The following is a 288,358-nucleotide window of genomic DNA, read 5'->3' as shown; positions in this document are numbered from 1 at the left end:
TTCTCTATTGTTAGTTTTCCTCTTTTGGACGGTGATGTTCTTTTGACCCTTTTCGAGGTGTGTATATTGCCAAATTAATTCCCTATGCCCATGCTGTTAGTGTTTTTTATTTTATTTCTTTTAATATATGCATGATTGGTAATCTATTTAATCAGGGATTTGTTAACCATAAGTTACTCAATACTTTTACTTTTTCTTAATAGATACAAGGAATTAGTTTTGAGTTTTTACTATTGTCTTAGAATTCCTATTCAAAAAGGCATATCATATACTAATTTTGTACATAATGACTTAACTTAATGGCCCTTTGATAAAACTTATTTTTCAAGAATATAATTTTAACAAAGTGGTAAGATTTTAAATATACTTTTTATTGGATTTTAAATATTTTACATCTACCTAGTTATAAATTGCTAAACTTTTCCAACTTATGGCCCTACAGATAATGAACCTGCCTGAAACTAATCCTGGAATTGTTAACTTTTAAAGCGGTATAATGGGAATACATTATATAGTTTACTGTCTACTCTAAATTTTAGGTAAATTATTTAGGTGAATAACCCATGTTTCATTCTGCTTTCAAGAATACACTATTTTAAGTTGTTGTCCGCATCATTTAACCTCTAACAGCATTGATCCTGCTACTTGTAAAAGCATTTATTATTTTAATATGATGTATATAATTATGTCAAAATTCAAATGAAACAGACATATTGTCTTAATTTATCTGCATTACTTGATTCCCTAAAGACAAATACATGTATGCTGTGTAACCCCCCCCCCCCCCTAAATACAAACACACACAAGATACACATAGGCACAAATATAAAAATAGAACACCATAACCACCACTTTATTCTAGAAACTTCAAACCTATGTCAAATACTTTAGTGAGAAATTTTGATTAGACCCTACATAAAGCATTTGAGCTTTTTTGAAAAAAGACTATATGAAAACCGAATTATATTATCTCCCCATAATGATAAAATGTTGGGAAAATCAACCAGAGTTATCTTACATTAATCAAAAAGAGGGGCTAGCAAACAATTTTTTAATTAGAGCTTAATTAACGTTTAAAAATTTTCCACTAAAAATGAATGTTACTGTATTCAATTTAAGGACTTAGTTAGCCAAATCTACTAATTTTATTTGATATTATGAATTTGAATGACAATAGATGAACATTCTAACTCATGTGTTGGAAAACACGATCTATCAATAAGCTGTTACTAGTTTATAACTAAAATTCAGTAACTGCGAGTGAGTACCCTTATATCGGAGCCCTTTACGATATTTGTTTTTGTTCATTTTTGAAGGTCGTACGATGACCAAACGTTGTTTAAATTTACGTTACTTAAACTCTGTTTAACAGTTGTCTGATTTCCATTAATTCCACATCTCCTGATTTAAAATCACCATCCATCAATCAAAGACCCTTTACAAAACCACAAAAACTAAGACAAACAAAAACAACACATATAGATAGCCAGACTTGGTACAGTGCAGTTACAGCAGTTTAACGCGCGCACACCCCCCCCCCCCCCCCCCCCCCCCCCCCAACCCCACTCCCCGCCTTTCAAAACAATATCTGTTCATTTACTCCAATATTTCCGTTTGAAAATAATCTAATCAAGAAAGAAGCCAAAACATGAACAGAAATATTTACTGGATCAGAACTGATTAAGCATATTAATGTACTAACATTTATTCAATTCAGAAGTTTAGGTGTGATATATTAAAACAAACTTTGTATCTAATTTTAAGTAAACGATGAATTTCAGGAAAAACGTTTTTTCTCTTATCGAGTCAATACAAAACCTGAGATAACAACCTTATCTCAATCAATTTCTAGGTTTAATTAAAACTTAGGCCAATAAGCACAAATCAAATCAATTAAGCAGCACAAATTCAGTAGTTTCACTTTGATCAGCAGTTATGCAAATATATTTCTGTGTGACGTTCTATCACTAAATACCTTGGCAGTGTCATCAACTAACAAATTCATGAAACTGTAGCCAGAAGGTCAAATATATTGCATACAGCAGGCAATTTGATAAAATATCTTTAAGGTTGGTCGTAAGACTTTGCGCTTGAAAATAACGATACATGAACTAGAAGATGTAGAACCCTTGAGACCTAGATAAACTTAGGATATTACAAAGGCAATGTGTTCGTTCATATCTTATCACTTTTCTTAAAATTGACAATGATTCACATCTAAAAATAGTACGACTAGGCGATAATTTTAATTAAAGATGGCCGAATTCGAATTTTTTCCGTAATTATAAAGCACCAACTCTGAAAAGAGAGGCGAAATATAGCAAAGGAAATTCAAACTCATTAGCAGAAAAAATATTGTCAATGCCATGGCAAAACAAACAATCAAAAGACAAAAGACAGTTTACAAACCACAATGGAGGAAACCAAAGAATGAGCAACACAACCCCATAAAAAAAATCGGGAATGATCTCAGGTGCTCAAGAAGGGTAACTCGTGTCAACTGTATCAGTAGACTCGTTGCATTGTACTGGTCATGAGTTCGGTCCCAGCCCGGGTTATACTTAAGTTTCTAGAATTTATAATGGCTGCTTCCCTGCTAAGCACAGCGCCAATTATAAGTTGGAGGAAAACTCTTAGTGAGAACAATATTTTCAGGTAGGATGACATGTTTTCTCGTGGACTAGCACTTTAAAAATACAGATCAGCATGCTGGTCTTATGCAAAGCAGGGTTTATATTCATATTACATTCATATGTTTCGTCTTATTATGCACGTAGTATTTTCTGTAGGACGTTAAACATTATTGGATTTATTTGGTTCTTTATGAAAAAAGCAATTTAACCAAATATATATTTCACCAAAATTCAAGACGGAGTGTTGTTATGCAATCGTTTGAAAAGTTATGGGATGACAACTGCCGGCATCTTGTCTTTTTCTAATTAATTTGAAAGTTGTTATAAAACACTTGTTTACTGAAGGCATACAATCATAGTCTTAGTTCTTTAGATAGTCATACATGTATAATGATTAAATCTTAATCCTACCGATTGTGTCCTATTCCGGAACATTTTCAATTCATGTGGCGGGTGATGCATGCACATAAGGAGACGGGTACCCTGAGACGCACTCGGTCTCGATCCTTTTTTGAAGTTCATACGTAATAGTTACACCCCAGTTCTATTGTTATACTTCCCAGTTTCTATTTCTGAAACATGTGTAAATTGAATAGATCTATTGTAACGAATAACAATGGATTTTGACCACAGGGTATGACGAGCGAGGTTTCTCGAAACCCCTGCTTCTACATCCCGAAAACACAGTCCATTGTCATTCATAACAATATGAATTGGTTTTTTTGAATAGCATGAACACAAGAGATAACGAATAGTGTTCACTACAAGTTGTTTCAAGACATATTAAAAAAAAATCTTTAGGATCTATTTTGAGTACAAAAAATCATTTAAATACTCCTTGAACTTTTATGTAAAATATACATTAAAACATATAGTTTACATTTGGACTAAGTCCTAATCATAAAAATAAATTTATTAATTTTTGAATTGTTGAAGATAATGATGGCACCCAGGGGCGGATCCAGCCATTTTTAAAAGGAAGTGCCAACCCAGGATATTTGGTGGTGTGTGGGGGGAGGGGGGTAGGTTTGTGTGTTCCAGCCATATGTCCCCATTCAAAAACATTGATCGTAAAAAGGGGGATTCCAACGCTCGGACCCCCCCCCCCCCCCCCTTTTGGATTGCCCCCAAAACGGAGGTTCCTACATATGCAATCTGTATTTTTGTATGTTAAGCGTGTCCGGCCGTCCAGTTTCTAATCCAGACACACCTATTCCTCAGTTTGTTCGAAATGAATGTTTGTTTGTTTAATGTTGAGAAGAGGTTTGGGGGGGGGGGGGGGGGGCTTTTTTTTATGAAACCGTAAGTTACATGTAAAATAAATTTATGATTACCTTTATGGGTTATGAATATTGCGTTATCTAACTGGATTAGAAACGGACACGCTTAACGTACATATTGCGTATGTAAGAACCCCCCCCCCATTTTTGAGGCCATCCAGGGGGGGGGGGGGGGGGTCCGGCGGTTCGAACCCACCTTTTTTGACGATCAATGCTGTTGAATGGGGACATGTGGTTAGAAATCCCCCTTCCTTTTATCCTGGGTCGAAACTGCCTTTTGAAAATGGACGGATCCGCCCCTGGGTGCCATTATTTGTCTTCAACAATCTATACATGTATGTTCTTTAAGTCATTGCCATATGGGGTTAAAATTTTAGCGTCAAGCAAAGGAGTATTTAAATGATTTTTTTTTATTCAAAATATATGCTAAATATTTTTTTCGCTATTGGAATTTCCTGAAATATGTTTTTTTTAATATGTCTTGAAATAACTTGTAGTTAACACTATAAGTAATCTCTTTTGTTCATGTTATTAAAAACAATTTCTATTGTTATGAATAACAATAGACTGTGTTTCCGGGATGTAGAAACAGGGGTTTCCAGAAACCCCGCTCGTCACACCCTGTGGTCAAAATCAATTGTTATTCATAACAATAGATCTATTAAATTTTCACTTGTTTCAGAAATAGAAACTATAAAGTATAACAATAGAACTGGGGTGTAATGTTTGTTATATTGATGCGTCTACTATTAAGGCGAAGTGAACGTAATAAACGACTCCACAGTAATTTAAAAATATTTTACATATGAATTCTGCTTGTAAAAATACATCAGAAAATAAAATAAAAAAAAGGGGTAACCGTTTTCGTTTTTCAGATACAATCTGTTGAAATTAATAGCATGATACGCCAAAAATACAAAGGATATATAGGGAAAGTCATTAAAATCGGCAGATATTTTTACTTTTTCAAGATTTTCTAATTCGTTGGTTCACAGATTTTATTTTAAAAAACAATATACGATTCAAAAAATGAACGACAAATCCATTGGTGCAAAGAAAGTCCTTAGCAACCATGCTAATTGTGAAGCTATATCCTACGGAAAAAATAAAAACTATTCGGCGACGTTATTGAAATTGACTGTAACGTCACCACATCTTTTTTGAAATGCTTGTATTGTTCTAATATCGAGTTTGAAATTGTCCCGGTTAACACAGCGTTGACAGAATGATTCTATACATATCTAAATAATCGGTTATGATATTATGATCGCGTATACTCGTCTTTTTTAAATCTTATATCTGCATGTTTGTATTTAAAAAAAAGCAAAAATAATTTTCTGCATCTTTTCATCCTCGCCATTTTCGGCGCTATTCGAGGTACTGCGCACAAAACCCATTTTATTTGTCAGGTTCACACATGTGCACGTGACACAACTCTGCAATTTTATTTGAAAAAATTCCTGTCTCGATCGATTTCCCTTTTCTTTAACTACACGACTAAGCATGATATAATGTTTGCTAGAGTTTCAGCAACAAAGGAAATAATTTCTTGTACCATTAATTGTTAAATATCTAGATGCACGACTACCCCCTCCCCCCTCCCCCCCCAAAAAAAAAGAAAACTGCATCTGCATGTTATCTTGAGAATGTTTATGGCTGTAATAAGGTCAAAAGAAGAACACGCCGCATATGAATTTCAGCAAAATAAGACAGATCAGAGTATTTGATATAACTTTCCGTAGCACATATCATTCCCAGTTACGTGACTTAGCATTGTGTACATTGTAATGCTATAGCATTGTATATAGGATAATACTAAAGCTTTGTGTATTGTGATATTCTATAAATGCACTGGTGTAATGCTATGACTGTACTGATGTAATGCTATAAGAATGTACCAAGGTTATGAGAATGTATCCATCCAGTATAATGCTAAAATAAAATGTACCTAGTGTAATTTTATTAGAATATACCTAGTGTAATGCAAGGAGACTGTTCATATTGTAATGCTAAAAAACGGACATGCTAACGTCTTTCTAATTCAACACACAAATTCACATGCAATATAATTATTCGTTACCTACAATTTTACGCTACACTGTGAACTATGGTTTTTCAAAAAAATATTGTGGGGTCAATAATGGTTTTATTTTAATGAATTTGATACGAATTGAAGCAGAATTGTCACTGGTTTATTGTTTATTTGGTTATAATTTTGTTGTTAGGCGTATTTACTTTCTGTTGAAATAAACAAGAGTCGTATTGTGTACCTGCTCCTGCGTGTCTTTAACAAAACAGTGGTTATGGAGTCAGACTAACTCACAATAGGATACTCAGATTTCTGATTGGAGTCAATCTGATAATTTCTTTAAAGATTTTGAGATAGCACAGGACTGCTTGTTTGGATTCTTGATAGACCGCACTAAGTCAGTTGTCTTTCATGTGCCCATTATTCCTTTCTTAGAATAGGGGAGATAGCTCGCGTAACTAACGACGCACATTATTTATCCCAAATTCCGCTGGGGGCATGCAAGTACGTATACTTCGCTTTAATCGATTTACTAGATATGAACATCGGTAAACTACTATCTAAATTCAAACTTCAGAAAATTAACATTCATAAAAAAGATTATGTATTGTTAAAATATTTAAAAGAAAGATATACGAGTAATCCTTATAAAACACATCAACTAAGAGATGCAATTTGAAAAAAACTTTTCGAGACTCATAATCAGTAAGTAGAAAACTCATCAGAGATACAAGGCTTATATTTTGCACGCCAGACGCCCGGTTTTACAAAAAATTTACCAGCGACGATCCAAAACTTTTAAGTCCGAATAAAGTACGAAGTTGAACAGCGGATCAACATTTCAAATATCTTAGATGGGGATCATGGGGAGTAAACAGATCAAAATGGTCCAAAATAAATTTCAAAGACCTAACCTAGAACAATGTCTGCACTCATAATTTAAATTTTATCCGTTTATTTTCGGCTTTGAGCGTTCTTGATTAAGTAAATCCAGAAAAGCGCTTCGGACACATGAACTTTTAACGTGTTGTTTTCATTTATTTCATCCTTCGCAAGGTAACTCAAAGCAGTCTGCTTTCTTAAATTAACATTTCTTTTAGGAAATGACTTCACCGATATGAACTATTATTATCTACGGTTTTTATTTTCTGTAATTCAACCTATAAAGATAGATAACTCAGTAATATATTTCTTATGGAAAAATATAACTATTTGCATCAATTGTTTATAAGTGATACAGAAAAGGGGCTGCAATAGACATCTAATGCGCCGACGATGTTGTTTACAATGTTGAAGTTTTCAACTATTGCGGAGATAAATCTTACAAGATGTTACTTATTATTTGATCTACTTTTCTCGAGTGTGTTTAACAAGAGCGGCGAAAGATACAACAGGGACATTCAAACATATAATTTGAAAATAAACTGACAACGCCATGGCAAAATAAAAAGAAAGAAAAAGACCAAAATGACAAACAACAGTACACAAAACACAACATCAAAAATTAAAGATTGAGCAACACGAACCCCACAAAAAAAACGGGGTGATCTCAGGTACTCTGGAAGGATATGCAGATCCTGCTCTACATGCGACTCTATTCGTGTTACTCCTATAAAATCAATTGATAAGTTAAATCAAGTGACTTGGCATCACACAATAGGGATTGGTAATTGATATTTATCTTACCCTTAGACATCACCAAATAATAAACTATCGGTCAAGTAAATGTCCTGAAAAATGACCGAAAATGAAAATTTGATATAGAACAACTTTTTACATGATAAAGGATAGACGGGACTGTTACGGTATATATTATTGTCATGCTACTAATCGTGCCTTTTGTGTTGTTTTTCCGTAAAGTAAGTTAAAGTAAGTATCTTTGACGATAACCGTTTAAATGACCTGCTATCATGAAAAATTACTGAAACAGGATTTGATTTTAATTAATTGTCATATACTTTAACTTTTGTCTTACGTTGCAATGTAGTTAACTAAAATTGAAAATATGTATAAAAAACAGACTTTTATAAAAGAGAATGGATAGAATCTGATGTTTTTGATCAAGTTGAACAAAAAGCTGAATTCTGTAGTGCATGAAAAAAAATTGAGCTCTAATAGAATTTGAATTTAAATTAGTAATGATTTGAATCTCAACATTGTTTGGTTGTTTAGTCAGACAAAACGACGCCAAAATCTTGATATTTCGAGTAAAACATTAGAGTACAGTATGCGCGTTTAGAAAGATTGAATAGTCAGACGTCCTAAATAATCTCATAAAATGAAAGTCCAATGTTTTTAAACACGTTATTCTGGACACATTTCATTGAAAAACAGAAAAACCAAGCCACCGTTTGATTGACAGTATGTCACCACGGAATCAATTGGCTTTATGATGATAACTGAAAATACTGCAATACCGGGTGGTTTTTTTGTATTTCTATTAGACGATTGATAACATTAACACTTATCAAAAATGATTATAACGTATGGTCCCTTGCAATAATAGAAGTTTCAGTATCGTTTACGTAGAAATTTAACAGGACAGCAACGACGTGGTATAGAAATAATCTCAAATTCTATTAGAACAAAACCCCCAAATTTAGTTTATGGAAGGAAATTACCGTTACAACATTAACTAAGAAAAAAAAAAGAAGTTTCACGGATTTGAATGAGGAGTTATGGTTCTAGTAAAAGTTTATTGAAAAAAATCTATTTAAAATATTTTGTTTTAGACATTTTCATACCAACGTTGCTGTCATATATCATATTTTTTAAGCAGTCATTATCAATTCAATTTCATATGCGAAATCCAATATAAAAATATATATAAATACAATTATAATTATACGTAAAATAATAAATATATTTTTTATCATACTTTACAACAGTAACCAATAATAAAGTAATCCCCCCCACTGTTCAGGCACAAAACTGTGCGTAGGCAAAACAACTGTTTGGGAATGTCAATGAAGTAAATTAATCTAATCAATAACTAATTGTCTTCTTAGGAAGATATGGGCTGCTACAAGATTTGGTTGCAGTTCTGACAGATGTAGATATAGATTCTGTGTAGATTTATCCATCTTTAAAATAAACTTATTCTAAAAGGCTACCAATTTAACAATATAATTATATCTTTGAATATTTGTTTATCGGTACATAAATTGATTTTTGTTATCAATAAATTAAAACTTAGCTAAGTATTCTTGCTATACAGCTATGAACATTCACTACCCTACATTCTATCGATACCTTTATTTGGTATTGTACAAGTTTATGTTTTTCTCAGACAGTTTATGACCTCTTTACACTTTAGTCTGAGATACCCGATTTTTATTAGTTGTTTTATCATTTGAGCTAGTTTTTAGTTACTGCAAGTACTCTAAAATCTGTACTTTGTGTCTCAAGTGTTTTATTAGTTGTTTTTTGTAGTTTGTACAAATCTGATGAGTACTGCCCTTTTCAATATGTTGTTCTTTTACGCTCCAGGTATGGGGAGTGGTGGGTGCCCGAAAACATTTTAATCTTCGCCACATTATGAATGTAGAAAATGTTTTACAATTCAAATGATAATTAAACAACACAAAATATGCATTTTGCTTAAAAAGTAGCATTACCTCCTGTTAAGCACAGTATAATATTACAGCTATGTCTTTCACCAAAATTACAAAGTCTTGCTTTCCTTGCCTTCGGGAATGCGGACCACTGACATTAACCTTGTCGCGTTTTGCTAATTTCGGTTAATACAATGTAATTATTTATGAAGTCAATAATTGTAGACTGTAATATGATACTCACCTGATTTTAATTTATACAAATACTTGAACTGGATTGAAAAAATAAGTAAGCATTGAACGAGATTGTTAAATGTGTATTTTTGTGCTTCTTTGTTAAATATTTGTTTGTTTTGTTGTGATTAAGATTGTGACTTGGTTTTGATTGCTGTACCCCTATTTTGACATTTTTACCTTTTATGTCTGTTTGTTTTATTCACGCATCGTTGTCAATATAATGGAATTTGATGCGACTGTCATACAAGTGAGAGGTTTAGCGCTATAAAACCAGGTTCAATCCACCATTTTCTACATAAGAAAATGCCTGTACCAAGTCAGGAATATTACAGTTGTTGTCCATTCGTTTGATGTGTTTGTGCTTTTGATTTTGCCATTTGATTAGGGACTTTTCGTTTTGAGTTTTCCTCGGAGTTCAGTATTTTTGTGATTTAACTTTTTGGTCCGTAAGAATTCTTTTCCTTGGTTCATATTTCGATAATCCATGTTTCTGAAATTATTCTCGTAACCTATGTTAACACTTTGTCGATTCCACTGTGACATATATATTCCTGTACAATGCAAATGCATGGAATACTTGTTTCCAAATGAGTTTGCATTGGAATACAAAAGGACGACTTGTTTGTTGATGACCAAATTTTTTCTAGAGTAAAGTGATGTATAAACAGGGCCGATTAACACACAACTTTAACAAAAGTTCGAAGACTCATATTCAGTTTGTTAATTAGTTAGTCGACCCCATTTTATACATCAATAATCTCCCGAAAACATGTGTTTAATCTCAAAAGTATTTATCAAAAGCAACAAAGCTGGTTTTATGGTAATTATCAATTTAATCAAAGAGAAGCAAAAATTTGTTATTAAAAAAAGCTTCAGCTATATGTGGCTTGTACATTTGTACGACAGATATGCTTCTCACAATTTATTTATAGTATAAAACGTATCTCTATATAATTGTGCATGCTCATGATAAGATAAATAGGAGAATGATAAACAAACTCAATATAAAACAAAAGCGAAACTTTACCAAACTATAATCTAAAACGAATCAGAAATATTCATTTCTTAATTTCAATGCAATAAAAAGATATTTTCCGAAGTTATAAAATTAAGTGACATCATAAGAATTTACGATTTCTTATCATTTGAGATTATTATTGATGTAATTGTAAATACAATGGATATATTGAGAAAATATGCATCACATTCTCTACTCCATCATTACCACTTTTATATATTCTTCTCACAGGTGTTTATGGAATAAAGAACATGTTAAAAAAGCTTAATCAAAGACAAACATGAAGAGAATGAAAAACTAAAAGTTCCAAGAGGTTGTACCTAATCTGGCTACGGTCATCTATGAGGGTCTGGATGGGGGTCCTTCATTTTCGTATTCTTTAATTTTTTGGGGGCATTTTTATTCCTATTTAACAATAACGTTTATTTTGTAAATGCCCATACACATATTTTACTAATAAATTTATCTGTATTTAAGTGAATTCGTTATTCTGTCTTTTGTTGGTTTCTGTAATGAGTATATTTCCTACAGTTATTCTTTATTCTTTGCTTTTTTTATCATTTTTCTCTATTCAGAATTTTTTTGAGTTGTTTTGTAAACTCCACCCATATCCTCTGCTATGCATTGGATAAGAACAAACTAAGGGTTTTGAATAACTTAACACGGTATACACAATATTTTTACATAAAAATTACCGTATCATTGATATTTTTAATCAGAAATGGAGTGTTGAGTACTAAGATTAGACCTTGACTTTTTTTTTATTTATTTTTATTAACAAGCATTCACACAAATAGATAGATAAAAGAAAATAAATTTGCAGTTGAAAAATAACTAACTCGTTATTCAATGACATTAAAATGTACCTTCACTGCACTCAATGCGCATTTCCACAAATCATATCGAAGGTGAAGCTGGAAGTAATCATATCTAAAACTATCAAGAACTGATCACAAAATTTAAAGAGCTAACATACCCGAAAAGGACTAAACGTATTGCAAAGCTCGAACAAGGAATTCGGGCAAAAGATGAAGTAGATAATTTCTTCAGTTTTTAATGATTTTTAAGTTTTATCAATGAATATCGCAAAACGACAATATTCGTATTTTCATACCAGTTTCGAGCTACTTGATTGGTTATGCGCTCGGTATGATCGCATATTAGAACTAAGCTCCAAAGACGAAGGACTACACATGGAAAAACAATTGTAAATTTAATGACAATGTAGTATTCTAAAATAATAATGTAACTGAGCTATAAGTCATCAATTCACTCAGAGGTCAGCAAACTGTGAAATGTCTTTAAATAACAAGTACATGTTCTCAAATAAAAGGAAAGTTTCATTCCAAATATTAATTACCATGCATAATAGAAAAAAAAACAAAGGATATGGGTATCCATCCATGACACAAAAGCAGTACATACAGAGCAAAAACACACACAAATAGCAAAGGAACAGCGTTTTCATTACTGTTTTTCATCTCAAAGTCACAGTGAATCCTCCAACACGGAGCAAAAATAATCTCACCGGACTGCAAGTTAAGACGGCACCTAGCAACGGTTTGAGTGGAATTCTTTGCATGCATATTTTGAGTACAACAGACACGCAGCTGACTATTTAGTACTCCATTCGCATAGTTAGTAATTTTGCTAGATATTCAAGGAAAAGAATGATCTTTTATCATTGATTCAAAACTGCTATAATTGATGATCTTCATACCATATGCAATGATTGTGATTACATCTTAGATAAAGATCCACCAACTAACATGTCAAAATCATATTACTAGTACAAGAATTTTAAAACAAATTATTTAAAATGCCAACGATTTAGTGCCCCATTCTCGCAGTTCGTCTTCGTGTGATAAGAGCCTCTCACATTAAAACGTTTTAAGGCAAACTCTGTTGGAAAGTTTATTGACAATTTTAGACCAAACAAATAAAATCAGTTTGGTAAATATGGCGAAAGTCATGTAATGTACTCCTGGGGTGGACACACTATTATATTTTAAAAGAAACGAGCTGTTCCGTTTTGAATATGAGACAACATCAGTTTCCCACTGTTCAAAACTATCAAACCCATGACCCAATAACCAATAAATATTTTTGAACAAATTGAGAGCAAGGGCGAGACATGGTCCGACAACAGTGTCAGCGCCCGTAATGTGAATCCATATTCACCCACAATGTCATAATAAGGAACAGTACACAATCGGTAAATGTATGGATCAAATAACAATTCAAGTATCTAAAATTAGAAGAGCACGAACACGTGTTGCATGTATGTTTAGATACAATCCCATCGTATCGGTATACCAATTAATAATGGTGAACACAAGACTTGTGTATTGTATTTTTCATTATGACATTGCTTGAGCAGTTTTTCTTTTTTTTGTGTGTGTCAGGAGCATCCACCTGTAAATAAAGCCAATAAATATGAACAAACATCGCGCAACGAATCAATTGAGACATGTTAACATCAAATGATGGCGCATATGGTATTTTAATGCTGAGGAATTGGAAACTTAAAATCGACACATTTGATAGATTCTAGTTTGTGTCAATATTGAAAATGATTCAGATACGAAGCGATCTAAAACGGTTGTACAGTTCATAAGAATATTGTGCTTCTTTTTTGGTAAATAGTTGGTTCAAATTGGTAAGCAGCTCGCAAAATGGTTATTGCTGAGTTGTCTGATAAGATTAATATTTATGTGTTGACTGCAAGCGAAATTACTCAACGTTGATAGCGCTGAAATTGTGAAAATTGTGTATCTTTATTTTAAACTATTTTAAAAAGAGTATTGTTCTTTTTTCTTTTTCCTTTTTTTTTACTTTCACTGACAAGGTGTTGGGTCGTTCAATTGTCGTTACTATAATGTTAAACTGATTCTGGTTTTATCGAAATCATTTGATATGTAATATTTTTCAGTCAATATAATGTGTATTCACTTCAAACTGCATAAAAATTCTTTAAAAACGTTTTGTAGAATATTTTATGTATTAGCATTTTTTTTTGTCAAATTATATATGTATTATGTAAGAAATACTTCTTACAAACATGTCTTTAGTCCATAACCCATAATATTCTTTTATTCTTCCTTTTAAAAGTGCCCATATGGTGTGTTGTAATCCAGTTTCTATCATGAAATTGTAACCTAGCAAATTCTTAGTTTAAATAACTTTTTCTTAAGTTTTTATTCAAGTGAGAGTCAGGCAGTCGAACTGACAACATCCGCCATATTTATAAAACTCTATGTATTCCAATCCGAATTATCAAATTGTTAATTACTGTATAGGACATGTGTCTTATTCTACCACTGGAGTTAAAGCGAGTGTTATGATGCAAATCATTGACTGTCGACAATATCTGCAACCGGTCGTGTAGCATCTCGTTTTCCTCATCAATCCAGTAACCATGCTCCCGGTTATAGAACCGTACTGAATTTGGACAGTAAACACGTTGCTTTGATTACTTTTAGAAATTTGTTTTTAAATACAAAAAAAGGTTTGAAAGTGTTATATTTCAAAGTAAAACCATTAATGATTATCAGATATCTTAAATTATGACTATCAAGGTTATTGTTTTTTATATCTAAAATTAATGCACAAAGTTATCCGTATGATAACAAATTGCAATCAGGCGATTGATTTTTTAACAGTAATTCAAAACGAAACGACAGGGGGAAAAAATGAACATTAATGTGTTATTTTTGTACTGATGTACTTATTGTCTACTTTCCACTAAATTTGGTATATCATTGATTTTTTCCTTTAAAGAGTGAATTGCATACACTGCTTTAAAAAAATGTTAACAACACTTGATACATTTAATGCGTCCAAAGCGCTTTACGGGATTAATCTTCATCGGGAACGCTCAAAGCCGAAAATTGGAGAGCCAAGGATGTAAAAGAATCGAAACATACGAAAATTTATATGACCTACAAGTAAATAATAGACAAATCAATCTAAGATCAGGAGGTGACAAAAAATGCTTCCGGAATGACGCTTTTTATAAAAGTTACAGGTTCTACGTTTAAGACAAAATTAAAAATTTTCTTTTGTTTTTCTTTTTTCAAACATGTATAAAGGAGAAATTTTATTAACAAATGATTTTCTATTAGCAGACAGTTATTGGTAAACATTTGTTAACCATAACTGATGTTCTATCGGCTTGTAAGTCGATCCTTCAATATAATATGAATGCGTATTCATGCGACTATGGCGTGTCAAACGTTGCAATATTCACAAAGTATAACATATATGTTCATAAAATAAAATAATTGTTCGTAAAAGCGAGTATATGTTCATAAAAACAAAATATATATTAAAAAAAGTCAAAATATGTGTTAATAGAATAAATTATATATGCATAAAACACAAATAATTGTTCATATAAAAATACTTGTTCTTAAAAATAATATAAATGTTCATAAAATCAAATGATTGTTCATAGAAACAAATAATTGTTCATAAAAACAAATAATTCTCCATAAAAAGAAATATTTGTTCATAAAAGTTAAATATATATTCATAAGAATTTAAATATATGTTCATGAAAAGTTCAATATCTATTTATACACACAAACTTTTTATTAAAAAAAATAAAAATATGTGTTCATAAAATAAAATATATATGTTCTTAACGTTCAATAATTTGCATCATGGGATACCTCGTTTCTTTTGTAACAGTGTATTTGATTGGGTACGCTTTGATACCGAACCATACGGGACCCAGATTGGTCTAAAACCCTGACCTGAACTAGATGCCGGACCAGGACTGCGAAAATTATCGGCAAAAAGTGTTTACTAGCATTTGGTTCTCCTTTCATGTATCCTACTGAGGGGAAGGAAGTTAATTTTTTGGAGCACTGATATTGGATGTATGATAATATATATAAATATATATATACAAATACGAAGATGTGGTATGAGTGCCAATGAGACAACTATCCATCCAAATCACAATGTGTAAAAAGTAAACAATTATAGGTCAAAGTACGGCATTCAACACGGAGCCTTGGCTTACACCGAACAGCAAGTTATATATAGATTTTTAATTTCATTTATTGTAAATTGAAGATTGTCAATATTGTATTCTTTCTTTGTGTCTTTCTTTCTTTCTTTCTTTCTTTCTTTCTTTCTTTCTTTCTTACTTTCTTTCTACAAGTATGAATCGCCGTTCTATATCATCGCACTCCTAATTAGTAGGATGGCTAATGTGCTATATACAAATATACACCAGCACCCACTAAAAACCCATATCAACACACAAAAGAACGTGCCACTAATCCACCAATTCATGCATATATATATATAACGGTAACGGTAAAAGCGTGTTGTACAAATACTGTGTATACATCGTGCATTACAGCTCAATCGGTTGAAGACGGATGATAATTATGCGTGTAATGATCATCATTGCTTTATACCTAAAAAACTTGATGATGGTATATGCTAGCTGTGCGGAAATATACATTAGCTTTATAGCAGACTACAGGTTAGCACTAAAGATTAATGTCTTTTACTTTAGATATACTGTTTATACAGGATAGAATCGTTCATTTGCAATTTATGAAGAATATGTTCAACAAATAACAAAAAAAATATTTCATACGGAATCTATAGTTAATGTTTTTGTGAATACAGTCCATCACAATTTGGATAAGCATGTCACAGTCAACCAAGTTCTGATAGAACCCATTCTTAAAGTTTTCCAGATATGATTTTATTTTTTGGAGGTGACTTTCAGTTGTATGCTTATGTCTACTGCATGAAAGTATGAAGGATTCTAGATCCTCATCTACTGTATTGCACAATGTACATATTGGGGATATATTTTTATTGTGCCTAGACCTAACTGTCTGTAGCATGTATGTTTGTGTTACTAGTCTGCTCTTTATTTCTCCTGTTTTCACATTAGCTGGGTTGTTTCCTGTAAACTGCCAGATATCATGCGGCATAACGAATGGTTATCCTGTATTTGAAGGTATTCCAATGTCTTTTTATTGGAGTGGTCTTCAAAGCATACTTCATGCCAGTATTTATATTTATACATGTTATAAAAATTATTTAAGTTACATTTCTGTCGATATGTATTTATTTCGTATACTCTTTATGTCGGGGCTCACATAAAATTATCGGCGTAAAAAAATATAGGTGAGTCCGGGCTGTGAACTGAATTGACCCCGGACTTAAGAGTATATGATTCTCTTATGCAAAAAACCTGAAGTCCGGGGTCATTTTAGTTCACAACCAGGACTCACTTATTCAATATTTGATATTTTCGTTTTTCTGAAAGAAATGGTTTAATCAAATAAATATTTTCATTTATAGAAACACGGTGGCGTCTTCGGAGAATTCTCCTAACATTTTTTTTATGTGATTTCAAAATTTATCTTGAAAATATGTATACAATCTTCCTTTTACCATAAACAAAAATAAATATATATATGATAAAACAGATATTGACACTGACGAAGGTTATTTGTTCAGCCGAATTATTTGTCAACGCGATTTTATAACATCAACTTCGTATATTACCATCATATATTAGTACCGTTGAGCGAATCTTTAGACTTTTATGATTTCTTCCTTTTCTGCGCAGTATCGTCTGTTCTAGACGGTCCGGAACATATCAAATTTGCTGGTTGGTCTTTTTTATAGACTTCTATATATATTATCATACATCAAATTCCAGTCCTCCAAAAACTAACTTCCTTCCCTCAGTAGAGTACACAAAAGGAGAACCTAATGGTAGTAAATTTAAACACTTTACCCCGATAATTTTCTCAGTCTTATTCCGACATCTAGTCCGGCTTAGGGTTTCAGACAAAAGTCCGGGTCCGGAGTCCCGTCCGGTCCGGTCCGGTTTCAGTGTGTACCCAATCAAATACACTGTTACAAAAGCAACGAGTATCCCATGATGCAAGTTATTGAACTTATTTATAAATTTTTAAGAACATATATTTTATTTATTGAACACGTATTTTTATTTTTTTGAATGCAATTTTTGCGTGTATGTATATTTATTGAACTTTTCATTAATATATATCTAACTTTTTATGAATATGTATTTAACTTTTATTAACAATTATTTAATTCTATGAGCAAATATTTTTGTTTTATGAACAATTATTTATCTTTATGAACAATTATTTGTTTTTATGAACATTTATAATTTTTTTAGAACAAATATTTTTTGAGAACAATTATTCATGTTTTAAACATATATATATTTTATTTTATGAACACATATTTTGATTTTTTGAATATATATATATTGTTTTTATGAACATATACATGTTTTTACGAACCATTATTTCATTTTATGAACATATATTTTATTCTTTGTGAATATTGAAACGGTTGACATGCCATATGCGACATTAGTTTAACCATTGTTTTAGGCGGGCTACGCATGTAGTCAGCATGTTCCATAGTTGAAACGAAAGTGAAATTAAAGGGGCATTTAGACCAAGAAAATAAAAAATAAAAATACGATTCTGTTTGTTTCAAGCATTAATAAAAGTTATAGGTCACAGTACGGTCTTCAACACGGAGCCTTGGCTCACACCCAACAGTAAGCTATAAAGGGCCCCAAAAATTACTAGTGTAAAACCATTCAAACGGGAAAACCAACGGTATAATCTATATAAAAAACGAGAAACGAGAAACACGTATGAACCACATCAACAAACGACAACTACTGAACATCAGATTTCTGACTTAGGACAGGTGCAAACAAATGCAGTGGGTTTAAACGTTTAAATGATACCAAACCTTCACCCTTTTTCTGAAAAAATAGTGTAACATCACAACATAGAAAGACACACTATAAAATATCAACTGAAATAGCTTAATTCAATTAAAGGACATATTAACACCAGTGAATATACACTGAACAAATAAATTTACCTATGATACAATGTAAATACCAAGTAATTAAACTAAGGGAAGAATAATAAAAGTAACATGTTATATCGGTATGAAATGTTAAACAATTTAAGAAAAAAAATATGCTCGAACAAAAATATCAGCCATTTACATTAACTTTAAACACAGGTAAATGAAAATAATTTTGTTGTTAGGTATACGTGTACAGTTCCAATAGAGAAAGGAAATATTTTTACAAAATAAATAATTTTGATGTTCATAGTACGAAGTGAAAATTTATAGTAATACCAAACACTTATCAAAGCTGGTATATAGACCAGATATAACCCTGAATAACATTAAATAACAAAAAAGCATTACAATTAGTATCAACAGGTCAAATAAACATGAAAGTACGATTTGAGAGTACTCACAGTTACTGACAGCTAGTTAAAAGCCAAAAATAATTTATAATAAATGTTCCTCTTGCTCAATCTTTAGATTTCTTTTAACTGCCTTCGTCGTCCTTTGTTTTTTGCAAAGAAATTGTCAGTTTTTTTTTCAATTTGTAAGTTTTGAATGTCTGCTTGATATCTTACGCTTCTTTTTAATACAGTATAATCTGTTTTGAGAATAAGAGATTTACTTTTTCAAATACAGAGAAAATATATAAAAGTTTTCGTGGTCTAGATGTGTGATAACATTAACGTTTCCAATTTTACTATCTATATTTATTGCTTTAATGGCCATTGAAGGAAGTCATACGTTTAATCAAATCTTGCATTGAATAACATCAATTTGCATAATGCATTTATATCACTTCACATTTTATACATTATATTGTAAGCTGTTTGTGTGTCGCAATACTCTCTTCATTCTTTACTAATTAAAAATGCACGACGTTTGCAATGGAAACACCAGTCTTTGTTCTACTTGCATAGTTTTAGATAGTCAAGATATATTATATTGATTCATTACACCAACTTGACAAACACAAAAACAGAGAAACAAGAATCATTTTGTTGTTTTTCATATGAAGAGAACAGTGAGGCTTTCGACTTTAAACAATACCCGACTCATCACTGCAAACAAATAAGTATCCTAGCATTAGTTTGAGCATGGAAGTATTATATTGACAATATAATACTTCCATGGTTTGAGTGAATATATTGCTTGATGCATATCTATCATTCTTCGTCTGTTCATTGAAGAACACAATTGTGGGCTTATAGCAACACACGATATACGATAATGGGCAAAGAAGTACTTTCAAAATAATTAGATGAGTATTGACTATCTTGACATCACCATCAAAATTGCACAATGCGGAATTCAACATATTATACAATATATTGTCAATATATCCCAATGCATTTATTTAATTTCACCTGAGTTGTATAAATAATTTTCTTATCTGTTATTTGAAATAATTCATCTCATGAACTCCGACAAAAAAATTCAAATATTAAATAATCGTTTAATTTCGAAGACTGTTTGAAGATATACTTTGTTTCTTTTTTTTATTGAATATCATTACATTATTAACTTGAATTAATACGTATTGTCAAATAACAATGGAGGTAAGAAATACATTTAACAGTTTTCTTCGTCTTTTGGTCAATATTGATAGCAAGTTCAATTACAGAAACAACAAATATTTGCCGTCTTTTCTTTTATTAGAATAGAAATAATTCATGGGGCTTGCATTTATATTGATTTTACCACGGGTATGTCCTTTATGCTAAATATTGTACCACGAGCGAAACATTTGTTGTGTCTTGTAAGATTTGAAACCTGATGTTTTTTTTCTTTGTAACAATAATTTATTTATTGTTTTGTTTAGGCGTGTATAATTTGTTTGAAATATGATATTAAAAATATACGTTTTTAAACTTTATTTTACTTGATATATTTTAATTATTGAATCCGTCACTTATTGTAAATAAAGAGTTTGCCTCCCTATTAACTTTCCGAAATCCAAAAATGTTCGATTAATAACTTCATTTTAATGAGGTATTGTCCGAATTTAAAGCGTACAAGTAATAATAGTCCTTTATTCAAAAGCAATACTGCTAATAGAATTTACATATACAAATATAGCATCAGTGATTAATTGCATATGCGTTTAAGAATTACATACACGTTTAAATCATCGGCGGAGAATGACAACAAATAATTAAAATAATGAAATCTGAGCATTATATTAAGAATAACGAATCTTATCAGCTAGGTAAGGTATTTACTTAGATTGTTAACCTATTTAATGTTATGAACAGACAATAATTGTATAAATTTATAACAATATGGTTTTTTCCATTTAAAATGGTTTTATATATTTTTTTCTTGTGTCAAAAAATTTGTCACATACTTAAATATAATGGTATTCATCGACAATCAGATGATTATCACACATATTACAAAATCTGTTTTCTCTTTCAGTGTTATAAAATCTACCGGTTTCAATGTTAATGCAGTGTTCAGACGATCTATATCTAAAAAGTTATGGCTTATATACATAGTTTACTAGTTTTTGTAGATAGAATTGCAAAGTATCTGGATATACCTATAGAATTGACATTTTGGTGACTCATTGAAAAAAGTATTTTTTTCACTCACAAAACTACCTTTCATTCTATTAACAATTTCTTGCATAAACAAATCAATATTAATAACATTTTGGTGTAACCATACATCTTGACAACCATTACGAAATAATGTATTTCTTATTTCATATGCCCAATAAAGGAATAACCTTGAGCTTAAGAGTTTTCACTCATTTGACGTTAAGTTTGGCTATGACGTTAATGAGCCAAGTTCATTTATGAAATATTACGGAATGTTATTTAAGGAATGACTGTTATATTTTTTCTGACTATGAAGAAATAACATTAAAAATTTGGTGCACACTGAATAACCCGCATAGCAGGTTATTCAAAAGTGTGCACCACATTTTTTATGTTATTTTGAACAGACAGAACAAATATTAGAGTCATTCCTTATAATTTAATTCTAAAAAGGAGTAAATCATGATGAAAAGTTGATAACGTCTTTATTCGGTGCTTTGTGTCAATTGTTTTTATGTTATTTGTTTTTTTTTTATATATATGTGCTTCGTATAGATCTATTTCGACAAGTCATTTGCAATTGGTTTTATCAGTTTGTTGTGCCGTCTCTGTGTAATGTTAAGGGGACAATTGAGCGCTCACAAACATGTCAATACCGCCACACTATGTGTCTGTCCTAAATCAGGAGCCTGTAACTGATTGATTGTCGTTGGTTCCGTCATATTCCATATATCTGACTATTTGGTTTGGAGTTTGCTCATTGTTGAAGGCTGTATGGTGATTTATATATTTGCTTATATGCACATCATTTGAACTCTGTTGAATAGTTGTCTTATTGGCAATAACATTACATCTCCTTATTTTTACATTTATTTTATTGCACGGTTTTTTGCGTGCCCAAAAGATAGTTTAAACCTGTAACATATTAATATGTACATCAGCATTTGTCTATAGTGATACCACAATCTTCAACCTAGACAACCGCCAAAAATAATTTGTTGTTTAAAAGAAACAAATGATAATGTGTTACTAAAGAACTACATAGCATATAATTGGTGTTTGATAACGCAAACTTTTTAACCTAAGATATTGACATGTATTTTCTTCGCCTTTGTAATTAGTTGAAATGAGATTGAGACTTCATTCATTTCAAGTTTCACTTTTATTGAAAATCAATAAGTGTTTGATGATTCGTTAGTAAAAAGTAAATAAAGTTAAACAAACTTTGAATAAACCATTTGGTATTGACAGTTTGTTATAATTACAAATATGTAGACGAATTCAATACTTTTCTTAGTTAAAAACAAACACCGATACGTCAATTGCAGACTGTCAGTAAAAGATATATCAACTTTTAATTGCATATTTAGAAAATGTAATATTGTATAATTTGAAGCTTGTTTTTAATTAGATGTATCTGTTTGAAATGCAGTGAAAACGTTCTACTCTTAACCCTGTAAGAGTCTTTTTATTTGCAATTCTTCATTTCAAATTTTCGAATTTTACTGTAATTTTAAATCTGATTAAACGAATTCTTCCCTAACAATTTTACTAGATAGATGCGAATGATTTAAAATTGTGAGTGCGTATTTTAATTTCAACGTTGGATACACAAAATGTCTTGAACATTGAAATGTTATATGTTAAGAAGATAACAATCACGTATATCCCACTGTATACAGAGGCAAAAGATACCAAAGAGACATTCAAACCAACAAGTCGGAAACAAACTTACAATCCCATGGTAAAAAACAAAACAACCGCCAAAAACAAACAAAAGGATACAAAACATCTTGTATTTTGTAAACTTCCGATGAGCGTTCGCCTCATGTTGCTCTGTAAAAGTTTTACGTGCGTTAGCCTAATGTTGTTTTGTAAACTTCCAACGAACGTATGTCTCACGTTGTTTTGTTAAACTCTCGTGTGTGTTGTCCTCAGAATTTTGTAAACTTCCAACGGGAGTTTGCCTCATGTTGTTTTGTAAACTTCTGACTTGCGTTGGCCTCATCTTGTTTTGTAAACCTTTAATGAACGTTGGCCTAATGCTGTTTTGAGCGTTTGCCTCATGTCGTTTTATGACTCTGCAATGAGCGTTGGCCTCATGTTTTTGTAAACATTTCACTCACGCGTCTCATGTTATTTAGTAGACTTCTAATGAGAGTTTGCCAATTTTTGTTGTTTTTTTCAATTTTCTAAGAACTTTTGCCTCGTATTATTTTGTAAAATTGCCTCATGTTGTTTTGTAAACTTTTAATAATCGTTCACCTCATTTTGTTATGTAAACTTCTAATGAGTGTTTGCCTCATGTTGTTTTGTAAAATTCTAAAATGCGTTCACCTCATGTTGTTAATATGTAAACTTCTAATGAGCGTTCACCTCATGTTGTTTTGTTAACTTCCAATTATCGTTAGCCTTATATTGTTTTGTGAACATCTCATACATACGTTCGCCTCATGTTTGTTTTGAAACGTCTTATGCGCATTCGCCTCATGTTTGTCTTGCAAACGTATCATGTGCGATCGCTTCATGTTGTATTGTTCTTAATAGCTAGCCTTTACAATGCAATGTAAAGGGATGTCGAAACTTTGATAACTTCAACATAGAACAGTTACATTGTCAACATAAAAGAGTAAAAGAAGGAAAGAAAATGTTGTTCGGTCGGGTTGTTGTCTCTTTGACACATTCCCCATTTCCATTCTCAATATAATTTGATAAAAAAAAAGGAAAAAAAAAAGGAAAACAGAGACTTTAATATAAAGAAAAAAATCCCCTCATGGCAGCAACTACATGTGATCTTTTATTTCTAGATCCAATTATTGTCTCTGAAGCTACAATAACGACAACATGGAACTCTTGGGGAGCATGTAGTAAAATTTCTGGAAGTTTAGATCAAAATTGCAAAGGAACACAGGCAAGAACAGGAGAAACAGTGGACACTGAAGCTAAATCCTCAGTACCTCGTTCACAGTCAAGACAATGTTATCTTACAAATGGTGAGTTGTTAAAAATAAGTGGAAACTAAAAACTAAAAACTGAACAATATAAATCACATCAAAGACATGGGTGCTCCGGGAAGGTAAGTAGATCTTGCTCTACATGTGGCAACCGTCGTGTAACTTATATTAGGTACAAATTAAATTCGTTGATAGATTTTATTCGGTCAGAGTACTAAAATGGCAGACTTTTGTTTTGAATGAATAACACAAAAAATCCGAAGACAAGAGGATTTAATTTTTCTTATTCAAAGTTCCTCCAATCTTGTTTGATCAGGTATTTATAGTGATGATATAGAACATAATTACAAACATACTATAAATTGTTTTCTTCTTTTTCGTAATATAGGTAATAGCAAAAAATATTTATTGGTATCACACATTTAGACTAAGGTGATTAATCCACAGTTAACATGTAAAAAGTCAAAACAAGTACATATATGTTTTATCCCCTTTAAATGTATCATTTGACACACCTATAAAATAACTTTAAATGTATCATTTGACACACCTATAAAATACCTTTAATGTATAATTTGACACACCTATAAAATACCTTGAAATGTATCATTTGACACACCTATAAAATACCCATGGTCAGTCTGGATTGTTTATAGTATATCTTTGTAGTTAAAAGTTTTTATGTTTTTAATTGTTTTAATGTTCTCCTTTATAAAGAGGTTTATAAGACTTTTCTCTGTCTTGATAAACGCATTATTTTTTTTTCACAAATAATCCAGAAAACAATTTTTAGGAACAGTATAAAAAAAAACGAGATAACTAGGGGGTTTTATAATTTGTGAGTTAAATTCTTAATTCTAATACATATTGAATGTTAGTGTTCTAATAGGTAACGACACACAAACGAGACAACAACAGAATTTATAGAATTATACAAAAATAACATATACATAGGGGAATGAAAATTGTCTTAGTACGGAATCGGATAATACAGACTTCTATGCGGTATGGGTTTTGCTCATTGTTGGAGGCCGTATGGTGAAGTATAGTTGTCAGTTTCTGTGTCATTTGATCTCTTGCGGAGAGTTGTTTCATTGGCAATCATACCACATCTTCTTATTTTCATATTCTAACATATTTAGTACAGCAGCTAGATATTATGCTAATATTTTTATCCTACATGAAAGAGGATGAGAGGTAATGCTCTCTACAAATAATTATTATTTGTGAGTTAGATAAAGTTGATGGAGGTTACACACTATGGAGTGAATGGGATGATTGCTCACAAAAATGTGATCAAACAACAACTAGACGAAGAACATGTCATAACCCCACACCATGCAATGGCGGTGAAGATTGTAGTCAGTTTGGAAGAAATACCCTTACAAAAAATTGCGGTGAGTAATTTAAAAAAAAACTGTTGTCGGATATTGAAAACTTTTATTTTATATGCTGTGAATTTGGCATAAAATTTTGAAGATTTTCCAAATCCGGCGAAGGTAAACTTCCCTTCAAAAAGTATAAACCTTATTTTTTTTGTTTTTTTTTAATAATTTCTTCTTTTATCAACGAAGAATCAAGTATTCCATGATTGTGTTCACAAAAGTGGTTGACAAAGGAAGAACATATTTAATAAAATATCTTTGATAATCGAGGTAAAGTGTGTTGTCGATTAAATGCAAAAACTAAGGTATAAAATCTGCCATATAATATTTACTTAAAACGATTCTGCCCGATTTGTAAATGTTTTATACACTTTTTATTTATATGTTAGCTCTCTTAAGTATTGAACGAGCTATCATTACATTGCAAGTGAGGCTAGTGAGTCCCTAAGGCAAGCTTTAAGTTATTCAAAATAAAGTTATACGGTTTATATTATATCTTTCTCAGAGAAGACGAATCACTGTAAATGAATTTGAAAAATTGGGATTATTGAATGTTTGTAACCGAGTGAAACGACTTCGTCTGAATCATGTTTTCAATGTTTTTCACAACAAATGTCCAGAATACTTAAAAAATGGTTTTTCAAGAACTTCCTGGAATAGGAATACTAGAACAACTGCAACTGCTTACAATTTTTATGTTCCAAAAGTCAAAGGTGTAGAATCTTCTTCTTTCTGTTATAGTGGTATTAAAAACTGGAATACTTTGCCAGACTATGTAAAAGGTATTCATGTGAATTCAAAAATGAAATTTAAGTATGAAGTAAAAAAGCACCTAATGAGTAAACTCAGGTCAATGTCGGATGCAGATTTTATATTTTATCAGATTGCTTTTTATACGAATGTTTTAAGCTGTGATTCATGGATACTATTTATTGCTGTAATTTTGAATGATGAGTTATTTATCTTATTATCAAGACTATAAGGATCCCATTGGAAATAAGCTTGTTTATTTCATGGGTCATCCTTGTGTTAAGGCATAAGAGGTACCTATGTCACAACCATTGCTATATTTTAAGGTTGTATTATGTATTTGTATATATTGCCTTTTTACCTGAATAATTATTATTATCATTATTTCTAACACCAATATCGGCGGAATATGTGACAGAAGTGACTCGATAAGGCTAAATCTGTGCATCAAAGAACACAAATTCATGGTAAATCTGTGCATTAAAGAACACAAATTCATGGTAAATCTGTGCATCAAAGACCAAAGATTCATAGTAAATATGTACATCAAATATCACAGATTTTTGGTAAATCTGTGCGTTAAAGACCACAGATTTGTAGTAAATCTCTGCATTAAAACAACAGATTCGAGATAACTATGTGCATTAACTACCACAAATTTATGGTAAATCAACCACAATTTAAAGATCAATGACATCTTACAAACAAAGTAATAGTAGTTAATTTCAGGAATGCATGTCGTGTATCAAACGCTTAAATATTCATCAGTTACTTCATCGAAATGTTTTCGAATTGAGACCTATATATTAAACTAATCTCGAGAATACAGCATAATGTTCGTATGTATATATTTATAACACATTCAGAAAGGGTTGTGGTAAGTAAAGCTACAAAGACGGACTAAATGATATTATACAGTTCTGTGATGGAAATGACTGATTTCATTTAAAAAGGAGTTTGATAGGAGCTTGGATTGGTTGATTGCTTGAACTGATTGATTGCTTGTTCATGTTTAATGTCACCTTTAAACACTATTGACTATCTCGTGGCGGTCTGTATTTATTTGCGGAGAAAACCGGAGAGAAATACCGAACGTCGGCAGGAAAACTGGCAATTCTAGTCAATTAAGATTGGAGCCGAACGCACGTGCCACGTGTGGAGTTCGAACTCACAACCATGTTTTGACAGGATAGTGATACAGATATGTAAATGCTTTGATATTTGGAAATGAGTGTCATATATGTATACATTTGCACTAAAGAATATAAAACAAAAGACAAATAGCAAAATAACCATATTGAATAGGTCGTTTCAGTACAATTATTCTCCAATAATAGACATTACAGTAGGTAACTCAACATTAAAAGGGGAGTCAATCTAAGGTGGCAATAAATCCATAATTTGAAGAAAAGAAAATAGATGATAGCATTGCTAAAAGAATAAAAGACAACAAAAAACAGTTCACTAATAAAGGCACGATAGTATACTGCTGTTCAATAGGCATAAATCGATTAAGCGGAAACAAATCCGGGTTACAAACTAAAACCGAGGGAAACACATCAACTATAAGAGAAAAGCAACGGAACAACAGAAACACTGAACTGCAACAAAAATAAATGCCAACATACATAGAAAAGGACTATTTCATAACAACTGCCATATTCCTGGCTTGGTACAGGACATTTTAAGAAAATATGGTGGGTTGAACCTGGTTTAATGGCTAGCCAAATCTCCCATAAAACACAGAAAACTGATATCAAAGATTGACACCAAAATCACGGTTAAACTTGAGTAATCTAGAATGATCAACATTTCCTTTCCCATTGTACATCATATAAATCATAGAATAAATGATTGGTTAACGCCTCTTTTATAGCCTTACGACATCTCAAAATACATAAAACTCCAGTACATGTAATTTTTTCAACCTAAAACATGATTCAATAAAAATGTTTGAAATGAAAACACCGTTTCGACATTCACAGATAGAAAACATCATTGATTTTGACAAAATAATACAAATAAAATATTCAACGCATTTTGTTTTTATTTGACTAGGACCTGTGGCAGGACATTGGGGAGAATGGGGAGCTTGGGGGTCGTGTGCAATGCCTGCTGGATCTGGCACTTACGGAACTGGTATCTATCTACATTCCAGAACATGTGATAACCCAGTAAATATTTGTGATGGCGATTATTGCAAAGGAGCCGATCAGGTTAAAGGAAATTGCAGAGGTAAGGTATACAAGTACAAGAAGACATTGAATTCAAAATTAGACTATTATGTCAAATGATATAGATTAATCAGAACTGATTGTGGCACTAAACATATGGGTTTCTTGAAAAGATATCATTTCTGAGGACAAGATTAGATTAATGTAATTTTATAACAAATATCAACTTAAGTGTACAGAAAATTTTAGGAAAGAGTTTTAAAATTCAGTTAAGTCAGATCATATCGTTTAACGTCCCGGTGAGGTCTCTTGATGAATATAATGTGTTGTTGTTTGCCGATGGTAAAATCTAATAAATCCGTTCAGAAGATACAAAAACAAAACAAAAAGAAATGGGAATCGGATGAACTCCAAAAAGAGCCAGACTACGTGTTTCCTGCTATGTGTGCACCAACCGTAGACTATTATTCAATCATCTATTTGTAGGCATGATTATGTCGTTCGAATTGTAGAATTTTTAATTCGTAAATCTTTTTTTATCTAAAAATCTCAAAGAACCAAGATATGGACAAAAGTATTTCTCTTGAAATTTAAAAACAAAATGACATTAAACTTTGATAATGATCAAAATGTAAGTGAATATACGATTAAAACAATTGTGTCGTCTTCATTTTTACTATAACAAATTGTGGCATGTTTAAAAACAATAATCCACGTATTGAAAAAAAAAAACCTTGGAAAAAGTATAATATCCGAAAAATGCCTTTGATTTATTTGCATAACCTCCAGGGGGGAAATGTCATTCGGATTCAGAAAGAAAAACGATTACCAATGAAATTTTACAAGGTGAGTCGACAATGGTGAAGGTCAAACATTTTTTATCGTCTCTTTCTCTCTCTCCTTTTCTCTCCACATCGAATTTTATATCCCAACAGGTCATGGATGCATGTACATGGGTCATTATAAAAAAAACATGCATATTTTGATACGGGAGGTTTCGGAAAACTGATGTCATTGTTTTAAAAATTAAAATATGTACGGCTATTCTGAAATATGGTAGCAGCTATATTCAGAAATATGCAATGGGCAAAATTAGGAGTTCCTTCAATTTTAACAATTTTAGGTCATCCTTTAATAGAATCATTTCAATGGTGTTACCAATATAAAAACATGCATTAAGTTATTAAAAAATATTTTTAAAATTACAAACTACTGTTCCAATTTGTTGTTAAGGTTTAAAATACTACTTATAGACATTATTTTTATAGATATAAGAAGATGTGGTATGAGTGCTAATGAGACAACTCTCCATCCAAGTTAAAATTTGAAAAAGTAAACCATTATAGGTCAAAGTACGGCCTTCAACACGGAGCCTTGGCTCACACCGAACAGCAAGCTATAAAGGGCCCCAAAAATGACTAGTGTTAAACCATTCAAACAGGAAAACCAACGGTCTAATCTATATAAAAAAACGAGAAACACTTATGAACCACACCAACAAATGACAACCACTGAACATCAGGTTCCTGACTTAGGACAGGTGCAAACAAATGCAAATTATTTTTATAGGTATGCATTCTATTTGAACATAAATTTCAGAATAAATTGCTGTGCTTATTATAGCTGTTGTTGATATTAAAGAATACACTAAAACTGAATATATCTTACATGTGTAAAACTGATTGATTAGAAAATGCCTAATCCTTCGTATACGGCCTAAAAAAACTTTCATTTAAAAAAATAAAAGATAAAAATTATTGCATTTTTATATAGTAACACCACTGACCCTTCAGTAACTACAATGACACAAAAGTATCACCATTGACAACTAAGTTCAAATTTTACTTTTATTGAGTACTGAAAACAAAACAAAGAACACTAAGCAAAAGAAAAAGTATGGGCATGAATTCTTAGGCTAAAAAATCCCAAATTAAATAACATAACATCAAAAATTTAAAATGTCAATAGTGTTACTGAATAGTGTCCATGGTTTACCAGCATATACCAGTTTGTGAAAACTTGGTATAGGTAATACATTATATTGTTAAAACATTGTTAAATAAGTATTATATTTCATAAAAAAATATTATGTTTCTGTTGTTAAATGTAAAAAAAGCACAAAAAATTGCTGATTGTCATCATATATTCAGTGGTGTTACTAAACTGGTCAATGGTGTTACTTTTTTAAAAGTGGTCTCACCATTGACAGTAACACCAATGACGTACAGGTGTATTTGTAGATTTAGTTGCAAAATAAGTGCTCCCTTCCTCTATTTTATATGTTGTTCCTGTGCATGTTTCAACAACCAATATCTTTTCATAAATCAAAGTTTAGGAAATATTTTGAAAAATGATTTTTATAAGGGTACACCATGGACACTAAATTCATTTACGATACAGCTTTCACTTACCTTTAAGATTTTTTCACTGATTTTCATCATAGATTTTTGTTGCCGTCTGCATTACATGCCTAGGCTACAGGAAACATTGCTAGGGGAGAAACTATTGTAAATGCTGAAATCTTGAGAAAGATAACTCTTACCCAACCAATTTGTCTTTTGGTTACACCAGTGACTTAAAAAAATAAGACTCTTCTTTTTGTTGATAATATTTATTATAAAACCAACATACACTATCCAAATCATTAAAAAATGGTTTGTATATATCAAAATGCTATAAAGACTGATAAATCCTAATAAGAAAGGATATGAATTATAGTCATATTTCAGGTCTGAAAAGTACTATAGAAAAAATAATTCTGGCTATATCCAAGGGTTTCAGAAAACATTAATGATGTCTTTATAACATTCCATACTGTAAATTGTATATAGTGTATCACAAAACATTCATATCTAACATATTCAAGTGTTATCTTGATATGCTTTCATGTCTGTGACTTAAAAGACCAAATAACATATATTTGCATGTTTTGTTTTAAAATGACCCACATACAACTCGCATAACTACTGCTCGATGGGATCCAGGTTACAATATTTCTATATCATAGTCAACTCTTTGGTTTGTCGATGTCTTCAGTGTACCTTATCATATGCAAAAGTGCCACCACTTTGAATATTTTGTAGATCTCAAAGGTCATTTAGAAGAATATTATGTTTTTCAGTTGTGCCTCCATGTCTAACATACCAAATGTTTAGCGACAAATTTTTAAAAATAGAACATGCTATGTCCATTTATACCTCTGCACAAGTGGATATATACCTCCTGACGAAAAACAAGTGTACACCAGCAACACTAATTCATACATATTTTGAATTATACAAGATAACAAACATAACTGCTAATACAGAGGTGCAGATTGGAGAAAAAAATTCGAGTGTTAAGTTCAAATTTAACCCAGGAGAACATGAAATAGGGTACTATCGTTTGTATGCAAAAATAGGATATCCTGCAAGCATGGAATACTGGATGGAAGAATCAATGTTTGTCAAAATAGAACAACCACCACCACATGCATTTATAAAAGGTGGAGCCGGAAGGACTATTGGTCAAGGAATCTCAGAATTTGACGCTCGTTCTGTGTCGTATAGTTTAACTAAAGGCCCCGGTGATCCATCTGGGCTTATTTTTTCTTGGAGATGTCTCAATTTTGTAACACATAATATTTATAATCTACTGCAATTTAATATTGACCCAGTATTAGCGTTTAAGGATATAAGTGATTATAAAAAGAAATGGTACGAAACCAAATTTGTTGATTATATAGAAAACAAAGTCGCGTTCATCGATGGCTCTACACTTGACCCCGTTGTAAGTAGCTTAAAGAATTCTAATTCCCAATGCATGCTTGGAAGTGAGTTTTACGTCAAGGCTGAGCTTGGCAAATATCCCCCAGCGAATAAAAAGAAAGGCGGTAAAACAGAAGCAAACGACACTTCTCCAGCTACAACATTTGGACCAATGACAACTATACAGGAGACAACTACACCGGAGACAACGACACCAGACACAACTGCACCGGAGACAACTACACCGGAGACAACTACGCCAGTGCCTCCTTATGATCGGATAGCTCTTACGCGATTTTTTGATATTGACTTTATGTATGAAATGGAGTCAAATCCTAAATCCGAATTGACAGACACACAGTATGTCCTACCTTTTCCTGGAAATAACACCATTGTTTTAAACGAAATGTTAGAATTTCTAAATGATTTATATAATGAAGACTCTGATGCTTTTCTGCAGGATACAGACGACTTTTTTGAAAGGTTATCTGATAGCTCATTGACTCTTGATAGTTTGTATAAATTAAGAGATGTCACTGGGTTGCCTGCAAGTGCGAATGCTACATTTTTTGATAATCTACTTGAATGGCTGCAAAATGCAAATGTATCGAAAGAATTTGCATATGAACTGCGGGATTTGTTAAATAGCTTTAAATATGTCCAATCTTACATCAAAAGTGCAACAAGTTTGGTAGATTTAATAGGAAATGAAGGATACTTCAAACTTATTATTGATGACTCTGGACAATGTTTGATGGATTATCTGGGAAACATCTTTAACGGATTTGCTAACATTAACTCATTTGATTGGAATAGAATGAAAAATCAAGAAAAATATTACTTGAACTGGCTAGAGCAAGAACTGTTCAACTCTAGTGCTTGCAAGTTGTTCAACGGAATCGATAATGGCACCGGGAGTCTAACTGTTACCCCACAAGATATCTCCGAGAGAATGGGATTTTTAGTGTATATAAGAGTAGAATTTGAGGAGTCTGTTAGTTATTTTATACAACATGCGCAATCAGTTCCTGGGAATCCTCCAGTACTGGATATAGAGTAAGTACAGTTTCAGTTCCAATTAAAAAATGTTATTACACGAAAAGAATAATAAAAGGTAAAGAGAGAACTCAAAGATCTTATGAAGGTACTTTTATCCCAGTAATGTTCATTAAAAAATGTTTCCAATTCCCTTAGGCAAAGTTGACCTTAAGATGACTTTGGCTATTCTTTTAATGTCCTTTTTGGTCATATCGCTCTCCACTCATTTACGAACTTGAACATTCTTTGCTTTAAAATATTTCGGTTTGAACGTTAATCCAGAAAAGCGTTAAACTTTCCTTTGGATATTTTCCGTCACATTTTCTAACTTCATAAAGGCATGAATGTATGTGTAATCAATTACAGATTGTTCGCTTTAAAACTACTGAATGACAAATGTTTGTGAATTGACGTACAATAGTTTTCATTACACAGGACCCATAAGTGAGGGTCTTGATGGAGGGTTGAGGGAGGGGGAGGGGGGGTCCTTTATTTTGGTAGTCTTTCATTTTGGGGCCATATTTCTTTATCTTTAAAAATAACGCTTTTTCTTTAAAAATTCTCACAAAAATTACTTTACTATTAAATGTGTCTGTTATTTTCTGCACATTCTTCATTTCTATAGTCAGTATTTTATTACCTAATTCTTTTATTTTATAAAACTAAGGAGATTTGGTATGATTGTCAATGAGAAAACTATCCACCAAAGTTCAAATGAAATGGATGCAAGCAATTATAGGCGACCATACGGCCTTCAACAATGAGAAAAACCCATGCCGTCGGCTATAAAAAGCCCCGACATGAAAAATGTGAAACAATTCAATTGAGAAAACTAACGGCCTAATTCATAACAAAACAATTTACAAAAAAACAAAAATGACAGACATGAACCAACGACAATCACTGAACTACAGGCTTCAGACTTGGGAAATGCCATATTGAATGAGGCGGGGTTAAACATGTTTGAAGGCGCAACCCCCCCCCCCCCCCCTAACCTGGTACAGTGGTGTAACACTACAAGATAAGAACAAACTAAAAAAATGTTTGTTGAAAAGGGCTTAACTCATCAGACCGATAAAAGGCAGAAAGACATCTAACAAATCACAAAAACACAGACCGAACGTGACAGTGGATTCATATATGCATAAAAACCAAAAAAGAAAGACACAAAGCAGTAACTGACAGCTAGTTCAAAGCCAATAACAACTAATAAACAAATCATGTATCTAAGACTAAAATACCAATCAGTACACATCCAACATCCAATGGATTTAGTGTAACAGTTAGAGATCTTGTGCAATGCCAAAATATAGGTATCGACAGAATGTAGTACCGTAAATGATCAAATGTGTATGACAATAATATTTAGGTTGATTTTAATTTACTGATAACAAAATCAACATTTAAATCAATAAAACAAGGTTTAATTACAGAGTTGAATAAGTAACCTTTTAGAATGAGGTTTGATAATTATACCCGGATCATATTTAAATTTCTGGGCTCGGCAAACAACATCACCGTAAAAATTAGGATATATAATTCCGTTTGAAATACGTACACCCAAAGGAGTAGGCCCGGTAAGACCCCCTTTTTTGCCTCAAAATATAGCATTTTTACAACTTTGTTAAAAATGTAAACTTTTAGCTATCATTGAAAAGTAGAATACTTATGTTACATAAATATGGGTTGTTTTTGACAAGTACAATGCACATGCATCAGGTACAACATCATTAATTCGTGCAAAATAATTGAAATCTTCACAATTTTAGCATTTGTGCTAATTTTTTAGACGGTTTTTGTCTAAATTGGAAGTGGCCGCACTTGTGTTCAGTCCTAATATGTATAATATATATGTTGTTTTTGATGATAATACATAACATATATAAAGGTTGAGACTGAACACGAATGCGGCCACTTACATTTTAGACAAAAAACATCTGAAAAGTGACGTTTTATGGCATATTTGATAGATTTTTCATATTTAAGCTTGAATTTAATGACCAAATCAGTTCAAATCTTTTACATAAACTAATTGAATCGACTAAAGTAGACACTTAAGTGTTTAAAAAATGTCAAAATCTTTCATCAGATGTACTTCAAATTTTAGGCCAAAATTTGCCCTTATCGGACCTTCTCCTTTTCAAACCAAATCTTTGTGTCTATGGAAGAATTTAGTAAAGGTTTTAAGTAATATGTGGTATCGAAATCCCTGACTTGATAATTTACTAGTAATACATAGATTACGCTCATTGAAATCCAAAACGTCACTACAGCACGAGCATAGCGAACGAGTTGGGATATATAAACACTGTAAGATGGTGCCATAGGAACATCACCGTCCAAAAAAGGAAAATAACAATAGGTAAAAACAATCGTTCCTTTTGTCGTCAGATTTTTTGTAGAGTTTCTCGTGTAAAACTGAAATATCTAAATCTAGGTATGGACAATTATTGCTGTTAATATGTGACTTATTTAAAGTAAGTTCCCGTTGCTAAATTTCGGCAGTATATTTAGAGAATTCTTGATTATTTAACGAAAAAATATCATTAAGATAACGATATAAATGGAATTAAGACGGATCGTTACGGAGTTTGGTCATAAACTGTGATTGATAACAGTACAGGAACAAGTCTGCTACTCCACAGTTATTGTTTATACTTTTGCACTACATTATTCTCTTTTCTTAATTTTTTTGGCTTATTTTTCTTTTTTTTTTACCATTATTCTATATTCTGTAAACCCCATTCAGACCCTTACTATTGGTGCTCGGATTAAGATAACAAAAATATGCCGTTGACCCAATCTGAACTTTTTTTATAATCTAAATGGAAATGTTTATAGTAATAGCATATTATTTTTAAAACAAATTTATGCTTAAAGGTTTTAGAGAAATCGCTTTGAAGTGAACTTAATGCTTATTTTGTTAGCCTTTTTCGACATTCGGATGCTGGTTAAAGAGTGAAAAAATACATTGTTCAATTACGTATACCTTAAGGTTTTTATGAAGAATTATTTTATTTCAGACTACTGTTTGTACCTGTCTTGTCTGTACATTTTGTATGTACTATTTGTTGTGCATGTATATGAAATGAAGATAACGTAATATTTTGGCGCTTCCGATGCGCTTTTCTGGATTAACCCTCATAAGGAACGCTCATATCTTAAAATTATGAATGCCAGCGGTGTATAAATACGTAGAAATGGAAGGAGTTATATGAAAAGGGACCTAAACAAAAATAAAAAAAAACCATCCAAGGCCAGCTGTGTCTGCGGAAGTCGGAACCTTAGCTTCTTTAAAAGTTCTTAATTGTTCATCGTGAATAAAAATCATCGACTACTGACTTGACTAAAAAATAATTTGTATGTGTACTCTTTTGCAGATGCAGATTGAATTGCATGAAAAAGACTGCTTTGACTTCTATAATGTCATTAAAGGCTTCATGTCCTTCTTGTACGTATGAACAACAGAAACGATTTACATTCAGGTGGATAGTCAAAGATTTCGATATATTCAGCAGGAAATCAACAGCAAATAATTACTGGCAATCTTGGATGTTATCTGGTAATTTTGCGCAAATTTTATTTATATATAAAAATTAAACAATTATTAATAATACGTATCAACCTTGTAAAATATTATTATAAAACAAACTATTGCATACAGTTAAAACTAAAACAAACATTCTACTGAGTTGGTGCTATACTGCATTTGTCTTGCCTGTCCGTCCGTCCACTCATATGTTCGTTCGTCCTTCCGTCCGAAAGTTTCGTTGCATATTTCTTTGCTTCTTTATTTTCGCCAAACAAATGATGTTGATATAGTAATGATGAGTTGAACTTTGGAAGCCGTTTGTTACTCTGTTAGACAGTCACTTCTTGTAGATGACACTTTTATTAAACCCGTCGGGCAGTCACTTATTGATCAATGACACTTTGACGAGATCCGTTGGACAATCACTTCTTGTTAAATGACACTTCTGTGTAAGATAAAGCTACGTTATCATTAGCCATGGTTGATGACATAGTACTATTTGAGTATACTTTGTCAGCCTTGGTTACTATTTTCAAATATGCAATGTTTGACTCAGCAGTTAAATAAAAACCAGGGTTGACGCACACCAAGTGTCTAATATTTCATACATATTCAAGATGAGAACAAATTTGATAAATAAAATAATTGGGAAGTCTCTGGAGATTGAGTACAGTGACTCACTGTACTCAATCTCCAGAGACTTCCCAATTATTTACTGTTATCAAAGTCAATGATTGTTTTATTATATTATTTCTTTTTAACCATCTCTAATCTTGCTCAAGATATCTAAATGTTCCTTGTTTTTATACTGAATATTTTTCATGCTTCGCAGTTGCTTACTTTTACAAGTTGAAGTATTCAATAATATTTACTAAAAAAAATTGACATCGAAAAAAGAAAAACAAGACGTAATAAACCTACGTTTATGTCGTTGCCTAGGAAATTCTATTTATAGGTACACGTGAGCTGTTCCAAATCTTATGTTAACCTCTTATGGTTTTTCCTGCGGGGGATATAATTTTTTGTCAAAGAAAACTACCTATGTATTTAGCCAATGCGAAAAGAGAATTTTATAGTCATATAATAAAATCTATTATAGGATATACTACAGACATGGGAACATTAAAACGCATAAAATACAAGTAGAATATACTATCAGCTACGTGACATTCATGATTATATTCACATTTAATTCTCTTTGACAAAAAAAAATCATAAATATCGTTAATTTATTAAATGTAATGCTTTATTTCATGGCTATCTCAGAATTGGAAACCAATTCATTTGTAATGAAAGCCCATGTTTTGAACGCTAGCGCAGGATACCTTATAGAGGCTCACATGCAGCTTGCAACAGGGGAGACAAGCATTGGTATATGGACCGTCAATACAAACATACTACCGTATGGTGGGTCTTGTGAAATTGAGGATGCAATCTGGGGTAAGTTGGCTGAGATGGACTTTCTTGCTGAATGCATTCATATACTTTTGATTTTCGGCAGACTTGGCACTACTGTTTGAATCTTTATAAACTATTTACAGCAATTTTATCATTAATCAAATCATACTTTCTAAGAAAGCACTATGATTCAAACACAAAAAGAAAGACTCAAGATGAAATTATCAAGGTGATTGACAACATATTTGTAACGTTTAAAGGACGTTTATTTTCAACATCCAATCGGCATTCCCATAGGAACAACTGTGCTCCTCTTCTTGCTGATTTGTTACTTAAATCAGTTATGACAGATTGTATACAGAAGTTTCCTAGGAAGAATTAAAAGCAGATATCATTATCCTTTATCTTCCTGATCCTCTATATAGATGATGTCATCTCGTTTAATAATTCAGAGTTTGGTGACTATGTTGAACGCATTTATTCCATCGAACTTGAAATAAAGGATACAACAGACACAGTTAAGTCTGCCTCATATCTTGACTTACATCTTTATATTGACAATTAGGGTCGGTGGAGACAAAATAGCGTCAAATGGTGAACTTTAAATTTCTATTTAGCAACATTCCAGCAGTGCCTGCTAATGGAGTATATACCTTTCAGTTGATACGATATTCAAGAGCTTGCATTTCATTCCTGATTTCCTTTAAAAGAGGGTTGCTGCACACAAGGAACCTATTAAACGAAGGGTTCTAAATTGAGATTATCCCTTTGAAAATTTTAGGGACACTATCACTAGATTGTTGACCGTTATGGAATATCTTTTTCAAAGATGGCGGTTGTTCTAATCTCAATTCGTCCTCTTTCCCACTAATGGGACATCACCAAAATAGACTTATCACCGACTATGAACTTACATGACCCTTTGGTAACTTTTCGATGAGGACTATCTTAAGACAGTTTTAATGTACAGTCTAAGACATATCCGACGATGGTCCTATATGATAGTTCTAAAGTTTCTCATAATATATGACTACGTTCGAAAAGCGGATGTATCATGAATGAAAGTGTTTAAGCTTAAGCTAGGTATTCATTGTTTATAATTCAGTTTGAAGAAGTATTCCAACAGTTGCTTTGGAATGCTACATGTACCTAGACGAAAATGTAATAATGCTTTTAGAGCTATTGCTGCAAACACAGAAAACGATTTTATATTGTTTTATCTGAATACTAATATACATTCATTGAACTCTATTTTGGGACAAATTGAGAACTATGTTTCCTACATAAATCTTTGCAATTTTGTTCATCAACTTTGACTATAGGCTATAATTGCCTTTTCTGGTTATTTTTTATTAGATAGAAGGAACGATGAATGTTGCGTCTAGTGGCAAGTTAAATGCACATACTGGACGTTAACATGTTAATGTTATTTAAATATGACCCCTTTTTGTACTAAACCGACATCCCGAGCCGGTTCATTAACATCCTAGTTCATAAGGTAACAGTCCTTAAGAATATATTTCGTCATACTAGGATACATTATCCTGACTATGGGAGTACCAGTCTTAGTTCAAAATACCGCATGCTTGACGCGAAGTAGCAAATATTAATGTTCAAGACTTTGACCCAGTCTCGTCCCAGCACACGACCTTAGCACTTGATGCAGCGATCACTAGATCGTATTTGATATGTGACATATAATTCTTAAACTTTTAACATGATTTTAATCAAATAGACTCACCCCCACCCCTCACCCCAACCCCTAATCAACTATTGTCGAACTGGTTGAAACATTCATTTCAGCGGACAATATTTTATTCTCTTTCGTTTTAGGGGAAAAGAGAGTAACAACAAATGGATGGAATGACGAAGGATTCCGAAAATCAACTGATACCAGTTATGACTGGAAAGAACAGCTGAATTATCGAATAGTGCAGACGAATGCAGAAGGAAAAGAGACCCTCCTATATTATGGTTGTAAGTTGTATATACGTAAAGTTATGTTTGAATAATGTCGTTGAATATAAGTTAAATGATTAACTTAAAAAGGTAGGACAGTAGTGTTGTTTTAGGTTTTGCTTATTGAAAAACGTCATCTCGAATGAACGCGATTGGCAGTTTCAAAATTGTCGACAAAAAATCCGATTTCATTTTTAAATAACGGTGATTATAGTTTCGTGTCTTAAATTAAACAAAATAATATATGTAAATCTTCGTTTTACCTAAATAAGAATGATTTTTGCGAACCGAATGAGTCAGAAAAATACTTTATCTGGTGATTTCGTTGTTTTAGTTTTCTATTTTACATTGTTCATGTTGTTTTCTTTTAATAACTTAACATCTGAATTATCGAAATATTAAGACTGAGACCATACAAAAGCAATATCAACTAAAGAGAAACTTGCATGCAAACGGACCAAAATAAGGTCGAATTGTTGCCAACAATGCCGTATACACGATATTGATTAACTTATTTTTGCCAAAATGAACCAAACTGGTCGAGATAATAGAAATTCCTTCTTCGAAAGTTGGAGTATACTGTTTAACCCATGTCAATCAGTTCGTCCATCTGTCCGTCCGTCTTTCCAGTAACTTCCGTCGCTTTTTTTTATAAGCAACGACAAATTACAGCTTTCTGATACATCGCTATCTGCCGAATGTGGAGAAGTTGTTAACCAAGCCCGGAAATTAAGATGCGATCTGGATAAACTAATCGATCTTTTAGATAAACTAATACTAAAAAGTAACCAATTCAACTCTGTTAAATTAGACCTTTAAATATTGATTATTTTATCAGTCAATAAAAACTGTTATTGCCGTCTTTAGACTAAATTCATTGGATGTTTGATGTGTACTGATTGATTGATTTGCCTTAGATACATGATTGTTTTTTATTAGTTGCTCTTGGCTTTGAACTAGCTGTCAGTAACTGTGAGTACTCTCAGATCCGTACTTTTATGTTGTTTGGATGTATAAATACCCTGCCACGTCCAGTATGTGTTTTTGTTTTGCTTTGTATCGATCTGATGAGTTAAGCACTTTTCAACTGATTTTGAATAGTTTGTTTATATGTTGTACTGTTACACCACTTTCCCAGCATACGGGATGGGTTGAACTCCTGCTAACATGTATAACCCCGCCACAATCTGTATGTGCCGGTCCCAAATCAAGAACCTGCAATTCAGTGGTTGTGTTTTAGTTTCTCTATATCATATTTGTTATTCGTTTATTGTTTTTTACAGTTTGTTCTTTTGTTGTACTGTTGTACCTCTGACCCATGTTAGGGGGAGGGTTTGCGCCCGCCAAACATGTTTAACCCCTTTACATTCTGTATGTACCAGTCCCATGCCAGGATCCTGTAATTCAGTGGTTGTCGTTTGTTGCTGGATATCATAGTTGTATTTCGTTCATTGCTTTTTACATAAATCAGACTGTAATTTTTCTCGTTTGAATTGATTTACATTTGTCATTTCGGGGCCATTTTATAACTGACTATGCTAAACGGGTTTTGTTCATTGTTGAAGGCCGCACAGTGACCTATAGTTGCAACGTCTATTTTATTTGGTCTCATGTGGAGAGTTGTCTCATTGGCAATTACACTACATCTTCTGATTTTTATATAAACATACTGGCGATACTGAATTTTTTCGGCGAATTTTCAAGGGAACTACAAATAAGCATTTTCTGAAATTTGTTACCAGGCTTCATGTCAACAAGCTTTAACATGTGACGTGGTTGCAGATTCAACGCTCGTCAAAAACCTGTTTACCGAAAACTTATAAAAACTTATATAATTCTAAACATGCTGGCCATATATGAAGTTTTCTAGGAAACTACAAATATAAGCTTCCGGTGTTATCTGGCTTTATGTCAGCATGCTTTATTATGTGGCGCGGTTTCAGATCATCCATCATCGACTGTCTGTTTACCGATTATTTATATATTATTCTAACAGATGGCCACGTATAAAATTTTTGTCAGATTGTTTTCCGGAACTACAAATAAGAGCATCTAGAAATTCGTTTTGAGTCTTCTTTTGATCATGCGTTACCGTGTAAACCGTTAAATTATTCAAAGTGCTACTTGTTATTTCAATAGTTAGCCTGCTTTAATGTTTGAATCAATAAAAATCATTCATTATATATTTATTGTCGTACTCGATGCTAATGCACTTTTGATTATCTGATTACAGCAGAGGAAGAGAATTACATCAAAGTAAAGCCTGGTATCGATGCTGATGGTAATAATGTTATAATAAAGATACAGATCTATGATATCTTTATCGATTATACAGAATGTACCAAAAATATCGGACAGGTATGGACACTAAGTAATAATTATAATATCGATACAGATGATTATCATGTTACAATAAAGATACGATCTATGATATTTTTATCGATTATACAGAATGTATCAAACATATCGGACAGGTATGTTATTGATTATACAGAATGTAACAAACATATGGGAAAGGTATGTTATAGTTTATTCAGAATGTACCAAACATATCGGACAGGTATGGACACTAAGTAATAAACATAATATCGGACAGGTATGGACACTAAGTAATACACATGACATCGGACAGGTATAGACACTAAGTAATAAACATGACATCGGACAGGTATGGACACTAAGTAATAAACATGACATGGGACAGGTATGGACACTAAGTAATAAACATGACATCGGACAGGTATGGACACTAAGTAATAAACATGACATCGGACAGGTATAGACACTAAGTAATAAACATAATATCGGACAGGTATGGACACTAAGTAATAATAACAATATCGGACATCTATGTACATACACATTTTAACTAACCATTGGAAAGGGATGTTTGTATATAACAATTTACAAAATGTCGAATAGGTATTAACTCGAAATAATCTAAAAATAGAAAGACATATAATATCGGATAGCTATGCACATACAACGTTCAACAAACCCTTAAACAGGGATGTCTGTATATAAAAATTTACATAAAAGTCGAATAGGTATTAACACGAACTAATTTACAAAGTAGAAATACATATAGTATATCGGACAGGTATATTATCTTAATTAGCTTTACAAAATGATTAAAGAGGCATTAGTTGTCAAATTCATGTTCACCGATTTGACTTTTAATCAAAATGTACATATTAAAACGTATATCCAAATTAAAAAAACAACAAAAAGAAACCAATTTCATTGCATGGACTCGTTAGACAAGATCAGCATTTCGTGTATATTCTAGACTAGCGACATCGTATTAACCATGGTGATGACCTCTGATATATACTGGTCATCCTTTGAATCGATATAAACATCAATGTAAGCAAGATTAAAGATACAGAGACAGGCACGTGCAATCGTTCGGTGCGTCTAAACACTGCTAAGGAGTCCTTAGTGCACTAAGGACTTATAATATACCACTAAGGACTAGATGGGGTGCTGTAACATGTTATTTCTTTTCATATTATGGTAGATATTGATATGTAATGCATAAATTTCAAATTTTATAGAAAAATAATCACAAATAAATTAGTAATTAAGCATTGTTTAGGCACGTGCCTGTTTTTCTTTGATATGCCGAAAATCAGTGAACCGATTGCCACGTGCCATATAATATAACAACTGAATAAACAATCATAATCTTTTTATTTTAAGTACTTAACAATTGTTTCGAAAAGATTAATGCTTAATATTTTATAATTAAATGTGTTGTTCTTATTTACAATGATTAAAAGGACAAAAATTTTGCTTTTGTTTTATTTCTTTTCCGACAAAGTTATTTGCAATAGGTGCACGACTCTGATGTGCGCTAACTAATATTAAGTTAGAGTGTGGTCAGCTTGTTAAAAGGTTTATGTAGGAGATACCAAGACAAAAGGAATAGATATATGTATAAGTTTTTTAAAGAATTTAGATGCGTGTATATACAAATGGTTTCACTAAAAAAATATGAGTAAATTCTGAAAAACTATAAAACATGATGTTTGCTACCACTTTAGATTACTCTTTACCAATTTCGATTGAATAGGGAAAAAATCATGTGGCGTCCTTGTGGTTTATCAAAACAACTAGTTTTCAACCAGTTTGATAGACAATATGAATAACATAGATATAGGAAGGTGTGGTATGAGTGCCAATGAGACAACTCTCCATCCAAGTAACAATTTGTAAAAGTAAACCAATATAGGTATTGGTACGGCCTTCAACATGGAGCCTTGGCTCACACAGAACAGCAAGCTATAAAGGGCCCCAAACATTACTAGTGTAAAATTATTCAAACGGGAAAACCAACGGTCTAATCTATATATAGCTGTTTACAAAGGCTTCATACGGTACTTATTTTTTGTCATTGTTCGACATTTGTTTTATCTTAAAGTAAAAGAATTTAAAAAAAGCATATATCGAACTCAAGTCAAATGATGTTTCATTTTCAAATATATAAAGGAGACAAATGTTTTCTAAAATGTTCCACAGTTTTTAGCACATTATTTACGAAAAATATCCCGTATGTGTTAATTTAGAGCTAAAGATATAATTTTGTCAAAAAAAGATTATGCTTTGTACGAATTGCTTAGAAAATATGCTTTTACCATATGATACGAAAATAACAATTTTTGGAATACAAGATAATGTGAATACTTTATATCTAAATCTATCCCATGTAAAATATGAAAAAAAAAAAAGATTTTTTTTTTTTTTTTAAGAACAAGTATGTCAGAAGGAAATCCGATGTGTATTTTATTGACCAAATTCTCTGTTTAAGATATTGTACGAAATAATTTATGAAATAATGACTATGTGGTATGTGCTTTGCTCATTGTTTGAAGGCCGTTCGGTGACTTATAATTTATAAATTTCTGTGGCATTTTGTCTCTTGTGAAGAGTTGTCTCATCGCCAATCATACCACATCTTCCGCCCAAACGGTTCATGTATTATATAAGTTTGGTTGCATGAAGTAAAAATTTCTTTTCATATAGAATTCGTTTTTGTCCTGAAAGATATTGCTCAAACCAAGGATTTTTATACAAATCCTTGCTCAAACGTGTTATTTATATAATAATAAATTTTGAAAATGAACCATAGCAAACGCAAAAGAAATAAACACTGTGCAAACAGTTCATGTTTTAAATACGTCTGTTTACATGATTATTATTTAATAAATAAGTTTTCAAGAAATATACAAATCCTTGATTCTGAAAAAAAATTAATAAAATTTAAACAACTTATTCAGTGCGAAATTAAATCAAAATTGATCATTGAAATAATCTGAAACTGAAAAATAATTCATTTATTCGTATCTAACTTTTGGCAATTTTTTAGCGATAAAACTGTAAAATACTTGTTCCAAATTAAGATAACAGTGTAATCAGTTATGTAATTTGACACGTGTCTAACGGTTCATTGATTTTCGGCAATATCAAAGAAAAAACGGCACGTGTCTAAACAATGTTAAATTACTGATTTATTTGTGATTATTTTTCTACAAAATTTGAAATTTATGCATAAGATATCGATCTCTACAATAATATGAAAACAAATTACATGTAACAGCACCCCATCTAGTCCTTAGTGGCATATTATAAGTCCTTAGTGCACTAAGGACTCCTTAGCAGTGTTTAGACGCACCCGCAATCGTTAACGTAAAACGCCTATTTGTCTATAACTGTTTGATTTTATGACACGATTTGAAAAAAAATTACATAATCGTTTTACCTGATTAAGGATGATTTCTGAGTGCAGAATCATCAATGAAATGGATTCTCTCCATTGGTCATTAGTTTCACTCCCCATTGTTGACACTCTATTCGTTTTGATAACTGAACATGTTGCATACATATGTAGTCCATCTCCAAACGAGGGTAATATTCAAGTCAGCTGAATACATCTTCAAATGAGTTGAATTATTGACTTGCAAGCCATAAATTTATACCAATGTTTGGTAGCTTATTTTTACGAAATAGAATCAAACTGACTACAAATATCTAAATATTATTTTCACAATTCTATTTGAAACAAAGAAAATCGTATTTCAATGATTTGTCAAAATCGTAAGTAATGCCCGTTAAATAGAATATTAGACTTTAATGGGTAGAAGTCATCGTCTTGATAAATTAGAAAAAATATATCTATATAGTCGACAACTATGTAGAAATGACAAAAACAATTTAGAACTTCATATTGTATATTAATCGGTTATCAGGGGTTTTGATTCTAAGACAATAAAACATCAGTTAGCATGTCGCATATAAGTTTCATATTGTGTAGGCTGATATGTATTTATTTCCATAAAATCATAAAATCAGAACTATGTTAAAAGTGATTGATTGATTGATTGGTGTTTTAACGCCACTTTCAACACTATTGTGCTATTTCGTGGCGGTCAGGTTTTATTGGTGGAGGAAGCCGGAGTGCCCGGAGAGAACCACTGACCTTCGGTAGGAAAACTGAAAATCCTAGTCAATTACGATTGGAATAGAGTGCACCTGCCCCGAGCGGGATTCGAACTCATAACCTCAGTGTTGACTGACTAGTGATACAGAGCTCGATTACTTAGATCACCCCGCCACCGAGGCCCCTGTTAAAAGTGAGAAGAAAGTTACCAAAATAGGCGGAAGACACAAAAGGGAAAATAAAACTCATACCTCGAAGACAAATTAGCAACGCTTTGGCAAAATGCTAAAACCGACGAAAAGATTATCAGCAGTTTACAAAACACGACATAGAAAACTAAAGACTGAGCAATAGGAACCAGCAAAAAAAACCCCGGTAATACAGTTATTATTTTCATCTTTTGCTTTCTGATTTTTCACCAATATATGGTATCTCATGTTTATCCACTCAGATGTAGTATTTTTCAAATAACCAAACATTTTAATCACCTTAGTAAAACACAACCTTTTACCAAAATTCAAAACAATTTCTGATATGCACACAAATAATACTGAGACACGTTTTAGATTCTACCTAATTATACCACATCAGACCAAACTAGTATATCGTCATTCTTACATTCCTCGGCTAAAAGCGTGGATTATTACTGGAAAACAGGGAATGTAAAACAAGTGGCCATGAATGCAGAGGTAGCCGGAACACCCGTCACGGATTTGGTATGTTAATTTTCTAACTTTTAGCAATTTGATTGGGTTTTATTTCTTTATACTAAGATTTTATCGAAAACTTTAAACTTCCCTTCCGTATAGAATTTATATGTTTCACTGAAAGTCATGTCCTTGAGTTTGTCATTTCTTGTATGTCCTCACATAAACACTTATATTCAAAGCTAGGTGCCAGAAAAAAAATATGGAAAACATAACAACAAGGATAGTAGTATGCAAGAATAATATATCATTAAACATGTTAAAAGCATTCAAATCTAAATTCGAAATAATTGTCAGTTTGTCCAATTGGAATTTATTTCTGTAGAATACAACAACGACAATATTTGACACTGAACCTGCACAATGGGTGAATATTGGAGTAGAAATACTGTCTGATGGTAGAAATGTTACAAAATCATTTGATGAACTGTGGGATATGTATCAACATCCTGATTATGGAGATGTCATTACACAAAGAGATATAAAAGAGGTAATGATAATACATGGAAGAAACCATTTATCAATTGAATTCAAATGCTGGCTTACTGCTTCTTTCTGAAATTGCCATATGCTTCATGATTGAATTTAATTTTTGATACAGCTCTTTTAAGAATGTTATTTGTATGTGTTTATTTTTTTGTTTAGTTGAATCAGCTCCAAACATGTTTTTATCAGAATATCAATTATATAGATTTCTGTTTTTTAAACCTATTTAAATGAGATATATAAAACATAATTCAGATAAACTGATGCGAACCTTATTCTGAATCAATAGTTTAAGATATATTTGAAAGATATATTACTTTCCAATAAGACAATTACAAATGTACCTACTAAAAATTAAAAGGAAAAGAAAATTGATATGTATACACTTACAAGTTACCGAACGATCAAAACCTTAAGTTAAGCAACAGACTTAATGTGATGCTCATAGTAGGGGTGTCATTGTTCCGCTAATGTCACATCACTTCTTTGTAGGTTTGTAACTTCTTAAAAAGGAAAAGGGACATTTTTTTTTGCGGAAGTACGAACCTGAGTCTTTTTTCAACATGTTTGTAGTTATACATTTCATGTACACATTATGGGTGTTATGTGTATGGATGTTTTGCATCATCCTTAAACTATGATCTAGGGTCAATATTATTTCTGACCCTTCTTGCCGCTGTGGTGTTAATCGTGAAGATTCCTATTATTTCTTTTTTAAATGTATATTATATTCAGACATACGAAATAAAATGTTTGAAAGTCTGCGCTGGCTTCCAAAAGATTGTAAAATTAACATAGAACTACTAACCTCGGGTAGTTATCTTCTTTCTCTAGAGCAAAACCAAACCATTTTCAAAAATGTCTTCGAGTTTATCAAAAGTTCGTAAAGATTTCTAATTGTCTGGATAGCAAACCATGATCGCACACACATCATCATCTAAGTAAAAGTCTTCTTTTTATTTGTATTTTTGTTTGTTTAATTTGTATTTAATTTTTTGTTTTTGTTTTCTAAATATTCATTTATTTATTTTTATATATTTATTTTTATGTGTTATTGTTTTCTTTCTGTCTTCACTTTTATGTCTTTTGACATAAATCCATATATATATATATATTAGATAGATATACCATTCTATACATCCATGCTCATACCTATATTTTGTATTAAATTGCTATAAATGTTAAATGGAGAAGACTTCATAAGTCTGTTTGACATGTGTCTTATCCGATTTGTACTTCAACAAATAAAATATGTTTAAACTAAACTACACATTATGGCTTTGTGTGTATTCTTGCGGGATTATCTTAACAAACTCTTTTTTATATTTGAATTAAGTTGACTTTCTTTGAGAAAACAAATTACAAAAAGGATACCAACGAACAAAATTATCTGCGTATAAAAATTGATAATAAAAAAGTAATATAACAAAAATACTGAACTCCGAGGAAAATTCAAATCGGAAAGTCCTTTATCAAATGGCAAAACCAAAAGCCCAAACACATCAAACGAAAGGAAAACAACTGTCATATTCCTGACTTGGTACAGACATTTCCTTATGTGGAAAATGATGGATTAAACCTGGTTTTATAGTTAGATTAATACATTAATGAAAGATTGTGTCAACGGGTATTGTAACTTATATACATTATATAACTATTAAATGAAAAGAATAAATCATTATTGGTGTTTGTGCTGAAATGTCTATCCCAAATATATGTTATGTTTAAAGATCCTGTGTACATATCAAAGTGAGAGATTTTTTTTATATATTTTAGCAATTGACAAACTTTTCCACGATACTGGCTGAAACATCTTATATAGTTGATGGAACATCCACTGTGAATTTAGATCAGGTTGCTAACAGTATTGGTACAATTATTGGAAACAAGCTATTCACCGCAAATTCCTCAGCCGTAGGTTTTATTTATTGTCTTTTATTATACCATAAACTAAGGAAGTTCATCCAAGATCCGTATTCCGAAATAACATACCCTAACTCTTATCCTAAAGGCCAAATAAGCATGAAAAACTCGAAATTCAATGAACGAATTACTAAATAAAATTGAGAATGGAAATGAGGAGTGTGTCAAAGAGACAACAACCAGACCAAAGAGCAGAAAACAGCCGAAGGCCACAAATGGGACTTCAACACAGCGAGAAATCCCGCACCCGGAGGCCCCTAAACAATATTGTACTAGTTCAATGAAAATGGACGTCACACCAAACTCCAAAACAAATAAACGAAAAAGAAATAAATATACGAGACTTACAAAGGGTAGAGACTCCTCACTTGGGACAGGCGGGGATAAACATGTTTTATGAGATCTCAACCCTCCTCATATACATCTAGCCAATGTATAATAAACAAACACACAGAAATACGCACAGTAAAACTCTGTTTAAAAGAAGTCCGACTAGCTGTCTGTTGACACATCAATTCATTAAACTCAACAATAGATATAAGAAGATGTCACAGTACGGTCTTCAACACGGAGCCTTGGCTCACACCGAACAGTAAGCTATAAAGGGCCCCCCAAAAAAACTCATTAAACTCAACAAGTATGTTGACGATAAAAAAAAGTCATCTGCGGTGTATTTGTTGTTTGAATAAGTGTTTTTTTTTCAAAGAATTATATTTATTAAAACCCAAATTAAGGAATTTGTACGATTCCCATTTGTGTAGAAAAATCTGATAAATAAGACGATCTGTAACTATTAATCGTTTTTTTTTAAAATTCTATACGAAATGAAGGCAAGTGACAGTGACATTTTTAACAAAAAAAAAAGCGCATCCAGAAGTGTTGAAAGTATTTAAGAGGTGGTTCGTTAACTATCCTCTTAAAACAATGAATGATCACTGTCTTTTGTATTATCTACACTAAGTGATATTGGTTTTTTTTAATCTATATAATAATAATAATAATTTAATGATAATAAGAGTGCATTTTTATTTTTACGTTTTTGTAGTCCAAGGCATTTGATGGAAATAAAGGTCTCTTGGAAAAGCTTAAAATATTGACAGATAATGAAACATATCCAAAGTATGAAGATTACATCTCAACATGTCAAGGTAATGTCTTCAAATAGTCAGTTAACAATGAAGCATATCCAAAGTATAAAGATGGCGTATCAACATGTCAAGGTAATGTCTTTATATAATCAGTTTACAATGAGACATATCCAAAGTATGAAGATTACATCTAAATATGTCAAGGTAATGTCTTTAAATAGTCAGTTTTCAATGAAACATATCCAAAGTATGGAGATTACTCCTCAACCCTCAAGGTGGTGTCTTGAAATAATCAGTTAACAATGAAGCATATCCAAAGTATAAAGATGGCGTATCAACATGTTAAGGTAATGTCATTATATAATCAGTTTACAATGAGACATATCCAAAGTATGAAGATTACATCTCAATATGTCAAGGTAATGTCTTCAAATAGTCAGTTTTCAATGAAACATATCCAAAGTATGGAAATTACTCCTCAACCCTTAAGGTGATGTCTTCAAATAGTCAGTTAACAATGAAGCATATCCAAAGTATAAAGATGGCGTATCAACATGTCAAGGTAATGTCTTTATATAATCAGTTTACAATGAGACATATCCAAAGTATGAAGATTACATCTCAATATGTCAAGGTAATGTCTTTATATAATCAGTTTACAATGAGACATATCCAAAGTATGAAGATTACATCCCAATATGTCAAGGTCATGTCTTCAAATAGTCAGTTTTCAATGAAACATATCCAAAGTATGGAGATTACTCCTCAACCCTCAAGGTGATGTCTTCAAATAATCAGTTTACAATGAAGCATATCCAAAGTATGAAGATGGCATATCAACATGTCAAGGTAATGTCTTCAAATAGACAGTTTACAATGAGACATATCCAAAGTATGAAGATGGCATATCAACATGTCTAGGTAATGTCTTCAAATAGACAGTTGACAATGAAACATATCCAATATATGATAATTACATCTCAACATGTCAAGGTGATGTCTCCAAATAATCAGTTTACAAGGTTTGTTAACCTCGTAATATGTGCATATGGAGACGACTTACAAAGACACATTTTGTAAATCATACAGGGCAAGGAATATTGTCATTATGTTGTTTGATTGTTTGTTTGATTTTCTTTCTTTGGAAAGTAGGAAAGGCATTAAAAGCAGATTTATTTCATTTCTAACTTTTTCGTAATCCTTGAACAAATTATATCGTACGTACGCGTATTTAATAGTAAAAGCATACAATTAAACACCACAGTAAAATATCCAACATGTCAATGATTACTTTATATAATTGTTTTTAACGTCTAGTAGCAAACATTTCTTCATAATAAAGATTTATTTTGACTGTTTGAGAAAGTTATGTAAAGAAAAATATTATTTCAGGTATGTTAAGAGTCCTGAACAATGCTTTGGAAGCCATCTTACCCAAGACATCAGTGGAGACACCAGCAACATTAGATATATATACAATAATGTCGGATATATCCAGTAGACAGGAGTTATCTGAACCAAACAAGGCTGATCTTACCCCTGCAGAAAGAGCTTTCATTGCTTCACAGATTGCTATGAAGAATGAACTGGATGCGGATATAAAAAATGATGTTGTAAGTAAAGTTCACAATTATAGCTGATTTATCTTACACAGTTAAGATTTAATACATGTGATGCACAAAAAAAACGAGTACGAGTTCTGACTTGCTCTCAACAACACAAATTTATCCCGCTCACAAAGAAGCATGTGATACTGATAATTCACAAAATCTCTATAGCAGTTTTATTTAATTTGGAAGACTTTTTAAGCATCAATTGTTGGTAAAATGGTTTAACACCATTTCTCGTAAAATACAAAATTTCATTTCTTAGGATATTAGAAAAAAATAAGGCTTAGAATGTGAAAGATTGCCAAGTTTATTTCTTCATAAAAAAATTACCACCTAAAAAGTGAACGTTTATAAACAATGAAAATGTCTTATAGGTAATTTCCTTTAATTATAAGGAAAGGTGTCTATACTTCAAACGTTATATAGTTCAAAATCCTGTCTGTGTTCCTAACGTCCTAACCATTGTGATACATTTAGAAAGGGTAGAGAACAATAAAACCAAATTCAATGGAAAACAGACAACACCATGATCAAAAGACTAAACTACATGAATAAAAACAACAGCCGACAAAAACACTACCCATAGCGCTATCAACCTAGTAACACAATCCCCACCATAAACTTAGGATTATAAATATCATTTAGTGAGGGTATAAGAATAATAAATAAAGTTTCAAGTAGGAAATAAACTAGAGCAATGAACAAAAAATCCACAAAAAAGCAAAGCAACGCAATAAAAATGTATGAAACAAATTTCCATTCACACGACTTGTCTTTCTGTAAACAGAGGAAATAGTAGTATACCGTTGTTCAATAGTAATAAATCGATTGAACTGAAACAAATCCTGGTCACAAACCAAACTGAGGGAAACGCATCAACTATAAGAGGAAACAAAACGGAACAACAGAAACATTGAAATGCTACAAAAACAAACGCCAACATGCATAGAAACGGATTATGTGACAACAACTGCCGTATTCCGTATTGTCTTTCATTAGACACGGTCAAAACGTATAGTCTTAAAAGTCAAAAATAGATTAAAGTTTCCACTGGTGTAAAACTTATTTGCGTTAATTTAGCTACATCGCGAGTATGAAGACGCTGTAAGAGGTGAATGGAATTTCATTGAATTTTGCGTCAATCAGATTAAAAATCATAAATAATGGTGAACATGATATAAATGATATTTTTTCCTTAATTTTAAAAGTTTTTCCCCTTAATTCTAAAAATAGGACTAGAAAAGTTACGCATAGCCGTTTGTCCCCTTTTTTGTCCTCCTAGTTTTTGAAGTTGTCACAACAGGTTCACTCAATAGACCTTTACCTTTATATTCCTGTACATTTGTCTAGCCTCGTTTTAATGCTGAATGTCGTGGTACCCAATCTTCGTTTTCTATTTTGTCGTTATTAGCTGAACTATTTCTATATGTAGGTTAAAAACGAGGTTCAAATACTATTGGACAGTATTTCCGATTTAGGTCATGTGCTTCAGAGGCTGAACTATCGTAAACAGATGCCTGTTTACGTTCAAAATGGACACATCAATTCCACAGAAGACAAGAAACTGATAGCTGAGCTGATTAAGAATGGGTTTCAGAACAATGACGTAGATTTGAATTTTGAAGAATCTGATTCCCAGTCTCCACATGAGCAAGCCGTACAGGTAAATGCAATAATAAAAGATTATAGATATTAATTGTTATTATAAGGCATTACCATAGATCAACATCTTTAAAAAGGAAAACAAAAAAGTGGAGAAAACATCATTGTGTCTAAATATTTGTTATTCCATTGATCTGTTATCTTGTTAAAGACATTTACAACATGTTTGATTTCTAGTAAATCTAAAACTTGATGTGTGATATTGATAAATTTCTATTATATAAAACATTTTAAAACGAATCAATGATTTAAATGTTTCTTTAAAGGTAACATTATATGACCACACACCATTTTCTTGGGATGAAGAGTCTAAGTTCATATCGTCAAAGACGGTAACTGTGTCAGTCGGAGAAGGCAATACAACAAACTCAGCAATACCATCTAAAATCAAACTGCAAAATACTGATTTAGTACCAACAAGAAAAACCATCAATATTGCCATTCCTGTAGATAAAAATGAAACCACTTCACAGATGCTGACGTATAAAATGTACTGGAAGACACCTGCAGACAATTTGATAATCAGTATTAATAACGCCATGGATCACCTCAATCACATTATTTACATTCGGAAGAAAGAACCCCCAACGGAAGACGAATATGACTGGAAAAAAATTACAGAATCCAGCGACTGGTTAACCACCAGCGAAATAAAAGTGATAGTAGACCGGGGATTATACACAGCCCCAACAAATGTGTATATTGGAGTCCTTGTTCAAAAAGGTATATTTATTTTAAAACGTTAACAAACAGAAAAAAACTACGCAAGTGGGAAATTTGCATTTATTGGCTATCACTGAGGTCGTTAATGTCATTTGTGTCTCCTAAGGCTAATATGAATGCTATTACTTGATTTTATCTCAATTAAACAAAATGAAAAACACAAAAATAAACAAATCAAGGAATTCAATTTTTAAAATGAAAGGAACTGCAAATATATTGTAACAAATTAAACCTTCTACCATAAAATATAATACAAAGCTTAATACAATACGTATAGCTTTCCATACGGTATGTGTTGTGTGTTATTTTACAATTTACGTCTACGTTATTTTGTTTCTGATGAATAATTGTCTCCTCGACACTCATACCACATCTGATTATGTTTAGAGTAATAACTGTTTAAAAATACTCAAAACAACATTAGTTGAACAAGACCGTGTCTTTTTAATACAAGTAAAACTTGTAAACACTAAACGCATACATGTTTTATTAGACTTATGTCCATTACCAAATATGTTTTTCGTTGTTCTGGTTATAAAATAATAATGCTGTTTTCAAATAACAGAAACGTCTTCCGCTCCTACATTAACCAGACGAAGACGATCATTGAGTACTACTATTGTTGAATATGAAATTATTAGTGCTACGGTTGGTTGTAGAGTATGGGATACTGTAAAGCAGAAATGGGACAAAACGTCATGTCAGGTATGATTTTGATGACCCCATTTTCTATTATATTCGATGTAGTCCTATTTCAACAAGAAAATCAGTTAATAAAATAAATATCCCCTATTGGTAACGTCTCACCAACAACCTAATGATCATGCCGCTCCTTATAGGGCCCATTGAAAATGCGTATCGGAACAACGTGGTCGACTTCAGTCTAGATATAAATATTCTATAGACAAAGAAGGTACTTTAGCTTTAGCCTGCACATTGTGTCTTTTGATTTATTTTATTAACTTTTTTTATTTTACAACAATATAGCACACGATGTTAACAATTACTCCACTGACACAGCTATCTCAGTAAAGGTCCCTGTTTAAATAGTTCCATAGTATTAAAAAAATTAATCAATTAATTCATACAGTGGACCTTATTAACGAATCATATAATGCAAATACACCTTGATCCTAAATATCTTTTCTAAAATACCTTTTCTTTTCTTTTTTTTATATTTGTTTTGTATAATTAGTACCTTTTTAAACCCTGTTTTAAATGCAAAAAAAATATTAACATTTTTGTTTTAAATTTAATTAAGACAGATAATGTAATATTATGTTATATTGTTACTGTTAACGTGCACGTATGTCATTGCTTTATAACATTTAAATTTCGGTAAGAAACAATTGTGATTATTTATTGTTGCAGACATATGGCATGTTCTTTGTGTAGTCGTATTTTGATAGTTCTCGAATTGTCCCAAGCTTGATAGACTCATTCAACACTTCGGACGAAGCAGATTTATTAGTGTTTTTTTTATTTTATAGCACTGGAAACCGATACTTTTGGAATAATTAATAAGATTTTCGCAGTTGACGAATTTCCGTTGATATATTAAGAATGATTTTGAATTTAAGGGTTTATCTCCCTTAGACAAAATTGACAATCAGATGGTTTTGGGTGTCTGCTCAGATCCCCATTTGGTTATAAAGCTCTTCGTGTACTTCTGCATGGAATGATTTAAAAATCAATGGTTTTAGGCGTTCCAGATGGAGGTAAATAAAAAAAGCGTTATGAGGCATCATGCAAATTATCAAAGTAGCTTTTTACAATGATTCATAAATCTAATCTAATGTTAAAAGATGCCAAAAAAAAAGGAATAAACAAACTTCAAAAGTTGAGTTAAAACCAACAGAAAAGGCAAACAACGTAAATCAAGCAACAGACTACAAAACAAAATAAAGAAAACGAAAGACCTAACAGTACTCTCAATAAAAAAACCGTGTGTGATCTCAACAGCCGCTGACGGGCTAATACTCCTAGTTGATATAACTGGTGTTTTCTACACCTGTTTTTTCTGTTATTTAGCTTTCTGCTGTATCAACCATCAATGAGACTGTTTGTGAATGTTCCAGTCCACCAGGAAACAGTTTTGCCACAACTTTCTACGTGCCTCCAAACACGATCGATTTTGGAAGTGTTTTTGAAAAGTTTGATTTGAAAAACAATGCAGCGGTGTTTGCAACAGTTGTATCACTGGTACTGATGTATATTTTGTTATGTGTATGGGCATTCAGACAGGACAGAAAGGATCACACAAAGGTAATGTTATTGACTAACTTATAAAACATTTGACAAAGTGTGTATATTTTTCCAAACAAAATGAAGATTGTATGTAATCGGCAGTATTTAAAAATGTCGAAGTAAATAATAAGCACTGGAGTTCATGACAATTTGTGTAAAACCCATAGTTTAAGCGAAGTAAAGTCAAATACGATAAAAAGCAAAACATATAAGAATATAAATCAATTGTTTTAAAAACAATTGTTAAACGGTCTTTCCCCTCTGAAACATAATTAATTGGTTTTTTGCTTGGTTGGTTGGTTGGTTGGTTGGTCGATTGATTTACTGATTGATTGATTGATTGATTGATTGCATGGCACTTTCTCTGAAACTAAAGTAACGCCTATATTCTGACCGAACGTGACTGCGTACTTATACATCCCGCACAGCCAAACGGACGCCTGAGATGTCCTCATTAAAATTGATCCTAGTATCATTCGTTTATAAATTTTCTCTAGTATCTATGTTACCTCGGACTTCCATTCTTCATCTATTTGTTGTGTATGCATTTTGATTGAATTTGTAGGAAAACGGAGTAAATTTTATCTTGGAAGTTTTATTTTCCTCATTTGGATAAGGAATGTTTTATTCTAAATTTAGGTCCGCGCGCGAGATGGTGTTGTGAAGTCACGTGACCCTCGAATATATATGTCTGGAGTTAGAATATTAATTTCTTTTCAGGGGAGACCGTTGAACAGAGCACATGTGTATTGATCGGACAAACATGATCACTATTGGTTTTATTATTTACAGGTCATTGATGACGGATCATGCATGCATCTTACGTACACATGTTTACGGGAGCACAGATTTGTATTTTAATGCATGATTAAAAAATGTGATTGTAGGATTTCAGCAATATTTACGATTTTTCTACGTCATTGAATTTTATTTCTCAATCAAGCGACCGCGTCTAACGGGAACATGAATTGGAGCCGATTTTTGCAGGAATGAATTTCTATTTAAGAAGTTTGTACATCAGAAGGATTGCATTTTTACAGTCAAATGTACAGGACTGAACTTCAAGGCGAAATGGGATTCCTCAAAGTAGAAGAAAAAAAAAAGGGGGGGGGAGGTGGAGGATGGTGGACCTTGGTTGATAAATTAAGATAAGATGCATGTATACATCATGATAGCTGCAAAGTTTGAGGCTATAATTAGTTCATTTTGTTCATTTTACTATTTCAGTGGCATGGAACCCCTAAAACAATGACGCGTACCAGTTTGACAAAACCTTTCCAGTTATATCATGTCGCGACTAACATTTTGGTCAAATTTTTTTTATACGGCTTACGGTTTACGTGTTACGAAAACATAACGACAAATTAATTTGGTAAAGGCAGATAACTCCGTTAAGATCTCACTGGATCGCTTCGATCCAAATTAGGCAAAAATTCCTGGGGATGTAACAAACAATTTAGAAAAAGAATTTTGTCGATATCTTTTTTTGTTACGAAGAAGATCCACACAGATGATAAAAAGTGAATAGGGAGATAACTCTTGCAAAGAAAATGGTTCGGCTTAGCAGGGTGAAATTTAAAAGCGCATAAACTATACGATACAATATGAGAAATATCTAAGCGACATATTGCGAAACAAAAATTTATCGCAAGAACAAAATTTGGCGGAAAAAAAAAAATAATAAATATAAATCAATTGTTTTAAAAACAATTGTTAAACGGTCTTTCCCCTCCGAAACATGATTAATTGGTTTTTTGCTTGGTTGGTTGCTTGGTTGGTTTGTTGGTTGATTGATTGATTGATTGATTGATTGATTGATTGAAAGTTTGCATGGTACTCTCTCTATGCGAGGCATCGGACTTGACGTTCATATTCTGACAGTGCTGCGTACTTGTACATCCCGCACTCCCAAACGGACAGCCTCAGGATTTCCTAATAAATAAAAATCCTAACATCTTTTTTTTTTTTAATTTTCTCTATTTGCTGCAAGAACTGGTACTTCATAGTTTCTTTTATGTGTTGTGTGTACATTTTGTTTCAACTTGTAGAAAAAAAAACTGAGTAACATTTTGTCTTGGAAGTTTCACTTTTCATATTTGGATATGGAATGTTTTATTCTAATTTTAAGTCCGCGCGCGTAATGATATTTTGAAGTCACGTGACGCTCGAATATATATGTATGGAGTTTCAGGGGAGACCGTTGAACAGAGCACATGTGTATTGATCGGACAAACACGATCACTGTTGGTTTTATCATTTACAGGTCATTGATGACGGATCATGCACGCATATTACGTACACATGTTTACGGGAGCACAGATTTGTATTTTAATGCATGATTAAAAAATTTGATTGTAGGATTTCAGCAATATTTATGAACTTGGGAGCAATTTCTACGTCATTGAATTTGATTTCTCAATCAAGCGGACCGCGCCTAACGAGAACATTTTTTCTTGATTCAGTTTAGGGAGCTACCATTTGATTTTTATGGGGGGCTAGGATGAAATTTGAAAAAAATAGGTAGGACAGGAGTTTTGAGTTAAAAAAAAGGGAGGATGAGACACTTTGCAAAAAAAAGGCAGGATGACAATTTATGTAAAAAAAAGTCAGGATAAACTAAAAAAAAAAAAAAGGCAGGACCGAATAGAGTGAAAAATAAAAAGGCAGGACAGAGATTACAACTAAAAACAAATGCAGGACAAAATTTTTCATCCTAGTCCCTCCATAAAAATCAAATAGTTGCTCCCTTATATTTTACAGGTAAACTATTGTTGTCGTTCAATGCATGCACACAAACAGAACGGGGTTATTATAGTGTTTTAACAAAACGTTCATCGATTAATTTCAGAAAACACATGAATTGGAGCCGATTTATGCAGGAATGAATTTCTATTTAAGAAGTTTGTACATCAGAAGGATTGCATTTATACAGTAAAATGTACAGGACTGAACTTCAAGGCGAAATGGGATTCCTCAAAGTAGAAGAAAAAAAAAATAAGAAAAAAAGGGGGAGGGGAGGTGGAGGATGGTGGACCTTGGTTGATAAATTAAGATAAGATGCATGTATACATCATGATAGCTGCAAAGTTTGAGGCTATAAATAGTTCATTTTGTTCGTTTTACCATTTCAGTGGCATGGAACCCCTAAAACAATGACGCGTACCATTTTAACCAAAACTTTCCAGTTATATCATGTCGCCACTAACATTGTGGTGAAATGTTTTTTATACGGCTTACGGTTTACGTTTTACGTGTTACGAAAATATTACGACAAATTAATTTGGTAAAGGCAGATTACTCCTTTAAGATCTCACTGGATCGCTTCGATCCAAATTAGGCAAAAATTTCTGAGGATGTAACAAACAATTTAGAAAAAGAATTTTGTCGATATCTTTATTTGTTACGAAGGAGATGCAAACAGTGATTAGGGAGATAACTCTTTCAAAGAAAATTGTTTGGCTTAGCAGGGTGAAATTTAAAAGCGCATAAACTATACGATACAATATGAGAAATATCTAAGCGACATATTGCGAAAAAAAAATTTATTGCAAGAACAAAATTTGGCGGAAGAAAAAAAAAAAAAATAATAAATATAAATGAACTGTTTTATAAACAATTGTTAAACGGTCTTTCGCCTCCGAAACATGATTAATTGGTTGGTTGGTTGGTTGGTTGGTTGGTTGATTGATTGATTGATTGATTGATTGATTGATTGATTTGTTGATTGCATGGCACTTTCTCTGTGCGACGCAGCTAACTTAAATAACGCCTTTATTCTGACCGAACGTGACTGCGTACTTATACATCTCGCACAGCCAAACGGACGCCTGAGATGTCCTCATAAAAATTGATCCTAGCATCATTCGTTTATTAATTTTTTCTAGTTTCTATGTTACCTCGGACTTCCATTTTTCATCTATTTGTTGTGTATGCATTTTGATTGAATTTGTAGGAAAACGGAGTAAATTTTATCTTGGAAGTTTTATTTTCCTCATTTGGATATGGAATGTTTTATTCTAAATTTAGATCCGTGCGCTAGATGGTGTTGTGAAGTCACGTGACCCTCGAATATATATGTCTGGAGTTAGAATATTAATTTCTTTTCAGGGGAGACCGTTGAACAGAGCACATGTGTATTGATCGGACAAACATGATCACTATTGGTTTTATTATTTACAGGTCATTGATGACGGATCATGCATGCATATTACGTACACATGTTTACGGGAGCACAGATTTGTATTTTAATGCATGATTAAAAAATTTGATTGTAGGATTTCAGCAATATTTACGATTTTTCTACGTCATTGAATTTGATTTCTCAATCAAGCGGAACGCGTCTAACGGGAACATGAATTGAAGCCGATTTTTGCAGGAATGAATTTCTATTTAAGAAGTTTGTACATCAGAAGGATTGCACTTTTTACAGTAAACTGTAGAGGACTGAACTTTAAGGCGAAATGGGATTCCTCAAAGTAGAAGAAAAAAAAAGGGGGGGGGGGGGAGGGAGGGGGAAGAGGTAGAGGATGGTGGACCTTGGTTGATAAATTAAGATAAGATGCATGTATACATCATGATAGCTGCAAAGTTTGAGGCTATAATTAGTTCATTTTGTTCATTTTACTATTTCAGTGGCATGGAACCCCTAAAACAATGACGCGTACCATTTTGACAAAAACTTTCCAGTTATATCATGTCGCAACTAACATTTTGGTCAAATTTTTTTTATACGGCTTACGGTTTACGTGTTACAAAAATATAACGACAAATAAATTTGGTAAAGGCAGATAACTCCTTTAAGATCTCACTGGATCGCTTCGATCCAAATTAGGCAAAAATTTCTGAGGATGTAACAAACAATTTAGAAAAAGAATTTTGTCGATATCTTTTTTTGTTACGAAGGAGATGCACACAGATGATAAACAGTGAATAGGGAGATAACTCTTGTAAAGAAAATGGTTCGGCTTAGCAGGGTGAAATTTAAAAGCGCATAAACTATACGATACAATATGAGAAATATCTAAGCGACATATTGCGAAACAAACATTTATCGCAAGAACAAAATTTGGCGGAAGAAAAAAAAAATAATAATAAATATAAATCAATTGTTTTAAAAACAATTGTTAAACGGTCTTTCCCCTCCGAAACATGATTAATTGGTTTTTTGGTTGGTTGGTTGGTTGGTTGGTCGATCGATTGATTGATAATTGATTGATTGATTGATTGATTGATTGATTGCATGGCACTTTCTCGGTGCGACGCAGCTAACTTAAATAACGCCTATATTCTGACCAAACATGACTGCGTCCTTATTCATCCCGCACAGCCAAACGGACGCCTGAGATGTCCTCATAAAAATTGATCCTAGCATCATTCGTTTATAAATTTTCTCTAGTTTCTATGTTACCTCGGACTTCCATTTCTCATCTATTTGTTTTGTACGCATTTTGATTGAGTTTGTAGGAAAACGGAGTGAATTTTATCTTGGAAGTTTAATTTTTCTTTATTTGGATATGGAATGTTTTATTCTAAATTTAGGTCCGCGCGCGAGATGGTGTTGTGAAGTCACGTGACCCTCGAATATATATGTCTGCAGTTAGAATATTAATTTCTTACAACTCTTGCAAAGAAAATGGTTTGGCTTAGCAGGGTGAAATTGAAAAGCACATAAACTATACGATACAATATGAGAAATATCTAAGCGACATATTGCGAAACAAACATTTATCGCAAGAACAAAATTTGGCGGAAGAAAAAAAAAAATAATAATCAGAACAAATACAATAGGTCTTTCCACAGAAAAGTGGAAAGACCTAATAATCAGAACAAATACAATAGGTCTTTCCTCAGAAAAGTGGAAAGACCTAATAATAATCAGAACAAATACAATAGGTCTTTCCACAGAAAAGTGGAAAGACCTAATTAGATAAAAGACAAGCTTTACTTTAAATTACTAGAAACAATTATAACTTATGTTTATTCACATTGGCTTTGACGAACACAACAACAACCAACCAAAGTAACAACGTCAGTTCTGATTCCTCCTTCTATTAAAGTATGATAAAGTCTGAGATGTATAGAATTACAAGCTATACCGTCCATCCAATGCCAATCTCATATATATACCTCATCTAAATTAAAGTATATTTTCAAAGGTATTACATTCGATGATGAAAGCATCCGTACGATAAAAAACATTCGTTTGCTCCAAAGGAAACAATTGAAAAACAAACATATGATCTAAAGTATTTTCTTAATGAATACATGTGAACAAAATAGACATAGCAAATACGTCATACATATTTCTTCAACAACACATATAACCAAACAGACATCTATAGCTGTTCATTTATGGAAATAAAAAGTAAACGAGGGGCCTCGATTTTAACGTTGTCTATGATATGCGACTTCATGATTTTCACCAAGAAGAAATCAACCTTCCCTCATTATTACTGAAGTTTTAATAATAATCTTACAGTGGGCTTTATCATACCTGAGTGACAATGGACCTTACGATGATTACTTGTACATTATGACGGTGTTCACAGGACTACACAGAAATGCTGGAACAAAATCCAGAATAGGTTTCATGATAATTGATGGCAAACCAAAGAAAAGCCACTTTTATGAACCAGATGTACGAATATTAGATGACGAATCACATCGAGTAAGTTTTTCGCTTATACAAAAAAAAACGTTTATGATTTATATGTAAGATGAAACACGGGAACTTTGTATGTGGAAAATTAGAGTTATATTCATTTGTGTATTAAGATAGATTTAATACATATGTTCATAAATACCATAAATAAACACTCATTTATCAAAACACATAGTATCGGTCCACCAATTCGTGATGGTGACCATAAAAACGTCGATTTCAGACGTTCATTTTTATTAGAACCCTTGTAAACGAGTAACTATAGTGAACATACAAAAAAAATGTCTCGTTGCAATAATGTCTAGACTAAGCAATGAAAATCTAAATTATATGCCATGCGAATTTTACAGGCGGAAAAGTTCACGTAAAATTCTCTCTTTAGTCCTCCCAACAATGGTCTTGTAGATGGGCTTTATCGATGACTACCAAAGATCGGGCAACCTGTAGTCACAACACCAAGTTAAATAGAATTCAATTTGCAACACCCATTCTAGCGGGATCTGCTAACCATTCCGGAACACCTGTGATAACTCGTGGAATTTGGTAGGGTTTCTGTTGCTCGGTGGTTTACTATATTGTATTTTTAGACTGTTGTGTGTTCGTCATTGTTTTTTTTTTTTTTGGGGGGGGGGGGGGGGTTGGGTTGCAAAGGCATTGCTAGTTTTAAATTCATCAATTTGTGTGCTTTTTATGGACCTTTTTACCTTCCGCCTCTTTTTTGTTATGAATAATAAATGCTGGTTATAAGTCAATGAGATAACAACCCAACCACAATGAAAAAGCATACAGTCATGAACAATGTGCATATGTCTTTACAATGTTGCTTGACTTATGCTGTGGGTAGTCTATAAAATTAAAAAAAAAATAAATTAAATAACAGCAATAAAAAGATCTGCCAACCACAAATTCTTCAAATGATAGAGATATAATAACAGACAGTTATTGACATGGCTCCTGAAATTGGACAAGACATTTACTTTTGGGCGGGCCTAACTTAGTTGTTTTGTTTATATTATAGGGTTTTGGTGTTGGTAGCATCCGGAAATTTGTGATGAGCGTTTCTAAACCAATAAATGATCCAACGGTATTAAAAATTTGGCATGATAATAGCGGACAAGGAAATTCGGCATCATGGTATCTTAATAAAATCCTACTGGAGGATGTGCAAACTAGTGAGAGGTAAAGCTTACACGTTAATCAAATTTGTTTCCTTAAATAAGTAAAAGGCTACATAGAAGTATACATATATTTATGTATCAATGAGATTTTTCATCCGATGATTGACAAATGCAAATAACATATTGTGTTTCTTTTTCTTTTTATATTGATTTTTTGAAGAGACAAAAGCAGCCCATGCAAACTGATAAACAGTAAAATTTTCAAACCTTACAAACTTTTGTTAATTTTATTTAAAGACCAGATTTGGAATAAACTAATAACCTAATTACAAAAGATTACTTGTCAATATGAGCTAAAGCCTCACAAAAAAGAAAGTTTACACATACACACGTCCTTGTAATATACACGTTTTACCTCACGTAACAAAATATCTTCAAAGTCTTGGCTAATAATTAGATATTAATGACAAACATCTCAAAAGTAGACTATTTCGAAAGTGTTTGCAGTTTTGCCCTAATTGCTAGGTCTTAAGCTGAAATGCAAATACTTCAGACAAAATTTCGATAGTTACATACTCATATCATACAGACTAATGTCTTGTAAAGGTCTAACTGACTTTGGTAGATTTATAACACATTTTAATTTCAAATTTATGTAAAAGTGCCAACTAAATTGCCTTATTATTCTTCCTCTTTGTGTATTGGTTCACCAGGCTTAAACGAAAATAAAATATTTATACAATGAAAATATACACATGTACCAGAAATGAGCTCTTTGGAAGAATAGTATACCTAATTACCAAACGTTTAAAATTTCAAAAAGTCAGTTCATATGTCTCCAAAATCTACTTAAACACATTACGGCTCAATCTCAGACATTGTATAAAACAGTCATATATATACGGACTCAAACACAACCATTAATTGAAACATGAATATGCATCGATCTACAAAACAGAAAATGGATTGCAAATGTTAAGAATTATAAATAGCCTTTACTTTTCACACAAGAAATAACAAAGTTTTCTAGATAAGGGTGCGTCTTTCCGTACCTAGAAAGCGACAAATACCATCCAATGCAAACCATTATGAACATTAAAGAGACACAAATGTTTTATCAAAGCAAGTACATGTGCTTCCGTAATATCAATAAATTTATTTTCTGTTATTTGACAGGTATCTGTTTATATGTGATCAATGGCTTTCTTTGGACCACGATGATGGCTGCATTGATTGTGCCATTCCTGTTTCAGATAAGTTGGATAAACACAAATTCTCATTTTTATTTCACGAAAAAACCAGACAAAACACTACAGACAATCACTTATGGTTATCGGTTGCAATTCGACCCGAAGACAGCAACTTTACAAGGATAGAACGATTGGCTTGTTGTTTGTCATTGTTGTTTCTTACTATGATCTCAAACGCAATGTTTTATGGACAAAATACCGGAAGTCAATTTTCAATTGGACCTATCAAATTATCACTTTCTGGGATATACATTTCACTTATAAGTGCAATAATTGCAGCACCTCCAATATTCTTAGTATCTTATATGTTTAGAAGTTCTAAACATCGTAAAACAAGCGAGAAGAAGCCTTTACCAAATAATGAAGAAGTCCCTGACATTACACTACAATCCACTAAAAAGACCAATGAGGAAACCCATTCAAAAGCAGATGTTACAGACGACAATGAATTTTCACTTCCGTTTTGGTGTAGATATATAGCATGGGGAATAGTTACATTAGCTGTTTTTTTATCCGGATTTTTCCTAATTCTGTATAGCATGGAATGGGGAAAGACAAAGTCAGAGGAATGGCTTCTATGTTTCTTTATGTCATTCATCGAATCAATGCTCCTCGTTGATCCACTAAAGGTAACATAATCCAGGTATCACTGTACACATGGAATAGTTAGCCATAATTCTTACAACAGTGTAATATACGTAGTGATTCAAGTAACACAAATTGAAAACAACAGATAATGATTGCAATAATCAACCTATATGTTGCATGGAATAAACTAATTCCGTATATGTTGCCAAATATGAAATGTCAAAAAAAACGTATTATTATTTTATCATAAGTTATAGTTCTCCATGACCTGTAAGTTTTCATGTTGATTTTAAATGACGTTGCAATGTGTTCGTAAAATAGAAATTACCAGTGGTTAGTGAAATAGAATGTCTGTTTTTAGGAACGTTTATGTGGACAATATATACATGCTGAACATGCTTCATACTCGCATTGTTCAAAGCAATTCATTATATACCATACAAGCAGATAGTTTTAGTCGAAATTGTGGGTCTTACAATATTTTTCAAATTTGAAATAAACGCTGATTAGACGTTTAATCATAACCGACTTATATGATTAAAACTAAATTAAATAACTTTTTTTTTACATTAGCGATACATTTTGGAACTTCATATTCAAATTATTAAAGCTGTTCATTTGTTGAAAATTATTGCGATCTCAAATTTCGTTTTCTCGTAAATCATACAAATATTAAGCATACTCTCTTCAAGCTCATATATTACTTTTCACAGATCTATATGTTATTGTTACAAACTATTTCAAAGGATGTGGATTTTCTGAATGGTGATACTTTTTTTAATCAAGTTTAAAGTAAATATATCGTAATTTTAATGTTTTCTACTTTCACAGTGACGTATTTAGTCACATAGATATATTCAAAATAAATTGATTGTTTAGTAACATGCCCAATTGGCCCAGTAGTGGAATACTAGATATATAAAAATAAGGAGATGTTATATGATTTTTACTGAGAAATCTATTCACCAGATACCGAAGCCCAATAATGCATGCAGCTTCTTACGATGCCTTGTGTGTATCTTACAGTGTTATATGTCAACTTTTGATAAATATATATATATATTTGATATCCAAGTGCAATGGTCTATCTCCCTATACAACTATACATTACGATATTTCTACACTACGAGTTTTTGTCAGAACTTAACTGTTCTATCTCCTCCACACTCTTATTGGATTATAATAGCTTATTCATCTAGTAAGTTCTGTATCTCCCCTGTATGTAAGGTATTTTTGCAATACAAAATTGTTAACAACATTATCTTAGTAGTACTATGCTTGAATTGTTTGGATGCTTTGATATCAATCTATGAGCAAATCCAGCACTCCAGAATTGGTGATATTACACAGTTACAAAACCCCATCTCAAATAGAAATATAGGGATAAATTTCTAAAATAACAATGTTTGTAGTGAAGTGTTATATCTCACGAAAACCATCATTCGAACAAAGAATGACTCTTCATGTAGGTATATTCGATCCATATATAACTTTAAATGTCTCATTCAAATGTTTGTGGCCCTGCGCTTTTAAGATTGAATCTAATCTTTGACCACTATTACAAAATTGGAAAACACTTTACTCTAGCTCTAATAGGCCCCAGTATGACAAAATTTGAAACAATTCAAAGGAGAAAATCAATAGTAATAGATTAATAATGAAATATCAAACTACCAAAAAATGGGACACACGCAAATCAACGACTACTACTGAATAACAGGCCCCTGCCTTGATACCGGCACATCATGCATGGTGCAAGTTTAAATTAAGACATTAGTAGTTTACAGATCGTTATCAATCTTCAGATTTTATCAATAAATAGATAAATAAGACAGTTCAAGATGATACACAGAAGCTGAGGAAATATAACATAAACAAAAAGAGTTTTACTGGGTGTCCCGACAGGGTAAAAGTATCTTGCTCTATGTGATCACCTACCATGCTAATTTATACTCAGACAGAATGTAAAAAATCAGGAATAGGACAAAATCGGTAACATTATAGATAAGACATCAAATTCAAATTGTTGACTACCGACCTAAAACTTCGAAAACATGTCGCTAGTGAGTTAAATATAGACATATCGTATTGGTCAACCAATTAATGATGATGGCCGTAACAATTTATGTAGCATCATTTTCAGTCGTTATTCCTTGTACCTCTGTTTGGTGAGTTTTTATGTAAGGAGCTCAATTGTGCAAATTAAGTCCATTTAGTTGAACATGCAAGAGCGCAATGTGTCAATTGAGATTGATGAAAGTAATACGATGAAGCCGACAGTTTGTTAGTGCTTTGTGATGGGGAGTTGACAATATTTCAAATCTTTTCATTATAAAAGTTAAAATTAATATTTATTTGTTTTCAATCAATGTGTTTAGATAAACATAATATGTACACACTCCCCATGTCCATTCTCAATTTTATAAAATAAAGATATGGGGCATAAAACGTCTATAATTGTTTAAAAACTAAAGGACAAAGATAACACATAATAAAACAAAAAACAAAAAACGAAATAACCTACATTTTGTAACTTTACTTTTATTTTAGATTATACTGTTGTCGCTTTTATTCTCTTGGATTATAAAGAGTTATAAAGAGAAAACTGTAAAATACGACAGAGAGAAACTTCTTCTGGAGACAAAAAGACGTGCAGCAAGTCCATTTTCATATCTTTTAGGTAAATAAATATAAGAAGATGTTGTATGAGTGCCAATGAGACAACTCTCCACCCAAGTCACAATTTATAAAAATAAACCATTATAGGTCAAAGTACGGTCTTCAACACGGAGCCTTGGCTCACACCGAACAACAAGCTATAAAGGGCCTCAAAAAATACTAGTGTAAAAACATTCAAACGGGAAAACCAACGGTCTAATCTATATGAAAAAAAACGAGAAACAAGAAACACTTATGAAAGTTTGTTTACATTCATCTATGAATTTCAAAGACATAATTATTTGTTGTTTAACCTTGTTAGTTCTCTTTTTTCCGTTCTCATTTAAACTAATGAAGTAATACACTAATGACATCATCATAGAATATCATGATTATATTCAATATAAAAAACAACATGTAATTTTCTTCTTAAACAACTTGATTTGATTGTTCACCTTTTGGTTGAAAATGATTAAACATTCCGGTCATCAACAAAGAAAAAGTAAGCATATGATCATCATGTAAACTTATAGCATATCTGTTATTTTTTAATTAAGACCACGAATATGTTTCAAATGTCATAACCACAATCCAACCCTCCTTTGTTTCGAGAATATGAATTACCATAAAAGACCTATCACCGATTTGTCAGTTCATTCCCGATTTATGATAAAATTGGGAATGGAAATACGGAATGTGTCAAACAGACAACAACCCTACCAAAGAGCAGAAAACATCCGAAGGCCACCTACGGGTCTTCAATACAGCAAGAAAATCAGGCAGCCGGAGGCGGGCTTCAGGTTGCCCCTAAACAAAAAGGTGTACTAGTGAAAATACTAAACTCCAAAACATATTAATGAACTAAAATTAAAAATTGTACAAGACAAACAATGACCAGATGCTCCTGACTTGACACAGGCGCAACAATGCGTTTGAATGTCCCTTTTGGTTTCTTTCAACTTTCTTTTGATACGATTTATTTTATGATTAAGCGCCCTTTTGACATCTTGTTACTTGATTTTATTGTAAAAGACATGTCTTACTGATCAATTACTAGTAAAATTAAATATTGGTTGCTTCAAAATTTTAGTGTAGGTTTAAACTCAATGACGTCCGATGCATATAAATGTTAACATGCCACACTCCCCTATATGTTTGACCTTTGCAAAAAATGAAGTGCACGTGAGTTTTCGAATGTGGAACATGGTGTTTTACAAAACATCATAGTAAAATTGGCACAGTTTTATTCGAAAGAGAAACTTCTATAAGAATGTGCAGTGTCTATATTTATAGAAGCGAACCTTCATACATTTGATGTACTTTTCCTCAATTGATCTCTATCGATAACACTCAAACCAACACATTTAAATGTCAGAAGTTTTTGCCTTCAATGAATTTTTTCTTACCGCTATTTATAACTTTCTTAAGTTCTGTTTTTTAGATGTGTACAAAAATAAGCAAGCTCCATTGAAACAAAAGAAACTTGCTAAATTGAGAGAAAAAAGACAGCAGCGACTTAAAATGCAAGAGATATTTATAGAACTAGTTTTATATATGATATTCCTTGCTGTTTTGTATAGTATCAGTTTTAGTAACAGAGATTCTAGATGGTATAACGTCAAAAATCATCTAGAGCACCATCTTGTTACATCGAATAATATCTCAACAGGCGATTCAACGTTAAGATACGATCAGGTTAGTTGTCTTTCCTGTTTTATATACTGTTGTTTTTCCAATGTTAAAAAATATAGAAAAAAATACGAGATCAGTACAGCGATATTACACTTCAAGTATAGTGTAAAATAAATGTACGATAAGGAATAAAACAATTTAGCAAAAAGGCGTCCATAAAAGCACCTATAAGCCTGGTGAGATATTCCATGCATCGTAATGTGATATCAGCAAAAAAGTTATTTACAACTTGTGAATAGCGACACAAGATATCAGCAAAAAAGTTATTTACAACTTGTGAATAGCGACACAAGTTATACATGTACATCATAATTTTGAATAAAGGGGTATTGCTATAAACTTATAAACTTACCAGTGACATTTTTGTCGAGCCTGCGACTTTTTTCGCAAAAACGAGACATAGCGATCCTACATTCCGTCGTCGTCGTCGGCAGCAGCGTCAACAAATATTCACTCTGTGGTTAAAGTTTTTGAAATTTTAATAACTTTCTTAAACTATCCTGGATTTCTACCAAACTTGGACAGAAGCTTGTTTATGATCATAAAATAGTATCCAGAAGAACATTTTGTAAACACAAAATCCTGTTTATCCGTATTTTACTTATAAATGGACTTAGTTTTTCTGCCAGTTATCATAACATTCACTCTGTGGTTAAAGTTTTATAAATTTTAATAACTTTTTAAAACTATTCTTGATTTGTACCAAATTTGGACAGAAGCTTGTTTATGATCAAAAGCTAGTATCTAGAAGGAAATTTTGTAAAAAAATATTTCCTGTTTCTCTGTATATTACTTATAAATGGAATAAGTTTTTCTCCCAGTTAACATTACATACAGTCTGCAGTTAAAGTTTTAAAAACATTCATGAGATTCATAAACCATCCTGGATTTTTACCAAACTTGGACAGAAGCTTCTTACAAGCAAAAGTATCTAGAGGAAAATTTTTAATAATTATTTTTCCATTTCTGTTGAGCCAGCAACTTTTGTAAAAATTATCTTCTTTATCATTTGTTCATTCAATAAATTTATGTTTCAACTCTTTTATAAATCTATAGATTTGATTGCATACTATATTCATTTTTTACAAGCATAACTTTTTTCATACATTTCAAACGTGTTATTTCATTAACCGTAAATCTATTATGTGCATTACCCTATCACACTGAAAACATAGACAACAGCAAAAGTAGGCGAGACACTTACGAATTTTAAATAAAAGCTGACCAAATATGCCAGAAATTCGTAATTCAATGTGCTTATCGACTACTTCAATATCACCATTGACACCTATAGTCAAAACAGTTGGAAGGCCGAAATCATTTACGAAGTTAATTTTGACATAGAAATACTATTGTTTTTTTACACTAGGCACATATGGTCTTAGACAGATTTTGACAACGTTTGAAATGTTTTGTTTTAATGCTATTCAAGTATTCGACTGTTTAAATTCGACATAAGAGATCAGTCTTTTGTAAAGCAAACACGCATCTGGTTTACTAAATTGTAAGGCTTGTACTTTTTTGTGAGCTTTTACAACCTTTTTGTCGATACCACTAATACTGCATGACGTTTTTCTGGAAAAACACAAGCCATGTATGTAGTCAGTACTACTGTTCTGACATGAAATATCAATGATACGTCATTTTGTCCATTTACTATTCATAAAACTGTAAAATCTCAATTTTTTTTAAATAATTTTTTATTTGGTCTTCAATTTCTAAGTTGATTTGACTTTATAACTGATTTGAAGAGTGTGTGAAGGCGAAACACGCATCTGACGTACAAAATTAAAAGCTTTTTATCTTTTTAAGAGTTTTATTATAAGATACCGTAGTACGTCCGATTGTCCATCCATATGTTAACTCAAAATATAATTTTCGTGGTCTCATAGTTGCCTCAGTTTTAACCATTTTCTATTGTATCATGCCAGAGTTATAGGACTTTATTCAAGGATAAGTTGAAGGCTTCTGAGATGTTGTACAAAAGCATTTCAAAATTGAACACAAATTTTTTTTATCTTGCCATTTGCTTATTTTTACCTTTGTTTTATCCAATTTTAAAAGGCTCTTCATTCAATTTGAGGTAATAACCAAAAATATCTGTAGCTAATGTTAGCCATTCATAATTCAATATGTTTAACTAAGACACAAAATATAAAATTCGCGTGATAACTTCTGTGGTCATATGTCTTATAATATTAGAATGTTTTACAGGTTAAAACTGCATCTAATTTATATGTATGGATCGATGAGACCCTTATTCCTTTTCTATTTCCACGGTACCATACCAATGGAGATCAACTAAATGCCGATAAAAGATTATATGTACAAGATCAAGTCAATTTTCGTGTTGGTCCAATGAGACTGAGACAACTAAGAGCAGTTCAAGGTACGATACATAAAACATGTAATGTAATTTGTATAACTTGGCTGCTGAATTTAATGACCGGTTCTGACCAATGAAATTAAAGATTAGATCTTACTCTGGCATCAAATATCTTAGTAGTTGTGTCTGTTCTTTAATGTTTTGGCAAATTTCAATCAAACAATATTCGTATTAAGTTCATTAATAAAAATAACATTACATAAGTTGGTTGCATCCGCAGATTTTTTCTAGATTTACCTTTATCAGGAATGCTCTAACCTAGACATTTGGAAGCCATAATATATACATACGTAAACGTTTACTAAAGTATATGATAATACGAGACATGAACATACATATTGACAGTCTTAACATAATTCAGAATATTATTCCAGAGTGAATACAAGATAACAGCTCAAAAAGCGCATATTAAATACGAAAAGAAAAACTAGTATAATAATCAAGCCATCAAATGATTTAAACTGAGATCCAAACAATTCAATTGGTCGTTGTCTTTTTCACCTGAATGTGAAATCTATTAATTGAAAGTCATGTGATATAAATGTATATATTGACATTTCCAGAGCCATGTAGAAAACAGTTTTGGGGTAATTTTACCTGTTATGATGAATATTCTATTTACGGAGAGGATGATGGAAACTATTGCGTAGCGTGGGAGCCTCACCCTTGTGTCAGAGGTCAAGCTGTATATAATATGACATCTGCTGCCTGGAATTTTGTGTCGTCTGTTGATATTTGGGGACTTCCGGTCACAGGACTACATTCTACCTATGGCGGTGGTGGATACATAGCAGAATTCATTGTAAACTATAACATATCACGACTAGTTCTTAATGATTTGTATAAATACACATGGATAGATCGTAAAACAAGAGCCATATTTACAGAATTCTCCTTGTACAACGTAGATGACAATGTTTTTGTTTTCATAACGTTTTTGACCGAATTTCCTGAAACAGGTGGTGTCATTGCAAGTACATCAATCAAACCGTTTCGGCCTTATCAACATATTGGAAGTCTTGGTATGTTCATCTTTATTTGTGAAATTATTGTACTAATTGGAATACTTATATTTTCTGTTCATAAATGTATTTTGTTTCGAAGAATCGGAAAGAAGATGTTTAAGGAATTATGGCATGTTCTTGACATTTTAATTATAATTTTATTCTTTGTTGCTACCGTAATGTATATCGTTAGATGGATAATGATGAATTTAACTATGGACAAATGGGAAAATCATAAGAACAAATTCGTCAACTTCAGTCATATTGCGTCATGGGACGAACTGTTTAACGTTTTCTTGGCATTCATTATATTTCTGACAACTGTCCGAATCATGCGAGTTCTCAGCTACAATGAAAGGATAAATCAATTCGGAAAGATTCTTGCTCACGTGAGTCATGATCTTTGTGGGTGTTTTGTAATGTTTTTGATCGTGTACGTAGCGTTTTTTACTTTTGGACATTTAATATTTGGCAGGCATTTAGAAACATACAAAAACTTATTCGTGTCATCAACGACATTAGTCAATGCTATTATCGGTAAAAACAGCATCAATGATCTGTTTTCTGTGGAGCCGGTTCTGGGAAGAGCCTATTACTTCTTCTTCGTTTTGTTTTTGTTGTGGATTTTAATGACAATGATGAATGCAACATTAAATGTAGGTATTACAACCGTTAGAAACAAACCTCTTCGGTCAACATATGGCATCACAAACATTGTAGCGAGCTTCTGGAAAGAGGCGGTTGGTCTCATTATTGCATCAAATAATGCCACATCAAAGGACAAGATAAAATTGTCACCAGACTACATATTAAGTAAGGAAGTTCCAAGGCAAATAGAAATTATACGACAGGAAGCCACAAAACAGATCGAAATAATAAAACCGAAAGTCGATTTAACGAAAAAGAAAATACGTCCAAGACGTATTTATCAGTAGTATTAATATAATCCATGTGCAATAGTTGGTCTTAAAGTTATTTGTAACATGACAAATGCGATATATACCGTTGAGTTTTGTTTAAAACGGGACAACAATTAACACGAATACTATAACAGTTGATGTAATCGATTATAAAATGGTTCATTCAAATCGTGTTCTGCAATCACTTTTTTTCTGTACACCAATAAACTTGTGCAAAATGAAATAATCGTGTTTTGTCTGAGTAATGTTTAATAAATGAAAGGTCTGTCATCGTTTTTCTTTAATAATGTCATCTTATTGAATATTCTTATTTCAATGCACTCAAGTTTATTTCATCTCAGTTTATTTGAGACATATAATACCAAATATGCCTTTGTTTCCCTACTTTATATAACTGTCAGTATCAAAAAGTGTTTGCTGATGTTGGATTGAATATATTCAATTTTCAACGTTTATAAATCCCTTTAGAATAAACGTTTTAAGGTAAAAAAAAAGCTAAGCGAACGCATGAACTTAAAAAGGAGACCGGATGCGCCTTAAAGGCTTGGCAACGTTCCGACAGAATTGGAATCAATATATTACGAGGCAGGTGCTACTTGTAATAGTCCCCACACCCATATTTTAACTTCAGAATCTGTTGAAAAAGAAACGGAAATATGGAACTGTTATCGATGTAAGTCCTGGTGTTAGGGATTTAAGTTGTAACGTAATTTTTCAATGTATACAAACAAACGTTATCATCATTCTGGTAACGTTTTTTGTTTCATATCAAATAATTTTAAGATAGAATTGTGATAATTTATATTTTTTTATTAAAAGACAACGATACCAAGTCGTATTATGAGATACTGAAATCTGAAGTTGATTCCAAGTTTCCCCAGAGAACCCATTTGGTTTGCAATAACATCGTATGTTTAATAAGCTCCAGACTCATTTTAAAATGTAAGGAATTTATTTTAATTGTTAAACTGGCAGTTTTTTTTCCGTAATCAAATTCATCAAATTTGCGGAAAACAGTATGATCCTCATTCATGTGCATTTACTCAAGGTCCCGTGACAAAGAAGACTGGAAGAAAGAAAGATATTTTTGCGCAAATCCGGAAAACCGAAAAAGATAGTTCATTAGAAAATTAAATATTTTTTTCTTCATTTTATTGATTTTCATACTGTAATTGGGGACTTCTTTCCCATATAAAAGAAAATAAAGATATGATTGATAAAAGGAAAAGAAAAAAGCAACCAAACAGAAAAACCAAATCCTGAATAACATTGTGAAAAATCGTCAAACAATTATCGTCGTTTGAAAACCGTCAGTTGAATAAGACAATTGGGCAAACCAATTTGTAAACACATGCAGCTGCGACGATAAGAATTCTAACGTAAAAATCAATACAAAAAAGGAAAGTGTGAAGACATTGGACAGATACATTCTGCTTGAGCAGTGTATTTGCCCCGACCCTTATCCATCAGCTGTGTACATTATCGCCAAGAAATAAATAGAAAAATCAAAATAATGAACATAGAGGAGTGTAAAGAACTTGAATGGGGATATAAAGTTGGAGCACGGTATCAATACTATTATAATGGCTAACTTGCTTTTTCTATATTTGCTTTTTTTTGTTGTTGTTGACATATTTGTTGGTTTTTATATTGATTAAGATTATAACACAATGTTGACTGCTGTACCCTTTTATTTTACATTTATTTTTACCTATTATGTCTGTTTACTTTGTTCACACATTTTTGTCAATATAATGGCATTTTATGCGACTGCCACGTAGTGTTGTCATTTAAGCGATATTTTTTTAACCTAGCCATAAAACCAGGTTCAACCCACCATTTTTTCTTAAAATGTCCTGTACCAAGTCATTTTCTATGTATGTTCGCGTTTGTTTTTGTTGCACTTCAGTGTTTCTGTTGTTCCGTTGTTTTCCTCTTATAGTTGATGTGTTTCCCTCGGTTTTAGTTTGTAACCCGGATTTGTTTCTCTTTATCGATTTATGACTTTTAAACAGCGGTATACTACTGTTGCTTTTATTCATACAAGTGTATGGTTTAGCTAGCCATAAAACCAGGGTTAATCCAAACTTTTCTACATAAGAAAATGCCTGTACCAAGTCAGTAATATGACAGTTCGATGTGTTTGAGCTTTCCATTTTGAATTTTCCTCTGGGTCGGTATTTTTGTTATTTTACTTTTTACTGTACAGTGCTTTACCAACAGTTGGGTACATCATCAACTTGAAATGGATATGGCTCATTACTTTGCATATGATACATAAAAAGTATTATTAGTGTTCATATTGCCATGACTCATACATAATGTACCAGCACCATAGTATGTGAGAACCCCTCCCTTTTCCTCATCGACACGGTTCCAAAATATCCTTTTGTTTCGCAACATGTCGATGATATATTTGGTACATGATATTTAACAGTTACTGCGCCTCTTAAACTCGCCGAACACTTTTCCACGTGGGAGCTATATGTCTGTTTACTTTTTGATTTTATCGCTTCTCCCCAGAAAGCGCAAAAGTTATCACTCCAAAATGTTCATTACATGTACCTTGTCAGGATGATCTATTAAATTAGAAACGAAGCGGTCCGGTTAGATGTAACATGAGTTATTTCCCTTTTTGTTTTGTTGTGACCCATAAAAGGTATATCATAGAGATTTTTGTTAAGACATCATTGGTCCATAAACTGAAAATTGATGGCAGGGTCAAAGGTGAAGATCATGTTCTAAGTTTTGAAATTTGCTTGTTATTGCAAATACTCCGAAACCGTAAAAGTTACCAGTATACCATTGTTGGAAAATTTTTAGGAAAGACATGTCCCTTTGTTATCTTTCACTCTCTTTTGCAACGCCAATGCGTTTGGTCGAAGTGCTCTTGTTACTTTTTATAGAAGATTTCTCCGATGAAAATATTCAAAAATAAAGTGTTCGGTGAGATAACTTTACAACCATGCAACATCTAGACCTAGGGTGTTTTTAATTAAGATATATGACCTTTGATCTCAATTTGAGGTCAAAGGTTAATTTGACGTTCTTGATTTTGACTTTTGCAATAACTTCATATTGGTACATGATAAAACCATTAGTGTTTTGCATTAGGCTTGGCGACATATAACCTTGAAAAAGGTGTACCGGGATGTACCATACGTCAACCGGACGTATCCATTTTTGAACTATTTTCATGTAAAGTTACATATATACCCTAAATGTCTTGAATCGCTGTGAAGGTACCTATCAATTTAAACCGAAAAGGATATTCAATTATCCTTAGATAGCAAATTATCTCCTTAAATGCAAGCAAATGTATATAGAAACCGTATTGTTTTCGAACAGCATATGTTAGGAATCTACTACTTTCTGACAACCTTTTCTATATCGATGGTTACTATTTTGTATAATTAAAAACCAGCTTTTTCATGATTATTAATATTTGAATCGGAAAGACCTTAGACTGTTTTCTGAACAATTGGTTTTTTATGTTGTTTGAAAGCTCTTCAATGCCTTGTTTTTTTCAATATTTCAATATAAAGTATCTGAGGATGTTGACTGACTCCGTTTACTGGTATGGAGTCGACTGTTTCAGATGGGAATGCTTTTTAGAACTGTTCTTTCAATACTAGTTTGGTGAATCAGATGTAAGTGAAACCTCTTTTCGGAGTGGTGGTATGTTTTCAGATTTTTGTGCTTTTTTTTATAGGTGAACAGGATTTTGAGGAATCTTTTTGATATATATAGTAGCTGGATTTTGCTCAGTGTGGTTTACCACATATAATCTTATTGTGAAATGGAGTAGGAATAAATTGTAACTGTATTATTTGCATGACCGTTGTTTAAGACAGAGATTATTTTGAAAAAAATTGTACATGTCGCATATAATTTTTCTTGTTTTCAATGAAAAGCACTTTTTTGTCGGTCAATAATAACATCCAATACTATAACATCCGTAGATTGGGATATAATGTACCCTTTGACGTCACTGAGAGGAAGTTGTAGTACAGGCTGGTGCTTTACTATATATAGTACATGTATTATCAAAAGCAAAAATATAAAATTGTGACACAGTAAAATTATATTACATCATTATTGACTAAGATCATGTTTGCTTCTATATATATTTTAAAAGCAAACATAAGAGTAAACTGTAAAAAGATCAGCACGAAGAATTAAAACAGAAGGATTTAAAGGACAAAAGACGAACGATACAATGAATCCATCTACGAGAACTTACTGAATCTAGTTGAAAGCCAGTTAAAACCATTAATTACTGTTTTTTCCATTTAATATAATGGAACCTATTCAACGTATATATATATTAGAAAATCATCATACGTATGTTAGGAAAACGTATTATCTGTTCTAAACACAAAACATAAAACAATTCACCATTTCATTATGTACTATATGTGTATTAAAACATTACCGTGTTGAACAGCTTAATAGCACAATAAAAGAAAACACCGTCTTGATCTTTTAAGTTGAACTCTGCCAAGACTGATTTTTTTTAAACTTCTGTAAATAAACTATCCATTAATACCACGATTAAAATTATGTACAGCAGACGCGCATTTCATTTACTAAAGTTTCATCAGTGACAGTCTAATAAAAAAAGTTAAAAAGGTAAAAAAAAGACCATTGATGACCCAAAATTCCGAAAGGTTTTGTCAAATACAGCAAAGGTAATCTATTCATGAGAGTAGAAAATTCTTTGTATTTCGAACACTTTTTTCATAAACAGATTTTTTATGATTATTACCATATAAAAGAATCCTGAGTCAATGTACTTTTAAATTTCATTATAAAAACTGGGGGTCACGGACCTTGTTTTCTTTTAACGTTGAAGTACATTGAAATTAACAAAATCACGAAGTTATTCCAAATTGATGGTAATGGGGAAACTTTGCCTTATCAAGGAAACATTAAATAATAAAATTGATTTAATTGCAATTAGAAAATAGCTTTTCATAAATACTTCCAATTTTTATGTAAAAATAGAGGTATACGCCAGCCCACATTCCTTTTGAACTAAAATTTTACGTATTAGGTTTGTGACACCTGTCACAATACGAGCTGCCTCTCAATTCATTTGTGCAAGTCTATCTGTCAAATAATCTGGACAGTTATCATTAATAACATCTAACTATTCCAATACAGGATTAATATAACTAATCTACTTTTGTTCAGGAGACCCTCTATCCAGTTTAAATTTTGATATTTGCAACAAAAAAAGACCTTTGTAATAACTTCTTCAATGTGTACATTCCAGCTCCAATCATTTCCAAAAATTAAACAAAGATGAGGTTTGATTGGATAAAAACATAGAATAGGAATACCCTATTAAGAGCGTTTTAATACAGGTAAGCATGAGGTTATTTAATTAAAAGGACAATATATTAGTAAATGAGATATTAAATACGAAGAATTTAAACATATTATCAACACAACAGATCATAGTGTAGAACAAATACAAATACATCTATTAAAATACGTTTCAATTTAAAAGAGTATTTCAGACGCACGAAAATAATCAAGTGATTTTTTTTAATTAGCAATGGTCACTTGGATATGTCAACGACAGAAGATAAATTCAGACATATGAGAATATGATCAGAAAACAGAATACAAAAAACGAAACTATATAAAACAAAGCAAAACAAGAAAATGGGCAGTTAGTAGTATCAATAAGTTGTATCAATAACGCATCAATGGGTTAGTGGTTTTGCTCTGTTAATTCAACAAATAAAATAAAAAAAAAATAAAAAAATAAGCGTGTCGTTTATTCATAATGACTTTGAATTCTTCCTCATTCTTGTTGTAAAGGACATTTGACATAAGATAGCTAATAAGGCTAAATAAAAAATCTTCATAAGTAAACAAAACATTCAGTTCATAAAAACAGAAAGGTTAGAGATGGAGAAAAGCCAAGAAAAAGAAGTTGAATCTAAATCAAAACAGGCAGAACTTGAAATGAGGGAAAGGTTAGAGATGGAGAAAATGAAAATTGAAATGGTCAAAGAAGAAAGCAACACTAAAGTAGTGTCTAAATCAGAATATTTTGATGCAGCAGAAAAAATCAGGTTCCCAGATTTTTGGGAAAAAAACAGTTGATAAATATTTTCCACAGTTTGAGAAAATTGCTAAAAATTTGAAATGGCCAAAGTCTTATTGGACTACAATGGTGCAAAGTGTTTATGAGGGCAAGGCCGCTGAAATTTACTCAGCACTTTCATTCGAAAGAAGTTCTGATTATGACACGGTAAAACAAGAAGTTTTGAAAGCCTATAAGCTAGTACTAGAAACATATAGACAGAAATTTAGATCTGATAAAAATTTTGATTCACAAACCTATGTTGAATTTGCTAGGGAAAAAGAAGATATTTTTGATAAATGGCGTACGTCAAAGAAAATAGATAACGATTTTGATAACCTAAGACTATTGATGTTATTAGAAGAGTTCAAACAATGTGTTCATTTGACTTAAAAACACATTTAGATGACAAAACTGTGGAGACATTACAAGTCGTAGCTGTTATTTCCGATAATTATACCCTTTCATATAAAAGAAGTTTCAAAGTTCAAATTTTAATACTTCGAGTTGAAATTACACGAATCAGAGTACTGAGCGTACTGATAGTAAGCCTGTTGCACAGAATAAGAGTCAATCCAGTTATAATATGTCTAATCCAAAATCTGATACTTTTGAGAAACAGTCACTAACTTGTGCTTATTGTAAGAAAAATGGTCACCTGATTGTTTTAGACTCCAGAAGACGTTCCAGTGAAGTAAAGTAATAGATATATTTTGAATGCCATAATTAGAGCATTTCTGCCATATTGTTTTAATTTAGAGACACTTATCGCCATATTTTGGGATAGGCAATTGGATGTTTATAATGTTTAACGTCCCGTAGAAAATAGTACATGCATACTATGACAAAACATATTAATGTAATATGAATAAACCCTACTTTGCACAAGACCAGAATGCTGATTTCTATTTTTAAAGTGCTAATACACAAGAAAATATGTCATCCTACCAAAGCATATTGTTTTAACTCAGAGCTTTCCATCGGCTCATAATTGCCGCGTAGTTAGCAGGGAAGCAGCCATCTTTAATTATACAGACTTTGGCAATAGCGAACGTAAATCTTTTTGGACTCTGAACCAGACGATGCAAAGAGTCTACCGATATGGTTGGCGCATGTTACCCTTCTGGAGCACCTAAGCATCCCATCACAGGTTTTTGTTGTTGTGGTGTTGCTCAGTCTTTGGTTTTCTCCATTGTGTTTTGGATACTGTTGTTTCTCTTTTGATAATTTTTAATGTTTTTTGGCTAATGAGTTTGAATTTCCATGGCTATATTTCTCATCTCTTTGAAGAGATGATGTTTTTTTATTACGGAAAAATTAGAATTTGGCTATCTTTAATCACATTATCGCCTAATCCTACTTCTTTTTTTTAAGATGTGATTCATTGTCAATTTCAAGAAGTAATAAGATATGAAAGGACCCATTGCCCATGTTATATCCCAAATTAACTCAGGTATCAAACATGTCAAAGTTTCTACATCAACTAGTTCGCGTATCGTCACTTTCAAGCGCAAAGTATGAGAGAATTCCATTAACAACCTAAAAGATATTTTAGAACATTGCCTGCAGTATGCAATATATTTGACCTTCTGGCTGCAATTTCATGAATTTCTGATTTGTTGACACTGCCATGATCATAAGTGAAAGAAGTCACACAGAAATATATTTGCATAACTGGTGATTAAAGTGAGACTTCCGAATTTGTGCTGCTTAATTGATTTGGTTTGTGATGATTGGCCTACGTTTTAAGTAAACATGGAACGTGATTCAGTTAAGGTTGTAGTCTCAGATTATTTTTTTATTCACTTGATAAGAGAGTTACTTTTTCTGAAAATTAACGTTTACTAAAAATTTAATTGCGAATTTTGTTTAACTGTATCACACCTAAACCTCTGAATTAAATATATATTAACACATTAATATGCTGAATCACTTCTTATTCAGTAAATTTCTCTGTTCATTTATTGTTGTCCTTCATGATTAGTTTATAATCAAACATACATTTTGGAGTAAAGAAAGAGATATTGTTTCAAAGGGAAGAAGTTTGACGCGCGTAAAACTGCCTTATCTACACTGTACCAATTCGTCAGGCTATCTATATGTGTTGTTTTTGTTTGTCTTTGTTTGTATGCTTTTGTAAAGGGGTTGTTGGTTGATGGGTGATGATTTCAAAATAAGGAGATGTGGTATTATACAAAATTCTGTCAAACAAATAACGTGAATTCAAGCAATTTTTGGTCATCGTACAGCCTTCAAAAATGTACAAATGTACATCCAGGAGATTTAGTGTAAACACGTCATACACTGTCTGTAAGTGCATAACCTTTCACACTGCCAAAATATAAGAACATAATTTCGACAGGATGTAGGACTATACATTGTAAATATTAAGCAATATGTATCTAGGTATGTGTAAAAAAATCAAAATCCGATCAAAAGTATATTTAAAATCTTACCACTGTTAAAACGATATTCTAGAAAAAAAAGTTTATTCCAAGTTTATATAGGTTTACATTGATCTTCTTTTAACATACGTGCTTTATAAATGAGATCACTATAAAAATTAGTATGCGGTATGTCTGTTTGAATAAGAATTATACAGCAATAGTAAAAACTCAAAACAAATTGTTCGTATCTATTTTAAGAACTTAGTAAAAGTATTCAGTAATTCAAGGTAAACAAATCCATGGCTTGATAGATTACCAATTATGCGTACATTAATTGAAATATAAAGCATCAATAAAAAGTAAAATAACAAAAAATACCGAACTTCAAGGAAAATTCAAAACGGAAAGTCCGTTTTAAATGGGAAAATCAAAAGCTCGAACACATCAAACGAATGGAAAACAATTGTCATATTCCTGAATTGGAACAGGCATTTGCTTATGTAGAAACTGGAGGATTAAACCTGGTTTTATAGCTAGCTAAACCTCTCACTTAAAGGCATTGGCATAGGGAATTAGTATGGCAATACACACACATAGGAAAGGGCCAACATTACATCATCGTTCAAAAGAGGTAAACTAACAAAAGGGAACATATAATGAATCCACAGTAGGTGAGGTGTGACATATAACATATAGGTGACAACTGATATATATATATATAAAGGTGACGAGTGACATATAGGTGACAAGTGACATAGTTATATAGGTGACTAGTGGCATATAATAGATAGGTGAGGTGTGACATATAATATATAGGTGACGAGTGACATATTATATAAATTTGAAGAGTGACATATAATATATAGGTAACGAATAATATAAAATATGTAAGTAACGAGTAACATATGATATGTATGTAACGAGTTAAATATACGTTGATTTTATGGTTTTAATATCTTACTAAAAATTACAGGAAGCAAGAGGAACAAACAAAACTTCTCAATATAATAAGTAAAACGAGATTCAAATGAAATATCTGTGTTTTCGCACCCATTTAATACTACTGTTGTTATATTTGTTATTAAAGGGGTTCCTTCATCTACTTTCATTTTTACCTGTTTGCTTTGTTAACATGGGTTTGTTTCTTCGTGTTTGCATCTGACAGGATTTGAAAAAGACCATATCGAAATACTTTGGGTACAAAAATGCATATGCACAGGGTTACACCCATTTATTGAAGAAAGATTCTTTGTATTGCATTAACTGCTTTTTATGTACAAGTTGAATGCTAATATTTGTTCATTTTGCAAATATGCGAAAACTTAACTGAATTGTTAGAAGATATTTATTGCTTCCAATATTTACACATCGCTCTCAATATATATCGAGGGTTGATGTTACAGTAGAGACCATGTGTATTGATGGCAAATCTTATATAATTTCTAAATCATTTTAACTTTGTTCAGACCCTGAGCAATGATGTGTTTATCTTGTAATTAATGGTGATTAAACAGTTATTAGTAAGGCTTAAGTTCTGTCGACGTTTGAAAATTTATAATATGAGTAAAATAAAGAAATAAAAAACGTTTCATATGTAAATTACTATTTTTTGTTTGTTTATCTTCATTTAGATGCAGTAAGAATTTCGGATAGTTTTATAAATATTTGTCTTTAAAAGTGAAAACGTTAATCAGATGAAATGTTCTAAAATAGAATAGTACAATTTAAATATATACCGATACAATTTTGCCTTTCTAATGCAATCTATCAATTTAAGCAATTTATTAAAAATATTGGTCAAAGGATAGAGATATTTTTAAGTAAATTTAAGTCTAGATACAAAGCAATCAACAAACAAAAAACAAATACTAATTAAATACAATAATTTATCTTGATGTTCTGTCTATCGTATTTGTTTTTTTTGTTAATTGTTTTGTCATAAGTCTGGCCGTTGGTTGTCACGTGTAAATTGTTTAACATGTTTTATATCGGGAACGTTTATACATTATGGGTTTTGCTAATTATGGAAGGCCAAACGGTGACTCATAGCTTCTTATATGCGCGTCATTTGGATACTTGATGATAGTATCAACAAATGCCATTATACCACGTTTTCTTTTTTTTATAACGATTCTAAACTGAATTAAGCTAAGTTTACCTAAAACACTTTAAAATGAAATAAAATAAAATGAAATGAGACGAATCGATTAGATTGGATACGACCATTGTTGCTATCAGAAAAAAGAGACAGAGAAAACTAAAGCAAGAATCAAAACTCATAAGTCGAAAGGAAAATCGACAAAACCATGCTAAAGAACAACAAAAAAACGACGAAAAGAATGATAACAGTCTACAAAAAGTCAAGCCTTAAAAAACGTTTAAAACAATCATACATTTATATATTTTTTACAAATCAAAGTTACCGGACATTTAATTCAGTAAGTCAGACGGTAGTTTTATCTTCAAAGATTGTGAAGCGCTCGAATCCATGCAGTTTGAAGACAAAATTTATAACGAGGTAAAAAAGGACTTAAAACCAAACATTTTTAAAGTTGTGCCAAATTTGACTAGGACCTTCTTTAAATGGGCTTTAAACCAATATCAGATTATTAAACTACGGACTTTGCTCATTGTCGTAGGCCGTTATTGCTTATTCTTCACATAAGTGTCATTTGGTCTTTATTTCACAGTGTGTTTGGTGTTGCAATCATACAACATTTACTTAAGTTTCTATTAGTATTCAGAATGAATATATAAAATTTTAAGAGCAGTAAGTTTACCGGAAAAGACCACATGAACGATATTTCAAGCCAGTACAGAAGCGCTGATTAATTTGCTGGGGATTCCTTCAGGAATGAAACGTCTACCAGGAGCAGCATCGACACAGCGATTATAAAATTGCACAAAAAAATAAAGGGTTTATAATTTTATACGCAAGATGAGCGCTTTAGTCCCAATCAAATTCAGCAATTGCGAATGAATGAAAACAGTTGGAAGACAACATCAATGAAAAAGTTTAAGAGTTAATAAAAATAAATCCTTAAAGTTGTGCCAGATCTAAATAGTGGATATCGCAGAATATACTTTACGGTTAGTATATAGTAATATTAATACTTATACCGTGACAGTTGAGTTGGTTTATAAATCATACGACTTTTTTTAGTGTCACAGTTAAATATCTGCTCTCGATTGCCCTCAATGCTCTTCAACTTCGTACTTAATATGGCCTATTTAACTTTTTTGATTCGAGCGTCAATATTGAGTCTTTTTTAGACGAAACGCGCATACGGCGTATATAACTTTAATCCAGGTATATAAGATAAATTTGATTATAATTAAAACAGCGGTTTAAGCAAAGTGACAGTCGTTCATACTAGTGAACTGCAGTGGAAATCCATAACGTAGATACAATATAGAGACAAGTGTTTACTATTTCAGCTTATGCAGTATTAGTAATGGGATGGGTTTTTTTCAGGCGTTGTTACAGTTGATTTGAAATTTTATTAATCTTTAACATATGAATCTATGACCTTCCTTTTATAGTTCATAACTAAAACCTCCCGTAATATGGTGTAATTTCTTTGATTTTTGAAAAGGAGTATATAACTGGAAAGTTAAAAAAAAAATGTGTACATGTATAAGGAAAATTATGAATAAAGTTATCAACGTTTTTATACATGACTTGAATATTCTAATCTAATTCTAAAACATTTTCATTATTTCGTTTTAAATTTGTTCCTAAATGTAGACCTATAATAATTTGATTTACCCGAGACTATGATATTCGGCACATCTGTTGTTCTAACAATAAATAATAAAATTTACATTATTTAAAATTATTTTCTTTTCAGAGCTTTTTTTGTGTATTTAAATGTTAATATTTTAAATCTTCTATATCTAATCACGTTCTCATGTATTGTTTCAATTTTTTAGCTCTTGACAATTTGCTGTATAAATCATCCACTTAATTCGTTTATTTAGTGTAGTGTATATTCAAGTATAGGAAGTCGTCAATTTCATTCTCCTAATTAATGTCCAAATTAATATAAAACAAACTCACCTGTCAGAAGATACAGTAATAAAATGATTTTCCTCATTTTAAATCTTCAATTCAGTTCGATATGTAGCTTTTACTGAAACTCACATACTTCTGTTCTCACTCGATGTATCAGGGATAGTTATTCGTATGCAGTGAATATTGAAGTGCACTTCCCATTTAATTTCATAAATGAATATTGAATTTGTAGGCGATCCAAAAGCTCTCTAGTGTAATTGATCATTAAACTATTAAAGTATTGAAAGAAAAATTACCAATAAGTAAATCATAATATTGTTAATGTAATTCAAATTTTCTTTCTATCAAATGTTTCGCAAAAAAATTATATTTATTAGAAAACTAAATATCATATTTGCACATTTTTACATTTGCACATTTTACATTTGCATATAACAAATAGCATTATTTAAGAACTTTCTGTAGCTGATTTGTTCATGACATTTTACAATAATATAACACAAGACAAAGATTGACGTGGTTAAATTTGGTACACAACAAAAGCGATATACTACATATTTTAAAAATTATTCTATATATATAACGTGTAAGTCTTAAAATTAAATTTAATGGAACCAACTCAACTTGTCAATTTTTTAACAATTATCATTGTTTTCGTTTAAATAAAATTATCGTCATCATAAACATATTTTGACGTAATCCTTCAATAATGTATTGGGGGAAATTAGTACAGATTCTGACGTTAATGTAATCAAAAGTATTCTCTTTCAAACAAAAATATGTTGACGTGATCCTTCAATAATATATTAGGGGAAATTCGTAGTTTCTAACGTTAATGTAATCAAAAGTATGCCCTTTCAAACAAATATGTTTTGACGGAATCCTTCAATTATATAATATTGGTTGAAATTCGTACTGTTTCTAACGTTAATGTAATCAAAAGTATGCCCTTTCAAACAAATATGTTTTGACGGAATCCTTCAATTATATAATATTGGTTGAAATTCGTACTGTTTCTAACGTTAATGTAATCAAAAGTATGCCCTTTCAAACAAATATGTTTTGACGGAATCCTTCAATTATATAATATTGGTTGAAATTCGTACTGTTTCTAACGTTAATGTAAACAAAGTATTTCCCTTCGATTAAGTATAGTAACAATGCTAAATTAATGTGAATTGCAAACATTATTCAAAACAAACTTGATTTTATTATATGCTCCTTAAGGGTAAGCATACCCTGCTCCACTAGGTATTATTATATGCTCCTTTAGGGTAAGTATACCCTGCTCCACTAGGTATTATTATATGCTCCTTAAGGGTAAGCATACCCTGCTCCAATAGGTATTAATATATGCTCCTTAAGGGTAAGCATACCCTGCTCCACTAGGTATTAATATATGCTCCTTAAGGGTAAGCATACCCTGCTCCACGAAGTATTATTATATGCTCCTTAAGGGTAAGCATACCCTGCTCCACTAGGTATTATCATATGCTACTTAAGGGTAAGCATACCCTGCTCAACTAGGTATCATTATATGGTCCTTAAGGGTAAGCATACCCTGCTCCACTAGGTATTATTATATGCTCCTTTAGGGTAAGTATACCCTGCTTTACTAAGTATTATTATATGCTCCTTAAGGGTAAGCATACCCTCCTCCAATAGGTATTAATATATGCTCCTTAAGGGTAAGCATACCCTGCTCCACGAAGTATTATTATATGCTCCTTAAGGGTAAGCATACCCTGCTCCACTAGGTATTATATGCTCCTTAAGGGTAAGCATACCCTACTCCACTAGGTATTATTATATGCTCCTTAAGGGTAAGCATACCCTGCTCCACTAGGTATTATCATATGCTACTTAAGGGTAAGCATACCCTGCTCAACTAGGTATCATTATATGGTCCTTAAGGGTAAGCATACCCTGCTCCACTAGGTATTATTATATGCTCCTTAAGGGTAAGCATACCCTGCTCCACTAGGTATTATTATATGCTCTTTAAGGGTAAGCATACCCTGCTCCACTAATGGCTCCCTCATTTCATTTCCTCGAATGTTACATTTAGGCTACAGTAGATTTCCGTGAATCAAAATTTCGTGAATCATGATCAAATTTGACTTATCACAAATGTGTACTGTTTACACAATCTACAAAAGGCAGATTGCCTATCGAACATTCAATGTGGTTTCTCTGAAGTGTTTTCTCGTTTAACTATCATCAGTAGCGCTCATACACACAACAAAATGAATCCAATAAAGAGATCGTGAAAAGACTTTTGTCTTATGGGACATTTGGCCTGAAATTTTTCTTCCACCAATAAAAATGAACATTTGACACGACACTCGATTTTTCTTAGTCCAAAATATATTTCCATCAGTCCAATCCTATAATTTTTTTAAAATATTTATTTTTCTTGTGTCAAACAAATGGACTGACATTGTAACAAAGATTTGATCAGAACTGGACTATAAATTAAAAGTGATTTGCTATTTTCAAAAGCATTTTGACAATTATCACTCCAGATAAATTTAGAATCTTTCCGGTAAACATGAGTCAATGGTTGAACAACAGTATCAAAATGTGAACAAAATTTTCTGTAAAATCCAATCATACCTAAATATCTCATAAGTTGTTTTTTTATTTGTAGGAGGAGGAAATTTGGTAATTGCATCGACTTTAGACATAATAGGTTTCACTTCACCTTGGCCAACTGTATGCCCTAAATAATCAACTGTGGCCTGACAAAATTCACTTTTACTAAGATTTACAGTCACTTGATGAAGACATAATCTTTCAATCAGTTTAATTGAGGTCTGGAGCTGGCATGTCAGTAACTGCTAGTAGTCCTTTGTTAATTTATATATTTTGTCATTTTACTAAGTTACTTTTGTTACCTATTCTGAAATTGGACTTGGACTTCTTTTAAACTGAGTAATGATGTGTGTTTGTTTTTTCTACATTGGTTAGAGGTATAGGGGGAGGGTTGAAATCTCACTAAACATGTTTAACCCCGCCGTATTTTTGCGCCTGTCCCAAGTCAGGAGCCTCTGGCCTTTGTTAGTCTTGTATGATTTTTAATTTTAGTTCATTTATATGTTTTGGAGTTTAGTATGACGTCCATTATCACTGAACTAGTACACATTTTTGTTTAGGGGTCAGCTGAAGCCCGCCTCCGGGTGCGGGATTTTCTCGCTGTGTTGAAAACCCATTGGTGGTTTTCGGCTGTTTTTTGCTCTTTGGTCGGGTTGTTGTCTCTTTGACACATTCCCCATTTCCATTCTCAGTTTTATTGTTCGAAATTCGTCGAAAGGGTTAGTGAAAGAAATGGATTATGTGTTATATAAAAAAGAATCAAAGGATTAATTGTGTAGGATGGTTGAGTGAAATGGACTGTTGGAATAGGATTTTTGAAGTAATCGTGGATAAAATTAAAAGCCAGTTTGTTTTAATTTCTTTTGCCCAATGATCTAGTCCGGTAATATCTAAATTATTACTTGGTTAAATGTCCAGTAAATACTAACAGACCTGTTTGCCTAGGTGGCTACTCTTACTTTTTTAACGGTTGAATAATACCTGTATATCCAGTTCACAATTTGAAAACTGACGCCCTGAAAATCTTGTTATCTGGACTTTTCTCTACTTTCTGGTAAAGTGCATATAAATTTATTAAGATGGAATTGCATCAGTACTGAAAAACCAGCAATTCCAGCAGGGATAAAGAGTCTATGTTAAGTCACTGAAATAAATCCCCTATTAAAATAATCAGTTTCAGTGTCTCTCTTTGTGGTCTTCACGATACAGTACGATCCTGAACATACTCAGTCCAGATTTTTTTACAAAAAAACTTTGAAATGTCTGACATATGGTGTTACAATGTCAGTTCATTTGTTTGACACAAGAAAAATAAATATTTTAATAAAATTATAGCATTGGACTGATGGAAATATATTTTGGACTGAGAAAATGAGTGTCGTGTCAAATATTGATTTTTATTGGTGGAAGAAAAATTTCAGGCCAAATGTCCCATAAGACAAAAGTCTTTTCACGATCTCTTTATTGGTTTCATTTTGTTGTGTGTATGAGCGCTACTGATGATAGTTAAACGAGAAAACACTTCAGAGAAACCACATTGAATTTACGATAGGCAATCTGCCTTTTGTAGATTGTGTAAACAGTACACATTTGTGATAAGTCAAATTTGATCATGATTAACGAAATTTTGAATAACGGCAATCTACTGTAGCCTTAATGTAACATTCGAGGAAATGATATGAGGGAGCCATTAGTGGAGCAGGGTATGCTTACCCTTAAGGAGCATATAATAATACCTAGTGGAGCAGGGTATGCTTACCCTTAAGTAGCATATAATAATACCCAGTGGAGCAGGGTATGATTACCCTTAAGGAGCATATAATCATACCTAGTTGAGCAGGGTATGCTTACCCTTAAGGAGCATATAATAAAACCTAGTGGAGCAAGGTATGTTTACCCTTAAGAAGCATATAATTAAACCTAGTGGAGCAGGGTATGCTTACCCTGAAGGAGCATTTAATAATACCTAGTGAAGCAGGGTATACTTACCCTTAAGGAGCATATAATAATACTTAGTGGAGCAGGGTATGCTTACCCTTAAGGAGCATATATTAATACCTATTGGAGCAGGGTATGCTTACCCTTAAGGAGCATATAATAATACCTAGTGAAGCAGGGTATACTTACCCTAAAGGAGCATATAATAATACCTAGTGGAGCAGGGTATACTTACCCTTAAGGAGCATATAATAATACCTAGTGGAGCAGGGTATACTTACCCTAAAGGAGCATATAATAATACCTAGTGGAGCAGGGTATGCTTACCCTTAAGGAGCATATAATAAAATCAAGTTTGTTTTGAATAATGTTTGCAATTTACATTAATTTAGCATTGTTACTATACTTAATCGAAGTGAAATACTTTGTTTACATTAACGTTAGAAACAGTACGAATTTCAACCAATATTATATAATTGAAGGATTCCGTCAAAACATATTTGTTTGAAAGGGCATACTTTTGATTACATTAACGTTAGAAACAGTACGAATTTCAACCAATATTATATAATTGAAGGATTCCGTCAAAACATATTTGTTTGAAAGGGCATACTTTTGATTACATTAACGTTAGAAACAGTACGAATTTCAACCAATATTATATAATTGAAGGATTCCGTCAAAACATATTTGTTTGAAAGGGCATACTTTTGATTACATTAACGTTAGAAACAGTACGAATTTCAACCAATATTATATAATTGAAGGATTCCGTCAAAACATATTTGTTTGAAAGGGCATACTTTTGATTACATTAACGTTAGAAACAGTACGAATTTCAACCAATATTATATAATTGAAGGATCCCGTCAAAACATATTTGTTTGAAAGGGCATACTTTTGATTACATTAACGTTAGAAACAGTACGAATTTCAACCAATATTATATAATTGAAGGATTCCGTCAAAACATATTTGTTTGAAAGGGCATACTTTTGATTACATTAACGTTAGAAACAGTACGAATTTCAACCAATATTATATAATTGAAGGATTCCGTCAAAACATATTTGTTTGAAAGGGCATACTTTTGATTACATTAACGTTAGAAACAGTACGAATTTCAACCAATATTATATAATTGAAGGATTCCGTCAAAACATATTTGTTTGAAAGGGCATACTTTTGATTACATTAACGTTAGAAACAGTACGAATTTCAACCAATATTATATAATTGAAGGATTCCGTCAAAACATATTTGTTTGAAAGGGCATACTTTTGATTACATTAACGTTAGAAACTACGAATTTCCCCAATATATTATTGAAGGATTACATCAACATATTTTTGTTTGAAAGAGAATACTTTTGATTACATTAACGTCAGAATCTGTACGAATTTCCCCCAATACATTATTGAAGGATTACGTCAAAATATGTTTATGATTACGATAATTTTATTTAAACGAAAACAATGACAATTGTTACAAAATTGACAAGTTGGTTCCATTAAATTTAATTTTAAGACTTACACGTTATATATATAGAATAATTTTTAAAATATGTAGTATATCGCTTTTGTTGTGTACCAAATTTAACCACGTCAATCTTTGTCTTGTGTTATATTATTGTAAAATGTCATGAACAAATCAGCTACAGAACGTTCTTAAATTAATGCTATTTGTTATATGCAAATTTTAAATGTGCAAATGTAAAAATGTGCAAATATGATATTTAGTTTTCTTATAAATATAATTTTTTTTTACGAAACATTTGATAGAAAGAAAATTTGAATTACATTAACAATATTATGATTTACTTATTGGTAATTTTTCTTTCAATACTTTAATAGTTTAATGATCAATTACACTAGAGAGCTTTTGGATCGCCTACAAATTCAATATTCATTTATGAAATTAAATGGGAAGTGCACTTCAATATTTACTGCATACGAATAACTATCCCTGATACATCGAGTGAGAACAGAAGTATGTGAGTTTCAGTAAAAGCTACATATCGAACTGAATTGAAGATTTAAAATGAGGAAAATCATTTTATTACTGTATCTTCTGATAGGTGAGTTTGTTTCATATTAATTTGGACAGTAATTAGGAGAATGAAATTGACGACTTCCTATACTTTAATATACACTACACTAAATAAACGAATTAAGTGGATGATTTATACGGCAAATTGTCAAGAGCTAAAAATTGAAACAATACATGAGAACGTGATTAAATATAGAAGATTTATAATATTAACATTTAAATACAAAAAAAAAAAACTCTGAAAAGAAAATAATTTTAAATAATGTAAATTTTATTATTTATTGTTAGAACAACAGATGTGCCGAATGCCATAGTCTCGGGTAAATTGAATTATTATAGGTCTACATTTAGGAACAAATTTAAAACGAAATAATGAAAATGTTTTAGAATTAGATTAGAATATTCAAGTCATGTATAAAAACGTTGATAACTTTATTAATAATTTTCCTTATACATGTACACATTTTTGGAACTTTCCAGTTATATACTCCTTTTCAAAAGTCAAAGAAATTACACCATATTACGGGAGGTTTTAGTTATGAACTATAAACGGAAGGTCATAGATTCATATGTTAAGGATTAATAAAATTTCAAATCAACTGTAACAACGCCTGAAAAAAACCCATCCCATTACTAATACTGCATAAGCTGAAATAGTAAACACTTGTCTCTATATTGTATCTACGTTATGGATTTCCACTGCAGTTCACTAGTATAAACGACTGTCACTTTGCTTAAACCGCTGTTTCAATTATAATCAAATTTATCTTAGATACCTTGATTAAAATTATATACGCCGTATGCGCGTTTCGTCTAAAAAAGACTCAATATTGACGCTCGAATAAAAAAAGTTAAATAAGCCATATTAAGTACGAAGTTGAAGAGCATTGAGGGCAATTGAGAGCAGATATTTGACTGTGACACTAAAAAAAGTTGTATGATTTATATACCAACTCAACTGTCACGGTATAAGTATAACTTCTATATACTAACTGTTATAGTCTTCTTAAAGTGTGCAGCATTAAAAAAGAAAACATATTATAGAAAAAGCATATTCTGCGATATCCACTATTTAGATCTTATATATCTGGCACAACTTTAAGGATTTGTTTTGGTTTTCATAACTCTTAAACTTTTTCATTGATGTTGTCTACCAACTGTTTTCATTCAATCGCAGTTGCTGAATTTGATTGGGACTAAAGCGCTCATCTTGCGTATAAAATTATAACCCCTTTATTTTTTTGTGCGATTTTATAGTCGCTGTATCGATGCTGCTCCTGGTAGACGTTTCATTCCTGAAGGAATCGCCAGCAAATTAGTCAGCGCTTCTGTACTGGCTTGAAATATCGTTGATGTGGTCTTTTTCGGTTAACTTAGTGCTCATAAAATGTTATATATTCATTCTGAATACTAATAGAAACTTAAGTAAATGTTGTATGATTGCAACACCAAAAACACTGTGAAATAAAGACCAAATGACACTTAGGTGAAGAATAAGCAATAACGGTTTACGACAATGAGCAAAGTCCGTAGTTTAACAATGTGATATTGGTTTAAAGCCCATTTAAAGAAGGTCCTAGTCAAATTTGGCACAACTTTCCAAATATTTGGTTTTTAGTCCTTTTTTGTCTCGTCTTTAAACAGCATTGATTCGAGCGCTTTACAATCTTTAAAGATAAAACTACCGTCTGACTTACTGAATTAAATGTCCGGTAACTTTGATTTGTAAAAAAATATATAAATGTATGATTGTTTTAAACGTTATTTAAGGCTTGACTTTTTGTAGACTGTTGTTATTCTTTTCATCGTTTTGTTTGTTCTTTAGCATGGTTTTGTCGATTTTTCTTTCGACTTATGAGTTTTGATTCTTGCTTTAGTTTTCTCTGTCTCTTTTTTCTGATAGCAACAATGGTCGTATCATATCTAATCGATTCGTCTCACTTCATTTTATTTTATTTTATTTTAAAGTGTTTTAGGTAAACTTAGCTTAATTCAGTTTAGAATCGTTATAAAAAAAGAAGAAAACGTGGTATAATGGCATTTGTTGATTCTATCATCAAGTATCCAAATGACGCGCATATAAGAAGCTATGTGTCACCGTTTGGCTTTCCATAATTAGCAAAACCCATAATGTATAAACGTTCCCGATATAAAACATGTCAAACAATTAACACGTGACAACCAACGGCCAGACTTATGACAAAACAATTAACAAAAAAACAAATACGATAGACAGAACATCAAGATAAATTATTGTATTTAATTATTATTTGTTTTTGTTTGTTGATTGCTTTGTATCTAGACTTAAATTTACTTAAAAATATCTATATCCTTTGACCAATATTTTAAATGAATTGCTTAAATTGATATATTGCATTAGAAAGGCAAAATTGTATCGGTATATATTTAAATTGTACCATTCTATTTTAGAACATTTCATCTGATTAACGTTTTCACTTTTAAAGACAAATATTTATAAAACTATCTGAAATTCTTACTGCATCTAAATGAAGATAAACAAAACAAAAAATAGTAATTTACATATGAAATGTTTTTTATTTCTTTATTTTACTCATATTATAAATTTTCAAACGTCGACAGAACTTAAGCCTTACTAATAACTGTTTAATTACCATTAATTACAAGATAAACACATCGTTGCTCAGGGTCTGAACAAAGTTAAAATGATTTAGAAATTATATAAGATTTACCATCAATAAACATTGTCTCTACTGTAACATCAACCCTCGATATATATTGAGAGCGATGTGTAAATATTGGAAGCAATAAATATCTTCTAACAATTCAGTTAGGTTTTCGCATGTTTGCAAAATGAACAAATATTAGCATTCAACTTGTACATAAAAAGCAATTAATGCAATACAAAGAATATTATGACAATTGTTTTCCATTCGTTTGATATGTTCGAGCTTTTGATTTTCCCATTCAAAAAGGACTTTCCGTTTTGAATTTTCCTTGAAGTTCGGTATTTTTGTTATTTTACTTTTTATTGATGCTTTATATTTCAATTAATGTATGCATAATTGGTAATCTATCAAGCCAGAGATTTGTTTACCTTGAATTACTGAATACTTTTACTAATTTTTAAAATAGATACGAACAATTTGTTTTGAGTTTTTACTATTGCTGTATAATTCTTATTCAAACAGACATACCGCATACTAATTTTTATAGTGATCTCATTTATAAAGCACGTATGTTAAAAGAAGATCAATGTAAACCTATTGAAACTTTGAAAAAACTTTTTTTTCTAGAATATCGTTTTAACAGTGGTAAGATTTTAAATATACTTTTTATCGGATTTTGATTATTTTACACATACCTAGATACATATTGCTTACTATTTACAATGTATATAGTCCTACATCCTGTCGAAATTATGTTCTTATATTTTGGCAGTGTGAAAGGTTATGCACTTACAAACAGTGTATGACGTGTTTACACCAAATCTCCTGGATGTACATTTGTACATTTTTGAAGGCTGTACGATGACCAAAAGTTGCTTGAATTCACGTGTTTGACAGAATTTTCTATAATACCACATCTCCTTATTTTGAAATCATCACCCATCAACCAACAACCCCTTTACAAAAGCATACAAAAAAGACAAACAAAAACAACACATATAGATAGCCTGACGAATTGGTACAGTGTAGATAAGGCAGTTTTACGCGCGTCAAACCTCTTCCCTTTGAAACAATATCTCTTTCTTTACTCCAAAATGTATGTTTGATTATAATCTAATCATGAAGGACAACAATAAATGAACAGAGAAATTTACTGAATAAGAAGTGATTCAGCATATTAATGTGTTAATATATATTTAATTCAGAGGTTTAGGTGTGATACGTTTAAACAAAATTCGCAATTAAATTTTTAGTAAACGTTAATTTTTAGAAAAAGTATCTCTCTTATCAAGTGAATAAAAAAATAATCTGAGACTACAACCTTAACTGAATCACGTTCCATGTTTACTTTAAACGTAGGCCAATCATCACAAACCAAATCAATTAAGCAGCACAAATTCGGTAGTCTCACTTTAATCACCAGTTATGCAAATATATTTCTGTGTGACTTCTTTCACTTATGATCATGGCAGTGTCAACAAATCAGAAATTCATGAAACTGCAGCCAGAAGGTCAAATATATTGCATACTGCAGGCAATGTTCTAAAATATCTTTTAGGTTGTTAATGGAATTCTCTAAGACTTTGCGCTTGAAAGTGACGATACGCGAACTAGTTGATGTAGAAATTTTGATACCTGAGTTAATTTGGGATATAACATGGGCAATGGGTCCTTTCATATCTTATTACTTCTTGAAATTGACAATGAATCACACCTAAAAAAGAAGAAGGATTAGGCGATAATGTGATTAAAGATAGCCAAATTCTAATTTTTCCGTAATAAAAAACATCATCTCTTCAAGGAGAGGTGAAATATAGCCATGGAAATTCAAACTCATTAGCCGAAAAAAATAAAAAAATATCAAAAGAGAAACAACAGTATCCAAAACACAATGGAGAAAACCAAAGACTGAGCAACACGACAACACAATACACCAGAGATGGGATGCTTTGGTGCTCCAGAAGGGTAACATGCGCCAACCGTATCGGTAGACTCGTTGCATCGTCTGGTCCAGAGTCCAAAAAGATTTACGTTCGCTATTGCCAAAGTCTGTGTAATTAAAAATGGCTGCTTCCCTGCTAACTACGCGGCAATTATGAGCCGATGGGAAGCTCTGAGTTAAAACAATATGCTTTGGTAGGATGACATATTTTCTTGTGTATTAGCACTTTAAAAAAAGAAATCAGCATTCTGGTCTTGCGCAAAGCAGGGTTTATTCATATTACAATTTTTGTTTTTAGTCATAGTATGCATGTACTATTTTCTACGGGACGTTAAACATTATAAACATCCAATTGTCTATCCCAAAATATGGCGATAAGTGTCTATAAATTGAAACAATATGGCAGAAATGCTCTAATTATGGCATTCAAAATATATCTATTACATTACTTCATTGGAACGTCTAACTTATCAAACTGGATACCAATTACACTGATTATTACAAATGAAAATGATAAAGATTAATGTATTTAGCATTGCGGGTTCTTCATAATTTATCGCGCTATGAATAAGTTATACAGTTATCAAATTCTGAGTAATCGGAATTATTTGATTTTTTGGTTCTTTTTGAAAAAGCACTTTAACTAATATTTATCCCCAAAATACAAACGGTGTGTTGATGTGCAATCGTTTTAAAAGTTATGGGATATGAATTGGTGGAGTCATGTCTTGTTATAATCAAATTAAAAGTTGTGAAAAATGACTATACATGCAAAATTATGTCAATCACAAAGATAAATAAACACAAATTAAAAAAACCCGCACAATACATTTATAATGTGTTGTAGTCAATTTGTACAGCACTGAGTCGATACTTCTGCTAGGTTTAGGTTCTTTTTTGTCCTATAGCTCTGTTCTTATACATCCTTGGCATTCAAGTATTCGGCTTTGAGCGTTCCTGGTAAAGATAAACTACTGTCTTAATTCAAATGTCAGAAAATTAACATACACGAAGAAGATTATATAACTGTTAAAATATATAAGTAAAAGATATACGAGTAATCTTTCGAAAGCAAATCAACCAACTGATGTAACTTGTAATCACATTTAAAACTCATAACTTATAAGTAGAAAACTCATCAGTACATAACACATAAGTAGAAAACTCATGAAAGATACCGGACTTATAATGTTGTACGCCAGACGCCCGTTTCTACAAAAGACTCAGCAGCGGCACTCGAAAAAAGTTAAAAGCCCGAATAAAGTACGAAATTGAAGAGCATTCAGGATCAAACTTTCCAAAAGTTTAAATAAAGATCCTTGGGAGTTGAATGCAAACAAATTACTTAACTTTGATAGCGCTGAAATTGTGAAAATTGTCTATCTTTATTTTCAACTATTTAAAAGAGTATTGTTCTTAATTCGGTCATTTTTTGGACTGTCACTGACAAGTTGCTCGTAAAATTGTCATTACTATAATATAAAACTGATTCTTATTTTATCAAATTTGATTTGCAATATGTGTCCGTCAATGTAATATTTTTTCATTTTAAAACGTTTTGTAATATATATTATTTGTATTAACATTATTTTTGTCAAATTATATCTGTATATTATGTAGGAATTACTTGTTACAAACATTTCTTGAATCTTTAATCCAAAATCTTCTTTTATTATCGTTTTAAAAGTGCTAATATGATTTGTTTGTTTAAAATGTATTTGTCACTGCTTTAATCCCGTTTCTATTATGAAACTGTAACCTAGCAAATTTTTAATTTAAGTATGTTTTTAGAGAGAGTCGGACAGTCGATCTGTTATATTTATACTTCACGCATTCCAACCTGAAAGTATAAACTTGTTAATTATTGTATAGAACTTGTGTCTAATTCTACCAGTGGAGTTAAAGCGAGTGTTCTCATTCAAGTCATAAGTTCTAAATCATTGTCTTTTTAAATCCCTGCAACCGGTCATGTTGCATCTTGTTTTCATCGTCATTCCAGTAACCAGTCTCCTGGGTACAGAACTTATTGAATTTAACAAAATAAAATATCAGACATAACTTAATTTCTAACTTAAGCTTGACATTTTTGTGTTGACACATCTCAGATGATGTTTATGTTGTGTTTATCGACTGTTCATATATATGTACGTAAGGAAAATTCGAAGGATGAGGGTGTTTGGGGTTTGTTGATGATGTTCGGTATTTATACATCCCGCCATTGTGTTATTGTGCTATGGTCATGTTTTGTATTTCTTGTCTTATTTCAAATATTTAAAAAGGCGAAATTTTAAAATGATATTCTGCTACTTGCAGCCAGTTTGATTAAAAATTGCCAAACATATCTGATGTTTTCTAGGTTTGTAAGTCAATAATGCAATATAATTTGAATCCGTTTTAATGCGACCTTTGATTTAACCTTTATTGAGACGGATTATGCATGTAATCAGCATGTTCCATAATTGAAACGAAAGTGAAACTAGAGAAGGCAACAGCAGGAAGACAGATTTCGTTGATTGATTCGTGCCCAAAATAATCAGTCTTATTATAAATGTTCTTTAACTTCGTATTTGATTTGGCTTTGCAACTGTTTTGATTTGATCCCTCCAATGAGTCTTGAGTAGACGCAACGCACGCCTGGTGTATCTTTGTATTGAGATCAAACAGAAATAAGAAAATTGACCTTATTCTGTTGCACATGCTTATCTGTCTACTTATATTTTTGGTTTACTTTTTTGTTTATATTTATAATCAAACCGGGGTCACATGCCATTCGATTATATTGGGTCAAGTTATGAATACACACTAAATATGGATTCTTAAATACAATTCCACGAATAGCGTGTTATTTCTAAGTAACATCTGTAGTTCTGAAACAATATATATACTTAAGAAGGACCAAAAAAACAACTTTACATATATATATATATTCGAAGAACAAATATTAAAAAATAAATACCGAACTTCAACATGTTCAAGGTAAATTTATAAATTCAAAAAGGGGAGAGTAAATAAAACCTTAAAAAATCAAACGCTAGACTATTAAAACCAACAGAACGAATCGGAAACGAATGTCATATTCTTGACTAGAAACATACTTCTGAAACTGGTGGGTTAAAACATCCTGTATGTGCCTGTCCCAAGTCAGGAGCCTATAATTCAGTGGTTGTCTTTTTTTTTCTTGTTGTAAGTCATATTTGTGTTTCGTTTATTGTTTTGTACATAAATCAGGCCATTAGTTTTCACGTTTGAATTGTTTTACATTTGTCATTTCGGGGCCTTTTATAGCTCAATATGCGTTGTGGGTTGTGCTCATTATTGAAGGCATTACGGTGACGTATAGTTATTAACTTCTATTTCATTTGGTGTCTGTAAAAGAGTTGTCGTCTGATTGGCAATCATACCACATCTTCTTATCTTTATATTTATAGCTAGCTTAACCTCCACTTGTATGACTGTTAATGTAAAAAAAAACCTATATAAACGGATAATAATTCACACAGGTCCAATTCATAGACCGATGTGCATATCCAACTTATTTGTTGATTATTGTTAAATGTCGGAAAATTTACCATGTTGAGGATAACATGAAAACTCGAAATATGGTTGTATTGAATTAACTTTTGATGGTTCCAACTTTTGACAAGTTGTTCTATGCTGTGCTTCCTAAAAATAGTTCAGCACCAATATTAGGGGTAAATAATAACACCAGTTGGGTTCGACTCAGACAAGAATTGTGTTTAAGTTTATTTCATTATGAAGTAAATAATTTCACTCTTTTTAGTTTCCTTATAAAACTTTGTTCTAGATGAATCTAGGATCCTCTCTTATTATAAGTATTGATATATTATGGATCCTAGTAGTACAAATCTGGATATCGAATTGCTATTGGAATTATGCTTTGTAGCGGGTTTTATTTACGATTTAATCAGAATTGTTATTTTCACCAGGAGATATATGGGTTTTCCAGCTTATACTCGAAGAAATTTTAATAATACTTTTATTTTTTTTATTTAAGATTTCAAATTTAAACTGTTTAAAACAGTGGGAACTCCGAATATGAAAGTAACTCTTCTTACAAAAAAGTCGCCAAAGTCAATAGTAAAACAATGCCGATAACGATACTGATTAAAAGTTAGTAATGTCTAAACAGCAATCCTACATTTTATAAAATATATTTGTTAAACTGTGGTATCAGAAATAGACATGAAAATACATGATGTTTTACTTTTATCATTTATCAGGTTTAATCCACCATTTTCTACATAAGAAAATGCCTGTACCAAGTCAGGAATATGACAGTTGTTATCCATTCATTTGATGTGTTTGGGCTTTTGATTTTGCCATTTGAATTTTCCTCGGAGTTCCGTATTTTTGTTATTTTACTTTTTATCGAGATAATTGCATTCGAAGCTTATGAATCTGAAATTAAAAAAAAAAATGTTAATCTTTGCTGCATATTGATATAAAACAAATTGGTTAATATCTTGAACATACAAAAATTTAGAGTCATCCGTTTTGAGAGTGTTCCACCTAGTACATGGCATGTTACAATTTTGCAAAAAAAAAAAACTATTTTCAATATCTTCATTTTATCGGTGGTCTGCTTATTGTCACGTGAACTTTGAATATGAAAATTTAAACGATTTAAACGTTATATCTGTGAAATTTAAAAAGTTAAGATATATAGTTTTACAAAGTAGTTTATCCGTTGACAGAATTTTACAACTTTTTGTTATATTTTAATAATATACTGTCTCAATTTTTGTACATGTATATGCGGTTTTCTCGATGTATTCGCATTAAATGTTTACATCGGTTTAAGGACCGTTTGAATTTGCGAAATAACTAAATTTCAGAAGTTTTGAATTTTGCTGCATATCAATTGATCCGTTTGGTATTTATTTTGAACTTCTGTGATCTAGCTGCTTACATATACGGGTAATTATCATGTTCCAGTGAGGTGTACTGCCAGTAGAATAATACATCGAAAGTAGCACTAAAGGATTATTTTCGCAGAGCAACATTTTAAAATATATTTACACTTTGTTATTAGGATTTCTCACTATTTACTGCATTTTGATATATACAAACATTTGTTAATGATTTGGAAAATGTATGTTGGTATTATAATAAAAATATTCAACAAAAAGAAGAGTCTCATTTCTTTAAGTCACTGGTGTAACCAAAAGACAAATTAGTTGGGTAAGAGTTATCTTTCTCAAGATTTCAGCATTTACAATAGTTTCTCCCCTAGCAAAGTTACATGTAAGCATGTAGTGCAGACGACAAAAAAAATCTATGTTGAAAATAAGTGAAAAAATCTTAAAAGTAACTAAAAACTAAATTGTAAAAGAAATTAGTGTCCATGGTGTACCCTTATAAAAATCATTTTTCCGAAAGATTTCCTAAACTTTGATTTATGAAAATATATTGATTGTTGAAACATGCACCAGGAACAACATATAAAATAGGGGAATGGAGCACTTATTTTGTTACTTAATCTAAAAATACACCTGTACGTCATTGGTGTTACTGTAAATGGTGAGACCACTTTAATAAAGTAACACCATTAACCAGTTTAGTGACATCACTGAATATATTATGACAATTAGCAATTTTTTGTATTTTTTTTTTAACAACCGAAACATCATATTATTTATGAAATATAATAGTTATCTAACAATGTTTTAACACTGTAATGTATTACCTATACCAAGTTGTCACAAACTAGTGTATGCTGGTAACACCAATGACACTATTTAGTTACACTATTGACATTTTTAGTTATTGATGTAATGTTATATAATTTGGGATTTTTTAGCCTAAGAATTTTTTTTCTTTTTCTTTTGCTTAGCGTTCTTTGTTTTGTGTTCAGTATTTAAAAAAAGGAAAATTTGAACTTTGTTGTCAATGGTTATACTTTTGTGTCATTGTAGTTACTGAAGGGTCAGTGGTGTTACTATATAAAAATGCAATAATTTTTATTTTTTATTAACAAATGAAAGTATTTTAGGCCGTATACGAAGGATTAGGCATTATTAAATTATTCAGTATTACACATTTTACATATATTCAGTTTTAGTGTATAATTTTATATTAACAACAGCCAAAATTAGGACAGTTATGTTTTTTACAACAATTTATTCTGAAATGTTCAAATAGAATGCATACCTATAAAAATAATGTCATTAAGTAGTAATTTAAACCTAAAAAACAAATTGGAACAGTTGTTTGGTATCTAAAAATATTTTTAACAACTAAATGCTTGTTTTATATTGGTAACACCATTGACAAGATTCTATCAAAGGATGACCTAAAATTGTTAAAATTGAAGGAGCTCCTAATTTTGCCCATTGCAGATTTCTGAATATAGTTGCTACCATATTTCAGAATAACATGACAGATTTCAATTTTTAAAATAATGACATCAGTTTCCCGACATTTCCCTCATCGAAATATGCATGTTTTTTTATAATGACCCTTATATGCCTTAAACTTCTAAGAGTTTAAACTTATACTAAAATTCTGTCATACCCTTCCTTTACTTCGATGAGGGTGGTAAAAAAGGGGGGGGGTGCTTGCACGGAAAAAACGTGAAATAAGACATAATTTCACGTTGAACGTGAAATAATTTCTGACATGAACGTTGCACGAAAAATAAAGACTTTGATGTGAACCTTTTGTGACTGAGTCACTGTCTTCTTGTATATATAAACTCTCTGTTTTACTTGATATTCCCGATTTAGTATACACATTTATAATATAAATGGTTTACGGCATTTAAAAAAGTATATAACGATCTTCTTAACTTTTAAAATGCAAATATCCCGCAGATACGAAAGTGTATTCTTGATCTATTTCATTGTCTTTCTTAACAAGAATAAACACGTTGTCATGTAATCCATGCCTACCACGACTCGTGGTTAAAAGTGTCAGAAATAGGAAGTTTGAACTGACAGATGATGGAAAGTGCAAACACGTTAAAGCTCATCAGTGTTTAGATTTCGATCCTATTTAAAAAAAATGTCAGTGTGATGTAGTTACTTTTGCAATACAGTCTTTAAAAAGACCAATTTCTACCAAAAATGACAAATTGTCAAGTATATACGGTACTATGGTGTTGCCATGGTCACCAAACATTTTGTTGTTGATTTTTTTTTATGTTACTTGTACAAGAACTTATATGGTACAAGGAATTAATGTTAATGTCTACACACCACTGACTTTTTTTAGTAATATTCTGCATTGAAATAACCATATATTTGATTTTTGCAGATTCAATCCAAGCCATATCCATGGCAACAATGATAATGTATTTTTTTATAAAATGATTTTTTTAAAAATTTTCAAACACAGAGAATTGTTTCTTTACCCAAACACATGATATACACAGGTTTTTAGGAAAATCTAAAAAAAAATACTTTCCATGAAATTCTCAATCTTTACTGTCAGCCCCTCTTAATACTTTCAAAATGAACAATGAGTTAGGACAAACCAGTACATATATCTTGGAAGCTCCAAAATCGATAAGGAACAACACCAAAGGTCTTTCCGCTTTATTAAAAAACAAAATTGAATCCATTTTTTTCTAGGCGATCCCTGCCAAGTGTGATCAAATGTTTGAATCTTATTTGAAAATACCGAGCACGCAAAATAAGCATTTGAAAATCACGATGCACGTAAAATTAGATAAGCAGAACACGTTGAACGAGGCACCTGTCTTGCACGACTGAACGTCAAATAAAAAAGTAAACACACAATGAACGTGAAATAAAAAACGGCGATCACGTTGCACGAAAATAACCCTTTAACACCCTTTTCGATTATTCATGAGAACTCATTGTGTCCGCTATCCATATGTATTTATACTGGTAAAGTTCTCAAGAGATGAAACATAGTTAAACAAATAAAATATCTATGTATAATAAATACCTCACCAAAAGAGGCGTGGTTTGTGAATAATCAGTATTTACATAGTGCAACCTTTAAATTTTCCCCCGGGTAGATTTAATTAATTTTGTTAAGGGAATCATCGTAGGTTCGATTGCTATTAGTTCTCAATTCGTCTAAATATCAATTATGAGACCTTAAATCAACACCATTGACGTGAGAGAAAAAGAGTGCCATGAATTATAAATGTCTGTCAAAAAGAACCCTAGTTATTGTCTTTCAAGTTAAGGTATTGCAAATGCTCAACATTTTGATGATTTTAATTTCAATATTCTTCATTTCCGGAGAATAGAGATATCGTATCATACTTGAAGTAATGATCGAATCTTATTAAGACAATGAGTATAAAAATAAAGAGATGTGGTACGATTGCCAGAGAGACAACTATCCAACTTTTACATAAGCAAATTATCAACAAGAAAACACAAATAAAATACCCGGAAGAAATTTGTTAATGATTAATACGGCTCGGTGAAAAAAGACAAAATATAGATAGATATCATTTTACAATGATCGACATGAATGAGTCGAATAAAGGAGTGGATTTGCTAAACACTTCCAGTCATCTAAGACCTCCTCCAGTTTTGTGTTGTTGTGTTCGTCTTGCTCAGTCTGTAGTTTTCTTTTAACTGCTTTTCTCGTCCTTCGTTTTTTACAAAGGCATTGCCAGTTTCTTTTTAACTTCTTAATTTTGAATGTCTCCTTGGTATCTTGCGCCTTTTTTTTTTTTTAACCAGAATGATTTTGTGAGAGAATGAGAGATTTACTTTTCAAATACAGAGAAAGATATAAAAGTTTTTATGATCTAGATATGTGATACAATTCGCGGTACCAACTTTATTATCTGTATTTTTTCCTTTAATGACCATTAAAGGAAGTTACACGTTTAATCTAATCTTTCATAGAATAAGCATCCATTTGCATAATGCATGTGCATCACTTTACATTTTATACATTACTAGAACACACCCGCGAAATCGCGGGTGTTTAGAGCTTAGTTGTAAGTATGTAAACTGTTATAGGGTGAATTTTTGTAAAAGATTTTATGTCTTGAGAATTTCAGAAAAGGTATCAAACTGAGTCATAGGCACTTGGAGACAGGACAACTATTTTAAGCCCTCTCCCTTTTTTCCAAAGTCCGTTATTTTTTTGCTCTTTGTTCAATTCCATGATTTTCGCGTTTCTGTATACTATGAAAATTGATCTACATATAATATAAATAAAGTGTATTTGCTATTAACTATCAATTCCATCCACGGCGATCACTACTATATCAAATAGAGAGTCTCTATATATTATAGGATTATAATCATAGTATACATGCAGAATAACGCGAAAATAATTGTCCTGTCCCCGAGTAATTATGATAATTATGTTTAAAGAGAGGAGTAAAGGGAGGTATCTGCACGAATGAACGCAAAATAAAATTGCCATTTCACGATGAGCAAACAATTAAAAATTTCTTGCACGTTGATCTTTTTATCGATTTCAAGAAACACGGTGAATAACGAACTTTTTTCACGGCTGCACTTGAAATAAAAAGTGGCAAAACACGTTGCACGAAAAAAAAACCTTTATCCCCTCTTTTAAAGTTTAAAATCGGAAGTCTTGGGTATGACTAAAAAGTCGGTCTGTTGACGAAAACAATATCCGGTCGCCTTTTTCTTCGTTTTTCTCCCACAATAATCCAAACTGAATAATCATAAGAATGCAACTATGCATGGAACCTATAGGACACTGAAGCATAATGATTAATTTATTGGGGAAGGAAGAGAAACGACACACAAAATGAGGTCATCTCGTTTAATAGTATAGATATTAAAATAAGGAGATATGGTATGATTGCCAATGAGACAACTATCCACCAAAGTTCAAATGAAGTGGATGTAAGCAATTATAGGCAACCGTAAGCTATTTGTAAGCTATTTGTTTTCGTAATACTCTTTTAAATTAAGAATTCACAACGCTCGGAACGGAAAAGCCATTCTTTGTTCTACTTGCTTAGTTTTTGATAGTAGGGATACATTATATTGATTTATTACACCAACTTGACAAACATTGAGGTTCTAAAAAAAGGAAATCACGAATTCACCAACATTCCATCTGACTCCATTTTCGGAAAATGACATCTGTAACGAACATAAACTTTTAGCTACCTCCTTACAAGCAGAACCAAATACAATGAAAGTTCCAACTACGTACTGGCTTCCGAAGCTGCACAAAACTCCTTACAAATATAGATTTATTTCGTCTTCAAGCCATTGTTCCACTACTAAACTATCTATTCTATTTACTAGTACACTTGGTACAATCAAAAACCTGGTGATAAATTGTTCAAATAAGGCCTTAGAAAATAGTGAAATTCATTACTTTTGTGTCAAAAATTCGTTGAAAGTACTTGATAAATTGCATGCTTATATTGGTGATTTCGTATCTGTTCAAAGTTTTGATTTTTCTACCCTATATACCACTATGCCTCATAATCTTGTTAAGAAAAAATTTACACACCTGATAAAATTGGTATTTAAAAGTTCGGAATGCGAGTATATATGTTCAAACTCATTTAGGTCATTTCTTAGTAACAACAGACAAAATAACTGTCAATTGGACCTGCTTTGATACTATAACTGCCCTTGAATTTTTACTAGATAACATTTTTGTTCGCTATGGAGATGCCGTATATCGTCAGGTTATCGGAATTCCCATGGGCACTAACTGTGCACCACTTATTGCGGACCTGTTTCTGTATTGTCATGAGTTACAGTTGATGACAAAAATCAGCAAAGACCCATCGAAACAACATCTGATTCAAAAATTTAATAACACTTTTAGATATTTAGATGATATATTGGCTCTTAATAATGACGACTTCAGTATGTACACTAAAGAGATTTATCCTGCCGAATTGACTTTGAATAAAACTAATACTAACAATGAACACTGCCCTTTCCTGGATCTTGATATCTATATCTTTAACGGGAAGCTTAATACCAAAAATTATAATAAAAGAGATGATTTTTCATTTCCAATTGTTAATTATCCATTTTTAGATGGTGACGTTCCCTTGTCACCATCTTATGGTGTTTATATATCTCATTTTGTTTGATTCGCTCGTGTATGTAACAACGTATTTGATTTCAACGGAAGAAATCTCTGTATTACTGAAAAATTATTACGCCAGGGTTTTCGATGTCACAAACTAGTCAAAACATTTATTAAATTTTATCATCGGTACAAGGACATCATTCGTAAATATAAATCAACATGCAGACATATTATACGTTCAGGTATTTCACATCCAATATTTTATGGTAATATTCTTTACAAAGCAAAAAATGTCAGAATTCACCTCAAAAGCTAACCAAACCTTTAAACAGACTTATTCGGAAAGGATATAGTTACGATACTGTTGTCAGGTCATTAAGGATTGCATATTTTGGTATTAATATTGATTCACTCATAGGGTCTTTGCATCTGAATTAAACACATATATTCTAAAACCAGTTGTTGGCATGACACGGGTAATGTTCTTCTCATATATTTTATGACGGTATAATACTAAACCCCTAGCAGGAGAGATTGTGCCTGATATTCATATGATGAAGACATAATCTTTTAATCAGTTTAATTGAGGTCTGGAGCTGGCATGTCAGTTACTGCTAGTAGTCTGTTGTTATTTATGTATTATTGTCATTTTGTTTATTTTCTTTTGTTTTCTATTCTGACATCGGACTCGGACTTCTCTTATACTGAGTTTTACTTTACGTACGGTTGTGCGTTTGTTTTTTCTACATTGGCTAGAGGAATAGGGGGAGGATTGAGATCTCAAAAAACATGTTTAACCCCGCCGCATTTTTGCGCCTGTCCCAAGTCAGGAGCCTCTGGCCTTGGTTAGTCTTGAATCATTTTTAATTTTAGTTTCCTGTGTATAATTTGGAGTTTAGTATGACGTCCATTATCACTGAACTAGTATACATATTTGTTTAGGGGCCAGCTGAAGGACGCCTTCGGGTGCGGGAGTTTCTCGCTGCATTGAAGACCCATTGGTGGCCTTCGGCTGGTGTCTGCTCTATGGTCGGGTTGTTGTCTCTTTGACACATTCCCCATTTCCATTCTCAATTTTATTTGCATCGGAAATAAACACATTTATTCTAAAACCAGTTGTTGGCATGATACGGGTTATGTTTTTCTCGTATATTTTATGATGGTATGATACTAAACCCCTAACAGGAGGGATTGTACTTGATTTGCATATGATGAATACATAATCTTTCAATCAGTTTAATTGAGGTCTGGAGCTGGCATGTCAGTAACTGCTAGTAGTCCTTTGTTAATTTATGTATCATTGTCATTTTTCTTAGTTTCTTTTGTTACCTATTCTGACATCGGACTCGGACGTCTTTTAAACTGAGTTTTACTGTGCGTATTGCTATGTGTTTCTTTTTTCTACATTGGCTAGAGGTATAGGGAGAGGGATGAGATCTCGTAAAAAAAATGTTTAACCCCGCCGCATTTTCGCGCCTGTCCCAAGTCAGGAGCCTCTGGCCTTTGTTAGTCTTGTATGTTTTTTAATTTTAGTTAATTTATATGTTTTGGAGTTTAGTGTGACGTCCATTTCCACTGAACTAGTACACAATTGTATTTAGGGGCCAGCTGAGGACCATCTCCGGGTGCGGGTTTTTCTCGCTGCGTTAGAGACCCATTGGTGGCCTTCGGCTGTTGTCTGCTCTTTGGTCGGATTGTTGTCTCTTTGACATATTCCCAATTTCCATTCTAAATTTTACAAAAATAGAGAAACAAGAATCGTATTGTTGTTTTTCATATGAAAAGCACAGTGAGGCTTTCAACTTGAAACAATACACAACACATCACTGGAAATAAATATGTATCATAGCATTAGTTTGTGTGGAATATTTTGCTTGAAGCATGTTCTATCGTTCTACGTCTGATCATTGAAGAATACAACTGTAGACTTATAGCAACAAACTAACTATTATAATGGGCAAAGAAATCGAAGAAATACTTTCAAAAATATTGAATGATTATGAACTATCTTTACATCACGAACAACATTGCGGAAGTCAACATATCATACATGATATTGTTAATACATGTATATCCAAATGCATTTATCCTATTACGACTGAGTTGTATACATTTTTTATCTGTTATTTAAAATAGTTCACCTCACGAACTCCGACAAAAAGGATGTGCGAATATCAAATAATTGTTTAGTTTCGAAGACTGCTTGAAAACATACTTTATTTTGTTCTTTGTTTTTGAATATCATTAAATTATCAACGTGAATTAATACATATTGTGAAATATCAATGTATTTGAATACTTGTTGGAAGCAATACACAACCAACCTTCTTCTTTTGACAGTGCAAGAAAGATTCGATCCTTTTTTTTGACTGAATCACAAACAATTAATTAACATCATGTGTTATTGTAAGCATGTCACTAGTTCAGGTTGTTTTAGTGTCTTTTGATTAATAATAATAGCTAGTTCAATAACGGGAACCGCAAATTTTTGCCGTCTTTGATCTGTAAGAATAGAAATAATTCATGGGGCTTGCATTTATATTGATTTTACCACGAATAGGTCCTTTATGCTAAGTATTTTTCCACGAGCGATACATTTGCTTTGTTTTTTTGTAAAATTTGAAACCTAATGTGTTTTTTCTTTGTAACAATAACTTTCAATTGTTTTTTTTTTAAAGTATAGACTTTTGTGAAATATGATATTAACAATATATGTTGCTGAACTTGTTACACAGTTTATTTTAATTAAAACATCCGTTACATGAATACAAAACTATTTTATATATAAATATATGTTTATACATTTTCCGAGCTTTAATCCATTATTTCCTTTTGTTATTCATTAGAAAAGAAATAAATGTTATGTATTTGTTACGAACTTCTTGATCCCAAGCATGTGTATCGCGCATGAATAGATCACATTGATGGTTACGAAAATAGTTTTCGCAACATGGTCTACCCAAGGAAGTATCATAGTGACATCATATTGCATCCATGGTCTATCGGAGTGGTAACCAAGGAAACAAATGCTAACGGACCAATCCGATTCAAATATTTGGAGATATATATGCAAATCATAAATGAATTAATTATTTATAGTAAATTATTTATTAATAGTTATTTGATTTGAACTAGCGGCTTTTTTATTTTATCATTTCAAATTTTGTAATGTCGGGGGACTTTATAGCTGACCATACGATATGTGGATTTGTCATTATTGAAGACCGTACGGTTGCCTATAATTGCTTACATCCACTTCATTTGAACTTTGGTGGATAGTTGTCTCATTGGCAATCACACCACATATCCTTATTTTTATATACGGTATAGGTTTTGCTTGAACACTGTACGGTGACATCTTCATCATTTGGACGCTGATGAATTGACTCAGTAGTAAGCATACCACATCCCTAAATCTTATATACACCTGTGCATTAAACGTTGCACTCTGAAACATGGTCTGATTTATATATGAATCTAAAGTAGTTAAAACTATTATACTCATTATCTGGAATTTTGACTTTTTGTAATAGACACAAATTGTTTGATAATGTTATTAAGTACTTCTGTATAAAGAATAGAGAACCCCGTAATGTCCACTGCAACAAACTTACTGAAAAAGATCAGCAGATTATCAATTACTTTTAGAGAATTCTAAAACTCAACATATTTATTTTATTTCATTTGAAACCACAAACAAGTATATTTTTTACAATATCATTTATCAAAAATAATAAATAAGAATTTTTTATTTGATCTGTGTTTCTGGCTAAAGTATACTGTTTACGTTTAAAAAATAGTTTGTCATTGCAATTCTATGGATTGGGCGGAAACAAACTGAAGTCCCTTTTGATATATTTTTTTTTAACAATGGCACAATACCATCGTAGAGGTTGTTCACAGCTTACATAAGTCTTATAAGTGCCAATAATGTACGAAGATACAGGCTATAGTTCCCTCTTTGAAAAGACAATGCGTTACTAAAGAACTACATGACTTACTTTGTGTTTGAGAACGCAATCTTTGTAACCTAATATATTGACATGTGTTTTCTTTGGCTTAGTAATTAATTGAAATGATATCCAGGCTTCTTTTCAAGTTTCACTTTTATTGGAAATCAATAAGCGTTTGATGATTCGTTAGTTAAAAATAAATAAAGTTTAGCAAACATTGAATAAAGCATTTGTTCTTGACAGTTTGTTATAACTACAAATATGTTAATGAATTAAATATTTTCCTTAGTTTTAAAACAAACACCGACACGTCAATTACAGACTGTCAGTGATCAATCTATTAATTTTTAATTACATATTCAGACTGTATCATTTTGTTCTTTGAAGCTTGTTTTTTATTACATGTATCTGTATGAAATGCAATGAAACGTTTTACTCTTGTCTTTTATTTTCAAATCTTCATTTCACATATTCGGATTTCACTATAATTTTAAATTTCCTTAAAAGAATACTCCCTAAGAACTGTACTATGTAGATGCAAATGACTTGGCCTCATGTTATTTTGTGGACTTCCAATGAGCGTTCGCCTTTTTTGTTTTGTAAATATCTTACATGGTTTTTTTTTCATGTTCTTTTGTAATCCTCTCACATGGGTTGGTCGCATCCTGTTTTGTAAACTTCCACTGAGAGTTCGCCTCATATTGTTTTGTGATGATCATCTAATGAGCATATGACTGATGTTATTTTGTAAACTTCTAATGAGGTTGGCATCATTTGTTTGGTAACTTCAAATGGGCGTTTGCCTAGTGTCTTACATGAGTTGGCTTCATGTTGTTTTGTAAACAATGAGCTATTGCATGATTTTGTTTTGTAAAATTTTTATAAGCGATCGCAGGATGTTTTTTTTGTAAACTGTTTACTTACGTTCGCCTAATGTTGTTTCGAACATGCCTAATGGGCGTTAACCACTTGTTGTTTTGCAAATTTCCAATGAATGTTCTCCTCATGTTGTATTGTTAACATCCAATAAGTGTTGTCCTCATTTTGTTTTGTAAACTTCATACGTGCGTTGGCTCATTTTGTTTTTGTACACTTATAATAAGCGTTTGCTTCATGTTGTTTTGCAAATTTCTCACGTGCATTGGCCTCATGTTGTTCTGTAAACTTATCATTTGCATTCGCCTATCTTGTTTATTTTTCATTATTTTGTAATCTTCTTATAAATATTCCCCTATTGTTGTTTTATACTAAGTAAACTTCTCACGAGTGTTCGCATGATGTTGTTTTGTAAACTTCATTTGAGCGTCCGTCTGATGTCGTTTTGTAAACTTCTAATAAGCGTTCGCCTCATGTCGTTTCACCACTTTCCAATGAGCGTTTGCGTCATGTTTTGTAAACGTTTTACGTGGTCTTCTCGTGTTGTTTAGTCAAATTCTCATGAAAGTTTGCCTCATGTTGTTTTAAACTTCTCATGTTCGTTCGTCTCTTGTTGTTTTGTAATCGTCTATAATAATAATAATAATAATAATAATAATAATAATAATAATAATAATAATAATAATAATATCTTTATTTAAAGAGAGTATCTCATTTGGATTACACCAATTTTCAATAAGGCTCTCTTAATAAAATAATAATTACATTAAAAAAATAAACGATATAAATTCAATAATAATGATAAATAAAGATGCAATACAATTTAAATACAATAAACATTTATTATATGGCATTACAGTACAAATATCATGGTAATGTTAAAAGTACATAGATTTGTAGTTATGTTTAAATTTTAATACTGTGTTTGATTTTTTAATTGTATTAGGAAGAGCATTCCATACTTTTGGTCACCTGTACGAGAAAATGTATTTGGTTTTGAAATTATCTGAAGACGAAATTTTCATTATTCTTTTAATGATCGTTTTCCTCATGTTGTTGGTAAATTCTATCGAACGTTCACTTCATGTTGTTTTGTTAAATTCTATCGAGCGTTCACTTCATGTTGTTTTGTTAAATTCTTTCAAGCGTTCACCTCATGTTGTTTTCTTAAATTCTATCGAGCGTTCACTTCATGTTGTTTTGTTAAATTCTATCGAACGTTCACCTCATGATGTTTTGTTAAAATTCTATCGAGCGTCACTTCATGTTGTTTTGTTAAATTATATCGAGCGTTTGCCTCATGTTAATTTGTTAAATTCTATCGTGCGTTCACTTCATGTTGTTTTGTTAAATTCTATCGAGCGTTCACTTCATGTTGTTTTGTTTAATTCTATCGAGCGTTCACTTCATGTTGTTTTGTTAAATTCTATCGAGCGTTCACCTCATGTTGTTTTGTTCAATTCTATCGAGCGTTCACTTCATGTTGTTTTGTTAAATTCTATCGAGCAATCACCTCATGTTGTTTTGTTAAATTCTATCGAGCGTTCACTTCATGTTGTTTTGTTAAATTCTATCGAGCGTTCACATCATGTTGTTTTGTTAAATTCTATCGAGCGTTCACTTCATGTTGTTTTGTTAAATTCTATCGAGCGTTCACTTCATGTTGTTTTGTTAAATTCTATCGAGCGTTCACTTCATGTTGTTTTGTTAAATTCTATCGTGCGTTCACTTTATGTTGTTTTGTTAAATTCTATCGAGCGTTCACTTCATGTTGTTTTGTTAAATTCTATCGAGCGTTCACTTCATGTTGTATTGTGAACTTCTCATGTGTATTCTCCTCATGATGTTTTTTTTTGCAAACTTATCATGTGCAATCACTTCATGTTGTAGTCATCATTATAGCTTTCCTTTACTATACAATTCTGATAGTCGAAATGTTGATAACCTCATTATATAACAGTTACAATGATAACAAAAAAGCAAAAATTAAAAACAAATAAATGCTCAATAAAACTAACAACGACTGTTAGATTAAGAACAATAACCTCTTCATGACAGCAATTACATATGATATTTTATTTCTAGGTCCAATAACTTTCTCGGAAGCTGTAATAACGACAACATGGAACCCTTGGGGACCATGTAGAAAAATTTCTGGAAATTTAGATCAAAACTGCAGGGGAACACAGACAAGATCAGGATTAAGAGTGGACAGTGAAGCTAATACTAATACACCTCTTTCACAGTCACAAAACTGTTATCTTACATCTGGTGAGTCGATGCAAATAATTAATGAAGGATACCAAAGAAGCAATGAATACTCATAAGATAGATATTGAATAACAAACCCATGGCAAACAAATAAAAATTCAAAAGAACAACAGTCTAGAATACACTGCATATAAAACTTAAAACTAAGAACCGAACAACAAATATCACATCAAAGACCAGGGGGATTTCATGTGCTCTGGTAATTTAATTAGATCCTGATCCACATGTGGCAACTGTCGTGTGGCTCATCGTAAATTAAATTCGTTGATAGATTTTATTCAGAGGAAGTATTAATTTAGTTTTTTTTTTAGTCTTTAGTTTTAAGTCGTTGTTTTTAGTCTTTTGTTTTTAGTCTTTAGTTTTCCATGTTCGTTTTGTGTACTGTTGTTTGTCTGTTGTCTATCGACCCTCTTTTAAAGTGGCAGACATTTGTTTTGAACGCATACAAAAAAATCCGCGGAATAGTGGATTCAATTTGTTTTGTATCTGAGAATATACAAATGTATTTTTTAAAGTTTCTCTAATCTGTTTTGATTAGGTATTTATGGTAATGATATAAAACATAGTAACACGCATTTCAAACATTATTTTCGTCTGCTTCGCTATATAAGTAATAGTAAAAACATTCATTAATATCATATATTTAGACTTAAGTAATTAATCCACATATATGAAAAGCCAAGACAAGTACATACATGTATATGTTTATTCCCTTTCATGTATCATACTTATAAAAATACCTAAGTTTATCTTTGTAATTTAAAGTTTTTATGTTTTTAATTGTTGTTCAATGTTTTCCTTTTATAAAGGGGTTTTAGAAGACCGTTCTCTTTTCTTCATGAACGAATTAATTTTACAAATAATACAAAAACATTTTTTTAAGGAACAGTATAAAAAAAGAGATGAGATACCTAGGGGGGTTTTATAATTAGTGAAATTAATTCGCAATTATTATACAAATTGAATGTTAGCATATACTTTTCACTATTCAAATAGAGAACAACACACAACCAAATCTACGGTATCCATTAGAATTTATAGAATTTATAGAATGATACAAAGATATAGCGTGTACGTAGGGGAATGACAATTGTCTCTCTTAGTATGCAATCGTATAATACAGTTGTGAATGAGACTTCTAATGGTATATATAATGTAACGATAAGTGCATTAATTGTATTAAGATACAATGATAATATTGTTATCCTGCATGATAGAGGATGAGGGGCAATACTCTTTACAAATAATTATAATTCCTGAATTTATAAATTTATTCTATATTTGATTAGATAAAGTTGATGGAGGTTACACACTATGGAGTGAATGGGATGATTGCTCACAAAAATGTGATCAAACAACAACTAGACGAAGAACATGTCATAACCCCACACCATGCAATGGCGGTGAAGATTGTAGTCAGTTTGGAAGAGATACCCTTACAAAAGATTGCGGTAAGTAATTCAAAAACTATTGTTGGAAATTGAAAACTTTGTTTTTTAATTGCTGTGAAGAACTATCTGATCAAATTTGGCATACAGTTTTAAAGATTTGCCAGATCCAGCGAAGGTAAACTTTCCCTCAAAAAGTATGAACCTTAGTTTTTTTTTATAAAAATTTCATCTTTTATCAACAGAGAATAAATAATTCAAATACAATGTCACAATGGTGGTTGACATTAGGTGAAAATATTTGTTAAAATATCTTTGATAATCGACGTTAATTCTGTTGTCAATGGATGAAATTTAAACTAATTTAAAGGTCATTTTTTTAAATTTTTTTGACAAAGAACACACTCTCATTAAGTTGCATGGTCAAGTGAGCCTCTAACACCAATCTAGGCGGAATCTTTGATAGAAGTCATTAAGGCTTATTAATTTCTGCATTATAGACCACCGATTCCTGGTAAATCTGCATTAAAGACAATATATTTGAAGTAAATCTGTGCATTAAAGACAATATATTCGAAGTAAATCTGTGCATCAAAGATCATAGATTCGTGGTTAATCTGTGCATCAAAGATCACAGATACGTGGTAAATCTGTGCATTAAAGACCACATATTCATGGTAACGATGTACATTAAAAACCACAGATTAATGATAAATCTGTCATCAAAGATCACAGCTATTTCGTCGAATTGTTTGGGAATTCAAATCTATACATTTAGCTGAACTCGAGCATACAAAATAATTTTCGTATGTATATATTTATAATACATTCAGAAAGGGTTGTGGTAAGTAAAGCGATGAAAACGGCGGTCTAAATTTATACAGGTCTGTGATAGAAATGAATGACGTGTAAATATACATTTTAAAAGAAGATTGGTAGCAGCTTTGATTGATCGATTGCTTGTTCGTGTTTAACGTCACTTAGTGCACTATTGACTATATCGTGGCTGTCAGTATTTTTTGGTGGAGAAAACAGGAGAGAAATAGCAAACTTCGGCAATCCTAGTCAATTAAGATTAGAGCCGAACGGCCACGTGTTAAGTTCGAAATCACAACCAAGTGTTGACAGGGTAATGATGAAGGTATGTATTTGGAAAACAGTGTCATATGTGTATACATTTGTATTAAATAATATAAAACAAAATAACAAATAACAAATAACCAAATTTAATAGGTTGTTTCAGTACAAATATTCTCGAATAATGATATTTAGACATTTCAGTAGGATACTCAACATGAAAAGGGTAGTAAATCTTAGATGGAAATAAACACTTTAAATTAAAGAAAAAAAATATATATAATACCATTGCTAAAAGAAAAAAAGACAAAAAGACAATCTACAGGTCATAAAATACAGAAAACAAATAACAAAGATTGACACCGAAATCATCCTTGAATCCAAGTACTTTAGAATGATCAACATTTCCCATTGCTCATCATATAAATCATACAATAGAAATCATAAAAAACTTGCTATTTTAAGAAAGAGGAGTGAACGAACATCCAATGTTTGAAATGAAAACACCGTTTTGACATTCACCGGTAGAAGCCATAATTAACTTCGACAAAATAATATAAATGAAATATTCAACGCGTTTTATTTTATTTGACTAGGACCTGTGGCAGGACAATGGGCAGAATGGGGAGCTTGGGGGTCGTGTGTAATGCCTGCTGGTTCAGTCACTTACGGAACTGGTACCTATCTACGTTCCAGAACATGTGATAATCCAGTTCATATTTGTGGTGGAGATTATTGCATAGGAGTAAATCAGACTGAAGGAAATTGCAGAGGTAACGCTTAGTGTAAAACATCGACAAATTTAATGCCTTCCCATGTTAAAATGAGCATAGTATAGAGGGAGGGTTGAGATCTCACAAACATGTTTAACCCCGCCTCATTTTTGCGCCTGTCCAAAGTCAGGAGCCTCTGGCTTTGTTAGTCTTGTATGTTTTGTTTTTTTTTAAATTTTAGTTCATTTATATGTTTCGGAGTTAAGTGTGACGTCCATTCTCACTGAAATAGTAGACATATTTGTTTAGGGTCCAGCTGAAACCCGCCTCCGGTTGTGGGATTTTCTCGTTGTTTTGAAGACCCATTGGTGGCCTTGGGCTGTTTTCTGCTCTTTGGTCGGGTTGTTGTCTGTTTGACACATTCCTCATTTCCATCTCAGTTTTATAGAGCATGACATAAAGGAATTATTTATTAAACAAAAACTAAAGGAATCACAAAAACTCCATAATCGAGACCGAGTGATTAAAGAGGTTGTGCGTCCCCTGTTTTGCATGTATCACCCATAAATTATTATTCAAGCATTGTAGGCATGGACATTTTATTTCTATAGAAAAATGTTGATTTCGCAATTAAATAATATTTTGTCTAAAAAAAATATTGATTTGAAATTATCATGGAGGAAACAAAGATTTGGCAATATTGTTCATTCTGATAAAAACAATTCTTGAACAATACCATTTACAGTTGTTATCGTACTTGACAAATAACACTATCTGAACTCCCGACGAATGCCTTCGATTGTTTTTGTCTGTTTTTTATGTACGGCCTGTGGCAAATATATCATTTGGATTCAGGAAGAAAAAATGAATTAAATATGAAATTCTACAAAATGAGTCGATCGTGGTAAAGGTCAGCAAATATAAATCGCCCTCTCTCTCTCTCTCTCTCTCTCTCTCTCTCTCTCTCTCTCTCTCTCTCTCTCTCTCTCTCTCTCTCTCACGGCTTTACCTTGGAGTTCGATACTTTAGTTTACTTTTTTGCCATATTTCTATACTCCATTAACTTTTTTTCGATACCTTTTAATTTTAGACCTCGGTGTTAACTTAATTATTCAATGAAATGAGAAAAAGTGCCATCATTATCAATTTCTGGTATACTCTAAAGATCATTAAAACAAATAAAATGTATTTTGCAGTGTTGCCTCCATGTCTTACATACCAAATGTTTAGCGACAAATTTTTGAAAATAGAAAATGCTATGTCCATTTATACCTCTGCACAAGTGGATATATACCTTCTGACAAAAAACAAGTGTACAACAGCAACAATAATTTATACTTATTTTGAATTATACAAGATAACAAACATAACTGCTAATACAGAAGTGCAGGTCGGGGGGAAGGAATACAGTGTGAAGTTCAAGTTTAACCCAGGAGAACATGACATAGGATACTATCGTTTATATGCAAGAATAGGATATCCTGCAAGCATGGAACACTGGATGGATGAATCAATGTTTGTGAAAATAGAACAACCACCACCACATGCATTTATAAAAGGTGGAGCTGGAAGGACTATTGGTCAAGGACTCGCAGAATTTGACGCTCGTTCTGTGTCGTATAGTTTAACTAAAGGCCCCGGTAATCCATCTGGGCTTATTTTTTCTTGGAGATGTCTCAGTTTTGTAACACATGATGTTTATAATCTACTGCAATTTAGTATTGACCCAGTATTAGCGTTTAAGGATATACGTGACTATAAAAAGAAGTGGTACGAAACTAACTTTGTTCCGTATATAGAAAACAAAGTCGCGTTCATCGATGGTTCGACACTTTACACCGTTGTTAATAGCTTAAAGAATTCTAATAATTCCCAATGCATGCTTGGAAGTAAGTTTTACGTCAAGGCTGAACATGACAAATATCCCCCAGTGAAAAAAAAGAAAGGCCATAAAACAAAAGCAAACAACACTTCTCCAGCGACATCATTTGTATCAATGACAACTACATTGGACACAACTGCACCGGAGACAACTACACCGGACACAACTGTACCGGAGACAGCTACACCAGGCACAACTACACCGGAGACAAGTACGCCAGCGCCTCTTTATGATCTGATAGCTTTTACGCGATTTTTTGATATTGACTTTATGTATGAAATGGAGTCAAAACCTAAATCCGAATTGAAAGACACACAGTATGTCCTACCTTTTCCAGATAATAACACACTGGTTTTAAACGAAATGTTAGAATTTCTAAATAATTTATACAACGAAGAGTCTGAAGCTTTTCGGCAGGATACAGACGACTTTTTTGAAAGGTTATCTGATAGCTCATTAACTCTTGATAGTTTGTATAAATTATATGGCCTCTCAGGGTTGCCTGCAAGTGCGAATGCTACATTTTTTGATAATCTACTTGAATGGCTGCAAAATGCAAATGTATCGAAACAATTTGCATATGAGCTGCGGGATTTGTTAAACAGCTTTGGATATGTCCAATCTTACATCCAAAGTGCAACAGATTTGGTAGATTTAATAGGAATTGAAGGATACTTCAAACTTATTATTGATGACTCTGGACAGTGTTTGATGGATTATCTGGGAAACATATTTAACGGATTTGCTAAAATAAACTCATTTGATTGGCACGAAATGAAAAATCAAGAAAAATATTACTTGAACTGGCTAGACCAAGAACTGTTCAACTCTAGTGCTTGTGAAGCGTTCAACGGAACCGATGATGGAACCGGAAGTCTGACAGTTACCTCTCAAGATGTCTCATTTGGAAGGGGATTTTTAGTGTACATAAGAGTAGAATTTGAGGAGTCTATTAGTTATTTTGTACAACATGCCCAATCAGATCCGGGAAATCCTCCAGTACTGGATATAGAGTGAGTACAGGTTATTACACGAAAAGAACAATAAAAGGTAAAGAGAAAACCTAAAGATCTTATGAAGGTACTTTTACCCCAGTAATGTTCATTGAAAAATGTTTGTAACCCCGTTAGGAAAAGTAGACCTAAGGATGATTTTGGCTATTCTTTAAATGTCCTTTTTTGGTCATATCGCTCTCCATCTATTTACGAACTTGGGGGGGGGGGGGGGGGGGGGGGTCCTTAATTTCGTTATTTTTCATTTTGGTGGAATTTTTCTTAATAAAAAACGGTTTTTCTATAAAATATTCACAAAATTTAATATTACTATTAAATTTGTCTAATATTATATGATTTTGTTATTCTGCACATTTTTCATTTCTGTAATCAGTATTATATTACCTAATTATTTTATTTTATAAAGCTAAGGAGATGTGGTATGATTACCAATGAGACAACTACCCACTAAAGTTCAAATAAAATGGATGTTAGCAGTTAAAGGGGCACGAGCTGTCAAATCCATGTTCAACTATTTTACTCAAATTCTCATATTTGATTTATAACATACTAAAACGTATATCCAAATAACAATAAGTCTGAAATAAACAGTTAACAATGCATGTACACGATAAAATATTTAATGCCATCTAATTAACTATCGAGATGACCTCCGAATACTGCCGATGGTCACATAACACGATATAAACATAAACATAAGTATAAATAGCCTAGCGACCTCGGGTATTTTGATTTTTATAGGTCTGTTTGATTTCATGTTATAGGTTAAAAAATAAGTTGATTAACGTTTTTACTGGTATAAGAATGATTTTTTTGTGGATCGGTCAACGAAATGATTCACCTTTGTTTCACTTTCAATGTTTACATTCTTTTCCTTTTAATGGCCGAACACGACTTATGCATGCGTAACCAATCTCTATCTAATGGGATAAATTGAAGGTCACATGAATACGAATATAATGGGGTCGAATTATTCACTTGCAAGTGAATAATTCATCAGCGATATTTCTTTGCTTATTTAGATAAAATTGAACCGAATTGGCTGCTAAAAACGAATTATTACTTCATTATTTCACTTTTATTAGTGATTGAACCAAACAAAATCATATTCTATTTTTTTTCAAATCTCGTAGCTAGTGCCCCTTTAAAGGCGACCATACGACTTTCATCAATGAGAAAAACACATACTGTATAGTCGGCTATAAAAGGGCCCGACATGACAAATATGAAACAATTCAACTGAGAAAACCAACGGTCTAATTTATAACAAAACAATTTACGAAAAATGAATATGACAGACATGAACCAACGATAAACTACAGGCTCCTGACTTTGGACAGGCACATATTAAATGAGGCGGGGTTAAACCTTTTGGAAGGCCCCAACCCTCCCCTATCGTGGTACAGTGGTGGAACAGTACAAAATAACAACAAATTATAAAAATCAGATGAAAAGGGCTTAACTCATCAGACCGATAAAAAGCAGAAAAAAACATCTAACAAATACACAGACCGGACATGACAGTGTATCTATACATACCTAAAAACAAAACAAGACACAAAGCAGTTACTGACAGCTAGTTCAAAGCCAATAAAAGCTAATAAAAAAATCATGTATCTAAGACTAAAAATCAATAAGTAAACACCCAACACCCTATGGATTTTCTAACAAATAAAATCAATATTTATATCAATAAAAACAATATTCAAAGATTTATTTATAGTGTTTTGAAATAAGGGTTGAAGTTTACCCGGATCATATCTAAATTTCAGTGCTCGGCAAACAACATCACCGTAAAAATTAGGATGTTCAATTCCGTTTGAAATACGTTTTCTACAGGTACAGCCAAACTTTCAATCCAAATCCTTGTATCTATGGAAGAATTTAGTAAAAGTTTGAAGTAATATTAGGTATCGAAATCCCTGGCTTGATAATTTACTAGTAATACATATATTACGCTCGTTGAAATCCAAAACGTCACTGCAGACACAAGCATAGCGAACGAGTGAAATATATAAACACCGTAAGACGGTGCCAAAGGAACATCATCGTTAAGAAAAGGAAAAAAAAAACAATTGGGCATGAAAAATTGTCCCTTTTGTCGTAATGTTTTGTGTAGAATTTCTGGTGTAAAACTGAAATATCTAAATCTCGGAAATGACAATTATTTCTGTTAATACTTGACTTATTTGAAGTAAGTTCCTTTGGGTAAATTTCGACATTATATTCAGAGAATTCTTGATTAATTAACGAAACAATATCATTAAGATTACGATAAGTGTCGTTGACTTTATCAATTAAATGGAATTTAGACGGATCTTTACTGTGTTTGGCCAATAACTGTGATTCATAACAGTACAAGAACAAGTCTGCTATTATTTTCCACAGTTATTATTTATAATTTTGCTCTCCATTATTTTTTACTTATTTTTTACCCGTAGTCTCTATTCCGTAAACCCCACCCAGACCCTTATCAGTGGTATTCGAATTAAGATAACAAAAATATGCTGTTGACTAAAAAATAATTTGTATGTATACTCGTTTGCAGATGCAGATTGAATTGCATGAAAAAGACTGCTTTGACTTCTATAATGTCGTTAAAGGCTACATGCCCTTCTTGTACGTATGAACAACAAAAAGGATTTAGATTCAGGTGGATAGTAAAAGATTTCGATTTATTCAGCAGGAAATCAACAGCAAATAAGTATTGGGAATCTTGGATGTTATCTGGTAATTTTGAGCAAATTTTATTTATATGAAAACAATTAGTAATAATTAGTATCAACCTTGTAAAATCTTATTATTAAACAAACTATTTCATACAATTAAAACTATAACAAATATTCTACTGAGTTGGTGGTATACTGCATTTGTCTTGCCTGTCTGCCCGTCCACTCATATGTTCGTTCGTCGTTCCGTCCAAAACTTTCATTGCATATTTTTTTGGTTCTTTATTTTTGAAAACAAATGATGTTGATATAGTAATGTTGAGGTGAACTTTGAAAGCCGTTAGTTACTCTGTCGGATATAAACGTCTTGTTAGATGACACTTTTATTACAACGGTCGGGCAGTCACTTATTAATCAATGACACTGTGATATGATCCGTCTGACAGTCACTTCCTGTTAGATGACATGTTGATAAGATCCATCGGACAGTCAACTCTTGTTAGAGTACACTTTGTTTACATTTGTCGGACAATCACGTTTTTTAGATGACACTTTGGTTAAATCAGTCGGGCAGTCACTTCTTGTTAGAAGACAGTTGAGTAAATCCGTTGAGTATTTCCTTCTAGTAACATGACACTTTGATTAAATCTGTAAGGCAGTCACTTCTTGTTAGCTGACGCTTTGATAAAATCCGGCGGACAGTCAATTCTTGTTAGAAACTCTTTGATTAAATTTGTCGGAAAATCAATAATTGTCGCACAATCATGTTTTTTAGATGCCTTTTTCGTTAAATCAGTCGGGCAGTCACGTCTTGTTAGAAGACATTGGAGTAAATCTGTCGGGTAGTCACTTCTAGTTGGATGACAATTTGATTAAATATGTAAGGCAGTCACTTCTTGTTAGCTGACACTTTGATTAAATCCGTCGGAAAGTCCCTTATTGTAAGATGGCACCTTGATTAAACATATCGGCAGTCACATATGTTAGATGACGCTTACATTAAGTCAGTTTTTCCAGTAAAATACAGTTTATATCTAATCAGAATAACTTAAACTTAAAATATTCAAAAAGTTATTCAGTATCACTACTATGAAACCAATCAATGTAAATTAAAAAAAAAGGTTTTATTGTTAGTTAGATATAAGTCCAATATATTATGATCGTTTTTCAATTGGATATAATTACAATGAATGCATATATAATCAAATATATACATCGGTTGATATTCATTCAGCTAGATAGACACCCAATATATTGCGATAGCTTGTCAATGCGCTTGATTTGGGTCCAATAAGTTTTGACAGTTTTCATATATCGATATCGATTGTGACTTAAACGGATGCGATTAATTATCATATGTGTAACGTGTCATGGGCAGCATTACGGTTGCCATTAGAACAGCAAGAACTGCTTCTGAGTGTATATCCGGTTTTAGTCGGTTGTCATTAGCGCAGCAAGAACTGCTTATCCTTCTGCGTATCTCCAGTTATGGACGGCTGCACATTGCTTAATCTTCCGTAACGTGTTTTGTTGACTGATGTTTGTGTTTTAATTGTTACTTTGTTTTATGGGTTTGCTTATTTTTATTCAGTGTATATTTTTATTGTCCCCTTGGTAACGTTTCTCTCGCAGGTCTCATTACTCTTTGAATAGTAGCTCATAATCAGTTGTAGTTTATCATTAGCCATGGTTGATGCAATAGAACTAGTTAATTGCACTTTGTCCGCCCTGACTACTATGTTCACATAGTCATACTCAACTGTAAAATAGAAAGCAGGGTTGTCGCACAGCAAATTTCATATATTTAATACATTTTCAAAATGAGAACAAATGTGATGAATACAATAATTGGGAAGTCTCCGGAGACTGAGTACAGTGAGTCACCTACGATCCGTAGAGTTATTGCGATAATTCTTTTTTTATTCTGCAAAGCAACCAACTCTCCAAGAATAGGAATTAGCGTTTCCAGTGCGACCGGACAATAAACTATTGTACAATTATACTGCAATAATGCGCAATTTTGATATATAACATGTGTATCAGCAGGAACGATATAATATATCATAGCATAAACTACAGACAGGGGAACATTAAAACGCATAAAATACAAGAATGAATATATTATGAGCTACATGCCATTCATGATTATATTTACATGTATTTCACTTCAACAAAAAATTTATAAATCTATTGTTAATTTAATAAATATGTAACACTTAGAAACGTGTCCATCCCCCCAAACGTGTCCGATTCCCCCAAACGTGTCCATATGACGTCGCTGAACTGAAAAACATGTCTAGGTGCTAAAGGGCGCCAAAACGTGTCTCTTTTCATTAGAACGCCCAATCGTGTTCATTTTTTTTTGAACGCCCAAACGTGTCCATTTCCCCAAACGTGTCCATATAAAGCATAAACATCTCCCTTTTGTGACCGCTCAATCTTGTCCATATTTTTAAATGCTAATTTAATTAAGTTCATTGTTTGCCTAAAATAACAATAACATGTCCACCAATATTAAATATATAATTTTGTTAAACAACAAATTTGATAATTGCACTTTCATTTACGTATATACTCCTTTTACTCTTTCATCTCATGGTTGTCCTGCCCCCAAGTGTAACTGGAGAATAGAGATAAGTTCTTCCTCCAACAGATAGTAAAACCCTTGCCAAAGTGGGGCGTCTGTTTGGCTGTGCGGGATGTAAAAGTACGACGCCACGTCCGGTCAAAATAACTAAAGGATGTTAAATCCGAAACCTCGTGTATGGAAAGTGCCTTTATTATAGACCTACTTATTGTATCTAGTATTAATCTGTTCTCGTCCTAAATATACATAAAATATTTGCCACTGGACGTTAACCAACCAACAGTCAGTCAATTTATTGTCTGAAATATGCATGAAAAAATTGCCACAAAACGTTAAGAAAGCAACAATCAGTTAACTTCTTTCACAATTGATTCCACGTATACGTAATGTGCCAGTTAAAATGATGATGCACATTGAAAATTACTTAATGATACATGCAAATTTATCCCTCTTGTTAATGTCTCTTTATTGATGTTCGAAAAAAAACTTCAAAAATAAAACTAAATACCAGTACACACTTTGAAGAGCTGATAAAAGAATCCGTGATATCTCTTCAAACATCATTAATATGCATGTAGTTAGACATCAGCGGAGTATATTAGTACAAAAGAATTCACTAAGTAAACTATAAATTTAACCGTACAAAACTAATTAATTGCAATTTTCAAGTTCGCTCTAAATATGCAAGGAATATTTGCCACTGGACATAAAGCAATCAACGGTCAAGAATTAATGTATATGTTGCAAATCAAACTTGCAATTATGCTAAATATAAACAACCGGCGTTGAACAAACTAATGCTATAAAAACGTTTGGGACATATTAGCGCTAAAAGCTTTGAGACGTTCTGGCGTTTAAAACTGGACACGTTTTGGCGAATAACAATTATCGGACACGTTTGGGGGATGTGAAATCGGACACGTTTCGGCGATTTAAGATTTTAAGGACACGTTTGGGTGAAATAGACACGTTTGGGGGAATCGGACACGTTTGAGGGGATGGACACGTTTGGGAGTATTACATATATAATGCTTTATTTCATGGCAATCTCAGAATTGGAAACCAATGCATTTGTTATGAAAGCCAATGTTTTAAACGCTAGTGCAGGATACCTTATAGAGGCTCACATGGAGCTTGCAACAGGGGAGAAAAGCATTAGTATTTGGACCGTCAATACAAACATACTACCGTATGGAGGGTCTTGTGAGATTGAGGATGCAATCTGGGGTAAGTTGTCTGTTGTCTGTTGCTTACTGAATTTATTTTTATACTTTTGATTTTTGGCTAAACTTCTCGAATGTTTCTAAACTATTAACAGCAATTTTAACATCAATCATATACTTTCTAAGAAAGCAAGATAGTTGAGATCATCCTTTTGAAAATTGTAGGGCCACCATCACGAGATTGTTGACCGTTATGGAATATCTGTTTTAAAGATGGCGGTTGTCCTAATCATCAATTCCGTCCTCTTTCCCCCGAATATGACATCCCCAAAATGGACTGTTCACCGATTATGATCTTATATGACCCTTTGGTAACTTTTCGATGAGGACTATCTTAAAACAGTTTTAATGTTCAGTCTGAGACATATCCGACGATGATCTATATGATAGTCCTAAAGTTTCTCATACTATATGAATAAGTTCGAAAGGCGGATTCATTGTTTATAATTCAGTTTGAAGTAGTCTTCTTAAACTTGATTTGGAATGCTAACTAGACGAAAATGTAATAATGCTATCTTTTAGAGTTATTGCTACAAACACGGAAAACGATTTTATATTGTTTCATCTGAATATATATTCATTAACTCTATTTTGGGAAATATTATGAACTATGTTTCGTATATAATTCTAATTTAACTATAGACTATAATTGTATTTTCCGGTTATTTGGTATAAGATAGATGGAAGATGAATGTGTAACGTCTATTGACAAGCTAAATGCACATACTTGACGTTAACATGTTAATGTTATTTGAATATGATCCCTTTTTGTACTAGAGCGACATCCCGAACCGTTTCATTATCATCCTAGTTCATAAAGTAGCAGTATTTAGGAAGGCATTTAGTTATACTCGGATACCTTATGATGACTATGGTAGTACCAGTTCAAAATGCCGCATGCTTGAGGCGTAGTAGCAAATATCAATGTTCAATACTTTGATTTTACCCAGTCGGACCCGAGACCAAGAGCTTACCACTTGAGGCAGCGAGCACTAGATAGTTTTTTTTTTAAGTTTGACATTTGACATATAATTCTTAAATTTATAACAGAATTTTGTATCAAATAGACTCACCCCACCCCTCACCCCAACTCCTAATCAACTATAGTCGAACTGACTGAAACATTCATTTCAGCGGACAATATTTTATATTTTCCATTTTAGGGGAAAAGAAAGTAACAACAAATAAATGGAATGACGAAGGATTCCGAACATCAACTGATATCAGTTATGACTGGAAAGAACAGCTGAATTATCGAATAGTGCAGACGAATTCCGGAGGAAAAGAGACTCTCCTCTATTATGGTTGTAAGTTGTATATACGTAAAGTTAATTTCGAATAAAGTCATTGAATATAAGTTAAATTATCACCTTAAAAAGTTTGGACAGTAAGTTCTGCTAAGTGAAAAATGTCATTTCGAATAAACGCGATTGGTAGTTTCAAAATTGTCGACAAAAAATCCGGTTTCGTTTTTACATGACGGTGGTTATAGTTTCATATAAAAAAGAAGATGTGATATGAATACAAATGAGATAACTCTTCACAAGAGACCAAATGACACAGAAATTAACAACTATAGGTCACCGTACGGCCTTCAACAATCAGCAAAGCCCATACCGCATAGTCAGCTATAAAAGGCACCGAAATGACAAATGTAAAACAATTCAAACAAGAAAACTAACGGCATAATTTATGTACAAAAAATGAACGAAAAACAAATATGTAACACATCAACAAACGACAACCACTAAATTACAGGCTTCTGACTTGGGCCAGGCACATACATGCATAATGTGGCGGGGTTAAACTTGCTAGCGGGACCCCAACCCTCCCCTAACCTGGGACAGTGGCGTAACGGTACAACATAAGAACGAACTATAAAAATCAGTTGAAAAAGGCTTAACTCATCAGATGGATACAAATAGAAATACATCTACAGAGTGGATGTGGCCGTGTACTTGTACATCTCAACAACAAAAAGACACTAAGTACAAATCTGAGAGTACTCGCAGTTACTGACAGTTAGTTCAAAGCCTATAACAACTAATAAAAAATGTATGCATCTAAGACTAAATTATCAATCATTACACATCCAACATCCAATGGATTTAGTGTAAAGACGTGATAAACAGTCAGAGAAAAACATGACCTTGTGCAATTCCAAGATACTGGTACCGACAGATTGTAGATCTATGAATGTACATATGTATATAACAATAATATTTAGTTTGCTTTTAATTTACTGATAACAAAATTCATGTCTTATATTAAACAAATAACATATAAATCATCATTTTATCTAAATAAGAATGATTTTTGCGCACCAATAAGTCAGTTATATAATATCAATTAAGAGCAAACTTTTAGGACCCAAATAAGGTCGAATTGTTGCCTACAATACCATATCCACGATATTGATTAGCTTATTTTTGCCAAAGTGAACCAAACTGGTCAAGATAATATTCCTCTCTAGGAAGAGTTGAATATTATCTTGGCTACTCCTTTCAATCAGTTCGTCTATCCGTCCGTCCGTCTTTCAATTGAATTTCCATCACATTTTTATCATCAACGACGAATTACAGCTTTCTGATTCGTCACTCATCAACCGAATACGGGGATGTGGTTAATTGAGCCCGGAAATTTAAATGCGACCCGGGTAAACTAATCGATCCTTTAAATTAACTTATTCTAAAAGGTTACCAATTCAACAATGTAATTAGATCTTTAGATATTATTTTATTGGAATAAATATTGATTATGTGATCAGTAAATATAAACCAAACAAATATCATTATTATATACATATATATATATATATGCACATTCATGGTTCTATAATCTGTCGATACCTGTATTTTGGCATTGCATAAGGCCATGTTTTTCTCTGACTGTTAATGCCGTCTTTAGACTAAACCGTTTGAGTGTTGAATTTACTCTCAGATATGTAATTAGTGTTTTTTCGCTGTAGGGATGTATAAATACCATACCATGTCCGGTCTGTGTTTTTGTTACTTGTTTTTCTGCTTTGTATCGATCTGACGAGTTAAGCCCTTTTCAACTGATTTTAAATAGTTTGTTTATATGTTGTACTATTACACCACTATCCCAGTTTAGGGGATGGATTAGGCGCTAGCTAACATGTTTAACCCCGCCATACTCCGACATGTGCCTGTCCCAATTCCAAAATCTGTAATTTAATGGCTGTGTTACTGTACATCATATTTGTTTTTTGTTTATTGTGTTGTACAGTTTGTTCTTGTGTTTTGCTGTTGCACCTCTGTTCCAGGTTAGGGGGAGGGTTTGGCGCCCGCCAAACATGTTGAATCCCGCCACATCCTGTATTTGCCTGTCCCAAGTCAGGAGCCAATTGTATTTCGATCATTGTTTTATACATCAATTAGGCCGTTAGTTTTCTTCTTTTAATTGTTTTACATTTAGTATTTCGGGGCCTTTTATAGCTGACTAAGCGGTATGGGATTTGCTCATTGTTGTTATTGTCATATTATATATTTATTGTCGTATTCGAGGCTAACGCAACTTTAATAACTGATTACAGCAGAGGAAGAGAATTACATCAAAGTAAAGCCTGGTATCGAGACAGATGGTTATACTGTTACAATAAAGATACAGATCTATGATATTTTTATCGATTATACAGAATGTATCAAAAATATCGGACAGGTATGTTATCGATTATAAAAAATGTATCAAAAATATCGGACAGGTATGTTATTGATTATACAGAATGTACCAAAAATATCGGACAGGTATGTTATCGATTATAAAAAATGTATCAAAAATATCGGACAGGTATGTTATCGATTATACAGAATGTACCAAAAATATCTGACAGGTATGTTATCGATTATACAGAGTGTATCAAAAATATCGGACATGTATGTTATTATTTATGCAGAATGTACCAAAATTATCGGACAGGTATGTTATCGATTATACAGAATGTATGAAAAATATCGGACAGGTATGGACACATTGTAATAAACATAGTATTTGACAGCTTTAAGCAAACCATTGGACAGGGATATTTGCATATAACAATTTACAAAAATGTCGAATAGGTATTTACACGAATTAATTTACAAAATAGAAAAACAGATAATATATCGGACAGGTTTATTATCTTATTTAGCTTTACAAAATGATTAAGGAGGCACTAGTTGTCAAATATATGTTCACCGATTTGACTTTTATTCATTATAATTGATTATACAGTGCAAGCGATTTGGTGTCACAATATCTCAGTAGCATGAGTTCGAATTCCGGTGAGGGAAGAACAAAAATATTTGCGAAAGCAAATTTACAGATCTAACATTGTTGGGCTGATGTTTAGACGAGTTGTATATATATATATATATAGTCGACAATTATGGTATGACAATAACACAACTACATATTATATATTAATCGTTTTATTCGAAGACAATAACATATCAGTCGCATGTCGCATATTCGTTTCATATTGTTTAAGTAGATACTTATCTCCTTAAAATCATCAAATCATAACTATTTTAAAAGAATGGAGGAAAATTCCAAAATAGGCGGAGGATAAAAAAGGAACATTTTAACTAATAACTAGCAGACAAATTACGAACGCTATAGCAAAAACCGAAAACCGACGAAAAGATAAACAGCAGTTTACAATACACATAACAGAAAACTAAAGATTGAGCAATACTAACCCGCCAAACAAAATGGTATTTATCCTAGATCCCCAGAAAGAGTCATCTGATCCTGCGCCATTACCATTGAACTATTTATTTCACAATTAACCTATTATATGTTTGTTTTACATAGATACATAAAAATACATCTATTATTTTCTTCTTTAGCTTTCTGATTCTTCATCACTATATGATATCGCATGTCTATCCACTCAATTTTTTCCCCCAAAAGGCAAACATTTTAATCACCTGAAAAAACTGTTCCACAAAATTCGAAAGAAAAGTTCTAACATACATACAAATAATATTGAAACATGTTTCAGGTTTTACCTGATTATACCACATCCGACCAAACAAGTGTATCATCATTCTTACATTCTGCGGCTGACAGCACGGATTATTACTGGAAGACAGGGAATGTAAAACAAGTGGCCATGAATGCAGAGGTAGCCGGAACACCCGTCACAGATTTGGTATGTTATTTTTCTAACGTCAAAGTCCGCGAGTAATTTGATTGTGTTTGTATTGCTTTATGTTAAGATTTTATCGAAAACTTTAAATTTCCCTTCCGTATCGAATTTCGCTGTTCACTGAAATATATGTTATTGTGTTTGTCATCAGTTGTATATGTTCACATGACCACAGATATTCAAAGCTAGTTACAAGCAAAAACAATATGGAAATATACAACAACAAGAATAGTATTATAAAGGAATAATATATCACAAAAAGCATTCAACTCTAAATTCAAAATAATTGTCAGTTTCTACAATTGGAATTTGTTTCTGTAGAATACAACAACAACAATATTTGATACAGAACCTGCACAATGGGTGAATATTGGGATAGAAATACTGTCTGATGGTACAAATGTTACAAAAACATTTGATGAACTGTGGGATATGTATCAACACCCTGATTATGGAGATGTAACAACACAAAATAATATAATAGAGGTAAATATATTGAGCTGGTTTTAATGTTTTTTTTTAAATTACTTTCGGTTGAATCAGCTCTAAACAAGTGTTTATATCAGCTAATCAATAAGACAGATTACTGTTTTATAAACATGTAATTGGCATCGATCGAATATTAATCTTGAAATGTAGAACTTTAACATAGAAAATTATTGTATTTCACAACAATTTCTTATTTAAATGAGATATATATAACATAAGTCAGATAAACTGTTTCGAAACTATTTCTGTATCAACTGTTTAAAATATATAATATAAACACGAATGTGTCCATAGTACATGAATACCCAACTCGCACTCTCAATTTCTATGCACGGGGTCAAAACTCTTATTTGGCATTAGATTAGAAGGATCATATCATAGGGAACATGTGTACTAAGTTTCAAGTTGATTGGACTTCAACCTTATCAAAAACTAGCTTGACAAAAAACTTTAACCTGAAGCGGGGCAGACGGACGAACGGACGCACAGACCGAAAACATAATGCTCCTATGTGGGGTATAAAAAATAGCTGTTGTCTGTCTCTAAAAACTGACCAAAACCTTTATTATTTGAAAAGAACGATGTAAGATATCACATTCCAATAAGACAATTACCCATCAAAATCAAAAGGACCTGAAATCTATACACTTACAAGTTACCGATCAAAACATTAAGTTAGACCAAAAACAAACTATGGCGTTCATAGTTGGGTGTCATAGTTCCTCCGATGTCACATTACTTGAATGTTTGTCACTTCCCAAAAAAAGGAAAAGGAACCATTTTTACGAACTTGAGTCTGTTATCAAAACAAAATGTGTGAAGTTCATTTCATGTATACATTATGGCTATGTGTGTATGCATAAACTCTTCTTTGTTATTTTAACACACTGTTTTTATTTTATTTGTATAATGTTGACTTTTTTGAAGGAAAGATTTTGTCAACAGGCATTGTAGCTTGAATACAATATAAAATTAGTATATGATATGAATAAATCGTTATTTGTCTTTGTGTTGAAATATATATCCAAAATATATGTAATGTTTAAAGATTTTACTTACATATCAACAGTTTATCAATAACTGAGAGATGTTCTGATATATTTTAGCAATTGACAGACTTTTCCACGATACTGGTTAAAACATCTAATGAGGTTGATGGAACGTCCACTGTGAATTTAGACCAGGTTGCTAACAGTATTGGTACAATTATCGGAAACAAGCTATTCACCGCAAATTCCTCAGCCGTATGTGTTACTTATTGTTCTTTATTCTGTTATTATACTACTAAGGAAGCTCATCTAACCTTAACTGTAATCCTATAGGCAGAAGGAGCATGCAAAGCTCGAAATTCAGTGTACGAATTACGTCTACTTATTCAGAAAAAAAATCAGAGAGAATAAGATTCGAGGCAACAGTTGTCTGCTTATATCAAAAAATGTTCAAAAGTCCATTAAGAAGATCCAATCCAAGGTAAAAAAACAACTGATGAAATCGAATGAACTACAAAAGGAGCGCGACCGTATTCTTTGTCAGTGTAAGCGTCTCATTCATCACCTGCCACGCGAACCCACAATTGATGGAAAAATAGCAATCGGAAATAGGACACAATCCGTAAATGTGCGCATTAAACAACTATTCTGCTATCGAAATATACAACAACGCAAATAAATATTGCTTTTCAGTTGAGACACATCGTATAGGTTAACCTATCGTGAAGGTGACCGTTAAAATTATGTAAGGTCGAATTCAGTCGTACTTCCTCAAAACTGTGTTGGAGCAGTTTTTGCGCAAGGAACAAACTCCTGTTAATGAATTGCTATAGTATGAACCAGTACGAGCGTAATGTATTAATTAAGATATGTAAACGCCATACGATGGGACAGAGGGTATACTACTGCTGCAAACTTGGATTTTGACAATTTGATAGTTGAAATCATGACGTTAGCTATAGATTTTAGTTTGATGTTGTCCATCTGTGTCAGTACAAAGGAAAAAAATCAAGTTACCAAGCAGTCTTTTTATAGTTTCGATAGTATTCCTTATCTCAAATTCACTGGGATATATGATATGCAAGCACTGACTGAAATATGTGGTATTGTGTGATAGGACATCATCAATATATCTGAAAGTGAAATTAAAGACCTTAGCAAGATAATGTTTTCCCTTGATAAGGTTGTGTATGAATTCTGCTTCATATGAGTACACATACATGTCGGCTAGTAGGGTGCTCAATTAGTACCTATAGGAATAATAGCTGTTTAAACATCAATCCATTAAACTCAACAAGAATGTTGACGATCAAAAGTCATCTTCGGTGCATTTGTTGTTTGAATAAGTGTGGTTCTTCAAAAAGTTAGATCTGTTATGACCTGAAACAAGGAATTTTTAACTACGATTCCCATTTTTGAAGAAAATTCTGTTTAATAAGACGATCTGTAACTATTAGAGTTGAATGGTTTTGTTTTTAAATCTATACGAAATGAAAGCAAGTAACAATGACATTTTTTACAAGAAGCGCTTCCAGAAAAAAGTTAAAAAAAACAAAAATACCGAACTACAAGGACAATTCAAAACGGAAATTCCCTTAAAATCAAAAGCTCAAACACATCAAACGAATGGAAAACAACTGTCATATTCCTGACTTTGTACAGGCATTTCCCTGTGTAGAAAATGGTGGATTAAACCTGGTTTTAAAGCTAGCTAAACTTCTCACTTCTATGACAGTCGCATAAATTTTCATTATATTTACACCAATGTGTGAACAAAACAAACAGAAATAAAAGGTTAAAATATCAAAAATAGGGATACAGCAGTCAACATTTTGTTATAACTCAATCACTATAAAACAAACAAATATTGCAACAAAGGGAAACAAAATGGCACATAGATAAAGCACATACGCAAAAATGAAACACAAGAACAAAAAAAAAATGACCACAGCACAACAACACAATGGCGGGATGTACTAGTAATACGTTAATAATTTACAAAGACAAATAAAAGAACACTATAACACGTATTTCAGATGATAAACGACGTCGGTACCTAGAATCTATACATCAAGACCATCATGTATTATTTGCGAAGTTGATGCGGAATATTTATCAACAATGTCTTGGTATCTTCCGATGAACTGTTTTTAGAAAAAGGAGCGAGACGTTCTTTGACATAATCCTGGTTCATCAACTTTCTGCTCAGACTCTGGTGACGTTTTACAAAGTCTGAGTAGCAGCTGCAAGCTCTTGAATACCGACTGAGTTGGGACATTAAGTTGGTATATTGCTACTAAGGTGGGGGAAATTGATAATTTCAAATTAAAATCGTCTCGTTTGTCATAGATTCTGGTACTGACATGACCGCTGATTGTCAAATTCGAGGTATAAGTTTTAAAATGAGGCGGTGGAAGCCGTGTCTGTTGTTTATTTAATTTCTAGTGGAGGATATATTGATGGAACCCAATCAAAAAGGTTTGGATTGTTTATGGAAAGAATATCATCAATATATCTGAATGTGAAATTAAATGATCTGGATTCTTTGATATTCTTGTTTTTGACAAGTGTCTGAAAAAACTCCGACTCGTATGAAAATAAGAAGATGTCGGAAAGGAGAGGCGCACAGTTAGTTCCCACGGAATGCCGACAATTTGTTGAAAAAAGTCTACCTCTAAATTCAACAAATATTTTGTCAATAAGAAACTCCAGCATATTTATCACTTGTTCCTCTGTGTCGCATATTTTACTTTTTTGTTCAATTTTAACAAAATATGCCGTATGGTATCCAAGAGTAACAAATTTATAGCTCCCATTTTTATATTGAAAAGCAGACGTGTTTATTTGAAGTACTCAGGAAGCTGATTCATAAAGTATCCTCTTTAAGCAATGAAAAATAAATGTCTTTTGGCATTAACTACACTACGTGATTTTTTTTTTAATCTTTAATAAATTAATAAATAATTGTTGATTATTTAATAATTCTTAATGATAATAATAGTATGTTTTTATTTGTACATTTTTGTAGTCAAAAGCATTTGAAGGAAATAAAGGCCTATTGGAAAAACTTTTAATATTAACAGATAATGAGACATATCCAAAGTATGAAGACTACATTTCTACGTGTCAAGGTAATGTCTTCAATTATTAGTGTACAAGGTTTGTTAACAGCGTAAATAAAGGCAACAGTAGTATACCGCTGTTCGAAATTCATAAATTGATTGAGAAAAAACAAATCTGGGTTACAAACTAAAACTGAGGGAACACATCAACTATAAGAGGAGAACAACAGAAACCCTAAAATGCAACACACACAGAAACGAACTATAAGATAACAATAGCCATTTTCCTGACTTGGTACAGGACATTTTAAGAAAAAATGGTGGGTTGAACCTGGTTTTGTACATTTTGCAAAATTGTACATATGACGACGACTTACAAAACAAATTTTGTTTATGGTCAAGGGAAGGAAATTTAGTCATTATGTTGTTGTTTGTTTGTTTGATTTTCTTTCTTTGGAAAATAGGGAAGAGCTTAAAAAAGGTTTTTATTGAATTTCTGATTTCATTATCTAATAATCCATATCCCTGGAACAATTTATATCGTACGTTACCAGTAATAAATAGTAAAAAACACAATAAACCATCAAATTACAGTACAAATCTCCAACATGTAAATTTTTATTCTATATTGTCATTTTTAACGTCTGGTAGCAAACACAATTCATTATAAACACTTATCTTAATTTCTGCAATAAGTTGTAAATAGAAGAATTCTGTTTCAGGTATGTTGAGGGTCCTGAACAATGCTTTGGAAGCCATCTTACCCAAGACATCAGTGGACACACCAGCAACATTAGATATATATACAATAATGTCGGATATCTCCAGTAGACAGGAGTTATCTGAACCAAACGACGCTGATCTTACTCCTGCAGAAAGAGCTTTCATTGCTTCACAGATTGCTATGAAGAATGAACTGGATGCGGATATAAAAAATGATGTTGTAAGTAAAGTTCACAACCATAGCTGATTTATCTTACACAGTTAAGATTTAATACATGTGGTGTACCAAAAATAAGATCGAATTTTCACTTGCTCTCAGCAACAAAAATTGATCACCATCACGAAGAAGCATGTGAGACAGTTAATTTAATTACAAACCTGCTCGTGCATTTTTCATTGTTATTAAACGCAAAATAATAATCTAAGATACCTGGGGCGATCTCATTTCATAAAGGTTCTCTTTTGTTTTACTTATTGTACCTCGAAACTTATTACCCCTTTGTAGGTCTTTAAGTTGATGTTCTATTTACCAAAAGTTAATCGGGCATGACTAATTGGACACGCCCCCTTAGAATCAGGGGGTCCATAAATATATATAGCCATCGAAATACCATAATTTATCATTTGAGAGAATTAAAGTGCCTTTGGTTGATTATCTCCGAAACCGGAAAATGTTGGCTGCAATAGGAATTTATATGCAAAATAAATGCATTTACTTATAGTGACCGTTATTGCTTGTAAATTCATGCCGTTTTGTTTTTGGCATTCGTCAATCGTGGAGAAAAAGGAGGGGGCTCTAATAGCTTAACTTACGATTTTGATCATGGTCCAATAAATAAAAGATGTACTGTCATTTAATCGGTCGGTTTTCAATGCAATTAGGTAACTGTTATTTGTATATATTTGTATATATCAGTCTGAGTACTGTTTACTATCATTTAAGTTGAATATAGACTCGTCCAGTTCAGGGGAATTAGACTTCTGCATGCTTTTTATGTGTACTTTTCTTACGTTTTTGACGGTTTGTAAAAATTCAATGGTAAGTTAATACTAAACTCCCAACGGGAGGGATTGTACTTGATTTTCATATGATTAAGACATAATCTTTCAATCAGTTTAATTGAGGTCTGGAGCTGGCAGTAACTGCTAGTAGTCCTTTGTTCATTTATGGTTCATTGTCATTTTGCTTAGTTTCTTTTGTTACCTATTCTGACATCGGACTCGGACTTCTTTTAAACTGAGTTTTACTGTGCGTATTGCTATGCATTTCTTTATACTACATTGGCTAGAGGTATAGGGGGAGGGTTGAGATTTCACAAAACAAGTTTAACCCCGCCGCATTTTTGCGCCTGTACCAAATCAGGAGCCTCTGGCCTTTGCTAGTCTTGTATGTTTTTTAATTTTAGTTCATTTATATGTTTTGGAGTTTAGTGTGACGTCCATTTTCACTGAACTAGTACACAATTTATTTAGGAGCCAGCTGAGGACCGCCTCCGGGTGCGGGATTTTCTCGCTGCGTTGAAGATCCATTGGTGGCCTTCGGCTGTTGTCTGCTCTTTGGTCGGGTTGTTGTCTCTTTGACATATTCCCCATTTCCATTCTCAATTTTAATATTACCATTAAAAGACTTCCTCACAATACGGGCTGTTCAAATGCCCTCGCTCTTCGGGCTCTGTGATTTTAACATCCCTTTTTGTTCGGATGTCTTTCAATATCAATATTGCCTTTTCATTGAACTTTTACCATAACAAAATCTGACCAGCAATTAAATTTAATTTAAAAGAAATTTTAAGCATTTCAGCTATTTATTGCTTGTAAAATGGTTTAACACCATGTCTCGTAAAATACGAAATTTCAATACTTAAGACATAAGAAATTTTTTTTTTTATTTAAGAATGTGAAATATGGTCAAGTTTATTTCTTTCTGTTTTCTAAACTTCCTAAAATTTGTTCCATTTAAAAAGGTAAGAGAACCAAAGAGGTCAATGCAAAACCAAGAAAAACAGACAACATCATGATAAAAAAAAAAAAAAAAAAAAAAAAAAAAAATCACTTAAAATAAAAACAATCAACAGACAATAAAAACACTACACAGTATGCTACAAATTTGGCAAAACAAACCCAACTATAAACTAATGTAAAGTCAGATGCCCTAGAAATGTAAGAGTTTCTTTTGCACTAGTGACGTTGCATAAGTAACAACATTGAGCAAGTTTGTCAGCTTTCTGCCTTCAAAATTACAAAAATTATTCAGTGAGGGTATAATATTCTCAATTGCGTTTTGATTAGGGAAGATGCTAGAGACATGGAAAAAAGTGTTATCTCTGAAATTTAATCCTTAAAATAACCCCCTATAATAGAACAATAAAAAGGATTGAAAAAAGCTTCAATTCACAGAACTTGTCTTTCTGTAACGTCTGTGATTAGGAACGGTCAAAATAAATAGTCTGGAAAGTCAAAAATAGATTAAAGTTTCCACAGGGGTAAAACTTCTATACGTTAATTTACCAGCATCTCGAGTATGAAGACGCTGTAACAGGTGAAGAGAATTCAATTGAATTTTGCTTCAATCCGATAAAAAAAATAATCCTAGAGAATGGTTATAATATAAGTAAAATATTCGAAAAGATATAATTTAAGGAAGATTTTGCCCTTAATCATCGAGCTGTTTGTCCACACAACATATAAACAATGAGTGCCGAACGGAGTTTGTCAAGGATCCTAGTTTGAAGTTGTCAGTCATTACCAGCACATGTGTCTACCTTCGTTTTTATGTTGAATTTCGCGTTATTCAATCATCGTTTTCTCTTCACAGTTGTGCTGCAAATTTGTGCTATGCTTTTTTTTTATTTTGGTCATATTGTTACATTTGTGTCTTTTTTTTTTATCTCTATAAGAAAATTAACAAATGTCTGGAAAGTTTATTCACAGAATCTTTCACAAATGAACTTTTAAGTTACTTTCTATTTTATTATTATTTGCTGAACAATTTCTACATGTAGGTTAAAAATGAAGTTCAAGTACTATTGGACAGTATTTCAAATATAGGCAACGTGCTTCAGAGGTTGCACTATCGTAAACAGATGCCTGTTTACGTTCAGAATGGACACATTAATTCCACAGAAGACAAGAAACTGATAGGGGAGCTGATTCAGAATGGTTTTCAGAACAATGAAGTAGATTTAAATTTTGTAGAATCTGATTCCCAGTCGCTACAAGAGCAAGCCGTACAGGTACATGCAATAATAACAGATTCTAAACATGGATTGTTATCATAAGTCAATTTATACTTAAGATCAAAACTTTAAACAAAGGAAAAGAAAACGTGGAGAAAATATTTATTTTTATTGTGTTTAAATATTTGTTCTTCTATTGATCTGTTAATTCTTATAAAGACGTTTACAACATGTCTGAATTGGAATATATATAAATCTTAATGTTTGGTATAAATATATGTCTATTGTATGAAACATTGTTAAGTGATCTCTTACTGTTATTCGGTGTTAGTAATATCAACGGTACCAATTGAATTGCAGTAGATACAATTATTTTCTTTTTATGTATACGTAGAATTAATATTTAAGTGTCTTACCTACTTTTCGATATAATTAATGATGGTAATGTTTCTTTAAAGGTAACGTTATATGACCACACACCTTTTTCTTGGGATGAAGAGTCTAAGTTCATATCATCTAAGACTGTAACTGTGTCAGTGGGAGAAGGCAATACAACAAACTCAGCAATACCATCTAAAATCAAACTAAAAAATACTGATTTAGTACCAACAAGAAAAACTATCAATGTAGCCATTCCAGTAGATAAAAATGAAACCACTTCACAGATGCTGATGTATAAAATGTACTGGAAGACACCTGCAGATAATTTGATTATCAGTATAAATAACGCCATGGACCACCTTAATCACACTATTTACATTCGGAAGAAAGAACCTCCAACGGAAGACGAGTATGACTTGAAGAAAATCACAGATTCCAGCGACTGGTTGGGCAGCAGCGAAATAAAAGTGATACTGGACCGGGGAATATACACCGACCCAACAAACGTGTATATTGGAGTCCTTATTCAAAACGGTATATTAATTTTAAAACGTTAACAAACAAATACAAACTAACACACAAATGGAAAGTTTTCATTTATTGATTATCATTGAGGTTGTCTTTCTAAGACTACTATATAGTTATAACAGCATTTGACAATTAAATTGAAAAAAAGTTAAAAACACACAAATAAACAAATTAACGAATACAACTATTAAAATGAAGAGAACTGTAAAACATAATGTAACAAAACTTCGACCGTAAAATAAAATACAAAAATTAATACAATTCTTATAGCTTTCCATACGATATGTGTTTTTAGCCTAGTCAATTTAGCTCTAAAATCGCTCAACCTGCAACTAATTGCAACACAAGGTTTTGTTAGTGCAAATTATAATATAGACTTGTACTAACAACATACTAAAACTATACATTGATATAATTTGCGGAAAAGGTTATTTTGGGGTGAAATATGTGGTTTTTAGAGAAAAAATGCTGAAAACTGGAAAAGAAGAAAAATTGTTATTTATGGTTACCTTTTTAGACCTAAAGCTTGTTGAAGACAAGAAACCTTATCTTAACAGAGTATTATGAAGTCCTCTAGTTACTATTATTCATATTGAAGTAATTTTGAGGTGAAATGAGTGATTTTTAGTGAAAAAACGCTGAAAACTGGAAACGTAGAAAATCTCCGTTGTTAATGGTTAATATTTTTGAAATTTGATTTATATAGAAAAAAGAACATACTATTTTATGTTTTATTTGTGAAGTCCTTTCGTTATCAATATTAATATTTGGGTAATTTTGGTTGAATATATTTTTTAAGACCGAAAACCCAGAAACTGGAAATGAAAATATCTCGATTATTGATGGTTAAAACTTTCAAATTGGGATCTTAACAGAAAATAGAGAATACTATCTGATGTTTATCTTAAGAAGTCCTATAGTTATTAGTATTTAAAAAAATGTAATTCTTGTGTAAAATGTGATTTATAGAGAAAAATTGTGAAAAATGGAAATAAAAAACTCGATTATTCATGGTTAAAACTTTTAAAATAGGATCTTTATAGACAGACTTTATTATCTTATGTTTATTGCATATATTCCTCTTGTAATCGATATCAATAATAATCAATATGTTTAGTGAAATATTTTGTTTTACACACTAACTACAAAACAAGAATATATCCATAGTACACGGATGCCCCACCCGCAATATCATTTTCTATGTTCAGTGGACTGTGAAATTGAGTCAAAACTCTAATTTGGCATTAAAATTAGAAAGATCTTATCATACGGAACATTTGTACTAAGTTTCAATATGATTGGACTTCAATTTCATCAAAAAATACCTTGACCAAAAACTTTAACAAAAAACTTTAATCTGAAGCAGGACAGACGGACGAACGAAAAGACGCACAGACAGAAAAACATAATGCCCCTAAGTGAGGGCATATAAAATGAAAATTTTAAAATCTTGGTTATTTCTAGTTTGATTTTTAAAAACGAAAAAATGGAGAATGGAAACAGGGAATGTGTCAAAGAGAAAACAAGGCCATTAGTCTTTAACATAGCAAGTAAATTCGGCACACGGAGGTGGGCTTCAGCTGACCCCTTAATTATTTTGTACACTAGTTCAGCAAAATGGACACCACCCTAAACTCCAGAACATACAAATGAACCAAAATTATCACCAAAAAAACACACACACACAAGACAAACAAAGGCTAGAGGTTCCTGACTTGGGATAGGTACAATAATGTGACTGGGGTAAAACATGTTGTGTGAGAACTCAACCCTCCCCTAGTTTCTCTAGACAATATAGAATAAACAAACACACAGTAAAACTCAGTTTTAAATATGCGCATTTTGTGGAAGTTTGAAATTTTACCTTATGTTTCGGTTATGTATTTATAGTAATTATACGTGTAGGTATAATAAACAAAAAATGATTGTGTTAAAAAATAACTGTAAATCAGTTTGGTTACGGACTTTGATTTTGTAATGTTAATTACTGGAAAAGTCATTTTTCTAGTGTCCTTGCATCGTCATTGACTGTAGTCCTTTTTGTGTATTTTTTCATTCAAAGCTACTTTTACAATATTTGAATTGCATAAAGTCACAGTTAAACACAAACGATGTGATTGCAGATTTCTCTTAATGTGTTGCTAATTTTATTTAGCAAGCTCTACCAATATCCACGTTTAATTTCAGATATATAAGCTTTTTAAATTTAGGAACATACACTAGGTCACTGACTTATCATTAAAAGAGGGGCAAAAGATACCAGAGGGACAGTCAAACTCATAGATCGAAGGTTAAATGTACATCTGATATTGTTTAAGGCAATTTCAAGAGCAGCTTTGTCAATACGATTATAAGTTTACCTCAAGAGCTTGAATTTAAATAGTAATTGTACTAAAGTGGTCCAATTTTGGATGTTGAAAATGAGATAAGCACTGTTGAATGAATTAATGGGATCACTTCCTGGAGGAAGTGTTAATAGCAACAGCGCCTTATGTGTGTACCCTATAAACCTGCATGTATGTGGTGGTCTGAAACATCAACCAAATGGTAATGACAAAGAACTAACATGGGTTGTCTGCTTCCGGAATGCTGACCTGTATTCAACTCATTTGAAGGAAACTATAAAAATATTTAAAAAATACACCTCATGCCAAAAGAATATAAATTTTTAGCTTTTAAGGTCCACTAAACTCTATCAGTGATCTCTTGGTAGTAAGTTTGATCGCTTGCCAATGAAACCATCACTTATCATAAAATCTCCCCACTTTAAAAACATAAGAAGATGTTGTATGATTGCCAATGAGAAAACTTTCCACAAGAGATATCAATGATGTGGATGTGGATGTAAACAACTATAGTTCATCGTCAAAATATAGAACAAGTCAAACGAGAAACTCAAAGGCCTGATTAATGTTAAAATAATAAACGGAAAAACAAATATGACAGACAGCAAACAATAACAACCAAGTAATAAAGGGCCACTGACTTGTGATAATAATATTCATAGTGTGCAGGGTTAACCCTGTTTGCGAGCACTCAACCCTCCAATAATCAGGAACAGTTTTTATTTAGGGGCTGGCTGAGGACCACCTCCTGGTGCGGGATTTTCTCGTTGCGTTGAAGACCCATTGGTGGCCTTTGGCTGTTATCTGCTCTTGATCTGGTCGGGTTGTTGTCTCTTTGACATACAGTATTCCCCATTTCCATTCTCAATTTTATTTAAATAGCAAACAGCGTTAGAACAAATTGTAAAACCCAGTTGGAAAGGGCTCAACTCAAAAAGATCAGCACGGAGTATATAACCAATTAACAAAAAAACACTGAGTTCTCATAGCTAGTTCAAAGCTAAGTAATTACAGTTGATGAATAAATACTGTTGGCACCGACTAAAATATAAATAAGTACACATCCGATTAGTAACCAAAGTGAAAAGTGGATTCAGTGTTACAGTCAAAGCTTTATTTTTATGGTGTGTGAGTACTGAGATCGTCGCAAATTACATGAGTAGCTATTTGCTTCGAGGAGCCTGAAATGTTTATTTGTGAAAAAATATTTAACATTAAATCATTTAACACTCATCATTCTTATTTTTTTATCAAACATTGTTGGATTCTAAATCTTAACATGTTTGTTCCAGAAGGTAAATGAAAAAAATATAGTGTTTTCTTTCTAAAGTTGTGGAGAAAAAATACCTTTTTAAAGACTTTGAATCTTGCAATAACATTTTTTTTATAAAGAACAAAACATGTGTTTCTGGAACCCCTCCCCCAACAAAAAATAAACTGTCTGTGCCTTTAACACAGGGGCAGAACTCTTTCAAATACCAAGTAAGAATGTGACTAAGTTGGTTACTCTAATTCAGTACAGTTTTCCATTTATAGGTTACTTACAAACACTATTTTGGAGAATTAGATTCTTGGATTGTAAAATAGTAGAACACAATCTCAATCTATATCTTTATTCAAATATACAAATTTTGAGACAGGAAAGAGATTCATTTGTAATATTATTCTTTTAAATTGAAATAATTATGTATTGTATTGTATTATTTCAACTGTTTTTAAAAATACAGAACATTGATTGTATAATTTTATTTTTTTCAACTTTGGCAAATAAGGGGAAGCAACTCATATAATCTTACTTTTACTACAAAACATTTTTATAAATTACACCACTTTCCGCAAAATATATTTTTGTATAGTTTTAGTATGTTGTTCCTAGATAGTAACAGACTTGTTTTTCAGAGAAAAACTTTGTGTTGCAATTAGTTGCAGGTTGTTCACTAAATTGACTAGACTATTTGTGGCTATTTAACAATGCTCGTCTACGTCACGTGGTCTTTGATAGATAGTTTTCTCCACGGAAATCATACCACATCTTATTATGTTTAGAGTAATAACTGTATCGAAAAACTAAAAAATAATATGATATGTACAAGACCGTGTCTTTTTAATAAAAGTAAAAATATGAGATTAGTAAGCTACGTTTATGTGATCAAATTCATATCCATTATACGGTTTGTTTTTCGTTGTGTTGTTTATAAAATCCTAATACTACTTTTAAATAACAGAAAAAGCTTCCGCCCCAACATTAACCAGAAGAAGAAGGTCATTGAGTACTACTATTGTTGAATATGAAATTATTGGTGCTACGGTTGGTTGTAGAGTGTGGGATTCTGCAAAGCAGAAATGGAACAAAACGTCATGTCAGGTATGATTCTGGTTAACATTTTGTCTTTTATGATTAATGTAGTCATATTTCAATTGGGTATTCAAGACCATCATACAAATACTCCATATGGGTAACGTTGCACCAACAACCTTATGACCTTGCCACTCCTTGTAGAGCCCATTGAAAAATGTGCATCGAAAGAACATGTTCGTCTTTAATCTGAATTTAATATTCTATGAAAGAGAAGGAACTCTAACTTTAGCACGCATGTCGTCTCTTTCGAGTAGTAATATTTCTGTTTTTTGTTGTTTATTCAAAAACAATATTGCACACGCTGATAACAATTACTCCACTGACACAGCTATTTCAGTGATAATCCCTGTTTCAATTCTGTCATTAGGTCAATGTATTTATATTATCTGACGTTAAAAAGCAAAAGACAATCGCAATTTCATAAAGCATCCGAGGTTCAGCTCGTTGTTTTTAAACTATTTTAAATGTCCATGTTTCCAATTAACCAATTGTGGAATAGATTGTACATGAGCAATACCATATCTAGAATATTATTCAGGTAGCAATTATACCACATCTTCTTATTTTTTAAGTCAATTATAGATATTTAATAAATTGATAGTCATAGTGTAACGGAAAAGATATAGGTTGTATCTTTGTACAGTATATACACAATATTATATAATGAATCAATTAATTCACACAGTTCATATTACTAATACATCATATAATTCAAAAATACCTACATATCTTTTCTAATATACCTTTTCTTTCAGTGTTAAAAGATTTGTTTTGTAGAATCAGCCCATTTCATAACTGTTTTATATACAAAAAATGTATTAATATTCTTTGTCCTAAATTCAGACAGAAAATGTAATATCATTTTATATTATTTCCGTTAACGTTCACGTATGTCATTGCCTCATCACTTTCAAATATCGACAAGAAAACAATTGCGATTATTTCTTGTTGCAGAATAAATGCATGTTCTTTTAATAGTATTTTTAAAGTTCGCAACAATTGACCCAAGAATTATAGAAACATCTAACCTTTCGAACGAAGCAGATTTATTAGTGTTATTTTCATTATCTAGCACAGAAAACCAATGTTTGTGGAATAATTAGTCATATCTTCGCCACTGACTAATATACGTTGATAAATTAAAAATGATTATAAATCTAAGGATTTTCATCCTTTAGGCAAAGTTGACGTCATGATAGTTTTGGCTATCTACTTAAGTCCCCTTTTGGTTATATAGTTTCTGGAGTATTTCTGCATGCACTATTTAAAAATTTATGGTTTTCAGCGTTCCAGATGGAGGTTAATACAAAAGCGCTAGGAAGCATCATGCAAATTTATTTAGTAGCTTTTTTAGAATACTTTATACATCTAATGTAATGTAAAAAGAGGTAAAAGAAAACAAAATGAATAAACAAACTTCAGAGGTCGAGATAAAACTAATAAAAAAAGACATACAACGTAAATCGATGAAAAGACAAGCAAAAGTCTACAAAACAATATATAGAAAAGGAAAGAGCAGTATCAACCCCATAAAAACCCAGGTGTGATATCAGCTGCTCTTGACGGGCTTATAATTGTATTGTATATAAATGGTGCTTTCTACACCCATTTTTCTGTTATTTAGCTTTCTGTCTCATCAACAATCAATGAGACTGTTTGTGAATGTTCCAGTCCACCCGGAAACAGTTTTGCCACAACTTTCTACGTGCCTCCAAACACGATCGATTTTGGAAGTGTCTTTGAAAAGTTTGATTTAAAAAACAATGCAGCGGTATTTGCAACAGTTGTATCACTGGTACTGTTGTTTATTCTGTTATGTGTATGGGCATTCAGACAGGACAGACAGGATCATACAAGGGTAATGTTATTGGCTAATTTACAAAACATTTGACTTATGATTTATACTTTGTTATGTATATGAACATTCAGACAGGACAGACAGGATCATACAAGGGTAATGCTATTGGCTAATTTACAAAACATTTGACTTATGATTTATACTTTGTTATGTATATGAACATTCAGACAGGACAGACAGGATCATACAAGGGTAATGTTATTGGCTAATTTACAAAACATTTGACTTATGATTTATACTTTGTTATGTATATGAACATTTAGACAGGACAGACAGGATCATACAAGGGTAATGTTATTGGCTAATTTACAAAACATTTGACTTATGATTTATACTTTGTTATGTATATGAACATTTAGACAGGACAGACAGGATCATACAAGGGTAATGTTATTGGCTAATTTACAAAACATTTGACTTATGATTTATACTTTGTTATGTATATGAACATTTAGACAGGACAGACAGGATCATACAAGGGTAATGTTATTGGCTAATTTACAAAACATTTGACTTATGATTTATACTTTGTTATGTATATGAACATTTAGACAGGACAGACAGGATCATACAAGGGTAAAGTTATTGGCTAATTTACAAAACATTTGACTTATGATTTATACTTTGTTATGTATATGAACATTTAGACAGGACAGACAGGATCATACAAGGGTAAAGTTATTGGCTAATTTACAAAACATTTGACTTATGATTTATACTTTGTTATGTATATGAACATTTAGACAGGACAGACAGGATCATACAAGGGTAATGTTATTGGCTTATTTACAAAACATTTGACTTATGATTTATACTTTGTTATGTATATGAACATTTAGACAGGACAGACAGGATCATACAAGGGTAATGTTATTGGCTTATTTACAAAACATTTGACTTATGATTTATACTTTGTTATGTAAATGAACATTTAGACAGGACAGACAGGATCATACAAGGGTAAAGTTATTGGCTAATTTACAAAACATTTGACTTATAATTTATACTTTGTTATGTATATGGACATTTAGACGGGACAGAAAGGATCAAACAAGGGTAATGCGATTGACTAATTATAAATCACTTGACACATAATGTATATTTGTTTAAGTATGTTGGCACTTAGACAGAACAAAAAGTATCAACAAGGGTAATGTAAATGGTTAATTTAAAAAATTTGACACGGTATGTATATTTTTCCCAAAATTTGAAAATTATAATAATGTAATCGGCAGTATTAAAGATATGTCAAAGTAAATGATAGCATCTGGAGTTTACGACAAGTTGAATAAAACCCTTGGTAACAGCGAAATAAAATCAGTGGATAGCAAAACATATAACCCTAGATAAAAAAGCTTAACTTTAAATTACTAGAAACAATTATAACTGATGTGTATCCACATTGTCTTTTATTAATTACAACACGAGTACAACAAAAGTAACAACGTAAGTTCTGATTCTTCCTTCTGGAAAAGTGTAATATTTTAGGATGTGTATAACATAACAAGCTATACTATCCAACTAATGCATATCCCATGTATATACATCATCATATACATTAAAGACCGGGGATGACCTAGAACATTTTACACCCCTACAGCAATTAAGCCTATTTGGATATGGGCGGTCTTATGATAGATAAGAAATGGATAAAACAGCTGATGATGATAATGTAAACAATAACACATGTTGAAATGGACAGGAAATGTATGTAAATAAAATAACTTACTGTACACATTATTTACATGATAAATATTCAGATTAAATATAAAGAATGAAAAAAAACAATTAAATAAAATTTATCCACTTTCTTAATTTTTTGGTCATAATTCCCAATTTTTATGTAGAATTTTATAGTTTTGAAAACTGTCTTGTCTATCAAAATTGTGGTCACAGATAATTGGAGTATATTTGTCTTTTCCATATATTGTTTCTATAAGAGTAAGATGGAGGTTTATAACTTTCTTTCCTTTCATGCTTCTTGGTGCCATTTCTCCTTTCAGGATTCCAAATGGATGTAAAGCCCCTGTCTACATTTTCATTCCAGTGACAGACGGCTATTCAGGCTCGTGTGTTATAATTTGCATCACTGAACACAATTCTCTTGTCCTGAAACATGTTCATTGTATTGTTAAAATTTTCTACATATGATGTATCCCGTGCAAGAACAAAATGATCTGGACTTTTGAAAATTACAGATTTATGGATCACACCTAGAAGTAGTTTTTCTGCTATAGGTTTAGTGAGGACTATCCTTTTAGGTTCATAATTTAAATCTCTTTTGCATCTTGAGTCTCGGTGACATTTAGTATGGTTGTTTTTGTAATGTTCCACAACATTAAGCAAGAGGGCCTTCAGCTCTTTAGGAGTTTGTTCGCCATTACGAATTTCCCAATGAAAGTGGGTGGCTACTGATTCTACCTTGTCCTCAAGCTCGTCAGACCATGTTTTATCTCGTAAATATTTGGGTCCAGAGGATACTTTTTTCATGGCACTTTTCACTGCTTTTATTCAATGCCATGGATCATTCTGGTTTACTACATCAGAATCCAGAACTTACTTATTTATACTCATGTTCCTGTCATGTGAATGAATACCCACTTTTACATCATTATCTTCTAAGTACTGATATATTATTTGAGTTCCAAGTTTTTCGTGTCTCTGTGATACAAAGTCGTCTGCTTTAGTGACATGTTCACATTTCAGTAGCTTGTGCTTTTTCTCTCCTATGGCTACAACACTTGTATCCTTAGCGTTTTTCCTCAAGCCATGGCGGGCATCAGTCATAATGTCAATACTTGTTAAGTCTTCATACATGCCAACTTCTTCCATCAATGCTGTCTCAATGCTGTCATTGCATTCTTCGTCTACAAACTGTTTATATTTATTGAGCATGTAACTTTGTTTAGACTTATTGATTTGTCCAATATTGTCCCCCTGTGAAAATCTGTTGTAATGTACCGGTAACATTCCACTACATTCATATCTGTGGAAGATTCTTGAATTAACCATATATTCTCCATTTGGCAAATACGGAGATGATGACCAAAGCACAGAATGATGCTTATCCTTGTCACATGTAAATCTAATCGCTGCTACATGTCCTTTTTGAGTTAGTTTTTTTAAATTTAAAGTGACCTGTACAAAATGATTAAATGGTTTTCTGAAACACTGACCAATTTCTGTAATGAAGTTTCAGCTGTCACAAAAAGGTGCTGATCAACATCATTTTTTTCCACCTGAATATATGTGTTTAAATTCATATTTTCCATTTTGGTCTCAGAGTCGTCCAGACTGTGGGTAGAAATAAATTCATCCAGTACCTTCTCCAAAATGTAAGCATTATTGACCGAGTGATTCATCTCTTTGACTATAGTACTTCGGACATGTTGTAATTTATCCAATACAGATTTTTTCTTACTATCATCACCAGGTATAGATACTTTGAAACAAGGAGGTCTTTTAGATTCATTTTCCATCATTTTGGTATAAACAACTTGCACAAAATGGACCTAAGTATAGGAGGGAAACTTGATACCTACTTAATGTGTGAGCCTGTATCTTCAGGATACTAACAGGAGTTCTGTAATTATGTAGAAATGATCAAACTTGCTTATTGAGATAATTTAAATAAAAAGAAGAAATCAATGATATGAATTATTTTAAGAAAAAGAAAATAACAGAATTAATTAATTTATCCTGTACTAACCGCTAAGTAAAATGCTACATAAAACTAACCAGGGATCACAGCATGACAACACCTATTATTTGTCTTTTAATTTGGTTGATTAATTTCTTCATATAAAAGTTATAGATAAAACCCTGATGTTTATTATGTCTGTAGAATCTCAGCTGTTCTACACACAAAATAAATAAAACAAATAGAATGTCTTAGGAATTCCTCAATGCCATGTGATAGAACACGATACTGTCCATAAATCTTAGATAAGAATTTTGGAGGGAAAGTTGTTTTTACACCAGTTTCTACGTAGAAGTGTGGTCATCTCTGCAAATATGTCAAATGAGAGCACAAAATTATCACTTTTTGTAAATGAAGAACAGAAAGAAACAAAAAAGGGATTTTAAACAATTAAAAATTCGCTTATTATAACTGACGTTTTAATGAAACTATTACAGTGGGCCTTATCATACCTAAGTGACAACAGACCTTACGACGATTACTTGTACATTCTAACGGTGTTCACAGGACTACAAAGAAATGCTGGAACAAAATCAAGAATAGGTTTCATGATAATTGATGGCAAACCAAAGAAAAGCCATTTTCATGAACCAGATATACGACTATTAGATGACGAAACACATCGCGTGAGTTTTCTGTTTATACATGTAGTTAAATAAAAACGTTTATGATTTATATTTAAGATACAACACGTGAACTTTTTATGTGGAAAATTGGAGTTACATACATTTGTGTAGTAAGACGGATTACATACCTATGTTCAAATATACGACAAACATACGACAAACAAACACACATTTATCAAAACACATCGTATCGGTCACCAATTTGTGATGGTGACCATAAAAGCGTATGTCGCGTCGATTTCAGTTATGTAACGCCTGTAAACGAATTCTGTATAGGGAACATTCACGAGTGAAACGTTTTGACTGGGATATGAAAACGACATAGGATGTAAATCAAAAATCATTATAAGACATTGTTGCGTTTCAATATTGTCTAAACTTAGCAATGAACATCTGAATTATATGCAATAAGAATGTTACAGACAGGAATAAGTAACAATGTTGTTACTAGAAAATTTCACGTATGAAATTCCCCTTTAGGCCTCACAACAATGGCCATGCAGATGTGATTTGTTCTTAACCACCACAGATCGGGTCAACCTGTAGTTGAATAATTCATTTTGCTAGTAGGGTCTGCTTACCATGTTGGAGCACCTGCGATCACTCACGGATTTTTTTGGGGTTTGTGTTTCTCGGTCGTTTGTTTACTATGTTGTAGCTTAAGACTGATGTGTGTTCGTTATTTGGGGGAGGGTTGCAACGGCGTTGTTAGTTGTAAATTCAGCAACTTTAATTTATAATGGACCTTGGTACACTCCTCCTCATTTTTGTTATGAATAATAGATGCTGGTTATATTTCAAACCCAACCACAATAAAATAATAAATCTAGAGGGCATCAAACAGTCATGAACAATGGGCAGATGTCTATATAATGTAGCTAGACTTTAGCCGTCCGTAGTATATACAATAAAATATAAAAAAACACTAAAAATTAAATGGAAGCAATACATCTGCCTACCGCAAATTCTTCAAATGACAGATAAAATTAGATATAAAGAAAACAACTGAAATCGGACAGAAAAATTACTATTTAGCGGGCATAACCAAGTTGTTTTATTTATATTATAGGGTTTTGGTGTTGGTAGTATCCGGAAATTTGTCATGAGCGTTTCTAAACCAATAAATGATCCGTCGGTGTTAAAAATTTGGCATGATAATAGTGGACAAGGAAACTCGGCATCATGGTATCTTAATAAGATTATACTGGAGGATTTACAAACTAATGAAAGGTAAAGCTTCCAAACCTAATTAATTTTTTACCCTTAATGAATAAGAGCCTACATAGAAATATACATCTATTTATGTATCAATGAGAGTTTTCAACCGTATATTGATAAGAGTAAATAAAATGAAATTTTGTTTTAATTTTGTACTGGTTTCTTAAGCAGGAATGACAAGAGACAATATGTAGCTCATGAACATTCCAAAATGGTAAACTTATTCAAACTTTACAAACTTTTGTTAATTTTAATAAATGACTAGGTTTGGAATACATTTAAAATAATTTAAGCGCAAAAGACTACTTATGATGTCAATATGAGCCTCATTCGAAAAGATATTTTACACAGATATACGTCTTTATAATATACCTCATGTAGCAAAATATCTTTTTAGATATATTTTTGACTAATAATTGAATATCAAAGATACAAATATCTCCAAATTGAGACTATTTTGAAGGTGTTTGTTGTTTTGCCATAATTGCAAGGTTTTTAGCCGAAATGCAAATATTTCAGACCAAATTTCGATAGATAAATACACATATTATACAGATTAATGTCTTGTGTAAATCTGACTGATTTTGGTAGATTGATAATACTTTTTAATTTTAAATTAAAGGTTCTAAAAAATTGCCTTATCATTCTTCCTCTTCGTGTGCTAATTCGCCAGGCTTAACTGAACATGAAATATTTACATATAACTCTACACATGTACCAGAAATGAGCTCTTTTTGAGAGAAGTATACCTAAAAACCAAACGTATAAAACTCTCTAAAAATTGGTTCAAATTTCTCCATGATCTGCTTAAACACATTACGGCTCATTCTCAGACATTATATAAAACAGTCATTCATATACAGGCTCAAACACAACCACTTAGTCAAACATGAACATACATCAATCTACAAAACAAAAAATGTAATGGTTATTTAAGAATTATAAATAGCCTTTTTTTTCATACAAGAACAAAAAATTCCTTTCTAGATGAGGGTACGTAGAAAGTCTTTCGGTACCTAAAGTACATGTTCGGAGATTATACCAGCAATGCGACAAATAACATTCAATAAAAACCATTATAAACATTATAAAGGTTTAAGGTAATCTTAAACACGTGTTGATTTAAACAGACACACATGTTTTACCAAAAACAATTCAAATACATCTGCTTCCGTGATATCAATAAAGATATATTTTCTTTTATTTGACAGGTATCTGTTTATATGTGATCAATGGTTGTCTTTGGATCATGATGATGACTGCATTGATTGTGCCATACCTGTTTCAGATAAGTTGAATAAACATAAATTCTCATTTCTATTTCACGAAAAAACCAGACAAAACGCTACAGACAATCATTTATGGTTATCAGTTGCTATTCGACCCGAAGACAGTAACTTTACAAGGATAGAAAGATTGGCTTGTTGTTTGACATTGTTGTTTCTTACTATGATCTCAAACGCAATGTTTTATGGACAAAACACCGGAAGTCGCTTTTCAATTGGACCAATCAAATTATCACTTTCTGGGATATACATTTCACTTATTAGTGCCATAATTGCGGCACCTCCAATATTTTTAGTATCTTATATGTTTAGAAGTTCGAGACATCGTACAACACGCGAGAAGAAGCCTTTAACAAATACTGCAGAAGACCTTGACATTACACTAAAATCCACTAAAAAGACCGATGTGGAAACCAGTTCCAAAGCAGATGTAACAGACGAGTCTCAATTTTCGCTTCCGTTTTGGTGTAGATATGTAGCATGGGGAATAGTTACATTGGCCGTCTTTGTATCTGGATTTTTCCTAATTCTTTATAGCATGGAATGGGGAAAGACGAAGTCAGAGGAGTGGCTTCTTTGCTTTTTTATGTCATTCATCGAATCAATGCTCCTTGTTGATCCACTTAAGGTAAGAAAATCGAGGTTTCTCTATACATATAATATAGTTAGCCATAATTCTTACAACAGTGTTACGCTATAAAAGGCTATATACGTCGTGATTGAAGTAACACAAATTAAAAACAATAGGTAATGAATACAATACTCAACATATAGTTTGCATGGACTACACTATTTCCGTATACTCTGCTTAATATGAAATGTCAACTAAAGCATATTATTATAAGTTAGAAGGTCTCCATAACCCGTAAGTTTTGATGTAAATGTTGAATGACGTTGCAAATTGTATAGGTAAAATCTAAATTACCAGTGGTTTGTGAATTTGAATTTCTGTTCTTAGGAACTTCTTAGTGGACAATGTATATAGATAGAAGTGGGTATGCTGCATAGTAGTATTATTCAAAGTAATTTATAATATATATACAAGCAGATAATTTTATGGTGATTCATGAATTAATTTGTTGACTGTAGTTGAAATTGTGTGTCTTACAATATATTTCATATTTGAAATAAACACTGGTTAGACGTTAAATCACAACCTATATGATTAAATCTAAATTATCGATATATATCAAATGATGTCATGTCACTACCTGTTTGTACATTAACATTACATTTTTGGAACACTACATACAAAGCTGTTTATTGTTGCAAAATTATTGCGATTTCATGTTTCCGTTTACTCGTAAATCTTACACATATACAACATACTGTTTTCAAGCTCATGTAACTTTTCACAATTTTATATGTTATTGTTACAAGTTAGTTCAAAGGATTTTGATTTTCTAAATGTTGTACTTTTTTTTTATCTAAAAATAACTCAAAGTAAACATGTCGTAATTTTAATGATTTCTACTTTCATAGTGACGCATAGTCCCATAGATATATTACAAATAAATTAATTGTTTAGTTAACATGCCCAAATGAGCCCGGTAGTATAATACAACTAATATAAAAAACTAAGGAGATGTGATATGATTTCCACTGAGAAAACTATTCACCAGATACAAAAGACCAATATTGCATGCAGAAATAGGTCAGATTAGTGCCTCCAACAATGCGTTGTCTGAATATTATAGTGTTATATGTCCACTTTTGATAAAAATATATAGATTTGATATCCAAGTGCAATGGTCTATCTCCCTATACAACTATATAATACGAGATTTATTCACCCTACGAGTTTTTGTCAGAACTACACTGTTCTATCTCCACACTCCCATTGGATTATGATAACATATTCATCTAGTTAGTTCTGAGAAAATTGGTTATTGTGTTGTATCTTCTCTACATGTCAGGTATTTTTGTAATAAAATAATTGTTATCAAAATTATCTTAGTAGTGCTATGCTTAAATTGTTTGCATGCTTTGATATTAATATATGAGCATAATTGGATATATAACATTGTTAAAAAATCCATGGTATATCTCCAATAGAAATATAGGGATAAATTTTTAAAAGAACATTGTTTTTTGTGAAGAGTTCTATCTCAAGAAAAGTGAATTCTTTATTTTTGTAAGTTTCGTGTCTAAGAAATACTATTCATGTAGGTAAACTTGATTCCTATATAACTTTTTATTTCTCAATCAAATATTTATGATATTGCGCTTTTCAGATTTAATTAAATTTTTTACCACAATTGCCAAATTGAAAACACCATAATTTTAGTTCTAATAGATTCCTATATGACATCAAACTACGAAAAATGTGACAGACGCAAATCAATGACTACTACTGAATTACAGTCCCCTGTCTTGAGACAGAAACATCATGCATGTGGCGATGCTAAATTAAGGCAACTGTAGACAACAAATCTTTACCGATCTTCAGATTTTATCAATTGATAAAGAAGACAGTTCAAGATGATACACAGAAACTGAGGAAAATATAATATAAAAACAAAAATTTAACTGAGGGTCCGACAGGGTTAGGGCCTCCTGATCTGCGTGTATTAACCACCATGCTTATTCATAATCAGTCAAAATGTCAAACTCTGGAATAGGACAAACTCGGTAAATTTATAGATTAGACAACACATTGTTATCTACCCACCTAGGACTTCGAAAACATGTCGCTATTGAGTTTAGACACAGACATATCGTATTGATCAACCGATTGGTGATGTTGCCGTTAAACTTTATGTAGGGTCGTTTTCAGTCGTTATTCCTTGTAACTCTGTTAGGACAGTTTTTATGTAAGGAGCACAATTGTGCAGATACACTCCATATAGTTGAAAATGCACGAGCGTAATGCATCAATTGAGATACATACACGTCATACGATGGAGCAGACGGTTTGTTAATGCTGTGTAATGGTAAGTTGACGATTCGAAAGTTGAAATCATCATTTTATCACGGATTCCATTATATACATTGGAATCATTATACCAGTCGTAGATCAGTTGCGTTCATTCACATCTAAGACGTCACTACAAATATGTGCATAGAGATCAAGTTGGGAAATATGAAAACCTATAAGGGGCAAAAGTGCATCACCGAAAAATTATGAGTCTGTTATTTTTAGTTAACAATCTTCTTCTCGAGACATTTAGACCCTGAATTATTAAATCTACGAGAATGAAGTCCTCAATAACTGTAGAAAAATCAATAAAAACAAAAATCAATAAAAATATTGATATACCAAAGAATCTAAAATAGTTAAACCTTTTTAAGATTTCCGTCTTTGCGAAGAAATCCTTTCCCTTTGGGTTTCTCTTGTCCATTATAGTTTCTCTCTTCTAGTATCGTTTCTTTTTCCAGGGACTTTGCTTAAATTATAAGGAAGGAGCATCATATGATTCCATGAAAATTTGTTGTAACTAATTTTTTTAAAACTTTTTTGCTATAAAACAATGAAAATAAATTTCGGATCATTTTAAAATGTGTCTAGTGCTTATTCAACATTATGGTTTTATCACAAACAAAATTCTCTTTGGAAACTTGCCTCATCAATCAGGCAATTTTTTTTTTTCTGAGAAGGAATTGAATATTTACACGAAAATTTGTATCGTTGTCATTTTAAGGTATACATTATAATATACATATACATAAATAATACTTTGGTATGACGAAACGTTATCTGAAGATAGCGTTTTTTTTTATCTACATTGAAAATAACGTCATTAAAACGAAATTCTTATATATATATGGCCAATGCAACATTTGGAAACTTTTCCGTATGTTAGTTACATTTTCAACAGAAAGTAAGCTGGGAATAATTTATTTTTTAAACTATTTGGTAAAGAGTAATATTGTGTTCGGCTCTCAGTCATGGAACTAATTATGTAGGGTATCTCAAAATTTACGGATTGTTTATACATGATAGTGATGTCTTGTATTGTTTAATGTAAACTATAATTTGTATACATAATTGGTGGCCTTTTACTGTAATTTTGATTTTGCAAATGTCAGTATTTTAATGACTATGTATGTGGACTCTCAAATGTCGCATACCTTATATTCATAATCAGGATTTGAAGTCAAAAATCTAATACGTATTTTTTTCTAAATTCGGAAAAATTACTTTCGTGTAACATAAATCATCGTCAAACTAGATGGTAAGCCTAACCATTTGTACAATATATATGAATAAAGGATGAACAACATACATCAAAACAGTTTGTTAAATATCAGGTGTAACTCTCATATGGTGTTTTATCGAGATAATTGGATGAATTTCAATAAAACAATGCCTAAGAGATATTTTAAAACAATAAATTTTAGTACTCTTTGTACATTTTTTTTTCTATTAAAATTTTGTTCCCCTCTTTACTCAATTTAAATTGCTGCACATTATCAAATCAAAAACTTTATAACACTTGTTTTAAAAGATCACCAGTAAAGTTCTTAATAGAAAACTCATTAAGCTGCAGTTAAAAATACAAGAGTTTCGCAAAATAACAACAGAATGAAAGTATAATTTTTGGAAAGTGCTAATAGCTACCAAATTTTCAAAATAAGATACTTTTGGTTTATAACTCTAGCTGTTATCAATTATGTCTGATCAAAGTTACATATATATAAAAATAGTAAAAACAAGTTGCATATTTCAACAGATTCACTTTATATAGCACTAGCATATTTTCACTATAACGGATTTTTTCAAATAACATCGTCGTTTAACTAAACTTTTTTTTTCTTTTTATCTTGAAAACTCAACAATGTTCTTTCTTGTACAATATTTCGATACTTTTGAAATTATAAAAGTTAAAACCAATATTAATGTTAAACACAAATTATAAAAGTTTGAATCCATGTGTTTATATATCATATTATATATATTAAATAAGGAGATGGGGTATAGTATGTCTATCATTATTTAAAAACTGAAGGACAAATGTTCTCTTGAACTGAATTTTAATGTGCGTATTGTTATGCGTTTACTTTTCTACATTGGCTAGAGGTATAGGGGGAGGGTTGATATCTCATAAACATGTTTAACCCCGCCGCATTTTTGCGCCTGTCCCAAGTCAGGAGCCTCTAGCCTTTGTTAGTCTTGTATTATTTTTAATTTTAGTTTCTTGTGTACAATTTGGAGTTTAGTATGGCGTTCATTATCACTGAACTAGTATATATATTTGTTTAGGGGCCAGCTGAAGGACGCCTCCGGGTGCGGGAATTTCTCGCTGCATTGAAGACCTGTTGGTGGCCTTCTGCTGTTGTCTGTTCTGTGGTCGGGTTGTTGTCTCTTTGACACATTCCCCATTTCCATTCTCAATTTTATAAAAAGAAAATTACCAATATTTTACAACTTCACTTATGTGTTTTAGATTATATTGATGTCAGTCATATTCTCTTGGATTGTAAAGAGTTATAAAGAGAAAACTGGGAAATACGACAGGGAGAAACTTCTTCTAGAGACCAAAAGACGAGCAGCAAGTCCATGTTCATCTCTTTTAGGTAAAGTTTGTTTACATAAACATACATTTCAAAGCAATGCAATATTTGTTGTTCAACCTCATATGTCCCCAATTAATCCGTTTTCATTTAAAACACTGAGGTGAAACGCTAGGGCATGACATCAATATAAAGTAATATATATTTTAAATATAAAAAAAAAACATGTAATTACTACATAAAGAATTTGATTCGATTGTTCACTTTTTGGATGAGAACAATTAAACAGTCCGGTCACCAATGAAGAAAAAATATGCATATGATCATTATGGAAACTTATGAAATATCAGTTTTTTCACAGATGACGACTGATATGTTCCAATTGTCGTAACCACAATTCAATCATTCTTTTTTCGCAAATGTGACCTACCGAATTATACGTATCATCGGGATTGTACTCACATTAGCAACAAGACGGGTGACACATATTGAGCAGGATGTTCTTATCCTACCGGAGCACACGAGATTACCCCGGGTTTTTTTGTGGGGTTCGTGTTGCTCAGTCTTTAGTTTTATATGTTGTGTTTTGTATACTGTTGTTTGTCTTTTGGTCTTTCCTTTATTTGCCATGGTGTTGTTAGTTTAGTCCCGACCTATGAGTTTGAATATCCCTTTAGTATCTTTCGCCTCTCTTTTTGAGAACCTTAAAATTCCGAAAGATTTGCCAAATACTAATTCATCTCAGGACACTTTGCCTCAAGGAGTTGGAACCTTAGTTTCTTAAACCTTATCTGTATTTGTCAACGGGAAAAAATTAGGGAGAATATAATAAATTGACAGAAACGTTATCAAGCAAAACTTATCAGAAAGATAAAATCTGTAAATAGGTCAACACGACTGAAAATTTCTTTGGACTCCATAAAAACTTTATTGCCTTAAATGACATTTTTTATCGGTGTACCGAAAGTCGCATATTGCGAGACGTTTTTAAATACCTTATCTGATTCATTTGACAATACTCCGGCGGCCCGATGGCGTAAACTATTTGTATAATATATATAAAGCTATATATTTCAGAGGTTAACTATACTCGTTGTATGATGTACATGTCTGTCTGGCAGAGTTCATTTGAACGTGACCTCATGTTCATGGTTCAGTAGTCAAAGATTTGTTTTCTTGGTTTGATCTGTTTCCCAGATACTATAAGAAAAACATTAACTACATTTGGTATATGCGATGATTTAAAGGCGTGAAATCTACATTTATCATTGGTGTTGTTAAGTTTAATTTATACTTTAAATATAACAGTTTTCTCAAGACATTCCGCATATATTCAATCATGATCAGTAAAGCAAACGAAATATTTCAGCGTGTTCACTTTTGTTATCCTTTTGGACATACACTACAGTGCATGGAGAGAAACTGTAATCTGAGAAACTAATCATCAAAATAAGGTATAAAAATATGTCAATAATCTACTTTTTCAGACGACTCCTTAGCTCCTTGAAATGAAAATTTAAACCCATTTCTTACCTTTTAGTCCAAAACTAAAGGAGATAGAGACACGCCTTTAAGAGCAAAAATGGTCAGAATGACAAGGACTAGAAATAGGTCAGATAGCCGAAATTTTCAGTCGACTTGTTATAGATGTTATTGCTATCAAATGAGGATTTTAACAATTTTAAGCATATGTATCTTTTAGCAGCTGCACCAAGAGCGCATGACACGCCCTTTGTGGCATATTGAGAACATATTGTTATAGCAACGGATGCTATCTTAAACACAGTCCCATATCGACGTCCTTACCACGGGGACATGGATTTTGCACTCCAATAGAAAATATCATTGTTCAATAGATTATACATCTTTGAAATGCCCGTATTACATACTTTTATACTAAATATAGGTTATCCCAAGGTGGTTTGGGAGATAATCAAGTACATGAAATAAACAAGTCTTGCTGCGAACACTGTTAACCCCGCCACATTCTGTATGTGCCTGTCCCAAGTCAGGAGCCTGTTATTCAGTAGTTGTCGTTTGTTGCTGTATATCATATTTGTTTTTTGCTCATTATTTTGTACATAAATCAGGCCGTTAGTTTTCTCGTTTGAATTGTTTCACATTTGTCATTTCGGGGCCTTTTATAGCTCACTATGAGGTATTGGTTTTGCTCATTGCTGACGGCCGTACGGTAACCTACAGTCATTAATTTCTATGGCATTTGGTCTCTTGTGTAGAGTTGTCTCGTTAGCAATCATACCACATCTTCTTTTTTATATGTGGTATATTATATTTGGCCACGTTTTTGCAGAAAAGGCCAAAATTTTTCTATCAGCATAAAAGATGTAACTGTACAAGTCCATGAAACCTAACAAAATCAAATGTCAGTATATAGATAGCTATTCATAATTTTTCTAATTTCTGTTGTTAAAGATGTGTACAAAAAGAAGCAAGCTCCATTGAAACCAAAGAAACTTGCTAGATTGAAAGAAAAAAGACAGCAGCGACTTCGAATGCAAGAGATATTTATAGAACTAGTTTTATATACAATATTCCTCGCTGTTTTGTATTGTGTCAGTTTTAGTAACAGGGATTCTACGTGGTATAACGTCAAAAATCTTCTAGAGCAGCATCTTGTTACATCAAATAATATCCCAGCAGGGGATTCAACGTTAAAATATGATCAGGTAATTGTCTTTCCTGTTTTATATAACGTTATTTTTACAATGTAAAAAATGTGAAGAAAAAAATACGAGTTGAGTACAGCCAGATAATACTTCAACCATATACACATATAAATGTACGATAAGGAATTAACAAATCTTGGACGAAGCATATAAACACATAAAAGCCTGGCGAGATATCCGATGCATGTATAATATGATGCGTTGTGAAAAGAGACACAAGTTATACATCACAACTATGAATAAGGGGGTGTCACTACTTATAAACTTACTAGTGACATTTTAGATACAAACTGAGCAATTATGCCAGAATTATAATTTACAGTCACAAATTCGTAATGTAATGTGCCAGGCCGAGCGTGCTTATCGACTTCATAAATCTCATCAATGACACTATAATCAAAACAGTTGGAAGGCCAAAATCATTTACGAAGTGAACTTTGGCATATAAATACTATTGTTTTTCTATACTAGTCATAGATGGTCTTGTGCAGATTTTGACAACATTTTCAAATGTTTGGTTTTAATGCTATTCAATTATTCGGCTGCTTTGATTTGACATAAAAGATCAGTCTTTTGCAGAGAAAACGTGCGTCTTTTACTAAATCCCCCAAGGGTGACTGGGGAATAGAAGTATGGTCACCATTGGTCTTTCTCCGACCGGCAGTAAAACCCTTGCTAAAGTGGGGTGTCCGTTTGGCTGTGCAGGATGTACAAATTTGCAGCCACGTCCGGTCAGAATGGGGACGTTAAATCCGATGCCTCGAGTAAAGAGAGTGCCACGCTCTTTGCACGTTAAGAACCCTTGCAACAACTCTTTGAGGGGTCCGTAGGTGACCTGTTGCAAGGTATAAACTTCTGTCCCTATCCAATACACCCTTATTTCCCGTTGCAGTCTAAATTTCTCCGACCTTAATCCCGGACGCCCCTATTACAGAACCTACATATTGTATTTATTGTTAATTGGTTCTCGTCCTGAATATGCATGAAATATTTGCCACTGGACGTCAAGCAACCAACAATCAATCAATCTTTTACTAAATTATAAGGCTGATATTTTTTATGAGCTTTTACAACCTTTTTGTCGATACCACTAGTACTGCCTGTCGACGTTTTTCCCCCAAAGAAAATACAAGCCATGTAGTCAGTACTACTGTTCCAACATGAAATATCAATGATACGTCATTTTGTAAATTTACTGTTCATTAAACTGTAAAATCTCTACTGTTTTTTTATAATAATTTTTTCTTTGCTCTTCAATCTGACGTACGAGTTTTTATAGATCTCAAACATCTACCTCAATCTAATATTATTTTCGTCGTTATACGCCGTCTTATACAGGACATATTATAGGATACCGTAGTCCGTCCGATTGTCCATCCGTATGTTAACTCAAAAAATATTTTTCGTGATCTCATAGTTGCATCAATTTTATCATGCCAGAGTTATGGGCCTTTATTCATGAATAATTTGAAACCTTCTCAAATGTTGTACAAAAAAATCTCATAATTGAAAACAAATTTTAGATTTTTATCTTGCCATTTGTTCATTTTTACCTTTGTTTTATCCAACTGTAAATAGGCCCGTCATTCATTTTGAAGTAATAATCAAATAGATTGATTGATTGTTGTTTGCTTAACGTCCAGTGGCGAATAATCAAATAGATATGTAGCTTATGTTATCCATTCATAATTCAATATGTATAACTAAGACGCAAAATATGAAATTCACCTGATAACATCTGTGGTCATATGTCTTATACTATTAGAATGTTTTACAGGTTACAACTGCATCTAATTTATATGTATGGATCGATGATACCCTTATCCCGTTTCTTTTTCCACGGTATCATACCAATGGAGATCAACTGAATGCAGATAGAAGATTATATGTACAAGACCAAGTAAATTTTCGTGTTGGTCCAATGAGACTGAGACAACTAAGAGCAGTTCAAGGTACGATACATAAAACATGTAATGTAATTTGTATAACTTGGCCGATGAATTTAATGACCGGTTCTGACCAATGAAATTAAAGATTAGAGCTTACTCTGGCATCAATTATCTTAGTAGTTGTGTCTGTTCTCTTTAGAATTTTGGCAAATTTCAATCAAACAATATTCGTATTCACAAGCTGAATAATAACATTATATAAGTGGCTGGAGTCTAAAGTGCTTTTTTAGATTTTCCTTCGTCTGGAACGCACTAACCTAGACATTTGAAAGCCATAATATTTACATTCTTAAACGCATACTAAAGTAGATGATAATACAAGACATGAACATACAGGTTGACAGTCTTCACAAAATTCATAATAGTTTGCCAGAGTGATAATAAGATAACACTCAAAAACGCAACTTGTATACGAAAAGACAAAACTAGTATAATAAGCAAGCTCTCAATTGATTTTAACTAAGTTTCTTCAATTCAATCGGGCGTTGTCTTTTTCACTTGAAGGTGAACTTTATTTTTTGAAAGTCATATAATATAAATGTAGGTATTGACTTTTTCAGAGCCATGTAGGACACAGTTCTGGGGTAATTTTACCTGTTATGATGAATATTCCATTTACGGAGAGGATGATGTAAACTATTGTGTAGCCTGGCAGCCTCGCCCTTGTGTCAGAGGTCAAGCTGTATATAATATGACATCTGCTGCCTGGAATTTTGTTTCGTCTGTTGATATTTGGGGACTTCCGGTGATAGGACTACAATCTACATATGGCGGTGGTGGATACATAGCAGAATTCATTGTCAACTACAACATATCACGTCTAATTCTTAATGATTTGTATAAATACACATGGATAGATCGTGCAACACGAGCCATTTTTACAGAATTCACCTTGTACAACGTGGATGACAATGTTTTTGTCTTCATCACGTTTTTGACCGAATTTCCGGAAACAGGTGGTGTCATTAAAAGTACATCAATCAAACCGTTTCGACCTTATCAACATATCGGAAGCCTTGGTTTGTTCATCTTTATTTGTGAAATTATTGTACTAATTGGAATACTTATATTTTCTGTTCATAAATTTCTTTTGATTCGGAGATATGGTAAGAAGATGTTGAAAGAATTATGGCATGTTCTTGACATAATCATTATTTTATTATTCTTTGTTTGTACCGTAATGTATATCGGTAGATGGATAATGATTAATTTGGCAATGGAAAAATGGGAAAGCCATAAGAATAAATACGTCAACTTCAGTCATATTGCTTCATGGGACGAACTGTTTAACGTTTTTTTGGCATTCATTATATTTCTGACAACAATGCGAATCATGCGAGTTCTCAGCTATAATGAAAGAATAAATCAATTTGGAAATGTTCTTTCTCACGTGAGTCGTGATCTGTGTGGGTGTTTTGTTATGTTTGTGATCGTGTATGTAGCATTTTTTACTTTCGGACATCTTATATTTGGCAGGCATTTAGAAACATACAAAAACTTATTCGTGTCATCAACGACATTGGTCAATGCTATTATCGGTAAGAACAGTATCAATGATCTGTTTTCTGTGGAACCGGTTTTGGGAAGAGCCTATTACTTTTTCTTTGTTTTGTTTTTGTTGTGGATTATGATGACAATGATGAATGCAACATTAAATGTAGGTATTACAACCGTTAGGAACAAACCTGTTCGGTCAACATACGGCATCACAAACATTGTAGCAAGCTTCTGGAAAGAGGCTGTTGGTCTCATTATTGCATCAAATAATGCCACAACAAAAGACAAGATCAAATTGTCACCACACTACGTATTAAGTAAGGAAGTTCCAAAGCAAATAGAAATTATACGTCTGGAAGATTCAACACAGATGGAAATAATAAAACCGAACGTCGATTTAACGAAAAAGAAAATACGACCAAGACGTATTTATCAGTAGTACTAATATAATCCACGTGCACAACTTGATCTTAAAGTTATTTTTAACATTGCAAATGCGATATATACCGTTGAGTTTTGTTTAAAAACGGGACAACATATAAAGTGACTACTTAAACAGTTGATGCATTCAAATCGTTTTCTGAAATCAACCTTTTTTCTGTGCACCAATAAACTTGTGCGATATTCGTTTGATGTGAAATAATCGTGTTTTGTCTGAGAAATATTTCATCAATAAAAGATCTTTTATCATCGTTTTTCTTTAAAAATGCCATCTTATTGACTAATCTTATTTCAATGCGCTCTAGATTAATTCACCTCTTGCTATTTGAGGCATAAAATACCAAATCTGCTTTTGTTTGCCGGCTTTATATCATTGTCAGTGTAAAAAGATGTTCCTGGTGTGGGATTGAACATATTCAATTTTCAAATTACATAAATCCCTTTAGAAGATACAAATTAAGGTGCAAAAAATCTAAGCGAACGCATGAACTGAAATAGGAGCGAGACCGGATGCACCTTAAGGGCTTGACAATTTTCCGGCATAATTGCCATCAATATATAATAGAGAATAAGGGAATGATGAGTTAATGGAACAGAGAAAGCAATCCAACAGACCAATCAAACCTTAAATAACAATGTGACAACTCGTCAACCAATTATCGTTGTTTGACAACGTCAGTTACATATCACAAGTAGTCAAATCAATTTGTAATCACATGCAGCTGAGACGATAAAAAAATATTACGTAAAAATCAAAACAAAAAAACAAAACAGGAGACTGTGAAGACATTGGACAGAAACATTCTGATTGTGCAGTTTGTTTGTCTGCGGTCCTTATCCGACTGCTGTGTACATTATCGTCAAGACATAGAAAAATCAAAATAATGAACTAAGAGGAGTGTGAAGAACTTGGATGGGGACATAAAGTTGGAGTAAGGTACCGACAGGTACATTATCGACTTGAAATTAATATGGCGCATTACATGACATTTAATACATAAAAAGTAATATTTAAGTTCATATTGCAATAAGTCATACATAATGGACAAACGCCATAATATGTGAGACAATCTGCTTCCCCCTCCCTTCACCTCCTAGACCCTTAATTTGTAAATTGCTAGATGATGACTTTGCAACATACTGTTCCATTAAAACTTCAAAATAAGGTGTTTCGTTGGATCACGTCTTAACATTGTTTTGTAACATTGTTTAAAAGCTTTTCAATTGTTTTTCTTCATTTCAAATCCGTTAACTGGAATGGAGTCGACTGTTTCAGGTGGGAATGCTTTTCAGATCTATTCCTTCAATATTAGCTTGGTGAATCAGATGTAAGGGAACCCTCTTTTCCAAGTGGTGGTATGTTAAAGCTTTCAGACTTTTGTGTTTTATATAGGTGAACAAGATTTAAGGAAACTTTTTGATATAGTAGTCGGATTTTGCTCAATGTGGTTTACCACATATAATCTTATTGTGGAATGGAGTAGGAATAAGTTGTAACTGTATGTTGTTAACATGACCGTTATTTAAGACAGAGATTAAATTGGAAGAATTTGTACAAGTTGCACATATTGTTTTCTTATTTTCAATGGAACGCACTTTTTGTAGGGCAATGATAACTTTCTTAACTATTGTTGTTGGTAATGTTAACAATGTACTTATCTAACTGATTTAGTTTTGGTTGGGTTCGTGCTGCTTAGTTGTTATTTTTTTATGTTGTGTTTGTATAATGTTATGTGTCGTTTGGCCGTTTATAGTTTTTCGCTATGGCATTGTCAATTATTTTTCGACTCATGAGTTTGAATATTTCTGTGATATCTTACTCCTCTCTTCTACAATGATGGGGATCGTAGAGTAAAATTTATAGTTCTAGGACATAAAAAATCTGTCCACACTGATCTAAAGAAGAAATACATTCTGGACATTATGATCGACAACATAGTTCTTAAGGTTAGTGGAATGATCTCTCAACAAACTATCGGTATTCCAGTTGGTACTAATTGTGTGTACACTGCCCGATTAGATTCTGTACTCTTTCAAGACAACTTCTCAAACAAAAAGCATTTTACCTTATTCTTTAATTTCTCATTCAGATATATTGATTATATCCTGTGACTCAATAATTAACATTTTAGTGCGTGCTTGTATCTGATATATCAACGTGATTCATGAGATTTATGATACTACTGAAACTATGTTTGCTTCATATTTAGATCGTTTTCCTGATGTTGACACAGATGAGCATCTATGACAAACATATGACAGTTTTAGCTTTTCCATGCCCTGCAGAAGTTGTAATGTCACCATCACGAGTTGGTTTACCGCTACAATGTGTCTGCCTCTCAATTTACTAGCGATGTTTTCGCGGTGTCTAAAATCTGTAGTCTGATCTGTAAATTTTCCGATTTCGTTCGTTTCACTTTTGTAACATATTTGACTAAATGTTGATTCGCATGAATGATGAAACATCCATAGCAGGAGACGTTTTCCCTCTCAACGCGTATGCGATTCCTTTAGATTTTTTGTTATCGTTAATGTATATAAGATATTGATTCACTACGATAGAACTGTTTTCTCGGACCAATGTCTGTTATATGTCTGTTTTGTTTTACTAACGTCATTCTGTCCTGCTTTTCAATATAGTTTTATAAGAATTCTTCCACTGCTTTATAAATTGTTTATATATTCCGTTATTATAATTCTTATTAAATGTTATGGCTTTCGACCTCATTTAATTTTCCCATTACATTTAATTAATCATGATTTTACGAAATGGCAAGAAAACACTATACACCAATCCTTCAAGGATATTCACGTTCTCAAAAAACGTCATTCCAAATATAAATTCAACCGCCGTCAATCGAAATTCAACTTCTAAATTTAGCACTTTTAACAATTGTGTCAAAGGTGGTAATGCTGCTGAAGCCAGATTCTTAAATAAAAATGCACGTGGATATCCATACATATTCTCGTGCAATGCCAGAAAATAACTAAACTGATCTAGATTATCTTCTGACAATACTATGAGGTCATCCACAATATTAAATTCGTAAGATTCCAATCACTCGAAACGATCCAGAAATAACAAGGGCAATCGCATAAACAATTTGAAGATTCCCGTAAATTATCGAACTGTCTTGGATTAAACGACTGCAGACAGCATATCTCCTGGGTCAATATACTTGTAAAAGGGAACATATCTAAAACTTCTTCTATTGATATCATGAATTTTGTTGATGAAAGACAACGTAATAATAGGTCTCGTGGCAAACATATAAATCGTAATCAACAAATTAAACATCGTATAAATTTTACACTTGATGATCTATCTATATTTAAAAACAATGGTAGGCATCAATTATTATGTAAACTAGGTCAAATACCAATAAGTAAGTTACATAATGTTTTCAAGGAATGTGACACAATCTCGTTCTTCAGCCCACTCAATGTTTATTCGTGTATAATTTCAACGTTTTGCCACCATAGGCTGTTCCCGTGTATCGATAAACCTGAAGTTCATAAACGGCACTTTATGAAAATTAAATACATAAACAGAGGTATTGATTTCATCTACTTATCGAGTATATTTAATGACTTTACCATTCAAAACTTTCTACCTTCCTATTTTGATAACACAGAACCACCTATTATTTCGTGTACATACAAAAAACCCAGCAGAAGTTTAATTTTCAATTATGTGTCAATAACATCAAACGTAATAAGAAATTAGAAAATAATACTTCTCTAACCTGAAACTGTGAATCGTCGAATTTTTTATATGATCTCTATTCCCATGTTATCACGGGAGACCTCAATATCCCTTCCTAGAATTAGATATTACAGGGGAACTCTACACTAAAATTTATGACAAAAGGGACGATTTTTTGTCCCCATTGTTAATTTTCCTTTTTTGGACGATGATGTTCCTTTGGCACCATCTTATGGTGTTAATATATCACAACTCGTTCGTTATGCCCGTGTCTGTTGTGACGTTTTGTATTTAAATTAATGTAATCTATGTATTACTGGTACATTATTAAGTCAGGGATTTCGTTACCACCTTTAAACTTTTACTAAATTCTTCCATAGATATAAAGAGTTGGTTTTGATTGTACTTGTAGAAAACGTATTTCAAACGGGATAGCACATCCACATTTTTACGGAGATACTGTTTTCCGACCCCGAAAATTTAGAAAAGATCCAGGTAAACTTATCGATCCTTTAAATAAACTTATTCGAAAAGGTTACCAATTCAACACTGTAATTACATTTTTGAATATTGTGTTTATTGGTATTAATATTCATTTTGTTATCAGTAAATTAAAATCAAACTAAATATTATTGTTATATACATGTGCACATTCATTGCTCTACAATCTGTAGATACCTGTATCTTGGCATTGCACAAGATAATATTTTTCTCTGTCGATTTATGACATCTTGACACTAAACCCATTGGATGTTGAATGTGTACTGATTGATAATTTAGTCTTAGATGCATGATTTTTGTTATTAGTTGTTATTGGCTTTGAACTAGCTACTAGTAACTGCGAGTACCTTTAGATATGTACTTTGTGTTTTTTTGGGATGTACAAGTACCTGTCCACGTCCACTTTGTATTTTTGTTAGATTTATTTCTATTTGTATCCATCTCATAACTTATGCCTTTTTCAACTGATTTTTATAGTTTGTTCTAATGTTGTACTGCAATACCACTGTCCCAGGTAAGGAAGGGGGTCGACGCCTTCAAACTAGTTTTACCCCAACACATTCTGTATGTGCCTGTCCCAAGTCAGGAACCTTTAATTCAGTAGTTGTCGTTTGTTGCAGTGTTACATATTTTTTCTTCGTTCATTATTTAGTACATAAAATAGGTCGTTAATTTTCTCGTTTGAATTGTTTTACATTTGTCATTTCGGGATCTTTTATAGCTGACTATGCGGTATGGGCTTTGCGCATTGTTGAAGGCCGCACAGTGACCTATAGTTGTTAATTTCTGTGTCATTTGGTATCTGATGGAGAGTTGTCTCATTGGCAATCATACCGCATGTTCTTTTTATAATTACGTGATTCGGTTTACTACTGTAGTTTCCGATTTAATTGCGTGTATAAAACACTGAACGAAATAATCACAACAAATCAATGTATTATCGTTCTACTATCATAATCTGTTTTTATAACAGAATGTAAAAGACATCTAGATATTATCATACGATCTTCAACAACAGACAAGTTACAGTAAATTGGACATTTCACAGATTTGTATATAAGTCTTTGATTCCTATCGGAAATAAACACTTTTATTCTAACCAGTTGTTGGCATGATACGGGTTATGTTCTTCTCGTATATTTTATGATGGTATGATACTAAACCCCTAACGGGAGGGATTGTGCTTGATTTTCATATGATGAAGGCATAATTTTTCAATCACTGGAGCTGGCATGTCAGTAACTGCTAGTAGTCCTTTGTTAAGTTTTGTATCATTGTCATTTTGCTTAGTTTCTTTTGTTACCTATTCTGACATTGGACTCAGAATTCTTGTAAACTGAGTTTTATTGTGCGTATTGCTGTGTGTTTCTTTATTCTACATTGGCTAGAGGTATAGGGGGAGGGTTAAGATCTCACAAAACATGTTTAACCCCGCCCCATTTTTGCGCCTGTACCAAGTCAGGAGCCTCTGGCCTTTGTTAGTCTTGTATGTTTTTTAATTTTAGTTCATTTATCACTGTTTATATGTTTTGGAGTTTAGTATGACGTCCATTTTTACTGAACACATTTTTTTAGGGGCCAGCTGAGGCCCATTTCCGGGTGCTGGATTTTCTCGCTGCATTGAAGATCCATTGGTGCCTTTTGGTCGGGTTGTTTTCTTTTTGACATATTCCCCATTTCCATTCTCAATTTTATTCAGCATGTTAGAATTGAATTTTGATATGACGCTTGTATTTCGCTGTGTATCAAGCAAAATCTTGTTCTTTCAGTTGAATATGTGGTGCACGTGAGTAATGTCACAATTACAATTGTAGTGTTTTAATTTATTTTCTTAGTCATGTCAGATATTGACAAATGCTTACCTATGTTACAATGGGCATACAGCATGATATGAAAGAATTATTTCTTCACTAACAATTAAAAAAAAAATAATGCACTTATCGCTGTTATTTCCTAAATGATAGAAGGTGACACGCGCAAGATTAGGTATGCACCATTTTATGAATGAAACAGGGTACTACGACATCAATTATAGAAATGGGGTAGTTGAAACAATATTTATGATAAAAATACGATATGTTCATATACAAAATGGAAACACAACCGAATCTTTTACTGACAAATTTAAATAGTTGTTTATCGTATAATCATAAGACGTAATTATTTATTTACTTAAAGATAGCCCTGTGGTTGTAACAAAGAGGAATAATTTGTCATCTTTCTTCTAATCGATCGTCAGATTTTTTCGCATGTTTATATTTTCTGCCAGTTTGAAATGTGACTGGTCAAAGGAACAATGTTTTATAAAATTTGCACTTGACTGTAAAAAAAAGGATTTATCAAATATCAGTAAGTATTGATTATAGAGAATACACGAGGGTCTAGGTGGTTGAAATAATACAAAGTCAAACACAATTGGTTACATTTTTGCACCCAAATATCTAGTATGAATCAAAGACTTCCAGAATAATCATGAACACATCATAGGTTTGGAGAATTTAGCATCCAAAGTACATAAAAATGCATTTACAAATAACCTCGAAGACAGTTTATGTCTGTTAGAGTAGAAATGGCAATGCAAGAACATCTTGTAAACCTTAAACTATATATTTTTTTCTGTTTGAACCATGCGTTTTCCATACAAATCAGTAATTATGATTCTTAATTATCATGGATGATTGAATGAATACCTCTGAAATAGATGTATATTCGTAAAGTATGAAAGTAAAATTGACGAAAAAGTTCTAAAAATGTCTTTTAATCATCAAATCTCTTAAACCAATTCATACATTTTTCTTTAAACGTTTATCCATTAAGTTGTTACTAAGTAAATTACCGTTGCTATGTATATAGAATAAAGGACTTTATATTTTTAATACTGGCTTTATCATGGTGAAATAAAAGGTGAGCAGGTCAAATGATACTAACAATATCAGTCAATTCAAATCAAAGGGAAATTGTACCAATTTACAACTGCATGTCTGTATATATATCAAATCTCAATTAACGTTTGCAAATAATCATAGAATCATCAACTTGGTTTTTTAAGTATTACCCAATCTATTACAGTGTTGGTAGTGATGTAGTGATCAACGTCGGAAAAGTATGTTTTACGGCAGAAAAGCGCATCGAAGTTAGACTTATTTTCATGTGTTGTTGTACTTTTTGACCAATAACTCCACTTTGACTGATGTATACCTCATAACAAATAAAGTCGGTAACACTATAATTATTTAACATGGTTAAAACGGAGACTTATCTGGCATTAAAACATATCGATTTTGAAGAAAAATATATGGACTAGGGAAAGGAGTTTTTAAAGTTAATTTTAGGAAAGTGTTTTGCATATTTTATGTGCATACTATATAAATGGTTACCTTTTGTATGGATTTTCATTCACATATATCTATGCAAGTACAATGAATCATGTTTCTCAATTTTTAGTTAAACATGCCAAAGTTCTTGCAAAATCTTACAAAAATCTATTACATAGCCTTCTGTCGTAATCTGTTGTCGTAAATTTAAGTTCTAAACCGACCGTTATTATCAATTTCTAGTTGTAATTCAAGATGTGTAGCAGACTAAATTGTTACTGTAACATTATTTATTTCAAGTTTGATTTAATACATAGTCACCAAACAATGAACTATCTTTGTAAATAGCAAATAACAATTCGGTATTAAACATTTATACTGCAAAACATTTGCAAAATTATTATTATTTATGACATTCCTGTGGATAATCTTCTTTGAAGTACATCTACCGATATTAGAGTGTAGAACGGCAGTATTTCATATCAGTAGGTAGCATACTTTCATACATCTTAATCACTATAAAAACAAATAACTATTTCAGCAAAGAAAAACAAAATGGCATATAGACGCTCTATAGACACAGTACATAAGAAAAAATGAAAGACAAGAATATAAAAAATGACCATAGCACACTAACAAAATGGCGGGATGTATAAATACCGAGCCACGCCAAAAGTATATTACTAAAAATGGACTAAACAGTAAAGGTTAAAAATATAAAAAGACAAATAAAAAGAACACTACAACACGTAATTAAGATGATAAACAACGTCAGTATCTAGAATCTACACTCCAAAACCATCATGTATCAATGTGAAGGTGATACGGAATGTTTATCAATAAGGTCTTGGTATCTTCCGATGAACCTTTTCTAGACAAAGGACGAGACGTTCATCAACTTTATGCTCAGACACTGGTGACGTTTTATAAAGTCTGGGGTATAAGTCTACAAATGAGGCGGAGGAAGCCGTGTCTGCTGTTTCTTTAATTTCTAGTTCTGAAGGATATATTAATGGAACCCAATTAGAAAAGTTTGGATTGATAATGGAAAGAACATCATCAATATATCTGAATGTGAAATAAAATGATCTGTCTTCTGTGTTCTTCTTGTTTTTGACAAGTGTTTGAAGGAACTCCGACTTATATGAAAATAAAAAGAAGTCGGCAAGGAAAGGCGCACAGTTCGTTCCCATAGGAATGCTGACAATTTGTTGAAAAAGTCTACCTCCAAATTCAACAAAGATGTTGTCAATAAGAAACTCCAGCATACTGATCACTTATTCCTCTGTGAAGCATGCGCTTTTTCTATATGAATTTTTGTTCTTCTTTGTAACATATTTGTTTGTTTTTATAGTGATTAAGAAAATAACACAATGTTGATTGCTGTACCCTTAAGCCAAGAGTTCCAAATGGTGAAGTTGAAATCATCCCTTCATAAATTTTACGTACGCCATCACGAGCTGGTTGACCGTTATGGAATAACCGTTTCACAGATGATATCGGATATGTTCCTTATGTCGTAACTACAATACCCTTTCCTTTTCACGAATGTGACTTACCGAATTAGACTATTTACCGGATTTGTAATAATATAAGCAACACGACGGGTGCCACATGTGGAGCAGAATCTGCTTACCTTTCCGGAGCACCTGAGATCACCCCAAGTTTTGTTGCTTAGTTTTTAGTTTTCTATGTTGTGTCATCTGTACTATTATTTGTCTGTTTGTCTTTTTATTTTTGGCCATGTCGTTGTCAGTTTGTTTTCGATCTATGAGTTTGACTGTCCCTCTGGTATCTTTCGTCTCTCTTTTTTTGTGACATTTTTACCTATTATGTCTGTTTGTTTTGTTCACACATTATTGTCAGTATAATGGAATTTGATGCGACTGTCATAAAAGTGAGAGGTTTAGCAAGCCATAAAACCAGGTTTAATCCACCATTTTCTACATAAGAAAATGCCTGTACCAAGTCAGGAATATTACAGTTGTTATCCATTCGTTTCATGTGTTTGAGCTTTTGATTTTGCCATTTGATTAGAGACTTTCCGTTTTGAATTTTCCTCGGAGTTCAGTCTGTTTGTGATTTTACTTTTTTCTACCTTTTTGTTCACTATTAACAAAATATACAAGACATGAACCGCTTTACACAGCTAATAGATGATCACGTAAATATGATTGAGAATTTAATTGATATGAATATCAAGATATCAAAACATCTGAAAATATTTGTCATATGTGCCTGTGTAATTTACTTGATTGCTTTTGATTCACTTCATTAACTAACTGACTACTCTAAAATATACCGATTATCTGACAATTATATATTTATTCTATAAGAAATTAATACTTCCTTCCTTCAAACAATATTATCATTTGAAAACTTTATCAATTGTATTATATTTCAAAGAACAGAAAAAAATGCTATCATTTATTATTCATGGCTTAAATTGACCTCGTCAACAAGATTTCAAATGGTTTAATTAAAAGATATAACATTTTAATCAATTTTAATTTAAATAAACGTCTTTAATTTTTATGACAAAAACAACAGCTTTAAATTCAGATGTTTCCCACTTGCACTGCATAAACACAAAGTACACACAAAACATAAAAGAAACATCACCACTTGCAATGAAAAAAACATGCATTACGCACAAAATAAAAAAAGCATCACCGCTTGTAATGCATAAACATACAGTACACACACGACATAAAATAAGCCTTAACACACCACTTGCAATTAATAAAAATACAGTACGCACAAAACATATAATAAACATCACCGCGTGTAATGTATAAACATACTGTACACACACAACATTACTAGTCGTAACTCATAATTCTAAATACACGCACATCAGTAAATGAACATCACGGCTTGAACTGCATACACATACAGTTACCACAAATCATAGAATAAAAACCTACACCTGTAAAGTATAGACATGTAATACATTCACATAGATAAACACCTTCACCTGTAAAGCATAGACATATAGTACATATACACAAATAAACATCACGTCTTGTAATGCATACACATACCATAGAATATATACCACCACGTGTAATGCAAAAAACATGAAACAAACATCATAACATATAATGTATATGCATACAATACCTAGTACTCACACAACATATAAGACACATCGTCACTTGAAATGTATAAACAAATAACGCAAAAACGACATATTGCCTATTACGCATACTTTTCCTTAAAAGACACATTGGACTGGATACTTTATGTCGTTTTTCACATGTTAAAGGGGAAAACAAATCTTACGGCATTATTCAAACTCCGACAAGTTTTAATTACTCCTAAATTCAAAGACTGAATTAAATGTCGAATAACGTTGTTAAGGTGTAATACCACCATTGATTTTCCCCTATTAGTCTTTGTTAAATTTGCACTTTTCAAAAAATTGTGCAGAATTTATCTTTGTTTCAAATAAAGAAATACTTGGCATGAGTAAAGTTTTATCCTGTCCAGTACTATAGAAAAAAATTCACATAACATTTCATTGCATATAAGAAAAAAACCATCACTGGAAGTTAACCAATCAAATTTTCCCCCTTTTTTAACCTGTGTACAAGCTTTAGTAACCATGTAATCTCAAGTCTCCAAAACATTCTATAGAAACCCCAAATAAAGAAATAATGGTGCTTTGAAATACCCAAGATATATGTTTATGACTCAGAAATGTTTTACTGCGATGAAATGAAGGATCAATTACCTACAACTGTCAAATTCAAGGGAATATTTTTTGTCGACCTATTTTCGTATGCAACCGGATGTGACGTACTATGATTTGGTGGTATTACACCTTAAGAACGAGATTTCAATAACTACAATGTATCTTCGATTTAATGCTCAGACTTCCTTTACATGTCATACATATAGGTAGTGACTGTCTTTGTCTCTCTTATATTTTTGCCTATGACTTATTTCTTTGGAACTTTTTATTTCAGCTTGAAAACTGATAACGTAATGTTCAGCTATCCTTTATTTCTAATATTACTTTTACACCAGGCTGTTTAATAGTCCGCTCGGCGCGTTTGTTTTAATGCACAAATACAATAAAAATATTTGTTTCATAGTACTTAAGAGTGCTTAATCTCTTTAAAGATCTCTGAAAATATTGAGCCCAATGTAGGTTGAAAAAAGAGTTGCCGCCGTCAATTGGCGATTTGACGGTCGCTAATGAAGTTTTACTTGAACGCGTAGCTGAGCCAATAAAACTGATATTTGCGAGCATCAAATCCCAATTGACGGCTGCATCTCTTCATCTACGTATACAGTACTCGTATTCCTATTCTAATGCATTACAAAAATAAAATAAAACAGCACTTGTATTGCGTATTGAATGTGTGTTATCTGCTCTCTTCGCTGATGTCGACCTTAATTTCGATCATATCAGCTACATGTAGCTGAACAATTTTCACCATGCAGTAATAATATAGTTAGACATCTGTAATAGAACTCAAGTCTGGCCTCACACATATACTTACGATTTCGGTAAACAATTTTTTAGGCCTAATGGAACCTGTTTTGATTTTTTGTGAACACATGGTAGGGTGAAATAGTCTTTTTAAGATTTTAATCATCCCTTTGATATCTCGAACACTGGAATAACAAACAATATTTAAAAACGTAAAATACAAAGCAGAACATGAAAATCAAAGCGTAAGCTGAACAATAATAAACAGTACCGTATGAGGGACAAATCATATTTACGGAAAGCAATTTAAAAGTACTTCAAATGCTTATATTTATTCATGTCGTTATCTCTTATGTCGGTGGTTGTACTTCGGAGTAGAATTCATACAGCAACGTTATAAACAGATCAGGAGGACATGATCAAGGTCATGTTTTTCTCTGACTGTTTATGACGTCTTTACACTAAATCCATTGGATGTTGGATGTGTACTGATTGATAATTTAGTCTTAGATGCATCATATTTTTATTAGTTGTTAGTGGCTTTGAACTAGCTGTCAGTAACTGCGAGAACTCTCAGATCTGTACGTAATGTCTTTTTGTTGTTGGGATATACAAGTGACCCGGCCACGTCCACTCTGTGTAGTATTTCTATTTGTATCTATCTGATGAGTTAAGCCTTTTTCAACTTCAACTGATTTTTATAGTTCGTTCTTATGTTGTAATGTTACACCACTGTCCCAGGTTAGGGGAAGGTTGGGATACCGCTAACATGTTTAACCCCGCCACATTCTGTATGTATGTGCCTGTCCCAAGTCAGGAGCCTGTAATTCAGTGATTGTCGTTTGTTGATATGTTACAATTTTTTTTTCGTTCATTTTTTGTACATAAATTAGGCCGTTAGTTTTCTCGTTTGAATTGTTTTACATTTGTCATTTCGGGGCCTTTTATAGCTCACTATGCGGTATGGGCTTTGCTCATTGTTGAAGGCCGTACGGTGACCTATAGTTGTTAATTTCTGTGTCATTTGGTCTCTTGTGGAGAGTTGTCTCATTGTCAATTATACCACATCTCCTTTTTTACCTTGTGCGATGCTGAGATTAAATAAGTACAGAAAACAATAAAAGAAACATTTATCTTACTCGACTTGCAATATATGAAATAGCAAAATGAGTTATACAAAGTATTAAATATGATCATGAAAAGTTAAGTAAATATTATTTTGGTACAACAATCAATTGTAAGTTTCATTATACAAGCATTACATTGATCTGTTTGTACTAAATGTAAACGACAGGATCACTGAAAACCCATGTACTGTACAGTAGATTTCTTTATGCTTATTATTATATGAAAGCTCGATCATAATGTTGCTATAAAGCTATAACGATTCAAGACTCCCCATTTAAGATATTTAGTTGCTAATTAAGCTGTTGCAATAATCGTCGATATGACAATGAAACGTGCTATAGGATTACCTGATAACAGTTCTCTCAAAAGTTAAGGACAATGATAAAACTATTACTAAGAGACAAAAGCGGACAATACAGTGCAAATCCGTAATCACGTAACTTTATATATTCTTAAAAGGATTGAAAGGATGATTGGTAAAATTAACAATATATACTTAATATAAATATAAATGAATATTTGGCTTATTTTGCTAACTGATGTACATGAAGGTCAAGCAATTTGTTAAAACCGTAAAGAAAAGTGCATTAAAGATGTTTTAAGGTAAAAACAAAGTGAATGAGATAATTGATGATCATCGAATACAAGTTCAAGTGGATATTCAACAGAATTGAATCTTATTTAAACTGTAAATATTTTTAAACATGATAAAATGAAATGTCTAGTCGATGTAAAATATTTTGAAATGTATAGTTTAGTATTTTTTTTCTTATAAGAATAAAAATAAGAACAATAATACTTTAATAAACCAATTATGGACCCTAGCGGGTTTTAAATTTCATACAATGATTACAATGATTGATTTATAACAATGAAATGATAATAAAATAAAATACAACACAACACAACACAATAGAACACTGAACAGTTATTGTATGCACATGGAAGAGAAAGTAATATGGTAGACAATCTATAAATATGTAAAGAGTATTCCCCTTTAAACAGTATGTAATAATCTTTGAAGATATGGTGTTCAGAGCTAAATAAAAAGCAGCCCTGACTGATTAAATATAAGGGTAGTTTTCTCCCCTGTACACACAGCAACCAATTACTAGATATTTATGTATATAATATTTTAATTGCAAAAATTAGAAAATTTACTGCAGTTTAAGAATGCATATATTAGGCATTAACATATATGTAGATGAAATATGCATATACATCATGTACATAGATAGAGTAACGTGTATTTTTTTTTTTTTTTTTTTAATTTAAAATATATATAGATACACTGAAAGAGATTTAGCCCTTTAGAGAATTTATTGATCTCAATTCAAAACTCTGGATAAGAAAATTACTTAACTTTTTTAGTATATGTTTATCTTCAGTGGTCATTAACCATAAAATTTTGATTTGCAGACTAAGTTATTAAAATTTTGACAGTGCTCATGAGCTTGTGCAAACAATAATTCCCGACATTTATCATATAATGGACAGTGTATTAAAAAATGAACTCATCTTCTATATCATTATGAGATCAAAAGTTACAAGTCCTCTGTGACCTTTCTATAGGTTTGTTCTTATGTTGCTCTTTTTCCACTCGTAATTGGTGGGCACTTATGCGAAATTACATAATATTTGTCTTGATTCAAAACTTTGAATATCAAGATATTTTTCCATTTGGAAATAACTTTTATGAGAAAAATATGTATCTAGCTTTCCAGTAACATTATCTTTATCATTGTACCATGCTTTCAAACAAAGTGTCTTTAACTTTTTCATAATAAGTTGTTTTAATCTATTAATTGAATAATCAATACAATATGTTTCTTTCAATTCAAGCTTTTCCAAAATAAATTTAACAGAGGAATACCATGTCATAGTGTTATTTTCATGCATATTTTTGTTACGTAAAAAAGCTTCTTTCAATAGATTTGAGTTACAATGATGTAATCTATGCAGATAGCTTATAATAGATATAACAATATCAAAATATATAGGAAATCTTCCTAATTCTGCTTGTACAGCAACATTTGAACTTTTATTATTCAAGCCTAAAATATGCTTATAGAACTTTAAGTTCATTTTATCAGCAACATTATTCTGGTATATTTTATCAAGTACATTTGTAGCATTTTTTTTACAAGGGTCAGTTTTGAACATTACCCATATCTCTGAGTCATACAAAATAATAGGTTTAATGGTATGGTCAAACAAATGTAGATTTGTTTTAATACTAGTATCTGAGCCAGATAAACATCTATTAAGTTTATATGAAGCTTTTAAAGATTTATTAAATATGTCTTCTTTTGCATAATTAAATAGGTCACTTGACTGGTATATAACTCCAAGGTATTTATATTTGAAAACATTTCAATTAATTCATTTTTAAAATAGAATGGTTCTTTTATGTGGCGTCCACTTTTATTAAAAATTAAAACGTTATTTTTTTTTTAAGTTAACATTTAGGCACCAGGTATCACAGTATAATTCCAATGCATTCAAGCGCTTTTGAAGTCCATCAGCAGAATCATAAATACAATGACATCATCTGCATACATAAGACAGTCAATGCGACTAGCGCTGAGTTTTACAGGACAATTTAGTAAACAATTAGGTAGATAATTTATGAATATATTAAAAAGGACAGGGCTCAAAACATCCCCTTGTCTAACCCCAATATAAGAGTTGAAACATGGACCTAGTTTGTTATCAACTTTTACTCTTAAATTATTGAGTGTATACATGTGTTTAATTAAATGGTAGAATTTTCCCCCAATGTCTGACTTGAGCATTTTGATAAGGATACCTAGGTGTATCACAGTATCAAAAGCTCTTTTAAAGTCAATAAAACAAGCATAAAATTTACTTCCCTTGTAATTAGTATATTTATCTATTAAGCATTTGAGGATAAACATGTGGTCCTTGATTTATTTCTAAAGCCGGCTTGGCAATCAGTCAAAATATTTCTCTCATCTAAATGGTTAGAAAGTCTTGTATTTAACACAACATTAAATAACTTTCCAATACAAGAGGTTATAGCTATACCTCTGTAATTTTCAGGGTTATTTATATCTCCTGATTTATGTATAGGTATACTGTATCCTTCACACCATAGTTTTGGATAAGTGCTATGAGTAAATATTAAATTAAAGAGTGTATTAATACAGCCTATAAGGGCTGTTTGTCCAGCTTTTAGCATGTCATTTAGTATCAGGTCCAAACCACATGCCTTTCCAGGTTTCAAATTGGTAATTGCTTTAAATATTTCCTGATTAGTCACTTTATACTCTAATACATTTGACATGTTCTCTTTTTCTAAATCAAGAAGCATGTTATTTAATAGATTTATTTTTGATTGATTAGTATCAGATAGAGAATTTAAATATTGGAAGAATTTTTCCATGTGGTATTATTTATAGAAATTTCTGGGGCATCCCGAGCTTCTTCTGTTTCCCCCTTTAATTTTTTTCCAAGGTTCCAATATTCCTTTGGATTCTTAGTTAGCAGATTATCAAGTTGTTTAACAATTTTTGATTTAAACTCCCTTCTTTTATAGTTTTTTTTTTTTTAACTTTTTGTATTCTCTAAAATGTTTAAAATAGTTATTTCTAATATTAATATTATATGGATTTTCAGACATATGTCTAGCTTTAATATTTAATTCTCTCTTTTTATTGTAAAGATCTTGATCATACTATTATTTCTTATTAATAAGTTTCTTTTTATATTTATTAGATTTGAACTTGAGTGACATTTTTTGCTGCTTACTTATAATATTCTGCAAGTCAGTAGCAGCTGAGTTTATGTTTGATTTATCTTGATAATTTTTAGTTAGAAAAGCATTAATATCAAGTTTACATGATGGGTGACATACAGCATCCTGGATTTTTTCCTTTGAGCAGTCACTCCATTTAAATTTACCTGGAAAGTTTTGAGTACTTTCATTATTATTTATAAAAACAGGACAATATGAGGCAAGCAGCATACATGATACCTTACAATGACAATCAGGAAAACAGGGAATAAAATTTGATACTTTACAATTCAAAGTATGTTCAATCAAATCTTCTGACATAATAATATAATCAACCATACTTGTGCCATTAGGTTTAAAACAAGTAAAATTACCATTTGAATCACCCAACATACGGCCATTCAGTATTCTGAGTTTTAAAGTAATACACAGTTGAAGTAATTGCTTGCCTCTAGCATCAACTTTAGTATCACAACTCTTCCTTTTCTGTAACCCAATATCATATTCATAATCTTCATCATCCATTGCAAATGGATCATATGTATCATATCTTTTTCTATAGTTTCTAATGGGTCATTATCTGACTGAAATATATATCTAGATGATGCTGGAATAATATACGCCAAACACAGGAAAATATGTTTTGCGAAATTATAGAATTTTTTGGCTAGTTTGACCCATTGATAGTCTAAGCTTGTATTTTTTAGTATCTCAATACCAGGTAAAATGGTATTCTTAACAAAAATGCCTAGGCCACCAAAATATCTATTGTTTGATGATTTTGGTCTACAAACAGGAAAATAGTTATATCCTGGACGGACTATATTTACATCTTTGCCAATATGTATCTCAGTTAACAGCACTATATCATAAGCTGTAATATTATCTAAAAAATTAGAATCTGTTTATTTATTCAGATTTGCTGAGATGAGGCCACCGATGTTCCATGTATTAGATAGACTTCTTGAAAGCTATACGCCGTTAAACATCAATGACACAAAGTTTGCATTTAATTAGGTAAACATTACCAATAAATTGGTAGCATTACCAAGTGTAAATCATCTAGGCTTTATCCAGTTTTATTGATATTCGAAAAACAAAGCTGACATACATTTATTATGAGTATTGAATAAAGGTGTTAAATATAATTTACCAGTCATATTTTATTTAAAAAGGATATCTTTGAATAATTTTGTGTCAATTAAGCAATAATTTAAAGATTTGTTCAAGATATTGGAGACAAAACCAATAATTGTTATCATAAGTATTGGCAGTTGTATGTACATAGTTTACAATAGCAACGATAGGTATTGACATCATCAAAATAGATGCATTTGATATTTCCTAATTAAATGTATGTCCAATGCATGGATCTTTTATTTTTGTCTATTTGTTTCTTTTACAAAACATATTATTAGACAATCAATAACAAAATATGGATTTCAAACTGCATTAGGAACTTTCAAATTGGTAGATGTAAAATAACATAAAAGTTATAATTTCACTTTACCACTTTAAAAAAGTTGAAGTCCTATAACACATTGTGTATACCTATAACATGATTAACATCTACCAGAAATTGGATGAGGTCCCATTTATATAACAGAATTAGGGACCTATCATAAATTGTAAGATTTTTAGTAGGATTTGAGTCCTTTCTCACAAATTTCTTGATCTATGTTGCAGGATTAGGGTTGAAGTGCATGTTGTAAGATATACATCATGATTGAGGTCAAATCATAATATATAAGATCTACAAAATGGTTGAGATCATGTCATATATTGATTGATCTACAAAATGGTTGATGTCTTGTCACAAATTACAAGACCTATTAAAGGATTGATTGCAGTCACATTTGTGTTTATCATTATTGGAATGTATGTAATTAGTGATCCTAGAATTTAGAATATAGCAAAGTGCTCTCGACCAATGAAATTGTAGGATTTGATGTCTCTTAATTGTGAAGAATGAATGTAAATCATGTTCTTAGTAAGGGATTATCATAATATGTGGGTCTATTTACACTACAAAACTAGGAGTTTCTATAAATGAGTTACAAATACCCGAAGCACATTCATCAGATTGGAAGGAATTAATCACAGTTATTGAAACTGACTAAAAGTTGAATCGTGAAACAAACCAACAAATCTAAATAAGTTGAAGTTTACTGGTGCAGTAAAATTTGTACCTTTCATGTTATTTTGAAAATATTAATAACTCCAAATTACTAAAAAATTAAACAATAGCAAAGCAATGCATCAAAAATAAAAAAAAATAAAATAAAAAATAAACTAAATCTTTAGATTTTTAAACTGATTACTGAACTAGCGGTTGAGAAGAATAGTCCGATAAAATAAAAAAATAAAAAACAAAACAGGAATTTGATTTAAGATTTAAATATATTTAAAACTTTAAAAGGCATTTTATTAAAACGTTTCCTTGACAAAACGAAACAGTATTTAATGTAAAAAGACGGAACAATATATTGGCTGTGAAATAATATTAGTTGTAACCAAATATATTTATTGATTTAAACTGTAAATGAAAAAAGATAATTCCTCGCTAAAATATTACATGATTTACATTTATACACACAATCAGGAAACATATAATACAATTCCGACCTTTTTTTTCTTTGTACTGCTGTGTCACCTAATGACGATAACGCATTTTTTTTAAAAATATTTCCCAAATTATAAGAAAGTTCTTACATCACTAAAAACTAACCCATAAATGAAATGCTGAAAAATGAAGTCATGCATCAATTATAAACATTTAATTTACACTGACAATGAAACTAATTCTTGAATACAAATAATCAAGAGATCATTTGAGCCTTGAGCACTTTACAATATTCTAAGTTTGTAAGAGAATGATTATCCCTTACTTCACGATAAGTACTCGCTAACGCTCGTACTTAATCATGAAGAAAGGGATTATCATTCTCTTACATATACTAAATTCATAAGTGGTTCGCGTGTTCGTCCAATTTGAATTGACCTAGTTGTATCAATATGACAAATTCTTTTTTTATCGTCAAATAGTAAGACCCGAAAATGCCATTTTTATCTTTTAAATCTCGAATTTTGATCTTAAACTATCGTTTCTGACATTCGCACACACTTGCTATTAATCCAAAAAAAGTGAAACTGCATAGCGTTTTTCATATAAATGTGTTGTTTAAAAATTCAATTTGTCATTTTTCAAACCAAAAAATCTAAATAAGTTGAAGTTTACTGGTGCAGTAAAATTTGTACCTTTCATGTTAGTATGAAAATATTAATAACTCCAAATTACTAAAAAATTAAACAATAGCAAAGCAATGCATCAAAAATAATAATAAAATAAAATAAAAAATAAACTAAATCTTTAGATTTTTAAACTGATTACTGAACTAGCGGTTGAGAAGAATAGTTAGTTCCAATAGTCCGATAAAATAAAAAAATAAAAAACAACAGGAATTTTATTTAAGATTTGAATATATTTAAAACTTTAAAAGGCATTTTATAAGAACGTTTCCTTGACAAAACGAAACAGTATTTAATGTAAAAAGACGGAACAAAATATAGGCTTTTTTCCGATTAGTATATGTAAGAGAATGATTATCCCTTACTTCACGATAAGTACTCGCTTACGCTCGTACTTAATCATGAATAAAGGGATTATCATTCTCTTACATATACTAAATTCATAAGTGGTTCGCGTGTTCGTCCAATTTGAATTGACCTAGTTGTATCAATATGACAAATTCTATTTTTATCGTCAAATAGTAAGACCCGAAAATGCCATTTTTATCCTTTAAATCTCGAATTTTGATCTTAAACTATCGTTCCTGACATTCGCACACACTTGTTATTAATCCCAAAAAAGTGAAACTGCATAGCGTTTTTCATATAAATGTGTTGTTTAAAAATTCAATTTTTCATTTTTCTGATTCCTTGCTATGTTTTATACGCTTGGTGCTCTGGATGATATTTGCATGGGCTAAAATGTTTTTTAACAATGAAGTAAAAACTATTTCACTTCTACATATATTGCAACCACAAACCGTAACATGTGTCCAAAATAAGAAATTATTAACATGTTTTAATAGTGCTCTCGAGATTATAGCTGAAAGAAAAAATAATACCACGCGCGACGAAGTCAAGATTATATTTATTACGATAGTGAAACATATAATAACCATAATTTGTTGTTCACATTCAGTCTTTTTTATCAAACGTAAAACTTTAATGTTGAAAGTGTTTTTTTTTTATAGTTTTAGTTTTTTTTTTTCCAGATTTCGCATTAATAGCAATATGATTTTGTGTATGTTACCAAATACCTACATGGGCAGATACTTTTTTTCTTCTTACTGGAATAAGTTATTTACTGCAGATGACGATTTGCGTACCTATCGTTCAATAATATTTAATTTTTCAAATTTAGTTTCTTTCATATCATGTTTAATACAGGTTACTTTCAGACTATCCTTTTACTGTATTATTTTTTTTGTGTGTTTCTTTATAGTATATAGATGGTGACATGAAAGTTAATGCTAAAATTATGGCATTTTCGAACCTTGCGATCGTTGCATTCTAGCCATCACCGCTAGGCAAGGGTAACGGTCCGGTCCTATCTTCTTCACTATCAACCTGTTTAAAACTTCGAATCCTTGAGGTAATAATTCCAATTGGTCCCAGTTGAAACTGATTGCATCAAACCAAAACGGGCCTTTAAAATAATAACGTGTTATTGTTGGAAAGTAAATAAACAAATGCAACATGCAGATTGCATCTGTAAAAAAATAAAACGATATTTAGTGATACTTTCATAGTTCTTGTTTAACTTATTGAAGTTCTTGGTTGTGTTCCCAATGGAAACGTACTAATTTCAAGAGGGTCTGAACGACATTGATGAAATGGGAATATTTGGGTATGAAAATAAAAACCCGTCACTCATTAGAAATACCCAAAATATTACATTTTGTTCACGGTATCTCTTACACATTTACTATCTGGATGATAATATCTATTCAGATAAAAATTAGTAGGTGTTTGGGAAATACTTTTTATAATTATTCATTCACTGCGAGATTAACATTTTTATACTGCAGGTTGATATACTTGTAAGGCATGTTACAAATATTTCCGACAATAGAAATAGGCGTGTTATACACCATTGTGAAGATTATGTAATATAGATTTACGACATAACAAGTTTAAATGTGATAGACAACCGCAGAATCGAAATGTAACGAACTTTCGCGACCGGATGACATTTCTCAAATACATGAGTTAGGTAACTCGTGTTTTATTTAAGTACATAGGCAAGAGACAAGAGTCTATGAATATACAAAACAACTAGTTGCAAACAAGTAAAAAGAAAAGATTACAAAACCAAAGAAGTAGTCTAATCTACAAGCATCAAATAAAAAAGATAAAAGCCCCAAACATAATAAAAATACGAAAGAAACACAGCAATAAGTACAACGGATGTCAAGTTTGTTCAATATTCAACATTCAAAATTCAACATTCAAATTTATTTTTTTTTAATTTTTTTTAGCATTCATTTTCAACATTCAACATTCGATTTCAAAATTCAACATTCAAATTTTTTTTTTTTAAACATTCGAAATTTTCTTTTTTTAAACATTTTTTTTTTTTTTTTTTTAACATTCGATTTTCAACATTCAACATTCAAATTTTTTTTTTTGTTTGTTAAATTTCTTTTTCAATTTAGTTTTTTGTTTTTTCAACATTCGATTTTCAACATTTAACATTCGACTTTCAACATTTAACATTCGACTTTCAACATTCAACATTCGTTTTCAACATTCAACATTCGTTTTCTACTTTCAACATTCGTTTTCAACATTCGATTTTCAACATTCAATATTCGTTTTTAACATTCGATTTTCAACATTCAACATTAGTTTTCAACATTCAACATTCGTTTTCAAAATTAAACATTCGTTTTCAACATTCAACATTCGTTTTCAACATTCAACATTCGTTTTCAACATTCAGCATTCGTTTTCACCATTCGATTTTCAACATTCAATATTTGTTTTCAACATTCAACAATCGTTTTCAACATTCAACATTCGTTTTCAACATTCGATTTTCAGCCATCAACATTCGTTTCCAACATTCGATTTCATTTTCAACTTTCAACATTCGTTTTCAACATTTAACATTCGTTTTCAACATTCAACATTCGTTTTCAACATTCAACATTCGTTTTCAACATTCGATTTTCAACATTCAACATTCGTTTTCAACATTCAACACCTCTCTCTCTCTCTGTAGCTTGTATTAAAATAATCACCTTTCCCTCTGTAGCTTGTATTAGAATAATCACCTCTCCCTCTGTAGTTTAAGTTTGAATAATCGCCTCTTCCTCTGTAGCTTGTATCAGAATAATCACCTCTCCCTCTGTAGTTTGTATCAGAATAATCACCTCTCCCTCTGTAGTTTGTATTAGAATAATCACCCCTCCCTCTGTAGTGTGAGTTTGAATAATCAGGTCTTCCTATGTAGCTTGTAGTAGAATGATCACCTCTACCTCTGTAATTTGAGTTAAAATAATCACCTGTACCTCTATAATTTGAATTCCTATTGCGTTTGCTTGATGCGCGGTCACACCTTACCGGATAGCGCGAACAGACGACGAACGGATAACTTTTTTTCAATCCGTTCGTGTTCGTTATACGGCCGTTCTTATCTGTTAGACGTCCGTCCATATCCGTTTCATGTCCGTTCAACTTCCGTTTTATCCGTCGACGTCCGGTCTGTCCGGTGGAAAATTTTGAGCATGTTCAAAACTTTGAAAGGACGTCCAACGGATGAATTGTCCGTAGAACGTCCGGTAGGCGTCTGTTTTTACGGTGCTTACGGTTTTGTATCCGTTACTTGTCTGTTATACATCCGTTGTAGGTCCGGTAGACCAATTCACCAACGGACTTCTACCGGACGTATAACAGATAAAACGAATGTGTAACGGATGATGAACGGATGATGAACGGAAGGATAATGGATACGTACCGAATGTAAAACGGATAAATGCCAATTGAAAATTTCGCGTCGGAAATGCCAATTATTTGCATGTCAGATTTCTTGAGTGTCATGAATGTTTATTAATCATGATGGATCTTGAATTAAGAGCACGTCTTCACTATCAAGCAGCTTTTCTGTAACAATTTTCCCCTCTTCCTTTTCCACCCTTATCCTTTGCAGCATTTTAAAGAATAACCTAAAACCAGTTAAACGGAAATGTTTTAATTATGTTAGGGTCACGTGTTTGTGATTTACATGTATTAATATTGTCGCCTTTAATTTTCCGCTTATCTTGTCTATCCGTTTTATCTCGTACGCTACCGTTAGGTGTCCGTTTTATGCATTACTCTTCCGTTGGGTGAACGTTCGACATCCGTTCTGTACGGTACGTTTCCGTTTCTCGTACGTTACATATCCTATGTGTGTCCGTTAGGCATTCGTTACGCGTCCTTTTTATTTGGTCAGTAAACCAACGGACTCCCAACGGATACAAAATTTGTCAACGGAAAACTTTTTTTCATCCGTTCGCCGTCCGTTCGAGCTATCCGGTAAGGTGTGACCACGACTTAAGGGGTATTCGTTTCGGAAACTCCAATACTTCATCAATAGTATCTCGTATATTTCTAACAAAAAGGGCAACACCATTAGTGGTTTAATGTACACCATCATCTCAAACATATCTTCTTAGAGCCTCGCCCTTTTAGGCAAGGTTACTGTTATCACACATGTAAATAGTTTCATCATTTTGAAAATTCTCCTTTAACATTGCACTTAGTTGACAGCCTCGTTGTTAATTGTACTATTATCTAGTCTAGGGGTAGGCAATGGAACAATGATTTTTGGTACATGTACTAGTATATTTCCCTTAAGGGCTTGTATGATATCATTAATTTTCTCAACACAATCTTATGGGCTATGTGTTTTAAGGGTGTTCGTTACTCTGTTTCGAAATAACAAGCTTTTTTAAAGACTGTTATAAATTGATAGTATATAAATAAAAGAACTAAACCAGCAGAAAAAAATGAAGGATCCGCGTGTGCTTGTTTTCGAGATATCAGCCATTGAAAAATAGGCGGGAAACAATTCTCTCTAGACTTTTCATACATATAACATTGGCAGCCTTTTTCTTTCAAAAAATAACAAGGATTTTATAGGTTAAGTTTAAACATATTTTATTGTCTAAATATACAATAGGATTGGATACAAGTTATAAGAACTTATCTCCTCCAAATAAGTTACTGTACAATATACAAAATATCAAGATGACAGCAATTATATAATTCAGTACAATATGAAAAATATATACACTAAATATGTTATGTTTAAACAGTAGCAGTTGGATACGAGTACACTTTAAGATACAGTAATATTAATCAAAAAATCGTTTTGTATGGAGTATATAAAATAAAAAAACATTTTAACAAAAAAAAAAATTTTGAATGTTCAATGTTGAAAACGAATGTTGAATGTTAAAAATCGAATATTGAAAACGAATGTTGAATGTTAAAAACGAATGTTGAATGGTTAAAACGAATGGTGAATGTTGAAAAATAATGTTGAATGTTGAAAACGAATGTTGAAAGTTGAAAATCGCATGTTGAAAACGAATGTTGAAAACGAATGTTGAATGTTAAAAAGGAATGTTGAATGTTGAAAACGAATGTTGAATGTTGAAAACGAATGTTGAATGCTGAAAATGGAATGTTGAAAACGAATGTTGAATGTTAAAAACGAATGTTGAATGTTGAAAACGAATGTTGAATGTTGAAAACGAATGTTGAATGTTGAAAATGGAATGTTGAAAACGAATGTTGAATGGTGAAAACGAATATTGAAAGTTTGAAATCGAATGTTGAAACTAATGTTGAATGTTGAAAACGATGTCGACTGTTGAAAACGAATGCTGAATGCTGAAAATCGAAAATTGAAAACGAATGTTGAAAACGAATGTTGAATGTTGAAAACGAATGTTGAAAACGAATGTTGAAAACGAATGTTGAATGTTGAAAACGAATGTTGAATATGGAATGTTGAATACGAATGTTGAATGTTGAAAACGAATGTTGAATGTTGAAAACGAATGTTGAATGTTGAAAATGGAATTATGAAAACTAATGTTGAATGTTGAAAACGAATGTTGAATGTTGAAAACGAATGTTGAATGTTAAAAATCGTTTGTTGAAAACGAATGTTGAATGTTGTACACGAATTTTGCAAACGAATGTTGAATGTTGAAAATCGAATGTTGAATGTTGAACAAGTTCACCAATAGATGTTATGACTTTGGTACATAAAGATTATTGTCAAAGGTTTTTGAACAGTTATATACATTCCTAGATGAGGACGGATCAAGAATGGATAAGTAGGTGTGGATTCATGTAATGTCCACAACTCAAAACATTATACATCAATATAAACTGATAATAACAATTCTGATATTTGATGCAAGCAGATTCTTTTTCTTATTAACTTTCGTGGGTTTAAAAAAAAGCAAAACTAATGAAATTGAGAATTTCTAATGACTCTATACTATACAGACTTAACATGCAAAAAATTAAATATGAATAAAATTGAGAATGAAAATGGGGAATATGTTAAAGAGACAGCAACCCGACCAAAGAGCAGAAAACAGCCGAAGACCACCAATGGATATACTATTTACCCCAAACATCTGTTACTTTTATTTAATTGATAACTCAATTTGTATGAGATACTGAAATTTAGACACAATCGCTGTAAACTGATCAAACGTTTGAATAAATTTAGTCTAAAAGGTTATGAGTTTAACACTGTAATACGATCTTTGACTATCGCGTCAGTAATAATTGCATTGATTTTGTAATTTCTATTAAATATGAATTCCTATACCGTAATGAACAATTACAGTCAGACATTCTGTCGATATTTATATTTTGGCACTGCAGATGGTCATATTTCTCAGACTGTTTATGACTACACTTAATTCATTGGATATGTTTTGATTCATATTGCACTTTGAACACATTATTTATTTATTGGTTGTGACATGCTTTGAACTAGTTTTCAATAATAACTCTCAATTGGTACATTTTTCATTTTTGTTAGTATTTGTTGTGCTTTATTTCGATCTCAGAAATTAGGTATATTAATTGACTTTTGCAGTTTGTTCCTTCTGTTGTTCTGTTACATCACTGTTGAGATTAATAGCTTGCAAACGAGTGTGAATACAACACATTTTGTATGTTCCAGTCCCAAGTCCCAAGCTTATTATTCAGAGGTTGCCGTTGGTTTCTGTCTATCATTTGTTTTGTTTTTTTAATTTTGTTTTGTACATTAATCGGTTGAATTGTTTTGTTTTTTTTACATTTTTGCAAGCCTGGACTCATTATACAATGTAGCTTACTATACGGCATATATTTTGCTCATTTTTGAAAGCCGTACGATGACCTATGATTTTCAAATCTTTGCCTTTTTATGTCAGCTGGATATTTGTCTCATTGACCATCATACAACCTCATATCTTTAAATAAGAGTTTAACCAATGCCAACACAAAAGTGTTACTAAATGTCAGTAGAAACATACCAAATACAATCATATGCATATGTCATTATCACCAATACTTTTAAATCTTCTTTTGAATAGTTAGAAATAGTAAAAGATAATTATAGGTTCCATAACGACTGCGATTTAGATATCACTTGAAATCAACTCGAGTTACCTAATTTCAATGTAATTATTATATTCTTAATCATATTTATATCAAGAGTTGATATCAAGTGGCATTCAATTATCACGAGTTTTTTTAAAAAATATTTCTGTTATGGTCAACACTCTAATTACGTTAGAACTAAAACTTCCGCGAATTGTTGATCATGTCAATTTCACTAACCAGTATGACGTCATATGTCCTGTTCCGGCGTCAAACTTTAACATCATACATCTCAAAACGTTGTGTACGCTTCAGAATGTATAGCATTTGACAAAAAGAAGATTTTCAGGTGAAAATTGTTTGTTTTTTATTATAATTGAAAAATATCACACTTGCTCGTTGCCATGGACGACAGGTACCTCGTCTTAATATTTGAAAGTCATCACTGACCTATCGAATAGCCAATGAAAATGTCGTGTTATCGTCTTATGATGCTGTATAAGCCATTCATATTACGCAGTTTTCGTATCACTTTTTGTATCACACTACGTGCAGTGTGATACGAAAAATGTATCATCAAACAATAAATATATAACAGACCACAAACATAAGAGACTAGTCTTTGTTCAGTACGTACATTCCATACAATCATGTGGAAGAAATTTTGCTGTTTTTCTTTTTGAGAATGTTGTGTTTGAAGATCTAATAGTTCAAAACAGAATAAAACCACGTTGTACATAAAGTTGTCAGGGTCATCATTGATTTTCAATGTCAATACCAAAGTCTATTTGAACAAAAGACATTAGGAAAAACCTTACAAAACCCCAATAGAAAGGTTATTGAATAGGGACAGGTACATTAACATGATGTGGGATTACAGTTATTTTGTGAGCATTCAACACTTACTTTCATATCGGTCAGTTAAATAACGAAAAGAATAGAGGAAATCCACAAAAGACATCAGTACATTAAAATCAAGCTGACAAAATAATATGGACACAACAAGTAAAAACCTTTAAAGGAAAATCATGAATAACAGTAACTTTCAAGGTAACTGAAGAGGTGCTCGAAACACGTTATTTGTTGTTCTTGTTTAACATTAAATATCGGCTACCTTAACTCCAAATAGATTTCATATTGAGTAATATAATATTGTTCATCAACAGTGTTGGTATGCCAAATTATTACGATTTACGGAATATATGGGGCGTTAAATAATACAAAATTTCAAAATTGCATTCGAACATTGCAGTGTCTCATCATAGGTAAAAGACCAGGACAGTTTTTCCTTTTGTTCTTAATGTAAACAATTTTTGTTGTGAAAATGATAACATAAACATACAATATGAACGATTTATAAGGATTGGAAAACAATCGAGCTTTCACTTTAACACATTTCTTTTCTTTCGTTGTTGTCACTATCTCTATATCTGCGACTTATGAGTATCGATATGTCTTCTGTGTCTTTTTATCATGTTGGTATTGTGCAACAGCCATTAGTTGTGTCGTCTATCTCATTCTCATGTCTCGAATGAAAATTTAATACTTATATAATATTAAAAAGAGGGAGATGTGGTATGATTGCCAATGAGACAACTCTCCAAAAAGACCAAATGACACAGAAATTAACAACTGTAGGTCACCGTACGGCCTTCAACAATGAGCAAAGCCCATACCGCATAGTCAGCTATAAAAGGCCCAAAATCAATATTAATACAAATAAAAACAATATTCAATGATCTAATTACAGTGTTGAATTAGTAACCTTTTAGAATAAGTTTATTTAAAGGATCGATAAGTTTACCAGGATCGTTTCTAAATTTCCGGGCACGGTAAACAACATTTCCGTAAAAATGAGGATGTGCTATCCCGTTTGAAATAAGTTTTCTACAGGTACAACCAAACTTCAAAACCAAATCTTTATATCTTTGGAAGAATTTAGTAAGGGTTTTAAGTAATTTGTGGTAACGAAATTCCTGGCTTAATAATTCACCTGTAATACATAGATTACGTTCGTTAAGATAAAAAAACGTCACAACAGACACGGGCATAGCGAACGAGTTGTGAAATATAAACACCGTAAGATGGTGCCAAAGGAACATCACCATCCAAAAAGGGAAAATTAACAATATATAAGTTGGTACGTCTCAAAAATGGCAAAGGTGAATTCTATGCTACGTACATTTCATCCTGATCACTTTGATCTAGTTCAGCTATTACCTACAGCCTTTCACTGTGAAATATTATAGTACATATCAATAGTTTATGAAATTCCTATAATTGAGCGTCGGAAAAACTTTAGCATAATAATGCTCGGTGATTAATTACCTACAATTAACATATTTGGTTCCACAGACAGATGTTCTATGGAGAATATTGCATTCCGTATCATTTGTATTTGTGTGTTCTCATCATAACTGTTACATTGATCAGAACAGAGTAGATTTGATTACAAAACTACCAAAAATATATTTGTATAATGCCATCTTATATTAGATACTAACCGGCCAAAGCATTTGAGGTTTTGTTACGATTTCGATAAACAACCTGTCATGATCAACACCCTTTCTCATTTAACGTTCAGGGAGTCTTATCCTCGTAATTAGTATATAAAGGAGAATGAAAATTGTAGAACAGGGCATCTTTCTTTTATTGGGATATGATATGACCTACAATTTTAAATTATAGAAAGAAGTATTTATATTTCAATTAAATATTGTACTTTTTTTAGCAAGTGCAAGGGCATTCAGTAACTTGCTAAATGCTTAAAAAATGTTGAGGTTTTAAGGATCGGAGTCATATGATACATAAATACAAGTCCCTGTAAAACAGCCCATAGCTTAGAGAATTTATTAGAAAAGAAATACTTCTCCTGAAATATGTAAGCGAGATTATCTGTTATCTAGAGGTCATTTAAATGAAAACAGATCACCGTTTATGTGATAAAATGTGTCTATTGAAATATTTAACATACATGATGAATGCATACTGCATTTGTATTGTGATTGTGTATAATACTTCAAAATACTATAATATAATGTGGTATAATTCTAATCGAAATATTGTTGACTCCATAAGACATTCCAGGCGGAATGCCAATTCACAATGAAATCTGAAAAAAATGCTAGTGTAAATTTAGACGACATTAGTTTAGCGCTGTTAAAATCTCGAAAATCATTAAGGAAGAGACAAATCAAGTAAACAAACAAAAACTGATGGAATCATGTGAACTCCAAAATCATTAAAATTTTTATTCTAAATAAGACACACAAAAACTTTATGAACAGCTTATATAAAGGATTATTGATGACATTCGTCAATAAAGTTCACCACACCAAAACATAAGTTAAAAGATTTGAACATACGATTGTTTATGATTCTTGGGTTATTAGAAAAATTAGTAGTAGTTGGTTTAGTTTGAACAGGCTCTCTTACAACCGTTTTAGTAATATAGTAATGATATATAACAATACAAAATTGATTTGTTAAATTTGGAGCAGGAGTGAAATAGTAAAGGAGCTACTAAATACAATATACTTTTATCCCCTTATTCAATTCAAAACGAATAATGTTATTTTACTATGACATTATATGGATCGTATCAAATCAACAACATACAGTTAGTAATATTTGTTACCCTTTCAACTACTTAACCTGCTACCAAAAGTTACTGAAACATTCTCATATTAGTAACCAAATAATTTCACTAAGCACCTCTTATGTTGTTTCTATCACAGTCAGTTTTGTTTATGGTTTCTTTTGCAAATCACAGATTGCTAGGGTATTATTTATTGAGCGACGATTTTAGTAGCAATACCTGAAGTAATTTTAATTCTTATATTGAATATATTCATTTATCTTTCTATCGCTAAATTTCCCATTACATACGACATAAACACTGATATAAAAACTAACGGAAGTCAATCACAGTAGATAGTTTGCCAATCAACCTCAGCTATAAAATTTGTCTGCTTCTAGACAGTGAGATATATATCTTCACATAAAATTAGACAAAATAAAGTATAAATAAAGGCAACAGTAGTAAACCGGTGTTCAAAAGTCATGATTGAGAGAAAACAAATCCGGGTTACAAACTAAAACCGAGGGAAACACATCAACTATAAGAGGAAATAAAAGGAACAACAGGACCTCTGAAGTGCAACAAAAACAAACGCCAACATACATAAAACGAACTTTTTGATAACAACTGCCATATTCTTGACTTGGTACAGGACATTTTTAGAAAAAATGGTGGCTTGTACCTGATTTTATGGCTAGCCAAACCTCCCGCTTTCAATGACAATGTTAAAACATATCTCTAAAATGACAACGTTACGTGACAGAAATACAGCACAAACACACACAAGAAGACTCACCTCAGAGAAACGCACAAACAAATGATAAAATAGTCGGCATAACATGCAAACCACAGAACAACAACGAACATCTTCCATCAACGATAGACACCACAAACAGTGACACACTTACTTACGTAAAGAACATGCAATCTCGAACGCAATACAATTATTTTCACAAAACCAGTCAAAACAATTTTCATGACATTGATGTAATTGAAAGGCAATTGTATGATTATTTGGATTACAAACGATAAGACATAACACATTATCCAACCGAAACTATAACAGAAACATCAAAAATAAATACATGAATGTTGGATGTACAAAATACCGAGACACGTCGTATAGCAATGCAAATTCACACTCGGTATAACAGTCATATTCGGGAATAAGTCACGTATGTACTAAGCAGACAGACGACATAGATGTTAAACCACAGTCTAAAACGTGGTAAAGATGTCATTAGTTAGTTTAGACGCAGACCCATCGAATAGATCAACCAATTCGTGATAGTGTCCATAAAATATATAGATGTATATGAAGTCATTATAGTGTGAACATGTATGAGCATAACGTATCAATTGATATATGTAGACACCATACGATGGAGCAGAGGGTATGTTACTGTTGAGAAATGGGAAATTGATAATTGTGAAGTTGGAATCATCCCGTTTGTCATAGATTTTTGTATGAAGTCGTCCATCTGTGTCAATATTGAGGAAAAGATCAAGGTATGAAGCAGTCCTTCTTGTATCAGTAGTATCCTTAATTTCAAGTTCACTGGGATATATGAGATGCAATTACTGACTGAAATATGGGTTATTCAGTGATAGGACATCATCAATATATCTAAAAGTAAAATTAAAGAATTTTGCAAGGTGCTTTTTCTTTTTTCTTTTTTTAGAAAGTTCTGAATGAATTCTGCTTCATACGAGTACAAAACAAGTCGGCCAGACACAATAGATTTGTACAAAAAATTTTGTTCTCCAAGGTAGATTTAAAAAAAGGGGAAATCCATAATGATTGACAAAATCAAACATAAAACTTTATCAACCAACGGAACAAAATAAAACTACTGTCATATTCCTGACTTAGTACTGGCATTTCCAGAGGAAAATGGTGGTTTAAACCTGATTTTATAGCTAGCTAAAGCTCCCACTTGTATTACAGTATTACGTATGATCAACTCAAACAGACATAATTGGTTAATGTGACAAGAAAAACAACATGTAAGATAGTTCCAAAATAAGATATGCATAATTGATGTGTATGTGTTTCATATGTAATTATATCTCGTATCTTTGAAATACTGTTCGTTTTAACGAATTGTTTTTAAACTGATTAACGTGCTATTTGTTTTGGGGTCAATCAAGTATTTTGCTTTGTATTTATAATTGCAATTATGATTTAAAATAAAATAAATCACTCTTAAACATTTAAGATATTTGTGACAAAAAGAAAAATATATTGAAATATTTCCGGTGTGTGCATATTGACAAAAGTAGAGCTGATTGTTATATAGTTTCTATTAAAAATCGCGATCGATCTAACTGCAGTTAAAATGTGAGCAATAAATATCTAAATCTCAATTATCGTCAATGAGACATAAACACATTGAAACGTAAGTGATTTAAATGGCTGTTTTGCTATTTCATTTTGCTTAAAGGTTATTTACAAGAAAAATATCCAAAACGATTATCATTTAATAAAAAGTTAAAAGACAAAATAGATTTGTACAAAATGAAGTCCGAATAAAATTTGGTTGCCCAAATAAATGTGAAAACAGAGGATCAACAACCAAACCCCGAATATATAAAAAAATACCATTTTAACTTTTAGTAATGAAAATCAAACTACTAATGTCGAATACTATAGACCAAAAAAAAAAAATATCTGCGTAAGGTTTGTCTGTTTAAAAACTGATATCAATCATCAATCTTTAAATGATAACGAAATAAATACAAATATGGAAATTATGTGTAAACTTTTAATTTTGTGACAGTTGCTATAATTAAGTAGGAACTGTCTAACTTTCGAGAATAGGTGACTAACAGCTTGTTGTTGTTGTTTTCGAAATGCTGAATGTTATCTGTGTAGCTTTTGTGGACGATTTGTCAGTTCTATCTTTTTGGCAATACTGCTATTTGTCTGTGTACGACATGGTATTTGATTGCCACCTTGGAATATTCCGTTTTTATGCTTTTGTTTTAATTGTAAAACTAAGTTTGAAAAGCTGAATGCAAACTTAGAAAGATGTCGGATAATAAAAATCAACATTCGTATCTTTTTTCAAGACTTACTTCCAGTTACACCTTATTTTGTTCAGTTGTTTAAAGTGTTTCCTGTACTGTCCATAATTTTGCTTTCTTTTGTGTACATTTTTTCAGTTCTCCCAACGAGATAAAAAGGGAGTCTGAGATTTTAAAATGTTCATGTTTCTGTAAGGAAGATAGCCATTGGTTTCCTAATGTTATAAATACGTCAGATTCGCGTTTCGTTTACATAAGACTCACCAGGAACGCTCGAATCTAAATAGTTTAAAAGGCCAAATAAAGTTAAAGAGCATTGAGGACTAAAATTTCAGAAAAAGGTTTTCTCAAATACAGCTAAGGTAATCTTTTCCTGGGGTTATATGATGTTATCAGTCGTTAGTGAATTTCGTTTGAGGGCAAATTGTGAACTTGCACAATTTACAACTTAACATACTATATTACTTCTGCCTTAAACGACGTGCAAATGCTGACCTCTCTCTGTCATTTGGTGTTATGTTTCATTGGATTGCTATTCCAATTACATAAAATAAATAACACTTATGTTACAAAAAATGTTATGTTATGTAACTGCATGTGATGACTATTGGGCCTTTAATACCTTCCGAAACTTCAAGAACAAGTGTTTGTAACCAGTCATTAACAAAACATGCTTTAAAAACAACAAAATAAAAACAATTCTAATACGTGAGACAGAAATGAGATCTAAACAGATCCCACAAGTGACAAACTTTTGATTTGGAATTAATTAATCATGAAGGTGAAAACCATTGAAAACAAACTGTTTCAAAAAATTGTGCCAAATTTTTTCATGAACTAAATGTGCAAATATGATATTCAGTTCACTAACCAATATCATTTTTTTAAAATTTCGAAACGTTTGATAAAGATCAAAATTGGATGATATTTGCAACATAATGTTTCCTTTATTTGTAACTTTTTTATTTCAATACTTTAATTGTTTAATGATCAATTGCACTAGAGAGCTATTGGTTCGCCTGAAAATTCAATATTCATTTAAAAATTGAATGTGAAGTGAATTTAAATATTCAAAGCATACGACTTACCATCCTTGATATATAAAGTGAGAACAGAAATATTTGAGTTTCAGTATTAGCTTTATCTGGAACATAGTTAAAGATTTAAAATGAGGATAATCATTTTACTGCTGTATATTCTGACAGGTGAGTTTGTTTTATTATCACTTGGACATTAAATAAGAGTACAACACTGGCGAATTAATACCTTTGATATTCGGTTAATTAGACAAAAAATGAATAATTTATTTTCGAAAGTATAATTGGCAAGTGCATCAAGTTTGCAACAATATTAAGGTTTTAAAAACTTAGATATGAAAAAAATCCTCTAAAATAAGTAAAAATTTAAGGAAAAAAATTGAAAATAATTGAAACTATTTCTTTGAAATTTCAAATTAAAAAAACATATACATAAACTTTGATAACTTTTTTTCATACATTTACATATGTATGTACAAGCCCTACAAAAGCTGTCCTATTTAGAAATTACAAATAACTTCAACAGTTTAAACTATTTTTGTTAAAATAGTTAACACTTATCTCAGTACTGTTTCTGCATTATGGATTTCCAAGGCGATCCTCTTGATTTGCTCAATAGTTACTTCAGAGAAAGACGTTCGCATTGCTGTAATGCTACTCTGTTTATATCTAAATGTGACAACTCAAAAGTTGCATAAATTACGTAACAACTGTTCTAGTCGGAAAACTGACAGCATTACAAAAAGAAAACATGTTGACTATTTAGATCTTTGATATCTGGCAAAAATTAATGAATTTTTTGGTTTTCATAATTTTTTATCTTTTTTCCTAATTTTGCAACTGTTTTCATTCAAGCGCAGAAGGTGTGATTGGTATGAATTAAATCGTCGTCTGGTGTATAAAGTTATGAGTTGTATATCTGTTTTGCGATTCTTTAATCGACGTGTCAGTGCCACAACTTTCATCGTAAGTTTAATTCTCGATGGAACACCAGCAAATTAGTCAGAGCTTCCATGCTGGCATAGAACTCCATTAAAAGAGGGACGAAAGATACCAGAGGGACAGTCAAACTCATAGATCAAAAACAAACTGACAACGCCATGGCCAAAAATAAAAAGACAAACAGAAAAATAATAGTACAGATGACACAACATAGAAAAACTAAAGACTTAGCAACACGAACCCCACCAAAAACTGGGGGTGATCTATAGTAAATTAGTAAATTAGTCAGAGCTCCACAAAACGAAATCCATTAATAAAAAAAAAAAACACACACACACACACTAAATCCGCCCCATTTTTATTCCCATTGACAGCGAAATTTGAATTAAATTTCATCTATAATTTACAATGAAATGAATAGTTCATCAGCTTAACACACTATATGTATGTACGTCTCAATCAAAATTGTCTATGCTTGCAGTAGATTGTTGAAATCACGAATATATACTGTACATCTATCTTTTTCTTTCCACAATAAATTAATCATCATGCCTCTGGGTCCTATAGGTAACATGCATAGTCGCATTTGTCATCCTCGCTTATGATTATTCCGTTTGGGTTATTTTGGGAGGAAAACAAAAATAAAGACGTCCGGATATTGTTTCCGTCATTGGACGGACTTTTTAGTCATAGACAAGCCTTCCGTTAAGAACTGTTTATAATTACACAGATTTTTGATAAATTTACAAATAACCCTTAATTATTAACTTGATTATATACAATGTTTTGTGTACCTGAGCAACAGGAACCGGTATCAAACATTCTTTCGGTCCAATGTCTTGGGACCCCTGGAACCGGTATATTTTAAGAAATAATTCATGCAAGCCATAGATTTGTTGAAAATTTTCACATGGCCTGGGTGTTTATATTGGAATTTTATCCCGAGCGTAAGCAAGGGATAAAATTAACGAATATAACGACCCATGTCATGTAAAGAGAAAACAAATCTATGGAATGCATGAATTAATTGGATTCTAATATTGTAAAGTTTCCCACTGAAAACTTTGACGCCATTTCAGTAAAATATGGCGTTTTTGTGCACAAATCTCATTGTGACGTCGTCAATTTATAGTGGTTGTGGTTTATTGGGTTTTTATTATGGATCTATTTATATGACGTAACAAGCACCCCATATTAGAGTTAATTTGCTTTCTTAAAAGTCAACACCTTATTAAGTCCGATGCCATTTCCAGATTTCAGTAAAATTTGACGGTTTTGTGCATAAATCCCATTTCTTTTAATCTGGTGAAAAATAAAAATGTTATATAGACATCCGTTCATGTTAAAGATACCTTTCCTGAAATTTCCAGTCAAAAAATCTTTTAACAAAAATTCATCCTACAACAGTTTACATACTTTCAATCACGCTCTAAATGTCCGTGATTTCGCGGTTGTGTTTTAGTGTAATTTATAAGATGTGACAAACAACAATATATACAAATAAACGATACTTGTTTATAAAATGTAAGTGTTAGTACACCATTATCAAACTGATGAACGCATTGGTTTGGTGCCTTGAAAAGTACTTAATTTGAATTTTTTTTAATTGTTTTTAAACGTAAATAAACTGACACATAACACTTTAAGCTATAGGAAATTTGTATAATCACTCGATAAAACACGGACGCACTCGAAAAAACATGGACTGCTCTCGAAAAAAACATGGACATATAGAAATGAATTTAGTCTCAAAATGTCGTTTTCAATGCAATAACAAGAATTTTTGTAAAGTGTTTGCATTGGTATGTGTATAAAATGGCTTTATTCTGTATTTTGGAATAAAAGCATTGTAAGGCTAAATTTAACTTTTTTAACGAAAAATAATATCGGATTGATAATATCTTTTTATCTCAAATAGTAACATATCATATATAACCTTGTATATTAAATTCAAGCTTCTATATCACGTCTTTTTCAAAGAGGAAGTCTGTTTATTTACATTTTTTTACATATTCACTCGAAAAAAAGGTGGTCACACTCCAAAAAAACCAATCAAATCACTCAAAAAACCACGATCTTAGCCGGACACTATACATACCATGTTTTTCCTTTCCTCCATTTTTTTCTTAACATTGTTTGTCGGTATTTCTTCTACGTAAGAGCGTTGATTATTTCTTTAGTTTTTCTTTGCCTTAAATTTAAGGAAAAAGGTCTTATCAAGTCTAAGCGATTCATATAACTTTATTTTATTTTATTTTATTTGATAGCGTTTTATTTAGTCCTAGTCAAGTCTAGTTCAGAAAATGCCTGTACCAAGTCAGGAACATGACAATTGTTATCCATTCGTTTGACGTGTTTGAGCTTTTGATTTTGCCATTTGCTTAGGGACCTTTCCGTTTAGAATTTCCTCGGAACTCGGCATTTTTGTTATTTCACTTTTTTCAGCTTATTTTCGTTATAAAGATAATGATATTTGAGACAAATATTTACCGGTATCCAAATGACGTCGGTGTCAGAAGCTATAGGTAACTGTTCGTCCTTTAATATGAACACAACCCATAATGTTAAGTAAGATAATAGCCTGATTTAAAGCAAAATAATTAACAAAATATATTCAGTCTATTTATTTAAAACTGTATTAACTTTTGTAATTTCTTATAATTTTACAATAGTTGCTCTCCTAATACCTTTCCAATTTATCAACAGATGTTTTCCCGATTTTTTTACGTTAAATTTTAATAATTAACAATTAGGCGCCTAAATTTTGTCAAGGTATTTGCCTAACAAGTCAGTAATTGTAAATAATTATAAGACAGAAGATGAGATATGATTGCAAATGAGACAACTCTTCACAAGAGACCAAATGACACACAAATTAACAACTATATGTCACCGTAAGGCCTTCAACAATGCGCGCCTATACTGCATAGTCAGCTGAAAAAGGCACCGAAATGACAAATGTAAAACAATTCAATCCAGAAAACTAACGGCCTAACTTATGTACAAAAGAAATGAACGAAAAACAAATATATTACACAGCAACAAATGACATTAAGCATTTGTCATTCGTTGTTGCCTGCCTTAATTGTGTTTTGGTAGTTACTTTAATCATAAACTAAGCAAATGTTTTTTTTTCATCTCCAATTGTTTCACATTTTTCATGCCAGCTTCTTTAATAACTTACAAAACAGTTTGTTTAAACTTGATGTCAAATTTGAGTATTGGGGGAAATCATACGAATATTACTGATTGCAAAGACGAAATGCTAAGCAACATGATACAGTTTCATCTTAGCATAACCTAAATGAAGTTATACATTTATACGGAGTATATATCTCCCAGTTGATACAATTTTCCAGGGCTTATAAAAAAGAAGATGTGGTACGATTGCCAATGAGACAACTCTCCACAAAAGACCAAATGTATTTCCTATCATGATTTCCTTGATAAAGGATTGCTGCTCACAAGGAAGCTATTTATTTAATCAAAAGTTCCAAGTGGTCGAGTTGAAATTATCGCTTCTTAAATTTTACGGACGCAATCACGAGTTGATTGACCGTTATGGAATATCCTTTTCACAGATGATAGCGGATATATTCTTGATGTCGTAACTACAAATGTATAATCCCGTCTGCTTTTCCCGAAAGTGACCTTCTGAATTAGACTTATTACCAGGGTTGTACTAACATGAACAACACGACGGGTGACACATGTGGAGCTGGATCTGCTTACCCTCCCGGAGCACTTGAGATTACCCCCAGTTTTTGTGCGGTTCGTGTTGCTCAGTCCTTATGTTTTTGTGTTGTGTTTTGTGTACTATTGTTTGTCTGTTGGTCTTTTTCTTTTTAGTCATTGCGTTGTCAGTTTGTTTGTCAGAATTATGAGTTTGAATGTCCCTCTGACAATTTTTACCTCTCTTTTACTTACACAAGAGTAAATTTCAACTAATATATTTTATAAAATAATGACCACGTCAATTGTTCTGCGTTGGAGAGTTATCTCATTAGCAATCATACCAGATCGTATTCTTTTATATAGATTTGACTTTACTGCACACGATTTACACCTTACACGGACATAGCGGCTGTTTCTCTAGGTTAGGCAAAGTTTCTTTAGGATCCATTATTTCACGAATAAAATTATTTTATTATAATATATATACAAAATACTATTGTTATCCTGCAATCGGAAAGGTATCGTTCAAATAAATGTTCACATAAATTTTATCAAAATACTGCCTTCTTGTTTTTTAAGGAGACGTATATACAAAAATAACTGCTCATTTTACAGTTCTTTTTATGGCCCCTTGTGCGATCCAGGTCAAAGTCACGTCGATTTTCTGTAAAATTATATGCAACTGTTTGGAATTAATATATCAAAAATTTATGAAGTACAAAAAGGCAAAATTTGTAGAAAAAAAACAATAATTGTATCACAAAAATATTTGTACTTGCTGCCAACAGGAGAAAATAATGACTAGCCTCAGTTTTAGTGCAAATTCTTAAATTCGTACAAATAAATTCTATATCATAATGTAGTATAGAAATACTGTATTTTGAAGAAATATTCCTGTTGTATATCAAATGGTCAGACATCGAAAGAAGTTGTGTCCTACTAATATCTGTATTAAAACCGTTAATAAATACGAACGAAGAGATTTTGCTGAAATAGGCTAACATTATAATTAAACAAAATTTAAGAGACATTACAGGATGAACAAAGTTTAATGATTCTTTAGAAGATGCACAATCAACATGATCAATTGTCTCTTCTGTAACATCAACCCTCGATATGTATTTAGATCGATATGTTAATATTGGAAGCAATGAATTTCTACGTACAATTCAAGTAAGTTTGCGCATGTTTGCAACTTGAAAATTCTGTCAGAACAAATATTAACATTCCACTTGTACATAAAAAGCCATTATCGTAATACAAAACATCATCCTTCAATAAACGGGTGTAATGCTGTGCATATGTATTTTAGTAGCCACAGTATATCGATGTGAAATTTCTGTCAGATGAGAACACAACGATATAAAAGCGTGTCGACTTATTAAACTTATAAACTTATAAAAATGAAATCCTTTAAATAACAATTAAGACAGTACATAAAAAGCGTAGTTTTAACGATTGAATGATTGAACAACTATAAGACTTTAATCAATCGCTTAGAGTAGATGTCTTTCCACCATTTTAAAATCCTGAATTTCCGTTAACCAAAAATAATTGTTCATAAACACATCTATTAAATTTGGATTGCTTTTGAAATATTGGATCTTTCCACATTACCCCGAAAGGACCTATTGCTTTTGTTCTGATCATTATTTTTATTTTCTTCCGCCTAATTTTTTCCTTTTCTATTTGGTTGTATCCCAAGATGCTGCTTAGATATTTGGTATATAATATCGAAAAGTTTATACGCTTTTAAAACTGACACCGCTTAACCGAATACTTTTCCATGTAAGAGTTATCTCCCAGAATACTGTTTTCTAACACTTCGCAACCGTAGAAGAAACCGACACATTTATTTTTCCAAATTGCTCGTTGTATTCTCATGATGTTTTTGTTAATTTTGACCGAAGCGGTATAGAGATTCCATATGAGAGTTATTCCCCCTTCTGTATTTGATATAAATGAAATGTATTTGTAACTGACAAACCATAAGTGATAGAGACTTTGGGTCTTTTGATTTGAAGTCCTTGGTCCATAACAAAGGAAAATAAGATCAAGGTCATAGGTCAAGGTCATGTTCTAAATTTTGATTTTGGCTTGTTATCACTTTTTTCCAGAAATTGTTTAACATATCGACAAAATATTTTTACAGAATAGTTAGTTGCGACAGGTCGTAACACATACATTTTGGTTGAAAGGTAACGTAGACATTTGATGGGAAGTTTCTCCCACTCTTATATTTCAAATTAGCCGTATGGTGATATTACTAATTTACCATATATAGTAGAGACCTAGGGTCTATTGATTTAAGGTCCTTGTTTAATGACCTTGAAATTTGAATCAAGGTCAAAGTTTGATTTGAAGTTCTTGATTTTAACCTTTGCTCTTACTTATTATTGGTTTAGGATAACGTTAGAGGGTCTTTTTCATTTGGTTACAGATATATGACCTTGAATGCCAACCGGATGTGACAATTTGTAAACCGGATGTAGCCATTTTTGCATTATTTTCATGTATAACGAAATCTTTATATCTTTGGAATCAGTGTGAAGTCAGTTCAAATGTTTCCAGAATAAGCTATGTGTAAACCGGAAGTACCTACTTATCTCCCTTATTTTTAGTAAAAGTATATGAAACCATATTTATTTCGGAATCAGCATAAATTAAGCTGTTATCTGACCCTAGAATTGACATTTTAACTAAGATTTATATTTTCCTCTCTAGATATGTCTATTTGGGGTAGAAAGACCTCAAATTGTTCTCTGAACAATTTTTTTTTAATTATATTAAGGATTGTTGTTTGTTCCTCTTGTCTTTTTTACTTGTTGGCAAAATTTTAAAATCCTATTGGAAACATGTATGTTACACCAGTAAATGTGTTTTAATCTTAAACGTTCATTCTGATTTTTATCAACATCTGAAAAGACTAAACAATATATTATTAAGTCGTGTTCAGTTTTCAGTCAATTAATGTAATACGATTAATTCTCTACTGTTAACACAATTCGCTTGCAGTCAATTAAGTACTTTCAAGACAATTCATGTCTGTTCGTCTTTTTCTTTGGTTGCCATATCGTTGTCAGTTTATTTACGACTTGTGAGTTTGAATGTCTCTTTGGTATCTTTCTCCTCTCTATTTCAGTGTGATGTTGATATGTACTATTACATAAGGGTTAAAGGGTGAAAATTCAAAACGGAAAGTCCTTTATCAAACGGCAAAATTAAAAGCTCAAACACAACAAACAGAATGGCAAACAACTGTCATATTATTGACTTGATACACGCATTTCCTTATGTAGAAAATAGAGGATTAAACCTCGTTTTATAGCTAGCTAAACCTCTCTCTTGTATGACAGTCGCGTAAAATTCCGTTATATTGACAACAATGTGCGAACAGAACAAACAAACACACATGATAGGTAAAAATGTCAAAAAAAGGTATATCAGTCAGCATTGCGTTATTATCTATAGATATAAGAAGATGTGGTATGAGTACCAATGAGACAACTCCTTAAGTCACAATTTGTAAAAATTAACCATTATAGGTCAAATATAAAAAGAAGATGTGGTATAATTGTCAATGAGACAACTCTCCACAAGAGACTAAATGACACCGAAATTAACAACTATTGCTAACCGTACGACCTTCAACAATGAGCAAAGCCCATACCGCATAGTCCTGTACAGCTATAAAAGGCCCCGAAATGACAAGTGTAAAACAATTCATACGAGAAAACTAACGGCCTAATCTATGTACAAAAAATGAACGAAAATTAAATATGTAACACATTAACAAACGACAACCACTGAGTTACAGGCTCCTGACTTGGGACATACACATACATACAGAATGTGGCGGGGTTAAACATGTTAGCTGGATCCCAACCCTCCCCTAACCTGGGACAGTGGTGTAACATTACAACATAAGAACAAACTATAAACATCAGTATAAAAAAGGCTTATCTCATCAGATGGACACAAATAGAAATACTACACAGAGTGGACGTGGCCGGGCACTTGTACATCCCAACAACAAAAAGACACAACGTACAGATATGAGAGTACTCACAGTTACTGACAACTAGTTCAAAGCCACTAACAACTAAAACAAATCATGCATCTAAGACTAAATTATCAATCAGTACACATCCAAAATCCAATGGATTTAGTGTAAAGACGTCATAAACAGTCAGAGAAAAACATGACCTTGTGCAATGCCAAGATACGGGTATCGACAGATTGTAGATCCATGAATGTGTATATGTATATAACAATACTATTTAGTTTGCTTTTAATTTACTGATAATAAAAAAAAATATTAATAACAATAAAAAAAATATTCAATGATCTAATTACAGTGTTGAATTGGTAACCTTTTAGAATACGTTTATTTAAGGATCGATAAGTTTACCAGGATCATTTCTAAATTTCCGGGCACGATAAACAACATTTCCGTAAATATGTAAATATTAGGATGTGCTATCCTGTTTGAAATAAGTTTTCTACAGGTACAACCAAACTTCAAAACCAAATCTTTATATTTATGGAAGAATTTAGTAAAGGTTTAAGTAATTTGTGGTAACGAAATCCCTGTCTTAATAATTTACCAGTAATACATAGATTACGTTCGTTAAAATCGAAAACGTCACAACAGACACAGGAATAGCGAACTAGTTGTGAAATATAAACACCGTAAGATGGTGCCAAAGGAACATCACCATCAAAAAAGGGAAAATTAACAATAGGGAACGAAAAATCAACCCTTTTGTCGTAAATTTTAGTGTGGAGGTTCCCGTGTAAAACCGAAATATCTAAATCTAAGAAAGGACAGTTATTACCGTTTAAATTTGATTTATTTAAAGTAAGATCCTTTGGGTAAATTTCGGCAGTATATTTAGAAAATTCGTGATTATTTATCGAAAAATATCATCAAGATAACGGTAAGTATTGTTGAATTTATCAATTAAATGCAAACTACGTCTTCAACACGGAGCCTTGGCTCACACCGAACAGCAATAATATATCATTATAAAAACAAACAAATATATCAAGAAAGAAAAACAAATGTTTGAACAGTAATAAATTTACCGCAGTGTATAAATCTGAAATAAACAGAAAGACTCAAAACGTCTAAATAATTTATTATTCGGTCTTTAACGAGCTGTCCATACCAAAATGACCATTTCAGATCATTATAGGTCTACTAGTTTCATTTTTGAATTGCGATTTTCTTTTTTATAAATTTGTGTTTATGAATTTACCCAAAAAAAAGACGATATTTAGTTTCCTATTCTTAATATTATTTTTTAAACGCTGATGTTCTTTCTGTATCTTGTTTTAGGAAGAAATTATCGTAGCTGTATTTTCCATAACCATTCTGAATTTCGTACTTAATATGGCCTTTTTATTTTTTTTTTATCCGAGCGTCGTTGAAAATCTTTTTTAGACGAAACGCGCGTCGGGCGTCACAATTTTCATGCTGGTATATATGATGATTTTGTTTGGTTTATACTTTTCCCGAATGATTTGTTAGGCCCGTGTAGAAAGTGATTTTTCTGTTCCAATAAATCTATGTGTAGCTTGTTATTTATTGGAACAGGTATTAGGTAAACACAAACTGGTTACTGCTGTTAAACATTAGTATTTCGTATTTGAATTTCATGACATTAAATACAATTCAAAGGGATTCATGCTTTGTTCCTTGTGCTGTGAAGACGTAGTAGAAAGTGACTCCGTGCCTGTAGTGTATGCCCTTATATTCTATAGACAGGTAGTTTTGCTTGTGAAAGACCTGCCTACATATTCAATTATATAAATGTTCTATTTCTTTTACTGTATTTCATCCCTGCTATGGTCTAACTTAGATGTTTACATCATTCTGTTTTTGACCTGTATTAGGTATGAGGACACAGTTATCGTCCTTTGATTTTCGTTTTTAAATAGAGTGCATAGTGCGGACTGTATATTACTTGCACACATTGTTTTCAGACAACTTCTGAATTATTTTCTTTATAAATATGCATATTATAGTAAGTAGGAGTGAAATTAAATGTATAAACAATTTGAAGTATGTGAAGTTTAGTTAAAGTAATAATTTTGTCTAGTTTGAAAAGATCAACAATTAGTATGTCTGAAGCTGTCAACTGTAATATAGATCCCCTTAATATAATATTGTCCTCTTTTAAGTAACAACCTACAGACATTTCTATAATTTTGATATAATCTGTCATAAAAGTAGTACACTACAAAGTTTAAATCATTTTTTTAGAGAGAACAGGTGCGATTATTCAAACTTGCGTTTTTGTACTGAAAACAAATATTCACTACTAAATAACTGTTTTAATAGACCGGTGCTTATTATATGTCTGTTTTGTTTTACTAACGTAATTCTGTCGGGCTGTTCAATATAATTTTTATAAGAATTTTTTTTAGTTTATTCATTCTGTTATTTTCATTTCGGGGCCTTTTATAGTTGACTTTTCGGTATGGGTTTTGCTCAACGTTGAAGGCCATACGATGACCCATAGTTATTACATTCTATGCCAGTTGATCTCTGATGGAGATTTGTCTTATTGGCAATCATACAACATCTTTTTTTTATAATATCTTCGATTGTTCAGTTAATACTTAAAGTCACTAAATTATCATATTTTTCCCTTCATATATAAATAATAGGAGGTGTTGGGTATACATCAATGAGACAGAAAACCAAACGACTTAAGTATTCCATAAAATATCTGGTCACAAAACCTTAAATTAGGCCAAGTATTTTTTTTCAAAACCTGACCTAGAACAAAGTCTGCATTTATAATCAACCTATTTCCTGTTCCAGGACTGATTTTAGGTGGTACCGCAAAACAGTCTGCTTTCATAGATTATGATTATTTACAGGGAATGACCGATATGTATTTATTGATATCTACAGTTTGTTCTGTAATTCAACCGATAAAGAGAGATAACAACATACCATAATTGTAATGGAGGTACATACATATGTGCATCAATAATTCAGAATTGATCCAAGAAAAGGTCTACAAGAGACATAGGATGCGTCAGTAGTTGTTGCTTACTGTGTGAACATTTTTTAATTTGTGTGTAGACATATTTTACATGTTATTTATTCTACTTTTGTAACAATTTATCAATTTGACTATCTGAATTCATTTCATTTTGTTTGTTGTTTTTGGGTTGTAAACAACACATTTAGAAATTGATAAGCAAGTATCTTATACCCCCTTCACATACACGGATTCATCTCACGTGTCTTTACGTTTGCCAACTCAAAGTCAATCGCAAGCATCCGTAAATAGCTCGCTTGTATCCGTAAACAACTCGTCACACCTTGTAATGACTCATAAACACTCTTAAGGATCATTGAAGGTGATGTAAAATTCTTGACATTTAAAATGACCACAGATCATTTTTTCCGTAAGCAACTTGTTACAATCCGTAAGCATTTTAGATTGCTCGCATCAGCAAGAAACCATCCAAAAACTGCTCTCAAGAATCGGTAAAAAGCTCGTTCCATATTTTTAAAAAGATTTGTTCGGGTTATAGTGCCTAACAAGATTTTGTGAGGTAGACGAAATTGACCTTAAAACGATCGTATTGACTTTTGATGTCCAAAAATAAGCAGATCGGACATATTTTGACTTTATTTAATGACTACGTTAGTTTGGGATTAATTGTAATTAATAGATTCAAATGAGACTGAAAAATATTTTTTTTTGTTAAGATAAACCATGGTTTTACCTGGTGTAGCCGTGCGTAAAATGTATTTCGGCATTTCTTTTCAAATAATGTCTTGTTTAATTGAATAAAACGTCTTAATTGTAAACTTTCTCTTTTTTCTCCGCAATTGGCTTTTAAAAAAAAATATCTACTTTGTATTCGGAAAATTTTGTGCAAATAGAAGAATTGGCAATTCTTACCTTTCATACCTTTACTTTCATTGATTAAACATACTATTGACTCGTCCAGTGTCCAGTTTGAAGGTCATTTAAGTTACTGTACAGATTCATGCACGTTCTAATTTAATCAATTGTCATGTATGAAAAGCATTAACAGTTTGAAGATATCTAATAATAACTTAATCCGATCAAATTGCATAAAATTCAATAACAATGACTGGTCCATATCATAACAAGTAATAGGGGTAAACTGGGTAGGGAGAAAATGTCAGATATTTTAAGTTCATTATTTTGCAATAACGAATAAAAATCTGTCAACCAAAAGTTTTGCTATAATTTCATAAACATGTCGTCTTGTATTGATATAGTTTTGGGATCTTTTATTTGAGTGTTTAGGGCAATAGAAAGTGTGGGCTTCAAAAATCTACATAATAATTGACTTTATACAGAAAGTTCGCCCTTTTTAAACATTAAATGTTTCACAAATAATGACTTCAATGTAAAATCATTTCCTGAAACACTGCAAAAAAATCATTCTAATTGATAAAGTGGTATTGTCAATAAATGCGTTGGAATGAACAGTGGAATAGCAAACATAGAATTCCCTCATAAAATGTTATCACACACTATAGTTGACGATTTGTTTACATATTGTTACAGGTGCTTCTTACGATTTCAGTCGGTTCATTTACGACTATATTATGACTGGATACGTATACTTTACGTGATAAAGATTATGGGAAAGATGTCAAAGCTGAAAAATCGTAAGGACTCGTAAATACTTGTAAATATTGGAAACAACACGCAAACAGATTATAACAAACACGTAACACTTTCGATAAATAGTAAGATTCCAGAACATTCTCGTAAATATCCGTAAAAATATCATAAAATGCACGTTAATTGCTCGAAGTTGTCCGTGATAACATCTAACCAAATAAAATTGCCCTAAGGCCATCGTAATAATAAAATAAATAGCTCTTAAGAACTAGTAACTAACTAGTCTAGTATCGGTCGTAAAAGTGACCAAATCGTAAGGATCCGTTAATTTATGTGATTCATGAGGACTCGTTTAAAAAATTGAAGCGCCTAAAATTCTGAAAAGTACTAATACATTCACCACGGTTTAGTACAAATTTATTGTCAGTCTGATATTCTAAGCTTTTGCCTTATATTGAATTGCTTTTATCAGAGAGAATGAATAGAATTTGATGTATTGCTATTTACAGTTGAACAACAACCAAGTTTCCGTATAGTGCATTATGTGGTTGCATGTTGTTTTTTACAGCTCTAAAATTGTTTTAAATATATTAGTAATAAAATTAACATCATATTTGTTTGGTTGTTTAGTCCGACAAAACGACGACAACGCATCTTGATATATCAATTCGTAACAACAAACAAACAGTTTTGAAACCGTGCTGACCATATATTCTGAAGTTCTAGTAAATCTTGCGTAATATAAAAACAATCAATGGAATTTGATGCGACTGTCATACAAGTGAGAGGTTTAGCGCTATAAAACCAGGTTCAATCCACCATTTTCTACACAATAAAAATACCTGTACCAAGTCAGGAATATGACAGTTGTTGTCCATTCGTTTGATGTGTTTGTGCTTTTGAATTTGCCATTTGATTAAGGACTTTCCGTTTTGAATTTTCCTCGGAGGTCAGTATTTTTGTGATTCAACTTTTTATGTCAAATAGTCTTAACAAACGAGACTTACGAAGATAGATAAACCAATATACCGCATGATTGACAATATGTTACCAAACAAACTACAATTGGCTAATGGAATACAATAATAATGTACATATGTGTGTCTTTTGTGGGTTTTGTTTGTGTGTGTGTTTAGGTTATAAATGATTAAAACATTACACTTTTCGCAACTGATGACAACAATTGCATACTAGTATATAGATTTTAAAGTAATCTTTTACGTAAATATTAAAAAACAAACAACGTCATGATGCAGACAATTGTCTTCGTATCTTTTAACAGCATGTTTTCGCTTCTTTAATCAGCATAGGCTTCAACTTTGGTTAATGAGTACAAAAAACATTTAAAACGTTTCAATACAAGTTTTGAGGAAATATGATTAATGGATTTGAATGAGGAGTTATTAGAAATAGTTTATAGACAATCGTTAGACTATTGTATTCCAGTTATCTGAAAACAATTACTGGAATACGAAAGACAAATGATAGGTTAGTACATATGATATCAAATATAATTGTGAAAAGTTCTTAGGCAAATTGCATCTTGATATACTTAAAATATGGTCGAAATTCTTAAGTATACAAAGTCAAAAAAAAAAGAGTGTTCATACGGTAAGAGTTGTTCTCATTGATAAAGGCCTTACGGAGAAATAAAAATTGCTTATTTCTACATCATGTCAACTTTAGTGGATAGTTTCTTATTTGTAATTATACCACATCTCCTTCTCTTTATAGAAGATTTATAAATAAACTTAACCAAACCATTATCTTAAACGAATTGGAAACAGTCATTTTTCAATATAATTTAAGGTGGTTAGTCAGGATAAGCAGATCCTGCTCCATTATTCATTCCCGTCGTGTTTCTCGTCTAAGTGATCAGTCTAATACGATAAATGTCTCACCATACCCTTAAATGCGGCCAAGCTTAACGAATGGCCGTGCGACGTAATCAGTCAAACAAACTTTATAAGATCAACTCGCTAAGGAACGATCGTTGTCATTGGTCAATTCAAACCTTCGACCTCATATGAACTTTTAATCCCTGCCGCCCAAGCACACCTGCGAAAGTAGAGCACGCGTACTTTAAACGATTCAAAGTTGAAGGGACTGATCACGTACAGAATTAATTGTGTACTTGATTATCTCATGGCAATGCTAGCTTATATAAAGTGCATCATCGCATGTAAAATTTAACAATACTATTTTGTGCAATAGTTTTAATACGGTATTTTGATTTAAATTTTTGAATTTGTTATATACAAAGAATAAACAGTTTTGAATCCAACTGTCTCCTCTCTAATAGTTCTGGATAATTATAACTATTCATATTCCATCGCAAGTTTATCACAGCCACTTAATCTACCCTAAAATTAGAATCACTTATACTTAACCTTTTTTATAGATATGAAATACATAGAAATAGAAAAAAAGGGATTCCAATGACTATTTATAGATTTCAACTTACATTTACATCATTTGATGGCATAATCTAGTAACTGTTTAAAGCAGGGAGAATTGGGTTTTAGGATTCAACTTGGGATAGTGTTTTTTTTTTCTAATTCAGTTTACTTCCTTTTGAAAATAAATCCCGAAATTCTCAGTAAATTCAGAGCAGGTTACAGTGCTTTGTTTAGGGAAAAATGGATATGGCAAAACATTGGTGCAGTGAAAGGAAATGTTACTCCGCCGATATATAGTCGATGAATCTATAATTATTTGTTTTGCTGTTCTCAATTGAAAAACCGACACACATTAATATATATTGTAAATATTTACAAAGAAGATCAAGTATCATGTGCAATCATACCACGTCTCCTTATTTTTAATACGTTCTCATCTAAAATTAGAAATTCTCATATGCCATTTAACTCATTTTTGTGTGAAAAAGCTACATCTTTTGGCATGATTGATATATTTCGCGTTAAAAAGTCACTGTATAGCATTATTTATATTTGTCTGTAATTTTTTTGCAAGAATTTTGGTCTTTTTTTGTTTATGCGAATCCAAAACTTCATCATTTTATCATTAACCTTTTTCATAGGATGCTAGAATGAACTATTTCAACACCCAGGAAATAGTTGAAGCAAATAAACCTAAAAATATTACTCATTCTGCATTTTTGTTATACTTTTATGCCATTTTTGCTATATATACATAACATAGCATTTACCCATCTTTATTTCAGATGTTTCAATGAATAATATGCTAAATTCAGTCTTTTTCTCTTACTTGTATTTCTCAGGTCTGTATGCCTGCATACCGACCTGGTGTATGCTAAACTCTCACTCTATGTGTATACTAGAATTTGTCAGGTCGGTATGCCAGCATACCGACCTGGTGTATGCTAAACTCTCACTCTATGCGTATACTAGTATTTGTCAGGTCGGTATGCCTGCATACCGACCTGGTGTATGCTAAACTCTCACTCTATGCGTATACTAGAATTTGTCAGGTCTGTATGCCAGCATACTGACCTGGTGTATGCTAAACTCTCACTGTATGCGTATACTATAGTATTTGTCAGGTCTGTATGCTGCGACCTGGCGTATGCCAAACTCTCACTCTCTGCGTATACTAGTATTTGTCAGGTCTGTATGCCTGCATACAAATCTGTTGTATTTAGAACCTTTAATATATTTATTTTGGCATAGTTTAGGTCTGTATGCCTGCATACGAACCTGGTGTATGTAGACTTAAATTATTATTTATTTTGGCATTTTTCAGCCAGGTATGCCTGCATGGATTCTAAAACCTTATTCTGGATACATATTTGTAGTGGCAAGTCTGTATGCCTGAATGCTAAGCATTTACTGTGTAGTAACATTTCTTATTTACTATATACATAAATAAGGAGATGTGTATGATTGTGAAAGAGACATATCTCCATCAAAGGCTGAATTACATGGATGTAAGGAATTACTTATGTATAGCCTTCAACTTCGTTTGAATTTGAAAGAAATCTCTCAATTCTTAACTGCAACACTCAGGGGTTTATTCCTGTATATCAACCCGCTTTTCAATAAACTCTTTTGAAAAAAATGGAATTCATAGGTTTGCTTGTCGGCATACCGACCTATAGTCCTATACACATTTGAACATGAAAGTTTTCATATTTGTTTGACATTTTCAGTTCACGGTATTCTTGCATACAACACTGGTGTACGGTGAACACTTATTTTTTTTTTTACTTGGATATATACAAGATTTGATTGCTGTATACCCACCTATGTTCTATTGGATCATAGTTTTACATACATTTAAGTATTGTCCAACCAAGCTGGTGTTCAATGAGCTAGTGTAATTGTGTAGGGTTTGCCTCCAGTCTAAAATTTCTGCATATTTGGTGGAACTTATTGGATATTTAGCAAGCTGAACGGTTTGAATTCTAACTAGCCGTATGTTGTATTCATATTTTAAATTGTAAAACTATTATTTTTCATCATGCTCTAAGTTAGTAACTTCAATTGATGGATAGAAAATGGAACTGTCTTAAAATCTGATATAGATGGCAATATGCATACTAAATAGATAGTGATACAGCAAAGTTTTTAAGTCATTGTGTTTGCATTTCTGCCTGTCAACATGGTGTATGACAAAGTTCTTGTTTGGTATTTTTTTAAATGCTTTTAGGGGGGATGTCTGTATACAATTTGCTGTAAAAAGATGTATGCCAAACATGCATGTATTTTAATTATCGTTAATTTAAACAATTTGCAATGATCTGTCTTGACTGCATATCATAAGTCGGTATCTAACTGGATTGGCTTAGATATGAAAATTAGTGAATTTATAGTACTATACTATGGTAAAAATTATGTATACTGGCATATACACTGGAGTTATGAAAATAAATCCTTCAATCAGGAAAGCCAAAGAATTGATGCTTTTTCTAGGTGTCGTCCTTTTCTAGTGAAGCTATTTTTACTTTATAAGCAGGAACATCAAAAGGTCAGGTGCTGTTCATTGGTGTCGTAGTTTTCTAGGAAGGCATTGGTTTAACCTATCCAGTCACTAAGAAGTGTTACAATTCAATTCATAAGCAACACATAAATAGTTACATGAAAGATATAGCCACTGTTTGAAAAATGCTGAAACGAGAAATTGAAACTACATATTATATACGTATATATATATGTAAATATTATACACTTCATAACTTTAACATTATCGCAGTTACTGATTTTAGAATTTATTGAACTAAGGGTTCTTAGTGGTTGAATTGAAGTCGTTCCCTTGAAAGTTTTTGTGTAACCATGCATATGATTGAAGATCAATGAAATATGTAATTTCCTTAATAACATTCATTTTTCCAATTTGAACACTCTTGAAATGTGCTGTTCAGATCCTTTCGCAATAAATATATGTTTGATTTGTTTGAATTACTTCTTTTTTGGTTTTTATTGATCACTAAATTTCAAAAGTTTTCTGTCTGTCTTTCGATTTTGTTGATAGTTTTTCATAAATTACCCTGTAACAGCTTCTTACATACACACATCACAGAATGCTGCATGATCATGTGACAAATGTACAGTTTTCCCAAACAAGGAGAACATCATACAACCTCCTTGTAAAAATAAGGAGATGTGGGATGAATGCTAATGAGACAACTATCCACCAAAGTCCAAATGAAGTGGATGTAAGCAAGTATAGGCAACCGTACGGACTTCACCAATGAGAGAAAACCAATATCGTATAGTCAGATGATAAAAGGTTCCAACATGAAAAATAAGAAACAATGCATTTGAGAAAACTAACGACCTAATTTATAGCAAAACAATTTACGAAAAAGAAATACGACATACATGAACCAATTATTAATGACATCTTCAACTACAGGCTCCTGACTTGGGACAGGCACATAAAGACTAGTGTGGCCGGTTTTAACATGTGAGCGCTCAACCCTCGCCCTTACCTGGGACAGTTGTTTCCCTAAGAATTGTTAGAATAAGAACTGAATGGGTTAACTGAAGGACATTGGTCATGCATTTTGAAAATCTGGATAGGGGCTGAATTTCAATTTAAAACAAAAGCCGGGAGACTTAACTCAGTGGCAGATCCACAGTTGCATATGGGGGATAGGGGTGGACACTGACTACCTCAGAGATGGATCGCTCCAGTCATGCTTTCCGCAATAATCAACCAATTTTTTCCCACAAAGCACCCCCTAAATCCGCCTCTGGAACTAATGCAAGGAGACATCACTGTGGATGTACACCTAATCGTATTTCCCATTCATTTGTTTTCTCTAAATGCTTTCGGGGTGGGGTGGGGGGGGGGGGGGGGGGGGGGGGGGGGGTAGTCCAAATACTTATGACGTCTTGCAAGGCTATTTTGGGTTTTTTTTGGGAGGGGGGCAGCTTGATAGTTAGCCACACGATGTCCTGCATGAAATTGATTGAAGTGGACAAACCTCTTGAGAAAACACAATTAGCATCTATAATCAATAATCTTATTATATAAATAACAGTTTTCAGGTCGGATTGAGTCAATTTTAAAAAAGGGGGTGTTCTATTAAATTCGTGGAAAATGTACAAAAACAGCGAGGTTTACTTACCTTAAATGTACTAACATTCTGTTTTGCTTCTGGTATATTAAAATTTAGATGATAATAGAGCGTACTTTTCAATGAACTGTCCATTTTCTTCTCCGTGACGGGAACTCCGTCATTGATCATTCTCATTGTTTACATTTAGAAATGACGTCATATAAGAGCGCGTGACATACGGTGTTATTAGAGGTCATTCAACGCAGATAAATAGTCCATTTGTTCTTTGATTTTTTATCAATTACCAATACAAAGTATAAAAAAACAATTTTGTTTTGTAATTAATTGCTATTATTTTAATTAAGTGTACTGGTGAAAGAAGCTCGCGTAAGTCAAGGCCCTCATTGTGCTATCCGTCTGTAATTCCCTCCGCCTTACGTCACAAGGTCCCTGACGTCATTTAAAGTTTTGTCAACAACTTGGAACCTTGCAGTACAAATTATGATGGCCTCATTTTTCCGTAATTTTAATTTGCAAAAAACAAAACAGATAACTTGCATGTCAATATGAAAGTGATCATAGTCGTGGAACTTGAGAATCGGTTTTCATTTTTAGATTTACAACAGTAAACGCTTTAACAGTTTGCTTTGCAAATTAACGCTTTTCTGTTTACCTATGGGGAGAAAATTTTAGAGGTCAGTCGTAGACTTGTAGTTTAAAGAAAATCGAAATCGGTGTTAAAACACAACTACTGAAGTAAAGGATTTTGGCAACACCATGTTTGTATGCTCTACTGATTCGAATGCATTACATTGAAGATTCTGGAAACATCCAGGTTCGTATGCTGGCATACAGACCTGCGAAATACAACATTTGATTCAATATTGGCCGTTCTGCATACACCAGGTTCGTATGCAGGCATACAGACCTGAGAGATACAATGTATAAATTAAATGTAGACTTTAGCATACACCAGGTTCGTATGCTGGCATACAGGCCTGAGAAATGCAAGTTAATTTATTAAGATTCAGTTCAGCATTCCCCAGGTGTTCAATATGCCAGATTCTCGATTTTCAAATGTTTGATAAAAAGAAAAACGTGTTTTCCTTTATTTTTCTCGTTTTTGCATACGTTTGTCTTATGAGCTATAATTCGACATATTTGAGTACGAATTATGGCAAATGACCGTGAATGAGAATTTTTAATTTTAGATGAGAATGTATTTTTTATATACTAAATTTGTGTACCTTGAATTTTATTGTATTTCTATTAATGTTGCATCTTTCTCGATAAACTTATACTTAGTTTTTGGTAAACAAAATATTTTTTTAGATGTACTACCAGTAATCTACATCTGAATCCGCAAATGAAATATGTTTTAAATACTTCGTCTTGATAACATTATGACTAATACATTTTAACCACGGCATATAAAAAAATACATTTTACTATAGGTTAAAAACTAATTAGAGACTGTAAAAGAACATGTGGATGTTTCTTTCAATAATTCAATTTCATTCATAATCAATTGTGTATATACATTTATATTTTTGTATTTCCACAAAACAACACGGGCACAAATATGATATGCAAAGCTCTATTCTTTCGGTAGGTTCATCTTAGTATGAAATAAAAAAACAATTAAAATCAAAACAGTACATTTATATTGTACTTATAAACAACGACATCATTACACAAGTATTTTTTTTTAATCTTTTTAGTTTCACACATCAGTGCAAACGAAAAATCATCGCCGATGTTACATTTCAATCTTTTGTTTCGATATTTACAATAATATATCGACCCCAATATTTGAAAATCAGGCAAAGACACAGCATTACAAAAACATTTTTTAAAATCTTTTTACGTTCGTAGTAACATAGTACATGCCATTGTCGGTCACCTGTGTCAATTCACGTGCACACATCGATTGTTGTCGTATTTGAATCTTTCGGCCAATGAAATGAGACGTTACAAGTTGTTTGTTTGTGATACGCTAGAATGTTATCAATGAATTACCAAACGCTAAACTTGACTGCAGTTCAGTGTCAGAACTATTATAGTCTTAGATATATGGGTTTGTATTAGTTGTTATTGGCTTTGATCTAGCTTCAGTAACTACATAATAGAATATAAACTTTTTCTTGTGTGACTCAATCTTTAGTTTTTGTGTAGTGTTTTGTGGACTCTTTTAGTCTTTTCCTCTGTTTGCTTTTGTTCATGGTGTTGTCGTCTATAGTTCTTCTATTTATGAGTTTTGATTGTTGTTTGCTTTTCTATACCCAATTTAAACGGTAGCATATAGATTGGACACTTACAAGACAGCTACTATATATCGTCTTTTATTTTTAGATCAAACAGTTATCTCTGAAGCTGAAGTAATATTTACATGGACCCCTTGGTCATCGTGTAATATCAGTAATTCAAGTCCGGATAAAAACTGCAAAGGAATACAAACAAGAGCAAATGTAACAAATGACACGGTAACTGGAATGGTTACTGACAGTGACGATCTAGAGACAAGAGTATGTTTGCTTACAAACGGTAAGTCGTTGTAAAAAGAAGATTACGATACAAAAGGAACCATTAAAACACACAAGGTGGAGAGATATCGACATAACAATAAAAACAAAACTCGAAAGTCTATTAAACACTGCATAAAAAATTAATCTGAACAACACAAATCACACCAAAACTCGAGGTGATTTTATGTCTTCCTGTAAAGTAATTAGATCCAGATCGACAATTTAAAATTGCCGTGTTGTAATTAGCATGATGAGAGGTACAGATCAAATCGTGTGTATATTTTATTTCATGAACGTGAAAAATGGTGGACATTTGTTTTGAACGAATAAACAAACCAATCTTCAAAATAGTGGATTCAAAATTTTATTGGATCTGGGAACTTATAAATACTTTTATGTACATTATGCAAAGTGTCTTTACTCTGTTTTGATCATATATGTATGGTTATAATATAATACATAATAACAAACACATTGAAAATATGTTCTGCTTTAACTTATATCAATATCATATTACAAAATTAAGTTAATCAGTCCAAAGTTTATATCTGAATACCTGTTGTAATTTTTTCTTCTTTCATATATAGGTTTTAGGAGACGGCTCTTTTTTCTGATAAGCGAATTGTTTTATTCAAAAAGTCCAAAAAACATATTTATTTTCACTATTCTAATACAGAACGACACACAAACGACTTAAAAAATCAAAGATATACGTTAGAATTGACAACTTATAGTGTTTGGCAAAAGGTGCTTTATTATAATAATGCAATAAAAAGTAAAATCACAATAAAATACAATTATACTAAACATGGTATCAATAAGCTACAATTAACAAAGTGTCAATATGAAGCACCTGAACCCGATCTGGGTAATGATAAAGAAAATTGATAAAGAAAACAAAATCAAAAACATAATAAAATGTTGCTGGAACATGCTCTCTGCTTAAACCACATGCTAACTAAAACCCGGATGAAGTAACAAGGGGAGGCAAATCTAGAACACGACGTTATCAATTGGGTAAAGTGAGAGATGTCTCCCATTTTACGCAATTGAAACATGATATGTCGTATATGTCGGGTAATAAAAGTTTTCTCCATTAAAACAGTTTTTGTAATTCCGTAGACGTCTAATGTATATATATATTATACCAATACGTACGTCAGTAATACTTATATTATTATCCTGAATATAATAGAATTAGGGGTGATGCTATTTACAAAATTAATAATTAGTATGATTCATTAATTAGATAAAGTTGATGGAGGTTACACACTATGGAGTGAATGGGATGATTGCTCACAAATATGCGAAGGAGAAACAACTAGAAGTCGAAAGTGTTATGAACCCACACCATGCAATGGCGGCATAGATTGTAAAAGTAATCTTGGAGTAGATACACTCTACAAAAAATGCAGTAAGTATTTATAGAAATCAGAACTGTCTTTTGGTATAGAAAACCTTTATCCACAATGCTATAGGGATATACCAGATTAACAGAAACATAGATGTGTTAAGGTTTTCTAAATCCGGCAAATATTAACCCTGAAAATGTGTTAACATGAATCATATAAAATGAAGAAGTCTTGTATTAATAACGGTGAGTTTAAGAGAGTTATGTAATAAATCATGGAGGTGCCGATGCAATGTGATTAGATAGTTTACCACAACCTTTTCGTATTTTAAATGAAAACAAAAAGGTTGTGGTAAAAAAAGGTATTACTGTAAAGAATTTAATCGAGATACACAAGAAAAGAATAAGTAAGTTATACGTTTCATGACTGTAGAATATTTAGAAGAGGTACATAGTAAACATGACAAAGGTTTATTTATATGTGTATCAGCTGTCATGAATGATGATAGCTTAGAAAAATACAGTAGAATTGTCAAATAACGGTAGGAACAAGTAACAGGAAATAGTAATCCTTTCCAATGTCCTTTTCTTAACTGTACCAGCATTAGGTCACATAACAGCTCGTTGATGAAGTTTTCTTTCAGAAAGTTATTTGTGGAACGGAAAACATACACTGTCAAAAAGATAAATGTATCAGCGGATCTAACGTTCCCATGAGTTATTACAAATAAAATGACATACGTATCAGGCATGGGGTAATGCAAATTTGTAATTGTAATGCATGGTAATGCATTGCATTTTCCCAAGTAATTGCATGTAATGTGTAATGCAGCAATTTGTGCATTACATGTAATTGTAATATAATGTATTACTTTAGCAAAAAGTTGTGTAATTTCATGCATTACATGGCATTACATGTCATTACTTTTTTTCACATACTACATCTTTAACATATTGTTGGAGTTTTAACTAAACCAAAATTAAGATTTCTTGATTAACTAAGACTATGTTAATCATTAGAATATATTCTTTATTTCATCTTATTTCCTTACATTTTCCTGCATAAAAAGATTGATATTTGAAAAGCATAACTATATTGTTGTCATAAGATCAAAGACTATCTTGTCTTGCTTACATAAAAGATAATTAAACTTTGTTATAAAACACTAATTAGTTTGTTTTACAATCAATATTTTCACCATTTAGACAATTGTTCATTAATTAAGGTCTATGTTTATTTTATAATTAGGGAAGTAATTCACAGTAATTAAACATTTCGTTTAAAATTAAAAAAAAAACAACAAAAAGTATATTTATAAAAGTAAAGTCAACATTAAGTTAAAATAATTAAAATTTTAAATTAAAGTCGAATTAAATAGACTTTTTACATGTATACTTATATTCAATTTATGGAACAGTTACTGCATATGCTAGAATCTTTTGTGACTTCTAGTTGTTTTTCAAAATGTAATGTGTAATTCAAGGCATTACTTTGCAAAAGTAATTGTAATATAATGCATTACTTTGATAAATGCATGTAATTTTAATTGTAATATAATGCATGGTTTGGTCAAAGTAATTGTAATATAATGCATTACATTGCAATGTAATTCGCCCAATGCCTGATACGTATGCAACTCGTCGAACGCACCTAAAAGATATACCATTTTTATTCAACGCGTGAGTTCTCAAGATTCCTGGTTAAATTTTTATTGTCATCAGATCACATATTAGATGCAGTTGGTATATTGCTACATGTGGAGCAGGATCTGCTTACCCTTCCGGAGCACCTGAGATCACCCCCAGTTTTTGGTGGGGTTCGTGTTGCTTAGTCTTTAGTTTTCTATGTTGTGTCATCTGTACTATTATTTGTCTGTCTTTTTATTTTTGGCCATGGCGTTTTCAGTTTGTTTTCGATCTATGAGTTTGACTGTCCCTCTGGTATCTTTCGTCCCTCTTTAGCTACTAAGGTGGTTGAAATTGATAATTTCAGAATTACAATCGTCTCGTTTGTCATAGATTATGGTATTTAGATGAGATTCATGTTTGGTCCACATATAGGGAGACACCTTGCAAGTTGAATGTTCAGGTTGAATAACTATTATTTTACATGCTTTCTAAAGTGTTCGCCCAAATTCTTTTTAAAAATGACGATTTCATCAAAAGGGCAGAAGTAACGTGGTGCAAATCATAAATGAATTAAAATCATAGGAATATGCGATATGATTTATTTATCAAAGGAACCTGATGTTCAGTGGTTGTCGTTTTCTCTTAATAGTTTACTGTTCGGTGTGAGCCTAGATTCTGTGTTGAAAACCGTACTTTGACCTATAATGGTTTACTTTTACAAATTGTGACTTGGATTGAGAGTTGTCTCATTGGTACTCATACCACATCTTCTGATATCTAATTGCTAGTTACAAAGTTGTCTAAGAGTCATAGTTTATCTTGATGTATCATGTTAAACTACTCTGATTATAAAGGAAAATAATCAGCTGAGACAACTTTTAAACTTATACAAATGTATAAGTGTCCTATAATAAGACTATTTGTTAATTGTCAATAATTTTTTTAATTGAAAATAAAATTGGACATACTGATTTATATCAATTTGTATTTACTCTTATTAAATTCCTCTTCGAAAATACTGCAGACAAAAATGATGTGTGTGCTCTGCTCTGATACATAATATGACTTGTAGATAACAATGTAATTACAGATATAGTATAAAATATTGTAATTAAATAAAAATAAATATTCAACTTCTGATGAACAGATCATAAGTTTCTTGACAAAATCTGGTCAAATATGAATAATATAGATAATAATGTAAATACTTTTCTTCTTAATCACAAAACGTATACTGATCAGCCTTTGTTATTTTGCATTGCAATACAAGCTTTTTCGTTGGAGCATTATATATTAATAATTTCACATCTAAATATTTTTAATTGATTTTAAGTCTGATTTTCCAAATAAAAAATGTTAAATGAATCCATATGTAAATTTTCCTGTATTTCTAGGATACTAAGTCATCTATTTATCCCTATTGATTGATCTATGTTCATACTAGTCATAATATTGTATTTGTTAATAATGAATTCTCAGTATAAGTTTATTTCCGATTAATCTTATTTATCAAAAGAAAAAAAAAACTGTACTTTTAATCGAATTTTCTTTTTGAACAAATTGGATTCTAGAGGAGATTGTTTTTAATTTATCAATTCAGCGATTCAGTTTATTTTGAATATAAATTTGTTTAGAATTTAGATTTCTGATAACGACATTGTATGATCTTAATTATCATTTATTCAAATCAGATCACTCTTAATCAAATTATTCCTCGAAAATAATTGTTTTTTTCAACATATACTCCCTCGACACTTACCAAGTTACCAAGGAGGACATCCTGGATAATCTTAGGTCTGTTTTATGTTTCCTTTGAATTTCAACCATAGATGAATAACTGGATCTTCCTTCACTGTATAAATACCTAAAATACACAAGGGTCATTACAAACAACGTTATATTGCTGTGTCTGCCTAGTGCTCCATAAACCACCTTTTAAATTATTACCATACATGTTATCCGAAATCAAAGCCGGGCTTCTACGTAATAGTGAAACTACATATTCTAAAGGTGCCATGAATCAGATATGGATACTAAACAGCTTCAAAGATATTTAAGAGTACATTAAATATAAGACTCTTTCATCTTACAATTTTATTTAAAAGATATGACTTTTCTACAAATTTCACATATATTCCCAATTCAAAACATCGTATATTAGCGGATAATGTAGGTCTCATTAACAATTCTAAGTAATCACAAACTACATGAGACATCAGAACATGTACATTTTAAAAAAAAACATAATCCAATTTGAAAACACCGTTTTTATATAAAGTAAATTCGACATTTACCGCTAAGAAACAAAATAATTGACCATACAAAGAAGTAAAATGTTAAATGCATTTTATGTTTTTTCACTAGAACCTGTGACAGGACAATGGGGAGAATGGGGAGCTTGGGGGAACTGCACAAAACCTAACTCTGGCATTTACGGAACTGGTATTTATCTACGCTCACGAAATTGTGACAGTCCAGTTAATATTTGTGGAGGCGATTATTGCAAAGGAGAAAATCAGACTGAAGGAAATTGCAGAGGTGAGGAATACTAGAACTTTTTAGATATTTAACTCAAAATGAGGTTCTATGTTAATTAATATTGCTTGATTACAGCTGACTATTTGCCTATACCGAATGTTCCTGAAACATATTAAAAAAATAGACAAGTGTTATATTTGTATAGTTTTATAACAAATACCTAGTTAAATCGTAGTAAATGCGATTTTTACGAGTACAGTATGGTTAAGAATATAATTTATTGAAGATATAATGTGATGAAAATTTGAGACATGTTCAAATGTGATAAATTCATTCAGAATTATTTTTTAGACTAAAACCAAACAAAAACTAAGGGAGTGACAACACCACTATGAATCAAAACTGAATTATTAAAGAGGTTGTGCATCGCCTGTTTTTCATGATTCATCCATAATCTATTAACCAATCAATATCTCAAGCCATGAGTAGTCCATTTATATAGAACAATTTCGCAATTTATTTTTGTCTAAAAAATATTGATTTGAAATTCTCTTTGAGGGAACAACCATTTGGCAATATTGTTCATCCCGATAAAAAAAAAAGACTAAACAATTCCGTACGTTGTTATCGTACTGGACAAATAATACTACCTGAACTTCGACGAACGCCTTCGATTGTTATTTGTCTGTTTTATGTTATTAACACAAAGTGGCAGATATGTCATGTGGATTCAGGACGAAAAAAAAAACTAAATATGTTTTTTTACAAGGTGAGTCGATTGTGATTGAAGGACAGTAAATATAAATCGTCTCTCTATCTCTCTCTGTAATTTATTTTTGAGATCGATACTTTAATTTATTGTTTTCCAAAATTTCTATTCTCCATTGCATATTTTTGTTTTCGATACCTTTTAATGTTATACTTTGCTGTATTTTGCAGTTGTGCCTCCATGTCTTACATACCAAATCTTTAGCGACAAATTTCTCAAAATAGAAAATGCTATGTCAATTTATACCTCAGCACAAGTAGATATATATCTTCTGACGAAAAACAATTGTACAACGGCAACTATAATTCACACTTATTTTGCATTATACAAGATAACAAACATAACTGATAATACAGAAGTGCAGGTCGGAGGGAAGGAATACAGTGTGAAGTTCAAGTTTAACCCAGGGCAACATGAAATAGGATATTATCGTTTGTATGCAAGAATAGGATATCCTGCAAGCATGACAGACTGGATGGAAGAATCAATGTTTGTGAAAATAGAACAACCACCACCACATGCATTTATAAAAGGTGGAGCTGGAAGGACTATTGGACAAGGACTCTCAGAATTTGACGCTCGTTCTGTGTCGTATAGTATAACTAAAGGCCCCGATGATCCTTCTGGTCTTATTTTTTCTTGGAAATGTCTTAATTTTGTTACAAATAATATCTATAATCTACTGCAATTTAATATTGCACCAGTATTAGCTTTTAAGGATAAAAGTGACTATAAAAAGAAATGGTACGAAACTAACTTTGTTCCATATATAGAAAACAAACTCGCGTTCATCAATGAGTCTACACTTTACACCGTTGTAAATAACCTACAAAATTCTAATTCCACATGCATGAAAGGAAGTGAGTTTTACGTCATGACTGAACTTTATAAATATCCTCGCACCAAAGAACAGAATGACGAAACAACAGAAGCATTCGATAATATTTCATCGACATCAATATACAGTACATGGAATGGGAGCCAAGTTACAACATCAGTAATGACAACAATAGAAACGACGGTAAATCAAGGAGAGAATAGTGTTAGTACCTGGAGTAATTGGACAACAATTGAAGCAATGACAACAACAGAGGAGGCAGCTACGACAGCGACTCCTTATGATCTGATAGCTCTGACGCGATTTTTTGAAATTGAATTTATGTCTGAAATGGAGTTAAATCCTAAATCCGAATTGGAAGACTTAGAGTATATCCTACCTATTCCAGGAAATAACACACTTGTTTTAAACGAAATGTTAGAATTCCTGCATGATTTATATAATGAAGAATCTGAAGCATTTCTGCGGGATACAGACGACTTTTTTGAAAGGTTATCAGATAGCTCATTGACTCTTGATAGTTTGTATAAACTGCGTGAACTTTCTGGGTTGCCTGCAAGTGCTAATGCTACATTTTTTGATAATCTACTAGAATGGCTAAAAAACGCAAATGTATCGAAACAATTTGCATACGAACTGCGAGATTTGTTGGATAGCTTTAAACATGTCCAGCCTTACATAACAAATGCCACAGAGTTGGTAGATGTAATAGGAATTGATGGATATTTGAAACTTATTATTGATGACTCTGGACAATGCTTGATGAATTATCTTATAAACATCTTTAACGGATTTGCTAAGATTAACTCATTAGATTGGCATAAAATGAAAAATCAAGAAATAGATTACTTGGACTGGCTAGGGGATGATCTGGTCCCCTCTAGTGCTTGTAAATTGTTCAACGGAATCGAAGATGGAACCGGAAGTCTGAATGTTACCTTTCAAGATGTCTTAGAGGGAAAGGGATTTTTAGTGTATTTAAGAGTAGAATTTGAGGAGTCTGTTAGTTATTTTATACAACATGCGCAGTCAGTTCTGGGAAATCCTCCACTACTGGAAATAGAGTAAGTGTTCAGTTCGCTTTAAAACAATTAGTGCCAGAAATAACGATCTTATCTTACAGAAGAAACAAAGTGCGTCTGAATGTGCTTATATATATATATATATCCCAGTAGTTTTGATAAAATAAAATCCCTCAAGCCAAGTGATGACTTTGGCTATTCTTTTATGTTCCTTTTGTCCAAATTGCTCTTTACTAATTTGTTTGGCACAACTTTTTGGAATTTTGGGTCCTCAATGCTCTTCAACTTTGTACTTGTTTGGCTTAAAAACTTTTTTGATCTGAGCGTCACTGATGAGTCTTATGTTGACAAAACGCGCGTCTGGCGTATTGGGTTATAATCCTGGTACCATTGATAACTATTTACGTACTTTACATCACTTGCTTTTGGAATTTTGCGCCTTTTACGTTAATCCAAATAAGACTTCATAATTTATGTATTGATACATGATACCAAAAGAACAGGAGGGTTTTTTTTTTGTTCTTCTATTAGTATTCTAAGTACAGTACTTGTGTGCAAAGATGGTCTTTATTATGTAACAGTTTAAAATTAGAATATAGCTTCATGTTAAACTTGCCGGTGCAGGTTTATAACAAAATCAGTACCAATTTTATTGCGCTTGGTGCGCATTCCAACAAGTAATGTCTCTTCAATGATGCTCGAGGCAAAAATATTTGAAATTTCAAAACATAAATCAGTAGTTAAATAGCTGATCAATCAAACATGATCTAAAAATTACCAATCCCGAACTGATGCATAGAATTCTTACCTAATGCTTCTCTCCCGGACTTCAAAATGTACTCTTTTGTAGATGCAGGTTGAATTGCATGAAGAAGACTGCTTTGACTTCTATTATGTCGTTAAAGGCTACATGTCCCTTTTGTACGTTTGAACAGCAAAAAAGATTTAAATTTTGGTGGAAAGTCAAAGATTTTGATATCTTCAGTAGAATATCAACAACAAATGATTACTGGCAATCTTGGATGCTATCTGGTAATGATATAAGCAAACAAATTTATTTATACATAGCATTCAGGATTTAACTTTGATTAAATTTGTCAGTCAGTCACTATTTGAAAAATAATATTTGATAACATCTGTCGGGAAGTCACTTCTCGTATGTTAATCTTTTGATAAAAGACGTCGGAGGTCACATCTACATAACACTTTGAATACATTTTTGACAATTTTACCTATTATGTCTGTTTGTTTTGTTCACATATTGTTGTGAAAATAATGGAATTTTATGCAACTGTCATACAAGTGAGAGGTTTACCTAGCTATAAAACCAGGTTTAATCCTCCAGTTCCAATATTTTATCGACAAGCCTGTACCAAGTCAAGTGTATGCTAGTTGTTTCAATTTTTTTTGGTGTGTTTGAGCTTCTGATTTTTTCAATTTGATCAGGACTTTCCGTTTTGAATTTCCATGGAATTCGGTATTTTATCTATTCTTTTTTTTCAGCATAACTCTATGCTTAATTAGATATATTTAAGACTCAGATCGACATCCAGTCTCTAATCGACGTCCGTTTCTAAAATTGACGTTCAAATCTGACGTCACAATAAAATAACATTCCAAATCGAAGGTCAATTGTATGCTCCTCTAGTCGACGTCATTTTTCTTTTGTTACTTTTTAATCGGCGATCCAGGATTCCATTATGAGGAGTATCCAAATTCCATCCATGCTTAAATTCACATTCTTGAAAAATTGAATAACAGATGTTTTGTTCCATTTCTTCAAATATTTATAATAACTTGACATTAGTCCATGCTTACTTCTCATTTTAACATGGGTAGGCATTATATTTGTCAACAGTTTACACTTCGCTTACATTCGGTATAACGATATTGACAAACATAATGCCTTCCCTTGTTAAAATAAGCATGAAAGAATTTATTCATAATTTAGAACATAAATGATTGCTTGAAATTAGACATTGCGATGAGAGTCTCCTCATCAATCGGACGTCGTTTTTGTGATTCATTAAGTTGGCCGACTTCATACAGGAACTTCATAGATAGAAAGAAAAGAATTTAGCAATATTCTTAAACTTTAATTTCCGCTATATAGATGATGTTCTCTTACTAAATAATTCAAAATGTTGTGACTATGTTGAACGCATCTATCCCATCGAACTACAGATAAGTCTGCCTCATATCTTTACGTATATAAACAAATTGACAATGAGGGTCAGTTAAAAACAAAACTTTACGCGACAAAACAGATGATTTTAGCTTCCCAATTGTGAACTTTCCATTTCTATGTAGCAACATTCCAGCAGCGCCTGCATACATATTATATATCTCCCAATTAATACGATATTCCCGGGCTTGTATTTCCTATCATGATTTCCTCGATAGAGGGTTGCTGCTCACAAGGAAGCTATTAAAACAAGAGTTCCAAATGGTGAAGTTGTAATCATTCCTTCGTAATTTTACGGACGCCATCATGAGGTGGTTGACCTCAATGGTCTTCAACTTGAGGTGGTTGACCGTAATTAAATTTCCGTTTCACAGATGATATCAGATATGTTCCTTATGTCGTAACTACAATCCGTTCCCTTTTCACGAATGTAACCTACCGAATAAGACTAATTACTGGGATTGTAATAACATGAGCAACACGGCAGGTGCCACATGTGGAGTAGGGTCTGCTTAATCCTCATGAGCACCTGGGATTGCCCCAAGGGTTTGAGTTATGTTCGTGTTGCTTAGTTTTGTGGTGTGTCTTTTGTACTATTATGTATCTGTTTGTCTTTTTCTTTTTTAGCCATGGCGTTGTTAGTTTATTTTCGATTGATGAATGTCCCTCTGGTATCTTTCGCCCCTCTTTTACATTAGACGTCGATATTTGAGAACGTGACGTTATATCTGGACGTCGATTTGAGCAATGTACGTCGATTATAGACCTGGTGTCGATCTAAGTCTAACAGATATACTACCAATAACGTGAAATTCATGACGATGTTTATATATAATTCTTATAAACAAATCATTCATAAATCTATCGTTAATTTATCAAATTTATATGATTTATTTCATTGCATTCGCAGAATCGGATACTAATGCATTTGTTATGCAAGCCAACGTTTTAAATGCGAGTGCTGGATACCTTATAGAGGCTCATATGCAGCTTGCAACAGGAGAGACGAGCATAAGTATTTGGACCGTCAATACAAACATACTACCGTATGGAGGATCTTGTGAGATTGAGGATGCAATCTGGGGTAAGTTGGCTGAGATGGACTTTGTTGCTGACAGAATGCATTGTTTTTCTTTACTTTAATTTTTGGCAGACGTGTCACTACATCATCTTCATTTATTATTTCTAATGCTCTTGTGGGTTTTTTTCTAATCTCAAAATAACATGCTCTTTAAATGCTGTTAGAAATTTAAAGTATATTAATAAAGGAACTAGAAAGGTTTAAAACATGGAAGGGTCAGTGTTCTTGTGTTCGATGTATAAGCTATTTAAAGTTTGGCGAGAAATGATTCTCTCTAGATTCTTCATACATTTTATATTGACACCTTTTTTTATCAAGATGCATTATGTTTTTATTAACAACATATTTGTAACGTTAGAGGAACTTTTTCAAACAACAAATAGGCATTCTAATGGAAACCCATTGTGAAATTATTCTTGTCTAATTGTTCTTTTTTTTTTCTTCTAAAAAGACGGGTTTTATACAGGAGCTTCTTACTTCGAACTTCGTAATGGTACCCCTTTCCTCAATTCATCTGCTCTTGTCGTAAATTGAATATGTATAATTTTTAGTTTTTTTTTTATGCTGAGACATTTTTACATACTACTATATAGGTAAATTTGCAGGGTACGAAGTGAGAGTCGTTTTCCATTATTTAGCATACCCCGAAAAGTATTTTGTGGTGCGGCTTCGTTTGGTAAAAAATCCGTTTTTTGTTTGTTTGTTTTTTTGCATACATTTTATTAATCTTAGACTATAGTTTTTACACCTTTAATTCTATGGTCCCCTGTTCTTCAAATCAGAACAAATACTTAATTTCAATCAATTGTTCAAAATTGAAACAGGTCAAATATCAATGCATACTACTTTTGTGTTTTTCAATGTCCTTGTAACTTTACCTGGATACATGGTACAATGCTTTTTATCATCCCTTTGCAAGTTTAATGCATATCTAGAACGTAAACATGTTGGTGTCACCTAAATATGAACCCTTGTTTGTACTAGACCAACATGTACAGCCGGATTATATACGTCCTAGTTTACAACAAGTATTGGTTCAAAATGCCCGTGCATCAGAAGAAGAAGCAAATATCATTTTCAAGTATTTGGTTTGACCCAATTGAGGATGTGGACTACGACTCTCTGTACTAGAGGCCGTGAGCACTCTACCTCGAGACCACCCAATCATATAGTGATAATAAGTGATGTGACATTTGATTAATAAAACTTTTTACTGAATTTTATAACGAAATACCATATTCATTTTAACTAACACCATTACTGAAAATCCATTACGTTTTAGGGGAAAAGAAAGTAACAACCAATGGATGGAATGACGAAGGGTTTCGAACCTCAACTGATACCAGTTATGACTGGAAAGAACAGCTTATTTATCGAATAGTTCAGACGAATTCTGAAGGAAAGGAAACACTTCTATATTACGGTTGTACGTTACATATACATTACGTTTGGAATAATGTCATTATGTTGATTATGTTTTAAGTATTAAGGTTCTAAATATCTTTCCATATATAAGAATATATTTGCCTTATTTTAGACAAATCAAATTTAGATTTATTTTTTCAGATAGGGTGGTGAATTGATTTCAATCGAGTTTAACAATTAAAAACAAAACACTGTGTGAGCTACTAATAAGAAATTCGTAACTAATCGAGACAGATAACACATTTACAAACAATAAAACGGCAAATACAGAATAATTAAAGAACGAGGAACAAAAAAATGAAGCCTAAAACGATATCAACTTACAAAATCTCATGTTCACAATATGGGATATCAGAAACATTCCAATGCTTAGAAATAAATTAGAATTTAATTTTCAAAGCGACTGTAAATTGTGTGATTGATATAGTCAAATTTATTGCCACCAAATTAACTCCCTACTCTGACATTTGAGTAACAACATACTTAAATAACCAGAACTAAAACAACAACTCTATTGTATAGGTGATACGCTATATACAAACACTTTAACAGACAGACAAACACATGCAATCTTATAAATATGAGGTATCAAATTTACATCTCAAGATTTGAAGATAAATATGTAAATCATCGTTTTATAAAAATGTTTTTGTGGGACAAATGAGTTAAATTCTGGTGGCTTCTTTTCTTTATATTTTCAATTTGTCATTCTTTTCTTTTAACTAGCCGAACATTATGAGAACATGCAAAACCCATCTTTAACTAAGGGCTAACCTATTCGAATATTTGATTATAGCAGAGGCAGAGAACTACATCAAAGTAAAGCCTGGTATCGATACAAATGGTTATAATGTTACAATAAAGATACAGATCTTCGATATTTTTATCGATTATAAAGAATGTACCAAACATATTGGACAGGTAAGGACGCAATAAACAAAAACAAAAACACGGAAGCGCATGTTACAAATAATAAGATATAACCCTCATATTTATGTATAACACGTAAGAAATAATCCGACAGATATATATATTTATAAGGATACTGATGTTAAGAAAAAAACAGGTATGCAAAAATAACAATCAACAAAATAAATAAAACCAATATGAGCACAAATATATAAAAAGGAGATTTACGTTTAAACAGAAAACAGAAAACATATGGTATCTTTATTAGTTGTACAAAAAGTAAACTAACAAAAATAATTCAATCCGAGGAAAATTCAAAACGGAAAGTCCCTTTTCAAACGGCAAAATCAAAAGCTCAAACAGATCAAACGAATGGATAACAACTGTCATTTTCCTAACTTGGTACAGGCGTTTCCTTATGTAAAACATGGTGTATTAAACCTGGTTTTATAGCTAGCTTAACCTCTCACTTGTATGACAGACGCATAAAATTCAATTATATTTACAAAGATATGTGAACAAAACAAACATATATAAAACTGTATAATTATTGGAATGTATTAGATAAACGTCTATCATCGTTAAATGTCTTTATAAATAAAAGAAAATATATCTTACATTAATGTATATATGACAATTACAATTCAAAACTATGATAAATCAATCGAATACATAAAATATGCAAAACAACTTGAAATCTAAAATTATCTGCAATTAAAGATTTAAAATGGCAACTCTTTTTTCATTTTTATATACACAAAATTATTATTGTCTTATTATGATAAAGATTTTCATTTTTAATGTCTTGAGTTGATTGACCGTTATGGAATAACCGTTTCTCAGATGAAATCAGATATGTTCCTTATGTCGTAACTACAATCCCCTTCCCCAGATTTGTTTTCACGAATGTGACCTACCGAATTAGACTATTTACCAGGTTTATAATAACATGAACAACACGACGGGTTCCACATGTGGAGCAGGATCTGTTTACCCTTCCGGAGCACCTGAGATCACCCCCAGGTTTTGGTGGAGTTCGTGTTGCTTAGTCTTTAGTTTTATGTGTTGTGTATTGTGTACTGTAATTTGTCTGTTTGTCTTTTTCTTTTTAAGCCATGGCGTTGTAAATTTATTCGATCTATGAGTTTGACTGTCCCTCTGGTATCTTTCGCCCCTCTTTTGAAATACAATTGTTTTATTATTGAACAGATAAATGTCGTTTACTTGCTGCTTTGTTCGTGTTTTTCTAATATACCATCCTGCTTTATGTAAAAAAAAATGCAGGTCAAATCAGATTTTAGTTTGAGACAAAAAATGTCATTAGTCGTGCACCTGTTCTTTTGGTAATTATGTAACAAAGATCTGTTGTCTTTGAATAACTTGGATACATTATTTCATTCCTTACGTTTGATAAGATCATTTATATACCTGTACGGATTAATAAAACTGAAGTACTATAAACTACATACAGTGAAATGTAGCGGATATCAGAATGCGAGTCCCTATTATTATTCACTCAGTCTAATTATTCGGATTTATAAGACCTTGAATTAGTTTATGAATTCATATTACAATATATAGTGTTTCATATAAACAATATACGACTGTGAAAAGTAAAGTAAAATTACAAAAACACTGCACTCCAAGGTAAACGGAAAGCAACTTAATACAAATGTCGTTCGTTGATTATCTTTTACGAGTCCATTACTTCTCATAAATTATCTAATGCATATTAACTTTTAAAAAACACAAATATTTTAATAATCGGAAAATAAACATAAGGCTCTGTGTGGAAGGCCGTACTTTGACTTATAATGGTTTACTTTAACAAAGTATGACTTGGATGGAGAGTTGTCTCATTGGCATTCATACTACATCTTTTTTATCTATAACCTTACCACAAAATTTGATCATTGTTTTAAAATTATCTAGCGTAAAACCAATTTCGTTTTATAATTGAATAATTTACAAAACTATACATATCAACACTTTTAATGCGCGTTTTAGGTTTTACCAAATTATACCACATCAGACCAAAATAGTGTATCGTCATTCTTATATTCCTCTGCTGAAAGCGTGGATTATTACTGGAAAACCAGGAATGCAAAACAAGTTGCCATGAATGCAGAAGTTGCCGGAACACCAGTGACGGATTTGGTATGTTGGTTTTCTAACGTCAAAGTCAATAAACAACTTTTTTTTTATTTTATGTAATGATTACAGAGAAATTTTGTCAAAAACATAAGTACTTTTACTTTCAGTCTCCTTCGAATTTCGATATTGACAGATATGTATGCGTGTGTAATTTGTGGTATAACAACTTATACTAGAATTATAATTGTGTACGCCTGTCGCTCGAAATAAAACAGTAAGTTGCCAAAATTTATATGCAAATCTGATAACCAATAAAATACATATACAAGCATATATGTCGAAGACCGTACTTTGACCTATAATGGTTTACTTTTACAAATTATGACTTGGAGGAAGAGTTATCTCATTGGCACTCATACCATCTTCTTATATCTATATACAACAGCATCAACATATCTATCCAAAAGGTATAATAGATAAAGAGAACAAATACTAAATCTAAAAAACATTGCTAGTTTCTAAAATAACTATTTGTTTTTGTAGTATTCAACTACGACACTATTTGATACTGAACCTGCACAATGGGTGAATATTGGTGTAGAAATACTGTCTGATGGTACAAATGTTACAAAAACATTTGACGAACTATGGAATATGTATGAACATCCTGATTATGGAGATGTCATCACACAAAGTGATATAATAGAGGTAATCCTATTGATATGAAAAGAACATTGACTTTATTGAAATCAAGTTTTAATATCATAACTTAACTTTAAATTTCAATATGCTTCTTGGTATGACTTGATTTCTGATACCGTTCTTTAAGAATCTTAATTGTCTAAAGATTTATGACAAAATCTGAGTTAAATCAACCTTAAACAACTTCTCATTAGCCGATCAATTTTACAGATTTTTTATAACGTGTTTTAGCATTAAAATAGGTAGAATATATTAAATTCGTTTGAAAACTATGTGTGATAACTATTGAAACATTGGTTGGAGATATCAAAGAGTCATTTAGTACTCATTAGTGGAAGAGAAATTAACTCAGTTGCAAAAGAAATACCAAACAAATGAAAGACAAAATAGTACTAAGAAACTAAAAACAGTGGAATTAACACCCTACTGAAAACACAGAAGATCTCAGATGCTCAGAATGGATAACAGATTCTGCTAAAAAAATGTGTTATTTCAAACGGAAAATGTTTATCTAATGACTGTAAAAATGGTTTTGAGTTTAATATGACGTCCATTATCACTGAACTAGTATACATATTTATTTAGGGACCAGCTGAAGGACGCTTCCGGGTGCGGGAGTTTCTCGCTGCATTTAAGACCCATTGGTGGCCTTCGGCTGTTGTCTGCTCTATGGTCGGGTTGTTGTCTCTTTGACACATTCCCCATTTCCATTCTCAATTTTGATTTTTATAGAGTTTGTCTTTAGTGCCGTGTGGAGACAGTAGAGTGCCTCCCCGTGCTTCAGGTTTATGCTCTTATACTATACTAGATTATGGAGTGTGTGTCCGAGCGAGAACTTCTTTATGTTCATTACTTTAGGAATATTTATCAAAAAGTAGTATTTCAACATTCAGCCCCATTCTTCTATTTAGTCAGACGTCAGTCGCTACCTTGATATACCCTATCTTTTGTTTTATTTTTCGGGTAATTTATGACGGATAGCGTTTGACGTCTTTAGCCGAACAGTTTTATCATATTTACATAATTCAATTTATTGTGTGCTGTTTCATATTCTGGACGCCAGTCTTTGCTCCTTTCTAATAAAATCCACATTACAAAAAACAAATATGAAGCTTAGAAATGGAAAAATATTAAATACTAAACTCGTTCAAAGGGTATCTACACGTCTCAATCTTCAAAATCGCTTATCTAAAAATACTACCATCGCTAACATTTTTAACAATAAAAATCGTGGTTACCCTTCTATCGATAATTGTCATGCCAAAAAATGACTTACATGTCCCCGTCTTTCCACCAACAATACGGTAAGGTCTACGTTTAATGGTCGCACATTTTCTTTAAATTTTGAAACTGATATAACTTGAAAAACAAACAGTATTATTTATTTACTCACATGAAACAAACCGGAATGCGGTATTCAGTACGTAGGTGAAACTGGACGATATTTATCTAAACGCACGCAAGAACACCTGTATCGTTTTAAAAGACCCAATAAATTCAAAAGTATTATTTATCAACATCTTAAAAAGCACAATCATCCTATTAAATATTTAACAGTTCAACCTTTAGAAGTAGTAAATAAGCAGCCTGGTGAATCTCATTCAAAGTTTGTACGATCACGGAAAATAATCGAATTAAATTGGATTAAAATATTATAGACAGTCTACCCTCTCGGTCTTAATGATAATATCATGGGAATTGGTAATATATCAAGAACCGATTCTGTTAACATTTTGGATATAGTTTCTAAAACTGTTCGTAAAAACCGTTCTCATGGGCGTAGAAAAAATCGCAATCAAAGAAAATTTCGGGCCAACCATACAAATATTTCGGATCTAAATGCTATTTCAAAAAACAACGGCAGACATTATCTATTAACAAAGCTCTGTTCTTTACCTATAAATAAATTAAATAAAATTTTAGAGTATTGCAACACAATTTCATATTGCAGTCCTAAGTATGAAATCGTTCAAATTATAATGGCATATTGTTATTCTAAACTGTTTCTCAAAATAAAATGATCGCCCTGAAGATCATAAAAACATTTCAGTAAAATAAAGTATGTCAATAAAGGTTTTGATTTTGTAAATATTGCCGGTATTTTAAACGACCATTCTGTTGAAGAACAAATTCCTGGATATTTTGATAATACTGAACTCCTCTTATTTGTTATATTTACAAGAAATCTACCCGGAAATTTGTGTTTAATTATAGCCAAGTCTGTAAAGATGTAAATATCAGTGAAAATACACCTACTTCATGTAATTGTAGTATTTCCGAATACACTTATGGCCCCATTTCCCATGTTATAACAGGAGACCTTAACATCGTTCGCGACCGAGAGTTAAAATCATTCCTCAGTAAAGGACCTAAATATCGCCACCCCCCCCCCCCCTCCCCCCGTCAATTATTAATTGGAATGAGTGTCGTAATATCATCCACGACTCACTTCGTGCTTACTGTTTGAAATGGATAAAACGGGAAAAAGCTGGCAAAAAATCTTTGGGCTCTTTTTTTAATTCAGTAATGGAGATAGTTGATATACGTATACAACATTTTAAAGAACATTTTACTCTTAACAACAACCATAAAAATCCTATTTCTTGTATCAAACATAAACTAAAAGAACTAGCCAAGGAATTTGTTTTTGTCCCGGCCGATAAAGCTGCTAATAATATCATTATAGTTTGACGTAAATTTTACATTGAGGTTCTGCAAAAGGAAATCACGGATTCACGAAAATTCCAACTGACTTCATTTTCAGAAAACGATATCTGTAACAAACATAACCTATTAGCTACTTCTATCCAACCAGAACCAAATACAATGAAAGTCCCAACTATGTACTGGCTTCCGAAGCTACACAAATCACCTTACAAATATAGATTTATTTCGTCTTCAAGTCATTGTTCCACTACTAAATTGTCTTTTCTACTTACTAGTACACTTGGTACAATAAAAAACCTGATAATAAATTGTTCAAATAAGGCCTTTGAAAATAGTGGAATTAATTACTTTTGGAGTGTCCAAAACTCGTTGGAAGTACTTGATAAATTGCATGCATATATTGGTGATTTTGAATCTGTTCAAAGTTTTGATTTTTCTACCCTATACACCACTTTGCCTCATATTCTTATTAAGAAAAAATTCACACACCTGATTAAATGGGCATTTAAAAAGTCGGAATGCGAATACATACATATGTTCAAACTATTTTAGGTCATTTTTTAGTAGCAACAAACAAAAGAACTATGTCAATTGGACATGCTTTGATACTATATCTGCCCTTGCATTTTTACTTGATAACATTTTTGTTCGCTTTGGAGATTCCGTATATCGTCAAGTTATCAGAATTCCAATGGGGACTAACTGTGCACCACTTATTGCAGACCTGTTTTTGTATTGTTATGAGTTACAATTTATGACTCAAATCAGCAAAGACCCATCGAAACAACATCTGATACAAAAAATTAACAATACTTTTAGATATTTGGATGATATATTGGCTCTCAATAATGACGACTTCAGTATGTATACAAAAGAAATTTATCCTGTTGAACTTTCTTTAAATAAAGCTAATACTAACAATGACCACTGTCCTTTCCTCGATCTTGATATCTATATCATTAATGGGAAGCTTAATACAAACATTTAGGATAAAAGAGAAGATTTTTCATTTCCTATCGTTAATTATTCATTTTTAGATGGTGACGTTCCCTTGTCACCATCTTCTGGTGTTTATATATCTCAACTTGTACGATTCGCTCGTGTATGTAGCAACGCATTAGATTTTAGCGAGAGAAATTTATGTATTACTGAAAAATTATTACACCAGGGTTTTCGATATCATAAACTAGTCAAAACATTTATTAAATTTTATCATCGGTATAAGGACATCATTCGTAAATATAACTCAACATGCAGACGTCTTATACGTTCGGGTATTTCACATCCAATCTTTTATGGTATTATACTTTACAAAGCACAAAAATGTCAGTATTCACCTCAAAAGCTAACAAAACCTTTAAACAGACTTATAGTTACGATACTGTTGTCATGTCATTAAAGATTGCATATTTTGGCTTTAATATTGATACACTTATAGGGTCTTTGCATCGGAATTAAACACATTTATTCTGAATCCAGTTGTTGGCATGACACGGGTTATGTTCTTCTCATATATTTTAAGACGGTATAATACTAAACCCCTAACAGGAGGGATTGTGCCTGATATTCATATGATGAAGACATAATCTTTCAATCAGTTTAATTGAGGTCTAGAGCTGGCATGTCAGTAACTGCTAGTAGTTTGTTGTTATTTATGTATTATTGTCATTCTGTTTATTTTCTGTTGTTTCCTATTCTGACATCGGACTCGGACTTCTCTTATACTGAGTTTTACTGTGCGTACTTTTGTGCGTTTGTTTTTTCTACATTGGCTAGAGGTATAGGGGGAGGGTTGAGATCTCAAAAAACATGTTTAACCCCGCCGCATTTTTGCGCCTGTCCCAAGTCAGGAGCCTCTGGCCTTTGTCAGTCTTGTATCATTTTTAATTTTAGTTTCCTGTTTATAATTTGGAGTTTAATATGACGTCCATTATCACTGAACTAGTATACATATTTATTTAGGGGCCAGCTGAAGGACGCCTCCGGGTGCGGGAGTTTCTCGCTGCATTGAAGACCCATTGGTGGCCTTCGGCTGTTGAGTGCTCTATAATCGGGTTGTTGTCTCTTTGACACATTCCCCATTTCCATTCTCAATTTTATTAGATTATGTGAGACTCCGTTTTTGTCGATTTGCCTTCTTTACATCCAGGTACGCTTTTTATTTTGATATCATTTCAGACTACTCTAAAAATTGGCCAATTACTCTTTCCTTTTTAAAGAGATATAGGTGGTATATGTTACATGCCAATGAGTCAATTTTTTTTTCTTTTATTTGACAGGTAGGTTTGCTATTTTCGGATATTCATGTGTTAGTTTTGCATATACCGAGCATAAAATTTTAATTATGTGTGCATGAACTTTTTCTTCAAGCAGTATTTCAACTGATCGTTTTTTTTATTTATACCTTACATGGTTACTTTCCTTTTCATGTGCTTCTTTTGCAGAAACAATCCGCAATTTTTCAAATAGAGATTTTGTTTTAGGTGTGGGGGATACTGATAAAAACAACAGGAATTAACTTTATTAATCGACATAAAATGAAATAAAAAGCGGTTATATAATTCAATATTGTGAATATTGCATCAAATAACATATTTTGATATCATTATTTTAAAATTATTTGAATATATACACCTAAGATATGCAATGTTTTAACCCTAAACTCGCGTATAAATAGTTTCACTATAGCTTATAGATGCTCCAATTTATTTTAGCAATTGACAACTTTTTCCACGATACTGGCTGAAACATCTAATGCAAGTGATGGAACATCCACTGTGAATTTAGACCAGGTTGCTAACAGTATTGGTACAATCATTGGAAACAAGCTATTCACCGCAAATTCCTCAGCTGTAAGTTTTATTTATTATTCTTTCTAGATAAAAATGACGCTAAAAACAAACTAAAGGAATCCCAATGACTCCAAAAAAGAACGCGAACGGCTGGTGCATTACCAGGGCAAGGATGTTTTTATATGCATGCATTACCCGTTATGTTAACTCCAACTTAGACAGTATGTACAAATCAGGATTAAGACAGCTTCGGTAATTCCTTCAATTTTCTGGCATCTGGAGATGTTCTAGCAATACTATCACAAGATATCAGGATTTGGGTAGTAAGTCGAATGTTAACCGAAATTTGCTTTAGTATCAAATACTGTCACGTATGAAAAAAAGTAAAATCACATCAATACCGAACGCAGAGGAAAAGTTTGAACGGAAAGTCTCTTATGAAATGGCAAAACCAAAAGCTTAAACTTATCAAACGGATTAATAAAGGCAACAGTAGTATACCGCTGTTCAAAAGTCATGAATCGATTTAGAGAAAACAAATCCGGCTTACAAACTTACAAACTTAAACTGAGGTAAACACATCAACTATAAGAGGAAAACAACGAAACAACAGAAACACTGAAGTGCAACAAAAAACCAAAACGACAATGCAACACACACAAAAAGCAAACTATAAGATAGCAACTGCCATTTTCCTAACTTGGTACAGGACATTTTTTGGTGGGTTGAACCTGGTTTTGCGGCTAGCCAAACCTCGCGCTTTTATGGCAATGTGAAATATAACACTAAAATGATAACACTACATGACAGGACTACAGTACAAATAAATGCAAGAACATTACGGACAGAGAAATACACAAATAAAGATTACAATAGGACATTTCGACATGCTAATAGTTATCAAAGGTACCAGGCTTATAATTTAATACACCATACGTGCGTTTCGTCTACATAAGACTCACCAGTGACGCTCAGATTCAAATAGTAAAGAAAGCCAAACAATTACAAAGTTGAAGAGCACTGATAACCCAAAATTCCAAAAAGTTGTGCCAAATACGGCTGAGGTTATCTATGCTTGGGATAAGAAAATCCTTAGTATTTAGAATAATTCGTACTTTTGCAAACAGTAACTTTTTAAAAATGACTATATAATTGATGTTCATGTCAACACCGAAGTGGTGACTAAACACAGAATAAAAAATAAAGTACAGGATTTAGTTAATTACTTATTTGGGTGAGTTGATCAAACATACGAACTGTATTTTTTTTTCAGACAGTTCGAGACAAAATGTGTTAAAAAATACATTACATTATAGACAATGTGGTGTTACTGTTTGTTTGTTGTTTTACATACCATGGGGTATCGGGTTTGCCGAGGAGAAGACCTCCACCTTGGGCTAATATCCATTGTTGTGTCAAGCGTCAAGAAAATATTAAAGTATGCATTTAGGGGCCAGCTGAAGGACGCCTCCGGTGCGGGAGTTTCTCGCTGCATTGAGGACCCATTGGTGGCTTTCAGCTGTTGTTTGCTCTATGGTCGGGTTGTTGTCTCTTTGACACATTCCCCATATCCATTCTCAATCTTATTGTATGTAAGTTTTGTAGGAAGTTGTACCACATTCTACCGAACAATTTTAAGTAGGACATTCTTTTTTTAATGATTTTAAGAACTCTTAACTGCTCACTATTTAGTGAATAAAACTCACTAATCAAGATATAAAAAGTAAAATAACACAAATACCGAACACCGAAGAAAATTCAAAACGGAAAGTTCGTAATCAAATTGAAAAAATCAAAAGCTCAAACACATCAAACAAATGGCAAACAACTGTCATATTCCTGACTTGGTACAGGCATTTTCTTGTGTATAAACATTAGTTTTCACTGGTCATTTTTATTTCAAATTTTTCTTTTATTGCATATAGTGTTTCTGTTGTTCTGATGTGTTTCCCTCGGTTTTAGTTTGTAACCAGGATTTTTTTTCACTCAATCGATTGATGACTTTTGAACAGCGGTAAACTGTAGCTGCATTGGGTACAATTGTTTCACATCTCATTGTACTGCCTCCATCTCAGTACTTAATTTCAGTCTTAATATTTGAGTTTTACTTTTAGACTTTAAATGCTACTTACATATATATATTTAAATTTCAATAATCTATGGTTTTTTAAATAATTTTTCTGAAAAACATGGTAAATCTTTATTATAATAATAGTTTGTTTATATTTGTACATTTTGTAGTCCCAGGCATTTGACGGAAATAAAGGTCTATTGGAAAAACTTGTAAAGTTGTCCAGTAATGAGACATATCCAAAGTATGAAGATTATATTTCTACGTGCCAAGGTAATATCTTAAAACTAAACATGATTTTTATAAATTGAAACTTGGATGGAGAGTTGTGTCATTGGCACTCATACCACATCTTCTTATATCTATATATGATGTATGCAATAATGAACTCCAATAAAAAATCTTAAACGGAAAGACCTTTGTATTGTAAAATGGAAAAATCTAAAGCTCTTACACACCAACGAATGTAAAACATATGCCATTGTTACAGGCATTTTCTTGTGTAGAAAATATATAAACCTGGTTTTAATGCTAGCTTATCCTCTCATTTGTATGACCAGCTTACACAAACAAATTTGGCAAATCGTAAGTGAAAAAATTTAGACAGAATGCAGTTGATCTAAATATTTGTTAGTTTTTTTTCGAAATATTGGAAGGAAAGATAAAAAAACAAGAGCTTCATTATATTTCTTAATATTTATCTAAAATATCCCATATCCCTAAACCTATTTATATAGTAAGTTACCAGTTCTAAAACAAATCATATACACCCTCAAGTTACAAATATCGAACATGCTTTGTTATTTTCTAAATGTCCAGATGTAAAACTGTCTCACTCTAACCACATCTCTCAATTAAAAAAAAAAAAACTTTGGTGACAAATACTATCATTTCAGGTATGCTAAGGGTCCTGAACAATGCTTTGGAAGCCATATTACCCAAGACATCAGTGGATACACCAACAACATTAGATATATATACCATAATGTCGGATATCTCTAGCAGACAGGAGTTATCTGAACCAAACAACGCTGATCTTACTCCTGCAGAAAGAGCATTTATTGCTTCACAGATTGCTATGAAGAATGAACTGGATGCGGATATAAAAAATGACGATGTAAGCAATTAAAGCTGATTTATTTTACACAGTTAAAATATAGATTAATTTGCTATACAAGAATTTCACCACCATCACAAAATAGCATATAGTAAAGGTACTTTGGTTTGTTTAAAAATCATTATTGCAATTTAAGTTTATTTAGAAAATACTTGACTTCGGCTATTTACCATTGTTAGACATATTTAAAAAAAAAAATCGAAATTTCGAGAAAAAAAAAGATAATCAAAGACCACAGTAGTATATCGCTGTTCAAAAATCGATAAAGCGAAAACAAATCCGGGTTACAAACTAAAACAGAGCGAAACACATCAACTGTATGAGTAAAACAACGAAACAACAGAAACACTGAACTGCAAAAAAAAAAAAACAACGTCAAAATACATAGAAACGGAATACTTAATAACTGCGCATCACATGAATAGATCAACGCCACAAAAAAGTGACGTATTTTAGTGACGTTCATATATACATATTCGTTACGTTTTGGATGTGTATTTATCAACAAACAATTGACATTCTTGTTTGAACCAATTGTTCTCTTTTTCTTGTCGACATGTTTCTGACATCATATAAGGCAGACCAATACTCCTTACCTTCTAAATACGATTAAAGGAAAATTGCTATGGTCTTGAATGTTAACTTTATTTTCGTGATCTTTTACAAATGAACGTTTGAGCTTAAATGTATTTTATTTTGTCAATCTATGCTGGACAAATTCTATATGTAGGTAAAAAACGAGGTTCAAGTACTATTGGACAGTATTTCCTACTTAGGTCAGGTGCTTCAGATGTTGAACTTTCGTAAACAGATGCCTGTTTACGTTCAAAATGGACACATCAATTCCACTGAAGACAAGAAACTGATTGGAGAGTTGATTCAGAAAGGGTTTCAAATCAATGAAGTAGATTTAAGTTTTGTAGAATCAATTTCACAGTCAACAAAAGAGCAAGACATACAGGTAAACACATTAATAAGAGATTTTAAACAGTAATTGTTATGATTGGTCAATACTATATATCGAAACAAAAGAAAGGGAAACGTGAAAAAATATTCATCCTAATTGTGTTGTAGATATTTTTCGATTCTGTCATGTCTGTTAATGATGTTAACAACCAGTGTGAGTTCAAGTAGGTTTACATCTTGATGCAAAGTATCGACATATGTCTACTATATGACATATTGTATAGAGATCATTTACTGTTATTCGTTGATATAAGTGTAGTAATATTAACAAAACCAATAAATGATAACACAAAAAAGGAAATAGTTGCAGTGGAGTCGTACGTAAAGTTGTTAATTTCTGTGTCATTTGTTCTCTTGTGGACAGTTGTCTCATTGGGGATTATACTACATCTTTTTTTTATGTCCACGAGTTAATATGAATCACATAAGTGTCTAACCTACTTTTCTATATAACTAAGGATAGTATTTGTTCTTAAAAGGTAACATTATATGACCACACACCATTTTCGTGGGATGAGGAGTCTAAGTTCATATCATCTAAGACCGTCACTGTGTCAGTGGGAGAAGGCAATACAACAAACTCAGCAATACCATCGAAAATCAAACTTCAGAATACTGGTTTAGTACCAACAAGAAAAACTATCAAAGTAGCCATTCCAGTTGATAAAAATGAGACCACTTCACAGATGCTAGTGTACAAAATGTACTGGAAGACACCTGCAGACAGTTTGATAATCAGTATAAATAACGCAATGAACCACCTTAATCACACGATTTACATTCGGATGACAGAAGCTCCAACGGAAGACGAATATGACTGGAAGAAAGTTACAGAATACAGCGACTGGTTAAGCTCCAACGAAATAAAAGTAATACTCGACGGCGGACTATACACAGCCCCAACAAATGTGTATATTGGAGTCCTTCTTCGAAAAGGTATATCTATTAAACTTTTTAGAATAGAGAAAAACTCAAACACACGTGTAAGAGTTTGCATTTATTGGTAATCACCGAGGTTATTTAAGTCATTTTTTGTTTTCATGAATGTTGATACTTCATTTAATCGCAATGACAACTAACGAGAATATAAAAGAAAGCAAACGCTTACAAATCAATAAATGAAACATTTGAAATGACAAGTACTGACGACGTATTGCAATATGCAAATTAACCTTATAAGTCAAATATAAAACATTACGTAATAATTTTGTAACTTACCATATGTTATAGGTTCTGCTTATATTGTCTTGGATCCTACGGTGGTCATATACTTCTCCAACATTTGTCTCCAGTGGATAGTTGTCTCATTTGCAATCATACATTTTTTCTTGTAAAGATTAATTTATAATACTATATTGAAAAATTCAAAATAACAAAACGTGTGCAAGACCGAACATATCAACATGAGTACAATAAAACACACACTTTGATACAAATAGATAGTTTTTTATAATTTTATTCATTATAACATAATAATTCTAGAGCTTTTATTGACAGAAACATATTCCGCCCCTACATTAACCAGGCAAAGACGATCATATAGTACTACTATTGTTGCTTATGAAATTATTAGTGCTACTGTTGGTTGTAGAGTATGGGATACTGTAAAGCAGAAATGGGACAAAATGTCGTGTCAAGTAAGATTATGGTGAACCCTTTTTCTGTAATGATTGATGTAGTCCTATTTCAATTGGGTATTCAGTCCATTACATAGTTGTTCCATATTTTTGCACTCTAGCTCTATGCCCTGTTTGCTCCTGATAGGGTCTATTTGAAAATGCGTATCGAAACGACATGCATTTTCATTTAGAAAAATAGATTTTATAGACAAAGAAGTTACTCTTCCTTCAGCGCGCGATTTGTTGTTTATCATTAAGGTTGACGTGGACGTATGTTATGATTATATCGCTTTCAAATATATATAAGAAGCCACAATGATTATTTTTTTGTCGCAGACATCATGGCATGTTATTTGTTTTACCTTATTTTTAAAAATCGCAATTATTGTCTTAAGCTTGATAATAACCATTCCAACACCCGAACGAAGCAGATTTATACGTAATAATCATTTTCTAGCACTGGAAACTATCGATGTTGAACATTTTATCTGTCCCAAAGGTATAACATGCAGCCAGGTAGTCATATCTTTGGGACTGACTAGAATAATTATATACATTGATTGGATTTACTGTTGATCACTTAAGGAATTATGAATATAAAGTTTGACCTTCCAAAGACAAAGTTGACCTCGTGTTGGTTTATGCAACCCTGTTAAGTTCCGCTTTTTCGTTTGTAACTCCTCGTGTATTGTTACATTCACTGATTTTTAAATGAATGGGTTTCTGCGTTCCAGATGAAAGTAAACCCAAAAAACGCGCTTCGCAAGCCCTGAATTCATAAAGTGTTTTTTTACAATACTTTATGTTTTTTTAATGTCATGTTAAAAAGAAGAAATAAATAACAAAACGGATTGACAAAATTCAAAATTCGAGGATACAGCAATGGAAATGGTAAAAAACTTAAACGATGGAAAGACAAACAACAGTCTAAAACACACTACACAGAAAACTAAAGACTGAGTAATACAAACCTTATAAAAATGAGTATGATGTCAGCGACTCCGGTCGAGGTTATACTTATAGCTTTAATTAATGATACTTCATACGCCCATTTTTTCTTTTATTTAGCTTTCTGCTGCATCAACTATCAATGAGACTGTTTGTGAGTGTTCCAATCCACCAGGAAATAGTTTTGCCACAACTTTCTACGTGCCTCCAAACACAATCGATTTTGGAAGTGTTTTTGAAAAGTTTGATTTGAAAAACAATGCAGCGGTGTTTGCAACTGTTTTATCACTAGTACTGTTATATAGTTTGTTATGTGTATGGGCATTCAGACAGGACAGAAAGGATCACACAAGGGTAATGTAATTGGCCTATTTATAAAACATTTGACAAAGTATATATACTTAAAAAAAAAGATTATATGTAATCGGCAAAATTCACAATATTCAAAGTAAATGATAGAATTGATTCAGAGAAAGTCAAATAAAGAGAATAGCACAACATGCAAACAGAGGAGAAACAAAGCTTAATTTTCATCACTTGAAATAATTATACCTTATCTTTATCCACATTGCTTTTTGTCAATTACAACTCTACAACAATTAAAGTAACAACGTATACGTAACGCCTGTTTCCTCCTTTTTGGAAATTCCTATGAGCATATAACCGTATTAAATACAAGCTATAGCATCGATCAGACGCATACAACATATAAACATCATATACATAGTAGCTATAGTAGCCCTTTCGATGATGATAGCATGCATTCTATACATAGTAGCTATGGTAACCCATTCGATGATAATAGCATGCATTCTATACATAGTAGCTATGGTAGCCCATTCGATGATGATAGCATGCATTCTATACATAGTAGCTATGGTAGCCCATTCGATGATGATAGCATGCATTCTATACATAGTAGCTTTGGTAGCCCTTTCGATGATGATAGCATGCATTCTATACATAGTAGCTATGGTAACCCATTCGATGATAATAGCATGCATTCTATACATAGTAGATATGGTAGCCCATTCGATGATGATAGAATGCATTCTAAAGATATACATTTCATTAGTTGCAAGCCAAATTTCTGTCCCTATCCGATATACCCTCATTTTCCATTGGCAGTCCAAATTCATTTTAACCTTCATCCAGACGACCTCAATTATCGGACCTATTTATTGCATCTGTTTGTTAGTTTGTTCTTTTCTTGAACATGCATGAAACATTTACCACTTGAAATAGCAATCATCGATCAATTAATCAACATGTATGAACTACAGTCAAATTTGTAAAGGTGCTTATCAAGTTATTGCAACATCATCTACATAAATATTTACTTATTGTTTACTGTGTGTACATGGGAGAAAACTACCCTTATATGTAATCAGTTGGAGCTTCTTTTTTATGCAACTCTGAAAACCATGTCTTCAAAGATTATTAGATACTGTTCAAAGGGAAATAATCCTTACATATTTATTGATTGTCTCCCATATTAACTTTCTCTTCCATGTGCATGCAATAGCTATGCAGTGTTCTATAGTGTTGTATTTTATTTTATAACTATTTCATTGTCATAACAAAAATTATTGTAATCATTGTATGAAATTTAAAACCCGCAAAGGTCCATCTTATTATCTATTATAAAGAAATAAACGGGTAGCTTCTTTATTAAAATGAAGAAAAAATCAACGAACCCTAATTATAAGTGTTAATGTAAATCTTTCAGTGGGCTCTATCATACCTGAGTGACAACGGTCCTTACGACGATTACTTGTACATTCTGACGGTGTTCACAGGACTACACAGAAATGCTGGAACAAAATCCAGAATAGGTTTCATGATAATTAATGGCAAACCAAAGAATAGCCATTTTTATGAACCAGATGTAAGAATATTAGATGACGAAACACATCGAGTGAGTATTTTATTCGCTTATTGTTTATTTCGCTTAAAAAACCCGTTCTTATGATTTATATTTAGGAATAAAATGGAACCTTTTAAAAGAAACCTCTTACTTCTCTTTTTGAAATACAGTTGTTATAAAAACATAATGTGGTATGATTGCCTATGTAACCACAAAAAACAAACAGAGGACAACAATGTTAACAATTACAGTTCATTCACGATCTGAAAAAATTGATACGATACATTACGCTACAGATGTCAAAAAGGGGGGAGCATGTATATTTCCTGATCTTTTGATTTGAAGTTGACAGCACGGATTCACAGTTAACGCTAGTCATTAAAATTATGATAAAAAAGTGCATCATAAACGGTATATATCTTAAATATGTGAAAATTGTTGCGATTCAATATTTCCTAGACTTAACAATGCAAATCTTAATTATATGCCATCCTGATGTTGCAAACAGGAATAAGTCAACGTGGTTTTGTTATACGGTTTCATTACAGATCCTCACAACGGTACAAGCAGATAGCATAGTAACTGACCTACAAAGATATCTTTAGTTACAACGCATCGTTAAATGACATTCATTATACAATGACATTTGCCAGAGAGATAAACGACTGTTACCAAATACGCATACCAAGTCTTAGATATTGAAGTGTTTTTCAATTATTAATCCTTTAATGTTCTAGCATTTAACCCGTAGTAAAAGTAAATGATAACTTATCGTGGTTTAATAATCATGATCAAATTTCCGTCTTCTTTTCTTCAATAATGACATCATCTAGTGAAATGTTTCTCCGAATGTGTACGTACATTGATCAACAAAATGGGTGCAACCTGTGCTTACCATTCCGATGCACATGAGATCACTATGTTTGCTATGACTAAAATTTAGTTATTAGTATATGTTAATGAAATAACAACCGAAAAACTATAAGATAAAATATCTAGAGGGCAGCATTCAGTCATCAACAATGGACATATATATCTATATGTTGCTAGATATTAGCCGTCTATTAGTCTATTAAGAATTTTTACACACCTTAATGGAAGCAATGCAAAGGTCTGCCATGAACACTGCAAATTTTTCAAACAATAGACAAAAATTAGATGTGACACAAAATGACGATTGACGAGGCTACGGACAGACAAATTATTATTTGACGGGGTTAACCAAGTGATTTTGTTTATATTATAGGGTTTTGATGTTGGTAGCATCCGGAAATTTGTCATGAGCGTTCCTAAACCAATAAATGACCCAACAGTATTAAAAATTTGGCATGATAATAGTGGACAAGGAAATTCGGCATCATGGTATCTTAATAAAATCATACTGGAGGATGTACAAACTGGTGGGAGGTAAAGCTTACAAACTTTATGTTGTCTCCTTAAGCTACATAGAAACATGTTCTGTTTTTGTTCTCTTTTGTTGTGATATGGTGAAGAAGGAATGAAAGAGACAATTTGTGGCCCATGAAAGTTGTAAAATAGTAAAATTATTCACACCTATCAGATTTTATTTGCTCATTTTATTGAATGATCATGGTTGCAATTAGATGATAACTTAAGCGCATAAAGTTTGTCTGGGATACCACAATGATGTCATAACCATGTGAAAATTGACATATATTGACCGAAATAGTCATTTGACACATATATAGCCTATCGACAAAGTGAATATAAGCTAAGGTATCACTCAAAAAGATATTTTAAACAAATTAAAATATTTGTAAAATACATTATGTAGCTAACTTTTTGCAATAAGTTCTTGGATAATAAGTAAATATCAATGACAAAATTCAAAAAATGAGATGAAAGTTTTGCAAGAAATGCTTGGTTTAAAGCTGAAATACAAATATTTCAGACCATATTTTAATAGATAAATACTCATATTGTACATGTTAATGTCTTGTTAATATCTGAATGTTGTTATTTGGTAGATTGTTAATGCTTGTTATAATTTCAAATTAAAGATGCTAAAAATAGCCTTATCCTGCTTCTTTTTTATTGACAGGTATATGTTTATATGTGATCAATGGATGTCTTTGGACCATGATGATGGCTGCATTGATTGTGCCATTCCTGTTTCAGATGAATTGGATAAACACAAATTTTCATTTTTATTTAACGAAAAAACTAGACAAAACACAACAGACAATCACTTATGGTTATCTGTTGCTATCCGACCTGAAGACAGTAACTTCACAAGGTTAGAAAGATTGGCTTGTTGTTTGACACTGCTGTTTCTTACTATGATCTCAAGCGCAATGTTTTATGGACAAAATATTGGAAGTCGCTTTTCAATTGGACCTATCACATTATCACTTTCTGGGATATATATTTCACTTATCAGTGCACTAATTGCCGCACCTCCAATATTCTTAGTATCTTATATGTTCAGAAGTTCGAGACCGCGTTCAACAAATGAGAAGAAATATTTAACAAATGTTAAAGAAAATCCTAAATTGACACAATTGACACCCGATGAGAAAGTCAATCCCAATGTAGATGTTACAGACGATTCTGAATTTTCACTTCCGTTTTGGTGCAGATATGCTGCATGGGGAATTGTCACATTAGCCGTCTTTGTATCTGGATTTTTCCTAATTCTCTATAGCATGGAATGGGGAAAGACGAAGTCAGAGGAATGGCTTCTATGTTTCTTCATGTCATTCATCGAATCAATGCTCTTAGTTGATCCACTCAAGGTGAGAAAATCTATGTTTTACTTCCAACGGAGCTTTTTTATGTTATTCATGCCCGCGGTCCTTTGACACCAAATTTATGAAATTTTGGAAGTTCTTTCGAATAATTCTCTTGAAAATATTTCAATAGATTTCACAATTTATTTTGTAAATATACACACTGCAGTTATTCATAGATATATAAAAAAATATATTGTTCCCTTACATCCAATCACAGCGCTCCTAAGTTGACTTCCTTCACCTGCCTTGGGTACACAAAAGGCCAACCTAATGCTGGGAAAATGTAATAGTACCGTTTTCCCTATACTGTGACATAAAGATATAAAGAATTCTTATGACACCATTAATGCAATACTGGGTTATTGTGAAAACCTTGGCTATAATAAATACTTGTATGTCCCCATTACTTAAAGAAATATGGATCATTTTATGTCCCCACCCCTACATGCTGGTTTACCTCTTTCTCTGCTTCTTTCAGATAAGGCTTAATAAACAACCTGTATCCAATCATATCTCATCTTATTTAAAAAGAATAATAAACAGTTCCATTTAAACAGTTCCATTTAATTTGTATTCATTTTATAAAAAATTTACAACATAAGCACAAATTCAAGATTTTTAATACTAATCTCCATTCAATGCTTTAGTATATACCATATGGTGGTTCAAAATTTCAGAGCTTGTTATAAAATCCATTATGCTGTCTTGAAATGATATAACAAAGATATTAAACACTTTAAACATTAAATATGCAAAATACTCAGCTGTAAAGTTGCCTTTGTTGCCTGTAATAATCTTTGAAAAAGCTGAATTATGTCTCTTGGGAGTATTAATTTCCAACAAAAGTCCTTTAAAACAGTAGAAAATGAAAAATTATATATACCTGATATAATAAAAGATAGAAACTACAAAATGTAGCACTATTGAAATATTTGCTGCATGAATTGCCAAGAATGTGAACAATTCTTTACACAAAAGAGTATAAATTCTATCTAAATTTATCCTCAAGTGGGCCTCTTTTTTTCTTAGATGGACAATTATAACACTGAAAATGCTTCTAGTATGACCAAATATTGTCTTACTCCATAAACAGAACAAACTTAACCAGACAATTTCCCATTTTAATAGATTATGTCTAGAAAAATACCCAAGTGATACATTTAGGGAATTACACAGCAAAAAAGGCAAATATTTCAGTTAAAAATATTTGTCGCGACTTGAATTCTGGTGTTTCCAATTAAATTAATCATTGCGAAAGGTGAAAACAAATACAAACAAAACTTTAGTTTGGTGCATTTTATACAATATAGTTGATATTGAAATCCTAGAATAAAGTTTTATGTCAGTATCCATCAATTTGACATATTATGATGACTCAGCACTTTTCTCAACACAGTATTGTTCTCAGTGAAAAATTTCTATTCTTTGTGATAAAAATCAAATGTTCTAATCAAAAGCTTCAAAATAGTATAATATAACTGAAGTCTGATTGATTTTGATTTCCCTTGCTATCTTCAGTATAGGGAAAACGGTACTATTTATTCTGCCATAGGCGACAATACTAACATTTTCTAAATTTACCACTGTTTATAATAAAAACCTGGATAAAACAGTTATATGTGGTGTTAGTACTTTTTTATTCTGTTTTAAAAATTGAAGCCAAATAGTACCATGACCAACTTCCAACGGAGCTTGTTTATGTTATCCATGCCCACCGTCCTTTTACACCAAATTTATGAAATTTTGGAAGTCTTTTCGAATAATTCTCTAGATAATATTTGAATAGGTTTCACAATTTATATTGTAAGTATACACACTGCAGTTATTCATAGATAAATAAAAAAATATATTGTACCCTTACATCCAATCACAGCGCTCCGAAGTTGACTTCGTCCACTTGCCTTGGGTACACAAAAGGCCAACCTAATGCTGGGAAAATGTAATAGTACCGTTTTCCCTATACTCTTTATTCTGAAAAAAAAAAAACACAAGCATCACAGATAGATGTCATCAAATAAAACAGTCAGTGTAAATTTCAATATTAAACTAAACTATAATAGACTGGATCTTCTTTTTTATTAAGAATGATTGATTCTTGTCTTAGAATCTGAAAATGGTTGATGTACACTTTTTGAGGGAGGGTGGAGGTCTGCAAAAGTGTATGTTTTGTACACTTTGGAAAATGGTTGACAATTATGGATGACCTCTTAGGGCGTTATGAAAACACTATCCTAAGGTATAAATTGAAATACACGTCGCAAGTAACACTTCAAGTAAGTTTAAACAAATAGGTAACGAATGCAATAATCAATATATATTTTGCATGACATATACCTTTCAAAAATAAAATGTCAACCAAAACATATTATTGTAAGTTAAAAATTCTCAATAACCTGTATGATTAATTGTAAATTTTTGCAAATCGATGAGGTAAAACATAAAGTGAATTAATTTTAAAAAAAATCTGTTCTTTTGAACTTTTAGATATTTCATACTGTACATATTGCACAGTAACATTGTTCAAAGAAATTCTTCATATTATGAACAGGCAGATAGTTCCTGATGAAGATAAATACAGATCAGCGCTTCAGTCGCATGGAAATATAAAGTATTATTTTGATTTTTTATTAATGACATTTATTTCAGAGGATTTCAATTTTCTGAATGAGTCGTACTTTTTGTGTATAAAATACTGGTCGTTCCTAAATGCATTTCTTAATTTTGATGTTTACCACCTTAACAGTGACGCATTTACTCATATCTTTATCACAAATCTGTTGATTGTTTAGTTTTTATGGCAGTATAATACAGTTAATATAATGATAAGGAGATGTGATATGATTGCCAATGATAACAGTTATTCAACAGATATGCAAAAGGACTGTCATGTAAGCAACTATACGTCAACGCATGGCCTTCAACAATATGAAAAAACAAAAACAGTTAAGTAAGCTCTTTTAAGCAGTGGTTTGACAAAATGTGAACAAATTAATGCTATGCATACATCACCCACCATGAAATCATCAATACCTCAAAATGTACATATCAGGAATAGAAGACAATCTGTAAAATTACAGAAAGAACGACTATTCTGTTATTTACAGATTTACGATTGCAATAAACATATCGCTATTGAGTTGAGACACAGACGAATTATATCGGTCAACCAATGTGTCTATTAGAAAATTGAAACTATCATAGATACAGTTATATATAGTTAAACATCATACCAGTTGTAGACCAATGGCATTCATTGAAATCTAAAACGTTACTACATACACGGGCATAGTGTGCGAGTTAGGAAAAAATAAAAATAACACGTTATAAATGTCATGCATCCGAAGCGCTTTTCTGGATTTCCCTTCATCAGGAACGCTCAAAGCCGAATATTGGCAGTTAAACAAGGAAAATAAGCTCAATGTTTTCGTCTCGCAGTCATGAAACCAATTATGTAGAAATTGTCAAAACTTAAAGATTGTTTTTAAATGATATTGCTATTTTTGTATTGTTCAACGTCATAATTTTTTATTTTTGACTGTCCCTCTGGTATCTTTCGTCCCTCTTTTAAAATGTATTGGTACATTTTACTCTAGTTTTAAATCCGTATTCAAATAAAATTGTTGAACACTCCGTTCTCTTTCACAGGTTACGTCTCATATTAATAATAAGGATGTGATACGTATTCAAAGTCGGAAAAATTAATTTTCTTTTGTAAGAGAAATTTAGAAATTAATAGTTAATCGTTGTATTTTAGTATTTGTATATTTGTATGTTGTGTTTTATATATCAAGAATGGTTAAATATGTAATTTGGTTTATCAAAACGATTTAAATTGCTTCTCAATATCTAACAATTGTTTTAGAGATCAGCATTTTTTTTTTTTAAGAAAATCAATTGGGCTGCAATTGCAAAAACTAGGATTTCGGAAAATAACAACATAAGAAGAGTATAAATTGTTTTAATAGCAACCGAATTTTGTATAACATACTGTTTGTTCAAAACTCTAACTGTTTTAGCAAAATTACAATAAAATGATAAAGTCAAAACAAGTAACACATTTCAACAAGCTACCACTATTTAGCTTTTTCTCAAATACCGTCGTCCTTTAAACATTATCTTTCGTTTTAAAACGTTTCTAGACTTTAAGTTAAAACCAATATTTCTTAATAGTTAAACAAACAAAAATGTTGGAATCAAAGTGTTGGATGTCATACTACACATACTCTAAGGAGATTAGGTATTAGACTCATATCACTATTTAAATATTAAGGATGTTTGCTCTTCTTGTTTTTTGAATTTTTGCCAGATACTCGGAATCCTCTGGTTTTATCCATGTAGTGCCATTAAAAAAAATCCACGCTAATCCCTACTTTTCTTTTCATAATTTTACTACATAAAGTTAAAAAAGCCAAATATGAAAATCCTATAAAATCCTTGTTTTTTTATATTTTTTAAAAGAAAAAGGGTGCCAATGTTAAATGTATGAAAGTCTAGAGAGAACTATTTCCCGCCAAATTTGCAATGGCTTATATCTCGAAAACAAGCACACGGACCCTTCATTTTTTCTGCATTTTTAGTTCATGTATTTATATACTATCAATTTATAACAGTCTTTTAAAAGCTTGTTATTTTGAAACAGAGTAGCGAACATCCAGGACAAAAGTGTGAGCAATTACACTTCCAGTTATCACATTAACCTATTGCGTCTAATGTTAAATTCCGCAACTTCAAGCATTCATAGCTATATTGTCTAAAGTTCAATGTCAAAACAATACCTTATCCTGACTTGTGCTGAAGAAAATCATAATACCTTCAATTGCTTATTATAGCGCAATGGTTCCCGGAAGTTTCATAGTACAAAATCAAGTTCTTCAGTGAAAATCAGGGGAGATATGCTCTCCTAATTAAATTTAATATATTATTTCTATTATCAAAAAAGAATTTCAACAAGGGTTCTACAGTTATCCAAAAGATTTATTTGTCCAAAATTAACCTAAGATTCTACTCATTGACGAATTTACAGCTATGCGTAAGAACTATTTGACATTTAGACTGAACTGCAGTCAAGTTTAGCGTTTTATAATTTATTGAAAACATTCTGGCGTATCACAAACAAATAAATTGTAACGTTTCATTTCATTGGCCGAAAGATTGAAATACAACAACAATCGTAGTGTGCTTGTGAATTGACACAGGTGACTACGGACGTAAAAACAATGATTTGTATACAAATTCTTGGTTAAAGAATAAAATAAATGTTTTGTAATGCTGTGTTGTCGCCTGATTTTCAAACAGTGCGGTTGAAATGTTATACTTGTAATATTTTTTTATTCATATAATTTACGTTCTTTTTTCAACTGAGAATAGCAAAAAATAGCATCCATAACTAGTCATTGGGCTTCCATTTTTCTATTTATATGTAGTTTCATATCTATAAAAAAAAACAAAAAGTTACGTATAAGAGAGCCTAGTTTTAGGGTCGAGGAAGTGGTTGTGATATATTTGCGAAAGAATATGAATAGTGAACAGTTTATTTCACAAACCTATTTATTGTAAAATAGTGCAATATCTGTTGTATGTAACTGGGTTTTATTGTAGTTAATTACGGACTCATTTACCTTTATCCAACATCATCGAAGCCATTTCATTCATATTTCTTAATTTCGTCCCACTGCAAACACATAATTATGCAACTTAACAGATAGAAATGGTGCACGGGTTACTCCAGAACTATTTGAGAGGAGACAGTTGGATTTGATATTTCGCCGATAAGAGTCTTAAATTTAAAATTCTAAAAAAAAAAGGACCTTTATATTAGAACTGTTGCACAAAATTATATTATCAATAAAATTTACATGCACATGTATATAAAGTTAGAATTGCCATGAGATAACCAAGTACACAATCATGTTCGTGATCAGTCCATTCAACTTTTGATCGTTTATAGTACGCGTGTTCTATTTTTGCAGTTGTGCTTGGGCGGAGTTTGAAAGTTTATGTGAGGTCGAATGTTTGAATTGACCAATGAAAACAATCGTTCCGTAAAGAGTTGATCTAATGAAGTTTGTTTGACTGATTAAGTTGCACGACCTTTCGCTAAGCTTGGCCGCAGTTAAGTGTATACCACGTTTTTATCAATTATTTCTGGTCGGGGTTCTATACCTAAACACAAATGAAATATTTACCCACACATTGAAACTTCGCTTTTGTTTTTTCAGATTATATTGCTGTCGCTTGTATTCTCTTGGATTGTTAAGAGTTATAAAGAGAAAACTGTGAAATACGACAGAGTGAAACTTCTTTTGGAGACCAAAAGACGTGCAGCAAGTCCATTGTCATATCTTCTAGGTAAAGTTTGTTCACATTGAACAAGAAATATTAAAGAAATATATACTTATCAAGGTTGTTGTTTCCCACTTCATCAGTTTTCATTAAAATACTGAGGTAAAACGCAAGGGCATGTCATCAATTTAAGGTAACATGTATTCATACAAACACAAAAAAACAACACAAAAACACTTCCAATACCGACTTTATGAACAATTGTGTTCATTATTTTCTAGTGGAAAAACAAATATATACTTAAAGTCATCAATAAAGAAAATTAATAGATGAATAAGAATAAAATAATTAACATTATCAAGCAAAAATTATTAGCAAAACAAAATCTGTAAATAAGTAAACGTGGCTGAAATTGTTTGTCGACTCAATAAAGAATTCGTTAAGGATTGTTTTTTATCGGTTTTTGATTTGCCTACGACATATAAGCAAAAAGGTGACTATAAGTGTTGTATGGAAGGATTTCGGGGTGGACATGTCTCTCTGGCAGGGTGCATCTGATCATGACCTCATTTTAATGATACTTTTGTCAAAGATTTGTTTTCTGGAATTGGTCTGTTTTCCAGTTACTATAAAAGAGAGGAGAAAGATACCAGAGGGACTTATACGCAACAGGTTAACTATATTTGGTGTATTAAATGATTGTTCATCTAACATGGTTCATCTGATCTTAACTCGTTTTCATGAATCATTCATAATGATAAGTCTATAGTTGAATTTTTCAGACGACTCCTGAGAGTTATTAACCTTAAATGATGAGTATTCATTTTTTTTTCCATATTTGGCAAACACAATTGTTGAAATGGAAAAACTGTATGTTACAAAACAATCAGAATTATCAGATTTACAGATAAGTCAAATATCCGAAATTGTCCGTCGACCTTTAATATGTCTTATTTCATTGAAATGAGGATTGTAATCCTCGAATCTATTCTGAGTTTATTCTTACTTTTTAAACAAAAACTAACGAAGAAAGAGACAACGCAAAAAAACAAAAAAAAAGAACTAGAAATAGGTCAGATAGCCGAAGTTTTCAGTCGACCGGATATAGGAGTAAATTTTCTTAAATAAGGATTTATAACATTTTAACCATATCTTTCAAAAACTATAGTAGCTAAAGAAAACATGTAAAAAAAAACAATGATTAGCAACACCTGATTTTCAGAAATTTTATTCATTAATTATTTTAGTCTTTTGGAGATTGGCCATTTTTGAAATGCACATCGATCTAGGTGAGCTACACATGCTATTTGGGACCTCTAGTTTATTTTCAGTTTTAACTTCATATACACTGGTGACAAAGGGAAATGAGGATCAGTACTGAAAACAAACTGAATTCAACCTTCTTTTATGTTTATACCCACTTGTATCGGAGGTTAATGCGCATACATGTATCAAGTAAAATATGCAGCAAAACATGATGATAAAATATCACTGATACATTTATAAAATATTATCTTTCGTGAGTTTTTTTAATGTGTATCAAACATTAATTTTTGACCCACGTTTGGTTCCATTGGTTGTAATCACACACTTGTCTGCCTTTCCAGGTCTTAAACTATTATCGGAAGTGTTTATTCAGCGCAGTTTTTATTAGCATTGTTTTGAATTGATAAGCATTTGGTGTTCTAAAAAGAATATATTATTGTAAAATCGATATAGAATAGAGTTGCACGTATAGAAAAGTTAATAAATAGGTAATCCCAAAGAGGTTTAAGAGATAATCATGAAAAAGATATAACATAAGAACAGCTTCGAAAATTATAAGAATTTGCTAATTATCAATACACGAAATACAATAGTCTTACTGAACAGTGTTTGGTATATTATATTTGATTACGTTTTTCCTGGAAAATCTTAAATATTACTATAGGTGTTAAAGCTTACAAAATCAAATGTTACTATAAAATATTGTTTTTCATAATTTTGATTAGTTCTGGTTTTTTTTAGATGTATTCAAAACGAAGCAAGCCCCATTGAAATTCCAAAAAGTTGCTACATTGAAAGAAAAAAGACAGCAGCGACTTAAAATGCAAGAGATATTGATAGAACTTGTTTTATATATGATATTCCTTGCTGTTTTGTATAGTATCAGTTTTAGTAACAGAGATTCTAGATGGTATAACGTCAAACATCATCTAGAGCAGCATCTTGTTACATCGAATAATATCCCAGCAGGCGATTCAACATTAAAGTATGATCAGGTGAGTTGTCTTTCCTGTTTCAAGTACTTTTTTTATTTAGAATGCAAACTATGGGAAAGAATTACGAGAAGAATACAACCAGATAACAATATAAGGGCAATAGACATGCTCGATTAAGAATTAAAACATCTTGAACAAATCGCAAATGCTTCCATATAAACACCCATAAGGCTGGTAGGATATCCGATGCTGAGGCATGGGATACCAGCAAAAACGTTATTTACAATATTTATGATATAATCAGTTATGAGAACAGGCACGTTATACATCGAAATTATGAATAAGGTAGTGTGACTACTTATAAACTTACTATTTCGCTATACTTTAGGTCCAGGTTTGGAATTTTCAAATATTTCGGCCTTCAGCATCACTGAAGAGACATTATTGCAGTTCAAGGCAAATTCCTTTGCTAAGTTTATTCTGAAATAAAAGTACTGTGGTTTTTCTACCATACATTTGTGTAGTTACAGATGGTCTTAAGCAAGTTCTGCACAACTTTTTGAAATAATTTGTTTTATAGCTATTCAATTTCTTATTCTTATCGGTTTTTAATCGAAATAATTGACCAGCCTTTCTGGTTACTACGTTTTAAGTCTGGTATTTTTATTAGCTTTCACAACTACTTAGTCGATACCACTGCTTGTAGGCGTTTCTTTCCCTAGCAAATCACAAGCCATATAGTCAGTACTGCTGTTCTGTAATATGTCATTTTGTAAATTTACTATTCACAAAATTGTAAAGTCTCCATTGTTGCTTTTTTTCTATTTTATTTTTGGTTTTCATTGCTCTTCAATTTCTAAAATGATTTATTTGTTACTGCCAGGATTTGGGCGCAACTGACGAAATGTTTGAAGACGAAAAGCGCATCTGACATACGAAATTAAACGCTTTTTTATCTTTGAATAGTTTGTATTTTTAGCATTGCCATATACGCTGGAGGTTTGGCTAACCATAAAACCAGGTTCATCCCACAATTTTTCTTAAAATGTCCTGTAACTAGTCAGGAATATGGCAGTTGTTATCTACAGCCCGTTTCTATGTATGTTGGCGTTTGATTTTGTTGTTGTTCAGTGTTTCTGTTGTTCCGCTGTTTTCATCTTATAGTGCATGTGTTTTCCCCGGATTTAGTTTGTTACCCAGATTTGTTTTTACTTAATCAATTTATGACTATTAAACAGCGATATATTACTGTTGCCTTTATTTGACAGATACTTAGATCCACTACCTCAATCCGTTGTTATACGCCCGTCTTGGACACAGAGTATTATAGCATACTGTTTTCCGTCTGTTTGTAAACTCAAAACATAATTCTATTGGTCTTATTATTGTCTCAATATTGGCAATTTCCAATTTTATTATACCAGAGTTATAGGATTTTATTCATGGACAATTTGAAACTTTCTCAAATGTTGTACAAAATAACTTCAAAATTAAGAACATTTTTGAGTTTTTCATTTTGCAAATTTTTTATTATTTCCTTTGTTATATTCAATTTAAAATACATGTAGGCTCGTCATTTATTTTGGGGGTAATAACCAAATAATCTGTAGTTAATGTTATACATTCAGAATTCAATATGTGTAACTAAGACACAAATTATGAAATTCACCTGATAGCTTCTGTCATATATCATAAAACTATAACAATGTTTTACAGGTTAAAACTGCATCTAATTTATATGTATGGATCGATGAGACCCTTATTCCGTTTCTTTTTCCACGGTACCATACCAATGGCGATCAACTAAATGCAGATAGAAGATTGTATGCACAAGACTATGTAAATTTTCGTGTTGGTCCAATGAGACTGAGACAACTAAGAGGAATTCAAGGTACGATACATAATGAATTTAATGACCAGTTCTGACCAATGAAATTTAAGATTGCAGCTTACTCTGGCATCAATTATCTTAGTACAATGTAATTGTTTCTGTTCTTTACTGTATAAGTAAATTTCAATCAAACAATATTGGTATTCACACAAAATGGTGAATCAAAATAACAAATTATAAGTTTCTTGCATCCGAAGCCCTTTTCTAGATCTACCATTATCGGGAACGCTCCAAACTACACATTTGAAAGCTATAATATATATATACGTAAACAATACTAAGGTAGATGATGATTCAAGACATGAACCTACAGATTGACAGTCTTCACATAATTCAGAAGAATTTGCCATAGTGAATATAAGATAACAACTCAAAAACGCCACTTGTATACGAAAAGACAAAACTAGTAAAATAAGTAAGCCATCAAATGATTTTAACTGGATTTCTATAATCACTACAAACCAGTAAAAGTCTGAAATGGCCGATATCTGTACTCAACTGTATTGATTTGTACTCGACCTGTCTGAATTAGTCTGAATTTTACTTAATATTACTCGACCCAGTCTTAACCATACTCGACTGTACTGATATGTACTTGACCCTTATCTTTGCTATTGAAAATAGTCTGAACTATTACTCGACCAGTCTGAAACAGTCTTAACCCATTCTCGACCTGTCTGAATCATACTCGATCTATTTTTGTCAGTCTGGACCATACTCGACCAAAGGTCTGAACAATACTCGACCAGTCTGAACCATACTCGACCAAATAACCTCTACCTTTATAATTTTGATTGGTAAAATAACTTTCTTTTAAACTGACATGGCAACAGCCACAATAAAATAAGGATATATATATAAACAGATTTTTACATCCTTACATGATTCTCAGATTTATCAAATCAAGATAGTTTATTTATCTAATTTTAAAGTCTGAGTCTTTTTAAATAAAAAGAAAAAGACTATTTTTACCTGAAAATCACACCTATACTGAAGAAATAACACATTATTAAGGTGCTCTTTGTTTGGCATTTGTTTTTTTAAACAAATATTGATTTTCTTAAATTACTAAATAAAAACTACATAGGTTTTATTGAAACATACAATAGTTATATAAGAATGTAGGACTGAAAGTCACAAGACAAAAAGTCACGGACTAAAAGTCTCAGGCCAAAAAGTTACAATTCAGTTTGAAATTATGTTTCTTTGAACAAGAAAACACTAATTTAAAAACAAATATTTTTGTTTTTTTTTTCTTAAACTGGTTTATATAAAGCAACTATGTAATCAAAATTTATGCAATTTTCATTTATCAAGGCTTCTGAACAATTTCCTAATTTAAGAAATGAATATATGTTATAAAAAGAAAATATTTCAAGATCTTTCTCTTATATATTCAAACAATTGTCAACAAATAATTTGCGACTTTTTGACGTATCAAATTTGTGACTTTATGGCCTGTGACTTTTTGTCCTATGACTTTCTGTCCTTTTACCTTGTATAACTATCTTTTTAATGAGTAAACAACAGCCAACAAAATCGCTGTCATTGTTAAACTTAATATATATCAGATTCATATCTATTCTTGTTATAATTTGGGATATGTATATATTTTAAAAAGGGATAAAAAATTAAAGAAATGAATAATATTTTTCTTCTGAATAGGGGTAAACTATAAAGTAATACAACCTGCGTGGGGCACACTGATTAAAAAGATCACACCTGGTCAGAGAGTAATAAATTTTAAATAAAATCAATTTAAAATTACAACATCCTCTTAAACTAAAGTCACAAGGCCTTTTGAATTCACAAGATAAGTAATACACGAGTTTAAGAAACATAGGGTTTGCCTGTAAAACACACCTGTACTAAGGTAATTAAAACTTATTAAAGTGTTTTTTGTATGCTAAGTCTTTAATTTTGACAAAAAGTATTTAAATTTAATTAAAATAAATTTCTACTGCAACTTTGGAATACATTTCCTTTTTTAAAAGGTTACCAAGGATTGCTATGAACGTTTTATTATTTTTATCTTATTACATTCTTTGTATTACAAAACAAAGGTGTCAATGTGAACGTTTACTAAGTTGCTCCATATAAACTATTTTATATATAGTTTGATAAACAAAATTTGAATAACATTTAAGATATTCGAATAAGGGTTGAAAGTTCTAGTATTTTTGATGTACATAAAGCAATGTGAACATGATATCATGTATATAAAAATTCATTAAACGAAAACTTAATTTATTACATGATATCTTTTTAATCCAACCAGAAATTACTTCCTTTGGTCATCTTGTTTTATTTTTATTTTAAATGTGATATACATTGTATATTTATAGCTGTCAGCAACTGCGAGTACTCTCAAATCGTACTTTTTTGTTAATTTGACCTGTTGATACTATTTGTAATGCTCTTTTGCTATTTAATGTTTACTTATTTAGGGTGATATCTCGTCTCTCTATTTTTAATATATACCAGCTTTGATAAGTGTTTGGTATGACTATAAATTTTCACTTCTGTTCTCGTACTATGAACAACAAAATTATTTATTTTGTAAATTATATTTCCGTTCTCCATTTATTCTGTACACCTTACAGCAAAATTATTTTCATTTACCTGTGTACATTATTCTATTTGGTGGCATTTTGTTCAAGGTTATTGTGGTTTTTCTGAAATTGTTTAACATCTCAAAGCGGTATTCTACTGTTGCCTTTATTTATTCAACACTTATTTTATTGATTTGTATTTACACTGTGTCATAGATCAAATTTATGCGTTCAGTGTATGTTCACTCGTGTTAATATGTCTTTTGATTGAGTTAAGCCATTTCAATTGATATTTTATAGTGTGTTTTTCTATGTTGCGATGTTACATTATTCTTTCAGATAAGGGTGAAGATTGGTACCTATTAAAACGTTTAACCCCGCTGCATTTGTTTGCACCTGTCCTAATTCAGGAATCTGATGGTCAGTAGTTGTCGTTTGTTGATGTGGTTCATAAGTGTTTCTCGTTTCTCGTTTATTATATAGATTAGACCGTTGGTTTTCCCGTTTGAAAGGTTTTACACTAGTCATTTGTTGGTACCCTTTATAGCTTGCTGTTCGGTGTGAGCCATACACAACAGTCTACTTGTACTCGACTAGTAATTAACCATTTTATACGAGTCTGAACCATACTCGACATAGTCGTAACCATTCTCGACCAAGTCTGAACCATGCTCGACCAAGTTTGAACAATACTCGAATTAGTCTGTGGTTCATAAGTGTTTCTTGTTTCTCGTTTTTTTAAATAGATTAGACCGTTGGTTTTCCCGTTTGAAAGGTTTTACACTAGTCATTTGTTTGGGCCCTTTATTGCTTGCTGTTCGGTGTGAGCCAAGGCTCCGTGTTGATAAGTATTGTAATTTTCATTGTTATTAATAAATGTAATGTCAGTATTACAAATCTAATCTTGAATCAATTCTTATCCTATCTTATTTTTGGGAAATATTTTTACAAATTCAAATGTGACGTCACTTTGTGTGTTTTTTTTAGAATTTCAAATGTGACGTCACTTTGTGCGTTGATGCTTTGGCTAACTCGGCTGTGTATTTTTATATGTTGGATTAAGTTGTTTTATGTAATGTATCCGTTTTTATTCTGTAGTTAGTCCACACTTCGGTTTTAACATGTATATCTATTATATAGTCATTTTATAAAATTTACTGTTTGCAAAATTATAAATTATTCTAAATAATAAGGATGTTCTTGTCCCAGGCAGAAAACCCTGGCCGTGTTAGGCGCATTTTTTTGGACGTTTTGGTCCTCGGTGCTCTTCGGCTTTGTACTTGTTTTGGCTTTCAAGCTTTTTTTCATCTGAGCGTCACTGGATGGTCTTTTGTGGACGAGACGCACGTCTGGCGTATTGAATTTTAAGCCTAGTACCTTTTGTTAGCTATTATTCGTGTGTTTCTTTGTCCTATATGTTCTCCCATTTATTTGTATTGTGGTCCTGTCATGTGATGTTGTCGTTTTGGTGTTGTGTTTGACGTTGCCATTAAAGCGGGAGGTTTGGCATGCCACAAAACCAGGTTCAACCCACCATTTTTTCTTACAATGTCCTGTACCAAGTCAGGAAAATGGCCATTGTTATATTATAGTTCGTTTCTGTGTGTGTTACATTTTAATGTTGTGTTTTTTGTTGTGTCGTTGTTCTCCTCTTATATTTGATGCGTTTCCCTCAGTTTTAGTTTGTAACCCGGATTTGTTTTGATCTCTATCGATTTATGAGTTTTGAACAGCGGTATACTACTGTTGCCTTTATTTGTCTTGTCATCTGAATGTGCAATTCATTTATCTAAAGTCATGTTATATAAATGCAGGTTTTAACTTTTTCAGAGCCATGTAGAAAACAGTTTTGGGATAATTTTACCTGTTATGAGGAATATTCCATTTACGGAGAGGATGATGGAAACTATTGCGTAGCCTGGGAACCTCGACCTTGTGTCAGAGGTCAAGCTGTATATAATATGACATCTGCTGCCTGGAACTTTGTGTCGTCTGTTGATATTTGGGGACTTCCGGTCACAGGACTACATTCTACCTATGGCGGTGGTGGATACATAGCAGAATTCATCGTCAACTACAACATATCACGTCTGATTCTTAATGATTTGTATAAATACACATGGATAGATCGTAAAACAAGAGCCATGTTTACAGAATTCACTGTGTACAACGTAGATGACAATGTTTTTGTTTTCATCGCGTTTTTGACCGAATTTCTGGAAACTGGTGGTGTCATTGCAAGTACATCAATCAAACCGTTTCGGCCTTATCAACATGTCGGAAGCCTTGGTTTGTTTATCTTTATTTCTGAAATTACTGTACTACTTGGAATAATTATATTTTCTGTTCATAAATGTCTTTTGTTTCGGAGAAACGGAAAGAAGATGTTAAAGGAATTATGGCATGTTCTTGACATATTAATTATAATTTTATTCTTTGTTGCTACCGTAATGTATATCGGTAGATGGATAATGATTAATTTAGCTATGAACAAATGGGAAAATGATAAGAATAAATTCGTCAACTTCAGTCATATTGCGTCATGGGACGAATTGTTTAACGTTTTCTTGGCATTCATTATATTTCTGACAACAGTGCGAATCATGCGAGTTCTCAGCTACAATGAGAGAATAAATCAATTTGGAAAGGTTCTTGCTCACGTGAGTCGTGATCTTTGTGGGTGTTTTGTTATGTTTCTGATGGTGTATATAGCGTTTGTAACTTTCGGACATTTAATATTTGGCAGGCATTTAGAAACATACAAAAACTTATTCGTGTCATCAACGACATTGGTCAATGCTATTATCGGTAAAAACAGCATCAAAGATCTGTTTTCTGTGGAGCCGGTTCTGGGAAGAGCGTATTACTTCTTCTTCGTTCTGTTTCTGTTGTGGATTCTAATGACAATGATGAATGCAACATTAAATGTAGGTATTACAATCGTTAGGAACAAACCTATTCGGTCAACATACGGCATCACAAACATTGTAGCAGGCTTCTGGAAAGTGGCTGTTGGTTTCATTATTGCACCAAATGATACCCAAACAAACGACAAGCTAAAGTTGTCACGTGACTACAAACTGAGTAAGGAAGTTCCAAAGCAAATATTAATAATACGTCAGGATGGTACAAAACAGGTCGAAATAGTAAAACCGAAAGAAGACTTACCGAAAAAGAAAGTACGTCCAAGGCGTATTTATCAGTAATATTTATTTAATCAATGAACTATAGTGGAACTTAAAATTATGTTTTACATTGCAAAATGAGATATGTATACCATTTTTTTTGTATAAAAACGAGACCATATATAAAACGACTACATAAACAGTTGAGGCAATCGATTATGGAATAGCACATTCAAATTGGTTTTTTTCTGGAATTAACTGTGCACAAAAAAAACTTGTGTTTGTTATGACATTATCGTCTTTTGTTTGAGAAATGTTTCAAAAATAATATTAAATTACATCTTATTAAATAGTCTTTTTTTCCAGTGCATTCTAGATTATTTCTCCTCGTGTCATGTGATACATATATTATATTAAGTATGTTCTACTATGGAATAGATTATCCCCTCATTTGTATTTTTTGTCAAAACATTTAATATTTAAGGTATATAACGCTCTTCAATTTCATACTTTATTCTGCATTTTAACGTGTTTGATACGAGCCTTCATTTTGTGTCGTTTTTTGTTTTTTGTTTCTTGTGGTTTGAGTCGATCTGATAGTCAAGTACCTCCCAAGTGATTTTGACATTTTGTTTTATTCTTGTCTTGTTATACAACTGCCATAGGAGAGGCTTGTTCCAAATTAAGACGACAGTAATTTATCGATGTTCAAACCTTGTAAATCGATAAGAAAAAAACAAATCAAGGTAACTAACAATTACTTGGGGAATACCATGAACTCTAAAAGACTTAGTAAGCATTTCCTACTATGCATACATTACCCGCCACATGCGAATTCACACTCAATTAAAATGTCACAATGGGAAATAGAACACAGTCGTCTAGATTACAGATCACACGACTAAACTGGTAACTAGAGATATCAGACTGCGACAACATCTCGCCAAAGTGTTGCGACAACGACATCGTATCGGTCAACGTATTTATGATGTTGATCGTAAAACTAAAGTTGAGACAATTTCAGTCGTTCTTCATCATAACTTTGCTGGGACAGTTTGTATTTAAGGAATAGATAAAGGCAACAGTAGTATACAGCTGTTCAATAGTCATAATTCGATTGAAAAAAAAAACAAATCCGGGTTATCATTTAAAACAGAGGGATACACTTCAACTATAAGAGGAAAACAAAGGAACAACAGAAATACTGAACTACAACAAAAAGCGAACGCAAACATACATAGAAACGGACTGTAGATAACAACTGCCGTGTTCCTGACTTGGTACAGGAAATTTAAGAAGAATGAACGCGCTTGCTAATGAAGTTCAAAACGAGCGTTATGAATTACGACACAAAGCATATGAATACTCACATTTGAGGCCTACTAAAGGTAAAGTTATTGAAAACAAGCCAGGAACATGTAATCCATTGGTTGTCTTTGGTTGCTCTCTATTATATATGTTTTTTCGTACATTGCTGTAGCAAAATACAGCTGTTGGTCTTTTCTTTGGGATTGTTTTGTTGTGTCATACTGGAGCTTTCAAATTTTTTGTGCCCATTGTTGAAAGTTGTATGGTGACTTATCGTTGAAAACATCTTTTTTTTATGTTCCTTATGGATTTTAAGGCCATTAGCACTCTCTTCTTAGTTCCTATTAATTCAAATTAAGATAAGTATAAGGGTTACATAAAAAAGAAGATATGGTATGAATGCCAATGAGACAAACAAAATAAAGCATTAATAAAATGGAATTTGTAGACCGCTCTATCACAAGCAAAATACCCTAACTATAAAAATATAATGGAATGAGTTAATTTTAGACATCAATTTTTTTTTTTAATTTTCAAAAAATTTTCAATCATTACGGATTTAGTCTACATTTAGATACAGTCTAAGGTTGAAGTTTTACAAATATCAATTAACAAAGGCAACATTAGTATACCGCTGTTCAATAGTCATAAATCAATTAAGCGAAAACAAATCCGGGTCTCAAACCAAAACCGAAGAAAACACATCAACTAAACCTATTTCAAATATTGCATATATAAAAACTTTTTCAAATATTCATGAAATTCAAGACAGTTGTTACCTCAAAAACATTAGAATTCAAGAATGGTGTCGGTTTGTATATTATTGTGTTTTTCATTTTTAAAGGAATAATGCTGGAACAAGGATGTTCAAAAAAATCTAACTTTAAATTTTGATATGGCTTTTTTTTTGAGTAATTACAGATTCACACTCTTTCATTGCCTTATTGTTGATTAAATAAGGAATCAATTTTAATCAAAAGCCTACAGAAGAAAACAAATATAACTTCTATAAATGGATAAAATAGGAAGCATGTAGCATTGTTGATCTTCTCGTAGTAAGCCAATATAAATAAAATATAAATGAATATAACAAACTTTTGAAATGTCCGACTTTCGTCGTTTACATCTCTGTTATAAGTATTCTGATCGTAAATCATCCTACATTTTGCTCTGAATTTGAGAAAATAGAAAAAATCTGTAAAAGAAAGGCGAAAGATACCAAAGGGACATTCAATCATACCGGGGTGAAATAAGGTGCTTTTGGTATTTTTGTCATAATATATTTTTCTTACTTAGCTTTCTACACAACTTCAAATTTCAAATACTTGAGAAATTATATGCTACATATGAGCTTTTTTTTTTTATATATTTAAGGATGTGAAACACATTATTCTAACTACTTTTTCTACATAACTTTAAATTGCAAATACTTAAGAATTAAATGCTATTTTGTTAATTTAAAGAGAGTGTAAATGCGTTTACTGAGGCACATTTTGGATGAATCGGAGAACATCTTCATACTGACAATGTGCGCACGGTCAATTCTATATATACAATTACAAAAAGATGCAGTCAGGCAATACTTATAACTACATTTTCTTGCTATCCCTTAAAACAAAGTTAAATCATACGTGTTATGGTTTGTTTCTCTATGCAATGTGAAGTCATGGATGTTGCACTTTAAAGAAATAAAGTATCATTTTGCCCAACCTTGCGACTTTTGTCTTGTAATCAAAATAACGGATTCTTATGAAACATTTATGTAATGATATTATAATCAGATAAAGAAGAAAAGTTGTGTCCGTGGAAATAATCCTAAAATAGTTTACAGTTTGTGTTACGGATACTTCAGCACGACAATGAAAAATTAATGTAAAAAAAATTAAAGTTGATGAGAATATCTCCATAACATTCGAATTATGATTCAGACATAATGTTTCGATCTAAAGAGTGCATATCTATTGTTTTTTTTCAAGAGTTCAGCACCCAGTGGACCATACTATATTATAAGCGTTGTATTGATGTATTCCATAGTTAAGTAATCAAACAATAGAAAATGTATACATATTACACTAGTAGCACGATTTCAGTCTGAAACGGTCATTTTGGTCTGATCATATCTTAATCGACTGGATTTACCGCTAGAGAAAAACGTCAAGACTTTTAAGAACTTTTCAGACGCCGTTCCGATCGATAGTCGCATCAGGTAAATCAGTCCGTTAAGGCATGTCAAGATAAACAAGACTGAATCTTCTAGCGAGCTGTTAAGATCCGTTACGACTGATTCAGTCGAAATCAGACCATGGATACAAAATTACGTCAAGATGTTGTCAGACCGTGTTCAGTCGTGTTCAGATTTTGATAATTTGGACACAAAACGAGTGAAACTTTCCCAGTGTGTATCAGGGGTTGCTCCCCTTCAAGAGTAAAATACAAATTAGAAAGAAGACGGTTTATGTTACTTTGATAGTTTACCATGTCTACTTAATTAAAAAAATAAAACAATTTCAATTCTTACTTTTTCCTATGTAATTATTAAACATGTTTCATATTAAAAAAAATATATATTGTTGTTGTTGTTGTTTATTTAATTATTTTGCGATCGTGTTTGACTTGTGCATTCGACTTTCCTAAAGGTATCTTTCATTTTTTTATTCTGTCTATTTAGAGTCTTTTATAACTTGTTTTACATACCAGAAGCCTTCGTTTAAAAATAGAGTTTATATATTATTGGAGATGATGGTTTATGAATTCATAAATTCAAATTTATATTTGAAATATATTTGATAAATTATCATGATGATTATGCGAAAGTGAAAATGTTCCGTCGGTGTATGTGAAGTAAATTTAAAGAATATGACTAAGTTACATATATATTATACAGCATAATAAAACTGGTTACTATCCATTAGGGACATTTTTCGATAATAATTAATCAAATCTGTCAAGTTTTATAAATAACAGAAAACAATTCTTCACCCGTAAACGATTTAACGTTACTGTAGCCTTATTTGTTGCATTCTGTCGGCTTAATTGGCCACCCGCTGATTGATACTTCGACACGTGTAGATAAGATTGAAACAACAGCAGGGGTCCAGTTTATCTGTCGGCGTAAAGCAGGTTGGCAAACTATAGTTTACACAAAATCGTAGAAGGGAAACTTACAGTACAATATAAGCTGCTCTGAATATTGCAATCGGTGAGTAGAAATGAACAATATTTTAAAGCATGTCCATCAGAATTTGAGAATAATCATGGATCCAAGATTTTGAAGGTATGAATCAACGTTCTATATCATCGCACTCGTGCATAGTGGCATGTTCTAATGCAACGTTAGGATGTAGGATTGTAAAAAGTTTATGCATCGTTGAAATTCATGTATGACACCATTCCCCTCCCCTTTATCATGTTTATGAAATTATGTCATTTAAACCCTTACGACTTATGTACTTCAAATACATCCAAAGAGTGACAAACTTAATTGAAAGGAAAAGAAAAAAGGTTACTCTTGGTCTTCATCCATTGGCGAGGCCAGGGGTTCCTGGGATTGGACCCCCCTTTTTTGGAGGATCAATGCATTTGAAAGGGGACATATAGTTTGAACCCCCTTTATCCTGGGTCGGGACCCTCCCCCCTTTTAAAAATGGCTGGATCCACCCCTGTTCATGGTCTTACTGTTAAACCCTAACATGTGGTGCATTGGTTTGGTTGTGCAGGATGGCCTATTACAGGACCTATACATATTGTATGATAATGTTAATGTATTGATAATTGTCTCGTCCTAAATTTGCATGAATAATTTGTCACTGGATTTTTTATTACCAGCAACCAACCAACCTTTACATGTCCATATTCATATAATAACTTTGCTAACGCTGGTTTATAAGTATGTCCCTTGTTTTACTTAATTACCTTGTACCCGTTGTGGGCGATGCCGATGTACAATAATTACTATTATAAAACTATTTAATAGAATTTTGAGATAATTCAAGTTGAATTTTACTACAAATCAAATATTTATATATAAAATGTTGTGAAACTTATTAATTTTATTGACTTATTTAGCAAAAATGCATGTTCAGTATATTTTTCAAATAACTCCTGAGTCATGGACAACATACATGAATAGATTTTATAATATAATAAAGCATTGAAAGTGAATATCTATTAAATGTTTCAAAATAAAATTAATCATCAAAATACAACAATGTTATTAAATTAATATTCCTGAAACAATGCACAGAGTCATAACAGTTGCCATTTAAAAACAGTTGATAAAACAAAATGAGTTAATTATTTCATCATGTACAGTACCCCCGGGCGTGTACCTATAAGGATTCTTATTGAACAAGTGTTGTGGAGGTTTCATCTTTTCTCAAAATGAATAATTACAATGAACATGATGAATAAAATATATATAATTAATTAGAGGCACAGAAAGTAACATGGCTAAGTTTAAAAGTTACATTGTCATCATTGACGTTAAAAGAATGTGTTAATGCATAGTGCAGAACATGTTCGTTGCTCATAACATATCTTAATTAACCTGTATATTTTTAAAGCAAAGTCTGATTAAAAATCGCGTTGTCAATTAGTATGCGTTCATGAGAGGGTTTGATGATTATGCATTACCAATAACTCATAGATATGAAATATACTTTATATCCGTTCCAATTTTGCCCCTTAAACTCGTCTTTCTGTCCAAACTGTCTGAGAATCTGCTACATGTATTTAGTCAGTTTGATACCAGACTTGAATAAAAATAATAATTGTCCCTTTATTTCATAGTTTTAACTTATTTTTTTGTCCGTCATACATGTAATTATGACATGTGTGTACGGTACAAAAGTTGAAAAATGTAAAATAAGTATGGTGATTTTCTGTACATGATGTTCCAAGAAGTAAGCTATAAAGCTATACTGAGACCTGTATAATTTGATACGACCTTTACCATACATTTAGAATTTTATTAAGTGCGAATATGTGTGCATGGTATGCCCTTAATAAGGTATTTAAGAAATGAACGCTCCTTTTTTGGAATTTTATTGGGGTGTTAAGGCGTTTATCGAAGCACACCTGCAGGTATTTTTGTTGTTTTTTATTGAGAAAATGATCTATATTTTTAGAGGTTCCTCGGTCCATTAAATTTTACATCGTATGCAAAATCCGATGTAATGTAATTATTACAATACGTAGCTGTTTATTATCGTCATTATTCTAAATACTTTGATACTAATACGCTGTTTACAAAGTTTCGTTTTCATATTTGGTGCCTACTGATTTGCTGTCAAAATAAAGGATTCAATTCATTACGAATAACCCTATGTTACAGGTTTTGTGTATCAATATGATTTAAATAACTTAATTCTTCAGGATTTGTGACAAATATAAAATTTTAAAAAGGATTTTACATGTTGGCTTGGTATTTCGACAGACTACCACAAAACAGTCAAACATTAGTTAACCTTGACAATGGAGTACTGATGTACTTAGTTTGTGTTCCTATTCCTTTTTTTCACGAAACTTTATAACAGGTAGTAAGTGATTTACTTTATATTGTCATGTGATAAGGGACGAATGCAAATGAGTGTAAATTGATTACAGCATAATGTAAGAAAGAAAGTATATATCACTAATTTTAATATAAATTATTTCAATTGCTTACAATTACCAAATATTGCTCACCTGTTTGTAGCTATCACCCTTTGACAAGTGTTATATTTTTCCAGCAATAAGACCATACCGCTTCTTGGAAACTGCTAGTCCTTGATGATATTATACGCTCAGTAGTCGGTGCGGTCGTCATGACATGATATATAACATGATTTTCCAAAATTCTGCGTGTATTTATTTAGAAAATATAACGAAACTAATGTATCAACAGCCTCCGGCAAGATTGACCTATACGATCAGTCCATTAGTCAGTTGCAGTCCTGTAAAATCATAAACAATTATTGATTTGGTCATGTTATGTGAATGTATTTTGTAAAATGTTCTAATAATGTTAATCTCTACGGATTTCCTACACATTGAATGAAGCCAGATTAGGAACGACTTAAAGAAGTATTCAGTGCTATTTAAAGTCAATATTCTTTTCTGAATTGGTTTGCATTCGAGCGCTCATTATGAGTCATATGAAGACGTTATATATTGTAAGCAAACCGAAAGTTTCCTGTCCTATACTGGGCAGTTTACAAATAAACAATCCTACCTCCATATGTGTTAATGAACTTCGACGGTTACTATGTTAGGTATAGTTCCTATGATTTATTAACAGTCATGTACTTAAAGGTTTCCTTTATCTCTGTGTTTCCGTTTATTTTTGTAACTAACGGCTTTTATAGTTTTGTATTTGAAAGAATGTTCTCAAGCAATTATTTATAATCAGTGTAAAATGATATTTTTATTGTGTGTATTCAAGATTGATAAATAGAGTAACATTATCAATGTTAACAGTTTTATTCGTTCAACTGGTTAAAAAACTATAAATAAAGCATGTTAACAATCATATCGTAGATAGAATATAAATAAATATACAGCCTAAAATTATAATTTAGGCATCCGATGTGGCAGTAGAAAGCTAACTGCACAACAATACTATTAATTTTCCATGATATGGGTCAAGATTCTTAATGAATTTTCCATTGCCGGTAATGGTAACATTTTCCTCTGGTTCAGTCCATATCGTTTACTTGAATATGTATGATGGCTCATATCGAAGCTGAGACATTTATACATTTATAATTTTCGGGGTGGCAAGTGAGATTACTTTTTTCACAAATTGGCGGACCCCGAAAGATGGTGAAAAATGTCACTCTCCTCATGAAATAATCCCAAAATTCTGATCATAAAATTCAATAAAAAAAGTACATGTATCCTTTCTAATTGTTTATTTGAGGTCAAATCTACATGTTTCTTTTCTCATCACATCATCTCTATAAAACAGTTCTTATTGTTTAATTACGTTCATTTTTAAAATCCCAGCATCCACAATTGTATGGCGGACTGATAGTTTTTTTTTAATTACATCATTTTAATGTTCACCGAATGCGTTTGATTGCTTTATTTACAATTAATTAAAATTTGCATTGTTCTTACCGCCAGCAGACCTGTTGTCTATTCTGTCATTACTGAGTGCTCGCACGTGTTTATACAAAACTTAAAAGAGTGAGTGCCATATTACAAACTGAACCGATGGATACTTATCCTTTCCGGAAAGCCGAAACTGTACATGCTATAAAATGTTAAGGTATAGAAAAACATAGAATTGAAATCATCTCAAGTTGTCCAGAGATTGTCTTTGAACAGAAAATTATTTAAAAAAGCTTTAGTAACCATAATATCAATAAACAACTTTAAATACGCAATCAGACACCACTGAGGGAACAGTGATTTAGCAGACGATGTGAGCTGGCTCGTACATTAGTTATTTAAAAGATAGTTCATCAACTCAATCAAAAACATTTACAATATAAATATTGTCAACATCGCGATGTCGACGACGTATACGATGTTAAAAATGGGTAAAGACTCGATATGTAATATAAACACGATGTTGGCTGGCTATTGTCAACATCGCGATGCTGATGCTGTGATCGATACAAACACAAAGGTAAGGACAAGATAAACAATATAAACAGGATATTGACTCGATATTATCAGCATCGCAATGTCAACGATGTAAATAGAAAGATATAGACTCGGTTTACAATATTAACACGATGTTGACCAGCTATTGTCAACATCTTAATGTCTACTAGGTAAATAGTGAAAACACAGTAATGACACAATACAGGAGAAACAGGAATCATTGCGGTGTTGACAATATCGGTAAAACATCGTTTACCAGACATACTTCGATAGTTCAGCAATGGTATGTTCCTTAAACTGACATCTAGCGTCTAACTTTTTATCTCGTCCACCGGGAAGGGAGGGTTATAAAGTAAGCATTTACGACGAAACTAATGTGATTTATTAGAAACTGTTTGAATAATACTCGATGATTTGTTTTACAAAAAAATCTGATCTGTTCAAATGTGAATTTAATAAACTAATATATATGTATTTTTAAAAAAAGCCATAGTACAAAGGCGAATGTTATTGTTGTAAAACATGAAATAGTTATAACTACAACGCAAGTTTTTATTCCAAAGAAAAATCAAGGCTTGTAAATAAGAACAAATAGATAGCTTGACTTTATAGCAGTGATAGGAATTTTACATTTCCATTCGTATTTATTGTTTTCCTTTGTTTTAAATTATATTTATAATACTTCATGTATAACGTTGTTGTATACATACCACTTTTGAATAGAACACCAAATGAGATACAGTGTCGGAAACTGAAACCTGAGCAGCAAACTAGGTTGGTTCGTCTACAATTAAATTACACTTCATACTGTTTGGGCAGTGCTTTTTACCATAGTTTACATTGAATATTGTTATTGCTTTGAGGTGTTCTTTAAAAATTCACGTATAAAACGTAATGTTAAAGTTGAAAATGTTAATTAAATAATATTAAAGCTAAAGCTAACCTAAGCTGGAGTTACCAGTATGATTGTCATCTTAATGGGTAAAAAATGCATTGATGCATACAACATAAGGCTACATAATGATTTGTTAAAGGTATGAACATTAGTGCAGAAAAGATATTATGAACCTTAAAGAATCGAAATTACAAGTGTATTTCTGAAGGTAAGCCTTCACATTAGATATATGTCGGTGTGTATCTGTATACAGGATAGTGAAAGAGGGCATCATTGTTATCATCAATTTATTTATACATTTAACGGATCACACTCCATATCAGTTACAATGTAAACCCTCAACTCATGTATCTACCCAAAGTGGTGGATGGACGGTCTGATGTTTGATATTGGGAGTGTAAAAGATTCGTCTTTTTCTTTTTGTTATAGTTTTCAATTCAGCTATTTTGTCCGAAATATATGCCATTAAACATGTGCATTGTATTGAAATTGTTAATAAATTTTTATATGGATGACAGTCTTCTATACATGTTAAATATATTTGAGGCGCATCTACCTGAATAGCACCCACATTCAGTCATCATACTAGATTGGTGAAGCTAGAACAGATACGACTGATACACTCGTTTTTATAAATCTAAATAGTTTACTGAAAAGACATATTAGATGCGCCATATCAAGATGTTTAGCATGTGTTATGTGTTTAGTATAATGATTATTATTGCTTTTATTATATATGAATATTTACTAAGTTTATTATTTATTATTTTGTTATCATAATGATGAATGAATTTAGTAACAATATCAATGCATCCGATAAGCATTTAGACAATAAGTATCTCTTCGGTGATGATCGAAGCCAAGATATTTAAAAATCCATAAAAATCAAAAATTGAAGAGCTTATAACAAGTTTCAAACAAATCAAACAAAAAGTATAGCCAAAGCCGGGGAATTATTTCCTCTATTTTTTCACAAGTAGAGACACTTTCATTGTAAATATTTCGTGCGTAAACTTTTAAATAACATTCAATCATATTTCGGAGCATTTACAAAATGATATCGGAAATTATTATATATGTTACAAGTATTTTTTTCTAAGTTTAAGCATTTTGTTAAGAGACCGACTAGGTGTATCGATAGGGTAAACGTCTCTGTTATGCATGCATCACCCATCATGCAAATTCATACTCAGTCAAAATGTCACAATCGGGAATAGGACACACAAAATGTTTCTTATATTTCATCTGTATAGATTGCACAATAGAACGTCTTCCTGTTCTATTTTTACATTGCTTGATCAAACTGTCTATGAAGTAAAGTAACTGATATAAGGTGTATGGCCGTAGGGTGTCATTTCACCAGGTTCAGAAGTTTTTAGCGGGATTTTTGTAAGTGCGCGCATTCTTGTAAACGGGTTAATGCAGTAGTCATGTTGTGTTACCGCTTTTTAGTGTAAAGTGTTTGTCATGTTCTTGTTTTACTGTATGTTTTGTATGTACGTTTTCGTAATTTACTGATCAACAGGGTTTGGGTTGAGAAAAGTTAGTGTAATCTTGGCTCATTTTACATATGCATGTCCCAAGTAAAACATTCATCAGTATCTTTGATTTTTAGCTTTCATCTAGTCTTCTAGTCTTATAAGATTCTCTATAATATCTTCAGTTTCATCAATATTATCATTAATGGAAATAATATTGATATCGATTCAAATACGGAATAAGATTGTTTTCTGAAATATTATAAACCTATTTCTCCAAATAACTTGTTGACAGATTCTTTTGAAGTTTGTTTGATATGTTTGTTTTGATAACTTTTAGTTTTTGTTCATTTCTACTTGCTAGTACATGTTTTTCAATATAAAAAAGAGACGAAAGATACCAAGGGGACCTTCAAAGCTTACAAGTCGATGACAACTGACAACACAAACAAACGATGACGAACAGACAAACACGTCCACTAAACACTGCACAGAAAACTAAAGACAAACACGTCCACTAAACACTGCACAGAAAACTAAAGACCAACACGTCCACTAAACACTGCACAGAAAACTAAAGACAAACACGTCCACTAAACACTGCACATAAAACTAAAGACAAACACGTCCACTAAACACTGCACATAAAACTAAAGACAAACACGTCCACTTAAAACTGCACAGAACACTAAAGACAAACACGTCCACTAAACACTGCACAGAAAACTAAAGACAAACACGTCCACTAAAAACTGCACAGAACACTAAAGACAAACACATCCACTAAACACTGCACAGAAAACTAAAGA

The 288,358-nt window shown here is 31.9% G+C and overlaps 3 protein-coding genes across 3 annotated transcripts; all 3 read left to right on the top strand.

Moving 5' to 3' along the window:
• The first annotated feature begins 52,173 nt into the window (after positions 1 to 52,173).
• Positions 52,174 to 162,935, top strand: LOC127709637 (polycystin family receptor for egg jelly-like). Its single transcript, XM_052215243.1, has 9 exons — positions 52,174 to 52,382; positions 53,812 to 54,042; positions 54,308 to 54,764; positions 55,330 to 55,469; positions 56,796 to 57,029; positions 63,490 to 63,678; positions 64,691 to 64,851; positions 157,427 to 157,485; positions 162,889 to 162,935. Exons 1-9 carry the CDS (start codon positions 52,251 to 52,253, stop codon positions 162,933 to 162,935), a joined length of 1,650 nt encoding a protein of 549 aa, XP_052071203.1. The 5' UTR covers positions 52,174 to 52,250.
• Positions 162,936 to 167,444: 4,509 nt separating this feature from the next.
• LOC127708016 (polycystin-2-like) lies at positions 167,445 to 276,628 on the top strand. The gene is made up of 2 exons (XM_052212806.1): positions 167,445 to 167,594; positions 274,984 to 276,628. The coding sequence occupies exons 1-2, from the start codon at positions 167,564 to 167,566 to the stop codon at positions 276,357 to 276,359; spliced, it is 1,407 nt and encodes a 468-aa protein (XP_052068766.1). The 5' UTR covers positions 167,445 to 167,563; the 3' UTR covers positions 276,360 to 276,628.
• On the top strand, positions 204,794 to 268,655 carry LOC127708012 (uncharacterized). The gene is made up of 23 exons (XM_052212803.1): positions 204,794 to 204,856; positions 226,772 to 226,963; positions 228,194 to 228,358; positions 232,289 to 232,462; positions 233,342 to 235,073; positions 235,882 to 236,063; positions 238,127 to 238,300; positions 239,580 to 239,723; positions 240,519 to 240,643; positions 242,639 to 242,788; positions 243,269 to 243,433; positions 248,809 to 248,946; positions 251,128 to 251,230; positions 251,854 to 252,074; positions 252,805 to 253,035; positions 253,520 to 253,976; positions 254,538 to 254,677; positions 255,728 to 255,961; positions 257,337 to 257,525; positions 258,721 to 258,881; positions 259,537 to 259,731; positions 266,446 to 266,575; positions 268,517 to 268,655. The coding sequence occupies exons 1-22, from the start codon at positions 204,820 to 204,822 to the stop codon at positions 266,504 to 266,506; spliced, it is 5,370 nt and encodes a 1,789-aa protein (XP_052068763.1). The 5' UTR covers positions 204,794 to 204,819; the 3' UTR covers positions 266,507 to 266,575; positions 268,517 to 268,655.
• Positions 276,629 to 288,358: the final 11,730 nt, after the last annotated feature.

Source organism: Mytilus californianus, unplaced genomic scaffold, assembly GCF_021869535.1.
Source record: "Mytilus californianus isolate M0D057914Y unplaced genomic scaffold, xbMytCali1.0.p SCAF_7, whole genome shotgun sequence".
NCBI lineage: Eukaryota > Metazoa > Mollusca > Bivalvia > Mytilida > Mytilidae > Mytilus > Mytilus californianus.
This window is presented reverse-complemented; position numbering and strand designations above follow the sequence as displayed.

Coding starts and splice junctions, on each gene's coding strand:
- LOC127708012 (XM_052212803.1), top strand. CDS start 204,820: ATGAGGATAATCATTTTACTGCTGTATATTCTGACAG. Junction 226,964..228,193: donor AGTATGTTTGCTTACAAACG/GTAAGTCGTTGT, acceptor TTCATTAATTAG/ATAAAGTTGATGGAGGTTAC. Junction 228,359..232,288: donor TACACTCTACAAAAAATGCA/GTAAGTATTTAT, acceptor TTTTTTCACTAG/AACCTGTGACAGGACAATGG.
- LOC127708016 (XM_052212806.1), top strand. CDS start 167,564: ATGAGACTGAGACAACTAAGAGCAGTTCAAG. Junction 167,595..274,983: donor ACAACTAAGAGCAGTTCAAG/GTACGATACATA, acceptor TAACTTTTTCAG/AGCCATGTAGAAAACAGTTT.
- LOC127709637 (XM_052215243.1), top strand. CDS start 52,251: ATGTCGGATATATCCAGTAGACAGGAGTTATCTGAACCAAACAAGGCT. Junction 57,030..63,489: donor ACAGAAAGGATCACACAAAG/GTAATGTTATTG, acceptor ATAATCTTACAG/TGGGCTTTATCATACCTGAG. Junction 157,486..162,888: donor TGATGATGACTGCATTGATT/GTGCCATACCTG, acceptor TATGTGTTTTAG/ATTATATTGATGTCAGTCAT.